Source organism: Lutra lutra, chromosome 1, assembly GCF_902655055.1.
Source record: "Lutra lutra chromosome 1, mLutLut1.2, whole genome shotgun sequence".
Lineage (NCBI taxonomy): Eukaryota > Metazoa > Chordata > Mammalia > Carnivora > Mustelidae > Lutra > Lutra lutra.
In genome coordinates this window covers 133,960,589-134,236,511 of record NC_062278.1, presented here as the reverse complement: position 1 = coordinate 134,236,511, position 275,923 = coordinate 133,960,589, and the positions used below count along the sequence as shown (strand labels likewise).

General features: G+C 38.6%; 2 protein-coding genes across 3 annotated transcripts; one reads left to right on the top strand and one right to left on the bottom strand.

Annotated features, from left to right (window-relative positions):
• The first annotated feature begins 34,013 nt into the window (after window positions 1-34,013).
• LOC125104609 (collagen alpha-6(VI) chain) lies at window positions 34,014-185,610 on the top strand. Its single transcript, XM_047737212.1, has 37 exons — window positions 34,014-34,204; window positions 66,896-66,994; window positions 69,222-69,818; window positions 70,911-71,531; window positions 72,626-73,186; window positions 74,034-74,591; window positions 76,924-77,499; window positions 79,820-80,389; window positions 87,354-87,697; window positions 87,784-87,862; window positions 91,598-91,752; window positions 101,113-101,205; window positions 102,436-102,489; window positions 104,219-104,290; window positions 104,377-104,403; window positions 104,734-104,778; window positions 104,868-104,921; window positions 106,299-106,361; window positions 110,844-110,909; window positions 112,136-112,189; window positions 120,229-120,264; window positions 121,738-121,800; window positions 123,447-123,509; window positions 131,212-131,274; window positions 135,642-135,704; window positions 136,518-136,568; window positions 138,488-138,523; window positions 139,386-139,448; window positions 148,226-148,288; window positions 149,375-149,410; window positions 149,526-149,562; window positions 151,407-151,418; window positions 155,952-156,445; window positions 167,004-167,100; window positions 169,914-170,585; window positions 174,383-174,476; window positions 183,803-185,610. Exons 1-37 carry the CDS (start codon window positions 34,057-34,059, stop codon window positions 184,011-184,013), a joined length of 6,990 nt encoding a protein of 2,329 aa, XP_047593168.1. The 5' UTR covers window positions 34,014-34,056; the 3' UTR covers window positions 184,014-185,610.
• A 2,006-nt stretch (window positions 185,611-187,616) lies between these two features.
• On the bottom strand, window positions 187,617-270,858 carry PIK3R4 (phosphoinositide-3-kinase regulatory subunit 4). Of its 2 annotated transcripts, none has more exons than XM_047737225.1 (20): window positions 270,344-270,858; window positions 268,802-269,578; window positions 261,359-261,492; window positions 258,960-259,542; window positions 255,227-255,361; window positions 253,426-253,647; window positions 236,744-236,917; window positions 231,473-231,618; window positions 228,651-228,854; window positions 219,211-219,412; window positions 217,060-217,247; window positions 215,836-216,046; window positions 213,266-213,431; window positions 199,830-199,994; window positions 195,204-195,415; window positions 193,277-193,408; window positions 189,983-190,083; window positions 189,352-189,440; window positions 188,954-189,062; window positions 187,617-188,183 (listed from the first exon to the last, which is right to left on the bottom strand). In XM_047737225.1, exons 2-20 carry the CDS (start codon window positions 269,532-269,534, stop codon window positions 188,013-188,015), a joined length of 4,077 nt encoding a protein of 1,358 aa, XP_047593181.1. In that variant the 5' UTR covers window positions 269,535-269,578; window positions 270,344-270,858; the 3' UTR covers window positions 187,617-188,012. The 2 variants fall into 2 exon arrangements, with proteins under 2 accessions (XP_047593181.1, XP_047593189.1); XM_047737233.1 differs by having other exon boundaries at window positions 270,386-270,858.
• Window positions 270,859-275,923: the final 5,065 nt, after the last annotated feature.

Genomic DNA, 275,923 nt, shown 5'->3' with positions numbered 1-275,923 from the left:
GATCTATTCTGGAGAATGTTCCATGTGCACTAGAGAAGAATGTGTATTCTGTTGCTTTGGGATGAAATGTTCTGAATATATCTGTGATGTCCATCTGGTCCAGTGTGTCATTTAAGGCCTTGATTTCCTTGTTGATCTTTTGCTTGGATGATCTGTCCATTTCAGTGAGGGGAGTGTTAAAGTCCCCTACTATTATTGTATTATTGTTGATGTGCTTCTTTGATTTTGTTATTAATTGGTTTATATAGTTGGCTGCTCCCACGTTAGGGGCATAGGTATTTAAAATTGTTAGATCTTCTTGTTGGACAGTTCCTTTGAGTATGATATAGTGTCCTTCCTCATCTCTTACTATAGTCTTTGGCTTAAAATCTAATTGATCTGATATAAGGATTGCCACTCCTGCTTTCTTCTGATGTCCATTAGCATGGAAAATTCTTTTCCACCCCCTCACTTTAAATCTGGAGGTGTCTTTGGGTTTAAAATGAGTTTCTTGTAGGCAACATATAGAGGGGTTTTGTTTTTTTATCCATTCTGATACCCTGTGTCTTTTGATTGGGGCATTTAGCCCATTAACATTCAGGGTAACTAGTGAGAGATATGAATTTAGTGCCATTGTATTGCCTGTAAGGTGACTGTTACTGTATATTGTCTCTGTTCCTTTCTGATCTACTACTTTTAGGGTCTCTCTTTGCTTAGAGGACCCCTTTCAATATTTCCTGTAGAGCTGGTTTGGTGTTTGCAAATTCTTTCAGTTTTTATTTGTCCTGGAAGCTTTTAATCTCTCCTTCTATTTTCAATGATAGCCTAGCTGGATATAGTATTCTTGGCTGTATGTTTTTCTCGTTTAGTGCTCTGAATATATCATGCCAGCTCTTTCTGGCCTGCCAGGTCTCTGTGGATAAGTCTGCTGCCAATCTAATATTTTTACCATTGTATGTTCCAGACTTCTTTCCCCAGGCTGCTTTCAGGATTTTCTCTTTGTCACTAAGACTTGTAAATTTTACTATCAGGTGACGGGGTGTGGACCTATTCTTATTGATTTTGAGGGGGGTTCTCTGAACCTCCTGGATTTTGATGCTTGTTCCCTTTGCCATATTGGGGAAATTCTCTCCAATAATTCTCTCCAATATACCTTCTGCTCCCCTCTCTTTCTTCTTCTTCTGGAATCCCAATTATTCTAATGTTGTTTCGTCTTATGGTGTCACTTATCTCTCGAATTCTCCCCTCGTGGTCCAGTAGCTGTTTGTCCCTCTTTTGCTCAGCTTCTTTATTCTCTGTCATTTGGTCTTCTATATCGCTAATTCTTTCTTCTGCCTCATTTATCCTAGCAGTGAGAGCCTCCATTTTTGATTGCACCTCATTAATAGCTTTTTTGATTTCAACTTGGTTAGATTTTAGTTCTTTTATTTCTCCAGAAAGGGCTTTTATATCTCCCAAGAGGGTTTCTCTAAATCTCCCATGCCTTTCTCGAGCCCGGCTAGAACCTTGAGAATTGTCATTCTGAACTCTAGATCTGACATATTACCAATATCTGTATCGATTAGGTCCCTAGACTTTGGTACTGCCTCTTGTTCTTTTTTTTTTTGTGGTGAATTTTTCTGCCTTGTCATTTTGTCCAGATAAGAGTATATGAAGGAGCAAGTAAAATACTAAAAGTGTGGCAAAGACCCCAGGAAAATATGCTTTAACCAAATCAGAAGAGATCCCAAATCATTGGGGGGAGAAAGGGGATAAAAAGAGGTTAAAAAAAAAAAGAAACAATTAAAAAAAGAAAACGAATAAAGAAAAAATATAAAAAAGAAAATATATATATATATATTAGATAAACTAGTTAAAAAATGTTAAAAAGAAAAGGGTAAAAGTTAAAAAAAATTTAGCAGAAGAAAAAAAATTGAAAAAGAAAAAAAATTAACTGCAAGACTAAAAAATCATAGGGAGAAAGCCATGAGTTCTGTGCTTTGCTTTCTCCTCCTCTGGAATTCCACTGCTCTCCTTGGTATTGAAACTGCACTCCTTGGTAGGTGAGCTTGGTCCTGGCTGGATTTCTTGTTGCTCTTCTGGGGGAGGGGCCTGTTGTAGTGATTCTCAAGTGTCTTTGCCCCAGGAGGAATTGCACCGCCCTTACCAGGGGCCGGGCTGAGTACTCAGCTCGGGTTTGCTTTCAGGAGCTTTTGTTCTTTGAATGCTTTCCATAGAGTTCTGGAGGATGGGAATGAAGATGGCGGCCTCCCAGGCTCCGGCCTGGAGGAGCCGAGAGCTCAGGGCCCCAATCCTCAGTGCGCCCTCAGAGAATAATGCCCAATTACTCCCATGTCCCTGGCCTCTGGCCATGCTCCGAGCTCACCGAGCCTGCAACCAGCTCAAGGTAACCCCGAGCTGAGAGCTCACTCCTTGGCTCTGTCTCTGTAGCCAGCTTCCCTGTTCTAATACCTGCAAGCTCTGCAACACTCAGACAACCCTGATCCTTCTGTGACCCTGAGGGACCTGAGGCCACACTGACCCCGCGTGGGCTTCACCCAGTTAAGCCTCTGGAGCGATGTCCCTCAGCGGAACAAACTTTTAAAAGTCCTGATTTTTTTCTCTGTTGCTCCACCTCTTGCCGGGAGCCGGCCCCTCCCCACCGTGGTCTATCTTCCCGTTGCTTTGGATTCACTTCTCCACCTGTCCTACCTTTCAGAAAGTGGTTGATTTTCTGTTTCTAGAATTGCTGTTCTTCTTCTCTTCGATTTCCTCTTGGATTTGTAGGTGTTTGCAATCTTTAGATAAGCTATCTAGCTGATCTCCGCTACCTGAAGTAGTCTCAGCCTGCTACTTCTCCGACATCTTGCGGTATATCCAGAATCTGCAGTTCTAACAAGTTTTCAGCTGGTGTCGACACTGCTCGTCCTGGGGCCACATTTCGAGAACGACTGTTCTAGTGTAACTCAATGATTCTCACTTTTTTTTCCTTCTAAATTTTTATTTAAGTTCTATTTAGTTAACTAACATAGAGTATGAAATTGATTTCAGGAGTATTTCAGGAACTTAGTGATTCATCACTTACCTGTAACACCCAGTGTTCATCACAATAAGAAGAGTTTTTTTTTTTTTTTAATTAACACATAATGTACTATTTGCCCCAGAGGTACAGGTCTGTGAATCATCAGGCTTACGCATTTCACAGCACTCACCATAGCACATACCCTCCCCAATGTCCATCACCCAGCCACCCTATCCTTCCCCCACACCCCTCCACTCCAGCAACCTTCATTTTGTTTCATGAGATAGTCTTTCACGGCTTGTCTCTCTCCTGATCCTATCTTGTTTCATTTTTTCTCTCCCTAGCCCCCACGACCCCCCGACCCTGCCTCTCTGATATGAGGAATTTAACAAGCGCCTTTCTTAATGCCCATCACCCATGTAGCCCATTCCCCCATCCACCTTCCTTCCAGCAACTCTCAGTTTGTTCTCTAACCCTAAGGGTCTCTTTTGGTTTGTCTCCTTCCTCTCCTCTCCCCCCACCCAACACATTCATCTGTTTTGTTTCCTAAATTCCATGTATGAGTGAAATCATACTGTATTTATCCTTTTCTGACTCACGTCACCTAGCACAGTACTCTCTAGCTCTAGCACGTTGTTGCAAATAGCAAGATTTCATTCCTTTTGATGTCTGAGTAATATTCCATTATTTATATATATATATGCCACAATATTTTTATCCATTCATCCGCTGATGGACATTTGGGCTCCTTCTTTAAAATTTGGTTATTTTTGATAATGCTACTATAAACATCAGGGTGCATGTTCCCCTTTGAATCTGTATTTTTGTATCCTTTGAATAAATACCTAGTGGTGCAATCCTGAGTCATAGGGTATGACTATGACATAAGATTTAACTTTTTGAGGAACCTCTACTGTTTTCCAGAGTGACTGCACCAGTTTGCATTCCCACTGACTGTATAGGAGGGTTCCCCTTTCTCCACATCCTTGCCAACACCTATTGTTTCTTGTGTTATTTTTAGCCATTCTAACTGGTGTGAGGTGGTGGTATCTCATTGTGGTTTTGATTTGTATTTTCCTAATGCCAAGTGAGGTGGAGCATCTTTTCATATGTCTGTAAGCCATCTGGATGTCTTCTTTGGAAAAATGTCTATTCATGTCTTCTGCCCATTTCTTAACTGGATTATCTGGTTTTTTGAGGGGTGTTGAGTTTGGTAAGTTCTTTATAGATTTTTGGATACTAACCTTTTATCAGATCTGTCATTTGAAAATATCTTCCCTCATTCCACAGACTGCTTTTAGGTTTGTTTTTTTTTAAGATTTTATTTATTTATTTGACAGAGAGAGAGATCACAAGTAGGCAGAGAGGCAGGCAGAGAGAGGGAAACAGGCTCCCCACTGAGCAGAGAGCCCGATGCGGGACTCGATCCCAGGACCCTGAGATCATGACCTGAGCCGAAGGCAGCGGCTTAACCCACTGAGCCACCCAGGCACCCTGCTTTTAGTTTTGTTGATTGTTTCCTTCACTATGCAAAAGATGTTATCTTGATGAAATCCCAATAGTTCACTTTTACTTTTGTTTCCCTTGCTTCCAGAGGCATGTCTAGTAAGAAGTTGCAATGGCTGAGGTCAGAGAGGTTTCTGCCTGTGTTCTTCTCTAGGATTTTGATAGTTTCCTGTCTCATGTCTTTCATCCACTTTGAATTTATTTTTGTGTATGGTATAAGAAAGTGGCCCAGTTTCATTCTGCATGTTGCTGTCCAGTTTTCCCAACACTATTTGTGGAAGAGACAGTTTTCCATTGGATGTTCTTTCCCACTTTGTTGAAGATTAGTTCAACATACGGCTGTGGGTCCATTTCTGGGTTTTCTATTGTTCCATTGATCTATGTATCTTTCTGCCAATAATATGGTGTCTTGATGACTGAAGCTTTGTAATAGAGCTTAAAGTCCAGAATCATGATGCCTCTAGCTTTGCTTTTCTTTTTCAGGATTGCTTTGTCTATTTGGAATTTTTTGTAGTCCTAAACAAATTTTAGGATTGTTTGTTCTAGCTCTGTGAAAAATGCTGGGAATATTTTGATAGGGATTGCATTAAATGTGTAGATTGCTTTGGGAGCATAGACATTTTAACAATGTTTTTTCTTCCAGTCCATGAGCATGGAATTTTTTTTCTTCATTATTTGTGTCCTCTTCAATTTCTTTCATAAGTGTTCTATAGTTTTCAGAGTACACATCTTTTATCTCTTTGGTTAGGTTTATTCCTAGGTATCTTATTGTTTCTAGTGCAATTGTAAATGGGATTAATTCGTTTATTTCTTTTTCTGCTGTTTCATTATTAGTATATAGTAATGCAATAGATTTTTGTACATTGATTTTATATCCTGCAACTTTGCTGAATTCATGTATTAGTTCTAGCAATTTTTTGGTGGAGTGTTTTAGGTTTTTTACATAGAGTATCATGTCATCTGAGAAGCCTGACAATTTGACTTCTTCCTTGCCAGTTTGGAGGTCTTTTATTTCTTTTTTTTTTTTTTTGTCTGATTTCTGAGGCTAAGACTTCTAGTATTATGTTGAATAATACTGGTGAGAGTGGACATTCCTGTCTTGTTCCTGACTGTAGAGGAAAAGTGTTCAGTTATTCCCCCACTGAGAGGGATATTAGCTGTGGGTCTTTCGTATATGACTTTTATGAGGTTGAGGTATGTTCCATCTATGCATGCTTTGTTGTGGGTTTTTATCAAGAATGGATGCTGTGCTTTGTCAAATGCTTTTTCTGCATATATTGAGAGGATCATATGGTTCTTATCCTTTCTTTTGTTAATGTATATATCACATTGATTGATTTGGAAATATTGAGCCACTCCTGGACCCCAGGAATAAATCCCACTTGATCATGGTGAGTAATTCTTTTAATGTATTGTTGGAGTCAATTTGCTAGTATTTTGTTGAGGATTTTTATATCCATGTCTGTCAGGGATATTGGCCTGTAATTCTTGTTTTTAGTGAGGTCTTTGTCTGGTTTTGGAATGAAGGTAATGCTAGACTCAGAGAATGAGTATAGAAGTTTTCTTTCAATTTCTATTTTTTTTTTTTTGAAGAGTTTGAGAATAGTTAAAAATTCTTTTTTATATGTCTGGTAGAATTCCCCTGGGAAGCCATCTGGCCCTGGACTTTGGTTTATTGAAGATTTTTGATTGCTGATTCAACTTCTTTGTTGGCTAAGGATCAGCTCAAATTTTCTTTTTCTTCCTATTTCAGTTTTGGTACTTTAGATGTTTCTAGGATTTTGACCATTTCTTCTAGATTGTCCAGTTTTTTGGCATATAATTTTTCATGATATTCTCTTATAACTGTATTTCTGTGATGTTGGTTGTGATCTCTTCTCTTTCATTCATGATTTTATTTATTTAGGTCCTGTCTCTTTTGTTTTTGATAAAGCTGGTTAGGGATTATCAGTTCTATTAATTCTTTCAAATAACTAGCTCTTCTTTTCATTGATCTGTTCTACTGGGTTTTGTTTTGTTTTTTTGTTTTTTTTTATTTTTATATGGTTTATTTCTTCTCTAATCTTATTATTTCCCTTCTTCTGCTGGCTTTAGTCTTTATTTGCTGTTTCTTTTCTAGCTCCTTTAGATGCAAGGTTAGTTGTATATTTAAGACTTTTCTTACTTTGTCAGGTAGGCCTGTGTTGCAATATACTTCCCTTTTTGGACCACCTTTGCTCTATCCCAAAGGTTTTGGACTGTCATGTTTCATTTTCATTTGTTTCCATGTATTTTTTTTTTATTTCTTCTTTAATATTCTGGATAACCCATTCAGTTTTTAGTAGGATGTCCTTTAACCTCCATATATTTGTGGTCTTTCCAAATTTTTTCTTATGGTTGAATTCACATTTCACAGCACTGTGGTCAGAAAATATGCATAATCTGATCTCATCCTTTTGTCCTTGTTGAGGGCTGATTTGTCACCCAGTGTGTGATCTGTTCTGAAGAATGTTCCATGTGCACTCAAAAAGAATGTTTAATTCAGTATTTTAGGATGGAATGCTCTGAATATATCTGTTAAGTCCATCTGGTCCAGCATGTAACTCAAAGCCATTGTTTCCTTGTTGATTTTCTGCTTAGATGATCTGCCTATTGCCATAAGTGGGACATGTAAGTTCCGTACTATTATTGTATTATTATCAATGAGTTTCTTTATGTTTGTTATTAATTGATTTATATATTTAGGTGCTTCCACATTGGGGACTTAAATATTTACAACTGTTATATCTTGAAGGATAGACCCCTAACTATGCTATAATGCCCTTCTTCATCTCTTGTTACACTCTTATTTTTAAAATCTAGTTTGTTTGAGATAAGTATGGCTACTCTGGCTTTCTTTTGATGTCCATTTGTATGATAGATGGTTCTCCGTCCCCTGACCTTCAATCTGCACACATCTTTTGGTCTAAAATGAATCTCTTGTAGGCAGCATATAAATGGGTCTTATTTTTTAATCCATTGCTTATACCCTATGTCTGTTGATTAGAGCATTTACTCCATTTACATTCAGAGTGAATACTGAAAGGTATGAATTTAGTTTCATTGTGTTACCTGTAAAGTTGGTATTTCTGGTGATGTTCTCTATTCCTTTCTAGTCTTTGTTACTTTTGGTCTTCTTTGTCCCCCCTTAAAGAGTCCCCTTTAATATTTCTTGCAGGGTTGATTTAACGGTTATGAACTCCTTTAGTTTTTGTTTTTCTGGGAAACTCTATTTCTTCTTCTATTCTGAATGACAGTCTTGCTGGATAAAGTGTTCTTGGCTGCATATTTTTCCTATTCACCATGTTGAATATATTCTGCCACTCTCTTTTGGGCTGCCAAGTTTCTGTAGACAGATCTGCTGCAAACCTGATCTGTCTTCCCGTGTTGATTAAGGACTTTTCCCCTTGCTGCTTTCAGGGTTCTTTCCTTGTCTGCATATGTTGTGAATTTGATGATGTTATGTCCTGGTGATGGCTGGCTTTTGTTGAATTTCATGGAAGTTCTCTGTCCTTTTTAGATTTTGATGTCTGTTTCCATGCCCAGATTAGGGAAGTTTTCAGCTATAATTTGCTCAATTAAACCTTCTCCTTTTTCTTTTCTTCTTCTGGGACTGCTATAATATGAATGTTATTATGCTTTAAGGAGTCACTTAGTTCTCTAGGTCTACATTCATGATCCAATACCTTTCTTTCCTCTTTTTTTTTTAGCTTTTTCATTTTCCATAATTTTATCTTCTATATTACTGATTCATTTCTCTGGTTTGTCTATCCTCATTGCCATTACATCCATTCAGGTTTGCATCTTGGTTATAGGATTTTGTATTTCAGTCTGACTTGTTCTTAGTTCTTTTATCTCTGCAGTAAGGAATTTTCTAGTGTCTTCAATGCTTTTGTCAAGCCCAGCTAATTTTAAATTCTGTTCAGACATTTAAATTCTGTTCTGTTTTAAATTCTGGTTCAGACATCTTGTTTGTATCTATATTGATTAAATCCCTGGCTGTGAACTCTTCCTGTTCTTTCCTTTGGGGGAAATTCCTCCATCTTGTCATTATGTCTGGGTCATGTGTATATGTGTGTGTGTGTGTGTGTGTGTGTGTGTGTCTGATTTTTAGGAAAGGCTGTTGCATTCCTGCTCCTGAGAGTAATTGCTATACTAAGAAGAGGTTTAAAAAAAAAAAAAAAAGAGGAAGAAGGAAAAAAGGAAGCTAGAGCCTAGGTATCCTAGGTGTGTTTGGTCTGCTGGTTTGCTTGTTAAAAGAAGCTAGTTTTTTTAAAAAAATATCACAAAACAAAAACAAAAACAAAACAAAAGGAAGCTAGATCCTAGGTATGTTTTGGTCTGCTCATTAAAAGAAGCTAGACCCAAATCAATTAATTAGTTAATTAATTAATTTGAGTAAAATAAAAGGAACCTAGATCCTATTTCCCTTAGAGCTAAAGCTTTGCAGTGCTCCATGATCAGGAGACTTGGTATGTGTGAAGGGTTTGTGCTGGTCTTCTGGTGGAGGAGCCTGCTGCTCTAGGTCTCAGACTTTTCAGAAGTGGAGATCACCTACAGGGTCCAAGGGAGTAGGGCTTCATGTAAACATCTCCAGCCTCCACTGGGTGGTGCTGTTTTGCTCCCTGAAGTTTGTCAGCCCTAATAGGCAGGGTGAAATGGCAACTCCCTGCTCTCTAGTCCCTGGAGTGGGGAGCTTGTACCTGACACTCTTCAGAAAACCCTCACAGAAGAGCAAACAATCACCTCCACCAGATCCCTGCCTTTACCTACCTGAATCTGAGTTGTCTGCCTGTTAGGTGGCTCAGCACTCCTTTTAATCTCAGGGGTATGGCTGGGTTTCAAACTCCAGGTTTTAGAGATCTCTGCTATCCTCTGAGGGAGGGTCTCACTGCACTGTGGCCCTTGGCAGCTTGTCCCAGAAATCTCTTGTGTGACCACACAGAGGTTCAGAGTTTACAGTAAAGAGCAGCTAAAAGCTAGCACTAAGGTTTGTTGTCCTCAGCCAGTGTCTGTTTTCCTGTGCTAGGGAATGGGACAGCTCAATGTCACCTGCAGGTTCTGTCCCTGTGCCCCCACTCCCAAATGTACTCCAAGCAGGGGAACTGCTTCTCTCCTGTGACCCAGGGGATCCTCAGATGATGCTGTCCACTCCCAGGTCTCTGCCCTTCCTACCAGAGTTCTGCTAAGACTGCCAGGTGTGATCCTGGCAATAGCACAGACCTCCAAACTTCAGACTCTGTGCTCCACTGTTTACAAAAACTTGCGATAGTCAACCCCTCTCCCCTTCCCAGACAATGGTTTTGGGGAAAGTTTTTCTTGTGCAATTCTCTACATGTGCTTTTACTTTCTATCTCTCTCTTTTCCTTTCTCTCTTGCTCCTCTCTCAGTGATCAGGGCTTCCTCCCCTCTGCAGGACCCGAAGCTTTTCTCTCCCCAAATCAACTCCCCACAGCTCCTATAGTCCATGATGTGGTGTTTTTTTAAATTTCTAATTGTGCAGTTTTGCTAATCAGTCCTCAAATCAATATTTCTTGGGTGTTCAAAATAATTTGATATTTATCTAGCTGGTTTTGAGTGACGAGGCAAGCCTAGGGTCCCTTATTCTTCTGCCATCTTAATTTGTCTCCAATAGTTGTCACTTTTGACTGCTCACTGAGAGCATCTGAGGAGTTTTTTAAAACTATTGATGTCTGACCCTCACCATATGAATTCTGATTAAATTAGTATGAGGTATAGCCTAAACACTTGGCATTTTTAAAGCTCCAGGTTATTCTGTTGCACAGCTGAACACCAGCTAAATACTACTTAACTATATTAGCAACACAAAGGAGCCATTTTAATGTTTCTTAAATTCAATAAAATTGTTTCTTAGTATTCTTTTCTTGTTCCCTCCAAATGCTTCATTCTGTGTGTCTTTGTATGTATATGAATATACAGTTTGCCCATTTGGAAGGTCAATATGCTATATGGTGACTACTCCTAAGAGGGCAGATAACTGAAAAGACCAAACCAAATAGACATTATTTTCACACCCAAGGCAAGAGGAAGAGAGAAAAGAAAAGAAGGGAAGGGAAGAGAATGGAAGGAAAGGAAAGGAAAGCAAAGCAAAGCCACTCCACACATGCTGAGTTCTTACTTTCTTACTGTGCACCAGATGCTATAACATGCACTTTATTATTTCACTTAATGCTAACAACAAAAGGAAGAATGAGAGTATCTCTACTTTATAAATGAGGGATCTGGATCTCAGAGAGGGGAATATAGTCTGAGGAAAAGCAGAATTTATATCTGGGTCTGCTTGGTTCTTCCAAAGACTGTACTCTTTTCACACATTCTCATGGGAAGAGAAATTTGTTATAAGATACAGAGGAAAAAAAAAATAGCCCAAGTTAGTCTTCACATGATGGAATTCTAGTCCTAACTCTGTCCCTAACTGGTCATGCCACTGTGAGTGAATCCCCACATCTCTGGGCTTTGATTTTTTCATCAATAAATGGGGATACAAACTGTAATTCATTGGATTAAATGAGATAATACTCAGCACAATGCATATGGAAAGTACTCAAGTAATGTTAGCTGTTACTATCTACCCCTCTTCATCACCATCAATACAATCTTTCTTCAAATTCCTTCAGTTTATAAATTGAGATTAAGAAGTTGTTAATATATATCTTATTTATTTATTTGACAGAGAGAGAGCACAAGCAGGGAGAGTGGCAGGCAGAGGGAGAGGGAGAAGCACACTCTCCCCTGAGCAGGGAGCCCAATGCGGGGCTCAATCTGAGGACCCTGGGATCATGACCTGAGCCGAAGGTAGATGCTTAACTGACTGAGCCACCCAGGCGCCCTGTAGAATTTGTTACTTTCTTTGCTGTGAGCAGCAATTTTCTGAAACTCTTCAATCAGTGACCTCATCTTGAAAATTGGTCTTTGCTTATAGTCAGCCACTCCCTTCCTGTAACCCTCCCACTTTTCATCACCCCCAGGGTGTCCAGCCAGCTATAGATGTTTGCTGGTCCCCCACAGCTGTGACAGCAAGTTGTAGTGGTGTTTTGGTGACCCTTGCATGAGCTCCATTGGGTCTCACATGCTGTGCTGCTCTGTTTGACCTCTCTAAGGCATTTGTATGAGAGTCTCATGCCAGACCAGCAGGATTTCTATCCAGTGAGTACATTAATAAATGGATCATACTCCACAGCTTGGAAATGAATGATGTAGTTCTGTTATTTGATATCCTCTAGGCTTAAAGATAGTCTAGGATGCAATTTGGAATTACAGAAAAAGTAAGATTTTTTTCTTTTACATTCTGGTTATGTAACGCCCCTGGGCTTGTGTCTTAACTTCTTGGAATCTGCATTTTTCTCACCTGTGAAATTGGTTTTGTAAGATTTGGCAGGTGTAAAGTGCATCAAAGAGTGCATGAATCATAGCAGCTCCTCAACAGAAGTTAGGAACCATCCCTCATGATTTTATTTGGGAGGCTAGTGATAACTTTCAAGTGAGACCAAGGAGCAGGGTTGTGTCAAACTTTAGAGATGGCCGATCATGGTTTTATAAAAATTTTACAATACATTTGCTGTCCCGGTGACCTTCTGTCACTGTTTTAAGTAGCAGATTTCTGCAACAGCTTTCACTTCAGCATTCCTACTGGGTACATGTCTAAGATTCTCCTGAACACAGACTGGGATGTGACCTCAGGCATCTTCAGACTCACAGCCATTCCATAGCAATGGTGGGACATAATCGATGGCATTTCATTTTGTATATGCCTTCTAGCACCTAGAAGACTGACTCAGACTCCTGCAAACACAGGAGTGACTGACCTCAGAGCTTCTGCCAATGTCTGCAACCTGACTGGTTGGAAGACTTTTCAACTGCCTGAACATATTGCCTGACCTCAGCATCTAGGTCTCTCACTTCAGCATTTATCAATAAGGGGGTGGACATGAACACATAGGACAAGCTCACTTGGTCTCTCCCAGAAACCAGCTAGAGCTGATGTCCCAGAAATGTGTGGATATTTCCAGACAAGTATTTCTCAAAGCAGTGTCCAGAAACCACTTTATCAGAATTTCTTAGGCCTTGTTAAAATGTAATTCCAGACTCCTCTTCCTAGTAAATTAGAGTCCCTGAATATTAACACAGAATTTGTATTTTAACACACTGTTCAGGTAATTATTAAGTGTATTGTATTATGCTTTTTGCTTTTAAATTGAGTTGCTATAAAAGTATTACTTACTCAAATTTAAAAAAAAAAAAAAAAACACTAAAAGGCATACTAAAAGACAACAGTTACCTCCTATTCCCTGCCCAGATCCATTTCCTAGAGGTTACCATGTAAACTTTTATTACTTTCTTCCTCTAATTTTTATTGCTTTGTTTCTAAATAACATGCTAATATTGTAATTTTATGTCCTATTAATTTTACACATCATCTGCTGACTTCCTGTTATGAATAATGAATATTTAGCAATTTACTTGACATAATTATTCACCTTTTTGATATAGTTCCTTAAGTTTTTTATTAAATCAAGGATTAGCATTACTATTTATGACTATATAAAGATTGCCTAGTACTGAGCCAACAGAGAGATTATGCATATGTTCTCTTTCTTATTCAACTTCTGTTTTATCTTGGAATTTCAGCTTTATCAAGTAATGGGAAGTTTTATTTTCCAAATATTCAAATATATCAGATATTTGGCATTTTCTTTCCCTTGCCCTAGGAGACTTCATTCCCAGATTACCCCATTCTTCTGCTCTGTGGGGCTCTTAATTTTGCTTTCCTTGTTTGATTTCCTGTTACCTAGTTCCATGTCTTCCTCTTTTCTTAGACTTAAAGAGACTTACTTATTTGGGTAAAATATATCCCCCAGTAACTTCCCTAAGAAACAGTACGTGGAGAAGTGCCCTTCCCAGGTGGTGCCCCAGCTGGCTGGTGCTGGCGAACAGGCTGACAGCCCCTCCTGGCTTAGCGTGGACTGTGAACTCCTTAGGTCACCAGCAGAAACAAGCTTCAGACCACTCTGTGCCCCGCTAATCTCTGCAGAAGGAATGGCGGGAGGAGTGGAATGCTCCAGGCCCTGGGCCAGGGCAGCCTTGACCAAGGAGGGGACGGTTTCAGTGATTGGAGCATTCAGGAAGAGCCATCATCGCAGGCAACATTGGCAGTTATCTTGCTTGGTGACCCTTTCTCCCCCCTTTCCTTCTTTTTCCCCCCTCCCTCTTTTAACTATTCTGAAGGTCTTTGAGACAATAGTTGATCACCATTCCATCATCTTTGAGGTGGCTGCATTAGCTGTTGATAAGAATGCAAGGGAGGTTGGCTCTGGGGTTGCAAAATGAAAGGCAGAATATTCTTAAAACATGAAGGGTTTCAGAAAATATATCAGGTCACATGGTTAGGGAACACAGACTAGAAAAAGCTGTGAATGTGATTTTCTGGATTAAACAAAGCCAAGCTTTTGGATATTTCTTTATTCCTGATGTCTTAAAATTCATAAATATCAATCTGAGTGTATTTCTTTTTTATTAATTGAGATGGACACATGGAGAGCCTTTCCCATCTGGAAAGTCACATTCTCAGTTCTGGAGAACTAACTTTCTTTCTTTTTTTTTTTTCTTTCTTTCTTTCTTTCTTTCTTTCTTTCTTTCTTTCTTTCTTTCTTTCTTTTTCTTTGAAAATTCTCTCTCTTCTATTTGTTTTAAGTTAAAACCTCCCAGATTGACTTTCCCAAATTTCTTATCCTGTTTTCCATTTTCTACTTCTCTTTTGTTTTATTTTCCTAGCAATTTCCTTGGCTCTAGGTGCTCTCTTTTCTCCATGTTACTTTTTCTCTTTGTTTGAGTCTTCCTCATATTAGAAACTTTCCTCAACTGCCCAGTGATCTTTGACTATCTGTTTCTATTTAAGGGTCAGCAGCAAATAGCTGATTTGAAACTCTCTGTGAAGGAGGAGCTTGTCAACCACCTCTGGTTAGAGGAACAGAGCAAAGGCCCAGCCACCTTGCATGGAAGATTTCAGTCACTCCCATGGTGGCTTTGTGATTCTCCACATCTTTTATTGTACCTGCTGCTTTAAATTTTAAGCTTTTCCAAGGTTCTGAGAGAAGATTCAGATTGTGTCTTATATGTCTCTCTTGGACACCCAGAGTTTGTAGCTTTCTCCACTCTGCTAAGGAAGTCACCACTCTCTTTGAGAGATTTCTCTCTTCCAAGAAAGTGTGTTAATTCTCATTTGTGGCTGAATGTCCTCTAATTCTCTTTGTCCTTGTGCATTAATATTTTTACTGTTGTTGACATTTAAAGGGTTTCCAAGAAGAGAAAGGTATGTGTAGTCATCCACCATGTTGAACCAGAAGTTTCCTTTATTTTCTAATGCAGAGCAAACAGCAAATATTTCTATTACAACCCTCTGTCTAGTGAGAAACCTCCAGTGAAACAAGAACACTGGCTCTGGAATTCAGAAGATAGGAGTAGAAGCCAGTTCTAACATTTACCACACACTTAATGTTTCTGATACCCAGGTTCCTTGTCTTTAAAGAGAGCTAGAAATACCCACCAATGAATAATCAATGCTAGGGCACAGTGTTCATGATTTCTACTTTAGGGATTATTTAGAGTTGATTTTTTTTCCCTCAGATTAGTCTATTTATTTACTTTTTTTCTAATGGAACCATTTTTTTTCTTCACAATAAGGTATACTTTTATGTCTTATTATAACAGCTTAACAGTGTGAGGTTTTGTTTTGTTTGCTGTGCTGGCCAGAGGTTTTATTTTTTTTTTAATTTTTTTAATTTCTTTTCAGTGTAACAGTATTCATTGTTTTTGCACCACACTCAGTGCTCCATGCAATCCGTGCCCTCTCCAATACCCACCACCTGGTTCCCCCAACCTCCCACCCCCCGCCCCTTCAAAACCCTCAGATTGTTTTTCAGAGTCCATAGTCTCTCATGGTTCACCTCCCCTTCTAATTTCCCTCAACTCCCTTCTCCTCTCCATCTCCCCTTGTCCTCCATGCTATTTGTTATGCTCCACAAATAAGTGAAACCAAATGAATTTGCTCTCTCTGCTTGACTTATTTCACTCAGCATAATGACTTGATCACAAGTAGGAAGAAAGTCACAAATAGTTTAGGCTAATCCCTGTAATCTCATAGGCTCTCAGAATTTTGCCCTATGATGTGGCATGAGTGATGATGGGGAGTGATCATTTCACTAACTTAACAGAATCATCCCATTTCAGAAAGTTTCTGATGAAAAAGCCTTCCTCAAAGATAACTCAGAAACTGTTATATTGCAGAAGAAAGGGGGAAAAATGTCAGTGAAAATTGCAAGCTCTCTCTTCCTTTGGTCAAAGTGTGACTTTTCTGCAAGAATAGAGCTGTTCAGAAATTAGTCTTTTACATAGTTTCCAGAGACAGTTTATCTTTTTCAAAATCTAATTATAAAATCCCTCAGGAAATAGAAAGCATTAACTGAAAGCCAGAGTTCAGGAAGATAATAACAAATTATTCATGGCTCAAGAAAAGAGTTTTCATAAAATGTGTTGAACAACTGTATTTGAAGTATTAACAAATGTTCTCAAATTCCCACATGTAGATCCAGACTGACTGATTTTCTCAAATTTTAGGTACTGCTTGAAATATTATTTCTCCAATAGCCTAGAAACTCTTGTTCCCGAAAAGTAGGATACTTATACTATGAATGTCATGAAAGGCACATTTGGAAATATTTTCATTATTTCTTGCTGCTAAAAATATCCTTATATATATATATTTTTTTAATTTTTTTATTTTTTCAGCATAACAGTATTCATTATTTTTGCACCACACCCAGTGCTCCATGCAATCCGTGCCCTCTACAATACCCACCACCTGGTGCCCCCAACCTCCCACCCCCCACCCCTTCAAAATTCTCAGATCGTTTTTCAGAGTCCATAGTCTCTCATGGTTCACCTCCCCTTCTAATTTCCCTCAACTCCCTTCTCCTCTCCATCTCCCCTGTCCTCCATGCTATTTGTTATGCTCCACAAATAAGTGAAACCATATGATAATTGACTCTCTCTGCTTGACTTATTTCACTCAGCATAATCTCTTCCAGTCCCGTCCATGTTGCTACAAAACTTGGGCTGTGAAGTGTGTAAACCTGGTGATTCTTATATATATATTTTTGAACTAACAGTTTTCTGATTATAAAAATAATATGATGATTATAGAAAACTTCAAAAATACAATTTGCAGTATAATCTGGCATTATAGTTAAAACTTATTTCAATTTTCATCAAAAGTATTAAGTCTGTATATAGACTTTATAAAATTAAAGTTTAAAAAATGGGGAAAAGTGTATTAAGTGGGAAGGGATGAATAGATAGAGCACAGCAAATTGTTAGGGCAATGAAAATAATCTGTAGGATACCATAATGATGGATCCATAATATACATTTATCCAAAGCTCTAGAATATACAATACCAAGAATGAACCATAATGTAAACTGTGGACTTTAGGTGATCATAATATGTGAATGTAGGTTCGTCAATTGTAACAAATATGCCACTCTTTTAGGGGATGTGTATAACAGGGGAGGCTATCCATCTGTGGGGGCAGGAGGTATATGAGAAGTCTCTGTACCTTCTTCTTAATTTTGGTGTGAACCTAAAGCAACATCAAAAAAATGAAGTCTTAATTAAAAAAAAAGAGCAGATCAAAATATCTAAGTTGTTCCATACTTGACAGTTCTCTAATACCTCAATTAAGCATAAGTTCTTTTCAATTTAAAGCAATCAAAATTAAGTTAAAAATTATTTTCTCATTCTAACTAGCTGTATTTCAAGTGCTTGATGGCCACATGTGGCTACTGGCTAGCTACCATATTGGACCGATCTAGATGGATAGGCACATAGATACATAGATATAGGGATAGGGTGTGAATACACCACAAATAACATTTTTCCATATCAATAAATATTATTCCAGTACATGACTTTCAGTGACTACAGACTGTATCTTTCCTTCTATGGGTGCATATGGCATGATATACCTACTTAATTATAAGATTTTGGATATTTTTTACTATTTTTCTATTATTGCTATATAAATTTGTACTATCTTCATGATTATTTTCTTGTGATAGATTCCTAGAAATGGTATTATTAAGTTCAAGCTGATTATTACTAAATGTATTAGGCAGAATTCTCCAGAGAAATATAACTAATAGGATATATACATATAGATAGAAAGAGATTTGTTTAAGGAACTGGCTCATGCAAGTGTGGAGGCTGGCAAAGCAAAATCTGCAGAGTTGGCCAGTAGACTGGAGACTTAAGGAAATGCTACAGGATGAGTCTGATGGTGGTTTTCAGGTAGAAATCTCTTTTCTTCAAGAGAGGTCTATTTTTTTTTTAAGATTATTTATTTATTTATTTATTTGACAGAGAGAGATCACAAGCAGGCAGAGAGGCAGGCAGAGAGACAGGAGGAAGCAGGCTCCCTGCTGAGCAGAGAGCCCGATGAGGGACTCGATCCCAGGACTCCGAGATCATGACCTGAGCCGAAGGCAGCGGCTTAACCCACTGAGCCACCCAGGCGCCCGTGTTTTGTTTTTATTTAAATTCCAGTTAGTTAACATACAGTGTAATATTAGTTTCGGGTGTACAATTTAGTGATTCAGTACTTACAATCAACACCCAGTGCTCATCACAGCAAGTGCCCTCCTTAATCCCCATCACCTATTTAACCCATCCCCCACCCACCTCCCCTCTGGTAACCATTAGTTGTTTGCAATATTCTTTTTGATGCAATGCACACATTGTCCCAGATTTGGCCAGAGGTAACCCCTTCAGGATAGTTCCTGAGCCCTTTCATACATGACCCCCTTAGTCTTTGAGTATTTCCTTATTTTTTGATACAAAATAACCCAGCTTTACTTTCTACCTTTCCTGCTCAGACCTGGAATTGGTCATTTGTTCAAAGAATCCAAAGTTTCCCCCTTCCCAAGGGGAAGGATAGGATGAATAATGGCCATGGAAATGCACCACTCTGATCTCCTGCTGTGGGAAATGTAACTGGCTGACAGCACCAGTTCTCCTCACAAGAGAGGTCTTCTTATTTTTATTTTTGTATTTTTGGGTGAGGGGAAAGTGCAGAGGGAGAGAGAGACAGAATCTTAAGCAGGCTTCATGACCGGCATAAAGCCCAATGAGGAGGTCCATCTAACAACCCTCAGATCATGACCTAAGCTGAAATCAGAGTAGAATGCTTAACAAACTGACCTACCCAGGTGCCTCAAGAGAGGTCTTTTTAATTGAGGACTTGGACTGCTTGGATATCTACTTCACTCAGAGTCTAAGTTAAATGTTAATCTCACCTAACATCTATCTTCAAAAACATAGAATAATGTTTGAACAAATACCTTGGTACTGTGGCCAAGATGACACATAAAATTAGCCATCACACTAAATTCAGGTTCTTGATACATACTGTCAAATCATTTTTAATAGTTTTATTTCTCATCTGTACTATATAAGGTCATATTACATCTAAACAATTAAAATTGTATTTTTCCTATTTTTGCTTATTCTATATGCAAAAAATCCCATGATTTTAATTTATATACTTTTGATTATAGTGAAACTAAATATTCTGTCATATATATCGACCATTTATGCTTCTGTCTGTTGCCTATTAATTTTTTTCCATATTTTCTATGCAAAAAGCAACAAAAAAAATCACAAAGGAAAAAAGTTTATTATATTCAAGGCTACAAAATTTATGAAAATCTGCGTAGTGCTGAAAGAAATTATAGATTGGAGATATTATTTGAACAAATAGGACGTACTTATAATGTTAAATCTCTACTGTCCAATAGGTTTTGACTGGTCCTGAGCTTCCTCAGAGAAGGCATGTAAGCCAAGATGACTAATGTCAGAGACACTCCCAAATCGATTCCTAAACTAAGAATCCTGTAAAATATACCAAAATGTGAGACTATTCTTATAAGGCTCCCTTCTCCATCACTTGCTTTCCGTGCAGAAATTCATTTGTATGACTGTGCTCATTTCCTGAAATATCCATTTCATTCTTGAGCACAAGTTCTTTCCAATGATAATAGCCAGGCACTCTTCTAAGCTCTTTACTCAATCCTCGCAACAGCCTTATTAAGGAGGCATGATTATAATCTCCATTTCAGAGATGAGAAAACTAAAACTGAGCAAGTCTAAATGATTTACTAGTCAGTTACAGAAGCAACACATTACTGTTGTTCACTCACGTATTGTTTCTAACCAGTGGGCTAGTTATGTGTTTGTTTATTCTCAAATTCTTAGGAGGCTTTGGGATGACTTTCACAAACATCCAAGAAAGATGCTTAAGAGCAAAACTGAACATCATTTCAAAGCATTGAGATGAACACAAAAAAGGAAAAGGGATTCTTGGCAAGAGCTCAAATTAGAGAGTGGTGCCAACTGAGAACGTGAACTTCAATGACTTTTTTCAGATCCTGAGAAAAACCAACACTGAATTTCCTTTCTCAAGGAAATCACACAGAAACAAGAGGAAATTCTGGCAAAAACAATCTCAGAAGGACAGAGTGGGACAAAGAGGGAGGTGAAGGAGAGATGAAACCTTCAAACATGAGCAATTTCTACTCCACAGTTCAGTGTATGCAAAGTTGTCCTAGATGACAGATCTCGAAAGGAAAGCTTCCAAGCCTCGAGTATGACTTTTGAATGCAGCTCTGACTTGCTGTTGTATGAGCATTGGAAGGAATCACTCCCAATTCTAGACAGCTAGTAAATGAAAAACACAAAAACTTTAAAATTCAATGATAAAACATCAAAAGAAAATAGACAAAATACAAGGAATATGCAATAGAATAATGAGCAGTATCACACTTATGACAAGATTCTTGAATGAATTAATTCAACAAGTATTTGTCAAGCTATCAACCTGGTCAGCCCTTTGATAAGTGCTGGATATACCATTGTGAGCAAAATCAGACAAGTTCTTGGATTTCATGAAATTTACAGGTAAGTGAGGGATACAGTCATTTGTCTCATAACCACATGACTCAATCTGAAATTACAACTGAGGTGAGTGCAATGAAGTAAAGGGACATGATACAGTGAGAGAAAGTAATAGGGAGACTGGTCTAGTCAGAACCTACAGGACATCCTGGCAGAAGTGAAGAATTGAGATCTGAGACATAAGTAGGTAAGTTGGTAAAAGAACAATGTGTAGAAGACAGGAAATAGGGTACTTTCCCATTAAGGTCAGAAATGAACAGTAATGCCCGTTAACACTATTATTAACTCCATTCAGGAAATACAACGGGACAATAAAACAAAATGGGACAGGAAGAGGCAAAATTGTTATTTTCAGATCACATGGCTATCTATCTAGAAAATCCCTTCCCACAATGTAATTAAATGTTATTATATTGGAAAGAATTTTCAGGGGCGCTTGGGTGGCTCAGTGGGTTAAAGCCTCTGCCTTCGGCTCTGGTCATGATCCCAGGGTTCTGGGTTCGAGCCCCATCTTGGGCTCTCTGCTCAGCAGGGAGCCTGCTTTCCCCCACCCCCACCTGCCTCTCTGCCTACTCGTGATCTCTGTCTGTCAAATAAATAAATAAAATCTTTAAAAAAAAAGGATTTTCGGTAAGATAATTGGTTATACATATATACAAAAATCAATATTCTTTAATATATCAAAAATGAGGGGATATTATTTGCAACAATAACAATGGAAAATACCTAGGCATAAACATAACAAGAAATGTAGAAAAACTATTAATTCCACTGAACAATATCAAAGAAAGCAAAAGTAGATACATGCCATATTCTTAAAAGAAAATATTTTAAAGTGTCCTGTCTCTCCAAAGTATTATATAGTTAACATTTTGGGGAGGGTGGGCACAGAACTTGAGAAAATAGTTGTAAATTTAATTTGGAAGAATTAAAAAAAAACTGGGTGATTAGCGTTACTGTATATTGAAACATACCATGAAACCATAATATTTTTTAAGTGGGTGCAAAAAGACATAAGTAAAACAATGGAGCGAAACAAAGTTCCAGAAACAGACTTAAATAAATATAGAATTTTAATTTACTACCATTTTTAATAGGTTGACTGAATTCTGTTGTTTGGATGCACAGTACAATCAGGGTGTGCCATAAGGACGGTACTGCCTCTTGATCATTGTCCCTGTATAAGGTGACTAGGATCATCTGGTTTTGCCTGATGCAGGTTTATGCCTCTTATCTTGGCATAATTATCAATAGTTTCTTCTTTCAATATCAAAACTGTCCCCTCATAGATTGCATGGACACCCAAGTTATAGATATTATTTCTGATTTTGCCTAATTATAAAAAATACCTCAATAAATATCCTAGCAGATATTTATTTATATTATTTATTATTTATTTATATTATATATTCTCTTTATACAGAATTTTTATATGTCTCAATCAAAACATGTGCATACTTTAAGCTTTCTCATACATACTGCCCTGCCTTCCAGAAGGACTGTACCAATGAACACTCCCACGAGCAATTATGACCAGAGTCCTTTTTTTCCCGCAAACTTTAACAAAACTGGTAGTACCATTTATTTTTTTAGGATTTTTGCCAGTCTGATAAGTAAAATAGTATCACATTGCTTTAACATAGACTTATTTCATTATTGTTGTGAGTGAACATTTGTATAGTATTCTTTCATCAAGAGCAACAGAAAGGACCTCTCAAATGAGAGGCATGCAGAGGAGGGGTAGCAGAGGCCCACAGGATTCATGGAAGCCTGGAAGACCAGGCTGAGGAATGGGTGGGACACAGGTGTCTCAGGAGGTAAGGAGACAGTCACTCCAGCCAGCAGTGGACTCAGTAGGAAGGGCATCCCTGAGTCAGGGCTGCTCAGGGCACCAATGCAAGAACAAAATGGAACTCCAACAGCTTTGGTCTCTTTATTTCTCTCTTAACTTTCAAGTTGCATTTGACCCTGGACCACAGGCCTGCCCTCAGCCTGGGAATGGGCAGTGCTCTCATTACAACCCCACTGAATCATAGCTAGAGGGAAAGTGAAAAACTTCTTAAGGGAAATCCAAGGGCTGTTAGGATGGGGAAGTGGGCCTTGGGCAGAGAACCCAATAAATGACCATGAGAGCTTTCTTCTATATCATTGGCTGTTTATTTCCCCTTCTGTGAACCATCTATTCATGTCCTTTGCCATTTTTCTCCTAGTGTTTTTGTTGTTATTGAGTAGGTTTTGCTGACATACAGGAGATCTGCAAGTACATTGTAAAGCTGAACACTTTAGGACTTTGCAGAAGCCCCCTAAAGATCTCTTCATTCTGTAATTCACAAGTTAACGGCCCTCCTCTGCAAGTTTTGTTGTTGGTTGGTTGATGACCTATAATTAAAATATGTAAGACTGTTAAGGAGCTGGTACTTTCCTCCTCTCTCACTTGTAGTGGTTCTAACTGTAACATTAGCTGCCTTAATATATAAACCTCAAAGTCACAGTGGCTTAAGTGATGATTTTAAGACATGGCCCCCAAATTCTTTGACATTCTTCCCATTAGAAATTGGGATCTATGTCTCATGAGCTTGACTCTAGTTTGTATGACTCTTTGATCAATAAATTATGGCATAAGGGATATTGTGTCAGTTTCTGGGCCCAAACTTCAAAAAACTCAGTTTCTGCTATCTGTCTCTTGAGACATTTGCTCTTAGGATCTAGACACTATATCACGAGGATGGCGAACAGCCAGTGGAAAGGCCAGAATGAAGAGGAACTGGGGCCACCAGCCCTCAGCCTCAGCTGAACTTCAGCCCACGTCCAGTACTTACAAGTCATGTGAGTAATGCACCTTGAAAGTCAGTCCTCCAGCCCCCCAGGGCCCTGCCCTAGCTGATACCATGTTCAGCAGGAGATTACCCTCCTCAGAGCCCCAACCGATTTTGTGAACAAAATAAATGATTGTTGTCATTTTAAGCCTCTAAGTTCTGGAGTGGCTTGTTGCACAACAAAAGATAACTTGGTAGAGCATAATACTTCAGACATTTATTTCTGGTTAATGATCTAGTACCGCTGTTACGGTTAGCAAGGAGGTTTCCGCATGGGAATTTTGAGATTTCAAGGATATTTACTTCTTCCCTCTTCTGACTCCCCCCTCCTCTTATGGATTCAGTTGTTTTATGAGGAAAGAGTAAGTGAAAAAGTAAGTGAAGGAAAATTTGCTTGTTACTCTCTTTGGGGGGAAAAACATTGTTTTCACTTGCATTTCTATTGGCCAAAATAGCCATATGCCCACGTACAGATGCAAAGGAGCCTGCAAATTGTGGTTCTCAGCTTCCCAGTAAGAACTTCACACTGTGGGAGGTGGAACATAGATCTCTGAGGGAAAAATCAGCTGTCTGACACACTCACCTAGCAAAAACATCAAACCATATTCTTCTTTGGACAGCCACAAAATAAGAGAACTGGTTATTTCTGTTAGAAGAATGTCATTGTTCTCTTTGGGTAGCATATTTCTGGACAAAATATGTGAAAAGCAAGTCTAGTATGACATATTATTTTTAAATGAAATAGTAAAATCTCTACTTTTCTGGACTCTAAATTGACTTATGGAAAATTAAGTGATGTCCCAATAAGGAATCAAGTGAGTGTAGAGGGAAATAAGCCAGGAAAGGAAAACTGGTTTGGGTTGTATATTTTGAAGCATAGCAGGTCATGAATTATAAGAACCAGCAGGTCACAGAGAAGAGAGGAGGGGAACAATAGTTTGAGGCTTGGCTCTGCCACCAACTGCTGTACCCCCGGACTTGCCCTCCCTGTGCCTCCATTAGTTCATGTGAGAAAGGAAGAGCTTGGACTACAGCATCTTGAAATTGGTTTTGTTGTTGTTTTTGTTTGTTTCTTGGGGATGGTTTTTTGTTTGTTTGTTTGTTTGTTTTTTAATTCATCACCTATGAGGCCAAGCACAAATACAGAAAAAGCTGCTCTCCCGGAAAGATGGGAATAATGCCATGACATATACTTCTGATTGCTAATGACTATTCTGCCACATTAAACGACCCACTCCTCAAAAAAGCTAGAATGGAAACCGTGGGTTTTTCCACTCTTGCATAGTGTTCCCTTAGCAACAACAGCAACAGAAAATGCTCTGAATCTTAGTATGGATAAATAAAAAGACATGTCTTAGAATTCTTTCCCAGGAATAGAAAATTAGTCCCAGCTTAGAATCCATGTGAGCCCACAGTGTCATCAGGAAAATGTACCTGTATCATTTCTTCCTCATCTCCCGAATTGTAACTGGAAGGGATGAGCTACAGAGGTGAGAGGCGTAAAGCATATGTCCAGGAGGGGTTCGCAAGCAAGTTCTGGAAGTTCTAATAAAGAAGAGAGAGTGCTCTGAGGCCCTGCTCTCAGCAAAATGCTGACCAGATAAGCCCCAAGCTTATGTCATAGGAAATAAATCTTTGCCCCTTGGATGCATTTACAGTGCTCCATTTCTTCAGGCAAATTTTTATTACATACATGGCCATAATTATTTTTCCCACCACTCCTGCAATGACTGTACAGAGGAATTTGGAGTGTGTTCCCAGAAACCACAGCCTCTGCAAATGGGAGGAGTGCATGGATAAATTTCTACAGGGAGTGTGTGTATACATGTGCATGCGTGTGTGTGAAGATGTATAACTCGGCACCAGGGTCCCAGAGGATGGGTGACTAAGCACAATAAATCCGAACTTCTTCAGAACTTTTGGGGAAAAGGGTGGAAGAAGAATATCATATCCAATGTTTTATAACAACAAACTCCAACATGCGTAACCTTGGAATGGAAAGAATATACAAGAAGGGGTTGGTTTTGTGAGACTTCAGAAGAAAATGTAAATTATTTCTTATAAGGGCTTCCCTGAAATAAATACAGAAAACTGAGATGTTTATATGTATTTATTCAACAATCTTCCTTACAGAAAAATTACCAGTCGCAGTAAATGTCAGTTGTTCTTGCTCCAAAACAAAGTTCATGGAAGTTTTTAATTATTTATATTTCTTGGTCGTATTCTAGCCTATTATTAGACTAGTAAAAGCTACTAGAAACATAGTTGAGATATATATAGACACACACATATATATATGTGTGTGTATATACACTTTATGCTAAAAATGTACACCAAAATGCTATAGTTCATTGTTCCTAAGTGGAGAAGTGATGTTCTGCTGAAAATCTGACTGACTGACTTATTTTTTACAACAGTGATTGGCTGCTTCTCCAGATGCCTAACATGGAGCCTTAGTTCAGGCAGTTTGAATAAGGCCATCTCTTCTGACTGGGCCGAGGGTCAGAGGAGGGCTTCTCCAGAGTAGGGTATCCACCCCTACCTCCATGAGGAATCAAAGATTAAAATTTTAGTAAAACGTATCTGAACTCTTTTTACTATACGCCTACTATGTGCTTCCCTCAAGATTCAACAGGCCCCTTTACGTGTCTCTGAAATAACCATAACTTCCGTGTGAATGGAGAGCAGGGGAACAAAGCTTTCCTGTAGAGTCAGCTATTCTGCCTACATGACATATTGCAACAGCTGTCCTCGGTGTCCTTAAATAACGGTTAAAAGACATGCTGGCAGGTGGAGAGATTACACTTGCTAGCTATTCAATATTTGTCTGAAAAGATCTCATTATGAATAATCCAGAGCTGTAGCCTTGGAAAATTCTGTATTTGTGGTCCGTGTATAAGACACAGTATGCCTTAGCTTAAATTCCTAAGTAATTAGAAAGTAATAAGGAACCTCAAATAAGCAAACTTGCCTCAAGGGGTATCATGTATCCCACTAAGGGATTTCCTCACACACTCTGAGGACCTCAGAGTCCTGTCATAAAATTTAAATAGAAGAAAATGTTTGGCATTTTTATTTCAAAATTGAAAAACTTTGGAAAATTCACTGTGATAGATAAATGTACTTCTTTGTAAAAAGGGAATACATATATATATATATATATATACACACACACACACTATGTATATGTTATGTATACATATATATGTATACTTAAGTGTGTGTGTGTGTGTGTGTGTGTGTATATATATATACATATATGTGTGTGTGTGTGTGTATACATATATATATATTAAGGCACTCAGATTTTGAGTTCAAACCTTTCTCAAAGTTTTTATGTGATTTCCAATTTGGAAAGATTTGGTCATCAGGGTTAGGAACTCCATCAACATTGAATTATTTTATATATAACCAAGATGAACAATTCTTGTTAAAGGCAAATCACATATGTAACTAGCTTTTAATGTGTGCTTTTTCAATAATTTTCAATTAAACTTAGCTAGAGTTAATAACTCCAACAAGCCCCACATGGCACAAAGCACATGGCATGGTCCCCTTGACGAGTACACGGCACTTCTTCCACATTGATGTTCCAGATGTCAGTGCTTCTCCAGTAACATTCCTGTGGGCAGATAGGTGTTCACCCTCCTCCATCATGAGTACCAAGGACTGGCAGGGGCAGATGGGAACCAAGTGGGGAGAAAGACTCAGAAAGAAAGACTATTTCAGAAAGACTCAGAGAGAAAAGTGACAGGGGCCAGGGTGGGAGCACGCTGCAAGATGATTTTTTATTCTATTTGAGTTAAGTAACGTAAGCCTTGATCATGTTTTCTTTTTCTTGCTGTTGCTGGGAGCTTACACAGGGACCCAGGCACACAGACTCAAAAGGTCTCTCCAGCAGATGTCATCTCCTGTCCCACCCCTCCACACTCAATTCTATATGCTAATGGCTGCTTTCCCTGTGCCAGAGAGCTAAGCTTTCTGCGGAGCATCTCTTAGCCAATAACACATAGAAATTTGGGGGATTAAAGACTGAGGCATATTCTGTACTGTTCCCCAACATTCCCCAGGAGGACTGAACCGAAGTTGTCCGCAGTGGTCACTTGCTTAGTTGCTTCATTGGCAGTCTTCTCTTTCCTGTCTCACTCCCTTAGCACTGTTTTCTAGAATCACCTCCAAAATAAACTACTTGTACATGAATCCTTGTTTCAGAGGTAGTCTTTTGAGTGGGACTGAGAGGGAAAACTAAGACAATCTCCACACCTAACGTAGAAAAGACAGTGAAATGGTGTTTACTCAAATTGCAGAGACAAAAACATGAGAGAGATTGATTGCTGTAACCATTTTTGGAAAGACAAGCTACCACCCATACCTTGTAGAGCAGGTTACTTGTTTGTTTGTCTGCTACCCCTGTATTCACTTCCTAGTTCATTTCCTAGGTTTCAGTCTTGGCTTCAACAGTTGGTAGTTGAGCAAGTAAGTTTGGATGGCCTCCTTGACTTTCTGTGCTCACCTCCTCTTCTGTAAGACAACTACCCACCTCATGGGATTGGCTAGTTGTTGGTATCATTGTTATTATTTCTCTGCTATTCTCCTGAGTCTTTAGAGAGTCCTATATAGGGTTGTTTTAGGCTTTCCTGATTGTGATCCAGAAATTAAGGGAAAGTTTGTGAACCTCCTGCTGGGCCAGATGGTTAAGGTGAGGTACTTCACAATGGTAGCAACATCCATGAGGGAAAGCTTCCATAAACAAGATAAATCTCGGGGTCATGACCAGATTCACAAAGACTAGCGGTCCCTCCCTTGCCATCATTGGAGGATTATGGTTTAGTTTGATTCTAGGACCTAGCAGATATTCTTACAGAAGGTAAGAGAAATTTCATTCCATTTTGATTTTAACTTTTTTTTTTTTTGGCCCTTTAAAAATGGAGTACGTACCATTTAGTCTTAAGAAGAAGATTTAGAAAATGTCTACTGAATCCTAATTATACCCTAATGGGCTATAAAAGTGAATTGACCTCTCATAGAATTGTACCAGAGAAGTAAATCAAACAATGAGAGAATCTGGCTCGATGCCTTCAGCTTCTTATTATTTATTGGACTGAATGGGGGAGGAGGCACTCTTGTTCTGCTCTGACTTCACAACTGATTCAAAATCTCAAAGCTTAAAAAAAAATATCTTTCTGACTAGTTCAACACACTCATTAAGTAAGTAATTATACCATTAAACACCTCCTACAATATGGTAAGTGACATCTGAAAATCAATTGCATAACATTTAAGGTTGCTCTAGTACCAGCTTAATGATAACCGATGTTTCTGGACATTCTATATGGCCTCAGAGGGCAAAAAGCAAAGATAATAAAGTTTATACTGTTTGTGACTTACTATGTACCTGGTAATATTCCAGTGACCATAAGATGGTCATTTCCTAACTAATATCTCTCTACCAATGAAGAACTTCGAGGCCACTTAAGTCTGAGGAGGATAGAGTGGGAATTAGGACCCAATAGGCAGTGGTGATGCACCCAAATTCACCTACCCTACCTGTGGCTTTACTGTACTACGTTAAAATCCCCAGGATACAATTAGAGATTGTCCTAGAGTTCTTCTTATTTCCTGTCTGTTGACTAAGCCTATTAAATGTATTCTTATTCTTAGGTCATCTTTTGAAAGATAAAAAAGATGGCAAACCTTGTAAAGTGCAGCCTCTGAAATCCTATAATGTGGACATCTTCTGCATACTCCTCTTCCTATTCCTGGCCCACTGATGAGCACAGATGTTCTCCGCTTTTCTACAAAAAAGAAAAACTATGCTATCATCAATAAGATGAACATCCCCTCAGTACCAGTCCTTAGGGCTGTCTGTGTGGCTCAATCAGTTATGCATCTGTCCTTGGCTCAGGTTATGATCCCAGAGTCCTGGGATTGAACCCCACATCCAGGCCTCTGCTCAGCCGGGAGTCTCCTTCTCCCTCTGGCCCTCACCCCAGCTCGTTCTCTCTCCTTCTCTAACAAATAAATAAATAAATCTTTAAAAAATAAAAAATAAATTAAAAATACCAGTCCTTGGTGAAGTCACAATCCTAAATCTTCTTTCTCTGTCATATTTCTTGGAAGAGTCAACTCTCCTTCAACACATTCATCTCCCATTCACTCTATGGGCTCCAAGTTCTGACTACCATCCCTCCTCTCCCTCACATTGCTACAGCAACAGCCACTAGGACTCTCTGCAGTGCCAAATCCAAAAGATGCACTCCAAGCCTTCTCTTTCCTGACCTCTCTGTAACCCTTGGCACCATGCATGAATTGCTTCCTACATAGCTACCCTCCCCTGGCTTTGAAAGAAGGTTCCTCTCTAGTCCCCCTCTTGCCTCACTGGCCATTTTTGCACAGCCTGTCATCCTGTCCTGGAGTCTTAAGTTCTTAACATCCTTAAGATCACCTGGATCTGACCCTTTAGCAACACTCCCACTGCCCTGAACTATCTTTTTTCCTGCCCATCCCTTCAAAGTCAGCTGTTTCCCAGGACTCTGCTTTAATCCCTTATAGTCTCTTACCTTTTTAAACAGGAATCATATCATATCATTCTTCTGCTCAAAACTCTCCACTGATCCCCACAAATCGAACCCTTCCCGTTACCTCTCTCATTTGGCGTCATTTTACTTCTCCCTTTACTCACCCTGTTTCAGCAACACCGGCCTCTTCCTTTTGCTCAAATGCACCAGCCATGTCCCTGCCTCAGGGTCTTTGCATTGACTGTCCCTTCTGCTGTCTCTACGGACTTACTTCTCATCTTCATTCAGGACTTTGCTCAAAGCTGCCTTCTCACTGCATGAAAACTGTAATCCTCTCCTGCCATCCAGCAAGATGTTCCCAGTCTTCTTTCCTCAAGCACCAGAAGAGAAGGAATCTTGCTTGTTTTTTTTGTTTGTTTTTTTTGTTTTTGTTTTTGTTTTTTCCTGATGTATCTCCAAGGTCTAGCACAGTGCCTCCCAAGTGGCAGGTGCTCAGTGAATATTTCCTCAGTGAATGATGAATAAATGAACTCTCCTTATACCATCTCACACCTGTCTATGGCTTCAGCTATCAGTTTTATGCTGAACCCAAATCCACATCTCCAGCTGAGGCCTCAGTCCCAGGCCCCAGACCTATGTGTACTCAATCTGGCCAGTAAGCATCACTACTTGAACAGCTCCCAGGCATCTCCAACTCAAAATAGTCAAAATAGAACTCTTTTCTTTAACCTTCCTCCTCAAACCTCCTCCTCCTCCTCTGTTCAATATCTCAGTACATGGTGTTACCCCTGCAGAGTGGCAAGCCAGAAGCCTGGAAGGTTTTCTGGACTCCTCCTACTCACCTACTCGCTCATTCACATCAAATGCACCACCTGTCCCCACCTACTTCTCTAACCTCATTTCACAGTGCGTCCCCTCATTGTCCAGCCACCACTGACTTCCATGCTTTCATATATGCTGCTCCCTCTGCCTTGCTATCCACAGCACCCCCAACCTTCCTCACTCAACCCAAGTCTGATGCTTATCACAAGTATCACCTTCTTTCCAGGGTTTCTTCCATAGTGCCCAATGGGTACAGACCACTATCACATTAATAATCAGATGATTTTTCCAACTCCAATGCTAGGCTCTGAAGTCCTAAGAGGAGATACTGTGGCTGATCACATTCTGATGTCTAATATAGTATCTATCACAAAACAGGTACTTAAAACATATTTTATAAACAGATCCTAGTAAACCAAGTAGGATCCCTGGATTAAGTATATTATTCTAACTTCTGACCAAAAAAATACAGGGTATCATCATAAAAACAATTCCAATCCTTCACAGTGCCTGGTTGATAATAAGTATTCAATATATATTTTGCTGAATAAGTGAATACATATATACAAAAGAAACAGTCTTGACAATGGCAAGAGGAAGGAAAGCAGCAAGAGATCAATCAATGTGAGTCATTACTAGGACAGTGGAGCTCACAATGAGTGGTGGAAGTGTGGCTGGATGACAGGACAAGAGGCAAGAAGGAAGAATGGGGAGAGAGATAAAGTGCCTTGAGTTTGTACTCTGCTCTAGAACAGTGGAGAGCCATTAATAGCATTAGGTCAGTGGAGTGATTGATGAGATTTGTGGTTTAGAAAGATCCTCCTATCAAAAGAATGAAGCATAAATTGGCAGGAGTAGAGTTAGGTGAAAGAGAAGATTGGACTTTGGAAGATCAAATAGAAGGCAACTTCAGTAGCTTGAGGGTCTGAACGTTGAAGATCTAGCCAAGCTGGGCTCTGGAGACATTTCAAAAGTCAACATGGATCTTCCCAAGCTGACTTCCTCCCAAAAGTTGAACTATGAATGGACAAGGTTTCCGAAGTCCCAACACTATCATGGCTAACCAGTTCATATGTATGGCTTTAGTTAATGGCTGCTGTTATCTTCTGATATAATTAATGTCTGGTTTTGATGAAGTTGTCATGGGCTCCAAAAACCCATTTAATTGCATACTGCACCCACACTTCTACTTAACTTACAGATGTCCCTAAACAAGCTCCAGAAATACAGCAAAGAGCACTGGCTACTTATCATTTCTCTGGAAATCAAGGATTGCCTAATCAAAAAAAAAAAAAACTAGGGTCACTCTAGGCAAACACATGCATTTATAAGATCCAAGAACCTTTCTTCTTTCTCTGCCTTTTTGCTGAGGTCTAGTTGAAAGGAAGCCTAATTCTTTGAGTGCTGGTCAAAGTTTGATCCAGTCATGAAAGTTAGTTTGGACATCAAAAGAGCCATAACACAAGATAGAATGATTTGAGAGGGCCCAAAACAAGATGTCAGAGGTATTTAGCTTGTTCTTAAGGCAGTGCTAGCAAGCCTTCCCATCGAACTGACATGATCATTGGTCCTGGCTGAGCCATGGGTCACAGGCATGTGACTCCCAGAAGCCCTTCTATCAGACTATTGTTCACTATCGGGCTAAGAGAATCGGCATTTTGGGTGGGGGGTGGGGTGGTGGTGGTACACTTTTGAAAGGAGTTTTGGGTGGGCTAGCAGTTGGCTAAAAAACCTCCCATCAGGTATCACATCTGTCTCTTTCAACAATGACCTGGGATAAGAAACGTATACTTGTGTTTTAAAGTGCATTATTAAAAATAATAACACTATATGAGGATATGAAAACTTGAATTACTTCTAATCATTTTAGGTAAAAGCAATAATAATCTGAGATGTTCCAACATTTACTTTGTGGTTTCTGTTGTTGTTCCAGTGTTCTCGCAGCTTCCTTTGCACCAAAGCCAAAGGACCCATGGAGGAGTCACCATTTCAAAGTCACCTGTCCTGGCACTGCTTTGAACTGGAACATGAAGTCTCATGATCCAGGGCACTGAATGAGGCACATGAGAAAGTCTTATTGTTCACATTCCACTTGCAAAGAAATTGAGGTTCATGACCTGGCCAAAGTTGCACTTGGTGAAGGTCTCACTGAGACTTGAGTTATGCCTCAGATTCCAGAGAATCCCCATTCCTTGGGAACAAACTCTGTTTTGAACTTGTCATTTGCCAAGTTGGCAATCCATGCGGTAAAAGCATACTCCAGAGCTAGTCTGCCCGTATTCAAGGTACAGTTTCTACCACTTACAAGATCGCCTTTCTTTAAATTTTAAAATTTTCTTACTGAGGGTGACAGTAAACCGCAAATTTAAAGACAACAACAACAACAACAACAAAAACACCCTTGGTTCCACTGAAGAGGGGCAGTGCTCTCTCTCTCTTCCCAGCCATTGTAGCCGCTGATCCACGTCTTTGACCCTCTTTCCCTGCTTTTATACCTCGCTCACTCTTCTCATATCAGTCTGGACTTAATTTCCTCAGAGAAGCTTCTTTTGGCCTTGGTTGCGTTAGGATCCCTGCTTCTATGTTCCCTGAGCAGCGTCGACCCCAACCCCATTCCCGGTTGCCGCGCCTGGCCCCCACTGAGACGGGCAGCTAAAAACCAGAGTTGGTTTTGAATCCCAAATACCTGACAGCAGCACAAACTAAGTGCTCAAATACTTGAGAAATGAATGCGTGGATAGATAAATGAATGGGCAGCTAAGCGATTAGACCAGTAGACAAAAAGAATCAAGGATATTCTCGAAACCCTAAATTCTGATTGGGACCTCCGACGGGCGTGGGGCGCACAGTCTCTGGTCTCCATTCCCAGGCAAGAGGAAATTCCCACCACCCAAAGACTCTAGGGCTCCCTTGCTAGCCTCTGCTATCTTCACGAAGACCCCAGGACAGAGACAAAGTCTCCCAGCGACAGTTCCAACAGTAGGAACAGAGCTGTCATCTTTCGTGCCCCTTGGATCCCCCGCCCTGCGGGTCCTCTGGGTGCTTAGAAGGCATGCACGGTGAACGCCCCAGTCTCCCCGCCTTCAGTATCCTTCCAGGGTTTAGAGCTGAGAGGGTCGAGGTTCCCTGCCCGGGAGACGTGTGAGGGGCAGTTACAGCCCCCTTAATCCCCAACTCCCGCTTCTGTCACCCGCCCCCCTCCCTAGGGACGTGCGCTGGGCCCGGGGCCGCCGGGGCGGGGAAGGGTCGGGCGGGGGCGGGGAGAGGCGTTTATATAGCGGCAAGGAGGGGTGTGGGAGCTGCCGCCCGCCTGCGGGATACCGGGAGGCGAGACGCAGCTTGTGCCGCCTCCGGCTCCTTCCCCGGTTCCCGATGTCCCCACCGGAGGTCCCCACCGCGCCCTCGCGGTCGGCGGCACTCGGCGCTGTGCTCCGGGCGGTGCGCTCAGGGCGCGCTGGGAGGAAACCCACGCAGGGCTTGGCAAGCGCAGGGCTGAGAGCCGCGTGGAAGTTTCCCCGAGGTAAGTCCTGAAGCCGTTTGCAAGTGGTGGGTAATTGCATGGGAGGTATGGGCCAGATGGAGGCGGGGGTGGGGAGCCCTTCAAGAAGGCTGCAGTAAGGGAAAGAAGGTGAATTTCAGAAACTCAAAATCGCCTCCTTCCGTTTTTCACCACCTCTGGGCTGTTAGCCCATCTCACCCCGTCTTTTAGTCTTTTGCATGCTTCTCTTGTCAACATACAGCACACTCTACTGTCCCTCTCTGCTCCGGGCTCCCTGTTCCCCACTGCACACTCATGTACCTCGAAGGCTGAAAGTTGCCTCACCCAGCACTGTCCCCAAACCAAGGGCAGGGCCTGGCCTGTGGCAGGCACCTAGGACTATGGAAAGGATGAATGAGGGTAACCAGCCCAGGTCAGGAGAAGTCACTCGCATGTCTGTACAGACCCAGTCTGCACAGACCCAGTCTGTACCTTTGCTTCTTGACCTCACCCAAATTTATTCAAGGTAAATGAATTTGGTTGGGGTTTTATTATCCTCTGAGGAGAGGGGGGAAAGCAGGAAAAAAAAAAATGCACCCATTTATGAATACCCAGTAACATCTTGGAATGAGTGGAACCCCAGCTACCAGGATCAGTATCAAAAGTGCAAATAGTTTTGATGAGGGGAGGCGGGAGGAGGGGAAAACAATGGAACAAGAAAGTGATTTCTCCCGTTTCCTTCCTTCCTTTCTTCCTTCCTTCCTTCTTTCTTTCTTTCTCTCTTTCTCTTTTTAATATTTTATTTATTTATTTGACAGAGAGAGACATAGCAAAAGAGGGAACACAAGCAGGGAGAGTGGGAGAGAGAGAAGCAGGCTTCCTGCTGAGCAGGGAGCCCGATCTGGGACTCCATCTGGGACTCAGACCCTGGGATCATGATCTGAGCTAAAGGCAGACACTTAACAACTGAGTCACCCAGGCGCGCCCCCCCCCCATTTTCTTTCTTGATAGAAGACTTCTCAATTCTATTTTTAGATGTCTACTCTATGGAGATTTTTTTTATTTTTTTTTTTAAGATTTTATTTATTTGACAGAGAGAGAAAGAGCACAAGCAGGGGGAGAGGCAGAGGGAGAGGGAGAAGCAGGCTCCCCACAGAACAAGGAGCCCGATGCAGGACTCAATTCCAGGACCCTAGGATCATGACCAGTGGCCCAACCAACTGAGCCACCCAGGTGCCCCTCTATGGAGATTTTTAAAGGTGATCTTTGCCTGTGGGAGGAAAAGTTTTGATAGGAGTGAGGGGTGGTGATGCTGTTTAGGGATATCTGAGATGTTGGTGGAAGTCATGAAGACTCAAGATATGAGAATATTAGAAGTCTTATGTCAAGAATACCTATAGTTACAGAATCAGCAGTCACATTTCTTTTTAAAGAAAGCACCTATTTTTAATAGGAGGTGTTCAAGCATGCCATTTTGAAATTACAATGTAAACTTACTGTTTAGTGTCCCCATTGATGAGATGACCTACATAAAAATCCTGAAGAGTCTAAATGAAGCATTTTAAAACACTTGGCCTTAAAGGTTGTTTTTCCAATAAAAGTTGTCAATTTCCTTCCTCCTCCCTCATTTTTTTCCAAAATATTAGGAGTGCCCAGGAAAACCTGAAAAGAAAGCTTTTCTGCTCCTCAGGAGTCCGTGTGTTTTTAGACCCTGTGCCCTGTGAAATCAAACTTTGTAATTTACATAAGAGACTTTATGTGAAACACCCATTGAAGAACCATTCAGCTTTCTTTAAAAAAAAAAAAGCTTTCTTATTTTACTAAATCTTCTTATGAAACAATTCTTTGAAAAGACCATTGTTAAATATTATATACTTACAATTTTCCATTTTCCTATTCCCTCCGTATAGTTTGAATTGCAGAAAAGTTTGAGTCGTTGGAATGTTTATAAAGAAAAGGTTTATTTATTTGCATAGACAGTGTTAAGAGCCGCTAATTAAGTCACCAAATGAAGGTCCCATTACAAGAATCATGAAGAAAAGTTGGTGTTATTTACTTATCTATATGTACACAGAACACTGCATCATCTTGCTCATATAACAGTCTTAAACATGACTTGAAAAAAATCTTCCCTGTCAGTAAATATCCCCATCGCTGGAATTTCTAAAAAACTATGTGATTGCTACCTAAACCATCCATAAATAAATAAAAGTAGTCCAGACTAATGAGGATGTTTTTATGACCAAAGAATTGTCACTTCCACCGTCCCAAGAAATAAGTATGAAGATTTGATTTTCTGTACTTCCCCTTTAATGAGCTTCATGAATATAGAACTTTTCCAGAGTGATCAAATGTTGGCCAGTATCTTTTTTTTTTTCTCTCTTCCTTGCTGACTTTTTTTGTTGTTGTCCCTTTTTTTTTTTTTTGGAAAGTAGGATGTGCTTTAGCTTTGCTCTGAAACAGGTCTAGGTTCGAGTTACGGACTAGCTGGGACAATCATTTCACCTCCCTGAGGTTTCTTGCACCTGTCATGCAGAGCGGTGATCCTTACTTACCTCACAGGAGAAAAGGAGATCTGCAGAAAATGCCAGATGTGAGTCCTCCCTAAATGAAGGTGGCAGTGATGGTGATGGTTAACACTTATGGGTCAGGGCAAATAGAAGTGTTCCCGATAATTCAGTTAATGTTGAACCCAATTTTATACCATGTTTTGAACTCCCTGAAATAACTTGTTTCCATGGAGTATAACACATGATTAACAGAAATGGCTAATTCGCCAAACATTGTAATCTCCCTTTTCCCCTGGAAGCCTTCCAGTTTGCAGAGATCACTTAAGGAAAGACCTAGCACTTGGGCATACCACTGTCCTAGAGGAGGTGTTTGTGAGGTATGCCTGTTCTGACTTCACTATGTATCTCTTCATATCTTATGCTTTACAACTTTGGGAAACTTTTTCTAGAGCAGTCAAATTGTTCCTGCAGGTAGAAGGCTGGGAGAAGCACACTTGGTGTTTTCGTTTCTTTGGATAATGATTCTGGGATAACAAAACCATTTTGCTGCTTTCAGCAGAAGCTCTGACATTTTCAGAATTTTAAAATAAAGACCCCAAGTCAACCTGAAGGTCTTCAAGTGAGCTGAGAGTTACAAAGTCATAGAGGATCATTTACAAAACAGCAAGGAGTTGAAGGCCAGTATTTTTAAGGGAGAAAGAATAGTTAGAGACTTGGTCTCACTCCCTGCCTTGATTCCTCACCCTCCTTCTAAAATTGTTTTTTCTTGGGGTGACCCCAAGGCCCTGGCAGGGGAATCTGGAAGGGATTACATCAATAAAAATGGATACTGTTTGGCTAACATAAACCATGTGCAGAAGAAAAGAGCTCTTGTGTCTCTCATATCCCTAATGCTTCCACAGTGCCTGGCACTAGTCATGCACTCACTAACTATGCGATAAATGAATGGCCTACAATTTCAAAAGTCTGGCTGAAGGATGCTTCTCATGTAAATCTGGAGCAGTTGCACTCAGAAAATTCACTAACATGCGAAACCTCAGGCAAGATAAAGGAGGGAGTATGACCTCTTCTTGTGTCTCAGCTTCTGACCTTCGTTTTTGCTAAAGCAAAAAACAGCAGACTATAAATTTACCTTTTATGAGTTGTCTTCATGGACTGAGATAAACCTAAAAAATAATACTTTTTTATGTTTCCAAATAGCAAGTCCAAGGAGATTTACTGGTTTAATTTTGCTATGAATAGAAAGTTTCCCCCCAAGTGCTCAAGCCCGAGAGTGGAGAGAAGAAAGATGCGGCTTACAAACTAACTTGGTATTATGAATGGAAACCTCAACATTCCCCTCGCGTCACAAAGGCCTAATAACTATATGTTTAACCATTCTTTAACCATTTACAATTAAGGATTGAGTATCAATTTGACTCTAAATTGCTCTTGTAATGCTCTAAGTACTGTATCCTAGATGTTGGAGGGGAAAGATTTTGCCAGACTTAGTTGGCAAAGGCTTTTGTGTTGGCTTAAAAAACTGTAAGCTAATCACTTATTGAGTTCTTTAAAAACAAGTTGATTAATGTTTGGCAAGAAATTCTGACTAAAAGTCTCCACTACATGAGTCCAAATACAATAGAACTTTGAAGATCATGAGCAAGTCATAGTCACATTTGGCTATTACTGTTGGGTGGAAAATAATCCCACAGTGTGTCAAATGGTCCACATGCCATCTTTTGGTACCCTACCTCACCACAGCCAGCATGTATGGTTAATTCTACACTCATTTCACTTCTACAATTGTCTGGGATGGTTAGACTATCTCTAACACTAAGAAGATGATGTTATACATTGTAGCAGATCTCCCTCACTTCCAGACTTTTCTCTGCTGGCTAGCAGATGACATCAGAGCCCTCCCCACATTGCCTCTGCTCCCACTGTTTTGGTGCACACTGCAGACATTTTACTTTAAGCACCTGTAAAGGCCTGAGGGCTTTCTCCGGCCTTGGGAGCATGACTGGTTCATGTAGAGTAGGTCAAAAGGGTCTGGGCATTAACACCCTCTAGAGCAACCCCTCACCCAGTAGTACATGAAAGTTGGTGAATATCCCAGCTTCCTCACACCTTGGAAGAGGAAACTTTTGAGGTATGACCTATACGTTCTTCCGGAGGTGCCCCCAAGGGAATGAGCTCCAGCTCCCCAGAATGGCAACGTGTCTGTCCACTAACAGTTCTACATTGGCTTCCTTCCTTCTTCTGTCTCACTCCCCAGCTTCTCTACCAGTGCTTCCATAGATCACTCCCTAAATAAAGTAATTGCACAAATTCTAGTCCAGAATCTGCTTTTGGGGAAACCCAATCTAGCATAAGTTTGTTAGCTATTTCAGTAAATGCAGTGTTTTAGATAAAAGTATACTGTAGATTCTACTCTAGCCAAAAATTGAATTAAGAATGGAATTCTTGCTTTCCACACTAAAGAACAGAATTTTGTCCCTAGACAGTGCTGTTTGACTTGTGTCTGGAGATGTTAGTTTGTTGGCCATGACCCACTCCTGAATTCCCATCATCCCTTTGAGGACTATGTTGTCGGGACATGGAGGGAGATATTAGCAAAGACTCAGATGACCCCATCATTAGAGAAAGAGCATATACTTCTGGTTATGAGAAGCAGCTCAAACACATGCTCTGTAAAGATGGAATTGGCTTCTCTATATTTCTGTGGGTGTTTCAATCTCTCCCTCAGGTTTGGTCACCATTTGCTTGATATGTTAGTCAGAGTTCTTCAGAGGAACAGGACCAATAGTTAGATATACATAAATATATAAGAGGAGATTTATTATAAGAATTTTCACACATGATTATGGAAGCTGAGAAGTCCTGTGATCTACCATTTGCAAACCAGGGAACCAGGAATGCCCAAGGTGTAATTTGGTCCAAGTCTGAGGGCCCGAGAGCCAGGAGTGCCAATGTCTGAGGGCGATAGTAAATGGATGTTCCAACTCAAGTAAAAAGAGCAAATTTGCCCTTCCTCTGTCTTTTTGTTCTGTTCAGATTATCAGTGGATTGGGTGATGCTCACTTGCTTTGGTGAAGGTGATCTTTACTCATTCTTTTAATTCAAATACTAATCTCTTCTGGAAATACCTCACAAGCACACCCAAAAATAATGTCTTACCATCCCTTACTTCAGTCAAGTTGACACATATATGTACCCATCAAATTTACCAGAGACTTCCTAACACATCCCCCAAAGCCAGACCTCTCTTCAGAACTCCAGACCCAGATATCTCACTGCCCACAAGACCCCTGAACATCTTCCACTACAAACCCAACAAGTGCCAAATGGCACTTACTATCTCACCTACACACCTTCCCTACTTCCTACATATGGCATGACCCAATGGCCCCACCAGAAGACTCTGGAGTGGTCTTGAAGTCCTGTCCTTCTGTCAGCCCTCATCAACAATCCCATCTCATCAGTCTCCAAGTCTTAACAGTTTCATTTCCTAATAATCTCCAGGTCATTTCTGTACCTAGGTCCCAAGCACCATCCTTTCTTTCACCCAGAAAACAACTGGCTTCTAGTCCACCTCCCTGCCTCTAGTTTTGTTCCCCTTCTAACATTCTCCGTATTTCAGCCTTGGTGAGCTTCCAAAAACCTGTACTTTGCTTATTTCAGTGACTTTGATATGATCGAAACTCCTTACCATGGTTGAGAATCCTCTCACCATCCAACTTTATCTATCTCTCCTTCCTCATGTCTTTCTATTTCTTTGCCACCACTCCCAATCCTCCAGTTTTTTAACCAAAACAAAAATAAAAACAAACTCTTGCTCTCTCCTACCTCCCACTATTTGCATTTGGAATTCCCTCTAGAATTCCTAGAACAGAGTTCTCTAGACTCTGAAGCTGGCTAACTCCTTTTTTCCCCTTAAGGCTCAGCTAGCATGCCCATTCCTTGAGAAAGCATTACTGGACCTTCTGTTCTAGGTAAGGTACCCTACCCTGGGTCCCCACAGTACCCTACACTTCCAGTCATATTTCTCTTCCATTAAACTGTGATTATTTCGTCTTTTGTATTGACTAGGATATCTTCAGGGCTAGCCACCTAGTAGCTATATCTGCTATATGAATAAATGAGCCAAGATTAGGTTTCTTACTAGCTGATGACCATGGGAAAGTCACATAATCTCTCTGAACTTTATCTTGCTCACCTAAAGTAAATACCATGTGCAAGCAGAGGATGACAGCAGAGACTTGATGAGATTATGGATTTTTAGTTCTTGGTGCATAGTTGGCACTCAGTCAATAATAATTCCTTCGGATTCAGCAAGATAGGAACTATCCTAAACTTGACCCTGTGATGTTTTGAGACAGTACAGTTCACACTCCAGGAGTGTGGACTGTACTGTCTAATGCTAAATGCGAAAAAGGCATTTTGCTATAAGGGCTTTGGTGGAACCTGGAAGAAAGAAATGTCATTTAGATAAAAGCATCCTGCTTGTCAGATGCCCTTTCAAACCATGCATGGAGTGTGTTTTTGGAAATGAAATTGATATAATAACATATAATGGCATCTAATTGCCTCACCTAGTGTCTTCCAAACAATCCTCTTTGAGCTCCCAACATCTGCATTTCATGGATTAATGCCATGAATCCAGTTTCCAAATGGAGGAGTTTTTCCAAGAATTTTGCCTTAAAAAACTATTCCCAACTGCAATTCTTTCTTAATTTTCCCCCTTTTCTATGACTCTTGTCATCATTCTAAAACAACCACAGTAAGCACCTAATCTTGGACCCCCAGGGACTTGTCATGAAAATGTTCACAAACCCTGATGCACATTTATAAGCGATTTAACTGGGTAGAGGCAAGTACTAAATAAATTAATGGATTTGCACTGCTCAATGAAGGCAAATAACTTTTTAGATTTTATGAGTGGGGAGTGAGTCAAATACACAATTGGGTTGGAAAATAGAGTAATAGCACCTCAGGGAACTAATACTACCATTTAAAGACTTTGGGTATTATTTGGTAAAATACTGCTTTGGCACACTTGCTTCAATCTATGGCAGATCCACTTTTAAAGCTTACCAGCCAAGGGTGCCCAGTCCCCCTTGGACACACACAATTTATAAACCCCCTTTGTTTCTAGATATCCCAACAATTTGGGCACATGTAGTCTTTTGTAATTAACAGTCACTATGCTAAGAATAAGAGGTAAATTGATGATTGATGGTGTTGTCTGTTAGAGACCCACCTCATAAATCCATATATATGTATCTTTACATGCAAAATATTTTAGGTAAGTGTCTATTTTCTCCCCAAAGCTTGAAGGTTTCTATTTATTTGTTCATTTGTTTTATTTCTCAATGCCCCATCTGTTCTTTCAATTTCTTCATGGAGAAAGTTGTAATTAGGCATCAATGTTTCATTGTCATCTCAGTCAGCAGCTAGAAAAGTTACTGAGTTGGGATGCCTGGGTGGCTCAGTTGGTTAGGCCACTGCCTTCAGCTCAGCTCATGATCCTGGAGTCTTGGGATCGAGTCCCACATCAGGCTCCCTGCTCAGGGGGAGTCTGCTTCTCCTTCTGACCCTCTTGAATGCTCTCTCTCATTCTCTCTCAAATAAATAAATAAATAAAATCTTAAAAAAAAAAGGTTATTGAGTCAGGTAGTGTATTGGATACTGAAAGAGAGGTTGTGATTCCATACATTGCGTATCTGCTTAACTCTCCACTGAGAAAGGAGACTTGTGCCCTGCATTTGGACCTGTAGCTATGTCACTGGCTTCAGCCAGTAAGCAGGAAGTGGCTGGGCTAGAACCAGCCGAGGTAGATGGAGATGGTTGACTCCAGGTTTATTCACCCACTGGATCTTTGAATACCCCTGTCAAGGGGGTTACATCAACTCCCTCAGCACTTATTAAACACTTTATCTACATCATCACATTTGATTCTTATGACAATTCAGTGAGGAAAATGCCATCATCATCCCTCTTCCGCAGATGAGGGTCTAAGGTTTCAAGGTGCATCAGTTGCGGACCAGTGGAGGATCTGAATTCAGGATGTGGTATCCCAGGCCTTGACATTCCTACCTGTCTATTTGGTGGGGTAAGCTAAAAAATGTATGCTTCGAAAGCCTAGAAGCTTCCAATGTTAATGGTCAACTTAGATCCTTGCATATTTAGAATATTTCAAAAGTCATATTTTCATTCAAAAGTAATATTTTCACCTGTAAGTGGAAATTTTGACTCTATTTTTTTTTTTTAGGGGAGCGAAGAAAGGTAGAGTGCTAAAGTTATCATGAGCATAAAATCCCAAAGAGATGATATTTGAGTAACTACAAAATTCGGTTGCTCAAATCTGTGTCACTGAAATTGACTTTGGTTAATATTTTCAAAATTCCATTCTCATTTTGCTGATTGACTTTTCATAGAATCTTAGAATTTCAGGGCAAAAATGGGCCTTTAAATCACTTTGACTATTTCTTTTTGTTAGGTTCCTCCCCTCCCCTTTCCCCCAGTTAAGAGCCTTTAATGATTTCTCACTGATCTTGAGATAAAGATAGAAATCATTGAGAGACCCTCCAAAGCCATACATTGGTCACTTCTTTTCCAGCCTCATTAAGTGTCGTGCTTTGCTCTGTGCTCTATTCATACTGGACTTCCTTTGGTTCCTTGACCACTCTGTTTTCCTTCCTACCACGGGACCTTCACACAAGGTTTCCTCCCTTCTGGAACACCATAGCCCTCTTAGGCAGTTTAATTCTCACCATTCCTCTAGATACTAGCTTAAACAGCAGTCCCTTAAGGAAGCCTTTCCTGAGTTATCAATTCTCCTTATTATATGTAATCACAGTACATAATTCAAGAAACACATTAAGTACCTTTTCATGTATAAGTCTTATTTTAGGTATTGGAAAACAAAATGGACAACTTCCTCCTCCAGGGAGGATATAAACAACAAAGATATCCACAAATAACTTCCAGGTAGTATTAAAGGCCAGGGAAAAAAGTTATTTAAGTGATCAGTGACTGACTCTAAGGAAGTTGAGGGTTGTTTTTGATGGGGTGGTTGGGAGGTATCTCTAAGGGGTGACATTTGGGCAGAGACCTGAGAGAACACAGGAATAAAATGAGGCTGCCCAGGGGGCAAGGAAAGGATATTTCCTAGCAGAGACAACTTTGGTATATTCAAGAAAAGCAAGGAGACTGATGTGGCTGGAGTGGAGGAAGCACAGTGAAGAGGATAAGATTGGAAATCATGGGCTATGGCCCATATCATGGAGAGCCCATGAGCCACACACGTATGGTATTGGAGTTTAAGCCAGATGGAAACTCACTGGAAATTTTGAACAGGGAGATAACTGGACTCATGTATGGTCTTCAAAGATCGCTCTCACTGCTGTGTGAGAAAGATAAGAATCAAAGCATGGAAGTGTGTAAGAATAGGAATCTGGGCAAGAAGCAAAGGTAGCATGGCTATGAGGGGAGGTGATGAGAAGTGGGTTGATCTGGAATGTATTTCAAAGGTACTGTTGACCAGACTTACTGATGGTTTGGCTATAGAGTCTTTTAGAGAAATCTCTGCTTTATAGCATGTAATGTAGTTGTAATTTTACACTTGATATAATTCCTTCAAAAATAACTCGGTCCTTCAACGGACTATAAGATCTATGATGACAAAGACCATGCCTGGTTTTACTTTCCATTGCCACCTGCTGCCTAACACAATGCCTATAAATAAATTAATGGATAGGTAAATATACTACAACCACCTTATTTTACAGATGAGAAAAATGAGTCTCAAAATGAGGTTAAGTTAAAGGAATGGCCTAAGGTTTCTCAGCTTGGACCAGAAACCACGTCTCCAGACTCCTCGTTCAGGCTGTTTTCCCTCTTGCGGTGGACCCCTTCCAAACACCATGCCCTTTTATTTGGGGAGGGAGGGATTACCAAAATGTACTTCAAATATTAGGCATACACCCACCAGTTGCAGCCAGCAATGTTCTAATCACCTTTGAGGCTCTTTGGGGGCAAAATGAGTTTATGATATTTCTTCTTTCCTCTTTGAGCTCGTCTACTTCTCCAGGAAAACCACTGATCTTATCCCACTATTAGTGAATGATCAACTAGCGCCTGAAGTTGATCATCTTAAGCCATCTGGCTTGTGTTCAGTTTTGAAAGACGCTATAGCTTTAGACAAGGGCAGCTGGTGTACATAATCTCCATCTAAAAAGTTAGCCATTCAAAAATGTTCACTCCCCAAGGGCATTTTGGAAAAAAAAAAAAAAAACCGGTTGAGGCAAGCTGTGATTAATAGGGAAAAAAAGAATAGAAGGCAATTAAGAGTTTCCTTGGTCCTCTTGGAAGAGAAAAGCTGCCTGAAATGTAACTTTCTCAAGCAATGATCACATCCTTGGACTGCTGCCTTTCTAATTAAATTCCCGATACATATATATGGATATTTCATTTAATGAACAGCTGGTAAAATTGGATCCTTGGTCTGCAGAGGTTTACCGAAGTACTTGAGTGTTTCTGTGTGATTGAATACTAATATTTAGCCCCGGAATACAAAAAGAGGAAATTAAATCTGCTAGTTGCTCATCCGGCAGGACCTTCTAGGTTGTGCCCTCCCTGGTCTGCATAGTAATTGGTTCTGGTTTTTCCCATCAAGCTACTTCCAAGTTACCTTTCCCCTTTTCATTATTCCTTCTTGAAAGCAGCACTCACTGTGCTTTGTACCTTCCAGAGCTCTCTCTCCTGTCCTGGAGGCAGGCTTCACCCCCCTGAGGCTTCTAGTCTAGTGAGGGGGCCAGACATTAATGAGATAAACACACAAATGAATATTTAGTCACAGATTTGGGGTGACATGCAAGGAAGAAAAATAAAAAAGATGCCATGAGAGAAAAATCACAAAGAATATCTAATTTATGAGGACAGGAGAGGACCTCTCTAAGCAGGTAGTGCAGTGAAGTCTTGGAGGATAAGGACTGAGTGGGAGCCAAGGGTACAGGGCAAAAAGCAGCTGGAGAGAGTGGCAGCAGTCAGACGGGCAGGGACAGGACTTCTCAAACTTTGCTGTGCACACAGACTGCCTGAGAACCTTCTTCCACTGCAGACTAATTCACTACACCTGGGATTCAAGACTAATTCACTAAAGCTGGGATTCAGTGTTTCCAACCAGCTCCCAGCCATGCTGAAGATGCTCGGCCCGGAACCACACCTTGCGTAGCAACAGTGCAGGACCAGGGTTGGCAAAGTTTTTCTGTAGAGAGAGAGAGAGAGAAGACACAGTTTAGACTTTGTGGGTCACACTGTCTCTGCTGTGCCTATTCCACTGTGTCATTGTGATGTAAAAGCAGCCGAAGAAAACAGGTAAATGTATGGTATGGGTGTGACTATTCCAGTAAAACTGGGTTTAGCAAAACAGAGTCAGATTTGGCTTGACAGGGGTAGTTCGCTGGCCCCTGCCATAGGAGAAGGTGGGATCAGTTCTCAACCCTGACTGTACCTTCGAATTACCTGGGTTTCAGAAAATATCCATGAGGCCCCTATTCTGGATCAATAAAATTAGGATGCCTGGGGATGGAGCCAAGGCATGGGAAGAGTTGAAAAGCCGCCTAGGTGATCCTAAGGTGCAGCCTGGGCTGAGAGCCACTGGGAGGCCTGATTCTTATTTGAGAGTCTGTATTCTCTCAGCCCGAGGAGGTAGGGAAGGTAAAAATAATTCACCTTTCCTTAATTCTGAGACACCCTCAGTTGCCCCAAAGCTTTCAAGGAAGGGGAGATGTAGCGGGGAACATACAAATCTATAGTAACAGATGCTGATTTCACAAACGTTAAAATGGGGGGGGGGGGGTGTCAGTGTGCAGTTTGAATCCAAAAAATACGGTATTTTCATTGCTATTATTCCAATGAGGAAAATGAAACATAGAAGATGACATGCCAAGGAGATGTAGGCAAAATTTTGTGGCTTAATTCACTGAATTGCTTTTGGTTCCGCCAACACGTGAGCCCTTCCTTCCCTTCTGGGCCTCCGCAGGCGCATATTAGTCCCACCACCGCTTTGGATACACTTCATTTCCCCCTTAGAATCTCCTAATTCCTGCTCCAACGTCGGGTCTCAGTTTAGCCATCTGCTCCTTCTGGGGTCTCCTCCCTGACCCCACAGCCAGGGGAGGAGTTCCCGCTGGGAGCGCCTCCTGCCTCCGGTAGGGTGATCCGTCAAAGCCTGGGCTCTTTCTGTCTGCACAGTCATCCTCCAGGCCAGGGAGAAGTCATGGCTGCAGGAACCATGATTGCTCGCCACTGTTTTATCTCTGTTACCTGGTGTGATATTGTGATTCAGAATAAATACGTATTTTGGTCTTCATTTATAGTTCCTGGCTCACAGTTCCCCCAGATCCTTGGATTTTCTTGAGCAATAGCAGCAATGGGAGCATCTTGTGTTATAATATTTGGTCTCTTGTCCTCAGTTCCTGAGCTGTAAAGGTGAAATGGTGTCTCTTGTTACTCGTAATGAGTCCCTTCCCACCAGAACTGGGTTTATGTTAATGAGCTGACTTACTGAAAACACCTAAGGATGGGGGCTATTTGCCAGGAAACCGGTAAGGAAGGGGGGTTGGAACTTTTAGTTCCACCCCCTAATTTCTGGAAGGGAGGAGGATGGGAGGTTGAACCAATCGGCAATGGCCAATGGCCTAACCAACCACCCCTATGTAGTGAAGCGTCTATGGAAACCCGAAAGGAAGGGGGTTGGAGAACTTCCAGGTTGCTAAATATGTGGGGACACCAGGGGGGAATGGAAAACTCACAGAGGGCAGTGGGAGTTTCCCTTTCCTCCGTGCTTTGCCCTCTGTTTGTCTTCCATCCAGCTTTCCTGAGCTCTGTCCTTCTCAACAAGCTGAAAAGCAGGTAAAGTAAAATGTTTCTCTAAGGTCTGTGAACCACCTAGCAAATTAATTGATCCCGAGGAGAGGGTCATTGGAACCTCTGATTTATAGCCAGCTGGTCAGAAGCAGAGGTAACAACTTGGACTTGCCATTGGCATCTGAAGTGGGGGTGGAAGAGGAGGAGTTTTGTGGGACTGAGCCCTTAACCTGTAGGTCCTGGCAGGATCTCCAAGTGGATAGTAATAGAACTGAGTTGGATTGTAGGATACCCAGCTGGTATTAGAGAATTCCTGGAGGTGTGGAACTCACCCCCACATCAGAATTGGTGATGAGAACTGCCATGCTTGTCTATAATGGGGCCTCAGGATATTTGTGGAATGCATGCCCTTTGGCCCAATACTGCTGTCCTTATCTAAAGCCGAGTGTAGCACAGTACTTGCAAGTGATTGTTCCCAAAGCAGGTCTCCAGGCAGGTCACATTAACATCACCTGGGAGATTGTTAGAAATGCACATCTTTGCGTCTATCCCAGATTTACTGATTCAGTCCCAGGGCCCCACAGTTTGTTTCAATTAGTCCTCTGGGCAATTCCGGGTGAGGGCCACAGGTTAGGCAGGCTTCCTGGCTTCAAATCCTGCCTCTGTTGCTTAAAAATTGTTTGGTCCAGGAAATGTACCTTGCCTTTCTGTGCCTCTCTGTTCTCCTCTATAAAATGGAGGCAATAAAAATAGTATCGCCTTCCCTGGATTAACAACAGCTGTTAGCACAACACCTGCTCACCGGGAGTGCTCTGAGTATGTTAACTGTTGGTAGCATTAGCCATGCAAATATAGGAACATTCCTTAACTTCTCTGAATTTACTTCCTTCATCTTTATTTTTTTTCTTTACATATATATGTATTTTTTATGGAAGTTCAGTAGACACACAATGTTACATTAATTTCAGGGGTACAATATAGTAATCTAATGACTCTATATGTTATGGTCCCCACAACTGTACCACTATGTGTCACCATACAACACTGTTACAGTATCCGTGACAATATTCCCTATGCTGTGCCTTTTATTCCAGCGACTCATTAATTTTGTAACTGAATGCCTGTGTCACCCTCTTCTGCCCCTCTGGTTGCTATTGGTTTGTTCTCTGTATTCATGGATCTGTTTCTAATCTTTGTTTTTGCTTTTATAGATTCCACATAGAAGGGAAATCCTGTGATATTTGACTTATTTCACTTAGCATAATGCCCTCTAAGTCCATCCATGTTGTCCCAAATGGCAAGATGTTATTCTTTTTTATGGCTGAGTAGTATTCCATCATATGTATATACCACATCTTCTTTATTCATTTATCTGTGAATGGACACTCGGGCTGCTTCCATATCTTGGCTATTGTAAATAATGTTCTAATAAACATAGAGGTACATGTATCTTTTCAAATTTTTATTCTTTGGATCAATACCCAGTAGTGAAATGACTGAATCATATGGCACTTCTATTTTTAATTATTTGCAGAATCTCCACACTGCCTTCCATAGTGGCTGCTCCAGTTTGCTTTCCCACCAGTAGTGCATGAGAGTTCCTTTTCCTCTGCATCCTCACCAACACTTGTTTCTTGTCTTTTTGAGTCTAGCCATTTCGGCAGGTGTGAGGTGATATCTCATTCTGGTTTTGATTTGAATTTTTCTGATGAGTCATGTTGAACATCTTTCAGCAAGAGACATGGCCATCTGTAGCTCTTTTTTGTACTTCTTTATCTTTTAAAACAAGGATAAAATCTTTGCCGCATAGGATTTCTAAAGTTAAATGTGTGTGATGATTAATTATATGTGTCAACCTGGCAAGGCTCTGGTGCCCAGCTTTTTGGCTAAACACCAATCAAGATGTTACTGTAAAGAGATTGTAAAGAAGTGACTAACATCTAAATCAATGGACTTTGGATAAAGTATCTTATCCTCCATAATTTGAGTAGCCTCATCCAAATCAGTTGAAGACTTTGCAAAGCAATACCGAGGCTCCCAAGTCTCTAGGGAAGATTGTCCTCCCACTCAAAACTGTGACATCCACTTCTGCTAGAATTTTCAGCCCGCCCTCAAGACTTCACTTGCCAGTCCCCACTTCACATGAGCCAAGTCTTTCTCTCTCCATTGAAAGACACACATCTATGCTCTTTATGTATCACACACACGCTATTGGCCTTATTTCTCTTGAAAGCCCTATTACAATGTGGTAAAGATGTATAGGTCAGAATTTCTCAACCTATATAGTTTTCCAGCTATTGGCATTTTGGTTAAGATAATTCTTTGTTGTGGAGGACTGTCCTGTGTGTTGAAGGATGTTTAACACCATCCCACTAGATGGCCATAGCACTGCCCCCATCTCCCAGAAGGAAAAACAAAAAGTCTTTTCAGACATTACCAAATGTCCTCTGAGAACAAAATCTCTAGTTGAGAACCATGGGTATAAATATCTGTGAAAATGCAGGAGCCATTTCCCTTTAGTTCACTGCCATTAAATCAGCACGGCACTGTTACCTGTATGGCCCACACATTTTCCCCTTCCTTAGCAAAAGCAGTTTATCAGTTGACACAAAATCTAGCTCAAAACACACTGCCACCAAAGGTGGCCTCCTATTTCTCCATCCTTCAGCCCCACTTCGAGATGTGTTTTTCCCTTGCACACTTTTCACTTGATCACAGTTTTCCAGTGGTCTTTTCACATCTCTAGTATGTGTACCTTGTTTTGCCCACTTACACTGAACCTCCTCAAAGCAAGGGGCAGCCCTCATAAGAGGAGTAGATAATTTTTAGTCCAAATCCTGCTGTTTGCCAGTTAGTGACCTTGGGGTAATTACTCAATCTTACTGCATTTCAGTATTAATAGCTATAAAAATGGAAATAGTTGTGTCTCTTCAGAGAGTGGTTCAAGCACTTTTTAAACTGTAAAAATAAAGGCTTTCCCCCGCCCCCAGAAAAAGCAAAACCATGGCTTTTATATCTTTTTTTTGTAAGAGAATAACCAATACAGGGGGTTTAGTATGAAATATGACCTTGGAAAATGTTAAATGAACAAACAAGTACATGAATTTGCATACTGCATTTGCATTTTGTTTTAATTTATTTTCTTTTTCTGATAGCTTTTAAAGTAATGTAGGCAGGGTCCTTTCTGTGTCCTTCGGAGATTAATATAGAAATTACCTAATGGGGCAGTTGCCAAGGCAATGCAATTTGCCTAGTTATTGGTCTCAAGTTCCTGGAAATGATGGCATTCTTCAATAACTCTACTACCCTTATTGTCAACATCTTTAGTTCCTTAGGGAGCACTCATGCTTAAGAGCAAGATCCTGTCCTTCAGAACTGGTTGAAGCAGTCCTTTTCCAGAAAAATCCTTTCTGTACCCTTATGCCCCCTTCCCTCCCAAGGCATTGAGAGGCTTCTTTTCTGATTCCCTGTAGTCCTCTGGACTTGCTCATCATAGCACAGATCTGCATCCCTTCCCCCCCATCAGACTGAATTCATGAGGTCCAGATCTGTTTTTAGTGGATTTGTATGCCTAAGGGCCAATGCACTGTTGGACCAAAGCATGTGACTGTACTCATGAGTATGAAGATGATCACTAAGGCCACAATACTATGTGTCCATCTGTCTGCAGAATGTCTCCACCTCCATGCCATGTGGACATCTCAAACTCAGCATTTCAAAAAAACTAAGACTGGACCTTCTTCTCTGTACTGATTATCTAATTTTGCAAAACAAACCATTCCGAAACAATAGTGGTGTAAGGATAATTTACATCTCAATGGTTATGTGTGGGTTGACTGGTCTATACTGGGCAGTTCTTGCTCAAGGTCTCAGTCAGGTGGTGGCTGGGGCTGGAGTTATCAGAAAGCTTTTTCAATCCCATATCTGGTACTTGGACTGGATGGCTGGATCATATAAGGTCTGGTGAAGCATCTCTCTCTCTCTTCTCCCCACATAGCCCCTTCATGGGACTAGCTGGGCTTCATAATATGGCGGTCCCAGAATAGTGGAAGTTCTTTCCTGATGATTGGTTGCTGCTTCTCATGCTCCAAGAGTTTCATGAGCCTGGGTATCACAAGTCTTCTTATGACATAATGTTAAAAGTTTCAAGACATTGCTTATACCACATTCTATTGATCAAGTCAGTCATAAGACAACCCAGCTCCAAAGTGAGGGAAGTTAGATTCCCTTTTCAGTGGAAGCAGTAGCAAAGAATTCATGGCCATATTTAATCTACCACATTTTCTAACGAGTACAGTTTCTTAACTCTGTCAATGATCCTTTTGTGTCCTTAACATCTTAGGAGGTTTTTTTGTTTTTGTTTTTGTTTTTGTTTTAAGGACATATATTGGAATGAAAATAGAAATTCTTTTGTTCATTATTTTGGGATACTTAATTTCCTTACCAGGTTCGTTTTCAAAGACATGGAAACTCCCTTTTCAAGATCCTGGGTTGGTTTCTTCTTACTTCCTGCATTATATTGTTTAGCATTCTTTTTTCCTTCCTTATTCATGAAATATACAACTAGAAAAAATAATAAATAATAAATCTACCCAGATTTAAAACTTACCATCACCCAAGGTTTGTTTCAGAATTTGTTCAATAAAATATAATACATAGGGTTGAAGCCCCCTTGATCCCTCTCCCAGATCCTATTTTCCATTTTGTCTTCCTCTTTCCATTTTGTCTTAAGAACCGCAGTTCTTAAGTAGTTTTGTGTTATCCCTAGCTTTGCTTTAATATACACAGGCTTTTTTAAAAAAAAATTGTATTTTGGTGTGCTTTAATCATTTCACATGGATGGCATCATACTACTTCCAGGACTTCCTACATGATCCTTTCATCCTGGAATAGGAGTTCTGTGAATAAGTCACACCAACCTACAACTAGTGCTCTCCCTCTGTTTTGAGATTTATTCCTATTAAGGCCTATCTAGAACTAAGTTATTTAACACCCAAAAACTATTTTCATGTGTGAGTATGCCCCAGCTTAATTACTCCCTTTTCCTCCTCACAAACATTTGAATGATTTGCAGTTTTTACAAACATTCATAGAAATCTTCTTGTGTACATGTACCAGAGTTTCTCTAGGGCATTCACTTTATTTTTTTAAGATTTTATTTATTTATTTGACAGCATACTCATGAGCACAAGCAGGGGGAGGGGGAGGGAAAGGGAGAAGCAGGAGCAGGTTCTCCACTGAATGGGGAGCCAGATGCTGGCTCAGTCCCATTCCCTGGGATCATGACCTGAGCGGAAGGCAGATACTTAACCCATGAGGCCCACAGATTCCCTAGGGCATTCGCTTTAAATGAAATTTCTATGTTATGTTTAATTTTACTAGATGATTGCTAAATTGCTCTCCAAAGTGAGCATATTAAATTATATTCCCACCAGCCATGTACATGAGCTCTAATTTTCCTATAACCTGTCAACACTTAATATTGTCGGTCTCTTTAATTTTTTTCTAGTTTCCTAGGGAAATGACATTTTATTGTTTTAATATGCATTTCCCTGTCTTGGGTAAGGTTAAGGATCTTTTCATTTGTTTGTGTACCATTCAGATTACCTCTGCTGTGAACTGCCTGCTCATAGCCCTTGTCCATTTTTCTGTTGGGTTTAGTGGTCTAGTTGTTTATTATCATAGTTTAACCTTAGTAAATATCTATGCTTTTCTTGAATAATAGCCTCCTTCTCCCTTCCATATTGTGGTCAAATATTTTAGTTACATTTTATTTTAAAAACACCCCAAATTTATTTTTTCCACAGTCAATATTATAATGGGGATGGGGGAAGGTATATAAGGGGAAATTATTTTTGAAGAGGATGCTAGCCAAAAGTCTAAGGAGTATCTGATGTTTAAGCAAACATCTAAGCAAAGCACAGAAGCAGAAAATGTGAATGTTCTACTTTGAGGTAGGGCAAGCTTGTCCTGTTCAAGGAATAGCCAGATGAGTAAAGGTGGAGTGGGGTTGAGGAGGGGAAGATGAGGCGGTGAGGTCAGTGGATTTGTAGAACCAGAGCATGTAGGGCCCGGATGGACAAGGTAAGGAATGTTGAGTAGATATGTGATAATACCTCCTTTTTTGACTTAGAGCACTCTGGAAGGATTGGTAGTTGGGAGAGAGTAGAAGCAGGAAGTCCAATTAGGAAGATTTTGCTAAAATCCAGGTGAGACGATGCTGTCTTAGTTTAGGGTGGAAGTCAAAGTGCTGAGTCATGGCAGGATCTGAGATCTAGGTCTTAAAATAGATATATTTATTTGCTTAGGGGTATGAAACTGAGGAACTCATGATAACTCCTACATTTCTAGTCTGGGCAGCTTTTTTACTGAGATGGCAGAGTCAACAATTAACTGTTAAATCATGCATGTTACTTATTTAGTGTGTTTGTTACAGCTCAACACTTAGATTGAGGTCTGCGTCCCTCAGTGTAGGCAAACAGTTGGGGACACTATATTCACATTTGGTTGTATTCCACTTCTATTAATTAAGTTCTATTACACTTCTATTAATTAAGAGCTGTGTGACTTTTGGCCAGCTACTTAGTCCTCTGACTCAATCTCCTCTATAAAATGTATTTATTGATACTCCCTGGGTTGTCCGGAGGAATCAGTGTAGCCCTTAGAACAGTGCGTGGAGCATAGTAAGTACTCCGTAGGTATTTGCTTTTCTTATCTTTCTGGGTGTCCTTCCCCCATTACAGTCCATCAGACCAGGGATGTTATGAGTTACTCTTTACTTTGTTTGCTTAATGCAAGTCAGAATATTTTCCAAAGGTATCTACTGTTTTTCAAAGCTGATAGAGAAAATCCATGCCAAGTTTAGAATGCTACTCTGTCTGAATCTCTTCAGTTGCTTTGGGCTTTTTTAAGCCTGAAACTTAAAGAGGTCAACAATTAGTAGATACTTGTCAAATATCTGCATTGGGCTTAACAGCCAGGATATTGAAGGGGATCATTTAGACCTAATTTCTACTTCCGGCCATCCTAAGCTGTGTACGCTTTTAATTTGGCTGCAGTGAAGAAATATTTTATCAATGACCCAACATATCTCATTACCTCCCTCGTCCTTCTGGGTATTGCTGGACATATCTCAGACTAGCTGATGTCATTGCTGGCTTTTGTGAATTGTGTCAGTATGGCTGCCCTTTTGTAGCTTCAGCCAGACAGGGAAAAACAGCAATTTGGAGGTGCAAAACCTCTATTCAGACTTAACAGGATCTGTTGTAAAGAGCAGTTCACAGCAATGAATATTCAACTCGAAGAAACAATTTCCAGTTTAAAAAAAAAAAAAACTTATAAACATAGATTATCTGATGCATTCTAACACATAAGATAAAATTCCTTCATTCTCAGAGAACTGGATAGCGTTCAGGGCTTTGCGTCAAGAAAAGCAATATAATGTAGTGGGAAAAGTCCCGGCCTAAGAACCTCAAGACTGGTGTGGCTTGGAGAGAGGCTCAACCCTGCTAAGCTTCAGATGTTTCTGTTGTGAAATAGGAATAATGATAATAATAATAATAATAATTCCTACCTACCTCACAGGATTTGGGGAGACTGTGGTCATGGAGAGACACAGACACCTGTACATTGTTGTACCTATACCTGGACTTGAGGACAGGGAGTGAATAGAGTTCCTTTCCAGGTGTTTTCTAGATTGCTCTCCTCACAAGCCGTCCCATTATAAAGATGGCAATAACAAGAATAAAAATGACTGCTATTATTAGTTTAATATCTACAGCAAGGCAAGAGCTCCGCCAACCCCTGTAGGCATATCATCAGTCCGTATAACCCCCACAGCAGTACCTTGAAGTGGATGTGGGCGCTAACACTTTTTATAGATGAGAGTTAGACATAAAGGGATTACATTACTTGCATGGTCTCTCATTTGGTGAGCCCCACAAGCAGGATTTTAATTAGGTAGTCTAATGCCAGACCCTGTGAGTTTGACTACGAGACAACACAGCCTACAAATGGATCATCATTTAAGTCCGGTGTGACCTCACAGTCATTATTGGTGGAGTGATTCCCCTTGTGCCTCACGAATTTCCTATGCCCTGATCACAAATGCTTTCCTGCCCCTATTTTGTGCTATCCTACCATTGCAAGTGTTGGAAGCTTTCTTAGTTTGAGTGACTTTAAATTCTATAGCAAATAAACCCAATGATCCATACTGGAAAACACCATAGTAATTTACATTTTCTGTGATTTAACGGAAGTTGGCATATCAACACATTCATGGGGCAGCCCTTTTCTACACAGTCATGGGGTCCTCAGGTTGAGAGCAGCTCTGCCATTGTCAACATTTGTTCTTTGAGGCTGTCTCCATTCCAGCCAACTGGAAGGGAGAGAGAGAGAGGAGAGCACCCTGAGGGAGGTATAAGGCCTGGCTGGGAACTGGGTGACGTCATTTCCTCTTGTGTTCTCCTGGCCTGAATGCCATCATTTAGCCCTTGCAAGTGGTCTGGGACAGGTCATCCCCAGTTTTCAGACATGGCAAAGTACAACTCTGCAATGCAGAAGGGGCAGCACAAATTTTGCTGAACAGCTAGAGATGTCACTATTAGAATCATGATTATGTTAGGTGACTTATCACGGGTGAAATTTTATTTGAGTTCCTTTAATTGGGTCCTACAGGATGCTGGGAGAGTTCTGAACTCGTGAAAAGTCTTTTGGTCAAAATATTTTTTGCTTCACTGTTCCCCATTCCAGTAATACAGAACTTGCCACAGAAGACAATCACAGGGGGATGGATTTCTCCCTGTTACTGTTCCAAATCTGCTCTCAATGTGTCATTAGGTTCTTGGCTTAATTACCTGATCTTTTTTTCTTCCCTTTAACTGTATTTAATTAATTTTTAATTTTTCTATACATCTACTGGATCTCAGGTACGCAAAATTGGATTAATCCTAACCCTTAGTTCATTGGACACCATCATCCATAGGTCCTTGTAAGACTTTCTATTTATTTGTTTATTTACTAATAATAAGCCTGTGAAACTCAGCCCATATGAAAACTGGAATATTAACAATAACCTATCTATAATGTTTCCTCCCAGTCCCATCCCCCTGCCTCCTGTATCTATGCGACCTCTATCCTGCATCTCATGTTTATTATTCCTTTGCTTTTTTTTTTTTTATCAACTTTTTTTTTTTTTAGAGCAGTTTTAGGTTCACAGCAAAATTGCACAGAAGGTACAAAGATTTCCCATATACCCCCAGGCCCCACATATGCATCTCCTCTACCATTATCAACATCCCCCATGTGACTGGTACATTTGTTACAATTGATGAATCTACACTGATAAATCATCACTAACCAAAGTCTACATTATGGTTCATTCTTGGTGTTATACATTCTATGGGGTTCTGACAAGTTTATAATGACATGTGTCCACCATTATAGTATCATACAGAATAGAAATCTTCTGTGCCATGTCTATTCACTTCTCCTTCTCCCCTAACTCCTGGAAATCAATCATCTTTTTCTGTCTCCATAGCTTGGCCTTTTCCAGGATATTATATAGTTGGAATCATACCGTATTTAACCTTTAAGAGATTGGCTTCTTTTACTCAGTAAGGTGTATCTAACCTTCATCTATGTATTTCATGACTTAACAGCACATTTCTTTTTAGCTCTGAATAATTCCATTGTCTGGCTGTCCCAGTTTACTTATCTGTCCACCTGCTAAAGGACATCTTGGCTGCTTCCAGGTTTTGGGAATTTGGAATAAAGCCTACATTAATATCCATGTGTACCTTTTTGTGTGGACAGAAGTCTTTAACTCCTTTGGGTAAATACCCTAGAGCACAAGCGGTAGGTCTTTAGGTAAGTGTATGTTTAGTTTTGTCAGAAGCCACCGAACTGTCTTCTAAAGTAGCTATGCCATTTTGCGTTCCCACGAGCAGTTTGTGAGAGTTCCGGCTGTTCTTCGTCTTGCCAGCATTTGGTAGTGTCAGTGTTTTGGATATTGGCCATTCTCATAGGTGTGCAGTGGTATCTAGTTGTTTTCATTTCCAATTCCTTGATGACATGTGATGTGGGCAGTTTTTCATATTCTTATTTATTACCTATGAATGTTCTTTGAGGTGTCTGTTAAGGCTCTTTGGTCCATTTTTTTTTCTTAAGATTTTATTTATTTATTTGACAGACAGAGATCACAAGTAGGCAGAGAGGCAGGCAGAGAGAGAGAGGAGGAAGCAGGTTCCCTGCTGAGCAGAGAACCCGATGTGGGGCTCTATCCCAGGACACTGGGACCATGACCTGAGCCGAAGGCAGAGGCTTTAACCCACTGAGCCACCCAGGCGCCCCTGGTCCATTTTTAATTGGGTTGTTTGTTTTATTATTTTAAGAGTCCTTTGTATATTTTGGGCCACAGTCATCTATCAGATGTGTCTTTTGCAAATATTTTCTACTAGTCTGTGTGACCTGTCTTCTCATTCTCTTGCCGTTGTCTTAGTTACATTTTGTGAAGGATGTAAGGTCTGTGTCCAGGGTTGGGGTGTGTGTGTGTGTGTGTCTGTCTGTCTAGGGGTGTGTGTGTGTGTGGGTGTGTGTGTGAATATCCAGTTGTTCCAATGCGATTTGTTAAAGAGCTTATCTTGTCTCCATTGTATTGCTTTTGTGCCATTGTTAAAAATCAATTGACTATATTATATGGATCTATTTCTGGGCTCCCTCTCCTGTTTCAATGATCTATTTGTCTATTCTTTTGTTAATGCCACGTTATTCAGTTAGATGGAGTCCCACTTGTTTTTGCTTTTTGTTGCTTTGCTTTTGGTGTCAAGTCTTTAATCCATCTGTAGTTAATCTTTGTGTATGGTGTGAGGTATGTCGCTGTACAATTTTTCCAACCCCGTTCATTGAAGAGACTGTCCTTTCTTCATTGTATGTTCTTGACTCTGTTGTAAGTTAATTGACTGTATATGCATCCTCCCCCCAACCCCGCACTGGGCTGTCTATTCCATTGATCTGTGTCTTTTTTTTTTTTAAGATTTTATTTATTTATTTGACAGAGAGAGAGATCACAAGTAGGCAGAGAGGCAGGCAGAGAGAGAGGGAGAGGAGGAAGCAGGCTCCCTGCAGAGCAGAGAGCCCGACACGGGGCTCGATCCCAGGACCCTGAGATCATGACCTGAGCCGAAGGCAGAGGCTTTAACCCACTGAACCACCCAGGCACCCCAATCTGTGTCTTTTTTTTAATGCCAATACCAGACTGTTTTAATTACTATAGCTTTGTAATAGAGTTTGAAATCAGAAAGTGTGAGGTCTCCAGCTTGGTTCTTCTTAATATTGCTTTGCCTACTTGGGGCCTTTTGTGGTTCTATGCAAATTTTAAAATTGTTCTATTTCTGTGAAAATGCCATTGAAATTTTGATAGGGATTGCATCAACCTCACATACTTTCTTTGTCTTATTATATTAGATAGGACTTCCCAGTGTGATGTTGAAAGACAGTGGTAAAAGGAGACAACCTTGCCTTGTTCCTGAACTTATTGGAAAAGCTTTGAGTCTCTCACCATTAAGTATGATGTTAGCTATATGTTTTTTGTAGTATTATTTATCAAGTTGAGGAAATTTCCCTCTATTCCTAATATACTAAGTGTTTTTAACATGAATGGGTGTTAAATTTTATTAAATGATTTCTCTGTATCTGTTGACATGATCATGTCATTTTTCTTCTTTAAACTGTTGATGTGACGGATTACATTCATTGATTTTCACATGTTGAGCCAGACTTGCAAACTGTAATGAAAGACATTTGGCCATGGTGTATATAATTCTTTTCATACATTGTTGGATTGGATTTGCTAATATTTTGTTACAGATTTTCACATCTGTGTTCATGAGAGATATTGGTCTGTTGTTTTCTTATAATGTGTTTATTAGGTTTTGGTATTAGGGCAATGCTAGCTTCATAAAACAGGTTAGGAATTACTCTCCTTCTATCTTCTTGAAGAGATTATAGAGAGTTGACCTCATTACTATCTTGTTATTTTGGTCACATCATCCTTCAGTAAAGTTTTATAAATTTTGCTATCAATCTTTTATGTGTTTTAATGTTTTTCTTGATATTTGATATGTTGATGCAATTTTTAAAAATATTTATCATTTGAGAAAGAAAGAGTGGGAGGGGCAGAGGGGAGAATCTTCAAGTAGATTCCCTCCTGAGTGGGAAGCCCAATGCAGAGCTCAGTCCCACAACCCAGGAGATCATGACCTGAGCTGAAACCAAGAATTGGTTGCTTAACTGACTCCTCCACCCAAGCGCCCCTTTGTTGATGCTATTTTAACTTGACTCTTATGAAAAGACTTAAATTTTCTAGTTATTGTGAATATATAGAAATGCAATTGATTTTTATATCTTGATGTTATATGAAGAGACCTAAAATATTTGTTATTTTTAATAATTTAGCTATGGATTTAAACAGTCACGTCACTTGTAAACAATGACAATTTTATGTGTCCTTGTTCTTTTTTTTTTTTTTTCAATTCTTGTGTATTTAATTTTGCTAGAACTTAGAAGTAAAAGAGGACCACCTTTCCTGGTTCCTCATTTAAAGAGGGTACTTTTCACCAACAGTCATGAGGGTTCCTTTTTCTCCACATCACCACCAACACTTACTATTTGTCTTTTTTATTTTAGCCATTCTGACTAGTGTGAGGTGATAGCTCATTTTGGTTTTGATTTGTGTTTTCCTGATGTTAAGTGACGAGCATCTTTTCCTGTGTCTGTTGGCCATCTGTATGAAAGTGCCTATTTGGGTCCTCTGCCTATTTTTTAATCTGATCATTTGGAGTCTTTTAGTGTTGAGTTGTATAAGTTCTTTTTATACTTGAGTATTAACCTCTTATGAGATACATCATTTGCAAATATCTTCTCCCACTCAGTAGGCGGTCTTGTCATTTTGTTGGTTTCCTGTTCTGTGCAAAATCTTTTTATTTTGGTGTGGCTCCAATAGTTTAATTTTGCCTTTGTTTCTCTTGCCTGAGGAGCTCTATCTACAAAAATGTTTCTGCAGCTACCTCAAAAATTTACTGCCTATGTTTTCTTCTAGGAGTTTTATGGTGCACTTTTGGTGGGAATGCAAATTGGGGCAACCGCAGTGGAAGACAGTATGGAGATTCCCCCAAAAATTAAAAATAGAATTACCATAGGATCCAGCAATTCCACTGCTGGGTATTTACCCAAATTAAAATGAAAACACTGTGGGGTGCTTGGGTGGCTCAGTGGTTAAGCGTCTGACTCTTGATTTCAGCTCAGGTCCTAATCTCACGGGTTATGAGACCGAGCTTCACATCAGGCTCTGTGTTCAGCAGGAGTCTGCTTGGATATTATCTCCCTCTGCCCTTTCCATGTGCTCTTTCTCTCTTTCTCTTTCTCTCTCAAATAAATAAATCTTTTTAAAAAATGAGAACACTAATTTGAAAAAACATATGCCCCCCTGTGTTTATTGCAGCATTATTTATAGTAGCCAAGATATGGGGGCACCACAAATCTCCATCCATAGATAGATAAAGAAGATGTGGTATGTATATTTACAATGGAATATTAAGCATAAAAAATATGAGATCTTGCCATTTGCAACAACATGGATGGACTTAGAGGGTATTCATGCTAAATGAAGTAAGTCAGAAAAACAACATGTTCCATATGATTTCACTCATGTGTGGAATTTAACAAACCAACCAAATAAAAGATAAAAAACAGACTCTTAAAAACAGAGGAAAAGCTGGTGACTGCCAGAGGGGAGATGGGAGAAGAATGGGTGAAATAGAGAAAGGGGATTAAGAGTATAGGTACTGATAAGCACTGAGTAATGTATAGAATTGTAGAATCATTATATCGTAAACCTGAACCTAAAATAACACTGTAAATTATACTTCAATTTTACTTTAAACAAAGAATACTTCTATAATTTCTCTGTTAAGATAATAAATACTGTAGATTTTTAAAATGCATCCTTTGTCAAATTGTTTGCTTCTATTCCTGGTTCGTTAGAGAGGTTTTTCTTAAAATCATGAATTGGAGTAGTTTTTCTTTTGTATTTACTTTTTATTTCTATTAGTCTATCAATATAAGCTGTAGTCTTGTGTTTTTAAATACGTATTTAGATTTACATAGTTAGATTGTATCTTTTAAATGCAATCCTTGTATTCCTGAGCTAAATCCAACTTGGTAATGGCATATTCTCTTTTTTTTTTTTATACTGAGGGGTGGATTTGCTAATGTTTCATTTAAGATTTTTATATTTATTTACTTTTTCAAGTTTTTATTTAAATTCCAGTAGTTAATGCACAGTGTAACATTAGTTTCAGGTGTAGAATCTAGTGGTTGATCACTTCCATACAACAACCAGTGCTCATCACAAGTGCCCTCCTTAATCCCCATCATCCATTTAGGCCATCCCCCCAGCCCCTCACCGCCAGTAACCCTCAGTTTGTTCTCTCTATTTAAGAGTCTGTTTTCTGCAGCGTGGAGGTTCCTCAGAAAGTTGAAAATAGAGCTACCCTACAACCCAGCAATCACACTACTGGGTATTTACCCTAAAGATACAAATGTAGTGATCCGAAGAGGCACGTGCATCCGAATGTTTATAGCAGCAATGTCCACAATAGCCAAACTATGGAAAGAACCTAGATGTCCATCAACAGATGAATGGATAAAGAAGATGTGGTGTGTATACACACACACACACACACACACATACACACACACACAATGGAATACTATGCAGCCATCAAAAGAGAGGAAATCTTGCCTTTGCGATGACGTGGATGGAACTAGAGGGTATTATGCTTAGCGAAATAAGTCAATCAGAGAAAGACAATTATATGATTTTCCTGATATGAGGAAGTTGAGAGGCAACATGGGGGGTTTGGCGGGTAGGAAAGGAGTAAATGAAAAAAGATGAGATCGGGAGGAAGACAAACCATAAAAGACTCTTAATCTCACAAAACAAACTGAGGGTTGCTGGGGGGAGATGGGGAGGGAGAGGGTGGTTGGGTTATGGACATTGGGGAAGGTATGTGCTATGGTGAGTGTTGTGACGTGTGTAAACCTGGCAATTCACAGACCTGTACCCCTGGGGCTAATAATACATTATATGTTAATAAAAAATAAAATTTAAAAAAAAAGTCTATTTTCTGGTTTGCCTCTTTTTCTCCCTGTATGTTCATCTATTTGTTTCTTAAATCCCATATATGAGTGAAATCATATGGTATATGCATTCCTCTGACTGATTATTTCACTTAGCATAATACTCTCTAGCTCTCTCCATGTCAGTACAAATGGCAAGATTTCATTCTTTTTGATGGCTGAGTAATATTCCATTGTGTATATATACCACATCTTCTTTATCCACTTATCCATTGATGGACATCTGGGCTCTTTCCATAATTTGACTATTGTTGATATTTATATTCATTAGTAAAATGGGTGTTTAATATGCTTTTCTCATACTGTCCTTGGCTAGTTTATATATCAAGATTTTGTAGGTCCCCCAAAAGGGAAACAGGAAATGGCTAATATTTCTTGTTTTTTTGGTCTCTGAAAGAATTTGTAGAAGATTCAAATGGTGTGTTTCTTGAAAGTTTGGAACTTGCCAATAAAATCATGTAGGCTTCGAGTTTTCTGTGAATATTTTTAACTACTGCTTCAACTTTTTAAGTCTCTGCCTTATCTATAGTTATGTCTCCTTTTTTATTCATGCAATTATCTGTGTCTCTTCTCTCTTTTTTTATTAGTCTGTTGTGAGGTGGGTGTTTCAATCTTGATTTTCTTTTACCTTTGTCTTTTAGTTTGCTGATTTCTGCTCAAATTTTTAGTATTTTAGTATTCTAGGTTTATTTTGGATTTATTCTGTATTTTCCTAATTTTTAAGCAGAGCATATAGTTCCCAGACAAATAAAATAAGGTTTGCCTTATTGAAATTTTCATCCCCTTAAGTGGATGTCCTTGGGTCTGGAAGGATTCCAGCAGATTTTCTGACCCAGAAGGGGTCAGTAACTGAGACCGGCTCCTTCTCTTGCTGTTGTAGTCCCTGTAACACAAGACCTGTTATTGTCTGAGGGGCACTTTCCTCCCTAAGACTGTTTCAGAACATGTGCTTGATATTTCACTGTGCCCTTGGCTTAACTGGTCACTTTTTTTTCTTCTAGTACTATTTATTAGATCAAAGAACTGTCAGTGTGTGACAGTTGGAATTTAGAGGATGTAATCTCTTGTGCTTCAGATTAGGAATCCACAGAAGTGAGGGGGGTGGGGGTGTCCAGTGACACCATCGCTGAGGAACAGAGTGAAACCCAGGTCATGAGACTTTCTAGCCTGTGCTCTTTCCACTGAACCAAGCATTCCTCCACACACGAGTGTTCATTTTACAAAATGGCAGAGCCTAATGACCTTGTTCAATATGATCAGTCTACGCATCTTCTCTTTGTGATTCTAGAAACTGCAGTTGGGAAAAACAAGACGTCAGTAAAACCATGCAGCTTGCTTGCCCCAAGACAGCTTGTGTGTTTTGTAGTGCTTACCATCATCGATTCACTGTTTATTTGTTCCTGTATGTCCCAAGGATTTGTGCTGTAACATTTCAGCATGGACATTGTCTCTCTTTGGATAGTTTTCTTTCTACCTTTTGACTTCTGAGAATGAGTACAGCTCAAGAATGGGAAATAGTGAAAGAGATGGGGGCATGGGGATAAATAAGCAAATGACAACTTATCCTCAACTTTGCAGCATAGACCCAGTATTTTTTTTTACGTGCAACAGTTGACAATATTCTTGTTTCTGAAGAAAAATAAAATCCATATGCTTGGAAATGATGTATCTTTCATGCTCATTTTAAAGGAAAACTTGGCATTTATCTTAATTTTGCTGAAGTCTTTTTAGTATCCCTTCTGAGCTGTTAATATATTTTTTTGAAGACATGTCCTAGATTATGAATTGGCTTGCATGGGGCAGAGGTCTCCCTGAAACCCCTTGTTCTTCATAGCCTCAAGAGAGGTGTTGCACAAGTTCTAAACATTCTGGGTTTGAAGCCAAGGGTTTGGTGGCTATGTTGCTTTTGCAGCTGTGGTTTAAATTAGAAACATTCTACCTTCTCAACAGAAAGTTTACAGTGATCCAGATTTTTTTAAAGCTTTTTATAGCATGTAATTTCCAGAAGAAGTAGATTGGCTTCAGCTTATTTGATTCAGAATAAATGAATTACAACAAAATTTAGATTAAAGAGAACTGTACCTTTGAGAGTATTTCTATAACAATCAATCTCATCATTAAGATGGAGTGTACAATGAATTTAAATTTATGTTGTTACTTTAAGTAAATATCTCCTTTATTCTCCCCTCATGTCTTCGGGTATTTTTTAAATTGTTTTAAAATATATAGATATTTTAAGATGTATGTAAATCCTGGCCATGATTGGGAGCAGAACAGCAAAGAGATTATAGGCAGTTCATCCATGTTTTGGTGTGGTCAAAATGATCCCAAGCCTACTAAGCATGAGCTTGGAGGCTTAGCCCACTACTAATCTTACTGTATACACAAAACATGGCACATATGCATTTTAAGAGAACTTTTTTCATGTGGGATTCTACACTGTATAGCCTTATACCACACCAGATGTGGGATTCCATTTAAAGGGTGCAAGAAAATTATTTCACAAGATGCCATTCCAAAGAACTCAAATTTTATTGTATCACTGGTATTGATCATCTGCATGGGGAAATTTCCAGATGCTTCATGCTGCATTGGGATTATTGTGGCCTTTCCTAATCCTCACTTTTCTATCCAGGTTTTAGCTTTTGGAAAGAAAGCTGGAGACACTTTTTGTGTTCACAATGTTGAGATTGGGATGCAGGGTAACAGAGTTTGCAAGGACAGATCTTATGTGGGCTGTACACCCAACTGTGGCCCATTTTATCAATGTGATTGAGTTGGTCACTTACTTCTCCCTTATAAATCTATTTCCTTATCTGTAAAATAAGAATAATATCACCTGGTACTAGGTTTGTTATCAATATCGAACAAGAGAACAAATGTAAAGCAGTTAACGCAGGGCATGACACAGAGTAAAGGCTCAACAAATGTTGGAATTTGTTGTTATACACATTGGTAGAAAATGTGTAGATATTACAACTTGGTTTTCATTTTGGGCAATCCATGTTAGGACTAACATTCCTCTAAAATAAAAGGGTTGAACTAAAAACAACCTCTTATGAGCCCCTTCCAGTTCACTGATTACCTCGGAATAGGATTGATAAATTGACTTACAGCCTGAAAAGTTTATATCATCTAGGCTTATGAAGGAATACATCAGAGTTCCAAATTCCAGAATGTCAGAGGGATGATGGAGTAGGTGAAGCAATGGGGATGGAATTTTGAATGGCACAGGTCCCTTTTCTGAAGGGATGAAGTACTAAGCCCTAGAAGTCTGCCTGACTAGCCTCACTGCTAGTCCTAAGCACTAGGAGTGAGACAGCCCTATATAACTTTGCAAATTCATGTTTGGGTAAGAATTCAGCAAGAAACAGATACTAGTTCATTAATATGGATAAACTGATTTTTCACTAAGTGGATGAGTGAATGAATGAACCCATCCTGCTTCATGAAAATATTTATTTTCAGTATCTTTAATATTTTATTTAATTCTATGAAATGAATAATTCTAGGGGGCCAAAAATGCTTTAGGTCAAAGTGGAATTGGAAAACCCTTGCCTCACACAGTTCTAGGTACTTGGAAGCAAGATGGCGCAAAATGAGTCATTTGGGAGGATCAAGATATTGAGATGGAAAATGGAGGGCACTACTTTTATGTCTTCCCTCAAATTTAGGGATAAAGAGAAATGGTTAGCTTTTTAATTGTTTAGGAAAAGGAGAAAAACAAGGAGTTTTGACCACATCTAAAAATACGTACTGCTCAAATATGAAACACACTTACATGTTCATTACAAGTCAAGTCTTAGACTGTGTCCCAGCCATGAACTCTGAATTGTCTTGGCAGTAAGTGGACCCAGGGTAACACTAGGGTACAAGGAAAATGACTAATAGAGACACGAAATGTTGTTGGAACTAGAATGTATTTGGCTATTGCCATTGACAATCCAAAATTTCATGTTTCTACAGTATCTTAGACCGGGAAAAACTTATATGATTGTGTAAATGTTTGTGGATCTTTTTCCCCAAGGTACTTCATGAATCAGAAACTCAGAGATTCTATGCCTTCTATTGCATCCAGTTTGCTATAAAATTTTGTGTGCTCTTAAGTGTGGGACTTTATTCCAAAATAATATCCACAACAATTTTAGGTGTTTATGTTTTTGCCTTTCAGATTTCAAGCTGGAGATTTTTTTAGGTCATAATATGAAAATGCTGCTGATTTTGTTCCTTATAATAACTTGTTCCCATGTCTCTATGAGCAAAGACCCTGGTAAGTTTAAAAAAAAAAAAAGAGAGAAGAATTATTTTCCTCAAGTTTTGTAAAGATGTGGATGGTAGCTCAATTTCTTTTTGATGTCAACCTCTTTTTCTTTATAGATCATTTGTTTCTGGACCTTATTCCAGATATGATATGAGAGCTGTTATTTGTCCTTAATTTCAACCCTTTTAGGTCTGTTGGGAGTTTGCATCTCTTAATATTAGATTCAGGCCTAGGAAATTTGGCATGTCTCTTCCTAGTTCATTTGTGCCAAAACATTGTCTTAGTTAAGTATCCAGATTCTGCTTCAGTTTAAACTGTTTGCTTATTGTAAAGAAAGAGCTCTTGCTCTTTAGAGAAAGCTCCATTGCTGTCTACTATCTGTCAGTAATCTTTGCCTGGTGGACAAGAAGTCAAAATACTGGTGTACCCTTTGCTGCCCCTCCCACCTCTATGTGGTGAGTTCTCATACTGGCCACTTCATGTCCAAGGCCAGCTATATTGGCTTTCATGGCTTTCTCAAGGACTCTGACCTTGGAAGGAGGTCAAGACCTTCTGAAGAGAGAAACTAGACATTGTTCTGTAAACCTCTTCCTTTGCTATCTCACTATGCTTGATATTAAGCTTTTTAAAGAGAAGCAGTGCTTTTTGCTCACTGTCCAATGGTTCAGACATGATGTCGGCCCGTATCAGAACCTGAATCTATCTCATGTGCTAGTTGTCCACATTTCTTTTCTCCACGTGAGGTGTGGGGTTTATTCATGAATAGAAAGGTCACTTTTGGTCACAAGTCAAGCCATCCTGGACAGGGCTCCCCTGACAATCCTCATAGGGGTTCCAGCCTTCTCTTGGAAGACAATGTTAATTCACCCTCACTTATTTCTTCCCCTCAAGTCACTGCTGGCTATATGGTCATCCAAGGAGTCTCAAACTAGTTGAAATTAGATTCTTCAGAAGCTAGGAAAGAATATTATCCTCTGTGCTTTGGTCAGACTGCTGTCAAGGGAACAAAATCACACGTGGGGTTCGGGTGGGGGGTTGCTGATGCTGGTTTCCTAGCAATTGTAGACAGGAAGAGGATGAAGTTATTTTAATTTGATTAGAATTTATCTGGTAACCACTTGAGCTCACCAGAATCTGAGTGAGGAAGGACTGTAGATATTTCCTAGTTGAATCCACTCATCTTAAAGGTGAGGAACCAGAGGCCCAAGTATGTTGAATAGTTTGACAGAGCAGGCGGAGTTAGCTGATAACAAAGTCAGGACTCCTGTTCTTTGTTCCATTTCACCATATTTTCTTAAATCCGCACCATCAAATAGACCTTTCCTTCCCTTCCCCAGACAGGAAATGGATCTTCTACCAAAGTGGTGAGAACTCTGAATTCAAACCAGCAGATCAGTAGTAAACAACATTTTGTGCTTAAAGCCAGTGATTCCCTATCGCATAAAAATCTAATTCTATATAGCTAACATTGAACCTGACATTGAATGAAGCCTTAAAATTTCAATGAAGTATTATATCCCTATATAAAAATTATGTTTTTAATAGGAACTAAAACCATAATCCCTTTCCTAGCTTAAGGCCTTCTAGTTTCTATCAAGTTTTACTTACATAAGAAGAAATCCACCAACAATAATGCCCATTCCTATGGTTCATCCAAAAGATATTATAAAGAACTTTAAATTTGCCACATTTTTGTAATTGTTAGGTATTTTTTAAACTTCATCAATTTAACGCTTGGGAATACAAAACTACTATGTGTATAAGTTAATCAGATCACTGTTGCCTTGCTAAAAGAGGAATTACAATGAAAGAGTATCATTCAGATTTCTCCATTCTAACAAATTCAAAGCAATGCAATTCTCATTTAAAATTTTTATTCTCTTGATATAAATGGAGATCAAATTCTGAAAGCAAAAAAGGTGGAGGACTGAATCAGTCACTAAATGTATAAAAACCCAGGATTTTTTACTTCTCTAAATTTATCTAATTAATTCCGTACAAAATTGATGCTTAATTTGTGATGAGTTTAAATAAAAGGGTCTATGGAAGGAATCAGTCCAAGAAATAGATTTCTTTTCTTGGGAAAATGTGTAATTTCCGGTTATTATTTCCAGTTTATTGGAAAAATATTAAAAATACAAATAAAGGAAAGTAGGTTTTTCTACAAATGGTTGACATTAAACAGGGTGGTAATTTCTAAAATTTTTGCTTTGTTTCTATGTTTCTGGGTTCGTAGGCCCTGAGTATGCAGACGTGGTGTTTCTGGTGGACAGCTCGGATCACCTGGGAACTAAATCCTTCCCCTTCGTGAAAGCGTTCATCAACAAGATGATCAGCAGTCTGCCCATAGAGGCCCACAAGTACCACGTGGCCCTGGCCCAGTACAGTGACCAGTTCCACAACGAGTTCCAGCTGAGCACCTTCAGGAGCAGGAACCCCATGCTGAACCATCTCAAGAAGAACTTCGGCTTCATGGGCGGCTCCCTGCGCATCGGCCACGCGCTCCGGGAGGCGCGCAGGACCTACTTCTCTGCGCAGGCTGGCGGGAGGGACAAGAAGCAGTTTCCCCCGATTCTGGTGGTGCTGGCTTCCGCGGAGTCCGAGGATGACGTGGAAGAGGCCTCCAAAGCCCTGCGGGAAGACGGGGTGAGAATCGTGTCCGTGGGGCTACAGGGTGCTTCCGCGGAGCAGCTGAAGGCCATGGCCACGGCTCAGTTTCATTTCAACCTCCGGTCGGTCAGGGACCTTGGCGCATTTTCCCAAAACATGACGCAGATCATCAAGGAAGCCACCCAGTACAGGGATGGAGCAGCGGATGACATTCTTGTGGAAGGTGGGTTTAGGTCACATGTATAGGAATGATTAAATGCTTTTGAAAAATCAATATGGAGAGAGGATTGTAAGGATGAACACCCCTTTCCTCCAAAGCCTGGGCTTCTGTTGCTATGTAGTCTTATACTGGTTCATTTGAAAGGTAAATGTGTTCTTAAATCCTTGCCTGCTGAAACCACATAATGCAATCTCAGAATGCTAGGGCTAGAAACAACTTCCGGTAAGCCAAACTCCTGCTTCTGCTGAGAGAAGCTTGCAGGGATCATTTGAGATGACATGGCCGGGCCCCACACCGGGGTGCAGTTGGAAATCGGGTAGATCAGGCCCCTGGATTCCCCAGGCCCTCGGTCCTACAACCACATACTGCCTCCCTTCTGCAGCTCTTCTCTGGCCGAGCTTCCCTGTGTTCTGTTCAACTCCAACCTGCTGTCCAGGTCTGTCCTCTTGTATTAACAAGGATGACGGGGTGTTTATGAACCTCATTCAAGTGAGGGGCAGGAGAGAGCCAGTAAAAAACAATTTGCTCAAACTATACAAGTATCAGTAAGTAACATAGGAAACTCATATTATTGCCAGGTAGATCTGTTTGAACGAGACAGTAGAATTGTCTATTGATAATGGAGAATGCTTTTCTTACTTATTCTAGGAAAACATGAATCCTCTTATTAAACTCTTCCCCAAATAAAATAATGCAAAGTGCAATTTCTAGTCCATTACAATACCTTAGGAATATCTGGACTCTACCTATTGATTTTAGTGATATTTTAATTATGATCACAGTAGCAGCTGTTCACTGAGCGAATTTTATGTATGGGGCCGCATGCTAAGCATGTTATCACATGTGCTCTCCATCACAATTTCCTGAGATAAATGCTGTTTTCACAGATAAGGAAATTAAAGCTGGGAGTTGAGCTTTGATCTAGGATTTGAATCTAGGACCTTGTGATCTCAGCTTCATGATCCTTTTGTGCACAGCATTCTTTCTTTAACTGTGTAACCAGGTTCTGGTAGATGTTCTCCGTGCCTTATAATGCTGAGCAGGGATGCCAGACCTCCAGCTAAATTTGTGCCTGTTCTTTCTTTGTCCATACAGTTTGCCAAGGCCTGTCTGTGGCTGACGTGGTGTTCCTGTTAGATGTGTCTGTCAATGGCAGCCAGGAGAACTTTGACTACCTCAAGGAATTCCTGGAAGAGAGTGTATCTGCTCTTGACATAAAGGATAACTGCATGAGGGTTGGCCTGGTGACCTACAGCAATGAGACGAAGGTGATAAATTCACTCAGCAGGGGCGTAAATAAGTCAGAGGTTCTCCAGAATATACAGAACCTCTCTCCCCAGGCTGGGAAGGCTCACACAGGAGCTGCCATCAGAAAGATCAGGAAGGAAGTGTTCAGCGCACGCAACGGCAGTCGGAAGAATCAGGGGGTGCCCCAGATCGCCGTGCTGGTGACCCACAGACCCTCAGAGGATAACGTGACTAAGGCGGCCGTTAATCTCCGGCGCGAGGGCGTGACCATCTTCACCATGGGCATCGAGGGGGCCAGCGACAGCCAGCTGGAAAAGATCGCCTCTCACCCTGCCGAGCAGCATGTGTCCAAACTGAAAACCTTCTCTGACCTGGCTGCTCACAACCAGACGTTTCTGAAGAAGCTGCGGAACCAGATCACGCACACCGTCTCTGTTTTCTCTGAACGCACGGAAACTCTCAAATCCGGTAAAGTCCTTAGCTGAGAGAAGGGTGATTCAGAGCCTTTCTTTTTTCTCCTGTCACTCAGGTATCCTAAATAGAGGAAGAGTTGGCAGGGGGTGCTGTGGATAGGGAGAATAAGTTCCCAACTCCTTACCTTCGCTTACTCATACAAAGTGTAACCTGGGGGAGAAGGGAAGCCGTTGAGGTCCTGGGATGGGGAGGAGGGATTTCCTTTTTTATGTGGTCTCGTGGGCAGCTTTACCAGGATTCTCTATGACTTCTAAACATCCCAGAATGCCATCCTTTTTTATTTGATTGCCTTTTACTTTTTACTTTTTCTCCTTTGCCTCTCATGATCCCCTGCTCTTTCCTATACTGTTTTCTTTTTGAACTTTTCTCTCCTTTTCTCCCACCATCCTCGAATTCCAACTTGGAAAAGAAACCGGAAGCATGATTTGGTTTGAGGACAGAGTGGTTTGCTGTGAGGGGCTATTCTGCAATCTGTAAGTTTGGAGAGACGGAGAGTGATGCATTTTAAATATTTCATATATACACGTGTGTACTATGTAATTGATGTGTGCCTTTATATGTAGACATCAACAAATGGTTCTAGCATGTTTACTATCAAAGTGTCCTTGTTGTATGCAAATAAGGCCACTGACAATACCTCTAGGTTTGTGAATTGGCTAGGAGTAGATGGGGGGTCTATAGTGTGTTCAAGTTTTCAAAAAAGAAAACTCGTTGGTCCACAATATCCCATTAAATACCTTCTGTTTCCCAGCATACCACTTGCCTGCTTGCTAAGCTGTTATTCGCTAATGGGGAAAGTGATTTGTAAAAATCATCTTGAAGTTTTCTTTCTGATCTTTTATTGTATCCAGATTTGCTCTAATTCATGGCAGAGAACTATTCAAATAGTCTTAAACTGTCAGAAGCAATTCATTTGGCCCCCGTAATGCTATGATTTCCCTACATTAGGCTAGCAGTATCTTTTATGCCTAGAAGCTGTTTTCCATTTTTCTGTCTGAAGACGCTTCCATTGTTCTGCTTCCCATCTATCCCCAGTCCCTCTTCACACTTGCCTCTGGGCCACAGCCAACTGTATGGTTCCATTTTAGGTTGTGTGGATACCGAAGAAGCAGACATTTACCTTCTCATCGATGGCTCTGGAAACACCCAGGCCACAGACTTCCACGAAATGAAGACCTTCCTGTCTGAGGTGGTAGGGATGTTCAACATCGCTCCCCAAAAGGTGCGGGTTGGGGCTGTCCAGTACGCTGACAGCTGGGACTTGGAATTTGAGATCAATAAATACACTAACAAGCATGACTTGGGAAAGGCCATCGAGAATATCCGGCAGATGGGTGGGAACACAAACACGGGTGCAGCCCTGAATTTCACACTAGGGCTCTTGCAAAAAGCGAAGAAGCAGCGAGGAAACCGAGTGCCCTGTCATCTTGTTGTCCTGACCAATGGCATGTCCAAGGATAGCATCTTGGAGCCTGCGAACAGACTGAGAGAAGAGCTCATTCGTGTTTATGCCATTGGGGTCAAGGAGGCCAACCAAACACAGCTGCGAGAAATTGCAGGCGAGGAAAAGAGGGTATACTATGTGCATGACTTCGATGCTTTGAAAGACATAAGAAACCAAGTTGTTCAAGAAATCTGTGCTGAAGAAGGTAGGGGACATGGTGGCTTTGCCTTTTGATTTCAGCTCCTAAATTACCTTCCTGCAGTATGACATCCCACGCTTAGAGAAACAGCATGAATTTCTAAGTCAAGGTTTATTGACTTGTGTAGCTACATTTGTTATCCAGAGAAAAACTAGGAGCCCATTATAGTGTTGTTCTAATTAATATCAGAAGCATACGAAAGATGTTTGGAGGTGTTCTCCCTAGTAAATATCAGTTAGCCTCTTCCCACAAATCCCTGCTGGGATAGACCTATAATTAGACACCACAAATGATTTCTGATTTTGAAGGAGTAGCTCAGGTTATTTAAATTGCTTTTTAATAAAACTTTTATGAAACCTTTTACAGCTGTATCAGTAGTCTTCAGCTGGGGGTGATTTTTTGCCCCTTGGGGGATACTTGCAATATCTAGAGAAATTTTTGGTTGTCATAACTGAATGACAGACATAGTTTGAATGTTATGATGATGACATAGTTATGAATGACTATGAATGACAATAGATGCTCCTGGCATTTAATAGGTAGAGGTTGGGATACTGCTAAGTGTGCATGTATTATAGGATACTGTAGGAATGCTCTCCACAATAAAAATGATCCAGCTCAAATTGTCAATAGTGCTCAAGTTAAGATATCCTGAATCATATATTAATAACAAATAACAAATAGAGTAGTCTCACTTTTATTGCCTTCAGTGCTTTATTTACTTGCTAGCAATCCTTTCCAAGCTCACACTTAACTTCAATATAGAATTATTTGTCTTTTGGATTTTCTTGTTTACCCTTAACCTTTTTACCTGAAGCTACCTTGAATAAGTGTCTTGCCTTCTCCCCTACAGCCTGCAAAGAGATGAAAGCAGACATCATGTTTCTGGTGGACAGTTCTGGCAGTATAGGACTTGAAAACTTCATCAAAATGAAAACATTTATGAAAAACCTGGTGAGCAAATCTCAGATTGGGGCAGATCGGGTACAAATCGGCGTAGTCCAGTTCAGCGACGTCAATAAGGAGGAATTTCAGCTCAACAGATATATGTCCCAAAATGAAATTTCAGATGCAATAGACCGGATGACTCACATTGGAGAAACGACCTTGACCGGTAGTGCCCTGACCTTTGTGTCTCAGTACTTCAGCCCTGCTAAGGGGGCCCGGCCCAATGTCAGGAGGTTTCTCATCCTCATCACTGATGGTGAAGCTCAGGACATAGTCAAGGACCCAGCAGTAGCACTTCGACAAGAAGGCATAATTATCTACTCAGTGGGGGTATTTGGTTCCAATGTCACCCAGCTCGAGGAAATCAGCGGGAGGCCCGAGATGGTATTTTATGTTGAGAACTTTGATATTCTGCAGCACATTGAAGATGACCTTGTTTTTGGAATATGCAGCCCCCGGGAAGGTAGGTGTGGGCATATGCACTGGCAGGATTATCCAAACATATGTCTGCATTAGCCATTCTGTCTGGAATTAAGTAAACTATTTGAACATTGCAAACTTTGTGTTTAGTTGAAATGTTCATCCTAGTTGGTTTTGACCTACATGTAAAAAATGCACCTTTCCTCAACAGAACTGTCGGATTTATACAGAATAATTTTGGTCCGCCTAGATCGTTTCTCGTTTGTAGACAGAGAGCACTAAGGCGATATCTTAGGTCTGGTTCCCTGGAAGCAGGAGCTGCGTCAGGGGTTCTTATGGAAGTGACTTGTTGAAGAGGCATTTTCAGAAGAGGTGTAAGGGATGCAGGATAGGGCACATGTTAAGCACTAAGCAAAGAAGTGGTCTCAGCTAGAGTATAGCTTCAGCCCGATCCCCTGGGGAACCCTAAGCATGAATTATACCACAGAGTCTGCCCACCTGGAGGCAAGGGGCCAGCCTCCTATAACCTGTGTCCTTGGGCTCCGTGTGAGGCAAGTCGTACAAAAGCATAACCTGGGCAAGGTGGCTCCCCTTTGACCTGACGTCCAATGTAGACATTTGTTTTACAATGTTTGAAAATGAATACTTCCATAAACTGAGATGATGTTGGTATAAACACTGTGATATTAAATCCTATAAAAGAGGAGTATAGTATGGGAACTTGAACCATGGATGCCTCAAAGGAAGTAAATAGCTTGAAAATGTAAATGTCCTTCTTCCATGAAACCGCAGAGTCATGCAAGTGATGAAACAAGTTCAGCAAAGGGAAGGGACGGATTTGCACTGTGATCCATGGGGCCTGATGACAGAGGCATTCCGAAAAATCTCTACGAAGGATGTGGATCTTAATGGAGTTTTGAGGAAAGAGAGGAACCATGATTTTCAAGGAACAGTTCTGTTCATTTTCCACTGGAAGTTTTAGTGATTGTAGTCTGTGCGCTGTAGAAAATACATCTGGATTGTGTTTCCTGATAATTCTACCCAGAACAAATCTGAACTCTTCCAAGTGTGCCAACACTGAGAATCCACCCCCACACTCGCCAACCCCCCCTCCGCAGCACCAGCTCAGTCCCTTGGGTAATCCAGGCAGGCTTCTGAGGGCAGCAAAAAACCCAGAGAGAAGTAGTGTCTTCTTTTGTGGAACCAGCCTTTCTTTTCTTATTTTTTTTTTATTATGTTCAGTTAGCTCCTGTATAGCACAGAATTAGTCCTTGATGCAGCGATCAGTGATTCGTTAGATAAGTATAACACCCAGGGTTCAGCACAGCACATGCCTTCCTCAATGTCCATCACTGGCTTTTCTTGAGAATTCACTTTATGGCTATGTACAACGTGGCCTCTAGTCAGTGGGGTAAGTATATTGGTTCTAGAGTTTTTAACAGCCCTGCCATATAGCAAGCAGGTGGCTGGCAGAGGAAGGAAATAGGGTGAGCCTCTAGGAGGGTGGCTACTCTGTTATCATTCCTTTTCTCCAGAACCAATGAGTTAACTTTCGGAACATAACTTTCCAAGCCCCTAGAGGGATTGTGCTACATATGGACTAAATCATTAACCAACTGACATTCCACTTCTCCAGAATGAATGAGTTGGAATTTGGAACTCTGTACCTTTAGATAGAATATGTTATCCACATTGAATTAAGTATTAATGGGGTCTTCCCTGCTTTACTTTTTCATGCCATTGACCCAAAGTTTGAAAAGTGAACAGGCATGTCATGCCAGGACCACTGTGTTAGGCCAAGTATGAATTGGGCTTGTTTCTAGGATAAGACCCAACAATGAAAGGAGATAATGTTCAGGAAAGTTAAAAAGGGAGAGCTTGAAACCTTGAAGAATGAGCTGTAAGAATGAAAAAATATACAGTGTTGCCAAATTCATTTTCATGTGGTCATTTCCCAAAGGTTTATCTTAAGAATAAAATCTTGATGCTGGGCTTAAAAAAAAAGAAAAAAAAAATACATGAATCTGTGTAAATGAAAGCACATGTTGAAGAAACTATTTATACAGGAGAATTTCTGCAGAATGCTATTTTTTCCTTTTTAGTCCAAAGCATTTGAAGTGTTTATTCCTATGATCCTGTGACTACTTCCCCCTACAGTATGCTTCATGTCTGCCTTGTCCTAAGTCTTACCTGACTATTTCTGCATACTGGCAGCATGAACATATGTGTATTGTCCTGTTACCCAGGACATTCTCATGTACAGCTTGATCCCATGCAGAGTACACCTTGGCAATGGGAAAAAACAGATGTGGGCAGAAGGGTCTCCCATGATCTCCAAAGCTAATCTTGTGTGGTTTTCCTTTTTCCTCTTTTAGAATGCAAGCGGATTGAAGTTTTGGATGTTGTGTTTGTAATTGACAGCTCTGGAAGCATTGACCATGATGAATATAATATCATGAAAGACTTTATGGTTGACTTGGTGAAAAAAGCTGATGTTGGCCAGAATCAGGTCCGGTTTGGGGCACTGAAGTATGCTGATGACCCAGAGGTGCTGTTTTATCTGGGTGACCTTGGCACAAAATGGGAGGTGATTTCGGTGCTTCAGAAGGACCAGCCCATGGGGGGCAACACTTATACCGCTGAGGCCTTGGGCTTTTCAGACCACATGTTCACTGAAGCCAGGGGCAGCCGTCTGCAGAAAGGGGTCCCCCAAGTCCTCATTGTGATAACTGATGGGGAATCCCATGATGCAGATAAGCTCAATGCCACAGCCAAGGCCTTGAGGGACAAAGGCATTCTTGTCCTGGCCGTGGGGATTGCTGGTGCCAATCCTGTGGAGCTGCTAGTCATGGCAGGATCGAGTGACAAGTACTTTTTTGTGGAGACGTTTGGAGGCCTGAAGGGAATATTTTCAGATGTGTCAGCCAGTGTATGTAACTCTTCGAAAGTAGGTAAGTTTTATCCATTAAACTTGTCTTAATTATCAGCAGAGGTCTAAGTGAGGGAGAAACCAAAACAATAGCCAGTCAGAGCAGGTTCTCCAGAGAGGAAATGGAGAAGCGCCCATGGTCCTAGAACTTCCCATTGTTAGAGAATCTCAGGGTGGGGAGGATCTCAAGGACATTTCATTTGGCCTCCTCCCCAAAGAGGAATACCTCCTACAGCTTTGCTGCTCATTGACTAAACTTTTATAATCATGGGGGATTCACCATTTTTGAGCAGGCTTTGTTTCTCAGAACACAAAGTTGTTTACCCACTCTTTCCACTCACTAGTTCTTCCTCCCGCTTTTCACACAAGAAATCCAATTCCACTTCTTCCTAAGAACCAGCAGTCATTGCCTGAAACCTTCTCTCCTGCCGGCTGGAAGATCCCAGTCCCTTTGCTTATTATCAACAGAAGCTTGTTTAAAACATGGAGCCCAATACAAAACACACTTTGAGACTGATGTTTTTAGAGCAGAGCACAGTGGACTTCCTTTGCCTCATGTTTCTGGTTCAGTGGCTAGAGATTACATTGCCACATTTATGTGTGTATGTGATCATTCATTCACTTATTCAGCTGCCACTTTACACCTTTGTTTTTAAAGGAACACTATGGTCTATTTAAAAAAAAAAATTCCTGGGGCATCTGGGTGGCTCAGTAAGTATCTGCGTTTGGCTCAGGTCTTGATCCCATGGTCCTGGGATCAAACCCCACATCCGGCTCTCTGCTCAGCAGGGAGCCTGTTTCTCCCTCTCCCTCTGCCTGCTGTTCTGCCTGCTTGTGCTTTTTCTCTGTCAAATAAATAAAATCTTTTTTTTAATTCCTTAGTATTTTTTATTTAGGGTGTTTTATTAAAAATACTAAGTATTATTAGATGAATTGGTATTAATCCAGGTTTCCAACATCTTGGGTATAGTTCCTTTTAAAAATTATTTGACTCTTCTGGATTTCCTATGCCTTGCCTCCTTAGAAGACCCTAATCTAACCCTATCTATTTCTTTCATAAAACTAATGAAATCTGCCTGGGTCTTACTGAAAACTGGGAGAACTCTTAGCTTCTGTTGGCCAGTGCCTAAAATTTGATTTGTCCTTTTAAGCCTACTGCAGAAGTTGACCTTGAATTTTTGTATTAAAAGGTCTCCCTTGGTGAACCATGAGAGACTGTGGACTCTGAGAAACACACTGAGGGTTTTGGAGGGGAGGGGGATGAGGGGTTGGGTGAGCCTGGTGGTAAGTATTAAGGAGGGCTCCTATTGCATGGAGTAGTGGTTGTGGTGCATAAACAATGAATCTTGGAACACTGAAAAAATAAAGTTAAAAAAAAAATAAAGGTATCCTTGGGTGTGCTTTAAAAAAAAAAAAACTGCTTTATCTCTCTTATTTGAAACAGGAATTTAATGAGTTAACTGGTTCCTAAGGGATCTATTTATCATAATTCTCTTTATCTCTTCCCTGCTTATCTTGACTGCAGGAATCTCAGATACCTTTAATCTTAGGCTAACTAGAATTAACTAAGTTAAGTCAATGGTGAAATCTCTGGGGGAATTCAAGGAAATGATAATGTTTACCAGAAGGCTAAGGGAACACACATTAGCATGTTCCAAGCATAACTCATTCATTGGCAGTGGTCTTTTCATATTCTTTTTGTTTTGTATTTGTTGTATTAATAAAAAGGAAGCCTCTCTAAACTATACTGCATTGCCAAAAAATATTTTTATTAAGTACATATTTCTGCCTATATGCACCAGAAAGGGAGCTGGAAAAGAGGAAAACAGACAAGATACAGGCTGGAAGGCATGATTTGAAAACCTCAGTTTGCCCTAATAATAATCAGGAAAGTATTGATTGGCTCACCTAGCGAGGGAGGCCAAGTGAATCATACAGACCATCTGTCTTTTTGAGTCCCTAAGTGGATGTGTGCTATTTTGTTTTCCCTTGCTGTGCTACTACTAGCACTGGGCTTTCTGAAAGGGTTAAGGCTACATGACAGGTAAGAACGAGTTTACCATGGTGCCACTCGCATTTCTCTAGCCTCTTGGAAAAGAAAATGGTGTAAGACCAAATGGAAATCCCAAGAAAGTCAGAAAGGGATACATGAGTTGTTTGTGCCTTTATGAACTGACTGTTTTTATTTCCTCTCCATTAATGTGACCACTGGATGGCATAGGATAAGAAGCCATCTTCACAAATCTCATTTCTATATAGCTACAAACACATAATCAGCACTTGCCTGGTTTCAGAAAAAATAATCAGATTGTTGTTGTTGCTTCCTTTCCTCCTCTTTGTAGATTGTGAAATTGAAAAAGTAGATCTTGTGTTTCTCATGGATGGTTCAAATAGCATTCATCCAGATGACTTCAAGAAGATGAAGGAATTCTTGGCATCTGTTGTTCAAGACTTTGATGTCAGTGTCAACAGAGTACGTATAGGTGCTGCCCAGTTCAGCCATACCTATCGGGCAGAATTTCCACTGGGAAATTTCATAGGCAAGAAGGAGATCTCATTTCAGATCGAAAACATCCAGCAGATCTTTGGATACACGCACATCGGTGCTGCACTCCGGCAGGTGGGGCATTACTTCCGGCCAGACATGGGCAGCCGGATAAATGCAGGTACCCCGCAGGTGTTGCTGGTCCTCACAGATGGCCAGTCCCAAGATGAGGTGGCCCAGGCCGCTGAAGACCTGAGACACAGAGGTATTGATATTTACTCTGTGGGCATTGGAGATGTGGATGATCAACAGCTCATTCAGATCACCGGGACTGCAGATAAAAAACTGACGGTCCATAACTTTGATGAACTGACAAAGGTCAAGAAAAGGATAGTTCGCAACATCTGTACCTCAGGGGGTGAGAGCAGTAAGTATTTAATGTGTCGTTCATATTTTTTCCTTCCCTGTCTTTGCTGACATTTTCCTCCAGCTCTGTTTACATCCCCAGGGTCTGGTAGGAGAATTTAGATTTGCGCCTCTGGATTTCAGATTGAACTTTTCACAGTCATTAAGCACTTTTTTGTGACTTGTGGACTGAAAAAAACAGGACATCTGAGAACCTTTCGTCTCACACACCACCCCCCTACCCCCTAGAGTACATGGCCCTTTGCAAATGGGAATGCTGTTGCACAAAGAAGAGGCCATTGTTTACAATTTCATTGGTTTCATAAGTTGGAGACTATGTCTCAAAGAAGTAAACTATTTGGCAGGTTTCGGTTGCCTGGCAAAAGGACCTTCAACCGCCAAGGGCTGTGGTACAGGTGTATAGAAAACGAACAGCCTTGAGAATTTAGATTTTTATTATGAAACTTTTTGCTGCAAAAGTTAGTAAATACCTTCTTAGAAGTTAGTCTATTTTGACATTTTCCAACAGATGGAAGAAAAGATCTTGAAAGAAGGATTTTTTTTTCTATTTTTGTATATGCGCCCAATGGGTTGACTGTGGTTCTGTGTAACTATCTATGGTAAATAGAAACTCTAGATTTTTACCAGGAAAAGGAAAGCTATCTAGTTGCTAGGAGGCAGCTCTGGAGATAGATAGCCTAGCTACGCATCCTTATTTGATGGCCATTTTTTTCTTGGACAAGTTGCTTAACTTCTCTAAGTTTAATTTTCTCATCTATAAAATGTGAGCAGTAGCATCACCTAGTTCAAAAGATCATTGTCAAGATTAAATGAGAAAATGCGTATTTAATCTTATAATGACATCCCAGATGTCATGCTTACTCAACATAAAGTTATTCATTTTTGTCTACCACTGATCCATTAAATTTATTCATGGGGGCCAGCTCTTCCTTTGCCCCTAGTCACTTTCAGGAAATAAGTGAACCTTTTCTTGGTGATTAGTATATCCATCGAAGGGTAACCGTTAAAACAAAAAACTTCATTCAAGGTTATTTCACTTTCCCAGCTTCCCACAGTCTGCTCACCAGCCATGACAAAGGAGCCGCCACATGGTTTGCATTTTACCCATTGTTGCCCACCTATCACTTCTACCCCCTTCTCCCATGCCCTACTCTCTTGTTGTTAGCCATGTTTTCTGGCTTCTCCAAAGTAGGCCGGGGAAGAGAGAAGAGCTAAAGAAGCACACCAAAGTTCTTACTTGATGATTCTTGTCAAGAATTGGTTTTCTGTGACAATAGCCTATATCTAAATCTGGGTCCATTCATGGGTCTTCCAAAGACTTTCCCTCCTGCCCTCCACCACCTCTACCTCCATTCAAAGCACATTTGTCATGGGATCTCTCAACCATAGTTCCTCTGAGAGAGGTAAACATGTCTCAATTCCAGATGTTCCCTTATGCCTTCCTCAGCCTCTGGGCATTTGGTGATGTCTGCAGCTTTATTCTGCTGCCATCTCTTTGGCCCTCCAGTTAGCCTTTTTGGACAGGAGATCAAAGGAGTGCACAATGGCTCCTTCTTTCATGGGCATATCAGCTCCAGGGGAAACAATTACATATCAGTTGCCCCAGTAAATACTAGAAGTTACAGCCTCTTGGTGTGGTCACCTCTCTTTTGCAGATAGAGCAGTGTGCCATCCTGTGACACATTCTGTAGAATTTCTAGGCTTGCCTCATCTCTGAGTACTCTCTTAAAGCTTCTCTTACCTGACTTAAAGAGGAAATTACCTCCTTTCCTTCTACGTATGTGTATGTGTGCAGGTGAGACACCTCCCAACACATCAACAGTTCTCTCCCCCAAAACACTCTTCTAAACTCTAGGTTCAAACCCTTTATAAGACCTGATGTACAAGCTAAGGGTTAAGAGTCCTGTCATTGATTAGGGACTATTGTCTTCATGAACTCTGCTTCATGAAATCCCCATACTTTGGAATGTCTGGTAACTTCAGCCAAACCTTCCACATTAAATTCCTATTTCACATGAAATACCCATTTCCAATTATTAGGCAGAAAATGATCTTGGAACCATCTAGTCTCTTCTCGAGAGACTGAAAGAAAACCATGTAGAAAGTGAAAACCAGGAGTATGCACTCCCATGTAGTAAGTTATCTTTAAAGGAAATAGTCATGAATGTAAAATAAATAAACAGAAGTACTCTATATTAAGATAAACTTGAAGTTATTACTGCAGTAAACAAGAATGTGAGGACTTTGTAGCTGAGCTGCGGGCCGAGGTCTAAAGAGACTGGAATGAACACTGAGAAAGCTCCAAAGGCATGTGCAGATGTACCAGAGAATACCAGTTCTTCTTAAACTACCACCGCCCCTGCACACCCCAGTCCAGGAAATCCAGTAGTTGGGTATGACTTAAAGCAAATCAGACTTAGAACCTAAATGTCTAGCTTTGCTTCTTATTAAAATAGGCATAACTTTGGAGAAGTCACTATCCTTTCTTCTCCATTTATGAAGCTAATTCATCTGTTTTTCTGATTGTATACTATGATTCAATGTTTTGAAAGGACAGTCAGCTGCATTGAGATATGAGGGAAATGACTAAGAATCAGTATTTCCTGAGCATCTACAAAGAGGGCCTAGCATGGTGCTCTAAGCATTTTAAATGCATCATCTGGTTAAATTTTCTCAAAACCCCATGTGGTTTGTATTTCTATTCCCAGTTATAATGAAGAAACTAGGGTTCAAAGGCATATTGGCAACCTGGCCCAGATCCTACAGGAAGTACCAGATAACAAATTTTGAAACCTAGGTCTGTCTGACACCAACCCATTTTTTGGTTGTTTAGTTAAGCTGCCTATTTTCTTTTTTTTTTTTTTTAAGATTTTATTTATTTGAGAGAGAGACAGTGAGAGAGAGCATGAGTGAGGAGAAGGTCAGAGGGAGAAGCAGACTCCCCATGGAGCTGGGAGCCCGATGCGGGACTCGATCCCAGGACTCCGGGATCATGACCTGAGCCGAAGGCAGTCGTCCAACCAACTGAGCCACCCAGGCATCCCCCTATTTTCTTGATACAGTTGTTGTCTGGGTTATCTTATGCTGTTGTTATAAAGGACTAGTGTCTAAGTGTTGTGCTTCATTAATTAATAGCTGAACTTAAGACCTCATAAGTTTGCATCTTGAAATCGTTCCCATAAGCTGCTCTCTACTAAGGAAACCACTTGCTGCTGAGCTATGACTTCTAACCTGCATGACCTATCAACACTAGCCACCCAGGAATTGGTAAAATAAGGTTAAGGTAGTTGAGAATATGAACTCCAGAGAAGCCTGGATCTGATATCCCAAGTGTGGGATCCACAATAATAATTGAGACCTTCGGCAAGCTGTTCCAAGTCATAACTTCCTCACCTGAAAAATGAATATTAGAAGAGCTTCTACTTATGCTGTTTTGTAAGGACAAATGAGATAATGAATGGGAAGTGCATGGTAGGTATACGGACACTATTAGTAACTACTATAGAGTGTTGCAGAGGATATCTTATAGTGATCATATAAATATACAAATACGTGGAGTCATGGGGTTAGTTCACAGAAGGACAATTTACCAAGAGTTCCCTGGTTTAGGAATGTTAATATTTTTGCAACAGTTCAGAGCTATATTCAAATTTAATGTCTTAGCATATAGCAAATTCTCTTAAGCAACTAAGCTCCAAAGTCTGTTTTCTTACCTTCATGTTTGTTATTTTCTTACATTCATGTTTATTTTCCTAACTTTTCTCTGAGCCTGGGTATTCTGACCACCTAGAGGAGATTATCACGGAGTGTTTGGGATACAGAAATGCTGCCTTTTTCATTGAGCCATGATTAGGTAGCAAAAGAATCAGTAGTCCCTCTTAACATTTGCATCATCATGGATAGATGTATCAAAAAGGAGAGTTAAGTGAAAGGCAGCCTGGGGAAGGATTTTATTCAAGGAATGTGAAAAATACAATGACAAAAATAGATGGTCATTCCCAAATTTCCTTGATGAGGATCTCAAAGGTTTCTGTCTTAATTGGGTTCTCTAGAAAATGGAGCTCAAAACAAAGCTTATATGCTAATACTTTAGGTGCTAATACTTTGAAAGTGCAATCCCAGGGATGCAAGAGTGAGTCTAAGAGAAGTCTTACAGGAAAGGAGAAAAAATACATACAAGATGGTATATTACTAAGCTTGCTATAGCTTCTTGAGAAAGCAAAATTGGTGCATCAGTCATGTAGAATATCACTAAGGAAGTGTGTGGCACCACCCCATAGATGGGTCCATCAGGGGAAATAAAGAAGAGGACCTATCTGCTAGTTTCCTCCAAGCTACTGACTCTCACTGATCAGTGTTTACCCTCATAGAGAGTTAATTCTCCTACCCTACTGGGTTGTGTTATCAGCCCTTTGGGGAAACCAGACATGGGATCCACAGTGAATATCTGTGACTGGAAGTCATGGAAGGAGCTGGATTTCCCATGAGTTCAGTTGGGTTAGATATGGGAACCAGAGTCATCATGGCCCTCTTGCCCTGAGGAGATGAGGCCATGACAAAGCCTGGTCACCCCCAACCACCCTGCACACTTTTAGGAGACCAGATGATGGTGGCAGCTGAGTCTATCCAATGGATAAATGTCCAGGTCTGGATTGGGTGGGGAGGAAGTAGCAAATCTGGGAAATACATAAACCAGGTATCTTACCCTACCTATTTTCTAGATCATTCTTTTTTCATCTGAGAAACCCCTTCTTTCAAAGGTCCCAAACAAATTTCTCTCTTATCCCAACCAATAACTGCCAGTAGCCCCACTTTCCCCTTTAAAGTATTTAAGAATTGTTTTCTAATCTTACTGATATATCCTACCTTCTTGACAGTATTTCTTAATACTAGGAATCTGCCATCATCAACTCTAATTATGGACTTTATAAGTCAGATAATTAAAATCCACTTTTAGGTCTGGCAGGGAAATGTCAAACTACCTGTTTAGTCCAATCCACTCTTTTCTGTTTTTATTTTGGAATATATAATCTTAATTTTATAAACAGGAAAATCAATGCCCAGAAAGGTTAAGAGACTTGTGAAAAGTTATCCAGCAGTAGCAGTGTCTTGACCCGTCCATGACTTATATGTAACGTGGGGCCTTTCCCCTTAAAGACCTCCCCCCAACCAGACAACCAGACATCCACACTATGGTTTGTAAGGACAAGTCCAATGCTCAAAACACTAGTTTTGCTTCTCCTTGTTATCACCCTTTACAGCAGGGCTGTGAGCTCCCTTCTCAATTTGCTCCGCGCTTATCACCACTTTTCGATTTCCCTGTCCTGCTATCGTAGGTTCATCCTTCATTATTTCTCCTTGGACATCCAGTGTTCACCTTCTCCCTCACTCGCTTCAAAACGATCCCTGCCTCTTGTTAGCTCTGAAGGCTCTGAATTGGTAAGACCCTTCCTTCCATGAAAGCCCCCTTGATTAATACGGCCTAGTCTAATTGCATTTAGACATGTGACTGCCAACTCTGGATTTGTTCCTCAAATTCATTCCTTTGATCACATTATTATGGAATCATTTGTCAATTTGAATTAGTTAAATAAACACAAGGAACTTATTTACTAATCTAGACAAAAAGTTAAAACAATAATTTTTAGCAGGGACAGTTGCCCGGATCACTCAATGATATTTTGGCATTTCTGCCGATGTTCTTTTTTCGAAAGAGACAATTTTCCTTGAAGGCCGTGACCTAGTTCGGTTACTGGTTTTCTGTTCGGGGGCTAAAACCATGTGTATCCCAGAGTGAAACTTTCAATCTCAAGATTGAAATGATAGGATATTGATTCAAGAGGAATTTTGGAAAGGACTTATTCTGATGCTTCTTTCTGACTAGTTTCTTTTTCCTCATCTCCCTTTCCAAATATCAGAGGAGAGATTTGTCTAAGAAAGTACCTATGGCAAAATAAGAAATAAAAACTAAAGAAAACCCACCTTTCAGATGTTTTGATAACATTGATTTACCTTAAACGTCATGGTGAAAATTGATTATCAGATAAGGATTTACTTTCCCTCACCCAAATCTTTTCTCTTTCAACATGAATCAGCGTACAAAGGAGTGGGGAAAAAAATGAATCAAATTACTGGCCCTTATTTTAAAATCTGAAAGTGACATTTTGATTTCAAAGACTTGCAAATGTACATCTGACCAGTGTCTGGAGGTAGCGTAGGTGGGCATTTTTCTACACAATAGCTATCTTGAAAAACTGCTTATCTGAACAAAGCAAATTAAAAATAGTCTTCTCCCCCTCTGCATTTCTTTTTTTTTTTTTTAAACCAAGCAAGCTGGTTACATTTGCTGGATTTGTTGAGTCTGTATCCAGCCGAATAGAAAAATTTAAAGTTTTTAGCCAACCTTAGAAGTTCTGGAAAGAAGAATGCATGTGAGCTATCATTTTATCCTTCCCTGATTTTCTCCCCTTTAGGAGGCTCAGCTTAAATTATCAAGTCCCTTCTAGTTTCTCCAGCGCTTAACATGTCCCTGGCTTTAATAAGGATAAAAGCAAAGCACTCTAAATGCAAAAATTCTCTAGGTATTTCTCGAATCTCCAAATGGCAATGGCCTCAGCTTCCTGAGTGCCTGAGCTCTGAAGGCAATGCCATCTCTGGCATATAACTTTAGATACTTAAATGATTTTGCATGGCTTTTTCAGTGACCACAATGATGTCTTTCAGGACTTTGTTACAAAATCGTCTAGATTTTATAGAAGCTTTAAAAAAATTCTATACTTATACCTTTATAGGTTATAAAAGAGTGATTCTAATCCTCTTCCTTTATTCAGTCATGTTCTTCCTTGTTTTCCAACTTTATAATTGGAATCAAAATAAGAACTTCAAATACCTTGATTCAGATATGGCAAACAAACAGGATAAAGTTATTTGTTGATCTAATAAGATACTTTTCCTTTGAACCCTAGATTGTTTTGTGGATGTTGTGGTGGGATTTGACATCTCAACTCATGAGAATGGGCAGACTTTGATTGAAGGTCAGCCTTGGATAGAAACCTACCTTCAAGACCTCTTACGTGCCATCAGCTCCCTCAATGGGGTAAGCTGTGAGGTGGGCACAGAGACTCAAGTTAGTGTGGCTTTTCAAGTGACCAATGCCATGGAAAAATATTCACCCAAGTTTGAGATCTATAGTGAAAACATACTGAACAGCTTGAAGGATGTAACGGTAAAAGGACCATCTCTTCTTAACACAAACCTCTTGAGTTCTCTGTGGGATGCATTTCAGAATAAATCAGCTGCTCGAGGAAAGGTAAGCTGGTTTTACTTTATCTGCTGCTGGTCTATGGTTGTGATGACCTCCTTTTTACTTAATTTTCTTTTTGAATACTTTCCTAGGTGGTTCTCTTATTTTCAGACGGATTGGATGATGACATTGAAAAGCTTGAACAAAAATCTGATGAACTTAGAAAAGAAGGTATTGAGCATGGGGAAGAGTGGGAAAGGATTGTTTACTGAATTAATAACCTCAGAGCCTAATTCTGGCTCTTAAGTTTTCAAGCACTCAAATAACCCTGAATTTGTCAACCAATATGCACTTGGGAGAGCAAATGAATTCTCAACATTCTGGCACATACTTTTTTCTTCATACACTATTGATGTGAAACAGCATGGAATAGAAGGTCCTACCCTTTCTTTCATATCACTGTGTGTCTTCTTCCTAAGCTTTCCAGGAGAATGGTCCTGTCTCCCTTGACCCACATTATCTAATACTGCTGCTTCTTTAGTGTCTGCAGAAGTGAACAGTGTATTTCTCCTTGACCAAGGAATAGAAGAAGTAGATTATTTTCTTTTGACACTGTTAAAGTTTCCAGAATCTTAGACATTGTTGGACAAATCTCATGTTTTGGAGTGTTCTAATTAGTTCCTTCCTTCCAACTACAGATGGACCATCCATGGTGCTTAGGAATTTTTCAAGTATTGGCACTAGTCTTTTTGCTTTAGGAACCAGTGCCCAGTCTGACTTATTGTTGGTTCTTACAAAATATGGATCAGTGGAAGAAAAATTAATCCACATGTTCTAGTTTGACTAAGAATAGAAATACTTTCTTGTGGGAGGATGCTATTGGTGCTCCCACCCAGACCCCTTTTCCAAGCAGGTTCCCCCCATCCTCCGCCACTGTGACTTTTGGCTGCTAGAAACTCACAGGTTCTCCTTTCTCTGAAGAATTGCTGTCGGCCAGTGGAACCCATGTCACCTAGAAGATTACCCTCTACCCCAACCCTAGGCAGCAGGTAGACTACAAGAAATTGGACATTTGCCTCTAAATGACACCAGTTAAGTGGTATAATTTATGTTCCAGAGTTCCCCATGATATCAGGCTGAAGCTAGTCTTCAGTTGAAATACTATCTTGCTCAGCTCCTTCCCCTGCCCTATCTTGCTTTCTTTACTCCTTCTAAGAGTGCTTTCTCAATAAATTGTAAGCATCTAAATCCCCTTCTCAGGCTCTGCTTCTAGAGAACCTGCCTAAGACACCTGGTTGAGTTGCTCCCAGGTTAGCTACTAGAACCTGGGGAGATCTCTCTTTCTCTTTGGTTCTCTCTCCTCAATCTTAAACAAATTGCAAAGTTAGCTGTATTTACAGCTGAAAAGTAAGACTTTTTATTTTGATCTTTATTTTCTAACACTTTTTTTAAAATTCTTTCAAGTCTTGGACTTTTTTTTAAATGATCTACAGTTGGAGATATTAATGAAGACTGAGAACAAGACACTAGAGTCTTTAATTTGGGTGGGTAGGGTTTTGTTTGTTTGTTTGTTTGTTTGTTTCTATTTTCAGCTTTTCTTTTGTGGTGAAAAAGATGTATCTTTTGCAGACAACATGAGAGTTTTCTCCAGGAAGTTTCCCCCAGAACACACAGATTTCTAAGACCAGCCTTTTTTTCCCAGCTCCCAAAGAAAAACCATTAAATGAGTTTCAACTTCAGAAGCTAGATTTTTAATATCCTCAAAAATTCAGAATCTTAATGGGAGAGATAAAGGGATGATAGCCATAATATTTTTTGAAGATTGTTGAATGGCTCTCAGTATGGAAAAGGAGTACCTCTAGCTCTTTTCGCATGTTTACACATATATAATTCCAATTGATGTGTGGCCCTATGATCCATTAACCTAGGAGAGCCTCCCTAATTTGGGGCCGGGTATTTGTCGTACAAACTGTGCACTCATAATGACATAAAGACAAAAGGAGGCCCAGAGAAAAGGATACTCAGTGGTGAATGTAGCTTTATAAATAATCCACATGGATTAGGGTTTGAATTGGTTTAGTTTTTCTTAATATAGTGCTCTAGATTCTCCTCAATGATCCTTACATTCTTTCATTTTCGAAATCTTTTCTTCCTTATTTTTGCGAACTGTATTTTAGATCTTTTGACTTTTTATTGGATGAGTCTGAAAGGAGCAGGGTCAGAGTCCCTCATCCTGAGGAAAGCATTTACAAATAAAAGTTATATGCATGATTTGCTACAAATCAACAATCCCATGGTTCTCATAACTCTTAAATTTTTACATTTCTTGGAACTTACAAGAAAAGTCAGATATAAGATTTCCCCCCTTATAAATAGATCCACTAGCATGCCTTCTCTTGGTCAGTAAACTCCTTTGATGAGCTCAGCATTCTTTATTGTCTATTCCAGCCCACTCCACCATCCCTTTTCTTCTTGTCATCCTCATTCCTGGAACAGTGACTAACGCCTTGTTTATTTGAGACAAGCTAGAGATATCAACACTAAAATGAGGGAAGTCCTGGTAAATCAGGACAAGTTGGACAGCCTATTCTTTAGTGTTTCTTCTCTTATTCTACTTCAGCCAACCTCTGTTTCCTCTCCTAGAACTCAAGCCTTAAGTATGCGCTTGAAACTTTATTCTCCCCATTTTCTTCCACTCACCCAAAATCATTCATTCAGAATCATACATAAACTGAGACGACATTCTTAACTCTCGGGTCTGTGAACATTTCTTTATTCTAGTCCATTGGCTTCTAAGTCCCATCTAAAGATTTCTTCACTCTTCCATAATGAAATGAGAAAACTTATTGCCAATGGAGTCGTTTTCATAAAGCTAAGTTAATTCAATTTTAGGACTGCTCTTTACTCTGATTATGTCCTTAGTATATTTTTGTTATTATGTCTTTGGACTGTAGACTTTGGAATCAGGCTGTCTGGGTGAAAACCTAAAAATACCCCTCAAGCCAGTCATTTAAACTCTCCAAGCCTCCGTTCTTTTATCTGTAAAATACAGCTATAATTCTACGTACCCATACAGTTGGATTTGTAGCTTACAAGTAAGCTAATGCATGGAAAGCACTTAACTGACTTCCAGGCACATAGTAACTATTAACGAATGAGAGCACATTATTACTATGGCTACCTCCACCATAAGGATTGCCAAGGTTATTACTGGTATCATTTCATATTTATATCAATCGGCATGTTTATATCAATCAATACTTTGCTAAATAGGTCAAAACCCTCTGTTAGTCCCTTCTAGTTTTCTTTGAAATGTTCTGATCTATAAAATTCCAGAATTTATGAGCTACAGCTATGGATGATTATATGTCATTTGTTTCTAACTGCCTGACAAGAGGTCTCTTACAGTCTTACAGTCTCTCACTATAATTCCAACTGGATTCTTGAATCCTTAAGAGGTCTTTATAGCTGTGCTTCTCAAACTTTAATGTGCATAAAAGTCATGTGGTGATTTTATTAAAATACAGATTCTGATTCTGTAGGTAATTCTGTATTTCTGAGAAGTTCCCAGGTGATGTAAGTGCTGCTGTCCAAGGATCCCCCTTTGAATAGCAAAAATTTAAAACATTTCCTTTCTTGATATATCAGTTTCTCTGCATCTTAGTATACTCTATGGACCCTTTTTAAATCATTATATCTCACTTCAAATCATCCAGGAGCTGTAATTTCTGTTGTAATATCCCCCTGCTTCCAATCTAATTAACTTTGAAAAATGGAATTCCATTTGTTTTCTGAAGATAGTCTTGTCACTCATCAGTTTTACATTGCATGGTTGGGGGAAGTAGACAATGAAATGAGTGTTCATCTTGCAACTGGTTTCCCAGAATAACAATGTAGATATATAGGCAAAAAGATTAAAATAGCCAAACCCACCTCACCTGGAGAACTGTAAACTGTGTTGGATAGGCCTGAATGCCCTCGTAACCGTTGCTCTGGATGGAGCCACCGATTCCAGTGACCTGGCTGATCTTCTCTACATTGAATTCGGGAAAGGGTTTGAGTACAGAACCCAGCTCACTATTGGAATGAGGGACCTTGGGAGCCGACTGTCAAAGCAACTGGTAAGTGACTTAGAAAAGTCTTGTGATTTTCAATTTTCTGATTGTTTTGTATATAGATTTAATATTTATGCTGACAAATCTGAACTAATTTTTGTTCACTTGAGTGTGAAAAAAGGCTTCTGAATTAGTGAACAGCCTAAAGAAGAGGGTGTTTTGAAAAAAATAAGGTAATACAGTAGAGATACATCGAAGCATGTTTAGTTACTCTACTTGGCAAAAAAGGAAAGAAATTAATAGCACCTACAATCGTGCCCAAATTACCGTCACGGAATGTAATGACAGGGTGAATCCACTGTTCCCTCAGCCTGCTGGCTTTCACATCCCTCGTGGGTCCTAAGTGTCACACCTCACCGCAGTGAGTATAATTTTCGCGTTTAAGACATGTATTTTCCGGGGACGCCTGGGTGGCTCAGTTGGTTAGGCGGCTGCCTTCGGCTCCGGTCATGGTCCCGGCGTCCTGGGATCGAGTCCCATCTCAGGTTCCTTGCTCAGCAGGGAACCTGCTTCTCCCTCTGTCTCTGCCTACCTCTCTGCCTACTTGTGATCTCTCTCTCTCTGACAAATAAATAAATAAACTCTTTAAAAAAAAAAAAAAGACATGTATTTTCCGGGCAACACGGCTGGTATGTGAGAGCTTACTGCACTTGGAGTTCAACCAAAGGAAGAGACCCCTGCCCCGATGTTGGAGGAAGAACAGAGCAGCATGATGATTGACCCCTGTGCCGTACTGTGTGCGCGATCCAAAGCTTTGTAAAAGTCTTGACTGAAATGTTTGCCTTGTGAACTCTCTTCAGAACCAGATGTCTACATGGATGCATCCAGTCCCATTTCTTTCAGAAGCATACAAGGATTCAAACTAGAGGGGTGAAGGGTTAGCAGGTTATGTGGCACCAATTTCACCTTCATAACTGGCTAATAATCTCCCATTTGCTTATGATTTATAACTTCTATAATCAGCACATCAAGACACTTTCCAATAACATGCTAGCTCCTATTTTTCACCTGTAGAATTTGTATGTAAAGAGATGTTTAAACACCATTGTTCAGTGTGGTAATTATGTAAAAATAATTATTTCAAGAATATGGAAGTTCTGATGGAATTGCTTTCTACATGGGAAGATGGTGTCTTTTTTACAAAAGATCTTTTTTTCCTACTATTTTTTTTATACACATTCAACTTTCTTTATTCCAATTATCTACATCCTGGTTTTGGGAGTATTTTACAATGAAAATACTAAGGAGGTAAGAGTCATTTTCTTTTTAACTAATGTTATCTTTTTTATCTCATTATAAACTCCAAATTAAATAAATCCTATCACTTATCATGCCAGAATATTCTAGCATGTATATAGAAGACAAAGGGATAATGTAGTTGTAGTTTGCCTGGTGGACTCTTAACAGTTGCATTTTTTTTAAAATCTTTTAAATTTTATTTTTTATAAACATATATTTTTATCCCCAGGGGTAAGGTCTGCGAATTGCCAGGTTTACACACTTCACAGCACTCACCATAGCACATACCCTCCCCAATATCCATAACCCCACCCCCCGTCTCCCAACCTCCCTCCCCCCATTAACCCTCAGTTTGTTTTGTGAGATTAAGAGTCACTTATGGTTTGTCTCCCTCCCAATCCCATCTTGTTACATTTATTCTTCTCCTTCTCCTACCCCCTTAACCCCCCATGTTGCATCTCCTCTCCCTCATATCAGGGAGATCATATGATAGTTGTCTTTCTCCGATTGACTTATTTTGCTAAGCATGATACCCTCTAGTTCCATCCACGTCGTCGCAAATGGCAAGATTTCATTTCTTTTGATGGCTGCATAGTATTCCATTGAGTATATATACCACATCTTCTTTATCCATTCGTCTGTTGATGGACATCTAGGTTCTTTCCATAGTTTGGCTTTTGTAGACATTGCTGCTATAAACATTCGGGTGCACGTGCCCCTTCAGATCACTACGTTTGTATCTTTAGGGTAAATACCCAGCAGTGCAATTGCTGGGTCATAGGGTAGTTCTATTTTCAACATTTTGAGGAACCTCCATGCTGTTTTCCAGAGTGGTTGCACCAGCTTGCATTCCCACCAACAGTGTAGGAGGGTTCCCCTTTCTCTACATCCTCGCCAGCATCTGTCATTTCCTGACTTGTTGATTTTAGCCATTCTGACTGGTGTGAGGTGATATCTCATTGTGGTTTTGATTTGTATTTCCCTGATGCCGAGTGATATGGAGCACTTTTTCATGTGTCTGTTGGCCATCTGGATGTCTTCTTTGCAGAAATGTCTGTTCATGTCCTCTGCCCATTTCTTGATTGGATTCTTTGTTCTTTGGGTGTGAGTTTGCTAAATTCTTTATAGATTTTGGACACTAGCCCTTTATCTGATATGTCGTTTGCAAATATCTTCTCCCATTCTGTCAGTTGTCTTTTGGTTTTGTTAACTGTTTCCTTTGCTGTGCAAAAGCTTTTGATCTTGATAAAATCCCAATAGTTCATTTTTGCCCTTGCTTCCCTTGCTTTTGGCGATGTTCCTAGGAAGATGTTGCTGCGGCTGAGGTCGAAGAGGTTGCTGCCTGTGTTCTCCTCAAGGATTTTGATGGAATCCTTTCTCACATTGAGGTCCTTCATCCACTTTGAGTCTCTTTTCGTGTGTGGTGTAAGGAAATGATCCAATTTCATTTTTCTGCATGTGGCTGTCCAATTTTCCCAACACCATTTATTGAAGAGGCTGTCTTTGTTCCATTGGACATTCTTTCCTGCTTTGTCAAAGATTAGTTGACCATAGAGTTGAGGGTCTATTTCTGGGCTCTCTATTCTGTTCCATTGATTGATGTGTCTGTTTTTGTGCCAGTACCATGCTGTCTTGATGATGACAGCTTTGTAATAGAGCTTGAAGTCCGGAATTGTGATGCCACCAACTTTGGCTTTCTTTTTCAATATTCCTTTGGCTATTCGAGGTGTTTTCTGGTTCCATATAAATTTTAGGATTATTTGTTCCATTTCTTTGAAAAAAATGGATGGTACTTTGATAGGAATTGCATTAAATGTGTAGATTGCTTTAGGTAGCATAGACATTTTCACAATATTTATTCTTCCAATCCAGGAGCATGGAACATTTTTCCATTTCTTTGTGTCTTCCTCAATTTCTTTCATGAGTACTTTATAGTTTTCTGAGTATAGATTCTTAGTCTTTTTGGTTAGGTTTATTCCTAGGTATCTTATGGTTTTGGGTGCAATTGTAAATGGGATTGACTCCTTAATTTCTCTTTCTTCTGTCTTGTTGTTGGTGTAGAGAAATGCAACTGATTTCTGTGCATTGATTTTATATCCTGACACTTTACTGAATTCCTGGACAAGTTCTAGCAGTTTTGGAGTGGGGTCTTTTGGGTTTTCCACATATAGTATCATATCATCTGCAAAGAGTGATAGTTTGACTTCTTCTTTGCCGATTTGGATGCCTTTAATTTCCTTTTGTTGTCTGATTGCTGAGGCTAGGACTTCTAGTACTATGTTGAATAGCAGTGGTGATAACGGACATCCCTGCCGTGTTCCTGACCTGAGCGGAAAAGCTTTCAGTTTTTCTCCATTGAGAATGATATTTGCGGTGGGTTTTTCATAGATGGCTTTGATAATATTGAGGTATGTGCCATCTATCCCTACACTTTGAAGAGTTTTGATCAGGAAGGGATGCTGTACTTTGTCAAATGCTTTTTCAGCATCTATGAAGAGTATCATATGATTCTTGTTCTTTCTTTTATTACTGTGTTGTATCACATTGATTGATTTGCGGATGTTGAACCAACCTTGCAGCCCTGGAATAAATCCCACTTGGTCGTGGTGAATAATCCTTTTAATGTACTGTTGAATCCTATTGGCTAGTATTTTGGCAAGAATTTTTGCATCTGTGTTCATCAAGGATATTGGTCTGTAGTTCTCTTTTTTGATGGGATCCTTGTCTGGTTTTGGGATCAAGGTGATGCTGGCCTCATAAAATGAGTTTGGAAGTTTTCCTTCTATTTCTATTTTTTGGAACAGTTTCAGGAGAATAGGAATTAGTTCTTCTTTAAATGTTTGGTAGAATTCCCCCGGGAAGCCATCTGGCCCTGGGCTTTTGTTTGTTTGGAGATTTTTGATGACTGTTTCAATCTCCTTACTGGTTATGGGTCTGTTCAGGCTTTCCATTTCTTCCTGGTTCAGTTGTGGTAGTTTATATGTCTCTAGGAATGCATCCATTTCTTCCAGATTGTCCAATTTGTTGGCGTAGAGTTGCTCATAGTATGTTCTTATAATTGTCTGTATTTCTTTGGTGTTCGTTGTGATCTCTCCTCTTTCATTCATGATTTTATTTATTTGGGTCCTTTCTCTCTTCTTTTTGATAAGTCTGGCCAGGGGTTTATCAATCTTATTAATTCTTTCAAAGAACCAGCTCCTAGTTTCATTGATTTGTTCTACTGTGTTTTTTTTTTTTTTTGTTTCTATTTCATTGATTTCTGCTCTGATCTTTATGATTTCTCTTCTCCTGCTGGGTTTAGGGTTTCTTTCTTGTTCTTTCTCCAGCTCCTTTAGGTGTAGGGTTAGGTTGTGTACCTGAGACCTTTCTTGTTTCTTGAGAAAGGCTTGTACCGCTATATATTTTCCTCTCAGGACTGCCTTTGTTGTATCCCACAGATTCTGAACCGTTGTGTTTTCATTATCATTTGTTTCCATGAATGTTTTCAATTCTTCTTTAATTTCCTGGTTGACCCATTCATTCTTTAGAAGGATGCTGTTTAGTCTCCATGTATTTGGGTTCTTTCCAAATTTCCTCTTGTGATTGAGGTCTAGCTCAGAGCATTGTGGTCTGAAAATATGCAGGGAATGATTCCAATCTTTTGATAACGGTTGAGACCTGATTTAGGACCGAGGATGTGATCTATTCTGGAGAATGTTCCATGTGCATTAGAGAAGAATGTGTATTCTGTTGCTTTGGGATGAAATGTTCTGAATATATCTGTGATGTCCATCTGGTCCAGTGTGTCATTTAAGGCCTTGATTTCCTTGTTGATCTTTTGCTTGGATGATCTGTCCATTTCAGTGAGGGGAGTGTTAAAATCCCCTACTATTATTGTATTATTGTTGATGTGTTTCTTTGATTTTGTTATTAATTGGTTTATATAGTTGGCTGATCCCACGTTAGGGGCATAGATATTTAAAATTGTTAGATCTTCTTGTTGGACAGATCCTTTGAGTATGATATAGTGTCCTTCCTCATCTCTTATTATAGTCTTTGGCTTAAAATCTAATTGATTTGATATAAGGATTGCCACTCCTGCTTTCTTTGATGTCCATTTGCATGGTAAATTCTTTTCCACCCCCTCACTTTAAATCCGGAGGTGTCTTCGGGTCTAAAATGCGTTTCTTGTAGGCAACATATAGATGGGTTTTGTTTTTTTATCCATTCTGATACCCTGTGTCTTTTGATTCGGGCATTTAGCCCATTAACATTCAGGGTAACTATTGAGAGATATGAATTTAGTGCCATTGTATTGACTGTAAGGTGACTGTTATTGTATATTGTCTCTGTTCCTTTCTGATCTACTACTTTTAGGGTCTCTCTTTGCTTAGAGGACCCCTTTCAGTATTTCCTGTAGAGCTGGTTTGGTGTTTGCAAATTCAGTTTTTGTTTGTCCTGGAAGCTTTTAATCTCTCCTTCTATTTTCAATGATAGCCTAGCTGGATATAGTATTCTTGGCTGCATGTTTTTCTCGTTAATGCTCTGAATATATCATGCCAGCTCTTTCTGGCCTGCCAGGTCTCTGTGGATAAGTCTGCTGCCAATCTAATATTATTACCATTGTATGTTACAGACTTCTTTTCCCGGGCTGCTTTCAGGATTTTCTCTTTGTCACTAAGACTTGTAAATTTTACTATTAGGTGATGGGGTGTGGACCTATTCTTATTGATTTTGAGGGGGGTTCTCTGAACCTCCTGGTTTTTGATGCTTGTTCCCTTTACCATATTGGGGAAATTCTCTCCAATAATTCTCTCCAATATACCTTCTGCTCCCCTCTCTCTTTCTTCTTCTTCTGGAATCCCAATTATTCTAATGTTGTTTCGTCTTGTGGTGTCACTTATCTCTCGAATTCTCCCCTCGTGGTCCAGTAACTGTTTGTCCCTCTTTTGCTCAGCTTCTTTATTCTCTGTCATTTGGTCTTCTATATCACTAATTCTTTCTTCTGCCTCATTTATCCTAGCAGTGAGAGCCTCCATTTTTGATTGCGCCTCATTAATAGCTTTTTTGATTTCAACTTGGTTAGATTTTAGTTCTTTTATTTCTCCAGAAAGGGCTTTTATATCTCCCGAGAGGGTTGCTTTAATATCTTCCATGCCTATTTCAAGCCCGGCTAGAACCTTGAGAATCATCATTCTTAACCTATATCTAACATATTACCAATGTCTGTATTGATTAGGTCCCTAGCCTTTGGTACTGCTTCTTGTTCTTTTTTTTGTTGTGAATTTTTCCATCTTGTTCTTTTTGTCCAGATAAGAGTATATGAAGGAGCAATTAAAATAGTAAAAGTGTGGCAACAACCCCAGGAAAATATGCTTTAGCCAAATCAGAAGAGATCCCAAATCGTGAGGGGAGAGAAAGGGGATAAAAAGGGGTTCAGAAAGAAAAAAAAAAAAGAAACTATTAAAAAAAGAAAGCCGATAAAAAATATAAAAAGGAAAAAATATATATATACATATTAGATAAACTGTTTAAAAAACGTTAAAAAAGAAAACGGTAAAAGTTAAAAAAAATTAGCAGAAGAAGAGAAAAAAAATTGAAAAAGAAAAAAAATTAAATTAACTGCAAGGCTAAAGAATCATGGGGAGAAAGCCATGAGTTCCATGCTTTGCTTTCTTCTCCTCTGGAATTCCGCCGCTCTCCTTGGTATTGAAACTGCACTCCTTGGTAGGTGAACTTGGTCCTGGCTGGGTTTCTCGTTGATCTTCTGGGGGAGGGACCTGTTGTAGTGATTCTCAAGCGTCTTTGTCCCAGGCAGAGTTGCACCACCTTTACCTGGGGCCGGGCTGAGTAATCCCGCTCGGGTTTGCTGGGTTTGCTTTCTGGAGCTTTTGTTCCCTGAGCGCTTTCCGTAGAGTTCTGGAAGACGGGAATGAAGATGGCGGCCTCCCGGTCTCCGGCCCGGAGGAGCCGAGAGCCCGGGGCCCCACTCCTCAGTGCGCCCTCAGAGAACAGCGCCCAATTACTACCGTCACCCTGGTCTCCAGCCACGCTCCGAGCTGACCGAGCCTGCGACCGGTTCAAGGTAACCCCAAGCTGAGAGCTCACTCCTTGGCTCTGTCTCTGTAGCCCGCTTCCCCGTTCTAATACCGGTAAGCTCTGCGACACTCAGACACCCCTGATCCTTCTGTGACCCTGTGGGACCTGAGGCCGTGCTGACCCCGCCTGGGCTTCACCCCAGTTAAGCCTCTGGAGCCATGTCCCTCAGCGGAACAGACTTTTAAAAGTCTTGATTTTGTGCTCCGTTGCTCTGCCGCTCGCCGGGAGCCGGCCCCTCCCCCCGCGGTCTATCTTCCAGTCGCTTTGGATTCACTTCTCCACCAGTCCTACCTTTCAGATAGTGGTTGATTTTCTGTTTCTAGAGTTGCTATTCTTCTTCTCTTCAATCTCCCGTGGATTTGTAGGTGTTTGCAATCTTTAGATAAGCTATTTAGCTGATCTCCCGCTACCTGAAGTAGTCTCAGCCTGCTACTTCTCCGCCATCTTCTTTTCCTACTATTTTTGTTTTCCTGTCTTTGAAATCTGTCTTGGTAATTCATAGAAGGAGGAAGTTAATTCTTCAAAACAAGCCTGTCAGTGTTTCAATATCACATCAGTGCAATATGGTGTAAAAAAAGTAATAAAAATAAAAAACCTTAATTTTAGAAATAGATCAATTTTAACATTAATAGTAAAAGACCTAATGCTGTAGGGTGTTATTGATCCAAAGAAAATTGGTATTATCTAATAGAAAATCACAGAATCCAGTTTGTTATTTGATTTCACACATTTCAAGTTTTATTGGTTTTCCTGACATTTTCAGGGGAAAATTTTTTTCTAATGGCTGAAAAGTAACATTATATAATAAACACAAGTACAATTGCTAAGTGATTATTATAACAAAAGATTTCTACTTTTCATCACACTAGAATATTTTTTAAAAGATTTTATTTATTTATTTGACAGAGAGAAAGAGATCACAAGTAGGCAGAGAGGCAGGCACAGAGAGAGTTGAGCAGAGAACCTGATGCAGGGCTCAATCCCAGGACCCTGAGATCATGACTTGAGCCAAAGGCAGAGGCTTAACCCACTGGGCTACCCAGGTGCCCCATCATACCAGAATTTTGATGGGAAACTTTTCAACACAAAAATTGATTCTACCCCACCAAGGGCAAGCATGGTGTTTAATGCAAACTGGATTTTCCTAAAAATAAAACTTGTGGGTTAATTATAGAAATGTAGTGGAATATGTCAATTTTTTCAGAAGATGACTAGGTTCTGGATAAAATTCACTGATATTTTTCAATATATAATATGGTTTTTCGGCCAGGGTATAAAGGGGAATCTTTTCCCCATTCCCCATCCTCTATAGCAAGGGTGTGGAAATGTTGAGTGTGTAATTGGTGTTTTTAAAATCCTGTCACACAAACTTTTCTGGAAGTGTTTACCATTGGACTCCATTCCAAGCACTATGACATCAGGCACTGTTTAAATTCTCTAGCATACAAAGATTTCATGAAACAGGGAAGGGAGAAAACAGCATTCATTTTATTGAACAAAATATTGGGGGCAGAATTATATATATAAGGTGAGCAGCAACACCATGGTCAATGCTGGGATGGGGTGGGAACAAGAGACCACAGTAGTAGATTAGTAGATTAGATTAGCATTTTGAGAATACAAAAACCTTTGAGGAAACAATCCATAAGAGACTCAACAATAGAAAACAAACTGAGGGTTGAGGGAGGGAGGTAGAGAATAAGTTCGATGGTGATGGGATTAAGAAGGGAACTTGTTAGGATGAGAGCTGGGTGTTGTGAGAACCACTGAATTCTACTCCAGAAACCAATATTGTACTGCATGTTAACTGCATAAAATTTAAATTGGAAAAGTCAGCTTCTTTTAGTTGACTCTGAAGTCCTCATAGGGTAGAGAATGCAGACCATAGAAGGAAGGATAGCAGCTGAAGAATGTCTCATGCACTGTATCTGGAGCACAGTTACTTTAATGGGGAACAGGTTTCTGAAACTGTGGAAGAAGCCTGAATGACACTGTGGGATTTGGGAAGCAGTGCCACCCAATGTCATGAATTTCTTACTCTTCCCCAAGGTTAATGTTGCTGAAAGGACATGCTGCTGTTTATTCTGCAAGTGCATTGGAGGGGATGGCATAATGGGGGATCCTGGACCACCGGGGAAAAAGGTGATTTTAGTTAAGATTTACAGTTCACTTTATTTGAATGTTGTATGTCTTTCAGACATGGGTTTAGGTAGAAACAAAGGATGATTTTCACTTCTAGATAGAGCCTCTGAGGTAACTACTTATTCTCCATGACAATTAGATAGTCCTGGCTTTCCCTTGGCATTCTAAATGGGAGTCTTCTCAAAAGCTTTCAGTTCAAGTGTCCCGAGGAACAACTGCCAAGATTCTTGATTATCTAGTGTTTCAGCAGTGATGACAACAACCCAAGAAATCAACTGTGATCTCGGTGTTGAATAATGAAAACCTCCTGAATACCAATGTCATTTCAATTTCTACTTTTAATGACTGCAGAGTCATTTAAATGAAGTAGGGAATGTTTTGGGTAGTCTGCTGATAAGCAAATTAGAGCAGCTCATCCTATCCTCACAAAAGATGTGGCAATGTTTCAGTCAGCTTTAGCCAGACCGAAAATGTTACAGATAATATGCTCAAAATTGCCAGTCATAAAACAGTAGCCAACAATAGATTTATATATCTCCTAAACAAAAAAAGTATATATACTCTTATAAAAAATATGATTTGGGGCTTTAGGAAATGCTAAAATATGTGAAGACATACTATGGGTGTGTTTAATAATTTCAATACTGCTTGTTTACATGTGTGTTTGATTTGTGAATAATTTGTAGATAGCACCATAACTCCCAAATCAACATGCTCATGTCTCTGAAGAAAATTTTCAGACTATTTCCTGAATCCTTCCACTTGATGTAAGGAGAATGGTAGATTTTTTTATATTTAAAGCTGGGCTCAGAAAGAATGAAAAGAAATGTGTGTGGTCTGTTTTTCTATGTGTAGCATAAATCCTAAAAAAGATTTTTTTTTTAATAAAGAGAGGATAATTCTAGTCTGTCAAGGGCAAATATAGCTGTGTTCACTGGAAGGTTTGTCTGAGAAAAAAAATATTCTAGCTCTATATATAACCCCAGAGAGAGTTATGGACGGCATTATGACCCACACATTGCACACACCCTTGAGTTATCTGGATACTTGTTTCAAAACTACATTTATTTTTATGTGTATAAATGCAGCCTAGGTTGTGGAGATAGGATTTTTTTTTCAAACTCCTGTAATCCTACATAAAGTAAAACTATAATGAAAGATTTTTTGCTTGATTACCTTTGGTTTTTGGTCTGTGGAGTGCTAATGCAGTCTTCGTTTTCTTATTTCCAGGGATCCCCAGGTTTTAAAGGCAGTGAGGGTTATCTGGGAGAGGAAGGCATTGCTGTAAGTCAAGGTTTTTTTAAGCCTCTATTTATTCTTGAGAACATATCTACAATAGGAAATCATTTATGTCAACTCAGAAGGAAACAAAAAAGAATTCATGTGCAAAATCTGAGGTCTTTTCTAATTCTCATTGGGCTTTGCTTCTGGTGGTCAATAATGGTTTATTAACCTACTGTCTCCTCTTTGGCTGTTCACCAACACTGCTCAATGAACTTAATGTGGAAGTTATTTTCTTCACCAGGGGACTCAAATCACTGCCATTTCCCCCTTCCTGATCCATTTTACACAGGTAAACCAACCCCCACATTACTTATCAAGGACCTCTACTCTTTTTCACATCCATCCATCCATCCGTCCACCCATTCATCCTTCTTCCTTTCTTCCTTCCATCTGTGTATTCATTTAACAATTATATATTGAGCATCTTACCATTTACCATAATAAATGAACTTCTCCATTCATGTATTCATCTAACAAATATATATTAAAGCATTCTACCATGTTTCAGGCACAGTGCTAGACTCTAGAAATTAAAAAAAATAAAAGAAAAAATATGATTCCTATCTCAGGTAACTTCAGACTAGTGGAGAGGCAAATGAGACAACCTTGTTTCTAGTTGCTATACATAAGGATTGTTCCAATGGTACAATCAGGTGAATCATGGCAAAGCACAGCAGAACAAATACTTAAGAGCCTTGGTAGCAGTTGAGGCTTGGGAAAGGAAGGCTGCGAACAAGGGGTAATGTTTGGGCAGACATATGAAGGACAAATAGATATTTCTTCAGGCAAAGTTTGTGGGAGAGAACATGTTATTAGAGAGAGAACAATGTGTTCAAGGATATGACTGAGTCAGAATTTGTGTGTATATGTGTAGAATGGCACCTAGCCAACCTGATTGGAACCCAGGACACAGGAAGTTATGTGGCAAGCAAGACCCAGATTATAGGGAATCTTGACTATCCTACAGAAGATTTGGTGTCTTCCAGTTGATGGGCAGTCATTGAATGATATTAAGCACAGGAGTAAAAAATGATGGGGGCATGGATTTAGAGCATACTCAGGCAATGTATTGATGCTAATAAGGCAGGGGTTATAGGTAGAAGTCTTGCAGTAGTTGACGTAACACAAGGCACAACACAAAGCAGTCCTAATTTTAGTTGGGGGCCGTATGAGTGGTTAAGGAGGATGAATGTATGTAATTGTGACCTGGGGAGAGAGAAGCAGAAGATGACCTCTTTGTTTCCAGAGGTCTGGAACCCCACAGACTAGTGGGGTTACCAAGACAAGGATTGTAGGAATGACATTTGGTTAAAGACAGAAAAAGAAGGAAAATGGTTTATTGGATTAGAAATCATGCTTAGATCTTTATTAGATCTAAGAACGTCCTTCATTAGATCTAGAACGTCCTTCTTTGGGACCTCACCAATTCTTCATTATCTGTTCCTGGGATATCGCCTGAAATTTTGACAATACGTTTCAGCTGCCACTTGTTTGTATGTCTGCTTTATTTAGGTAGCACCCTTCCTAGGGCAGTATCCAGGTGGGATCCAAAGCAAAGGTCTGTCATCAGAGTAGTTCTAATTTACTTCCATTCTCAGGTTTAATAAGCATGAATTCTGGATTGTAAACCACGAGCAGTTATGCATTTTTTCCAACACAAAACTTGTAAAATTTCTAAGAATCCAGAGTACAATGGAAAAAGCTCATCCAGGTATGTTCCCTTTCTCAGGGAGACCGAGGAGCCAGTGGCCCAGTGGGAGAGCAAGGCACTAAGGGATGCTATGGTGCCAAAGGTCCTAAGGTAAGAGCTGCATAAGGCATTGTGAAGTCCTCCCAACACCACTTCCGCTTTCTTATACTAACCACTACTGTCCTTTCTATTTTCAGGGAAACAGGGGACTAAATGGACAGGAGGTATGGTACCAATCATATCCATTTATCTGCCCATCTGTTACCTAGAAATATTTTTATTTTTTGAAACTACTGACCAACTACTGACCAACAGATCATGCAAATGAAATTTCTCTTGATCTTCCTTTATTGCCAGCCATTAGATTTTGCTTATTCTTGTCTTTTATTGCAGGCAGGGTGTATTATTTGTTCACAATTTCTATTATTCGGCCATCTTTGTTATTACTCAGGACTAGGCTGTATATGGAAGACAAAACTAGACTTGTCAGGTGTCTGACTTCTTTCCACATAAATGTGTAATACACTCTATTCTGCTCACATCTGTCTTTTCAGGGAGAAGTTGGAGAAAGCGGAATTGGTGGATTAAATGGAGAACAGGTAGAGCCTTTTCTTTGTCCCAGAAAGGCCCTTCTGAGCTATTTCTCATCAAGGAGATGGAAATTTGAGTTTATGTTTCTGTTTTTTAGGGTGAGAGTGGTCTTCCTGGAGAAAAAGGAGAAAAGGGTGATGAAGGATCCCAGGTAGGGATTCAATAAAGAGACAGCAAGAAAAATGTCCTGGCAGTTAGAGGTGTGACCAACAGAGTAGAACAGCTCCCCTAAGCATATCAGTCAGCGAGTGCCACAAAACTGCTTTGTGACAATCAATCACAAAACCTCAACTGCCTACAGAAATAAACATTTCTTTCCTGTGTATCTAAGGTTTGCAGCCCAGATCCCTGCTCTAGGCTGAGCGTGGCTGACCTTGGCTCATCTATCTGTAGGTTGGCTGGTGGCTTTATTCCACATGTCTCTTATCTTCCTCCTAGGACCAGGAAGCCCTGTCTAGCTATGTTGGCCTTCACCTTTTCATGGCCATGGCAGATGCACAAGGGAACAAGTAGAAACACACAGGTTCTCTCAAAGTCTCTTAAGGCTTAGACTTGAAACTCTCACAGCAACACTTCCATCTGTTGGTCAAATTAAGTCATGGCCAAACTCGGGGTTTAGGGATTCATGTCCCACCACAGCTGGAAAGCATTACAGAGTCACATGACAAAGGGAATAGATATAGAAGTAAAGAATTAGGGCCATTAATGAAAAGCAGCTACCAAACTAAGAATGGTAGCAGGGTGTTAATAAGAGTCTGTAGTGTGGGGCGGCACATTGAAAGTGTATGCCACTCATTCCCATCTAGAATAGACACTGACGGCAGCCATACTGTCATCATCCACTTTGTCTGCCTTTGGAGAATGAACACCTGAGTCAGAAACCCAATTTCTAGCGGATACAACCACCTTGAAGAAAATGGATAACGTCTCTGAATCACAGCTGCTTCATTAAAGATACAATTATCATATGGTTTCACTTATTTGTGGAGCATAAGAGATAACACAGAAGACATGGGGAGATGGAAAGGAAAAGGGAGTTGAGGGAAGTTGGAGGGTGAGATGAACCATGAGAGACTATGGACTCTGAAAAACAATCTGAGGGTTTTGAAGGGGCGGGGGGTGGGAAGTTGGGTGAACTTGGTGGTGGGTATTATGGAGGGCACAATATTGCATGGAACACTGGGTGTGGTGCATAAACAATAAATTCTGGTACACTGAATAGAAATTTTTTAAAATTTTTTTTTAATTTTAAAAAAGATACAAATAATACCTGGTTTATAAAGTATCTGTAAAAACTAAGACAACAAATATGTCTGGAACAGAGATTTCATCACTGTGGTAAATAATTGAGATCACTCTTAGATTCTTTATATGATGCCTGAAACCATCTTTTTGGTTGTCCAGCTTAAAAAATAACTCTACTAGAAAAAATTTATTCAAATCAGGGAGAAGATAATTTTGCTTTTGCTTTTACTAATGTTATTAAAAATTCTTGTCTTGTCCTTCTTCTGATCTGTATTATCTTTAGGGCAGCCCAGGAAAGCGAGGGGTTCCTGGTGACCCAGGTGCAAAGGGCCTGCGAGGAGACCCTGTAAGTGTTGGGGCTGTGTGGGCTGTGAGCTAAACAGGGCTTGGTTCCCATTAGCTTCTTATAAGGAGAGAACCCCACTTTATGATAATACAGTAGCAATCCTGAGTTCAGATCATCCATCACAGGGACAACTCTTGTCAAATTTTAAAAGCAGTTCCCTTGTGCTGGGTCCTCTTCATCTATGGAATGAGCAGGGACAGTGAGAAGATCTTGTCCATCGCTGGAGCATTTGTTTGAGAATACATATTCAGAATCATTATCATGCTTTGGAGCCGTGAAGGAATTACAGTCTCCTTCATTCTCTTCCTCTGAGTACCTCAAAATATGGATAGGGTGGAAGAAACAAAGTCATCTCTTTTCTTCCATTCTCTAAGAGTCTTTTTCAATTAAGAATATGAGCTTAATTTTCTTGAATCCAAGCCCAGCTAGGATTATATCAGGCAACACCTGATATGACACAGAGGTGCCTGCTCTCTGAGATACAACCTAGCTGAATAGGCATGACCCACACCAATGTACGGGACATGCCAGGTCCAGTGAAACATCAGTGCCATAGGACTTCTGTCACCCCACCCACACAAAAGTAAGTCTCCCAAATCTTAATGAATTAAGATTTAGGTTTGTTTATTAAACTTTTCTGCTGAGATATAATTGACATAGAACATTGCATAAACTTAAGGTGTTATAAGGTATTGATTAGGTAACATTTATATATTTCAATATGATTACCACCGTAGAGTTAGCTAACTCTTGTATCATGTCACAGAATTATCATTTTTTGTGTGTGTGATGAGAACATTTAAGAGCTAGTCTCTTAGCAGCTGTGAAGTATATACTATTGTTGTCTATAATCACCATGCTGGGCCTCTAGAACTTAGTTTTGAACTATAACATCAGAAAAGTACACATTACAAATGCACAGCTTGATGAATGTAAATGTACCTGTGTACTCAGCACCCAGGTGAAGAAATAGGACATCCCAGAAATCACCCCCCCATGTCTACATCAATCATTACCAGCCCCACCCATAGGTAATCACTGTCCTAAAACCATAAATTAGTTCTACCCATGTACCTGAACTTTAAGTAAGTAGAATCGTATGGGACACACTCTTCTGTTTCTGGCTTCTTTGGCTCAAGTTTATGCTTGTGAAATTCATCCATGTTTTTCGGTAACAATAGTTCATTCAGTCTCATTAAACTTAAGCCTTTTTAGCCAGTTTTCCAAAAACTTTGTACTAATTCACACTTCCACCAGCAACGCACCATAGCAGTGTACTACACACACACATCGGAATGGCTAAATTTTTAAAAAGCTGACAATAATAATGGCTGAATTATGGATGTGGGGCAACTGGGACACTCACAGGACTTTGTATACTGGAAGAGGAGTTACTAAAGACAATGGATTGATCAGAGAAAGAATTTAGGGCAACAGATTGAGAAATATAAATGTTAGGTACACATCGAAGATAACTGTTTTAAAAGCAGAGGAATTTGCACTTGAAGACTACATTGTTTAAGAAGTGATTTTTTTAAAAAAAGATTTTATTTATTTGACAGAGATCACAAGTAGGCAGAGAGGCAGGCAGACAGAGAGGAGGAAGCAGGCTCCCTGTTGAGCAGAGAGCCCGATACGGGGCTCGATCCCAGGACCCTGGAATCATGACCTGAGCCAAAGGCAGGGGCTTTAACCCACTGAGCCACCCAGGCACCCCAAGTGATATTTTTTTGATAATAGTCTGACGACCTGAGAATTTTGAAACAACTTCAAAGTACGTAATGAGAAATCAAAAACTATTGGGGCGCCTGGGTGGCTCAGTGGGTTAAAGCCCCTGCCTTCAGCTCAGGTCATGATCCTAGGGTCCTGGGATCGAGTCCCACATCGGGTTCTCTACTTGGCGGAGAACCTTCTCCACCGCCCCACCGCCCGCCTACTTGTGATCTCTGTCAAATAAATAAATAAAATCTTTAAAAAAAATCCAAAACCAAAAACTATCCATAATAAAATAATAAATAGTAGTTCAAAAGACCTTTCAGTCATCTATATATGAAGGCTAAAATTTCCTTGGGATATTGCTATAAAATTGCCATGCACTTTGGTCAGAACCCCCCCCCCCGCAATTGTCTGCTAAGTTGTCTGTGCAATTTCTTTTTTTTTTTTTAAAGATTTTATTTATCTGACAGAAATAGAAAGTGCACAAGTAGGCAGAGCGGCAGGCAGAGCGGAGAGGGAGAAGCAGACTCCCTGCTGAACAGAGAGCCCGATGTGGGGCTTGATCCCAGGTCCCTGAGACCGTGACCTGAGCTGAAGGCAGAGGCTTAACAACTGAGCCACCCAGGTGCCCCTCTGTGCAATTTCTTAACACTTTCAAAAGAATCTGAATAATGTAAGATGGTTTTATTCTTTTTAATGTTCTATGACTTTGAGACGGCTGAAAATTCAACCTGCTAGAACTTTGTGATGTGCTGTTTGTCACGATACTAATTTTAGATAGTTTTTTTAATGCATGATAATTCTTTCCACCCACTTGGGAGTATACATCTCAAATTGAAGACAATTCTCTGAGCCTTTTTATATGTGGTTTTTATGGGTTACTATTTCAGGAAAAATTTGGGAGAGCAAGATTGATTGAATAACTGGAACCCACACATGATCAGATTATTCATAGGAATGCATACGAATGGCACAAATTCCTAAAAGTCTGCTTATTCAGACAGAACTTCCGATCACGTGAAAGCTAGTTTGGGTGTTTGGAATTTCCCATTTTTTTTTAAAGATTTTATTTATTTATTTGACAGAGAGAGAGAGATCACAAGTAGGCAGAGAGGCAGGCAGAGAGAGAGAGAGAGGAGGAAGCAGGCTCCCCACTGAGCAGAGAGCCCGATGCGGGGCTCGATCCCAGGACCCTGAGATCATGACCTGAGCCGAAGGCAGAGGCTTTAACCCACTGAGCCACCCAGGCGCCCCTCCCATTTTTAAAAATCTCATATAATCTCTGTGATACAGTGGAAAAACCTGAACCAGATCATTTGAGCTACAGAATTTAGTAAGGTTCATCATTCTAAACCATATCATTATTAGAAGCCCATGTTGAATCATAAATTTGCTCTTTGGTCCTGTTGCATAGAAAGAACTTGAAAGACTGGACAGATCATATTCAGACTGACTGAACAACCAGAATGTTCTATTCTGTAACATGTAACTTTTTAAATGCCATCTCTTCAATTAAATAGTTTGGAGTTGGACCTCAATAAGTTATTTATACATCCAGCGGAATAAAATTTTGCACTTTACATGATCTTTTCCTTTTTTGGCCAAGATACAATTCTCTAATATTGTAATTTAGGTATACCCTGCTTAGAGAACTTAACAAATATTTAAACTTAAACCAGAAATTGTAGAAAATAATCTTTGGCTTTGGTATATGGGGGAAAGAATGAATTTCTCACATAAATTCTGGTAATCTCAGCTATAAAGTAAATTCTAAGTTCATCTTTTTCTCTCTGATAGCCTACAAACTCTGTAAGCATAGAAACTATTTATTTAAAAATCTTTCTAAGTATTTGTAACAATGACATGTCCCTGTTGGTGATCTCAAATTACTTATTGATTGATGAAGTTAATCTGGGCTGCTATCAGCTAAACAGCCCAGCAGCTGGCACTCAGCAGGACTGGATAATTCTTGTCCCCTCTCAATTTATTGGATCATTGACTGAACTGACTGGCTCAAATGATTGTCCCAGCATCATGGTGATACTGCCCTATTGGTGGTCCTAACTATCCAAGATAGAAAGCTTTCAGTTTGGCCTGCGAAGGTTAATATCCCACAATGAGTTCCTGCTAGAATGTTTGTAGGAGTACTGGAGGAAACTCAAGACTCCAGAATTTTCTGAAAACTGGAAAAGTAGCAGTGAACATATGGGGCTAGAAGACTACCAGGTGTCCAAGAGAAGAAAGAGATTGGATGGCAGATACAGTCCTCAGTGCTTCTCAGTGTACTTATGTTCTTGTGGTAGAACCCATTACAAATGTCTCCCTTCTCCCAAAGGTAGGGGAGAGTAAAATTCTAACAACCTCAAGTATAAACTTGTGTAGACCCCAAGAAAGAAGAGCAAACATTAAGAGAAGGGGTGGCAGTAGTGAGAAGGGGTACCTCCAGACCCAGGATGAGAATTGTCATAAACACAAACCATGTCACCCTTGCTTCTCTTGGTGATGCCTTCTATGGTGAGCTCTTGCTCCCCCACGCCACCCACATACACAGACAAACTCACCTTATGTCTCCACTCTCTTCTGATAATGCAGAACACAGGACAAAAAGAAATCATGTGTAAGCCATTTGTAATTTTTACCTATCTATGCTTTTAAATGGATTGGACTTACTTTGTCAATTTTTTTTCAAGGGGAGTGAGTAAATGTATTATATGCAGTTACATTTTTAAGGAGAGATGTTCAAGGTTTTTGTTTTCTGTTTTTTAGGGAGTTCCTGGATTTGACAATACCACAGAAGGACCTAAGGGCTTGAAAGGACAACGTGGAAGACAAGTAATTATGTGCACATTTGAAAGTAAACTTGCAATGATGTACATACTTGATACAGAAAAAAACATTTTTAGGAGCAGATATATTTTTTCCTCCTCCTTATCTGCTACTCTAGGATTCAAAAAACATTCCTTTGTTCTTCTGAATTTGGGGTGACTTGCTTCACCAAGCATTTATGAATGCAAACATCTAAGCCCCAACTTAAAATGTAGGGCTAGCTGATGGAAAGAACAAGCCAGTAAATTGTTGTCCTTTCCAGGATACAGAAGTCACGTACCCTAAGAAGACTTCATATTATTTGTAGTACATGATTAAAAAAAAAAGATCTGGTAGATCTATACAGCTTATAAACTAAGGTAAATCTCTTGGGATTAATCTCATGAAATCTCACAAACCACAATGTGATCATCTAACCTTATTATTCAGAATTTTTAAAATGTGTAATTATCTGGAAAATGAGTTTCTCTCAATCTTCTTGATGAGGAAGTTCCCTTGGTGACTTCACCTCGGGGAGAGGTCTGATGCAGTGGAAAGAACTTTACTTTGGGGACAGGCCCTCATGCTCTGTGCCTTACCGGCTCTGTGGCCTTGGGTCATTTTCTGTAAAGCTCAATTTTCTCATCTACAAAATAAGATAAATAGCCTACTTTTGAAGGTTATGATGGGAATTCAGTGACTGACCTCGTCACATCATAACCCTTAGGTAAAAGCTACCTGCCATTTTTACTAAGTGGTAATTGTAAGTCTCACGTGTTTCAGTATAGACTCACAATTTTTCCTTCATTTTCTGTTTTGGGAAGACGTATGAGTATTGTGAGATTTTATTCACATGCAGCTGTTAATCTACACAGGTTAGCCAAACAGAACAAGAAGTCTAAAGGTAGAAATCCAAACTAGTCATAGCCATACCAGACGCATGCGTCATTATCCACTGTGGCAACACAGTGAGGATAGATTGATTCAGATACTCTATAACTTACACCCAAAGACAAGTTAGACAGTGGTGATGAACAGATAAAGTCATGTCATTAGCATTTTGTCCTGTAGTTCCTCATTTCCTGCATAGACATATGGTTTATAACTGGTGGAAGCAATCCATATCCAGAGGGAGGATAACTCCCTAGTTAGTGTGTATGCATCCACTCTCCCTGCAGCACAAGCAGATGTTGAAGATGAAATGTGTCAATGCTGCCTAATTACTGTCGCCCATCTGTCTGTTCGTTTGACAGGGTAGAAGAGGCTGGCCAGGCCCTCCTGGAACACCAGGCTCCAGAAGAAAGACAGTAAGAGCCCTTCTAGACAAGGAGACCCACTGCTCTGGTAGCCTATATTGTGATAAAAATGGCTGATTGTGGGGAGGGGTTGGGATGGTTCTCCTGGGGCTTGCTACCTTGGGGACACTTGGGAAAGCTCTGAGAACATAGCTGATGGACCACATGTGGAAAGCCCTGGAAAAGCTGAGACAGGAAGGTGCTGGTTGCAAGGAAAATTACTGATCAGGAGAAAAGCCTAGGCAAAGAGAACAAAAAGCAGCCAACTAGGGGAAGAGTGGTGAAAGTTTGGCCTTCTCACTACACTAATTGCCATTGCCAGTATGTCATTTTGAGTCCCAGACTCCGTTCTTCTGCTGAATTTTATGACTGCTTAGGAAAGTCAGTCCTAGTGTAAGTCCTCTGTTCTTCTATATTCACTGCCTTGCGAAGGTGTTTGTTCCAGGACACAAAAACATGTTCTTGGTGGAGTATAATAGCTGATCCTATGAATTTCTCAAAACAATACAATGCATAATAAATACAGTGTACTAAACTAGTTTTTATTTGTGCTCAGTCCTAAAGCATATATGTAGAGTACTAATTGAGATTTAGTTGATATATAACATATTAGTTTCAGGTGTATAACATGATTTGATATGTATCTGTGGCTGTGAAATAATCGCCACAATAAATCTAGTTAACACCACCATGTGTAGTTACAAATTTTTCCTTATACTGAAACTTTTAAGATCTACTCTCCTAGCAACTTTCAAATATATAATATGGCATTATTAGCTATAGTCTCCATGCTGTACATTACATTCCTATAATTTATTTTATGACTGGAAGTTTGTACCTTCTGACCCATTTTACCCATTTCATCCACCCACCACTCCTTACTTCTGGCAACTACTGAAAGTTCTCTGTGTCTAGAAGTCAAGTTTTTGGAGTTATTTGGGGTTTTAAAAAATATTTTTAAGATTCTACATATTACTGAGACCATACAGCGTTTGTCTTTCTCTGACTTATTTCACTTAGTATAATGCCTTCAGGGTCCATCCATGTTGTTGCAAATGACAGGATCTCCTTTTTTATTGGCTGAATAATATTCTGATATCTATATATCTATATCTATCTATATATCTCTACCTCTATCTATATCTCACACATCCCTTATCCATTCATTCATCAGTGGATGCTTAGGTTGCTTCCATGTTTGGGCTCTTGTGTAAGTAATACTGCAGTGAACACAGGGGTGCAAATACCTCTTCTATTAGTGTTCTCATTTCCTTTGGATATATAAACCCAGAAGTGGAATTGGTGGATCATAAGGTAGCTCTATGTTTAATTTTTTGAGGAACCCCATACTGTGGAAAAATTAGAATGAAATTGGATCATTTGTTTATGCAACCTTTTGGGGTCTAATTTATTTGTTTTGTCATATTTTTTCAATAAGTACTTTTTTTTTAATTTGAGAGAGATCACAAGTAGGCAGAGAGGCAGGCAGAGAGAGAGGGGGAAGCAGGCTCCCCGCTGAGCAGAGAACCCGATGCAGGGCTCGATCCCAGGACCCTGGGATCATGACCGGAGCTGAAGGCAGAGGCTTTAACCCACTGAGCCACCCAGGTGCCCCTCAATAAGTACTTTTTTAAAAAGTTTCTGTGCCCGACCACTTGGTAGAGCACAGAAACTATAAAACAAAATTTTTATCTAATAAGAGATAACTAATTAAATCACTTAAATACTTGCATTACGTTCTATGTTAGACCTGTCTTTTTTTCATCTTGCAGCATTTCCTTTCCATTCTTCGTTATCTAGCTTTCTTCAACTTCCTCCACCTCCCTCCTCAATTCTTTATGTTATTTATTGAGCACAGATAAGAACTAGTTTGATATATTGCATTTTTTATGCATTGTATTTTCTGAGCAGAAGTTCATAGAACCACCTATTACACTTCATCAAGAAAATATTTTTGTCCTGGATATCAACCTTTTGTCTGTACTGTCATTTGCAAATATCTTCTCCCATTCCGTGGGTTGCCTCTTTGTTTTTTTGACTGTTTCCTTTGCTGTGCAGAAGCTTTTGATCTTGATGAAGTCCCAAAAGTTCATCTTCACTTTTGTTTCCTTTGCCTTTGGAGACATATCTTGAAAGAAATTGCTGTGGCTGATATCGAAGAGGTTACTGCCTATGTTCTCCTCTAGGATTCTGATGGATTCCTGTCTCACATTGAGATCTTTTATCCATTTTGAGTTTATCTTTGTGTACGGTGTAAGAGAATGGTCGAATTTCATTCTTCTGCATATAGCTGTCCAGTTTTCCCAGCACCATTTATTGAAGAGACTGTCTTTTTTCTACTGTATATTTTTTCCTGTTTTGTCGAAGATTAATTGACCATACAGTTGAGGGTCCATATCTGGGCTCTCTACTCTGTTCCACTGGTCTATGTGTCTGTTTTTATGCCAGTACCATGCTGTCTTGGTGATCACGGCTTTGTAGTAAAGCTTGAAATCAGGTAACGTGATGCCCCCAGTTTTATTTTTGTTTTTCAACATTTCCTTAGCAATTTGGGGTCTCTTCTGATTCCATACAAATTTTAGGATTATTTGCTCCAGCTCTTTGAAAAATACCGGTGGAATTTTGATCAGAATGGCATTAAAAGTATAGATTGCTCTAGGCAGTATAGACATTTTAACAATGTTTATTCTTCCGATCCAAGAGCATGGAATGGTCTTCCATCTTTTTCTGTCTCCTTCAATTTCTTTCATGAGTGTTCTGTAGTTCTTCGAGTACAGTTCCTTTACCTCTTTGATTAGGTTTATTCCCAGGTATCTTATGGTTCTTGGTGCTATAGTAAATGGAATCGATTCTCTAATTTCCCTTTCTGTATTTTCATTGTTAGTATATAAGAAAGCCACTGATTTCTGTACATTGACTTTGTATCCTGCCACGTTACTGAATTGCTATATGAGTTCTAGTAGTTTGGGGGTGGAGTCTTTTGGGTTTTCCATATAAAGAATCATGTCATCTGTGAAGAGAGAGAGTTTGACTTCTTCATCGCCAATTTGGATACCTTTTATTTCTCTTTGTTGTCTGATTGCTGTTGCTAGGACTTCTAATACTATGTTGAACAAGAGTGGTGAGAGTGGGCATCCTTGTCGTGTTCCTGATAAAGAACTCCTGAAACTCAATACACACAAAACAGACAATCATATCAAAAAATGGGCAGAAGATATGAACAGACACTTCTCCAATGAAGACATACAAATGGCTATCAGACACATGAAAAAATGTTCATCATCACTAGCCATCAGGGAGATTCAAATAAAACCACATTGAGATACCACCTTACACCAGTTAGAATGGCCAAAATTAGCAAGACAGGAAACAACATGTGTTGGAGAGGATGTGGAGAAAGGGGAACCCTCTTCCACTGTTGGTGGGAATGCAAGTTGGTGCAGCCACTTTGGAGAACAGTGTGGAGATTCCTCAAGAAATTAAAAATAGAGCTTCCCTATGACCCTGCCATTGCACTACTGGGTATTTACCCAAAGATACAGACGTAGTGAAAAGAAGGGCCATCTGTACCCCAATGTTTATAGCAGCAATGGCCACGGTCGCCAAACTGTGGAAAGAACCAAGATGCCCTTCAATGGATGGATGGATAAGGAAGATGTGGTCCATATACACTATGGAGTATTATGCCTCCATCAGAAAGGATGAATACCCAACTTTTGTAGCAACATGGACAGGACTGGAAGAGATTATGCTGAGTGAAATAAGTCAAGCAGAGAAAGTCAATTATCATATAGTTTCACTTATTTGTGGAGCATAACAAGTAGCATGGAGGACAAGGGGAAATGAAGAGGAGAAGGGAGTTGAGGGAAATTGGAAGGGGAGGTGAACCATGAGAGACTATGGACTCTGAAAAACAATCTGAGGGTTTTGAAGAGGCAGGGGGTGGGAGGTTGGGGGAACCAGGTGGTGGGTAATGTAGAGGGCACGGATTGCATGGAGCACTGGGTGTGGTGCAAAAATAATGAATACTGTTATGCTGAAAAAATTAAAAATAAATAAAAAATAAATTTTTGTAACTCGGAACACCTCTTCTTTGCTAGGCAGAGAAAATGGAAATGGAAACAGAAGTTACATTTAAAACATGCAGAATTTAGTTGTCGGGAAAACACTTTATTACTGCTGCTGTGTTAATGCACCTAAAGATAAAGCAATACATTTGCTATTCATTTCACTTTCTAAAAGGGTGTAGCCAGCTTACATACCCTGGGAAAATATTTTGAACTTAAAGAATATCATCCAAGATTTCCTGGCATGGAATGTGTGCTTTTATTGTTTTATAGAAGCTATAGTCTCTCTAGAGGCTAACACAGCATCACCATGTATTATTTAAACTGCACAACTCCCAAGAAATATGTCCCCATTTGTGTTATAGATTCAGCAGTGTCATTCAGGAGTAAAATTGGGACTTCCAGCTAAAGATGGCAAAGTCCATGTGTTTTTCTTTTCCTATTCCTTTTTGTGCAATTTACCAAAAACAACACAAGAAATTAGAGATTAACAGAGTGACCACATGTGATAACAAATATCGGCCAGTTCTTTTTAAATCTAGAGCCTAATGAAGGGAGGCTTTGGAAAGCTTATACCTATACTTCAGACCTCATCAGGGATCAGATTTCTCTAAAAGGAGTTTTCGGGTTTTGAGAAGATCAGAGAATATACCCATAGAAAGTGTAACAGAAGAGACAGAAATCATGGGAAACTAAAGAATATTTCATTTTTAATATCTACAACCAGCAGTCTGGTACATGGAGGCAGCAAAGATTGAAGAAACAGTGACTGTTGTTAAGCTATGATTTAAAGGGCTTTATGTGAGTTCCATGAATCTCTTAAATGACCAGATTTGAAGGGAGAGGTAGCATGAGTAAGAAATACTTCATGGTGAGAAAGGTTTGAGACAACATATCTATATCAAAGCCACTGACCTAGGACCTGCTATGCCACATACAGTTACTCAGTAAGTAGGTGGCCCTCTTCAAAAGTGACTAATAATCAGAAATATTATTAATCGTCATTATTAAATAGTTATTAAGACTTATGCATAGGAAGAAGAGGAAAACGACATGAGCAAAGGGCAAATAAACCCTCACTGGGAGGGGAATTATTCAAGGAAAAGACAGAACGACTCTGGCAAATAGTTCTCTAAAGTCTCAAAAAAATTAGGGCTTTGCAATTGTTCTAAAAAGAGTCTAAGGAATTGACAAGATGATAGAAAGTGAAGAAAGCAAGCTGGTAGTGTTTGGGGGTGATCAGTGTGCAATATAGGTTATGAGCAACAAAAAAATAAGAATAAATAAGACTGAAAATGTAGTTGGACATATAGTAATCAAGAAACTACAAAAGCAATGATAGAGATAGACAATGGAGAGTCAACAACTGTACAATTTGCATTTCTGGATATTGTAAAAAATATCCAGAAATATAATAAAGAGAATTCCTTATAAAATTCTCAAATGTGCAGTATAAAAGGCATCTTCTGACTCAGAAAAAAACTGATACAAAAACATTAACACTGAGGTACATCCTAGTGAAATTACCAAACTTGTTATGTAAAGGAAGAAGCTCCAAGAATTTCCAAAAGAAAGAAAACCCAGTCTGTCTTCAGCCTTCTTCACAATGATCAGGGCCAAAAGGGAGAGCAGTAGAATAGGTAGAGTTCTGAGGGAAATTCCGGGGTCCAAGATTTTCATACCCACCTGGGTAGTCCTTTGTACATATGAGTAATTAATATGATACAGCCTTAGAAAATTCAGGCAATACAGCCCCCATTTATTTTGTTCTTCTATTAAATTCAAGTAAAATTCAATACATTTTAATTTTATAATAGCATAAGTACCATGATCCTTTCTTAATTAAATATTTAGAACTCTGTAAATATGCATAAAAAGATGGCGGGAATCATGATTTCCAAATGTTAACAATAGATTTATCTACATAGGATTTGGGATGACTTAAATGGTTTTTTTTCCTGCTTTTGAATAATTAAAGATCAGCCTGTATCATATTTATAATAATGGTAAAGTAATTATCCTTTCAGAAAGAAGAAAAATTTATACCACTAATTGAAAAACTCTGAAATTAAGGAGGGCACAGATTGTATGAAGCACTGGTGGTTATATGCAAACAATGAGTCCTGGAACACTACATCAAAAACTAATTATATACTGTATAGTGCCTAACATAATAAGAAGGCAGAGGCTTTAACCCACTGAGCCACCCAGGTGCCCCCCCCCCCCAGTGGTTTTGATAAAGGGAGTATGAACCCTTCAGTTTAGTAATCCTACTACTCCCCTCTTTCCTCACACCTTTGACCCAGAAATAGTCAAATATACACTATCAAATGCACTTCCTGTTTTCCTGCCTCTACTTCATTACTTAGGCTATACCCTTTAGTAGAAAGACTTCTTTCATTTTCATCTACCCATCAAACCCCTAATATTCTGTGAAACCCATATCAAAAGTATCTTCCAGGGTGTCTGGCTTGGTTTAGTCAGTAGAGCATGAGACTTTTGGTCTCGGGATTGTGAATTTGAGCCTCACCTTGGGTGTAGCGATTCCTTAAAAAAAACTTTTAAAAACAGTCTCCCTCTAGGAATATTTTCCTAATTTGACAAACTGGATATAATTGCTTTCTTTGAAACCGATATTCCATCTTCCCCTTTTTTTTTTTTTTTTTTTTTTTTAGTTTTTCCACCTTTTTTTTTTAAATTTTATTTTTTATAAACATATATTTTTATCCCCAGGGGCATCTTCCCCTTTCTTATGGCATTTGCCATACTATGCCTTGTAAATATTGTAATATTTATCTCTAGACCCCCAAACCCAAAATATGAGGATCTCCTGAGGTGAAGAACTGTGTGTGTGTGTGTGTGTGTGTGTGTGTGTGTGTGTGTGTGAAATCTTTATGCTCCCATGGTTCTCATACAATATGCTTTGTAGGTAACAGATTATTGGCAGATATTTTTCTGAATGTGTCTGAAGAATTGAACCAGAACAGATAAACCCTTGGAGAGAGCTTCTCTTCCTCCCTCTGACAGAGAGGATTTAAACTCATCTCAAAATGTTAAAGAGATAGGTCTCCATTTCTCCAGATATACACAGTCTGTTTCCTAAGTAACAATCGATTTTAACTGAAATATGATTAGAAGAAATTAGAGTCTGGAGTACTGGCCTCATGTAGAATTTTGATCTAACAATCTCAAATTTCCATCAAGAAAATGTCATCTGATATATACTGAGTTTTGCAAATCCTGGTGTCAGTCTTGCTATGACTTTACTGAGACATCCTAAGTTAGACAATAAAACATCTTTGTGTGATTTCAGATTGTTGATCTGAAATATACCCAGGCCCTGACCTTACATATGAGAGAGTATTAGGGAAATTCCACTTGATTATGTAGTGCTATTATTTTGATTGACTATTTCATTAACCTACTGAATTGAGAACTTATGAATATTTGGGCTGATTCTCTGATTTTTGACAGATCAGCTTATTTTTTTACTTTTTAGGGGGGAGAGGGTTAAATTAGTCTGGTTATCTTTAGATTCTGAAATTAATCTATAATAAAGTTCAAATGAGTCAATTCTCCTAGTTTTTCCTCTGGCTTCTTGCCTTGTGGCCACTCCACTCCTGATTTTTGGATTATTTGATAGTACTTTGGAAAAATGCAAAGAAATTAAATTCAAATCAGCCAGTTGTGGAGCTTGTGATCAGTACTAGTAATAGTTTAGGGGAGGACAAATTATTGACCACAAACTCTCTTTTAAGTATGTACAGGTTTCAGTTGTCTCTGTGATTTTAATAACCTATTGCCCTAGGATAATAAATTCAGAATTGGCAACATTTTACTGTCCTGGTGCAGTGGATAATTAAATGTTTTAAGCAATATGTGGGTACTTAAAAAAAATAATGAGTACCTTAAGGTGTTCATTACTAATTTAAATATAAATAGCATTTTTTTCAGAGTTAATGGTACCTACCTTTCCTATTTTAGGCAGCTCATGGCCGAAGGGGACATACAGGCCCACAGGTATAATGATTTTTTTTCTTAACTCCAAATGATAAGTATCCTGTGTCCAATCAAGGAATAAGAATAAAGGCTCTGAGAAACCTCTTTCAAGACTAAATATTTTAGGCTACAATTTCAAGAACTCAAATTGTAATGTGAAGACTTGGGCAATCCAACCAAAGACTATAAAAAAAATTAATGACAAGAAACACTAGTTGGCCCAATAACTATTAAATTTAACTTTGGATTTCACATGATTTCACATGCAAACTAGTAACTCAGTTGAGTGATCTTTTAGATTTTTGTTCAATTAACTCTGAAATCTTATAATTTACATAAACCCTTAATAAACTGGGAGTACGTACAGCAAAACCCTGATACATATTGGACATTCTGAGTGTTTTATTCAAAAGTTTACTGTACCAAATATTGTATCTTATCTTCTTTGTACATGTTGGTGATATACATGACTCATGTATCTGTAATATTTATGAAAAAGATATTGTGACTGAGAATTTATGCAATTGAGGAAACACAGACCCTCAGGTTGAAAATACAATGAGAATAAACAATAAATCCGCTCTCAATCACATCATGGTGAAACTCTGGAATGCTAAAGATAAAACATCTTAAACATGACCAGAGAAAAAAAGCATTTTTACCCTTGAAAGGAATAACAGATTAGATTGCAGCAGACTTATATTTGGCAATAAAACATGGCAGAAAACAAAATGATATATGCAAGTACAGAAGAAAAATAGCTGTTAATTTTGAATTTTATACCTAGCTGAACTGTGAATGAACATGTAGACATTTTCAGACCAACACCAAGAGAGTTAACCATCTACAGACATTACTCAAACACACTTCAAGGTTAAACCTCAACAAAAAGGAAAAAAAAATCCAGAATAACAGCATGAAATAAGATTGGGGAGAGAAAGTGTTGAGAAATTCCTCTGAGAGCTAGGAAAAGGCAATTAGCAAGGGACATTCAATCACATCTGTATAATAAATGGGGCATAAACTTAGGCTATCCCAATAGTTGACTAAATTATGCTTTTTAATCCTTCCTCTTCTTTGGAATTCTTATCTCTGTAAGAGTTCAAGGGCAATGTGAAGATACTGCTCAAATTTTGACCCATAGATATTTAATCTATTTGAATATAGTGTTGTAAGATGTCTGGATATTTGTGAAGAAAATGTAAACTGAGTTTCTTCAGGCCAAATGCCCAAGTGAAATACATTACAAACATTACAGAAAAAAAGGAATGTGTGAGTGTGCATATGTATAAAAACTTGAAAGAAAATATACCAACATAGTAACTGTGGCTGTCTCTGCTTGAAGAGATTATAGAAAATTTTTATTTCTTTATCTTTCATTTTTTTGCCAAAAATCCTGCACTGACATCGTGGTTAACAGTATATAATCTTGTACATAAAGGAAACAAAATTCTCAGGAAACGGTGTTAACAGGTTGATTCTTTCTCACCACAGGGGAAAACAGGCATCCCAGGCCCAGATGGACTTGAAGGCTCATGGGGACTTAAAGGCCCTCAGGTACATATCAGAACCAATCAGGGTTTGAGAACATAAAGAAGAATCTGGAGTCTTGAATCCTCGGAATCCTTCAAACCTCTTTGCAGAAATATAGATGTTTAAAGTGTTTTCAGGGAAATAAAGTAAGGAAGCAACAAGACCAGAATTTGGTCTCCTTTAAGTTTTGTCCTGTCAAGAGATGAAAAAAGAATGAACATGCTGGGTAGGGCCCTTGTGCAATGAGTTCAAGCTAGCTAGAATATCTAGGGGAGACCTTGAACCAAAGAAAATGTTGAGCCCCCAATCTGGGAATTTTGGTCAATGTAGCACAGTAAGAACCCAGAACACACATATCTGGATGACTGTGTGGTAGAAAAAACTGGCTCTACTCTAGGAAAGAATTGTTCCAAATACAGCTGAAGTCTTCAGTGGAGTGATCTATAGTGTGGCACTCAGCCTGCCTTCTTGCTCACTTCCCCAGAGAGCTGCCTCCAGCACTTTTTCCTTCGCAAGGAATAAACTATGGTTGGCTCTTACAAGCAATCACATGAGGGGAAAGAAGCATGTGCCAGAAAGAGCAAAATGTAGCCTGGAATAATACTGAGAAGGGAAAGGAAGTCCTAGAAAATGCCGAGGTGAAGCAAAGGAGGTCAGACTATAGAAAATTAGAACCTATTTTTTTCTCTCCAAACTTTGTTATGAAATCTTGAGAAAAAATTTTGCTGTTTGGTAACTGCAGGACAAGCAAAGTTTCTATAATTTTTCAAAGTTTTAATCCACATAGTAAAAAAATAACTATTTTGTGTTGGCAGCTTGGTACGTGGAAGTTGGGTGAAATATCCTTAGCCATCAGATGAGAAACTGTGTTCACATTTTTACCAAGATTTCAGAGCAGTAAACAGTCTGCCCCCCTTGGACCTCTGTCTCTTTTGAACTTGATTGGGGTTTTTTTTTGTTTTACTTGCCAGCTGAGGAAAGTTCACGTTTCTTATCTTCAAGTGAGACATTTGCCACTGGGGTTGTGGGGAAACATTTCAATAGATTGGCTGGCTTTATTTTGTGCTAAACAAATAATACAACAACATCCCTTCTTCCACTTTACAGACTCTTCTTTCATGACATAATTTAAAAGGAAATGGAGAAACCAAACACAGCATGAAGGTTTCTCTGCCTAATGTACAGAGGCCACAATTAATAGGCAATATAATATTCTAGAAGTAGAAATATCCAGATTTCAACTTACCACATGCTATATCTTATGACCAGTGTTCAGTGTGATTATTGAACAGAAAATTCTTTTTAATATTTTGGTTTCAGATTATGTAATTAGGGATTATTTTCTTTATCACATAAGAAATATATGCACTTGGAGTCTAAAGATGCTTAGGATGATTAGAAAGCAATCCTGAAAAATTCAATTGTGCACTATTTGTTCAGTTGACTATAAATGGCCCCCAATGGCCTAAATTACAAATTGGACCTTTGTATACACACAAGGAGATCTCACAGGTCAAGACAGAGCCAAGGGCATGAACAGAGTTCTCTTTTCAGTTTCTGTCCGTGTGACTGATATCATGTCCATCTTTAATATTCAAGTTAACATTCAAGTGTTCTCTTCTAGAAAGAAAATAATGCTTTAATTCTCTGTATGCTCTGTATGTATGTAGGGTCCCAGAGGAGAGACTGGTGTGAAAGGCGAGAAAGGAGGTCTGGGAAGTAAAGGTCCTCAGGTAGGTAATGAGAGAAAATGACTGCATCTGGCTTTGATCCTGGCTTTCATACAGATGTCCTTGCAGTTTCTTTTCTGCAGAAAGAGTTATTTACTGCCTGTGAACCAGCAAAATTTTGAGTTCAGTGTTCAATGTGGTTGAAGGCCACATCATATTGTGGTCTATACCTTGCAGGGTGGGCTATCTTTCTGTCAGACACAGAGGTGGAAGATGGCTTATAACCCTCTTTGCCTCAACATCTCAGCCATTACTGTGGGTTAAAAATTCCTCCTCTGTAGAAATCAGGTCATGCCACTCCCCTGATCTCCTCAAGGGCTTCCCATTGCACCAAGAATACAACCCTCTTCAGCGCTCCTCAACCTAGCTACGCATGATAATCTCCTGGGAAGATTATAAAACACTCCACCACCTGGAACCCTCACCAGACCATTTAAATCAGAATCTCTGAAGGTAAGGTCAGGGTATCAGTAATTTTAAATTCTCCCCAGGTGATTCTAGTAGACAGACCCAGTGCTGGGACTGACTTTCCCACATCATTTCACCAAATTTAAAGTGTCTGAGAATCACCTGAACAACTTGCTGAAGTGTGGATTCTGATCAGTAGGTCTGGGGTGGGTCCTGAGGTTCTACACTTCCAGTGAGATGTTGTTGGTTCAGACCACACATTGAGTAGCAGATCCCTACATGATCTGGCCTTTGCCTAACTGTTATTATATTTGTTTAGCTTTTTGTCTCCCCTTCTACACTTTAAACTCCCCGAAGGCCAGAACTTTGTCTTACTTGTACTATATCCCAGAGCCTAGAACGACAAGGCTGCCACACAGTAGAGCTCAACATGTATTTATATAATAAATATAATAATAATTATTACTATATCATAATATTTACTTATTATATAATAAGTAAATGAATGAATGAGACACAATTGGGGCGTGTTCTTGCCTAATGGGATAAAGGGAATATATTCCTTTGTGTCCATCAGGCAGTGGTCCAACACATAAGTGTCCGTGTTCATCATCAAAATATTTAAGAAACTATTTTGCATAAACCTATATCTCTTGACGCAGTATTTTAATCCCTATTAATTACTGTTCATCAGGATATTTGTTCCCAGTTTGATGAACGTACTCCTTCAAACAGCATGAAAACTTTAAAAATTTCATTGTAGAACTACATTGAAAAGTAACAGTTTTGTATTCACATCCTGAATCACTAAAAACTTGCTGGCACCATGAGTTAGGATTTAAAAAAAAAAAAACAACCAACAAATGCCAAGGGAAACATATATCAGGTGATTATCTCATCTGTTTATATAAAATACTAAGATGTAGATGGGTTGAAATCCAAAGAATTTGGTAATTCTCTTCTTCTAGAAACCAAAATTGTATCCAAGTGACTGTTGCTCAAATAAGTTATTCCATTTGCCCTGTAGTGTACTTGTCTGAGTGAGACCCCTTTAATCTTGCTCTGGCAAGATTGGTTATAGTTATAAATCATTCAAACTCTTGGCATTGCCAACTATAGTCAAAAGGTACCACTTCTCTCTACCTCTTCCATTTATCTGGCTAGAAACCATGGTTTTCTTTCTTTGCTTGCTTTTCTTGAAATACCCTTGTCAGCACAGTGAAAGTGCTATTTCAAAGATGTGTAGAATTTTCTATATTCAGGACATGATGAATGGGATCTCAAAATTGTTGTTTCCAAAGGAAAACCACAGGAGACAAACACAACCAGGTATACAAGAGAGTGTTATTCTCTATTGGCTCTATAAATCCACTGACATAGGCTTAAGAACTAGCCTCTTAAGTGGAATAACAAGAGTGTTTTTTGTTTTGTTTTTTAAGTAAGCTCATGCCCAACATGGAGCCCCACAGTGGGTCTTGAATTCACAACCCTGAGATGAAGACCTGAGCTGGTATCAAGAGTCAGATGCTTAACCAACTGAGCCACCCAGACATCCCTCACAGGAGTGTTTTTTAACTGAAGACTTTAAATTTTTCTTAGTATATACATTTAGAAAAAAGCATGTGATTTCTGTTGACAGTGTTCTGAAGGCTTATTAATTTATGCAGTGTTGGGGCATTCTGAATAAATCAAAATGTGTTAATTCAACCAAGTATATGGCTATGACATGAAAGAAATATAGTCCATGGCACAATGAAAAAGAAGGTATAACTTTGAAAAGAACAGCGTATTCTTTTATACCTTCCTTTGTTCCCCTGTTTGGTTTACCTTAGGGTACTACACTAATGTAATCAATGTCTAGAAAAGGAATGGAAAATCAGACATACTTAGTAATTCTAGTTAGTACTGGACTTAGTTGTTTTAGTGAAATAATCACTAATGTCACATGCAATATCAAGAAATGTTGGAATTATTCCATGCAAACTTGGAACACAAAGTAGAATTTCTGTTGTCATCTTTATAAAGCATGGCATAGTGCCTGAAACCAAGCTGCCTGGGTTTGCCAGTTTTGTACCTTCTCAGGTGTGTGGCCTTGGGTAATTTATTTAACCTCTCTGTGCCTCAATTTTCTCTGCTATAAAATAAGGATGGTGGTAATAGGAGCTACCTCATCAGGTGAAAATTAAATGGTTTAATATAGGTTGGTTCTTAGAACAGTGCCTGCAATATAGTAAGCACTGTGTTAAGTGTTTATTACTACTATATTGCATCAGTATTACCTAATTTATCAGGGACATTTTATGCCCAAAGCATGAGAGTCTCCAATCCAAGGAAGGCCATGATAATAATAACAATATAACAATGTGTAATCTGAACTGCAATGGTTGGATTTCATCATTCTGTGTAATCTAGGATGGATGATCCATCAACCATTCCTTTTACTCAAATATTTACTGAGTGCGTCCTGTATGTAAGCCCTATATTGTATAATATATAGTAGGATCCTACAGTAGGATAAAAGCACATGCTCCCAAGGCACCTCGGTGGCTCAGTGGGTTAAGCGTCTGCCTTCAACTCAGGTCATGATCCGAGCATCCTGGGATTGGGCTCACTGCTCCATGGGGAGTCTGCTTCACCGTTCCCCTGATTTTGCATTCTCACCCGCTCACTCTCCCTCCAAATAAATAAATAAAAGATTTTAAAGATAGACTGAAAAGAAATAAAAAATTAAAAAATAATAATAATAAAGTAAAAAAAAAAAGATTTTAAAGAAAGAAAATAAAGGACATGCTCCCAATCTCATAAAGGTCACCAACACAAACAAATAGTTGAGACGTGACGTACTAAATGCTAAAACAGAATTACACCCAGGGTAGAGTAGTGGGAGCAAGAACTTTTTGGAGCAGGAGAAGAGTGATTTAGCTTTTGCAGGATAGGGAAGTGTTTTCCAGGTGACCAAAGGAGAGGCAGGCATCTGGGAAAAGGAGCCGGCTAATCTAAAAAGAGATATCAAAGTGAGTTGGGGAACTGTAAATGGTTCAACATGGATGGAGTATAGGATGCATGAAAGATTAGAAGTTGAGATTAGAGTCTGTGTCTTAAGATTAGCACTGTCAAGATCAACATCTCAGATATCTTGGGGTTTGTTCTTGGATTAGCCCACCTCTTGCTGGCTCTTGTCTTTTATTTTCTAAGAATTAGCTCATATCGGACTCTTAAAGACACTGAGCATTTAATCTCCTTGGGTAGCTCCAGCCCAGCCTCACAACTTACTGATTGTCAGTGTAGGCAGTTTTACCCCATGAAAATAAGTGACAGGTTTCCTTTTGAACATAAGATCCTAAATCTCTTCTGCCTGTGCAGCCATATTCCATCCAAAGTCAGGGTGTCCTTGGCACTGCCCCAGTCATTAATCCCAAACTCCTACTTCAATCCTTTCTGATAAGATGCTATCTAAGGACAGGTTTTAAAAACATTTACACTCTAAACATATCCTATCATCACTTAACACTTGTATTAACCAGTTGTGATTGCAGAAGGCTCTGTGGCAGAGTCAAAACATGAGCAAAGGACCACCAGCCCAAGTCCTGAGAGTGGAGAGTAGATCTGGCCCCAGCCTCCTGCATCAAGCTTGGAGATTCATATTTTTAAAACTCCAGTCTCAGGTGGTGCATGATTAGTAGAGTTTAGGAATCCTGTCCCAGATACAGGTCTCAAAACAGCAGAAAGAGTGGCCAAGAGGTAAGTGTAGAGTCAGAATCAGGTTTAGCTCCCTTCTTAGCCTTCTATTTGGTGATTTGGAGTTAAATGCTTTGACAATCTGATTTTTATTTGTAAACAATAGTGTCAATCATATGTATCTCATTGTGATTGAGAAAGCATGTATAATGTCAATATATACTTCGGAGCATAGTGCTTTTCACAAAATAAATGCTCAATAAAAGGCTGCCATTACAACAAAGCCAATAAAGATTTCACCTCTAGCTGGTGTCCTTTTCCTTTGAATGCCCTAATCTTCTTTTTATATTCCATAGATGCTCTTGCCCTCAAATCAAAGCAACTTTTTTGACTCCTTGATATCTTGGGGTGGCAGGGAGTTTTTTATCTTTCCTTTAAAAACATGGTCCCTATACAGTCAGCAGTATTTGAGTAGTTAATACATCCGGGTAACCATTCATGGAGCTTGAGACCCATTCAAGGAGTCACAAACCCCAGTCTGGTACTTGGTGTGGTCCTGCGCAGGAAATAGAATCATGTTTTCTGATGTTCAGATGACCATGCTCTGTCTGCATGTATGCATCCATCCATCTAAGAACTCTTCCATTTTGGAGGGCTTTCAAACAGGATAATCTCTCATTGTTCTTGTGTGTACTTAAAGTGACTACACATGAGGGAATCTCCCTGAAATTTCCTTCATCTCATAGAGCTGGTTATGTTGGAAGGAAGCCCAGAAGGTGATCCCCTAGGCAAGACTTCCAGTTTGCCCCTTATTGTCAAGGACAGTTGAAATCTACTTTATCCTTCTGTGAAGTACATAAAAAATGTCATATGGAAAATCAAACTAACATATCATTTCATCCCTCTTGGGGGCTATTCCTGGATAGGTGCATGGGTTGCTAGATAAATGGATGGGTGCATTGATGGGTTCTAGGTATTGTACTAAGTTCCAGAGATAGGAAGCCAATTGTGTATACCCCTTCCTTCAAGAACATACAGGGTAATATCTAGTAGATGAGAGAGAGAGAAATAAATGAACAATTATATACAAAGTGGAGAGTCAGTTTTTCAGGACCAAACAGAGTCAGGGGGTTCAGGTATTCTTGAAACAGTGATGCTAATGGTAAGATTTTCACAAGAGGGAGATTGTGTCTGGACAGAAAAATGAACCAGCTAAGGAAAGAATTTGCACAAGTGTGAAAACCTAAGACAACAAGAAGTATTTGGTGACTGCAGATGGTTCGTGCATAAACATATAGTGATTGAAGTAGTCTCAGATGACTATGGAGATCTGCAATACCAACATTTTAAGGGATTTTATATATTAATAAATACCATCAACTTTATTCTGAAGGCTACTCGGAATTCAGAATTTCAGAAAAAGTGGTAGCATCATCCTGACATTCTAAAGCAAAAGGGAAAAGGAGAAAAGAATGGATTAGAGAGAGGCCAGGCTACAGTCCTAGAATCCAGGAATTTAGACAGAAAGAAGAAAGCCCTGAAGGTAGGTGATAGCAATAGGAATGGAAGAGAGAAGGTAGGTGATAGCGGAAGGGAGATGGGTATAGGAAGGCAATAGAATCTGTAGGACTTGTAACTGATAGGTTTTGAGAGATAAGCTAAGGAAGGGCCCTAGGATGATTCCTAAGTTTCCAGCTTGGGATTCAGGGAAGAGAAGGGTAGCACCATTCCTTAAAAAGAGAATATGAAACCAAGCATGACTTAGAGTAAGTATAATTATCTTTGGCAACCAATTCCTACGAGATATCCAAGAGACATTTTAATATACAAGTCTGGCTTTTAGTTGAGTGGTTTGAGCAGGAGATCCAGGTATTTAGGAGTTATTTTGTAAAGTAGTGGTTATGTGACTCTATGGGGGTGTCACTCAGGAGGAGGGGATTAAGTGAGAAAAAATAAGGTCCAAGGATGGAGCCTCAGGGTACATGGAGATTTAAGAGACAAATGGAGAAGAGACCAGAGAGGCACCAGGAAGTCCCTGGTGTTACAGAAATTAAGGGAAAAGTTTCAAAGAATACATGATCAAATTCAAATAAGGTAAGAACAGAAAACAGTCTAATTAGATCGAATATGAAGGTCATGGGAGCTAGCCCCAGGCACTGGTGGAAGTGAGATTTCCAAGGGAAAGAGTTGAGAGCTATGGAAGCTGAAGAAATCAAGATCTTTTGAGATAAAGAAAGGAGAGAAAATTGTGGAAAGATCATTATTATCTTCCCTACGTGACCAATATATTATTCAACAGTCTTTCCTATTAGGAAATTTTTTGTTCAATTTACTACATTTTTAATTTTTTAAAGACAAAAAGGTTAATATCATAATTTTTTTCTGAATAAGATTTGCTAAGTATCATGCTTGTTACACAGATTTGGTTTATTTATTTTTAAATTCAGCAATTGTGGCCAAATAAGGGAGGGGGGATTTTTTTAAAGATTTTATTTATTTGACAGAGAGGGAACACAAGCAGGGGGAGTGGGAGAGGGAGAAACAGGTTTCTTGAGGAGCAGAGAGACCGATGTGGGGCTGATCCCACACCCTGGCATAATTAAATGAGCCAAAGGCAGGCGCTTAACGACTAAGCCACCCAGGCACCCCCTCAAAAAAAATTTTTTTTGAAAATGATTTCAATTCACTGGTGTTGAGATTATTTACAAGTACCTATGTAAACATTTTAACCTCAAGATTTCTGTTGCCATATGTTTGGATATTCCAAAGGAAAAATCTGATCCCAAGTGTTAATAACACAAGAAGGCAGTTGGGCTGTCTCTGAATTGGGATTTTTAAGTGTTCAGCTCTAAAGCTATCCCAATAAATATGCTTTCTAGAACATTAAAGAGACTTCTATTTGATCAAATAGATTTCCATATGTGTGTGTGGTATATTTATCCCTCTGTTTAACTTTTGTTATGCTTTTCAATAAGATCTTAAAGCTTTCTTTATATAGGTCTTTTATCTTTCTTGTAAAATTCTACATATTTTATAGTTTTTATTCTTTCTAATGGTAAATGGGAATTTATGTACATTTACTTTTCTAACTTAGCAGTAGGAAAGAGAAAACTATGTAAGAATATTTATCTGGTATGCCTGAACATATCTTGTTATTAATGCTAATTATTTTGGTGAAGTTTCTTGAGCTTTCTATTGGACAAATTATATTGTTTGCAAATAAATAAAAGTTTACCTTAAAAAAATGCTTTCTACCAAAACAAGGAACCAGACAGAATACAGTTAAAGGCAAATGTCACTTGGAATGCCTTCTTTAAACGTTAGACATTTTAGCAACATCTGCTCTAAAAGCAAAAGAGTGAGAATGTAGAATCTCTTTGGAAAAGAAGACTCACAAGAAAGCATGATCATTTAAGCCACATCTGTCATGAATTACTTTATTTTCTTTTATTTACTAGTTTTTATTTGACAGCTGTGATACTTTTTTCCAGAGCAGAAATCAATAAAGCCATAACTCTTTCCCCATCTGTGGTTCATTTTCCTCTTAAAAGAGACACAAAGGATTTAGGGGAAATTTGCTTTATGTTCTGCTATATTTGCAATCCTTGTTTTGTTTCAGGGACCTCCAGGACCAGGAGGAGAAGCAGGGAATCCAGGCCATTTGGGAAGTCAAGGAAATAAAGTAGGTCACATTCTTCAAGCCCACCAAAGTTAAGGTTTTCTCCTCAAAGTAAGTGTGTCTGGTTGTATTAGCTAGAGCACTTTAAACACAAAGGAGAACCTCTTAGGCTGCAACACCCTGGGTTGATTCTTAGAGAGCCAGCAACATCTAAGGACGTGGGTGTGGACCACAGTGAGATCAAGGATTCCACCTCAGCATAATTTCATGAGGGGCTACACCCAGTCGTAGCTGGGGAGACCTCAGGGAAGAAAGACTGTTCTAGGGGCAGGCCTTCCTTTGCCCCTCTCTTCTTCCCTCCCCTCCTGTCTTCTTTTCTTCTTTGTTTCCTCCATGCATGCAAACATTTGTGCATACCTTTTAAGACAAAGTCACTCTACTGGTATTCTGTTGGATAACTCAGCTTCAGGAGAGTAGATATCTTTGACTGTTTGCTCACTGATGAATACTTTGAACAGTTCCTGGCATGCAACTGCTTAGTAAATATTTGCTTAATGAAAGAATTTCTGGGTTGTATAATAGATATGACATGGAATCAATCCCCATGGAATTTAGAATATTTTCAAGACAATAATCTATGACATGAAGTAGACCAGAATATGGGTCTGAGAATGGAAATTTGAATATAGTATTAGTGAAGTATTTGGGGGCTGGGGAAAGAAACATCATAGAGGATACAGACTTGGAGCAGACCCTAGAAGATAAGAAAGACTTTGACAAGCAGAGAGGAGAAGAAACTGTGTGAAGGAAAGCACAGGGTTGGAAAATCCTGAGTGTGGGTATTTTGGGGGGAAAATGATCCTGTCTTATAGGCATATTAAAAAAAATTCTGTGGTCACTTACTTTATTAGGTAGCCAGTACAGTGTTGTTTACAATTTTTTTAATGGAGTATTTGAACACAGCCAGACTTGGGAGGATTTTGAATAGGCTACTCAGTGTAGAAATATTTTGAAGGCTGAGGGATTGGCAGCTAGGAGACTAGTGGGTGTGTTCTAACAGTCTCCAAGACAAGCAGCGATTGGATGACTCAAGAGAGTGAGGATAGGAGGGGCTCATGATGATTCTGGAGGATTCTGCCTTTAGGGAACTAAGGTAGAGAGAAGAGGACTGGATGACTTGTGGACTTCCGGCATGAGAGTAGTAGCCTCCCAGAAGTAGGAAAATCATGAGAAAGAGTGGTGTCAGAATGAAGGGAACCATTTGTTTTGGGGAATAAAGGAAAGAGTTTAGGGCTGGTCGGAGATGCAGTTTCAGAGGCATTTGGAGTTTTAAGAAGACTCTTTGTGGTGTCCGTTTGTAAGAAGGGGAAGAGGAGATAGTGCATCATTTGAAAAGAGGGGAAAGAAATGCATACTGGATGCTGAGAAGAAGAGTTGAGGAAGGAGAGGTCAAATTATCAGCTGGTGCAGAATAGATAAGGAAGGGGGAATGAAGTAACCATTGCCTCTGGTGGCTAAGATGCTCTAAAGAATATTTTAAAAAATGTAGCATTTGAGAGGAGGAGAAAGAAAGGGAAAGAGCCTACAAAAGGACTAAATAATGAGTTGGTGAGGAAGAAATGGATTCAGGGCTATAAACCACTTTTTGAAGAAGCTAGGCGTGGGGGCAAGGGGGGTACATTAATTACCAGTCTAGCACAAACTGAAGCTTGGTATTTGTTTTCTTTTTTTTTTTTTTAAGATTTTTATTTATTTATTTGAGAGAAATAATAAGAGAGAGCATGAGAGGGGAGAAGGTCAGAGGAAGAAGCAGACTCCCTGTGGAACTGGGAGCCCGATGCGGGACTCAATCCCAGGACTCCAGGATCATGACCTGAGCTGAAGGCAGTTGCATAAACAACTGAGCCACCCAGGCACCCTGGGAATTTGTTTTCAATGATCGGAGAAACTGTATAGTATGTGTCTGAGCAAAAAAGATGGAAACAGAAAGAAGGTTGAAGATGTCAGAATAGATAATGGAGAAATTCCTTGACCCAGAGGATGAGAATGAGGGCATGAGAAGAGGGGCTAGCTTTGTAATGAAGATCTGCTAAGAAGGACTGAAATGTTGGATGCCAGCTGTTGAGTTGCAACGACCATTGACTGGAGGGTGAAATGAGACAGATGGAAAACAGGGATAATCAACTCCAACAGGGAAGGATTCCAAGAGCATGCACTGTAGCAATAGTAGTCTGAAAAGGAAAGTTTGGGACAGAGACAACTGCTGCCTTCTCACCCTCAAGAAGGCTGCAGGAGAAGTGGTGTCACTGATGAGAATCAAATTTATCTTACAGTGAGGAAAGATGTAGGTCTGTGTGCAGATGTCATGAATGCATACAGAAGGTTTGCTTATGAAATGAAAGCGCTCCAAAGGGTATGGCAGAAGGAACCAGGAGAGAGGTAGGCAGGAATGGAGGGTTATAGGTGTGGGTCAGTTATAGGTGCGAGTGTAGAAGGAAATAAATAGGAGCAGGGTAGTTGTGCCAAAAAGATTGTTATTAATAAGAGGGACTTTTAAAGGGGGGGGGCAAGAATTTAGAAACAAATGCCCTCAAATCAAAGCAAGCCCAAATCCTTTGGGAAGTCCCAAGATAAATTGAGTCCTCTAGATTCATTGTTAACTGAGATGAGACCCAAACACTTAATCCTACCTTGTTCCAATAAGCTCAAGTCCCCAGGGAGGCAAGCAACTTAGTAATTAATCCTGGGTTCAGTGCCTAGCTGTACCAATAACAAAGTGACCCGGATCAAGTCATATGGCTTCCCTTGTTTCCCTACCTTAAAGCAAATGTTCTCAAAGTTCACTGTGTATAAGAATCAGATGAGAAGCTTATTTAAAAAGGCATATTCTTGGGCTCCATTACCAGAGACTATACCGGGGGGGGGGAGGGGGCAGGAATTTCCTTTGCATGTGGACCTGAGGGAATCGTGAGGTAGGTAGCCTCCAAAGAATACTTTGAGAGTCACTACCCTGAAAGAAAGATATCAGGGAAGGTGATCTTCTGTTTCCCATCCATGGAACCCAATTCTATTTTAGTCTCAGAGTTCAGTACTGGTGGACATTTCTCCATTTGTACACTTTTCACACTTAACTGGGTTGCCTTTCTATCCTTAAAAATGAGTTAACCACTCCCACTCCTTAAGTGTGGGCTGCACACACTTCTGCACTCCTTCTTCCAAAGAGTACATTATGGGAAGGGCAGGGAGGAATAACTTGACCAACACTACCTCAGCCAAGTGGTCAAGATTAACATCAATAATTATCCTGTGTTGACAGTATGTTCTCTTGATAATGTTGTGCTGAGAATGGCACTTAACCTCTGTGGTCTTTACCCCTAAAGCCCCTAAAACCCAATTTAATCATGAGAAAAACCCCAGTTGAGGGATATCTTATAGACTATCTGAGTGTACTCTTCATAACTGTCAAGGTCATCAAAAACAAGGAAAATCTGATAAACTGTGTTACAGTCTATGTGAGCTTAAGGAGACGTGATATGGTATACTGGGTAAGATCCAGGAACAGAAAAAAGATATCAGGTAAAAACTTAAAAAAAAATCTAAACAAAGTATGGACTTTAGTTAATAATAATGAATCAATATTCCTTTATGCATTGTAATAAACACGTCCTACTAATGTAACTAATACAATGTTAACAATAAGGGAAGCTAGATGTTGAGTATCTAGGAACTCTCTGTGCTACTTAAACATTTCTATAAATCTAAAATCTAAAATTTTAAGGGTTTTTTTTTTTTTAAAGGCGTTAACCTTCTTTTGTAAAGCTGTGTTAACTTTAACTTTCTCAAGTAGCTGGACTTGACTCAACATAATACTGAGATTGATTTATAACCCACAGTAGATGTTCTACTAGTCAGAAGTCAGGAACTGTTGCCATGGATGTCGTGCTACCCTGGTTACCTTGATCAGCCCTTCAAGCTAGATTAGTAAGCCTGTTGTCTTTGCAGCAGCCAGATGATTTGATGGATCGTCTTGGAAACAATTTTGTTAATTTTTTTAAACAGTACAGAGCTTCCTCTTTGACTCATAGTAAGACAGTTCCAAGGGTGTAGTCCATGACACTGGGCTGCCAAGATGGCAGATTGCACTAAACAATGCATCAGACTTGCTGGGACTTCATTCATCAATGGAGGAGACCTCACTGGCCAGCAACAGCAATTCTTTGCGTTACTTACACAACTCGCAGTCCTCACCACAAATCTGTTGTCACTGTGTGTGATGCACATGGATGCAATTGTATAACTGTTGTCTTAGTACCATCACTTCCAATTTCCTTTATAAAACACACACACACACACACACACACACACACACACACACACATATGCACAAACAGCAGCAAACTAATAAGGACATGTTTCATTCTATTTGACAGGGAGAACCTGGAGATTTGGGAGAAAAAGGAGCTGTTGGCCTCCCGGGTCCTCGAGGCTTGCCGGTTTGTGTTGGATCGCTACTTTTGACCTGGCACTTGGAATCTTCTAGTTCAGTAGATATCCCATGTGGTTCTCTGAAGAGTGCATTAAAGATACCACCCCAGTCTAGCCTGATAGCCTTCTGGAAACTGAGATATTATCCTCAACTTGGAATAGTTCCTTAGCCAGCTCTCCTAAGGTGGCAGCTTCCCTGGTACCAAACATCCTGGCTGGGATGCTTTGAAGCTAAATGATAAACTGGACAAAACTTACGTTTAGCATCCCTATAACCCTTCTCCCATTCTTTCCTCCCATCAGAACCTGCTCATCAGAAACCCAGCCCACACTCTCCTAGTGCTCAGGACTTCTTACAAAGACCTTCTGCAAGGGTCTGACAGTAGCCTCTGGCCAGGCATTTAGGAGGTCTTATTCTCATCTAGCAAACTGAAAGGTATTTAAAGTACAGGTGTTAAATAGAAGAGCTAACAACACTAACTCCTTCTATTGAGATGACTGTATGCCTGAAATTTTCCCATTCAGTCTTCATAATTACACCATGGGTAGTTATAATTTTTAGTCCCATTTTACAGATGATACAAATGAGCCTCAGAGACAATGCACCGTCTCTGTCTGTCATTGAGAGTTGCCTTTAGTGCCATTATGTTAGTGGCATTATGTTAGTTAATACCAAATGTTAGTGGCCAGCCCCAGAGAGAGAATCCACTTCTTACTTTCTCCTAATCAAACCAAAAAAACTGGGTGTCTTATTCTCATGTGAGGAAGCCTGCCTCCAGTTTATAGTCTGGGATATTTGTAAATAATGCCTTTGTTTACAGGGTGATGATGGCAACCCAGGTTATGGTAGCATTGGAAGTAAAGGAGCAAAGGTAAGACACATTGACTGGAATCTGGACATTTCCATTTGTTTTCTGTTGCTTGTTTTGGTTTTGTGGTCTTTATTTTTGACACATTCAAGAGAAAAAAAAAAGCACTGAATAGGGCAGTCTTGGACATTTGGAGATAGATTTTGATAATTTATTTGTTGATATCCCTTGGAGACTGTGGTAAAAGAAAAAAAAATTTGATGGCTTAAGGTGCAGGCAACAACTGAAACTTGAAAATTAATTTTCTGTTCCTTTGCAAAGATGTGCGGCCAGTGCCTGACTTGTTCTAACCCGAACAGTGCATCTAATCTTAGCAGTTCTGTGCTAGGCTTTACTTAGGGAGGCATTCCAAAGTTCTCTTCTTAATATGTTTAACCATTGGTAAGAGGTTTTTACAGCGTCTTTCTAAATGCATTGGGCCAAGCAATAACTCAAAAATAAAAACTTTTAACTTTGTGGTACATAAACAATGAATCTTGGAACATGAAAAAAAAATTAAGATGTTAAATTACAAGTTTGTATTTTGAACATTTGAGGGTCTGGAAGTAAGATAGATAAATTTACAAAACCAGTGATTCCTATACACTAACAATTACCACTTAGAAACCATAATAACAATACCCACAAAAACACAGTAAAGATTATCCTTTCTGCAAAATGTTTGAGACTTACAACAAAAAAAATTACTGAAATTAAAAACTTCACTAAATGAAGACGTCCAAATTCTTGTTGGAAGGTTTAAAACATTTTAAAGGATCAATTTAATTCCAAGTGAAATCCCACTAGGAATGATGCAAGAGGCTGTCTGGAAGGATAAACAAACCCCCAGAAGCTAAAATTTCTTTGAAAAAAGAAATCACTAATGAATGAGACATTTCCACAGAAATTTTTTTTTTTTAGAATAGGGAATTAATTGAAAACAAGTTCAGTATCTGATGAGGAAAATATTGAGTAGTTTATAGCACTGGAATATTAGCCACTCTTTAAAATGAATGTATATGAAGTTTACAATCACGTAAAGAAATTATGTGACAGGGTGCCTGGGTGGCTCAGTGGTTTAGGCCTCTGCCTTCGGCTCAGGTCATGATCCCGGGGTCCTGGGATCGAGTCCCGCATCGGGCTCTCTGCTCGGTGGAGAGCCTGCTTCTCCCCCTCTCTCTCTGTCTGTCTCTCTGCCTATTTGTGATCTCTCTCTGTCAAATAAATAAATAAAATCTTTAAAAAAAAAAAAGAAATTATGTGACAATATCAAGTAAAAATCCAGGATATAAAAAAATCAAAAAGAATACTTAACCCAATTGTGCTAAAAATGCATTTTGAAGAGCTTAAAGAAAATATGGCATTTATAATGGTTCTGGGTAGTGAGATTTTAGATGATTTTTCTCCTTTCTATTCTTTTGTATTTTATATATGTTTGAGAAGACTCTACTTATAATAATCAGAAACTAAACTTTAAATAAATTATTTTCATCAAATGGGGATTGTCAGACATCTTCAATTATAGTCCATGGACTAAGTAAGGTAAACAGAAGCCTAGAAAACCAATGATCAGGTTTAGGCTCTAGGCTTCTCAAATTTCTCCATTGAAATATATGTTAGGAAGACTGTTTCAGAAACACTTGACCATCTGGCCAGCTGTCCTATTAAATGCCTTCAGTAGAAGGAAAGCTGATTTGTAATTCCTCAGATGTGCACATTTATCCAGTTATCTAGGTTGTCATGATATTTTGGTATAAATAGCTTAATTTAGAAATTGGAGCTAGTTTCTCAAATAGTGCTGTACAGTTTAATTTTTAGTTGTTTTGGCCCTCTCTTGATTCAGAGATGCTAAAACCAAGTAAGGCAGCAGGTAAAATTAAAGTCAGCATAAATCTACCTTGGTGAGGTGTGCAAATATTAATTTTCTATACTGTCAATTATAGGGGCAAGAAGGATTTCCTGGAGAAAGTGGACCTAAGGTACCGTGTACTTCATATTAAGTAGAGATCAATTAGAAATTAGTCCTGAGGCTATAAAATCTATCACAGGACAATAGAAGGATAATTATAAAATGAATGGAGAGAACATTTAGGGGCACATGGGTGGCTCAATCACTTAGGCGTCCAACTTTTGATTTCGGCTCAGGTCATGATCTTGGAGTTGTGAGATTCAGCCCCTCGTCAGGCTCCATGCTCAGTGTGGGATTCTCTCTAAAGAAAGAAAGGGAGAAATCTTTATGAGGAAAATGGGGAAGACAGAAGCAGACTTTTTTTAAAATTTAACTTCTAGTTTTTAAATTCGTAAGTAAAGGAAGAAATAATCCTTATTTCTTCTCACATGGACTCCTCCTCTATCATATGTATTTTCTTCTTTGCTCAAAGGAAAGTAAAATGTAAGGAAAACCAAAACCTGAATTCTTCACCTTGCTCAATTTTTCCAATGTGATTATAAGTCACCTTCCAATAATATGTTAGCAATGATGCCTTTTACCTTAAGGCTATCACTTTTACTAGAAACATTTACTGAGTTCAGTAAATGCCAGGTCCTGTGATAGGATCGGAGGACAAAATAAAGGGCAGCGCTCATGACTCAGAGGAGGCTGTGTTGTGGCTGGACAGACAGAGACTCAAGTCAAACAATGAGGCTGTAGCATGCTGTGTAGAGAGCTATAAAAATGGGGGGCGGGCGGAGAGAAGCAGGGAGATGGCAGACACTTGAAAGAAGACTGTTGAAGATTAAAATGTATATGAAAAACATCTTAATGTTGGAATAAGTTTAAAAACATATTAAGATATCGCTCTTTGATTTTAATAACCATTGTGTTTTTCTGAACTTATCTAGGGTGAGATTGGGGACCCTGGTGGTCCAGGAGAAACTGGACCCAAGGGAGCTAGAGGCAAGACGGTAAGCTTCTTAGATTCTAATGCCTTTCCACCTTAGCTACTTTGGGAAGTCCTTTTCATGCTTTTACAGTCATTTGAGTTGTCACTTGTTCCCCAAGAATTGCAAAGTGTGTGTGTGTGTGTGTGTGTGTGTGTGTGTGTGTGTGTGTGTGTGTTTTGAAGGCAAACCTGGGAAAGGGAGATGGGTGTATGACTCATCCTCCAACACCAGCAAGAAGGCAAAGAAGTGTTTGCTTTTAATGAACAAGTTCACCTGTCCTGGCTGCCAAGGTACCATTCTCAACTCTGGAAATAATGTTCGTTTTAGGAATCCTTGTGGTCAAAAAACAGTTTCACCCTGGCAAAATATGGTTAGTTTAATCCCATTTCCCTGGCAGATTTAGTGCAGCCTAATGTCCACTGGCATCTTGTTCTTCACTCTTAAGTTTTGTTAAACTGCTTTTAATGACGTATACCCTGAAAGATCCTCTGCCCTTTTAGCCTAAGAGACTGTTATTAATTTTTATGAGAGAGTTTCCATTTATGGCTGAATCTGTCCTTGTTATTCCATAGAAGGACTGGGAAATATCCGAAAGCTTTGGCTCACTCATAATGAAGACGAGTGTACAATATAGTCTCACAGACATCAGCATATTCGGGTTCCAGGGGGTTAGGAATGGATTTTTGTATTTGTTGACTCTTTATATTTATACTATGTATAAAGGACATGGCTGCTTTGTGAAAGACATTGTTCTGATAATTGCCTCTCAGTAAATTTGTTTCTTTTCTTCACTGATTGGGTAAACCGATCTTAACACCATGTTAATTAGCAGGAAAAGAAAAAGTGCTATAACCTTGATACTTGAGGTGGTTTTCCAATTTTGTCATCATAGTGAATTTTATTCTGATCCCATTTTTTATTAAGTATGACAAGAGCTTTATGTACAGAGATGAGTTTTTTTCCTAGCTCATTGTGGCTCTTCTAAGGGATCCTGTAGAAGCTTCTTTGCTCTCCTATGTGTTCATTTTCTTTTGCATTACACTTGATCATTTCTACCTCTTTGACTCTTTCCAGGGTTTTTAAAATTTTATTGAAATATAGTTGATATACAATGTTAGTTTCAGGTGTACAACATAATGATTCAACAGTTACATAGATTACAAAATGCTCACCACAATGTGTAGTCACCGTCTGTCGCCATATAATGTTATTAAAATAATATTGGCTATATTCCCTACGCTGTACTTTTCATCTCTGTGACTTACTTATTTTATGACTGGAAGTTTGTACTTCTTAATCCCCTTCACCCATTTCACCCATTCCTCCACCCACCATCCCTCTGGCAACAACCAGTTTATCCTCTGTATTTATGAGTCTATTTCTATTTTTGTTGTTTTTCTGTTTTTTTTTCTGGTTTTCTCTTTGCTTATTCTTTTGTGGATTTTTTTTTTTTTAGATTCCATATATAAATGAAATCGTATGGTATTTGTCTTTCTCTGACATATTTCACATAGCATAATACCTTCTGGGTCCATCCATGTTGTCACAAATGTCAAAGTTTTATTCTTTCTTATGGTTGAGTGATATTCCATTGTGTGTATATGTACATACATTATATATATATATATATATATATATATATATATATATATATCCTATTGTTTGTATGTATATCCATTCTTTATGCATTCATCTATTGCTTCCATATCTTAGATATTGTAAATTATACTGTAATAAACATAGAGGTGCAGATCTCTTTACAAATTACTGTTTTTGTTTTCTTTGGGTGAACACCCAGAAGCGGAATTACTGGGTCATATTGTGTTTCTATTTTTAATTTTTTGAGGAACCTCCACACTATTTTCCATACTGGCCACAACAATATGCATTTCTACCAGCAGTGCACCAGGGTTTCCTTTTCTCCATATCCTTGACAACACTTGTTATTTCTTTTTGATAGCAGTCCTTCTGACTGGTGAGGTGGTATCTCACTGTGGTTTTGATTTGCGTCTCCCTGATGATTAGTGAAGTTAAGCATCTTTTCATGTGTCTGTTGGCCATCTGTACATCTTTGGAGAAATGTTTCTTCAAGTCCTCTGCCTATTTTTTGATCAGATTTTGTATGTGTATGTGTGTGTGTGTTGAGTTGTATGAGTTCTTTATATATTTTGGATATTAACGCCTCATTGGATATACCATTTGCAAATATCTTCTTTCATTTAGTAGGTTGCCTTTTCATTTTGTTGCTTGTTTCCTTCATTGCACCAAAGATTTTTAGTATGATAATAATCCCAATTATTTATTTTTGCTTTTGTTTCCCTTACAGACAGATCCAGAGATTAGTGCCTATGTTTTCTTTAAGGAGTTTTATGATTTCAAGTCTTACATTTAGGTCCTTAATCCATTTTGAGTTTGTGTATATATAAGATATTGATCAGTTTCATTCTTTGCATGTATCTGTCCAGTTTTCCCAGCACCATTTATTGAAGAGACTGTCTTTTCCCTGTTGTATATACCTGCCACTTTGGTCATAGATTAATTGGCCATATAAGCAAGCATAGGTTTATTTCTCCGTTTTCCATTCTCTTCTTTTGGGCTTTGTGTCTGTTTTTGTGCCAATACCATATTCTTTTGATTACTACAGGTTTCTAGTCTATCTTGAAATCTTACATTGTGATACCTCCAATTTTGTTTTTCTTCCTCAAAATTGCTTTGGCTACTCAAGGTCTTTTATGGTTCCATACAAATTTAGGATTACTTGTTCTAGTTCTGTGAAAAATGCCTCTGGTATTTTGATAGGGATTGAACTGAAATCTGTAGACTGTTTCGTAGTATGGACATATGAACATTCTAATTCTTCCAACCCATGAGCATAAGATATCTTGCTACTTGGTTGTGTCATCTTCAGTTTCATTCATCAGTGTCATACAATTTTCACAGGTTAGATCTTTCACCTCCTTGGTTAAATGTCTTCCTGGGCATTTTATTCTTTTTGATGCAATTGTGAATGGGATTGTTTTCTTAATTTCTCTTTCTGCTACCTTATTATTAATGTATAGAAAAGCAAGAAATTTCTTATATTAATTTTGTATCCTGTGACTTTACTGAATTCCCTTATTCTAATAGTTTTCTGGTGGAGTTATTAGGGCTTTCTATATATAAAATCATGTCGTCTGCAAATAGTGACAGTTTTACTTCTTCCCTACCAATTTGGATGTCTTTTATTTCTTGTCTGATTGCTTCAGCTCAGATTTCCAGGACTCTGTTGAATATAAGTGGTGAGAGTGGACATCCTTGTATTGCTCCTGATATTAGAGGAAATGCTTTTGGTTTTTTACCACTGAGTATGATGTTAACTGTGAATTTGTTTGTATATGGCTTTTATTAGGTTGAGGTGTATTTCCTCTAAATTCATTTTGTTGAGAGTTTTTATCATGAATAGATGCTAAATTTTGTCATAAGATTTTATTCATTTGTTAATGTGTTGATATCATGTTTTATTTGTGAGTATGAATTAGTCTTGTTCCCTGGAATAAATTACACTTGGTTGTGGTGGATGAGTATTGTTGAATTAGGTTTGCTAATATTTTATTGAGAATTTTTGCATCTATATTCATCAGGGATATTGACCTGTAATTTTTCTTTGCTTGCAGTGGGCTTTTTCTCCCCGTTTTTAAAATTAAGGTAATGCTGCCTTCATAGAATGAATTGGGAAGTTTTCCTTCCTTTTCTGTTTTTTGGAATAGTTTGAGAAGAATAAATATTAACTTTTCTTTAAACATTTAGTAGAATTCATCTGTGAAGCCATCTGGTCCTGTATATTTGTTTTATAAGTTTTTCAATTTCGTTACTGGTCATTGGTCTGTTCAGATTTTCTTTTTTGATTCGGTCTTGGAAATGGTGTTTCTGGGAATTTATCCATTTCTTCTAGTTTGTCCAATTTGTTGGTATATAGTTTTTCAGAGTAGTCTCTTCTGATCCTTTGTTCCTCTGTCGTGTCGATTGTACCTTCTCTCATATTTCTAATTTGAGTCTTTTTTTTTCTTGATGAGTCTGGTTAATGTTTATCATTTAGCTTTTCAAAGAACCAGCTCCTAGTTTCATTAATGTTTCCTATAGTTTTTTTTTAGCTTCTATTTATTTCTGCTCTGCTCTTTATGATTTCCTTCCTTCTAACTTTGGACTTGCTTTGTTCTCTTTTTTTTTTTTCTTATTCCTTTAAGTATAAGTTAGATTATTTGAGATTTTTTTTTATTGAGGTAGGCCTGTATTGGTATAAACTTCCCCTTAGAAGGGCTTTTACTGCATTCCCCAAGATTTTGAACCATTGTGTTTCCATTTTCATTTATCTCCAGGTATTTTTTTATTTCCTCTTTGATTTCTTTATTGACCCATTAGTTGTTTAATAGCATATTGTTTAGTTCCATGTATTTGTGTTTTTTTTCCAGTTTTCTTGTGATTGATTTCTAGTTTCATCCCATTGTGGTTAGGAAAGATGCTTGCTATAATTTCAGTCTTCTTAAATTTATTGATACTTGTTTTGTAGCCTAATGAGATCTATCCTGGAGAATTTCATAGTACTGCAGTTCATAGCATCAAGGGTGGGGTTTCCATGGTTACTGTGTCTCCATCCCTCCTGCCATTCTCTTTGTGGTCCCTTTACCCTTTGTTGTGTGGAAGCTGTTCAGTTAGCCCTCAGTTCTTTTTCAGGAGGAATTGCTCTCTAGGTAGGAATAGATTTGGTATGTCCTTGGGAGGAGGTGAGTTCAGGGTCTATGACACCATCTTGGACACCTCTTGCCTGTGTAGTCATTATTTATTGGGTTTTAGGGATACAAAATAAAGAATCTGCTCTTTGCTTCCATCCTGCTTCTCCTAGGAGGACTGCATCTCAGCTATAATTCTTTTCTTCATGCATGTTTTTGGATGACTGTCCTTTAACACTATGATTTTTTTTTAAATGACTGAAATAATTAGAAAGATAATTGGAAAACACTTTGAAATTAATCCACATGTCATCTGCATTGAAATACCTCTGGATCCTTTCCCTTGACTTGTTAATGAAGTACTTTACTCTTGAACATTGGAAGCATGCTAACACGTTCAGCTGTTTTTGGGTTCTTGTCCCCCAGTGCCAGATTAATCATTTTTATAAAACAATGAACCAATGGGAAGCATGTGAACTTTTTCTTTTGGCCTTTGATTACTTGAATTTCTTTTTTTCCCACAATTTATCACTGTTTATAACTTATTATTTCACTTGCCAAGCTGCTTTTCCCCTATCTTTGTAAATATTTCCAAATTTGAAGTTTAGACACTGAAAACTTCCAGGTTTTCCTTCTGAAAAAGTTGAAGTTTCCATTGGTAGAAGTTTCTGTTGTTAAAGTTTTGCCTTCAATTTTGAGCGCCTCTTCAGTTTTCTTGGAATGATTATGTTTTTAGTTTTTCTAAATTTTCACATTGTTTTTTTCCTCCCAACCGAAGGATTTTTTTTTTGTCATGGTTTTTAACCTTATTATGTATGTATATGTGTGTGTGTGTGTGTGTGTGTGTGTGGTGTGTATGTGTGTATATACATATATTTTTTTTACACATGCACATACTTTAAAGCAGGATGTGTTCATCTCTGCACTATGAACATTTGGGGCTAGATAAAATTTTTTTTAGATTTTATATGTTTAACTGACAGAGAGAGGGGGAGTACAAGTAAGCAGAGCAGCAGGCAAACAGGGAGAAGCAGAATCCCTGCTGAGCAGGGAGCCTGATGCAGGGCTCCATCCCAGGATGCTGGAATCATGACCTGAGCAGAAGGCAGCCACTTAACCGACAGCCACCCAGGTGCCCCAGGGCTGGATAATTCTTAGTTGTGGGGGCTCTCCTGTGCATTGTAGGATGTTTAGTAGCTCCCTTGGCCTCTACCCACTAGATGTCAGTGGCACTGCCCTTCTCCACCCTTCCCCATTATAAGAGACAAAAATGTCTCCAGACATTGTCAAATTTCCCCTTAGAGGTGGGGGGAGAGGCACAAAGTTCTCCCTAGTTGAGAACCACTAATTTAAAGAGTCAAATAATTTTACTAAGTTTCATATGAAGTGGGGGAAAAAGGCCATCTATCTGCCCCTTATCTCTTTCTTCTCTCCTGTTTCTCAGGTTGTCTTTTTTGCTCTACTTTTCTGGGAGATTTTTTTTTTTTAAGATTTTATTTATTTATTTGACAGAGAGAGAGATCACAAGTAGGCAGAGAGGCAGGCAGAGAGAGAGGAGGAAGCAGGCTCCCCACTGAGTAGAAAGCCCCATGTGGAGCTCAATCTCAGGACGTTGAGATCATGACCTGAGCCAAAGGCAGAGGCTCAACCCACTGAGCCACCCAGGCACCCCCTTCTCTGGGAGATTTCTTTGACTATTTAACAATGCTCCTCTCATGATTTAATTTTAAAGAGCTTATTTTGTTCTCCAAATGTTTTTTACACTATCTTGTCTCATTTCATGGTTGAAACAACTTCTCTTAATTTTCTGAGGATATAAATTAGTATTTTTATGGCTTCTTTGTCCAACACAATCTTTTTCCTATAGTTTTGTTTTTTCTGTATTGATGTCTATACCCAGCGTGTCTGGAGAATGGGCTATTTCTTCCTATTTAAGAATTAAAGACAAAAAGGCTAGTTGGAAGCCCCAGAGACATTGATAGAGCTGATCAGCTACAGGTTTTACTGAAGAGTGGTCTGGCTGAGTTTTTTTCTTAGCAGACGTCTGATATCTGTATCTTTAGGTCTTCTTTCTTTGGTCAGATTTCCCTGAGAAGACTGTTTCAGTTTCCTGCCTGAGGATGAAGTTCTGGCTGTAGTTTTCACAAAACCACATGGAAAAGGAAACCTGAGGGGTCTCATGTCTATTTCACATATCTTCATCGGATCATCCTGTTTTCAGGAGGGTACCATGGACACTCAACTCCGCCTGGAGTTCCCTGGTGCAGATCCCTCAACTTTACCTCTGTGGAGTGGAAAAAGGGACATTCACCCAATTGCAGAGAATGGAGAGGATATCAGAGGATTCCTAAAATGATTTTCAACCTGTCCTCCTTATTTAGCCCTTCCCCTTCACCTCCACTTTTGGAGGTACCTGCTGCCAATACGTGAGCCTTTTGGGAATGGATTCTTGGCTTTCCCTGCTACTGGCTTAGGATCCAGCTTTTTCATATCTGTTAAGTCATTTAACACCTGTACATCTGCTTTCTAGCCTCTGGAGGTTTGTGGCTATTGTCTTCTTTCTCAGTCTTCCTCCGCCCCGCTTTTTTTTTTTTTTTTTTTTTTTTTTTTTTTTTGGCCTTTTAAAAAAATCTACTTAGGGATGCTGTGATGGCTCAGATGGTTAAGGGTCTGTCTTTGGCTCAGCTGATGATCCTGGGGTCCTGCCTGGGATCCGTCCTGCATCAGGCTCTCTGCTCAGCGGGAAGCCTGCTTCTCCCCCTGCCTGCTCTCCCTATTCGTACCAAATAAATAAAACCCTTAAATTTTTTTTTTAAATAAAAACATCTACTTACACCATTTTGATGAAACACTGAGAGGGAGCAGAAGTCATGTATATATGTTCAGTCTACCATTCCCTCCCCTCCCCCGGGAGGTTAATCTATATCTCCTAAAGAAAATATAATCAGTGAGGTTTTTTTCACTCAGCCTAGCACACTGTAGAATACTCAAAGAACATCAACAGTTATTCCCTGTCTCATTGGTAATGCTTGTACAAATTAAGCTGATTTCAGACGACTTCATTTTTTCATTCCTGTAAATGTTATAAGTCCCATGGCATTTTGAATGAACTTAGGAATACTGCCCCGATTTTTTAATTCTAGCCTTCTTTATAATAAATCATACTGCTAAATGCACATGGAAGAATTCTTGTCATATAGCAAGTAGTCAGCAATTGTTTTTATTACTCCTGTTATTCATTTCACTACAAATATCTCCAGCCAGCTTCTAAGTGTATTCTTCTTGTTGTTTCAGGGGTCTTATATTTAAATTTTTGTTCTTCTGGGTTTTTTGTTCACTTATTTGTTGTCATTTGTTGTCTCATTCAGATAAAAATTTCTCCTTTGATCCAGCAATTCCAGTTCTAGCAATCTTCCCTAAGGAAATAATAAGAATCACAACATATAATTTTTCTTGGTATTGCTTTACAACAGCAGCAAACCTAAATGCCAATAATAAGGAACTGATGAAAGAAATCATGGTACATCTGTGCAATGGAATATTATGCAGCCATTAAAAATGATCCCCTCCCAAATTTAATAACATGAAAACTTCAAGAGATATATTTAATTCAAAAAATAACAGGAAAAGTATAAAATTATATTTTAAAAGAATATATATACACATATAAACATATAAAAATACCAAAAGACACCAAATGTTAACAAGGATTATTTGGAAGTGAAAGAATTACTGACGATTTTTTTCCTTTTGTGTGCTTTTCGGAAATCTCTCAATGTTCTATAAGTGTATTCCCTTTGACATTTAAAACACATCCACTAATATGAGGGATGTCTGGGTGGTTCAGTTGATTAAGTGTGTGCCTTCAGCTCAGATCATAATCCCAGGGTCCTGGGATCAAATCCACATCAAGCTCAGCACAAGTCGGCTTCTCCCTCTTCTGCTCCCCCTGCTTGTGCGCATACTCACATGCTTTCTCTCTCTGTCAAACAAATAAATAAACAAATATATCTTTTAAAAAGTAAAATAAAACACAAACACCATATGTATATGTATAAATATAATTTTAAAATAAATAAATTCTGCTTTGAGATATCCACTGGGCCTCCAGGAAAGATGGGATCCCCTGGGGAGCCAGGACCTCCTGGACGCAAGGTAAGTTGAAAAGTCATAAATCACACCAGATCCTCTTCTCAATAAAATGCATGGAGTCTTCATTGCCCAAATGTGCATGTTTTCTATCTTTGCACCTGGTAACTATTTTCACTATTTTTCTGCATTTATGTGCAGAAAAATATCCTAGAGATAGGAGGGGGGGATACTGATTAAATATTAGTCACCATTTCTCATGAGGTAAGGGGAATTTGAGGGAGGAAATGGAAAGTATTGGACTAAAATGTGATCTCTCAATTATGGGTGAATTTTATTTGCCTGGTCCTTGTCCTCCTCCTATATTCAGTAAGTGGTTAGTGAATGAAGGGAAGGGAGAGGAAATTAATAAACAGGGAATAAATGATCCAAGTTGTATTCACATGGAACTTTTCTCCAGGAGTCTGGGTGGGGCTTCACGGCATTTTTCCTCGGTTGTCTTTCTTTGAGAATAGCCAGACTCTTCCCATTCCAAAGATGGAATTGAACATGTGAAATTAAAACCAATTCCACTTTGTGCTTTCTATTCCCAATCCAGACAGATCTCTATATATGTATATTCATTTATTTTGGGAAGACTGTTGGGATTACCTTTCCAGATGTACAGTCTGAGTCTGATTCCTTTATCATCCAACCAATGATGGAAACAGGAAGGTTCAGTTCAGCTGCTGTTCAGTGGCCAAGGCAAAGTATGGGGCTGAGGAACTCTGAATGTCCCTTAAGGTTGGGCAGTTATAAGAGATGGATCAGCCTCATCTGTATCCAAGCCATAAGCCTGCTCCAAAGCTCTTCATGCCAGTGTTAAGTATTCACCTCCATCCTTAGATTCTGACAACCCTTATTGTCCACAGATGGGGCTGGAGGAAGGTGGCCTTCGGAGGTTTGTGTTCCTCAGGCTTGCTGCCCTCACTTGATTTCCCCTGGAATGTTACTCTTAACTCAGTGATGAGGATCCTCCTACATGTATTCTTTTCTTCCTCTAACTTAATTAGAATAAAAACTTTAGAAATCTTCACTTTCTGAGGTTAGTGCACATTCTGCCTACTGATGAGTGGACAGAGCAATGAGACCACATTTCTTTTTTTTTCCTAGGGTATGAAAGGGGCCAGAGGACTGGCTTCGTTTTCTGTATGTATCTCCTGACTCCAACAGAATGCTCTGTACTCCATTAAATTTATTTATTTTTAGACGTGAAGACCTGGCAGTCAGTCGGTTAATTCTTTGTTTTATTTTTGAACTACAGATGTGTGAGCTCATTCAGTATGTACGGGACCACAGCCGTAAGTATCCTACTTAAATTGATCACCCAAGTTGTCAGAGCATTCACAGAAGAGCAGTGAATTCTGCCCTCAAAATTGAGACAATTTACCAACCAATCTCTTAACATTAGAAATGTCACTGCATATATTTTGAGTCAACATAGATCGGTGACTAGTAATGCCTTCTCTGACTGCCCTCCTCATGTCTATTGGAACCTGTTCCAAACACTAATTAATGATATGTCTAGGGCTTTTAACCTAGGGGAAATTGAGGCATGAGGTCAGAACTCTTCTGATGGTGAAATCAATCAATGGAGAGTCACCTGAACTTCTAAAAATGATTAACACCAGACAATAACACAGGATTGAATTCACCTGGTGTGAAAGCTAGCTGTGATAACAAGGTGTCCTGATGGGTGGGAGCACTTACTTCGGTTTATTGTTTATTACTTCTTTTCTAGAAAGGTATGCTTGGTTACTTTTCATTGAATGATTGATTTGCTTGTAATATTATTGATTTCTGCCTTCATATTTTTTCTCTCTCCCAATTTTTAAAGCAAAAAGGCATTTATTTTGGCAAATGCTCTTTTGAATTTGCTTTAAGACTCCTATAGCAGCATCTTCTATCAAAATATATGTTAGCATCATTAAAGGAATTCCACATACAAGATGAGCAAAGAATTGACTATTTAGTGTTTATTTACAAACGTAAATAAACACTATGACTTCCCAAATAAACACCATGAATGATTTTGGAGCCCATTTCTGTAGAGAGCTTTGGTCTCAAAGCCACAGACTTTTTAAAGCTTTGGATGCAGTGTTGATCTCAGCTCTATTTGTACCATAATGGAACCACCCATGATAAAAATCAAAATATATGTGATAAGTCATGAAGATCTGTTGCTTTGGGCTGACTTAACACAGTTCACTTTTTGACATTAGAGCCATGGGAACTATAATGAGTCAAAGGTAGACCAAGTGTAATGAGACCCAATCTTTTATAATTTGAGAGGCTCAGTACAAAATCACAAATCCAAAAATAGGTACAAAATTATTTCAAAAGAAAGGGTTGTTTAGAACAAGAAAAGAAATCACAACCAACGACTTTTGCTTATTGTAAAAGCACATGATCTTGTGAACACAAAACTAGGTCCCTTCTCAGGGTCTTGCACTGGGCAAGTGAGAAGTCGAAAGCAGAACTTTCTGTGGTGATGGAGGTGTTCTACCACACTGTTCAGTATAGTAGCCACTAGCTACCTGTGACTTTGAGTACCTGAAAGGTGATCATTGCTACTGAGAAGCTGAAATTAATACATTTAATTTTAATTAAAATTTAAATAGTCACATGTGGCTAGTGACTTCCATATTGGATAATGCAGGCCTAAGGCTTATTTATGCTTTATCTGCTTCAGGGTAAATCCACCTCTCATGTTTACACACACACACACACAAATATGTATCAGTACAGACTATATATGTGCATGTATATAAAATCAATATCTACAGATCTCTACATAGAGAAAAATGAGAATAAAGAGACGTTAGGTCCTTTTAACCTTTCCAAATTCAGTGCACCTCTCTGCAGTGTAACGTTCCTTCCCAGGCAAAAGTTCTTTCCCTCTGACAGTTGGAGGCAGGCTGCTGATTTATGGCTATATATTATCCCATTTCTCCCACCCTGTCTTGTTTTTGCCAAGATGCTGGGATCCACCTGCATTTTCTCCAGACCCTTCCTGTTGCCTCAGTGTTTGAGTCAATTCCAAAAAGCACACAGGGCAGAGCTTCTCCTGCCATGATTTCCCTACACAGTACTAAACTCTCTTCTACGAAATAATAACCCAATCTCCTTTGTTCTTCTCCCCCAGCTGGCGGACATGGTAAGTAATCTTTATTTACATCAAGTCATAATCAAGCTCCAAAAAGTCATACATCTGGAAAGACAAGTTAAAACAATGTGTTGCCTGCCAAATGATATAAATTTCATCTGAGATGTCTTTGCTGCCTCATTCTGGTAGCACAGATCTGCCTCCAGTCAATTACACAGCTTTAGCTGAGTCTCACAGCTGTTTCTCAACCAAGTAGTTTGATTTTTTTATTAATATTTTAATGACTAACATTACCATTGATGTTACTGTTGGTTTTTTTTGTAATAATTGTCTCCTTCCCTTCATTTTCTCTATTGTCTTTGTAGCCTAATGGTTATGAATTTAGATGTGACAACAGCTACCCTCTTAAACCTTTACACTCTATCCCTTCTGTCTAAACCCATCAATCCACACCCTCTGGTTGCATCTTCACTCACTCAACAAATATTTATTGAAAGTGTATTATGGGTGGAGCCTGGTTGGCTCAGTAGGTTAAGCCTCTGCCTTGGGCTCTGCTCAGGCCCTGACCTCAGGGTCCTGGGATCAAGCATCAGGCTCTCTGCTCAGCAGGGAGCCTGCTTCCCCCTCTCTCTGCCTGCCTCTCTGCCTACTTGTGATCTCTCTCTCCCTCTGTCAAATAAATAAATAAAATTTTTAGGGCACCTGGGTGGCTCAGTTGGTTAAGTGACTGCCTTCAGCTCAGGTCATGATCCTGGAGTCCCGGGATCGAGTCCCGCATCGGGCTCCCAGCTTCACTGGGAGTCTGCTTCTCTCTCTGACCTTCTCTCGCTCATACTCTCTCTCACTTCTCTCTCTCAAATCAATAAATAAAATATTTTTTTTTAAAATCTTTAACAAAAAAAGCATATTATGTGCTAGGCACTGGGGACACAGGGCTGAATAAGATGGACACAATTCTTGTCCTCAGAAGCTCCCATTCTAGCAGAGGATCCAGATGATAAACACGTCAAAGGAATATGGAATCCTATCCTTGCTGTGAAGGAGATAAAAAAACAGGAGACTTTGTCACAGAATAATGTTAGGGGAGGAAAGAGCTGCTTTAGGATGGAGGGCTCCTCTTTGAGACAGTGACATTGGCGTTTGGACTGAAGAATAAAAAGGAGCCAGCTTTACAAGAGCCAGGAGAAAGAACAGCAAGTGCAAGGCCATGCTGCAGGACAGATCTAGGCATAGGAACTGATGGAAGTCCAGTGGGGGAGGGGAAGATTGGGGGGTGAAAAAATTAAGCAAGCCAAAGCCAGGTCAAGTTGAACGTGATTCAATATAGGTTCACATAGGAAGGGTGGATTGTATTCAAGCTGGAATGAGAGGGTATTAAAGTGTATTCAAAGTATGGAAGGAAGAACATGAGCTGATGAACAATTTTTGAGCACTTATTTGGGCCATTGTGGAAAAGTAGATTGTAGGAGAGCATAAGTTTAAAGGCCAGAGGAGGGAGTTGTGTTTCAGACAAATGTGGTGGTGCCAGGAGAGGGCTGCCAGTGCTGTGCTTTAAGTACATGTCAGCGGTCTCTCTTTCTCTATCCTTGTTGTCACCTGTCTGTGCCAAGCAGCAGCCATCAGTGTACAGTGTATGGCCACAGAGCCAGATCAGGCCTCTGTGTGGTCATCTGTGCCTTGAGGAAGAACTGCTAGGTACCACCGCAAGCCAGCCCAGTGTTCTTCAGAATCTTCTGGTTCCTGGCAGGTTGCTAGATTTCAGAACATGAGTTTTTCAAGTTGAATTACTCTTTTAGGTACTTTCTCCTGAAAACTTGTGTTTTTTCATATTTCAGCCAGTGCTGTGAATCTTTTTCTTCCCTTTATCTCCAAATTGCACCTGAAGCTGCCTTATTGTGGTGGTGTTCCCATATGCAAATCACAGCCCAAACAAAAGCTGGCAGAAACACTTTCATGTTTAGTCATACTTCCATTTTTTATTGTAAAGTTGACATGACCTCAATTTTTTTTAACATCTGCTCAGCCTTCTGAGTTAGATTCAGAGGCTAATAAAATATGTCCTGTCTCCACTGAGATGCACAGTTTGGTTTAGGGTTAAATATTTATCCTTACTGGTCCTTTAGCCTGTTAGGTCACGGAGTCCAGGACCAGAAGGAGATAATCATCTAGCACCAAGACGGGGACGAAGCTCAGCTGGTCACAGCAGAGGACTCGCTCCTTGACCAGCCCAGGCCAGCCTCAAAAAACCTGAGTTTCTGAGTTCTCATCAAGAGCTGGTAGGCCTCATTTTGCTTTTATTATCTCTGAATCGGACTTGCTGGCATCTGAATGAGAGGAGGTACCCCTCCAAGAGAAGTTCATCATTGAGATTTATTTCCTTTTACCAACCTATATCTCCATACCAGGCCTCTCCCCCATTAATAAAAGTTTTATTCTCCCTGTATCTGCTGCAAAAGAACTGTCCTTTGTTTGCTGCTGCTTCATTCAGTCAGCATTTATTAGAACCCTGATAAATGGCAGGAACTAATAATCTGGCAGATCCAGAGAGACACAGTCCCTGTCTTCACACTTCCTGGAGAGGAAAACATTAATCAGATAATCAGACAAATATGAAGTGTCAACTGTGATAAATGCAGGGTACTGTGATTAGAATGAATGAATTGGAATCAATCAATAAGTCTGAAATTTACATTTAACGCTCAAGTTTACCAATTCAGTTTTTCTATGTAGTAGGTATATTTATTGATTAAACTTATCTTTTCAACTACTAAATAAAAATATATCCCTGAAAGCTTTCCTCATTCTTTTAAGTGGCATAGTCATCACAATGAAAAAGTCTGTAATAATAATGGCTAACGTTAACCGAGGACCTGTTGTGCGCCAGGCACTGTTGTCCTAAGTGCTTTGCCTGTGTTGGTTCACTGAATCCTCAATACAGGGCTTAGCAGTGGCTAATCTTAGGACCAGCACTTTACAAATGAGCAAAGTGAGGCCCAGAGAAGATAAGTTGCCAGGACAAGGTAACAGGGCTAGTGCATAGTCAGGGCAGGTCTCTAACACATCTCTGTAGCACCTACTTTCTACATCTGATGGGCTATTCTTTTTTTTTTTTTAAGATTTTATTTATTTGTTATGCTCCACAAATAAGTGAAAACATATGATAATTGACTCTCTCTGCTTGACTTATTTCACTCAACATAATCTCTTCCAGTCCTGTCCATGTTGCTACAAAAGTTGGGTATTCATCCTCTCTGATGGAGGCATAATACTCCATAGTGTATATGGACCACATCTTCCTTATCCATTCATCTATTGAAGGGCATCTTGGTTCTTTCCACAGTTTGGCAACCGTGGCCATTGCTGCTATAAACATTGGGGTACAGATGGCCCTTCTTTTCACTACATCTGTATCTTTGGGGTAAATACCCAGTAGTGTAATGGCAGGGTCATAAGGAAGCTCTATTTTTAATTTCTTGAGGAATCTCCCACTGTTCTCCAAAGTGGCTGCACCAACTTACATTCCCACCAACAGTGTAAGAGTGTTCCCCTTTCTCCACATCATCTCCAACACACATTGTTTCCTGTCTTGCTAATAGGGAGATGGAGAGGAGAAGGGAGTTGAGGGAAATTGGAAGGGGAGGTGAACCATGAGAGACTAAGGACTCTGAAAAACAACCTGAGAGTTTTGAAGGGGTGGGGGGTTGGGAGATTGGGGGAGCCAGGTGGTGGGTATTAAGGACGGCACGTATTGCATGGAGCACTGGGTGTGGTGCAAAAACAATACTATTATGCTGTAAAGAAATTTTAAAAAAAGATATTGGAAAAACAAAAATGAAAAAATTTAAAAAAGATTTTATTTATTTATGTATTTATTTTATTTATTTTTTAAAGGTTTTATTTCTTTATTTTATTTTATTTGACAAGTAGGCAGAAAGGCAGGCAGAGAGAGAGTGGGGGGAAGCCCGATCCCTGCTGAGCAGAGAGCCCAATGCAGGGCTCAATCCCAGGACTCTGAGACTATGATTGAGCAGAAAGCAGAGGCTTAACCCACTGAGCCACCCAGGTGCCCCCTGATGGGCTCTTCTATGTATGGAACATCCATTCTCTTCTCATCTCTCTGAAATCATTAACAGAGCTTTTGGACCCATTCCTTTCTCAATTCCTGTTACATTTCCTTATTAAGTAAAAACATGTATGTTTTAGTTTAGCTCACTGTATAAAGTTCCAGCAATGAACATAATACCAGTGATCCAATTTCTGTAAGTAAAAGGGCCTATCCATGAGCTTTTGATTATTTCAAAGGAATTTGGCCATTAACTTCCAAATTACATAAAAACTCAAATTGAATGATACTTTCTCTTGGGCTTTATTTAAAAGAGCAAATTCAATCTTTAAAATAGCATTTTCCTTCAAGATTTAAACATTGACTATTTTAACTGCTCATTTTTAGTATTTAATGCTTATTTAATGTTTAAATATTTGCATATTTAACATTAAAAATTACCTTGCTCTCCATGTATCTTTAATTTTTTTTTTTTTTTTTAAATAAGCATGTTATATAAGGAACATGTTCTTGCCTTTCAGGAAAACCAGAATGCCCCGTACATCCCACCGAACTGGTGTTTGCCTTGGACCAGTCTCGAGATGTCACCAAGCAGGAATTTGAGCGCATGAAGGAGCTGATGACTTCCCTGGTGAGGGGCGTCAGGATCCGGGAGAACAGCTGCCCGGTGGGCGCACGCATCGCCGTCCTCACCTACACCTCTCACGCCCGACACCTCATCCGCTTCTCAGACGCCTACAAGAAGAACAAGCTCCTCAGGGAGATTGAAGCTATTCCTTACGAGAGGTCCTCAGACAGCAGGGAGATCGGCAAAGTGATGAGGTTTATCTCCAGGAATGTCTTCAAGCGAACACTTCCAGGGGCTCACACAAGAAGAATCGCCACCTTCTTCAGCAGCGGCCAGTCTTCCGATGCCCAGACCATTGCCACAGCAGCTATGGAATTCAGTGCCCTTGACATCATTCCGGTTGTGATCGCGTTCAGCAACGTGCCTTCCATCAAGCGTGCGTTTGCGGTAAGATGGTTAAGCTTTCCATGTAACTTTTTTTGGGAGGTGGGGGTGGGGAAAGGCTATACTCAGAAGCCTTTTTAAGAAAGGATTGAACTAGGCTATTTATTTCTGTGTACCAGGAAGATGCTAAGCCCTTTGTATGCATTATCCTGTTTAATTCTCACAAGTGGTATGTAAGGGATGGGTATAAATTACTATTCCCATTTTATCAGTGAGAAAACAGCCTGGAGTGGTTAAACCTGTATGCCCGGGTTCACATGGCTAAGAAGTGGCAATGTCAGGACTTGAACTCTTCTCCAGTCCTTTACTATTTACTATTCCAGTCTACTGGATTTACTATTCCAGTCCTTCTCCAAGGAACTCTTGAGTTGCCTCTGGGTATAGAGCTACTAAATCAGGAAGGCCAGTAAACATTCATTGATGTCATTTATGTGGCCAGTAGCAATAGTTGCTGTGCAATGAAAGCCAATTGACTTGATTTTATAATTTCAACAATCATATAATTATCCAAATTTTAAAAAGGAAAGCCATCCTAGTTATTATAGCTTCTTTGGTTGGGAAGCTATATAAATAGACCACTTGGGATCAAGGGGACCTTTTATGAAGTAAACAGACATATAACATTGCTTCAGGTGTGCAACGTGATTCAATATTTGTAAATAATGTGAAAAGATCACCACCGTAAGCCTAGTTAACATTATCACCATAAATAATTATTAAAAAATTTTATCATAATGGGAACTTCCTTTTTGACTAAGATTTTTATTTTAATTCCGATATAGTTAATATACAGTTATAGTAGTTTCAGGTGTACAAGACAGTGATTCAACAATTCTGTATATTACTCAGTGCTCATCATGATAGGTTTATTCTTTTTTTTTTTTAATTATTTATCTTGAGAGAGAGAGCTTGAGTGCAGGGAGGGACGGAGGGGAAGAGAAAGAATCTGGATCAGACTCCATGCTGAGCATGGAGCCTGAAGTGGAGCTTGATCTCTGAACTCTGAGATCATGACCTGAGCAGAAATCCAGAGCTGGATGCCGACTGAGTCACGTAGGCACCCTGTGATAGGTGTATTCTTAATTCCCCTTATTTCCCCTATCCCTCCCACCCACCTTCCCTCTGTTCTCTATGGTTAGGAGTCTATTTTTTGGCTGATTTGTTTCTTAAATTACAAATACAAGTGAAATTATAATGTTATGTCTTTCTCTGATTGACTTATTTCACTTAGCATTATACTCTCTAGTGCTATCCATGTTGTTGCAAATGGCACGATTTCATTCTTCTTATGGCTGAATAATATTCTGTTGTATATAATACCATGCCTTCTTTATCCATTCATCTGTCAATGGATACTTGGCCTCCTTCCATAATGTGGCTATTATAATAGTGCTGCAATAAACATGGGGATACATATATCCCTTTGAATTGGTGTTTTCATATTCTTTGGGTAAATACCCAAGAGTGTGATTACTTGTTTGCAGGGTAGTTCCTTTTTTTTTTTTTTCCCCCAGTAGGATCCATGTGACAGGCTTGAACTCACAACCTTGAGATCAAGACCTTAGCTGAGACCAAGAGTCAGGTATTTAACTGATTGAACCATCAAGAAGCTCCAGGGTAGTTCTATTTTGACTTTTTGAGGAACATCCATGTTGTTTTCCACAGCAGCTGCACCAGTTCCCATTCCCACCAACAGAGCATGAGAGTTCCTTTTTCTACATATCCTTGCCAACACTTGTTATTTCTTCATGTTTTGGTTTTAGCAATTCTGACAAGTATGAGGTGATATCTCATTGTAGTTTTGATTTACATTTCCCTAATGATGAGTGATGTTGAGCATCTTTTCATGTGTCTGTTGGCTATCTGGATGTCTTCTTTGGAGAGATGTCTGTTCATCTCTTCTCTCCATTTTTATTTGGATTATTTGGGTTTGGGGGATGTTGAGTGATATCAGTTTTTTATATATTTTTAATACTAACCCTTTATTGGATATGTGATTTGCAAGTCTCCCATTCAGTAGGCTGCCTTTTGGTTTTGTTGATTGCTTCCTTCTCTATGCAGAAATTTTATATATATATTTTTTATATTTTATTTTTTATAAACATATATTTTTATCCCCAGGGGTACAGGTCTGTGAATCACCAGGTTTACACACTTCACAGCACTCACCTTAGCACATACCCTCCCCAATGTCCATAACCCCACCCTCCCAACCCTCCTCCCCCCATCAACCCTCAGTTTGTTTTGTGAGATTAAGAGTCACTTATGGTTTGTCTCCCTCCCAATCCCATCTTGTTTCATTTACTCTTCAAAACCACAATGAGATATCACCTCACACCAGTCAGAATGGCTAAAATTAACAAGTCAGGAAATGACAGATGCTGGCGAGGATGTGGAGAAAGGGGAACCCTCCTACACTGTTGGTGGGAATGCAAGCTGGTGCAACCACTCTGGAAAACAGCATGGAGGTTCCTCAAAATGTTGAAAATAGAACTACCCTATGATCCAGCAATTGCACTGCTGGATATTTACCCTAAAGATACAAATGTAGTGATCCGAAGGGGCACGTGCACCCGAATGTTTATAGCAGCAATGTCTACAATAGCCAAACTATGGAAAGAACCTAGATGTCCATCAACAGACGAATGGATAAAGAAGATGTGGTATATATACACAATGGAATACTATGCAGCCATCAAAAGAAATGAAATCTTGCCATTTGCGACGACGTGGATGGAACTAGAGGGTATCATGCTTAGCGAAATAAGTCAATCGGAGAAAGACAACTATCATATGATCTCCCTGATATGAGGGAGAGGAGATGCAACATGGGGGTTAAGGGGGTAGGAGAAATTTTATATTTTGATGTAATCCCAGTAGTTTGTTTTTGCTTTTGTTCCCCTTGCATCAGGAGATGTATCTAGAAAAAAAGTTGTAACACTGATGTCAGAGAACTTATTTCCTGTGCTTCTAGGATTTTTATGGTTTCAGGGCTCATATTTAGGTCCTTGATCCGTTTTGAGTTCATTTTTGTGTATGGTGTAAGAAAGTGGTCCATTTTCATTCTTTCTCCTGTCATTGTCTAGTTGTCCCAACACCATTTGTTGAAGAGAATGTCTTTTTCCCAAAGATTAGTTGGCCATATAATTATGGGTTTCTTTGGGGGCCTTTCAATCCTATTCCATTCATCAATGTGTCCATTTTTGTGCCACTACCGTACTGTTTTCATTATCATAGCTTTTCAGGGTAACTTGAAATCTGGAATTGTGATACCTCCAGCTTTGTTTTTCTTTTTCAAGAGTGTTTTGGCTATTTGGGGTCTTTTGTGGTTCCATGCAAATTTTAAGATTATTTATTCTGGTTCTGTGAAAAATGTTGTTGATGTTTTGATGGGGATTGCATTGAATCTGTAGATTGCTTTGGGTGGTATGGACATTTTAACAATATTTGTTCTTCCGATCCATGAGTATAGAATATCTTTCCATTTGTGTCATTTTCAGTTTCTTTCACTAATGTCTTAGTAGTTTTCAGAGTACAGGTCTTTCATCTCTTAGGCTAAGTTTATTCCTAGGTATTTTTACTCTTTCCCATTATAAATGGGATTATTTTCTTAATTTCTCTCTTTGTTGCTTCATTATTAGTATATATAAATACAATATATTTGTGTACATTGATTTTTGTATTTATGACCTTACTGAATTCATTTATCAGTTCTAGTAGTTTTCTGGTGGAGTCTTTAGGGTTTTCAATATGTAGTATCATGTCTTCTGCAAATAGTGATAGTTTTACTTCTTCCTTACCAATTTGCATGCACTTTATAACTTTTTCTCATCTGATTGCTGTGGCTAGGACTTGTAGTACTATATTGAATAAAAGTGATTAGAATGGACATCCTTGCCTTGTTCCTGACCTTAGGGGGGACGCTCTCAATTTTTCAGCATTATGATATTAGCTATGGGTTTTTCATATATGACCTTTATTCAACCTACTTCATTGAGGGTTTTTTTAAATCATGAATGGATGTTGTACTTTGTCAAATACTTTTTCCACATCTATCAAAATTATCACATGCTTATCCTTTTTCTTACTGATGTCATGTATCACATTGATTGATTTGTCGATATTGAACCACCCTTGCATTCCACGAATAAATCCCACTTGGTCATGGTGAATTATTTTTTTCATGTATTTTATTCAGTTTGCTAATATTTTATTAAAGATTTTTGTATCTATGTCCACTAGAGATATTGGCTTGTACTTCTCTTTTTTTGAGATGTCTTTATGTGGTTTTGGTATCAGGGTAATGCTGGCCTCAGAATGAATTTGGAAGTTTTCCTTCCTCTATTTTTTGAAATAGTTTGTGAAGGATGGGTATCAACTCTTTAAATGTTTGGTGGAATTCACCTGTGAAGTCGTCTGTCCTGGAGTGTTGTTTGTTGAGAGTTTTTTTTTTTTTTTTTTTTTTTATGGATTCAATTTCATTACTGGTAATGGGTCTGTTCAAATTTTCTATTTCTCCCTGCTTCAGTTTTGGCAGGTTATATGTTCCTAGGAATTTATCCATTTCTTCTAGGCTGTCCAATTTGTTGGCATATAGTTTTTCCTAATACTCTTCTATAGTCCTTGGTATTTCTGTGGTGTCAGTTGTTATTTCTCCTTTCTCATTTCTGATTTTGTTTATTTGAGTCTTCTGTTTTGATGAATCTGGCTTATCAGGTTTTTTTGTCTTTTCAAAGAACCAGTTCTTGGTGTTATTGATCTGTTCTGTTGTGTTTTTTAGTTTCTATTTCATCTATTTCTGCTCTAATCTTTATTTCCTTCCCACTACTGGTTGTTTTTTTTTTTCATTCTCCCTTTTCTAGCTCTTTTCAGTGTAATGTTAGGTTATTTGAAAATTTTCTTGCTTCTTGAGGTAGGCCTGCATTGCTATAAACTTCCTTCTTAGAATTGCCTTTGCTGCATCCCAAAGATTTGGATTATGTGTTTTCATTTTCATTTGTCTCCATGTATTTTTCCATTTCCTCTTTGATTTCTTGGTTGACCCATTTGTTGTTTAGTAGTTTGTCGTTTAACCTCTATGTAGTTGTGCTCTTTCTAGATTTTTTTTTGTGATTGATTTCTAGTGTCATAGCATTGTGATCAGAAAAAAAATGCATTGTTTGGCTTTGATCCTTTTTAATTTCTTGAGACTTGTTTTGTGGCCTAATATGTTATCTGTTCTGAATCTGTTCAGAAAAATCTGTATTCTGTTATTTTAGGATGGAATGTTCTTTATATATCTGTTAAATCCATCTAGTCCAATGTGTCATTCAAAGCCACCATTTCCTTGTTGATTTTTCTGTTTGGATGATCTGTTCATTGATGTAATGGGGTGTTAAAGTCTCTTACTATTATTGCATTATTATTGATTACTTCCTTTGTGTTTGTTATTAACTGCTTTAAGTATTTAGGTGCTCCCATGTTGGATGCATAAGTATTTATAATTGTCATATCTGCTTGTTGGGTTGTCTTATTATTATATAAAGTCCTTTGCCTTTTGTTACCATTTTTGTTTTAAAGTCTATTTTGTCTTATACAAGTATTATTACCTCAGCTTTCTTTTCACATCTATTTGCATGATAAACATTTCTTCATCCTTTCACTTTTAAACTGCAGGGGCCTTTCGAGGCCTTTTACACCACCATAATTTTCAAAGAAGGTGTCAAATAAGCACAACAGAATTGAAATGGAGTATTAATCTATAAAGTATGGAAAACAGTGCCTGCTTCTTGGAGCTATTGTGTAGGTGAAATGATAGGACACCATGCCTCAGTGCCTAGCACATAGTAAATATTCAAGAATGATAGCTTTTGCTCTAATTGCTATTGTTATTATTTATCTGCTTGATGATGAACTAAAATCTATTTAACAAAATTGATATCTAGGTTGTAAAGGAGCTGACGCTGCTATTAGTGTCATTGAACATGCTAATGGACAGACTGATAGACCAGGCTCAGAAAGGAAAATGCACATCAGTTAGAAAAGGCTGGGCCATGCCATGCAAGTGAAGCTGCTATAAAGCACAGCAGCTCAGAAACTCAGTGAGTAGATATGGTTACAGACAGGCTCATAATTCCTTCTGTTTATTGAGAGCCCCATTGTCGCTTGGCTTTATTTATTCACAAAACAAGAGACAACATCCTAATGCAAATAATTGATAGTACTTGTAATATATATTTAAATAAACACTATTTCACCACCCACTCAAAGGTGTGTGCATAGCCTATAACTTGAGAAAACATACTTTGTTGGATTGTTTTAAAATCTTTTGATTGTTAACAGTCTCACTCAGAGTTCCTAGCCAAATCAGCTGGAGGCTCTTTGCTCCTTTCTTGAAGGACTTTATCTCAAAAGAGCACCACTGAAGATTCAAATTCTTGACAAGGACCCTCCAAAATCTGAGCAGCATTGGCTCCAAACACATCTTGAGTAGAATTAGAGGTGCAGACAGAAGTCAGAATTGGTGCTAAGTTCATCTGGTTCATCCAGCAAATGCTTAGTGAGCACCTCATGTATACTGGGTGCTATCCTAGGCTGTGGAGACACAGAAGTGGAAAACCAAAAACCCACACTCATGGAGTTGCCATTAGAGGATGGAACTAAGCAGGGTTATCTAAAAAGGTTCAAAATAGAGGCATGTTATACAAGTTGGTAAGAACCCACTACTGATACCTGGCATTACAGAAGGGAAATTATGTTACTACTTCTCCTTTGCCCTCTTTTTCTTTCTTCTATCCATTCTGTTCAGTTGTGCTTCCCTATACTTGAACTGTTGTTTATTATTTCAAGAACAGAACTCAAAAATTTAGTGACAATGAATTTTTATTTGGGGGCCATATTTTAAAGCCCTAACTTGTTTCATAATTATCATGACTTTTCTAAATCTTGATTCGTCTGAGAGTTGAGCAGTCCAGTGTAAAAATTGGGCCCATGCAGGCGCATGCTACAGGACTCAGAAGCAGATGTTCTGACAACAGGCCGTGATTTCCCTTAACACATGGACTGTGACCCTCTCACCCCTTTTAGAAGTTTCTCGTGATGGTATCAAGCTGAGTGATGAGCTATTCATCCCTTCTGAAACAGAAGGTCATTTTTGACTGGAAAAACCCCAGTCTCGGCTTTGTTTTGCCACCAGCTTTTCCCCTCTAAGTGTGTTTGGCAACGACCTCTTACCTCTGGTGAAATTTTACTTGCCGCCCATAAAGAATTCTAACCTAGAGTGGGTCTCCCTTTCTAATAGACTTATAAAAGAGATTTTTTTTTTTAGCTAGGCTTTTTTTTTTCTTTTACTCTGCTTTTTAGCATCACAGATGAGAGAAACATTAAGTATAATATTGACATTACAGTTTATTCTTGTGATTGGAGACAGAACTGAAATGGGTGGGGTAGGGGGTTTAATGGGAAACTATGGCACTTTGACCACCGAACCTTTTTATTTTTAAAAAGAATTCCTTAATGAATATGAACTTAATGATAATAAATTTCCTTAATGCATATGAACCATCAAAGAAAGATGGTTACACATAGCATTAATTGTATCATTTCTTGAACACACAAATTTATAAAGCCCCATGAGGGAACAGGGTGTCTTCCCAAACCATTTGCTAAAGGCCTCCTCTAGCCCATTTGTGCACTTAATATCAATAAAAAGTGAGAGCTAAGAAAAGTGAACCATAGAACCCTTTTATTTTAAATCCCCGATCCTCGTTTAGCTTAAGGAATTTTCTGTAACATGCTAACTATAATTGCTCTAGTGATGTGTGTTGGTGATTACTAAAACCACATCTGCCAAACTTCATTGACTAGGAGATTACTTTGGTGGGAAGAGGGGGTGGGAGGACAGGGAGAGCACAGACCCCCTGTGAACCCTCCTAGTAAAGCAATACACTAAATTCCATAAGAGAAGGATGATGTTTTAAGTTGACACCAACATGTTGATACACGATTAAATGCGAAGCCTAAGTTATCAACCAGCTCCACTGCCAGAAATGTGGAAGTTGTCACAACACAGACATGCAGAACACAAACTAGTTAACAAATGGCAGCAATCCCTGGATGACATCTTCAGAACACTGCTCTAAACTAAGTTAGGACTCCCTGACACAGAACTGTGATCATAAAAGCAGCTAATGCAGAAGATGGGAAGTAGGTCTTATTTGGAGAAAGCAAAATTTAAACTGGAGCCTCCCATATTCCACCTCCCTCGGGGCTCACTTTCCTTATCTGTAAATGCTAGGCTTGGACTACATAGTTGCTGAGATTTCTCCTAGCTTAAACATTTTGTGATTTTTCCCCCCTTGGATCCTGATAGTTGGCAATAAGAAAGCACTGTGCTCTTACCAGATGGTCTGATCCGTGCTCTCTGGATTTGGTTTCCTGGTCACTCATCACAATCCAGATGAAGTGAAGGCATGGTTCCCTGGGAACATTGCTCAGATACCTATTAAAAGCCATTAACAATACAGACTAATGGTGCTGTTGTATTATTCAAGAGTCAAGACTGTTTTTTACACGTTGCCAAGACCAATTTAAGCTAGCTTAAGTACACACATGCACATACCCCTGGTAAATTTATTATAAAGATGTAACTATAACCCAGGTGTCCTCTGCTTTGAGTCTAGGCAAGCAGTTTCTGTTTTCACTCTGTGCTTACCTGGACACACGATTCAGCCTTTGTTCCAAGAATCCATGTGCACAAAGAATCAATGGGCAATACAGATTTCACTGAGGTAGTCAGAAGAAGGGGCACCATAATGCAGGGTGCTGTATTCCTCTACAGAATGTCCCCATTTGTCTCCACCACCCCTGTCCCAGCTCCACTGCCCTGTCACAGCATCTTTTTTGTCCTCTTCAATCATACCACAACAATGCTCACCTTCCCGCCTTCCAGTTTATTTCTTTTCAGCCTTTCCCAGGCAGTAACCATTCTTTTTTCTATATATTTTGCCTAGAAATCATGCCAAATGCTTCAGTTACCACATGTTTCCTCTGAGTCTCCCCTTCTAACCCATCCAGCTCATGAAGGCAAACACAGTGGTCTTCTAGGGAGGAATTCCAGTGAGCACAGATTTCTCCATCTCTTCTACACAGAAGAAAAGATGGGATGAAACAAAGATAAGCCTTAGCAAAAGCCCTCACCACCTTCCTTCCTTCCCATTTCCCTCATTTCCTTCCCATTGCTCCTCAATTAGAGCATGGCCAGCCTACAGCTCTATTAGTGCTTACCCCTAATAGAGAGGGACTCACTGCCCTCAGGACCCCAATTCCAAATTCCTGAGAGAATGATTCCAGTTGGCTCAGATGTCCATCCCTGGCACCATCTGCTCTGCAGAGAGATGGCATCCCCCCCCAATACACACACACACTTAGACATGGCTCCCCAAGTCCTACTTTTATGGATAAAGTGTTCAAAGGACATTTTCCTGAGAAAGAGTAGGGAAATGTTGTCTGTCCCATCTCTTAGGCATTAGATAAGACCATACCTATAATTTTCCCTCAGTTATCAATGGATCTGTGAATCTGTTAACTGACAAGCTAATTATTCTTCATTATTTGAAGCCTATTTTATCTCTGCTGTCCAGCCTCAAACTCCCCAGAGAGGTTACTAACAATGGGACTGAATTGGAAGGGGTTGGGAATTGTTCAGAGGAGAGCCCCTGGATGTGGATCTGGGTCTGCAAAGCCAGCTTCCATGCCTGGCTCATAATGGGAACGCAGAGACAGTTGGAAAGTACATTCTGTGGGGGCGCCTGGGTGGCTCAGTGGGTTAAAGCCTCTGCCTTCAGCTCGGGTCATGATCCCAGGACCTTGGGATCGCGCCCCACATTGGGCTCTCTGCTCAGCAGGGAGCCTGCTCCCCCCCCCCCCGCCTGCCTCTCTGCCTACTTGTGATCTCTCTCTGTCAAAGAAAGAAAGAAAGAAAGAAAGAAAGAAAGAAAGAAAGAAAGAAAGAAAGAAAGAACATTCTGTGATTTCACTTGATTCTCTGGGACTTGGCGCGTGTGTGGGGGGGTGGGTGGGGGAGTTGTCCTCTGACCCTCTTCCTTAAACGATGTCCATGTGCATTGTCTTTTGATCGGTCCTCTCACCTTCCTTTGAGCAGCAGCTTCCTCATCTGTAAAATAGGCATGATGCACATAAGAACAAACTCACTGGGTTGTTGAGATAATGAATAGGAAAGTGCTTTGTGGTCTCTACTGACCCACACAGCACCCACCCTGTACAACTAAATGCATTTCAGTTATGCACCCATTTAATGCCCAGTGTATCCCTGTTAGGTAGTAGTGTGATTATTTTGTAGATGAGGAGACAGAGACAAAAGAACCTGACCTACAGCTAAAGGCAACACCAAGGCTTAAACCCAAGCAGGGCTCCTAGCCACCCTAACATGCGCTAGGCTTCCCTATGACCTTCAGAAGGAGCAGTGTTGCATTCAAAAGATCTCAGTGCTGTGAACAATCCTGGGGGATTCCTGCAGCTCCACCCACTAAGCTGCTCTTTTTCTTGCTTCTGCTTCTTGCAGATTGATGACACTGGCACATTCCAAGTCATAATGGTTCCATCTGGGACTGACTACGCACCAGCATTAGAGAGACTCCAGCGGTGCACTTTCTGCTATGGTAAGACCCACGAGAGAATATAATTTGATCAGGCCTGTTAAGCACACTGAGTCACTGTTGGCACGAATAACTGGACCTTGGAAGCAGGGGTACAAGAGGCCTTGGGAAGATTTCCATGGGGCATTGGGCTCACTTCCTCATACTGCATGGTCCGCAGATGGAGCCGCAGCCAGCAGGGCTCCTAGCAGGAGGACTGCATTCCAGGCCCTCCACACTTCTGCAGCTTCCAGGAAACGGTAACGATTATTAGGAAAACTCAGCCTATCTCATTGCCAAGGTTTTCATGCTGTAAAGTATATTTATGTGTCTTCTAAATCTCAGATGTTCACAACCCCTCAAGAAATGCTTTATAGTACAAGTGGAAATTAGTAGAAATCCATACATTTTTCATTGCAAAGAAGAATCAGAAAGATTTTCCATGCTGGTTTGTCTGTCGCTGTATTTTATACACAATCTATAGGCCTAGCTAGAGAGGCAGCTCTGGGTGAGTATATGCTAGTAAGTTGAGTGATCCAATAATTATGAAGACGGTGGAAGCCACTGCAGTCATCAGTGCATGTGATTTCTAGCAGTTGCCAGATGTTTCTTAGGAGCCATGCCCTGTTCTAATGGCTTTCTATAACATTGGTGGTGGTGCTGGTGATAGTTAATGTTGAAACAGTTGAGCTTATTCTGTTCCAAGCACTCTTCTCATTGTCGTATCCCATCCTTCAATCACCCTGAGACATCTGAACTATTACTAGCTCCACTCGACAGATGACAAAAATGGGGCTTGGAGAGGTGAGATAATTTGCCTACGGCACAGCCAGAGGAGACCCAGAAAGGCCACCCTCACAACACTGCCATTTATTAGTAACAGAGACCTGTTATTCTCCCTGGCACTTGGTATTTGGTCTTGAAGAAAATGGTTGATTCCTCTCCCTCTCCATGTGTGTCAATGAGATGCTAGTGCTTCCCATGTAAGTGACCTCACAGGGAGTCAGTAACTCTTAGAAGTGGAATTGCTTCAGACACCCCTCTATTCTGTCTCTTCCTCTGTTGCCCAGTACTCACTAGTCTCTCTCCTCCCTTCCCCTCCCCCTTCTCCCTTCTCCCTCGCACCTTCCTCTCTCCCTCCCTCTGTCCCTGTCTGTGGCACAGGGCTGGGTAGGCATTGGTCCTCTTACTCAACGCAGTGGCTGGCTGTGCTGTGAGGGAGGCTTCCCACCCCAGCCTCAGCACAGCTTTCAGACACATCAGTTACACTTCTGTGCTGGTATGTTACAGTCAGAAGTTGTACATGTGTGACTGGGGATAGATTTTGGCCCCATTTCTTGGCTTAAATCCTTGTTTTGTCTCTGAGGCATATAAGGGAAGATATTTTGGCTATCGTTTCTTGCAATTAAAAAATCCCACAAAATTGAGCAAATGGGAAGCCTGCTGTCTCTGATTTTAGAAACTGCCTAGCACATAGGTGACTGTTCTGTCATTCGACCATTAAACATGGTCGTAAAATTGTACCAAATTTCAGTAAGGGAAACATAATTTGTGCAAAGCCACATCTTTATGGAGACCATGAGCAAGACTTAAGTTAGAAAGTTTGCTACATCCCCAGGGATCTGCATTCTGGTTTTTAACCTTTCATCTGACTGCTTTTATTCCTGCCCCAGGCACATATCTAAGTGCCAGCTGTCCACATGCTTGTCATTCCATTTCACTTTTCTTTAGTTCTTAAAGAGGCATTCTCAGCCTTAACCATTAACTATTACTACAAACCTCAAGATTGCAGAGGTTGGCCTTGGAAGGGTTCTCTGGGTGAATCTGACCCCCCTACCTAACTCTGCAGAATTGAGGCCTACTGGTGACTTGGCTAAGACCAGAGCCCAGGTATCCTGGCTCTTAGGCCAAGGGGCCTCCCACTGCCATACCACCACATAGCCCTGTCTCTCACAATAAACCCTGACCTCACACCATATAGAAACTTCTAGAAACACTTGCATATTGTTTGACAGAATGATTTTACCTCTTACCATTAGTCTCTTCTGTAAAATTAGATTAGGTGACCTCTAAGATCCTTCCATTTCCAAATTTTTTTATTCCTCTGAATATTCATTGTGGTCAGATTCAGTGGAATTCACTTTTTGTTTTATTACGACACATTCTTTTGCTAAATGAGACATGCATATTTATTTAAATGACCCTATTTTAATGAAAGGCTATTAATATGCAATATTTATATTCATGTATTTAACAAACACGTATTAAGCTTTCAACTAATAAACACACTGGAGATACAAACATGAGCTATAGCTTTGTCCTTAGTGTCCATACCCAGGTGGACATTGAGTTACAAACCTTTATTTAAATGGAAGTATAAGAATTCATTGCTTTTTTCCCACTTTTTAAAAGCATACTACATTTCATAGTAGAAGATTCTGAGCATAATGATAAGGACCATTGCTTTACCTGTCTTGTCTATCTAGAAAGATCATCAGTTTCTATGTCATGAAAAGGTATACTCTTAAATGAGATAAACTGTCCACTTCAATCTTTATAAACTTAAAATACAGCCAAGATTAAACATCTGTGGAAAGCAGCCTAATTTTTAAAAGTCAGATGCCTTAGTGAATGGAATTCAAGATGCCAGCTGGGTGTAAAATCTGTACATTTTAAATACAGATGCAAATTATGAATCTTTCATTGTTAATATCAAAGTCATTTAATAATTCTTTTAATATCAAAAACTATGCAGTTTCCAAATGTTAAAATATTTGAGATGCTATCTTTTCTCCAGTCTGTTTTACTAATAACCCTATGCGACTTTTGGTCTGCAGATGTATGCAAGCCGGACCCTTTTTGCGATCAAGCCAAACCACCCCCTGCAGAGTCTTACATGGATGCTGCTTTTCTTCTGGACAGCTCCCGGCATGTGGGAAGTGCTGAATTTGAAGACATAAGACACTTTTTGGGAGCACTCTTAGATCACTTTGAGATCACCCCAGAGCCTGAGACCTCTGTCACTGGAGACCGGGTAGCCCTCTTAAGCCATGCTCCCCCCAGCTTCCTACCCAACACTCAGAAGAGTCCTGTTAGAACTGAGTTCAACCTTACCACCTACAATAGCAAACGCCTCATGAAGAGACACCTGGAAGAATCAGTTCAACAACTAAATGGAGATGCTTTCATCGGTCATGCCTTACAGTGGACCCTGGACAATATTTTTTTAAATACACCCAATATGAGAAGAAACAAAGTCATATTTGTGATATCTGCGGGGGAAACCAGTCACTTGGACAGGGAAACTTTAAAGAAAGAATCCTTGAGAGCCAAATGTCAAGGTTATGCCCTATTTGTGTTTTCCCTTGGCCTGGCTTGGAATGACAAGGAACTGGAAGATCTAGCCAGCTACCCTTTGGATCACCACTTGGTCCAGCTTGGCCGAATTCATAAACCTGACCACAGATACAGTGTGAAGTTTGTGAAATCTTTCATAAACTCAATCAGGCGTAAGTCATAAAATCTGTTCTTTCTTACACATTAGAAGTATATTTGGTATTTCCAAGAGAAGGGTTGATGAACTGACAATGGATTCTTGGAAATCTCTGTCTTCAAGGGCACTGCAGGGTCATAAAAGAAAATGTGTAATGATGGATGGTGGAGGGAGGAAACCTCTAGTTTCTAGCATTTAATTTTCTGGCTCATCTTTTTTATGCCTCTGGTTCCTATGGAGAAGCAATCATAACAAGCAGCTGCTCACACATCTGTCTGCATAGAGCAATATAGGCGGGGGTGGGGGGGAGTCACAGCCTGGACCTTAGCTATAAAGTAGAAATCCTTGCCATGTAACATTAACACACTACCCTTCGAAGGTAAGCTTCATCAGTTAACACACCAAAAGAGAAAGCCAAAGAAAAATTCAACAGTTCTCGCTTTGGTTTTTTACAAGTTCCAAAGGCAGAGTTTCAGGTATAGGAGATACAATTTTATCTGTCAGAATGAAAGATACATCCTTGCAAAACTTTCTCAGCCTTGTTAATGACTTTTTATGATACCAGCAATTAGTGTAACGTGCTCATAAAAAAGAAACATGGGCTGTATTTCTTGAAATAATTTTGCCTTGAAAGTATGCAATTCACTTTGTATGCAGTGGAATGGGTAAAAAAAAAAATGTCCTACTATGACTCTGGAGGTTCTAAAGTTGTCAGATTTCTAAACATTTTCATGGTCAATGAGCCCTTAGTATCCAGATAAAAGTGAATACACAGGCTAAAGAACACCCCATGTACCTTGCAGGAGATTCTGATCATGTCTCAAACTGGTCACTGACATTACAAAGTGAGACCAGCTAAGTTTGCAAAGACGGACAAGTCACTATAGGTGAGGTGGGAAATTGCTGATGGTACTAATGTCATGTCCCCTAGTCCTGTGCTTCTCCAAATATGAGTCTAGGACCTACATCATCAGCATTATCTGGGAGCTCATGGAAAATGCAGAATTTCAGGCCCTACTCCAGACATTCTGAATTAGAATCTGCTTTTTATCAAATTGCCAGATGACTCATATGCACATTATAGTTTGAGAAACACTGGAGCCACAAGCTCCTAGAATGAAATTTATGTGAACGTGTTTTTGAATAGATATCAGAAAGAGGAGTTAGAAAAAAGGAAAAAATGGGGGGGCCAGGAATCATTCTGAAAAAAGTAATTACAAGGCATTTGTAAGGGTAAAACAAAAGAACACACTGAAAGACTGAGAAACTTGTAAAGAAACACTCTTTATGAGGCAAAAAAAAAAAAATTGAAAAAACATTTAAGATGGAATTTCTTTCCTCAGTCCCCGGAAATTCTTCATGGTGTTTCATGGTAATTAGTCAAACTGTATGGTTAGATAAAAATGACACTCCACTACTACCCAGGGAAGGGAAGAGATGCCTTAAGAATTACTTGGGCTAGGTGAGAGATATATACAGTGCTTTCAGAAAACCGTAACTGTGACACAATTATACACTACTTTTCTAGAACTTAAGTATCTAGAAATCTCCCGTCTTTGAAATATAGCTGTAAAAGTAGAAGTTGAAAAAGGCTTTAACATAATCATATAGCAAACCACAGTCTCATGCTCATTCAACAGCAACACATATGTATCAGGTACCTACACCGACCACTCACAGTTTGGGTGTGGAGCTATCTTAAAAAAAAAATATATATATATATATTCATTTTAGAGAACATGAGCTGTGGGGGAGGAGCAAAGGGGGGAGGAAGGAGGGGAAAGAATCTCAAGCAAATCTGTGCTGAGCACAGGGTCCAACACAGGGCACATTCTCAAGACCCTGAGATCATGACCTGAGCCAAATTAAGTCAGATGCTTAACCAACGGAGCTACCCAGGTGCCCCAAGGAGTGGCGGTATCAAGGAGTGACCAAACAGACACCGTCACTGCCCTCTTGGGGATTCTAGTGCAGTTCCCTCTCTCTTATTTAACACCACGCTATGATCAAGGCGGCCATCAAGCACAGTCCACATCAGAAATAACACATTTTCTGAGAGAAACAAAACTGACAGACAACCTGATGCTTAGAACTAGGACAGATAAAAAGTAAAATGCACAACATCACAGTCTTGGGCCATTCAGTCTAGAATCACACAGTCCAGTCTGCAACAGCAGCTTTAGAGACAATGCTATATCACAGCCCAGGATGAACTTGCTACTTAATGACCCTTGAGCACCAAGGATGAGATTTAATTGCGTTTACCAAGTCTATTCAGTTTAATGCTTCAAGGAAATAAATATTTTTAAAAGTTTCCCATCAAAAATGGCTTTTACACACTTCACAGCACTCACCATAGCACATACCCTCCCCAGTATCCATAACCCCACCCCCCCTCTCCCAACCCCCCTCCCCCCATCAACCCTCAGTTTGTTTTGTGAGATTAAGAGTCACTTATGGTTTGTCTCCCTCCCAATCCCATCTTGTTACATTTATTCTTCTCCTACCCCCTCAACCCCCCATGTTGCATCTCCTCTCCCTCATATCAGGGAGATCATATGATAGTTGTCTTTCTCCGATTGACTTATTTCGCTAAGCATGATACCTTCTGGTTCCATCCACGTCGTCGCAAATGGCAAGATTTCATTTCTTTTGATGGCTGCATAGTATTCCATTGTGTATATATACCACATCTTCTTTATCCATTCGTCTGTTGATGGACATCTAGGTTCTTTCCATAGTTTGGCTATTGTAGACATTGCTGCTATAAACATTCGGGTGCACGTGCCCCTTCGGATCACTACGTTTGTATCTTTAGGGTAAATACCCAGCAGTGCAATTGCTGGGTCATAGGGTAGTTCTATTTTCAACATTTTGAGGAACCTCCATGCTGTTTTCCAGAGTGGTTGCACCAGCTTGCATTCCCACCAACAGTGTAGGAGGGTTCCCCTTTCTCCGCATCCTTGCCAGCATCTGTCATTTCCTGACTTGTTAATTTTAGCCATTCTGACTGGTGTGAGGTGATATCTCATTGTGGTTTTGAAGAGTAAATGAAACAAGATGGGATTGGGAGGGAGACAAACCATAAGTGACTCTTAATCTCACAAAACAAACTGAGGGTTGATGGGGGGAGGGGGGTTGGGAGGGGGGGTGGGGTTATGGATATTGGGGAGGGTATGTGCTATGGTGAGTACTGTGAAGTGTGTAAACCTGGCGATTCGCAGACCTGTACCCCTGGGGATAAAAATATATGTTTATAAAAAATAAAATTTAAAAAAATGGCTTTTAAGTGTTTAAATTGTGTGGGAAGAGGCATGCTTTATTATTATAAAAAATTAATATACTTCCAAATGAAGTGAGCCACTAATGAATTAAACCCAAGATGGCACTATTGTTACTGCAGTTAACGATACAGAAACCATAAAGGGAATATCCCTTTCCCTTTGCATTTTGATATTGCAAAAGAGCAAATTAAAAAATAGCTATTCTGAATAGTTCATGTCAATTAGAGACCAGACTTTTAGGACTAGCTCATAATATCTCCTCTAATGTTGACCAACTTTAGCAGCTAAAGGCATCTTATTGAAAAGTAAGTTGAATGCATTGCCTATAAATTCAGCAGAGATGTATTTTCTAAACCCCTTTTTAGAGACTCCCCTGAGAAACTTGCTTTCATCTCTTATATGGCCACCTTAGTTGCTACCTTCCTTTGATGAATATTGAAAACAGTGAAGTGATACTTGGCACACAGAGCAGATTGCTGTAATGTTAATAGCCATGAATAAGATACTCATCACAGACTTCTCTTCTTAGGTGCAATCAACAAATATCCACCCTTAAACTTCAAAATGAAGTGCAGCAGACTCAGCTCTACAGACCTGAAGCCGCCCCCGCAGCAGTGGCGAAGGTATTTTCAGCTTGAAAGAACTTGAATCTTTTTTCTCCTCATTCTCTGCAATTTCTTCCTCCTCCTCTTCTCTATCTCCTTCCTCTTCCATCCTATTTGGACAAAATCTATTGCTACATAATATTAAAATATAATTTGAGGGTATAAGAGATAATAAAAAATGACCAGGTTGATCTGAAAAATAACCAGAGATTTTTAAAAGTAGAAAATCTAAATGTGGAAGTTAAACAACCAATGGGACACTTCAGTGACAACAGGGATAATGACCAGATAGTGGTTTCTAAATATCATTCCCCGCTCAAAGGAACCAGGGGTTCTTGGAGAGGAAAAAGCTAAATTCTAGACTATAGCTGGGAAGTACAATATGACTCTCAAATATTTATTATGCCAGAAAGCAAGGAAGTAGCCAAAAACTAGCAGTGTCTTGTCAAATCGACAAAGGGGCTATCTTGAAAAGATTCTCACTGGTCTGATTTTGGACAGTTTCATATCAGAAAGAATAATGTTAATGGATTACAACAGAATGAATTTTTAAAATCCATATGTCTATATAGAGATCCAAAAAGGGAGGAGGGTAGTAAAAGCTCTTTTTTTATAGAAGTATGCTACCTAATAAATATAGAAAAAAACAGTAGAATTTTAAAAATCACCAATTTGTGGGGCACCTGGGTGATGCAGTTGGTTAAGTGTCCAGCTTTTAGTTTTGGCTCAGGTCATGATCTCCAAGTCATGAGATCGCACTCTGCCTCGGGTTCTGTGCTCAGCAGAGTCTGCTTGGGAATCTCTCTCCCTCTCCCTCTGCCCCTCCTGCTCATGTGCGCTCTCTGAGAGCACATGATTTATGTATGAATAAATCTTTTTTAAAAATTAAATATGTATATGTATTAGATATGTATAAATATTTATTAATGTATTAATAAATATGCATTAAATATGTATAAATAAGTCTTTTTTTAAAAATCACCAATTTGTAATCTCCGCTGTAATAATGGAGTTAGGCAAGAATGAAGGAATGCTAAAACCACTGGGTGACAGGTTGTTTGGGAACAGGCTATTTCACAGTCTCCCAGATCATTCACATAGTGCTAACTTATTAATTACAAAGAAAGGAAATGTGCATGTACATGGTAAGATCTGGCAGTTCCCACTGTGACCAAGATTCGACATTATGTGCTTCCTGCAGTGGTGCAGGGGGAGATACATCAGCTATGTGAGATTCTTGCAGGCAATGTCTGACCCACATCTCATAATGAGGAAACCATTAGCCAATTCCAGAATGTGGAGTTTTCTTCAGAATAGCTGACTAGTCCGAGGTTTCAATGCCATGAGCAGCAAGAGGTTGGTGGGTACTATTCTAAAGTGGGAGAGACTAAGGAGACATAACCATCAAATGTAATAGAGTGAACTTTGACTGGATCCTAGGTCAGAAAGAAAGCTTATGATAAATGACATCTAGTGGACAACTGAGGAAATCTGAGTGTGAATAATATGTCAAATGCTATTATTGCTTCCTATGTGGCTGTCCTTATGTGTAGTAATAATATACTCATATGAGAGAATGTTTTTGTTCTTAAGATAGGTTAGGTATATTGAAGTATTTAAAAGTAACATGTATAATGTCTGCAGCCTATTTTCAGATGGTTTTCCTAAAAGAAAATAGGATGGGGTTTTGTGTGTGTGTGTACATGCATATATGAGTATATATGCTTATATGGATGTGTGTATGCATATATGTGTATATTCACACACAGAGGAACAAGATGGTAACATTTGGAGAACCAGATAGGTGAAAAGTATACAGGTATTTATTTATTCATAGTTTTGTTCTTAAAGTATTCTGTGAATTAAAAAATAAAACTCAGTGGATGAATTAAACAGAATAATAGACACATCTAAAGAGAAACATAATGAACTGGAAAATAAAGCTGAAAAAATCACTCAGAATGCAGAGAAGATACATGTAAGAAGTTTAGAGACAGAACAGAATGGAAAGATCTATATCAAATTGGAATTCTTGAAATCAGACAAAACAGAAATAATAAATGAGATAATATTCAAATACATGAAGAGATGAACATTTTCAAGAGTTTATGAAAGATATAAATTAAGAGATGAAGAAAAGACAAGGTACAAGAGGCAGGATAAATAAAAAGAAAAGTTGGACATGGCATAGGAGAATGCAGAAACCAAGCCAAAGGAAAAAGCAGCCTGAAAGAGAGTTATCTACAAAGAAACTACAATTAGGCTGGCAGCTGGATTATCAGTAGCAATAGTGGAAGCCACAAAACTGTTAAGAACTTTTAAAGTAATGGAAGAATATTTTTATCAACTTAAACCGACTTTAAAAAATAATGGTATAACAAAGATAATTAGGATAAACAAAAAATAACCGTACACCACAAAGATCTTTACTAAAGGAACTTCTGAAGTACATAGTTCAAGAAAAATAAAAATGACTATGGAAGGAAAAGCTGAGATGGAACATTAATAAATCATCAAAATTTGACAATATTTAGGAAAATCTAAATGCTAGATTTTTAAGTAATAATAATATCTAATTTGTAGGGTTACAAAAAAGCCATTTTTTTGGTTAACAAAGGTACGAAAAAAAAATAAACCACCTAGTGGTTTAACAGAAAAAAACAGTTGTACTAAAACAATACATATTAACAAATATTATTTAAACTTGAGAAAATATATTGGACAATAAAATAATCTTTTATTTAAAAAAATGAAGTTGAGCCTGTAAGGTAAAAAAGGTGGTACTGAAAAATGGAACAATAATAAGACATGTCATGTAGAGGTAAATGGAGTTAAGGGTTCTAGGAACTTGAAATATTTGGGCTGGCAGGCTACTGAAAAATTTAGACTCTCTTAAAAATCCATTAGAAATTATGACGGCGCCTGTGAAAAAGAAATATGGAAAGTAGCTAACTACCAAAAAAGTAGGCAGGAAAACGGAATAAAAACAACATAAATATATTTTTTTTAAGGGTGAGAAAGTGGCACCCAGGTGGCTCAGAGGTTTAAGCCTCTGCCTTCGGCTCAGGTCATGATCTCAGGGTCCTGGGATGGAGCCCCGAATCAGGCTCTCTGCTCAGCGGGAAGCCTGCTTCCCCCTCTCTCTCTGCCTACTTGTGATCTCTCTCTCTCTCTCTCTCTCTGTCAAATAAATAAGTAAAATCTAAAAAAAAATAAAAAATAAAAAAAATAAAAGGGTGAGAAAAGGTGGGGGAGGACAAATAGAAAGCATGAAATTAAAACAGCAGAATCAAATCCACTGAAATATATTAGGGGTTGTCATAAACACAAACTAAACATGTCAGTTACAGAGATGGATGGACTTAAGAAACAAAATAAAATCCAGCTATAACTTGCTTTCAATTATAGAGACACGGCCACAAAATAAGGACAAGGAAAAGTTGGAAGAAAAATTGTAAGGAAAATATCAGGTAAATTTTTTAAAAATCTGGAAACTACTGTAACCAGAAAAACAAAACTAGAATATAACATATTAGTATCAAATAAAATATTCTCTTTAACGAAACCGTATTACAAGGATAAAAAGCCACTGCATGGTGACAAAGTGTTCAATTCATGAAGAAGATTTAACAATTCCAGATTTCTAAGAGGGTAACAAAATCTAAAAGACACAAAGTGGAGATTAAAAAACAAGGAGAAATTGCCACTGAACTATCATTAGAGTAGGAGATTTCAGTACACCAGTTTTTTTTTTTTAAGATTTTGTTTATTTATTCGACAGAGATCACAAGTAGGCAGAGAGGCAGTCAGTGAGAGAGGAAGGGAAGCAGGCTCCCTGCTGAGCAGAGAGCCCTATGCGGGGTTCGATCCCAGGACCCTGAGATCATGATCTGAGCCAAAGGCAGCAGCTTAACCCACTGAGCCACCCAGCAGCTTAACCCACTGAGTACACCAGTTTGAACACTGAATGGTCAAGCAAACAAAAATGAGTAAAGACATTAAAGATTTCATCATAAGTAACAAACTTGATTTAATAGGTTCATTTAGAACCATGCAACAAGACATTTTTCCGAAGAACACAGGTAACATTAACAGGTAACATTAACAGCTAGTTGAATCAAGGTGGAGAGTTTACCAGGTGTTCATGGTGCGGTTTTTAACTTATCAAGTAGGTGTCAACACAGCTCTAAGAACTAGTGTCATACAATCCAAACTGATTGGAATTCGATTAAGTTAGAAATTAAATAAAAAGGTTTCTAAAGTCCATACATTTTTTAATTAAAATCACATTTCTAAATAAGGTAAAGAAATATAATGAAAACTTTAAAACACTTAGAACTGTATAATAATCAAGATGTTATGTCAATTTGTGGGACATGTCAGAAGTCATAACTTAGGAAAGTTTATAGTCTTAAGTCTTATGTTAGGGAAAATTTAAAACTCTAAAAGTTAATAAGATAAACATTGCTCTTGAGATGTTATAGAAGAAAAAATATATATACCCAAAGAAAGGAATCAGAGTAGAACTTAATATTTTTTAATTAAGATATTTTAAGAGTATCAATAAAGGCAAAAGTTCTCTTAAAACTTAATAATATACATATATTTTTTTGTATGAACATTACTTTTTTTTTTTAATTAGAAATGATTGTAGTTAGGCGAGGGTCTCAGTGGAAAAATCATACTGTACTGCCACACACACGTGGGCCCCACATCTGAGTGAAATCAAATGTGTACTAGCCCCTGGGAATCACACTTAGGCAAATGCCTTGAATAGTGTGTGCCTACTTTTAGTGTGCAGTGTCTGAATTTCTGTGTGGGGATCGGGGCCAGAGAGGCACTCTCAATCCAGATGCCCCAGCTCCAGAAGCTCTGAGAAGCCTCTGCTTCAAATGTGCTTACCTTGCTGGGAAGCAGGGAACTGTCCAGCAGCAAATGCTTCCTGAATTCAGGCCTAAAGCAGGCCTGTGCGGTCGGTCCACAAAGAGCAGGGCTCCCCCTGCTGCAGGTGTCTGGCAGCATGGAAAGGTGCTTCCCATCTGCATTTGCACTAGGCTCCACATAATATGTAGCTGGCCATAATCGCCAAAGGCAGACACTGAAGCCAGCCTATAAAAATTAAAACCCATTTTTGGAAACTATTCCTACCATGCATTTTGTTCAAAGATCAACATGAACAGAGGGGATTCATGGTACTATTCGACAGGATGTTTCCTCCCTTCTTCACATTGCCCAGCTATCCTTGAGGCTCAGCTTCTCCTATGAATCTGAAACAGAGAAATGACAGGAAATGGCTGGGACATCAGGAATTGAGACATGAAATCCATACCGCTGTGGCTGAACTTCTTGATGGAGACAGCCTAGGACACCGCAGGCCTTCTCTAAGTGACCAAAGACTGTAATAAAAAGTAACAAGCCACACAGATGCTTCTCAAACTCCCTGCCTGAGCCTTTCAAGAGAAGTGAGGCAGAATTGAGCACATAATTGAGGGAGCTGAGAATGCCTGTTAGGCAAGATGCCTGGCCATAAAGATGACTTGCCAAGTCTCAGAATGACTTGCATAAGAATTAGATGATTCCATCGTGAGATTTTGAGAAATACAGGTAGAAGCTGGTTCTTACCAGATGGAAAAGAAAGGAACTGAACACAAGCAATCAAGGAGACAGATGGCCAGTAAGGGTGAGACTGTAAGGCAGCCTCTTCGTAAGTGCTTAGATCCGCTCAGAGACAATAAAAGACGGAAAGCCCCTGCTTATAGCTTCATCCAGTGAGGGAAGCTGTTGTGCCAGACTTGAAAGCGCTGACAGATCAGAGCCAGAGCAATCAAATTGTAAAAAATGGACAGAGTCACCAATGTCATATGAATAATACATCTGTTGTAATTCTACCTCCCAAAGTATGTTTTCTAGACACACAAGATGCATATTAAAAAGGATTCCCGAAATAGAGGCACTCTTGTCTGCATTTTTGACTCCAGTGCATCCAGTCAACTAGTAAATGCAGCAGAGTTGACTCCTGATTATCTGCATAGATGGAGGGATCTGTCATCACAGAGAACTGAAATCTACAGAGTCCTATCCACCTCATTTTGTCTAGCCGCCAGACTTTACACAAGCTTTACTAGAGTTGGGTACAGGATGCAAAATGATTGGCTGTATTTCATTCCTGTTTCTTTATCTTGACTGCCTGTTATTGGAGTTACCAATCAGTAAAGAAGTATTTCAACAATATGGGATAAAAGGAAAAACAGGAATTCTATATGGTTCTCAAACAGGGTAATCAAATGATTCTTACCTGATGCTAATCAAATACAAGCTCCTGTGTATACTAGTGAAAAAAGTCCAGAGACATTATATTTGTCATGTTCAAACCTTTTGAGAATCAAATTATCTGGGGGGAAAAGATAGCAATGTCATATTTACCAGTTTAACAGCTTTTTCTTAACAAAGAGAGGGAGGAATATAACAAAGATAACAACTTATCATAAAAAGGATCCAATAGAAAGAGGGAGGTTGGGGGAGGGGAACCCAAGACATGAAAATGGTGTGATCGAGATTCAAAAGCATACATTCTCCATGATTGGTGAAGCCATGGTTCTGCACATATAAACAATTACGGCTCTGGAGAATTTGAGGTCCTAATATTTAGTTCTGGAAATAAGAAAATAGAAGAGCAAAAATGGGAGAAGGTGTGAGAAATTCTATTTGCACTGAAATTAGCTTTCTTGGTAACTGGGAGAAGTCTGTTGATCAACTTGGTATATTCCAGATAGCACTGATGGAAGTGAATGGAGATATACTTTAGGATTAGAATTTCAGAAGCCCAGACATGTAGTATATAATGGCATGGTTCTTTGTTGATTTGATGTCTCCTTTGCTTCTAGCTCTCAATATAGAGGCAAGAGAACTATGTGGAGTGTGCGTGTGTGCACATATGCATGCATGTATGTCATGTGTACGTGAGAGAAAGACGTGAACTAATTTTAAATTCTTTATCTTTCACATACTTGTTTTCTAAATATCTTTGTTTTCATAAGAGATCAGGTTTAAAGCTCATGAAAGCAGAAAAATTCAAATATGAAGGAATGGATCGTAGTGAATACTGGCTCTGCTTTTCTGATGTCAATGTTTTGGAGTTCTCTCCACTCTTCCCTTGACCAGGATTCAGCAAATATTTGAGGTTTATCAGTATTGGTAAACCTCTTCTTATGTAACCAGGCTCTCACACATTCATTCTAAAAATATTTACGAAGAGCTTATATGCCAAGGTCCTCATACCTTCTTAACTATCCAGCCTGCCCCAGGGCATCTCCTTTCCTATGGTTCTGTACCGATACCCAGGTGTTCCTAACAGCATGACTTTTTTTTCATTTCACTTTTTTTTTAATATTTTATTTATTTATTTGACAGAGATAGATCACAAGTAGGCAGAGAGGCAGGCAGACAGAGAGAGGGAGAAGCAGGCTCCCTGCTGAGCAGAGAGCCTGATGCGGGGCTCAATCCCAGGACCCTGAGATCATGACCTGAGCCGAAGGCAGAGGCTTAACCCTCTGAGCCACCCAGGTGCCCCATCATTTCACTTTCTTATTCTAAATATCTTGATAGTTGGGGCAGCTGGGTGGCTCAGTCAGTTAAGTGGCTGCCTTGGGCCTGCTCAGCAGGAAGTCTGCTTCTCCCTCTGCCTTCCCCCCACCATGCTTTCTCACGTGCTCTCTCTCAATTAAATAAACTTTTTTTTAAGATTTTAATTTTTTATTTGAGAGAGACAGAACACAAGTGGGGGGAAAGGGGCAGAAGGAGAAGCAGACTCCCCACCAAGTGGGGAACTTGATATGGGGCTTGATCCCAGGACCCTGGGATCATGACCTGAGCCAAAGGCATATGCTTAATTGACCGAGCCACCCAGGTGCCACAATAAATAAAATATTTTAATAAATAAATATCTTGATAGTTTTTCATAGTGTCCCAGATAAAAATCAAGTTCAATGTAAGTAACACCAAGCTCTTAGTATCAGAATGTTGGGTTATAGTCTCAGTTCTGTCCCTGATATTCACCTCTATGTGCAGTCAGTTTCCTCATCTGTAACCAACAGAGCACCGTGGTAATCAGCCTAGGGGATTTCGAATGTTGTTCACAACATAGGTTGTCTTTATTACCGTTTTACACCTGAAGACACAAGAATCACTCTAGTTAAGTGGTTTGCTCAGAGCTGCTCTCAGCCAGTAAGTAGTGCAGCTGGAATAGAAGAACGTTTATGGACCTAAAGGTCTTTCTACCACCTCCCTGTAAAATAAGGTTGTCTGAAATGGCTCCCTTCCTGCGCTAATATGGTAACCACTAGCTTTCAATTAAATGAAATTATAAATTCAGTTCCTCAGTCACACTAACCATATTTCAAGTGCTCAATAGGTATATGTGGCTAGTGACTGCCATGCTGGCCAGTGAATTAGAGGACATTTCCAACAGCACAGTTTTATTGGATAAGGTTAGGACTTCCCGTCAGTACTTGACTTCTATGATTCCTTGACCTGTCAATCTGGCATTCTGGCCTTCCAGAGTCTGACCCCAGCTGTCCTTTACAGTTGACAGACTCTTTATGTGCCTACCAGACTGAGTGTTATCTCTATGTCCCCCACTATACATAACCTAGTGCTTTCCACAGAGTCAACATATGGATAGATGGACAGACGGAAGGAAGGAAGAATGGATGGGTGGGAGGGAGAAAGGAAAGAAGGGAGTTTCATGTTTTCATTAGATAATTGTGGTTTTTCTCTTTTTTTATTATGTTCAGTTAGCCAACATATAGTACATCATTACTTTTTGATGTAGTGTTCAACAATTTATAAATGTTTATTGAGTATCTACTATATGCTCTTCTAAGATTCCTGGGATTACTATGATTACCAGGTATCGTCTTGTGAAAATTTCTGTCTCGGAGGGTAGAATAGAGAACAGATCACAAAGAGGTTTATAAGTAAATAAAAGTTCAGACAGTGATATGTTGTGAGATAAACATATCGTGCTGAGAAAACTATAGCTGTAGCAGTCTCTAATGAGGTGTACTATTTGACCTCTGACCTGAATAATCAGAGGAAGCCAGCCATATGAAGTTCTGGGTAGAACATGTTCCATGAAGAGGAAACTTTGCTGTTGAAATGATTTTGCATATTTTGACAAGATGTCTTATGTCACAGTCTCAGCTTCCGGTATTTCTGCACAGTGTACATCTAGGAAGGATGCAACAAGGAATGGGGACAACATTTAGGAGGACAGAATTAATATAGTCTATTAAAGTTGAAATGGCATTTATCTTCTGTGATGTTTCTCTTCTTTTGTTGCACAGCTTTGTTCCTGGACCACATAAAACTGCCCTCAAAGAAGATGTATTACAGAAGGCAAAGTTCTTTCAAGATAAAAAATATCTTCCAAGAGTAGCAAGAGGCAGCAGTGATGATATTATTCGAAATCTTACCAGAAACACATTCCATACCTTTAAAAATGGAAAAAAGGTGATAAAAACTGCTCCAAAACAATATGATAAAGGAAGTGCTTGAAGAATTTAGCCTTAGGAAGCATGGTAAGACTGTGGATTTAACTAACTAAATTCATTCATCGGAAACTTTTATTTGGATATCCACCCATATCCACAAGTCCAGTCTGGAGGGCTGGACAAAACACAGGTTGTAGATTATTAGGCAATTTAACCCTTTGCACTCATCAGTATTAAGGTCGATCTTGTCTATTTCTTGGAGGACATCTCATAATTCCAGCACTCTGATATATTCAAGAACTCTTACCATTAAAAGATGGAAGAATCAAAGAAGTGTTCTTCAAAGTTCAATGGAGATATAATCTGAAGGTAAATTTTACATAGTATATACATGAGCCAGTGCTAATTCTTTTAATTGCAGGTCTCTGTCCAGTCCACTTTCTGCAAACCAAGCTTCCATTCTCTACTTAATACAGTTTAATGCTCACGTTTAACCAAAGGTTAATGTTTTAAAGACCTCAACATTTCCATTTACAAACTGATGCTTATATGTCATAATTTTGATAATCTGGCTTTCCATGATACTATTTAAACACATCACTGACTCTGTGGAGTGGCCAGCTTTCTGATAGGCTTGTGTTGGAAGGTTTCCTCCCACTTTCTGCAGTTGCTTGCTAGGACAGGTAAAAAGCAGAGAATAATGTTCTCTGCTCCAACTACTCCTTAACTCACTGAGAAACTTGTTAATTCCCCCCAAACATAAATAATTGCTTTTGAGATAGAAGTTCCTTCACTATATAGGGCCTCCTGCCTGGCCATTTTGATGGACTTTTATTATTTACCATTGTTAAATATATTATTTTTCACTAATCCATACATTCTTTAGACAAGGAGAGTAAAGACAACTGGTCATAGGTGAAGCTGAGTTACTTTCACCCGTAAGATAGCTATTTAGTCAGTAGTAAGCAGTACCAAATAGGACTGACTGAGATCTAAGTAGTTTTAAAGGCATATTGAGTATGGAAAAGATTAAGTTGTTAATGTTTTAATCCACAAATCCATTTGGAATTGCAGAGATGTAAAGAGATGCACAGAGATCAAAGTAAGTTGAAGAAAGGTCTTCCGAATGCCTAGCCTCCAATAGCATTCTGACAGCTTGCTCCCTCAACCCCTCCATCCAGATCACGAATTCTTAATCTTATGATGGGCTAGTATTTTCAACAACTAAAGACCAAATTAATTAATTTAGACACAATGTTTGGACCTTACCTCAAATTCTCAGAGCTGGCTCGAGTTGGTAGCAATGGCCCTGCTTGATAGAACGTCACTCTCTTCAAGGAGGGAGACCCTGCCTGAATGCGTGGAGCAGATGGCTACTGACTCCTAAGACGAGTAGGTGATTTTCTTTTCTAGATCTCTCCTCATAAAAGCTAGGAAAGAAAGACCATCTCCACTGTGTTTTAAAACCACTTCTGCCATCCTTACTCAGGCAACTCCATAGTTAGCCCCCAATGTCATATTCATACTCAGGAAACAGATGAATAGACCACATCAATTTTCTTCATATCCTAAGCGGTGCTTAGGGGTTCAGGAAAACTTCATGTTTTACATAGAGGAAAGTGATGAGCAATATTTAAGAAGTATTTTAATAAAAGGGATTTTTCTGGGGCGCCTGGGTGGCTCAGTGGGTTAAAGCCTCTGCCTTCGGCTCAGGTCATGATCCCAGGGTGCTGGGATCGGGCCCCGCATCGGGCTCTCTGCTCAGCGGGGAGCCTGCTTCCCCCTCTCTCTCTCTCTGCCTGCCTCTCTGCCTACTTGTGATCTCTGTCAAATAAATAAATAAAATATGAAAAAAAAAAGAAAGGGATTTTTCTGATTAACTTTGGATTAAGCAAAAACTCCTCCTGTTTACTGCCAGCAATACTTTAAAAATGTATTTGTCTACTTTCTCTGCATTGATAAAGTACACCAAAAATTTTTGCCCTTGGTAATTGATATTATTTAGCATTTTGGGTCTTTTTTTTTTTTAAGATTTTATTTATTTACTTGACAGAGATCACAAGTAGGCAGAGAATCAGGCAGAGAGAGAGAGAGAGGAGGAAGCAGGCTCCCCGCGGAGCAGAGAGCCCGATATGGGGCCCGATCCCAGGACCCTGGGATCATGACCTGAGCCAAAGGCAGAGGCTTTAACCCACTGAGTCACTCAGGCGCCCCTGGTCATCTTTTTAATCCTTAATAGATGAAGGGTCTGAAACATACTGTAAATTTACTAAGTTCCTTTTTTGAAATCTCTAATATTAGCATTTCCCATGATTTACCTCTTTCTCTAAAGGAAAAAAAAAACAGCAAAAATGTGAATATAAATTAACTAAACGCCTATTTAAACCAAGAATCACATAAATAGGCAGAAACCAAGAATCACATAAATAGGCAGTGGTGCTTCCTGGTTTAAACATGTAAATTAATTGACTATAAGGGACATGCCTATTATCTCGGCGGTAAGCTATGAGTCAAGCATGTTTTAAAAAAAGGTTAAAAAAGATGCAAGTCAACAGAGCCTTAGATTGCAATACTCAGTAACAATTCAACCAAGTGCCCCCCTTTCCTAAAGGGGAGTTTAAGTGGGAAGAGGAATAAGTGGGAAGAGGAATGGATGGCAGGAAGATAAGGGGAAAAAAGGATCACATCTCCACTGGCCCACTCCATTTTTTTCCTCTCTGCATGCTTGTCAGTCATGTGGCTTCGCTAATGGCTCCAGGCTTAATGCCTTTCTAAGGCCAAAGGTTTGTCACAAACAGGTGACCTCCAACCTCTGCAGACATGAAATCTGACTTAATAGCTAGAAACTCTGGATATATGGTCTTAACAGACACGAAGGAAAGCAGAAGCATTGTAACAGGACAATGTCAAATTTGCAAATCCTTCAGTTCCACTAGCTATCTAGCCTTGTCAGGGTCCAGACTCCTAACTCAGGCCTTTGTGAATGACAGGGTTTTCTGATGAGCTTAGACAGCTAAACAAAAACTAAGTGCACTGAATTGTTAAGACAGACCTATGCACTGCAAACTGTCATGTACCATAATGGAATCCTATAATTACAGAAAATTAAATTTGAGTATTTAAGTACTGTTTTCCCCAGAGTCAGATTATCTACTTTATAACTCTTTGGTTTACAGACTCATGTAACTAATTTAAAAATGAAGTATTTTAAACACCATAAACCCTTCAGCAAATGGATGACAATTAAATGTGAAGAGACAATTAGGTTCATGTACAAATAATAATTGATAAGCCTGAAGGGTTTTATTTTTGTGGGGAAGGCCAATTTGTCTTAATTTAAAAGTATAGAGGTTTGGCATGTTTTTAACAGCTTAGTTAACTGACACTGGATAAAAGCAAGCGGAATGGCCAAGGAGAGACATTTTTCAAGGGTCGCTACACAGATCAGTTCCAATGTTAATCAGGCAGACTGTAAATCAGGAAGAAAGATATAAAGCAGAAAGAACAATACTGCAAGTCCAGAAATGTGGGCATAAGACTTACTTCTGACACAGATTCTTTGTGACACTGAGTCCCATTTCTTCAGAACAAATATTGCTGAAGAGTTTACTATTCTGCTCAGGTTTACTGTTTAAAACACCAAGAAAAAAAAAATACAAAAAAAAACTTAAGATGCTTGAATACAGTTTATTAGCTGGTTTGAATAGCACTTTTAATAGCAAAAATGTGTTTACATTGTTAATAGCTTACAACCACTTTTTTCAATACAAAGTAAACTTAGGTCATGTAAGTCTTAGCATTTTAAATTCCTCACCTCTGTGACCTATACAATAAAAAGTCCCAGATACTGTTGTCTGGCTGATTCCTGCAGAGATATGCATGAGCTTATTAGTCGAGTGCAACTTCCTTAACCACTTTGGATGGGATCTGTTCAATAATGAAATAGTAAATATACAGACACGATTTTGAAAAGGCATCTCACTTCTGTCCTCTAAAAATACCTTTCCTCTCAAGTTACAGTATACATATAACTTTATTACAAATTTTACAAACCACTAGTTTTTCATTTCCACACCTTAACAATCCCATCTCTAGATGCAGTAACAATGAAGCCCTGCGTTGTCTGGAAGGTGGCCACATCTGTGATGATGTCGTGGTGTCCCACAGGCAGAGATTCTGGGCCCCTCCGAGGGGTGTCATCACTTGGTCCCACCTTCTGCTTATTCTGGATCTCCTGTTTAATGGTTAGAAGTCAGGGAGAATGCCAGAAGTTAAAAGCCTGTACTACATTGTACCTCTTATCAATATTGTTGCTTCTGGGACAGGTTGTTGTCATTAAAGCTAAAACTTTCTGTGAGGTAGTCATCCTTTCACAAATACACTGAGTAAAAGAGTCCAAAATGATACTGTTTTCCACAAGTAGGCCACTTACAAATATGTACAAATTATTGGCCTGTTTATAAATTTTCTGTATTACCTTCTGCCACCATCAGAAGAAAAAAGAGAAAGCCTATAATAAAGGGGTATAAATGACCAGGATATGGACACAAATACTTATCTGTCATAAAGGAAGCTTTCATTCATTTACTGAGCACCTTCTAGGACCCAGGCACTTGCAGATTCATTATCTCGCATGAAGTTTTTGCCCAACTCAAGAACATAAGCTTTGGAGTTCCAATAGCCAGGTCTGAACCCCAACTTTTCTGCCTAATACCTAGATAATCTTAGACAAGTTACTTCATGGTGCTTAACTTTATTTGTAGAATGAAAGTAAGAAAGGTACTTTCTTGTAAAGACTGAGCAAGTGTATAAAGTGCTTACTTCGAACTGTGTACTTATGTGTGTGCCTTTAATATGTTTATTATACCTTAATAAAAGTGAATTTCAAAAAGAAAAAACACAGAAAAGCCAATAGAAAATAAACCCCTCTCTTAAATACTGCCACTCTTGGCCGAAGTCATTTTTGTGCCTACAGAAGCTGAAAGAAAACAAGACTGCTTGTACCTGGACAACTTCAGTGCCTTCAATTATTTTCCTATAGTAGGACACAGACGAAGAACTAGTACTTCCTGCAACAACATAGGACCTCTCTGGGTAAGCCAGGTCCCAAAACCTAGAGAGACAAAACGAATGTTGATCATATCTAGAGATGGGGAGGAATTAATGATCATTAACTTATATTCATCAATACATAACTTTTTTCATTAGGAAAAGAGATTTTTCCTGGAATAGCATAAAATTAGGGATAAATGAAGTATTAATAGCTATTCCTGCAAGATGTGGAGGATAAACATTACCAACATTGATATCACCCTAACATTAACCAGAGCATCCATCCACATATTATCCTTATTATCTCTCTCAAGTGTTACATAGTAGGTATCCTTTATCAGATATTGTACCTTATTTTCATGTCGGAGCCAGCTGTTAGAAGGATGGGATTTCCATCTGCAGGACTACAGTAGATACCGTGGACACTGTGAGGAGAGGGCTTTAAAAAGAAAGAAATAGGAAGCAAATTAAAGACACCAGTGTTGGCATTTCTAGAAACAAGTCAACTGACAGTAGCTTTCCAGGCTTCTGATTAACTGAAGAAATCAGAGACCATTTATGTGTATCTTCTATAGGTCTTTCTTTGGGACCTTAAAATGCATTTGCTTTGTATCATTCTGAATAAAAAGGCAAAATCTCTTCAGCCTCTTAACATTTTCTATTTGGGAGGACTCCAACTAAAGGAGAACAAAACCTCTTTCTTACATTTTGTCCCAGTGAAGTACCTGGGGCGGCAACCTGAAAAAAGTGTAGGTAAGAGGGTCACATTCTAATTACCCCAAATTTTTACTGGGGCTCCACAGAGACCTCACAAGCCTTATGGAGCTAGCAACCAAACCTTCCAGACGTTAGTAAGCCTGAGGAATGGGAAAGCCACCTAAGACTAATTTAAAACAACCCAAAAGCCCAACAGATACCAGGTTTGAGTGCTTGGGGTATGGGAAACTTGACTAGTCTTTAGAATAAAAACTGGAGGCAAACCTGTAACTCAGAGAGTGGTGGTGCACTGCTAGCCCAGAGTGTGAATCTTCTGTCGCCAGTCTCCATGTCCCACATGGATACTTCATTGTTGCCCTGCACAGCTAAGGGAAACAAAGGCCAGAACCATTACTCAGCTCTGAGAATAGTGCTATTCTCAGAGCTTCTATTCTCAGAGCACTATTCTCAGAGCTTCCACATCTTGGTAGATAATCCAAGTCAGCCTGTACCTCTTTCTATTTTTCTGATCCTGCAAAAAATCCTCACTCTACTTTTAAAGAATACTGTGACTCTGTCACCAGACTGTTTTAATAAACTGCCAGTAAATATTTAGTGGTGTACAACACATTGAAGAGAACTGTGGAGTAGAAAGGTAAAGCCTAAACAGATTCTGCCCTCCAGAAACCTAAAGTCTAGAAGTAGAGAAAAAAATATTTAAAGGATTAAGACAATGAGAGCAAAAGAACTGAAGAATTCCACCTGAAATCCAATCCGTTGGCAAGAACTGAGGTCCCCTCATAGAGACATTTTCATTGGGACTAAAAGAACAAGTAGAGCTGGGCAGATAGAGGTGACATACAGGCAAGTCATTTCAGGCAGAAACAATGCTTTGTGTTCTTTGGGAAAATGAGTAATTGGTGTGACTGAAGCACATCTGTGATAGGGAGGGATGGGAGATGAAGGCAGGATCGAAAAAGGGAAGTGTAGACCTGAGAAAGACATTATCCCTTAGTCGTTTTTTGAGTTTCGGGGGGTGGTGGTGGTGACAATACTACATTCCTTCATTGATATCTACTGAACCAACAATGTGTACTATGAACTTATCCCGTCCTAGATGCTGAGGAAGAGGAGGCAAAAAATGCAACGACAAAAAAAAAAATTCCCTATTTTATGGAACTTACATTCTAATGGGGACAATAAACCAAAAAAATTCAAAGGCCCTGAATCAGGAGTGTGCTTAATTCCAGGAGAAAGCCAGAAAGCCCCTGTGGCTATGGTGACCTGAGCATGGGGGAGAGGCAGGAAAAGGCATAGGAGGCCTAGCCACGTTCCATTCGCCACTCTAAGGCTAATCCATAGAGGCCACATCAACAGGCCGTGTGTGTGCCCTCTGGCTTCTACATGGGTTTGGCCGGTGGTAAACAACTAAAAGCCCCCTGAATATGTAGGTCCTAATCTCCAGAGACTATACATGTTAACTTATGTTGTACAGTGACTTTGTAGATATGATTAAATTAAGGGCCTCAAGATGGGATTCTCCTGGGTTGTCTAAGTGAGCCCTAAATGCAATCACAGTGTCCTTAGAAGAGGGAGGCTGACTTGACAGCAGAAAACAAAAGGACAATGGAGCAAGATGCTACGGTGGTGGCTCTGAAGATGGAAGAAGGGGCCCATGAGCCAAGGCATACAGCTGCAGAAGCATGAAAAGGCAAGGGAATGGATTCTCCCCTAACCCCACAGGGGTAATGTGGCCCTGCTGCCACCTTGAACTTGGCTCAGCAAAACTCATTTCAAATTTCTGGCCTCCAGAACTGTTAATGAATAAATGTGTGTTGTTTTAAGCTACCAACTTTGTGGTAATTTATTATACCTAAGAGTAAATGGTCATAGGGAACTAATATAGGCCTGTGGAAGCCATGGTAGGAGACCAAAGGGATAGACGAATGTCTCATCTCAGGGGGACTGTGTCCCTCATGTCAAACTCACTGCTCCTCTCAAGGTGGCCCTCTCTACTCAGCTTCTCTGCAAACTCCAGTAACCATCCCGTCCCCGCCGTCTTCTGATACCAGCCCCGTTTCATTGTGCTTTTATGATACCTCTACATCATACTTCCATCAACAGTTCCTTTGAAAATAAATCCTCAAATTACCCTACTTTGGGTATGCCATCCGTTTCCTATTGGAACCCTGATAAAAAAAAGGTCAGAGAGGTAGCAGGGGCATACCCCCAATAGGCATCTGGGCCATAGTAAGGAGTCTGGCTGTAACTTGGAATGGGAAGGTACCGAACAGCAGAAAGAACAGTCTTAAGAAGTAAGGATTAAAGCAGGGAGTTACTAGCATATTGTATTAATAGGGACAAAAGATTATGGTGGTTTGGATAAGGGAGACAGTGATGGAAATAGTAAAAATTGGTCAGATTCTGAATGTATTTTAGGACCATACAAGATTGGCTAAAGGACTAGAAGGAAGATGAGAGAGAAGAATCAAGGACAATACCAGGCTTCCTGAGCACCTCGAGTAAAAGAGCTATCATTTACTTGGGCAATATGGTGGGAAGAACAGTTTTGTCTCAGGGTAAGGAAACCAGGTATTCGATTTAGACATGTCAAATTTAAGGTGTCTATTAGATATCTTAGTGGGGATTTTAAGTAGCTATAAAACTGTGAATAAATGTGGTATTTAAAGCATGGAACTGCACAATGTCATACAGCAAAGCCAGTGTAGGAGGAGGAGGAGTTAGGACCAAAGATTGAGCCCTGAGGCAGTGGAGCAGGCCAATTTTAAAAGAAGATGGGGAATCAGCTGCAAATCAATGAACACGAGAACCAAGAAAGTGATGTCCTTGAAGTCATGTAAGGAAAGTAGTTCAGAAAGAGGATACTGTAACTGACCAAAGGATGAGTCAAGTAAGAGGTGAGCAGATCAATGGCCATCAAATTTGGCAACACAGTCTTTGACAGCAGCAGCATATGAGAAGGGACCAAAGAGGCTAGATGCAAGACAACCAATGAGAAGACATAAGAACAGCAAGAGCTACTATTTACCAAGCACTGCACGTATGCCAGGCTGTGTGCTCTACACAGTGTTTTATCTCAAATTTTTACAACTCTGCTAAGAAAGTATTTTTAACCACATTTTACAGATAAGGAAAGTAAGTTTCAAAGACCTGCCAAGAATCCATACAAGAAAATCCAAATGCCCAATGAGGGGAAGGATGGGAAGCGAAGCTTGCAAAAAACACAACAGAAACACATCAATAAGAAATGGCATCTGACAAGGATGAGTCAAGGTTTCTAACTCAGATTTCTAAGATGGTGGTGGCAGCTTCAACAAAAATATGGGAGAAAGGAAACAAATGGAAGGTAATGGTACAATTAATGAGATCATTTTTAAGGATAATAGATATGAAATGACAGCAAGATAGCAGTGGTAGGAACTTCCATCATCAGAAACAAAACAAAATCAAGATTTGGTTCACACGTGAAATAACTCTAAGAATTTGAGTCTTGGCAGCAGCATATTATGCACTTTCAAAAACATCCCCCAACAGCTGAAAGCCAGCCCTCCATTTTACCTGCAATCACCCAGGACTGGTACAGAGGGTGCATGGAGAGGCGTCTGATTCGAGCCCTGGAAGGATGACAGTGACTGGAAATTGGCAACTGGAACCTCATGTCCCAACAAGCCATAGTACCACTGCTTGTACCTTAAAGGAGAAAAAGGTCGAAGGGTTACCATATAATGATTAAAGTACACCAAGCTGCATTTATACAAATAATAAACACCACTAGCTTTGTGTGAATATGTTTTATTTATCCTTTGTTCTCATGAAGCTATCTCCCTGGGGTCACAAAGCACTTCTAGTTGTTAAATAAAGATATAAAATGAACATCAAAATGCTACTACATAATTGTCAAATAAATGTAAGTTGAAAATGAATAATTCATTAACTACACTGGTATTAATTGCCAAAGGCACTAGAGAAGAAATGGTCTAGAGAAGAAATAAACTGCATTTGAGAATGCATTCAGAATGCCTTAAATCACCAAAACCCATGTTTTAGTGGCATTCAGTGATCACTTAACCAACCCACAGTGGCAGCAGCTTTATAGCTATAGACTTCAATCATTTCCATGTGCCCTTTTCTCCAAAACATTCTGGAAACCGGTATCGATATCCAATCACAGCGGAAACTGGAGTGAGTACCCGTACATCTGCCCACAACAAACTCCACAGAGAAGCTCCCCATCTCCCCATCTGCCAACCCCAACACTGAATAGCTGGTCCTGACAGAGGCACAGAGCATATTCTTGGACTGGTCTCCAATTCCAATGGAGATACTGGGAGTGTGAAAAGGCAAAAGGGCAGCAGGGTCCCTCTGCAACTTTGCCCCACTGCAGGACAATGGCTCAAACAGCCGAGGTAGTCTGGCTGCCCTCAAAGTTGATGAGAGCCATCTGAGAGCCATCACTGCCATTTACTAAGCTACTCACAGAGTTTCATATCTACACATAGGCCTGGCATCACATCTTCCTGAACCTGTACAGTTTATTCCCACAAAAGGCAAACACAATGTATTCCATATAAACTATATAAAAAGACATAAAGGAAAGGGCAGATACTTAACAATGTCATAAATATAAGTTAGGGAATCTGGAAACCAAAATTTAAGCACAACAGATTATAATTCTTCAGAAAGTATGGCAAATGGGAAAAAGTGAGATGTGATACATTCTCAAGGGGCAGGTTCAAAGCCTTATGGAGGCAAAATGTGAAACTAAAATAGGAAAGCAGCCAACAAGATAACATTGTACACCTTCAGCCTTTGAGAAAGGGAGGTAAGGAGGAATAATGGGGCAAGAAACCGCCGTTTAGCTCTTCTCCAGTACGAGGCCCTGTGATAGATGCTTTTAATTTATTAAATCCTCAAAGCAGCCCCTGAAAGGATTAGCCCCATTTGAAGATGAGGGTCCTAAGACTCAGAGAAGCTATGCAGCTTGCCTGGGGTTATTGGAATTTGAAACCCAAGTCTGCACAAATTCAAATGCTCTCATCAAAAAAGCCTGCTGCTTCCCTGGCAGGATAACAGAATGCCACAAAATCTGATCACTATAATGATTACAAAGAGGCTCATTTAAGAACAAAGAGAAAAAGGAAACTTTTAGGCATTGGGATACTGAAATCTTTCAAATTTTTTAATAAAAAAATTAAATTGCAAGTGATTATAATGTAATAATCAAAAAAAAGGAGAAGAGGAGGTGCCTTGGTTTTGGCTCAGGTCATGATCTCAGGGTTGTGAGACTGAGCCGGTGTCAGGCTCTGAGCTGAGTTTGGAACCTGCTTGGGATTTCTCTCTCTTTCCCTTCGCTTCCACCCCCCCCACCCCGCCGAAAAGGGGCGGGGGATTACCAATGATGAAAAAGGAAAAAACTTTCACAAGAAGGCAATTCCAGATATTAGTGGCATTCACAACCTAGTCAATGACTTTCAAATCAGCTCACCAATGCAAAGCCAGCACTGGTGGATGTCCACAGCAAAGGAAGTGATGAGGCCTGACTTCAGATCATGCTTTAGTGTCCATGCATTGCTTGAAGACCTGAGGTCCCAACCAACTAGAGAGCCATTCACAGTGGCATAGGCGAGAACAGACTGTGCCCCAGAGTTGAAGTGATGCATATCCACGACACAGCCATCATCCTTCTGGTCTAGAATTCTAAAGAAATACACAAAGCAAAAGGTAAAGATTTTTCTCGTCACTGAAAACATAGACCAGCTTCTATTTAAGATAAATTTATATTCTAACCATAGTCAAGAAATAACAACTGTGACCCATCAAGCCAATGATACCTGAGGCATTTTTTAAAATAACTTCAGACTTACAGAAGAGTTGCACAAATAGTACACAGAATTCTTATATATCCTTCACCCAGCTTCCCCTCATGTTAATAACCTACATAATCATAGAAAATTTATCAAAACTAAGAAATTAATCTTAGTACAATGTTTATAAAATACAGAACATAATCAGATTTTTATTAGCTTTCCACTCATGTCCTTTCACTGTTCCAGGATCCAAAACAAGATACCACATGGCATTCAGTTGTCATGTATTTATCTGACCCTAGTCTTTGATTGCCTTTCATGATTGTGACATTTTTCAAGATTACTGGTTATTTTATAGAATACCCCTCCATTTGGGTTTGCCTCATGTGTTCTCACCCAGTATATGCCTTATTGGAAGACCACAAAATAATTTCTCAGGGCATTTATGAGGAAGTACCTGATGCTAATTCGAACATATTAGTGGTGATATTAACCTTAATCATTTGGCTAAGGTGGCATCTACCAAGATTCTCCACTGTAAAATTATTTTTTCCTTTATAACTACTCAATCTTTAGGGCAAATACTTTTGAGACCACGTAAAAATCCTGTTTCTGCTTGAAGTTTTGTCTACAAATTTTAGAATCCTTTGATAGATCATACCAGTGGTGTTCTAATGGTGACTATTTCCCTCATTCCTTCTATACTTACTGATTAGAATTCTTCTGTAAAGAAGATTGGTCACTTCTTCCCCCATTAATTTATTTATTCATTTACTTATTTATATCAGTATGGACTTGTGGATATTTATTTTATTCTCTGAGTTGTAACCAATACTAGTATTATTGTTTTGTTGCTCAAGTTGTTCCAATTTTGGCCACAGGAAGCTCCCTCAGGTTGGCTCCAATGCCCTTTCAATGTTCTTTTTTGAACCACTTCCTAACTTTCTGGCATCACAAGATACTCAAGACTCATCTTGTATTTTCACTGCTCAGACCTGGAATCAACCAGTTCTCCAAGGAGCCCTGGTTCCTTTTATGGGAGAATGGTACTTAGAGATTTATTTATTAGAGAGAGAGAGAGGGAGAGAAAGAGAATATTGAGCAGACTGCTGAGCATAGAGCCTGACATAGGGCTCAATCCCATGACCCTGAGGATTATGACCTGAGCCAAAATCAAGAGTCAGATGCCCAACTGACTGAGCCACCCAGATGCCCAGGAGAATGGTGTTTAAAAGCCAAGGTCTATGTGCTAAGTGTTCACTGCTATGGGGGTATCCCTGCTCTAGTCCCTCTCAATGGCCAGAGCTAGAAAATATGTATATGACACCTCATAGCTACATACCTTATCTGTACTTCTCTATCCTTTTATGTGTATGTGTGCATATGTATGCAAACACACACACACACACATATATATACACACATATGCATATACATATATCATGAGTCCCTATTAATACTGAGTCCATATTCATATCTATCTAGCATGAGGGTTCATTTCAGCAATCCCCTTTTCATATTTGTAACTTCTTTCCTCAGCAGTGAGAAACCTGGCTCTCATTACCTACATACTTACCTATTGCTCAACCTTAGCATACAATTAAAGTAGTTTTGGAATTGATAAAACATATTCCTCTGACAAATAACCAACTAGAACAGTGACTTCAGTTCCTTCTGTCATTCACCTTGCAGTGTCCAGTTAAACCACTGTTTTCCACAGGTATTAGGATGGCTCCTTTATTGCCCACACTCTTCAATGTGCCTATATGCTTCATCTGTAGAGTAAGTAGACTGATTTGTCATAGACTGAATTCTACCTTTCATCCTATATCTGAGTTAATTTTTTTTTTTAGAGTAAAATTTACTCTTTGTGGTATAGAGTCCTGTGCATTATGACAGAAACACAGCCATGGATCTTCTACCACAGAACCACACAGAACAAGTGCACACCCCAAAATTATCTTGTGCAGCCCCTTTGTTGTCAACCTGTGACTACCACTGATCTCAATTCCTCCCTATAATTTTATGCTTTCCAGAATGTCACACAGTTGGAAATATACAATAAGTAGCCTTTTGGGTCTAACTTCTTTCGTTAGCAAAAAGAATGTAGGATTCATTGCTTGTTGCATTAATCAACTGTTTATTCCTTTCATAACTGATAATAAAAATAATAAAATAACACTGGTTCCTTTTGTTTCTTTTTATGTACTATTCCACTATATGGATATGCCTATTTTTTTCAAGCTGAGGCATTCTTAAACCCAAAAGAATTCATAAACATATTGGCCAGCCTCCCTGATCAGTACATATCATGCTTTTGCAGCATACACTATTTTAGTTTTATCTCTTAGATCAAGAGTCAGCAAATAACAGCCAGGCAGTAAATATTTTAGGCTTTGCAAGTCATATATCTCTATTGCATATTCATTTTTTTACAATCTTTTAAAAATCCAAAAATCATTCTTAGCTTATGGGTCATACTGTAGGCTATAGTTTGCTGACCTCTACATCTTAGATAAACAACTATATTTAAAAAAAAAAAAAAGATTTTATTTATATATTTGACAGAGAGAGAGCAGGACAGCACAGGCAGGGGGAGCAGCAGACGAAGAGGGAGAAGCAGGCCCTTCGCTGAGCAGGGAGCCTGATGTGGGGCTCAATCCCAGGACCCTGACCTGGGATCATGACTTGCGCTGAAGGCAGTCATTTAACTGACTAAGCCACCCAGGTAGCTTATAAATATAAGCAACTATATTTACAAACATCCTAATACTGACTGTATTTCCCCCAGAGGGATGATGAAAAGTCCAAATGCCATAAATTCTAATAGTTAAGAGGCATGACAACAGCTGATATGACTGAATGAAGCAAACTTTAAAAAAAAAAAAGACTCATGGCAAGGTTTCTTTGGAGCAACCACTATCAGGTAGAGTGAAATCTACTAAACATTCTGGTACAATCTCCCCATCTGTGTAGTCAATGTTTGCTTAGGGTGAAGACCGTAACATTCATAATGGAAAGTGCCATCAGCTGCAAGGTACCTATGGGAGGAATGTGCATGTCTGTTTGTGTGTCCGGCCAGCACAGCTGTCACACAACACAATCTGCCATCAGCTGTTGGTTAAGTTCCATGGAACTCAATAGTTATACTATGATACAGTCCTCCTCTGCTGAAACAATTTAAAAAAAAAAAAAAAGGTATTTTTTTAGTTAAAAACAATATATAATATGTCCTAGACAAAAGCTACCCAAATCTGTTCAGTGAATGTCTTAAACATAATGCATATTTTTAATTGTAAAGGCAAAACAAAGTTATAAACAAATAAAATAATATAAACATTAAAACCCTAGATGATCCAACATACATCCTTTCCTTCCTTAGCTACCCCAACCACCATGTCTTAGAACCCACTTAACTATAAAAATTTGCTCCTTCTGTTTTATTTCTATGGGATCCCCTCTGCCTGCATGCCCTTCTCGACCACCCTGCTTTGGCTGACCTACATCTAGTCTCCCCTCCTCCAGGCCTTCTTCCCTATGCCCTGCAAGCTGGCTCCCCATCCCTGTAACATGGGCACATTATCACATTGCAACTGAAATCATCTGTTAACTGGTCTGTTTCTCCCACTAGACTGTAGTGTCTTAGAGAGCCTAACATATCTTGGAATTTGGATAACATATCTTCGTATTTGGAATCCTAGGTGTGTAGCACATACTGGTCAGTTGAAAACTTGTTCTGCTTTATCTTTAAATGTCTTACCCTGTGTTAATCCGGAGGCAACCACAATTTGTAAGAAGTGAAGGAAATTCTTATATAAAACCAGCCAATATTTTGTTTTACAATGATAAGCAAATCATTTGACTAAAAGCAGCACTCCATGTTCCCATCAACTTCAGATATTTTAATGCCAAGTGACAAAATGCTGAGTTTTGAGTTTTGTTTTTGTTTTTTTTCTAATGAACATTCACATTCTAAAAATCAGCCAGCCAGAGTTGTGCTTTTAGTAGTTGAGAAAAAAGATGCATCTGATAATCAGGTTATTCAAACAGATTCCAGACTGGGATGAGCCGCAAGTTCAAAGCGGCCCTTCTGACCTTACGGCAGAAAGAAGATATACAGAGCTTTCTGAAAATAACTGCATGTGACAGATTTCAGCTGAAAACACAGTTTTATTTATTCCATGTGCTAAAAAAAAGAATACAATCTAATAGGCCCTTAGTGGATCCAAACTACACTGGCAAGATAGGATTAAATTATCTAGTGCACTAAATGCCGTTTTAAAAACACAAAAGATAGAAGATACCTGCTTTGCAGAGGCTGAATCTTAGGAGACTTGGGCAGCTTAGACGCTTCAATCGCAAGAAGCTGGACGGCACCGTTGTCAGATGCAATGGCTAAGTAATGGGAGCCCTGGCAGAATGTAAGTGTCTTGACACGTCCTCCAATTCGGCTGTATGTAAGAGTAGATCTGCACAAAAGAAAACAATGCATTTCTGCAAAGGCCACAGAGCATTATTATTGCTATTACTAAGTAAATATCCACATAGCTATTAACCAACAAAATTAGTGCTTTGAGGTCTATTTCACCTCCTCGCTCTCCTAATAAAGCTTAGAATCCTGACCAAAAGCACTGGCACAAAATCAACTTTTCTTCTCCTATTTTCAAGTGGCCATCCCCATACACTTCTCTCCTATCACAGAAAAGCTGTCATCCTCCTTTCCAACTGAAGCTCCCATTCATGTTGCCCTCATCCAGCTCTCCTTCCACTCTTACAATACCATAAGCCCTATTCTTGCAGCATTCAGTAATTCTGTAATTCCTAAGATGCAGCCTGACACAGCAGGAAAAACACTGCCTTTGGAATAAAAGACCTGAGTTCCAGTACTGACCACTCATATGACCTTGGTCAAGCCACTTACCTTGCTATGTATCAGTTTACTCATCTGCAAAACAGGGCTGCCCTAACTTCTCTACTTGGAACACAGTGAAGCTCAAATAATATGTAAATAATAAAGCACTCATAAATGCACAATATTATAATATTCAGTCTCTCCCACACACATGCTGACCTCTTCAGTTATCTACTGCCCTTTCTCAAATTCAATGCCAAACTGCTTGAATATATGAACTACACAGGGTGCCTCCCATGATTACCAATTCCCTCTTTCAGTACCTTCAGTACCTCCTTCATAAGGTGCATACTCATCCTTCTCTGGGGCCATACTTCTGAAAGATCACAAGTCCCTAATCACCAAATTTATTCATCTCCATCTTTTCTACTTTTTTCATTTTATTATGCAAGCTAATACATACTACAAAGAATTATTAAAACTATAGAAAAGAATATGGAAAAGTAAAAACATTTATAATTCTATCCCCAGAAACACCATTAACATTTTGTTATATAACCTTCCAAAGGGTTTTCTATGCATATTATATTCATATCTGTTTCTTAAATAAATATGGAATGATATGTTGTATTTTTTATTAATCTTTACTCTCTAGTTCACTTTTTCTTAATCACAGATTTGTTGAAACACAATACCAATAAGGGACCAGTATGGTAGATGAGTAGAGATCCAGGGACAAGGCACTGGGAGACACAGGAGTGCCATTATTGTTCAGTCTCTTGCATTTGTTTGCTCTCTCTCCCTCTCTTTTAATATTGAGGTATAATTTACCTATCATGAAATTCACTCTCTTAAAGAGATTGATAGTAAGGTCACTAAGTTTTTTTTTTTTTTTAAAGATTTTATTTATTTATTTGACAGACAGAGATCACAAGTAGGCAGAGAGGCAGGCGGAGAGAGAGGAAGGGAAGCAGGCTCCCTGCTGAGCAGAGAGCCCGATGCGGGACTCGATCCCAGGACCCTGAGATCATGACCTGAGCCGAAGGCAGCAGCTTAACCCACTGAGCCACCCAGGCGCCCCCAGTCACTAAGTTTTATAACCATTACCATTATGTAATTCGAGAACCTTTACATCACCCTGAATAGAAACCCTGTACCCATCTGCAGTCATTCCCCAATCCTCCATTACCCCAGTTCCTGGCAACTACAACTTTTCAACTTTATGATGGTATGAAAGCAACAGGCATTCAGTTGAAACCATACTTTAAACTTTAAATTTGATCTTTTCCTTGCTAATGACATGCCATACGATCTACTCACAATGCTGACCAGTGGCAGTAAGCCACAACTCACAGGCAGCCACGTGATCACAAGAGTAAAAAACTAACACACTTAAAACCATTATGATAATCTACAATGATTCAGTTTTTCTTTTGGTAGTCAACAAATTACATGAGCTATTCAATGCTTTATTATAAAATAGGCTTTTTTTTTTTTTTTGAAAATCTTATTTATTTGACAGAGAGAGAGGGGGGGGGGGAATACAAGCACAGGAGTGGGAGAGGGAGAAGCAGCCTTCCTGCTGAGCAGGGAGCCCAATATGGGGCTCGGTCCCATGACCCAAGCCAAAGGCAGATGCTTAACAACTGAGCCACCCAGGCACTCCTAAAATAGGCTTTGTGTTAAATGATTCTACCCAACTGTAGGCTAAGCATTTGAAGGTATGCTAAGCTAAGCTATGATGTTAGGTAGGTTAGGTAAATTGAATGCATTTTTGACTTAAGAGTATTTTTTTTTTCAAAGATTTTATTTATTTATTTGACAGACAGAGATCACAAGTAGGCAGAGAGGCAGACAGATAGAGAGAGAGGGGAAAGCAGGCTCCCTGCAGAGCACAGAGCCCGATGTGGGGCTCGATCCCAGGACACTGGGACCATGACCTGAGCCGAAGGCAGAGGCTTTAACCCACTGAGCCACCCAGGCACCCCTAAAATAGGCTTTGTGTTAAATGATTCTACCCAACTGTAGGCTAATGTAGGCTAAGCATTTGAAGGTATGCTAAGCTAAGCTATGATGTTAAGTAGGTTAGGTAAATTGAATGCATTTTTGACTTAACAGTATTCTTTTTTAAAGATTTTTATCTATTTGACAGAGGGAGAGATCACAAGTAAGCAGAGAGGCAGGCAGAGAGAGAGAGGGGGAAGCAGGCTCCCTCTTGAGCAGAAAGCCCAATGCAGGGCTCGATCCCAGGACCCCCGGACCACAACCCGAGCCGAAGGCAGAGGCCTCAACCCACTGAGCCACCCAGGTGCTCCTGAATTAACAGTATTTTTAACTTATGATGGTTTTATCATGATATATAACCCTATCATAAACCAAGGAAGATCTGTACTAATCTACTTTCTCTCTGTGGATCTGCCTATTCCAGACATTTCATATAAATGGAATCATACAATATGCTAGCTGACCTTTGAATTGGGTTTCTTTCACATAGCATGTTTTCAAGGTTTATCCATGCTGTAGCATGTGTATTTCAAATTTTTTTGTGGCTTAATACTCCACTCTATAGAGGATACACCACATTTTGTTTGTCCATTCATAGCTTATAGACATTGTGGTTTCCACTTTTGGGCTATTATGAATGCTGCTGCTATGAACACGTGTGTATAGCTTTTCATGTGAATAAATGTTTTCAACTGCCTTGGGTTTATACCTACAAATAGAATTGAGCGGTCATTATTAGGTAACTCTGTATTTAGCATTTGAGAAACAGCCAACTATTTTCCATTGTTACTGCACCATTTTACATTCCAACCAGCAACATATAAAGTTACCAGTTTCTCTACATCCTTTCCAGCACTTGTAACTGTCTTTTTAACTACAGCCATTCTAGTGAGTGTGAAGTGGTATCTCACTATGGTTTTGATTTGCATTTCCCTAGTGACTAATCATGTGGAAAAGCTTTCGGTATATTTATTGGTCCTATTTGGAGAAACATCTATTTGAATCCATCATCCATATTTTAATCGTCCTTTTATTGTTGAGTTGAAAAAGTGTGTGTGTGTGTGTGTGTGTGTATGTATGTGTATGTGTATGTATATATATATATATATATATATATATATATATATATATATATATATGGTGTATATTTATATTTACAAGTATTTCTCTCTTTCTGGGGGTTGTCCTTGCACTTTCTTGACCTACTCACAATGCTGACCAGTGGCAGTAAGCAGTGTCCTCTGAAGCACAAATGTTTGTAACTTTGGTGAAATCTCACTTGTCTCTAAACACTCCTTTAAGCTACAGTCCGTAAGTTTTGGCATATTGTGTTTTCATTTTCATTCATCTCAAAGTATTTTCTAACTTCCCTTTGAACCATTGGTTATTTAGCCATGTGCTGTTTCATTTCCATATATTTGTCAATTTCTCAGACCTTTCTGTTATTGATATCTAGTTTCATTCTACTGTGGTTAGAGAACATATAGGTTAATATGTTTCAATGCTTTTGAATTTCCTGAGGCTTGTTTTATGGCCTCATATATGGTTTAATCTGGAAAGCGTTCCATGTGCACTCGAAAAGAATTTATATTCTGCTACTGTTGGGTAGAGTGTTCTATTAAAATCTCTAGATCTGGTTAGTCTGTGGTGTTGGTCAAATCTATTTCTTTGTTGATCTTATACCTACTTGAACTATCCAATTTTGTTAGTTTTTGCTTCATTTGGGGGATGTGTTATCTGGTGCATGTGTTTGCAACTGTTATGTTTTCCTGATACACTGACTCTTCTATCATTATAAAACGTCCTTATTTATAATAGCAACTTTTGTCTTAAAGTTAATGTTGTCCAATGTTAATATAGCTGCTCCAGTTCTCTTCTAGGTACTGTTTACATAGTGTATCCTTTTACTTTTAACTTGTGTCTTTGAATCTAAAGTGTATCCCTTGTACATGGGCCATAGCAATATTTTTCTAAGCTATGTCTCCTGAGGCAAGGGAAACAACAGCAAAAATAAACTGTGGGGAGGGATTACATCAAAATAAAATCATCTGCAAAGCAAAGGAAACAATCAACAAAACTAAAAGACAATCTACTGAATGGGAGAAGATATTTGCAAAGGACATATCTGATAAAGGGTTAGTATCCAAAACATATAAAGAACTTATACAACTCAACACCAAAAACACAAATTATCCAATGAAAAAATGGGTAGAAGACATGAATAAACATTTTACCAAAGAAGAAATACAGATGGCCAATAGACACATGAAAGGTTAACATAAGGGGAGCCTGGGTGGCTCAGTGGGTTAAAGCCTCTGCCTCCAGCTCAGGTCATGAGCCCAGGGTCCTGGGATAGAGCCCCGCATCAGGCTCTCTGCTCAGCGGGGAACCTGCATCCCTTTCTCTCTCTCTGCCTGCCTCTCTGCCTGCTTGTGATCTCTGTCTGTCAAATAAATAAATAAAATCTTTAAAAAAAAAAAAAAAGATCAACATAACTCATCATCAGGGAAATGCAAATCAAAACCACTATGAGATATCTCCTCATACCTGTCAGAATGCCTAAAATTAAAAACACAAGAAACAAGTGTTGGTGAAGATGTGGAGAAAAAGGAACCCTCATACACTATCAGTGGGAATACCAACTAGTATAGCCACTGTGAAAAACAGTATGGAGGGTCTTCAAAAATTAAAAATTGGATTACTGTACCCTATGATTCAGAATTGCACTACTGGGCATTTACCCAAAGAATATGAAAACACTAATTCAAAAAGATATATACACCCCTATGTTTATTGCAGCATTATTTACAACAGTCAAAATGTAGAAGTAGCCCAAGGTCCACTGATCAATGAATGGATAAAAGATGTGGTATATATACACAATGGAATACTACTCATTTCAAAGAATGAAATCTTGCCATTTGCAACAATATAGATGGATCTAAAGAGTACAATGCTAAGTGAAAAAAAACCACTCAAAGAAAGACAAATACCTTATGATATCGTTCATATGTACAGTTTGTTTCCAAAGAAAAAAGGGGGACAAACCAAAAAACAGACTCTTAACTATAGAGAACTGATGATTACCAGGGGAAGGTGGGTTGGGGGGATGGGTTAAATAGGTGAAGGGGATTAAAAGTACACTTATCATGGTGAGCACTGAGTAATGTACAGAATTATTGAATCACTGTATTGTGCACCTGAAACTGAGATAACACCGTATATTAACTATACTGCAATTAAAATTTTTAAAACTGAATAAAGTGTCTCTTGTAGACAGCACATAGTCATATGTTTTTTTCATACTTTCTGCCAACTCTGTCTTTTGATTACATTTATATGATTATCAAAAAGGTAGGATTTATGTTTGACATTTTGCTATTTGTTTTCTCTGTCTTACACAGGTTTTGTTGTTATTGTTGTTGTATTCCTCCATTACTGCCTTCTTTTATGTTAAAATGTATTTTTTAGTATACCATTTTAATTCCTTTGTTGTTTCTTATACTTCATGTTTTTGAAAGATTTATTCCAGTGGTTTCCCTGGGAAATACATTTGATATCTAAAGATGATCAGATTAATACCAATTTCATTAATACACAAAAACTTTGCTCCAAATTCTCTGTTCCTTCCTCCTTTTTCTGTACTATTATTGTCACACAAATTCTAGATTTATGTACTACGAGCCCATAAACACGGTTTTATAATTATTTATGTGGTTATCTTTTATTTTTTATTTTTTTTTTTAAGGGGAGCTATTTTTTTTTTAATTTTATTTTTTATAAACATATATTTTTATCCCCAGGGGTACAGGTCTGCGAATCGCCAGGTTTACACACTTCACAGCACTCACCATAGCACATACCCTCCCCAATATCCATAACCCCACCCCCCCTCTCCCAACCCCCTCCCCCCATCAACCCTCAGTTTGTTTTGTGAGATTAAGAGTCACTTATGGTTTGTCTCCCTCCCAATCCCATCTTGTTTCATTTACTCTTCAAAACCACAATGAGATATCACCTCACACCAGTCAGAATGACTAAAATTAACAAGGCAGGAAATGACAGATGCTGGCAAGGATGCGGAGAAAGGGGAACCCTCCTACACTGTTGGTGGGAATGCAAGCTGGTGGGAATGCAAGCTGGTGCAACCACTCTGGAAAACAGCATGGAGGTTCCTCAAAATGTTGAAAATAAAACTACCCTATGACCCAGCAATTGCACTGCTGGGTATTTACCCTAAAGATACAAACGTAGTGATCCGAAGGGGCACGTGCACCCGAATGTTTATAGCAGCAATGTCTACAATAGCCAAACTATGGAAAGAACCTAGATGTCCATCTACAGACGAATGGATAAAGAAGATGTGGTATATATACACAATGGAATACTATGCAGCCATCAAAAGAAATGAAATCTTGCCATTTGCGACGACGTGGATGGAACTAGAGGGTATCATGCTTAGCGAAATAAGTCAATCGGAGAAAGACAACTATCATATGATCTCCCTGATATGAGGGAGAGGAGATGCATCATGGGGGGTTAAGGGGGTAGGAGAAGAATAAATGAAACAAGATGGGATTGGGAGGGAGACAAACCATATGCGGTTATCTTTTAAATAAGACAATAGGTAAAAAGTTCTAAAAATGATTTGTACTTTTATATTTACTTATATATTTACCTTTATCAATGTTTTTTATTTCTTCATGTGAATTCAAGTTACTGTCTTGTGTCCTTTTCTTTCAACACAAAAGATACCTTTAAGTATTTCATTTAGGGAAAATCTCCTAGCAATAAGTACTGTTTGTTTGTTTTTTTAAGATTTTATTTATTTGACAGAGAGAGATCACAAGTAGGCAGAGAGGCAGGCAGAGAGAGAGAGAGGAGGAAGCAGGCTCCCTGCTGAGCAGAGAGCCCAACGCAGGACTCAATCCCAGGACCCTGAGATCATGACCTAAGCCAAAGGCAGAGGCTTAACCCACTGAGCCACCCAGGCACCAAATTCTCTGTTTTTAATGACTTTGGAATGTCTTAATTTCTTCTTTGTTTTTGAAGGACATTCTGGATATAGCATTATCAGTTGACAGTCTTTTTCTTTCAACACTTTGAATATGTCCTCCCACTGACTTCCCAGTCTACACCATTTCTGATGAAAGGCCAGCTGTTAATCTTATTGAGGATCCCTTGTCCGCAGTAAGTCCCTTTTTTCTCACTGCTTTCAAGATTCTTTCAAAGGTTTGCTTATCTTGTGTCTAGTATGGCCACGCCTACTTGGAGTGCACTGAGCTGCTTAAATGTGCAGATTAAGGTTTTCCAAATCTGGGGAGTTCTTAGCCACTGTTTCTTCACATATTCTTTCTCCTCCTTTTTCTCTTTCTTGCCTTCTGGGACTTCTACTATGTGTATTTTGTGATAGTGTTCTGCATGCCTATGAAGCTCTGTTCTTTTTTCTTTATTGTTTTTTAGTTTTTTCACCTTTGCTTGGATAATGTCAACTGATCTACCCTCAGCTGATTTTGTCTCTTGCCAGGTGAAATCTGTACGGCCTCTCTTGTGAATTTTTCATTTAGTTCACTTATTTCATTTTTTCAGTTATTTCAACTTCAGAATCTCTACTGATCATTTCTATAACCTTATTGATATGTATATTTGGTGAGACATTTTCTTCACTCACTTTTAATTCTTTAGACCTGGTTTAATTCTTTGATAATATTTTTAATACCTAACTTAAAGTCTTTGTCTAGTAAGTCTAATAACTGAGATTACTGAGGAATAGTTTCCACTGACTGTTTTTTTTCCTGTGTGTAGACCATAGTTTCCTGTTTCTTTTCCTGACCTGCAATTTTTTGTTCAAAACTAGATATTCTAATTCATATGTCAATTTTGGAAATAATATCCCAAGGTTTTTGCTGTTTATTTAGTGACTCTTCCAGGATTAATTATCTAAAGTCCATAATCTTTCTCATGCATAGCCACTAAAGTTTTTGTTCAGTTAACTTAGTGGTTGGCTAATGACTAGACAGACATTTCCTTTCCTTACCTGCCTTGAAATGATAAGTGTTCTAGCCTTTGTTGAGGTTCACTGTGTTTGTGGCACACCTTCAACAAAACAGTTTACAACTCTGCCTTATCCTTCATTTCCTCTTTGCACAGTCTCAAGGTCAGCCAGAGGCAAAAACTCGGGGTCTTCTCAGTTCTTTCTTGAGCATGCACATAACCCTATACATGCATGTGGCCTTAAAGATACCCATAAATATGTCTGAACTTTTCAAAGGCCCCTAAAGACATATCATTCCCTAGTTCTTCCTCGTAAGTTTTTTTGTTAGCCTCTTGTTAGCTACAACCAGTAATGCTGCTACATTGTTAAATAAACAGCAAACAAGCTGCTGCAAAAGCTGCTGCAATGTTAAACAAACGGCATTAATAATTTCAACAAATGCCCTGTGGGCAGTTTTTTCTCAAAGAATAGGTTGAGTCAGATCAAATAAAGATAGACACAGAGAACGGAGCTTTCAGCAAACTGGCAAAAAGGTTAAATAGTGACAATTCTCTAGAAATGGGACTTTTTAGCATGTATGACCCCTCTAGTCACTACTAAGCTGCTGGTTTTCAGGGCTACCACAGTTGTGGGACTGTGAGTTTCAAAGTTATGGCACAGCATGATAAAAGGTTGGGGGACTATTAGTTTTCAAAGCTACCACACTGTTAGCTAAAAGGGGATAAAATTAGAGAACACATGGCTCACTGTTCTAAGTCAGCTAATTTTCTTGAATAACACTATTCAGACTAATGCAGGACTTAGTTAATTTCTAGAGTTCTGAAAAAGTTGATTTTGACAGTATCTACTAGTGTTCTATCATTACTTTGTCATTCCAAAAATAGAAACCCTATGTGAGTTCTTAAACCTACTTCTCAAACCTACTTTCTCACACAATGTATCAATATATTTTATATCAAAAAAACTTATTCCCACAACATTAGTTTTATATTTGCACCAGCACTTACTTATCCAATTTTACCTCTACTACCGAACCTCTAATTTTTTTACTATTATAAAGGAAGCCAATCTGAACATCCCTTAAAACTAAATCTTTGAGTTCATTCATAGTCATTTCCTTAGGATATGGACATCATAAGTGCTTATAATATATATTATCAAAAAGCCCTCCAAGGATGATAGCTGTATCGATTGCATTCCACCAAAGGACACTGTATGAGAATGCCCAATGACCTTATTAGGTTTTCATGCTAGTTGGCTTTTTCATTGCATTTGAGAGCTGCCTCTAAATTCCTTTCTTAAAACTCTTTCTTCCATTGCAGATGTAACTTAAATTGCTTCTTCATTCTCCTTTCCTGACCACCACTCTTCCTATCCCCAAAATTCAACTGGCAAAGATCAAGTCCTCAGGCATCCTCAGGACTTTTACAGGCTCTTACACTCCCTTTTCTTCAGAGTAGCCACTCCACTCAAAAACTTCAACCTCCAACACCACCAGCAATTCTAAAATATGCAACACTGTAACTTTCTTGCACACCTCTCCTAGTGTGTCAACTCTTCATCAAGATAAAACTCCACTGAGATGTTCTATCATCAAATAAAAGTACCAAATTCATCAACCTCTCCTAAAATTGAGAAGCTAAATGAGCCAAAAATAGGGTAACACAAGAAACACATAAAGAAAATATGATTTAGAATTAGAATTAAGTTTTTAAAAAAATTTATGTAAGAGATTAGAAAAATAGCAATTTTTCACAAACTAGTCCCCAAGGGACAAATCAACAGTTTAACTCAAGAAAGAAGTAACTGGCAGGGCCAAGAGCTGGGTGACCTAAATCACCATCATACTCCATGAAAAAGACAAGACCGGGAACTGGGTGGTCAGCCAGCATAACACATAGGGGAAAAACCTCAATAGTCAGAATGTACCTAGCAATATTTCCTAAGAAAATACTTTTTCCTAAGAAAAAGGAGTTTTGTTGCTCTTTCCCAGCCACCAGCTGTTCCCCATTTGGATCTGGCAATAATAATGTCGTGCTTCTCCCCTAATCCAGTTCATGAAGGCATATGATGAAGGAAACACATTCAGTCCCCTTCCTCTCTTCCCCACTGTGGAATGAAGCACCTCTGAGCCAAGGCCTACTGCACTCCACAAACAAGAAAGCAGGTGTTACAGAAAAGCAAGAGAACAGCTGCATCCAGGGGAAATCCAATCTCCTAATTATCATACAAACTTCCCAAAGACTATACAGTCAGCTAAATTGCCACATTTTCTGGGATACCACTGTCTGAAATGTGACCCTGGGATACCACTCCCTAAAATATGACACTGGAATACAGAAGGCATGGCTCAGTAATAAAAATCATTTGGGAATTAACAAATGAGGCTTTTGTAAAGTTAAACAATGATTCCAAGTTTGTTTGTTTTTTTTAAAGATTTTATTTATTTATTTGACAGAGAGAGAGATCACAAGCAAGCAGAGAGATAGGCAGAGAGAGAGGGGGAAGCAGGCTCCCCGCTGAGCAGAGATTCCCGATACGGAGCTCAATCCCAGGACCCTGAGATCATAACCTGAGCCAAAGGCAGAGGCTTAACCCACTGAGCCACCCAGGTAGCCCCAAGTTGTTTCTTAAGAGGTTTACACATGTCAACTGAACTTCCCCTCCTAATAAAGGGACAATGAATTCAATTTATAATGATAGTAACAAAGAGCCATTTGAAAAAAAAATTATCAGAAGAGTATTAGTATTTTAAACAAAGTACAAAATAGTAAAAAGTAAATAAAATAAAGTAAAGAAAATACTCTTTTAAGCAAAGAGTATGAGTATTTTAGACAAAATACTAATGAAAATGCTAACGATGGTGGGGAAAAAAATCAAAAGAATGGTTGTAGGCAGGGAGAAGGCAGGAGTTTTCTGTGAAGGGACACTAGGGGACATTCTTCTGGTGTGATGGCTACATTCTATATCTTGAGAGTGGTGTAAGTTGCCAAGTGTATGTTATTTGTTGGGGCTCACAGAATGATTCACTTAAGATCTGTGCATTTCATAGAATATGAATTTCATGTCAAACAAAAAAAACTTATAAACACGTACTGATCTCTAGCTAATGATAAATAAGCTGAAGTGTTTAGGGGACATGTACTAATGTCTGCAACTTATTTTGAAATACATTTTAAAAAGATAAACTGATAGGAGGATGGATAATATCATGACATGGCAAATAGAGTAAAATTATAGAATCCATGTGGCAAGTATATGAATGTTCGCTGTGAAACTCTTTCAACTTTACTTACATGTTTGAAATTTCATAATAAAGTGTTGACAAAAAAATTACTAAATGGAGCCAGGATTCTGTTACTGGTTTTGATTTATGTTCTGACCAATGTAATACACCAAAAAGGAATGAAAATGAAAATAATCAAGCAAAAGCATAGAGCTCTTTTAAAAAATAAACAGCACAAAACTGTATTACACGGTTAAGAGTACACTTCTTATTTATCAAAGATATTTTGTTTGATGATTTTGTGATTAACTGTAGTTACTGAACTGATAATGAGAAAAGCATCAGAGATTATCCACATTTTTTTTACACATGAAATTCAATTTTGATTTCTAGTAGCTTTTCAGATCCAGACCAAATTTAAGCACAGAACAAATATTAATATGGTAGGACTGATGGGAATGGGGAAATGGGGAACTGGCAGACAAACAGACCATATATCAAGAAGGGACATAACTATAAACATACAAATCTAAATCACACTTAACCAAAATCACATCATGCGTAAAGAGTCTTAGAGATTTCAAGTCATAACCAGCCTCCATCTTGACCATAACAGTGGGGCAATGGCATAGTAAGTGCTTTCCTTATACAGCTAGCTATTCCATCATTACTTTTCTCTTGCTCATGCTCCATTAACCCATTTAGTAAATCTTACTGGTTCTACCATCAAAATATATCCAGAATCTGATCATTTCCCACTACCTCCACCTCTGCTTGAATTACTGCAATAGCCTCTAACTGCTCAGTATCCTCAATACAAGAGCCATAGTAATTCTACTAAAATTTAACTTAGATCATGTGTCTCCGCTGCCTGAAATCCTCCAAAGGCTCCCATCTCACTCAGAGTAAAAGTCAAAGTCCTTTACAATAGCCTACAAGGCCCTATGTAATCTGGTTCCTCTTACTCCTCCCTCTTGCTCACTCTGCTCCAGCCACACAGACTTTTCTGCTATTCCTCAAAACATGCCAAACATCTTTCTACCTCAGAGCCTTTGATATCCCTCCTTTCCTGTGCCTGGAATCCTCTTCCCCAAGATATCTACATGACTTTCTCCTTCACTTGTTTCAGGTGATACCTTTTTTATGAGGCAGTCTCTAGTCAATTCATTTAACATTCTACCTACCCCTCCCCCCACACTCTATTCCCTATCCCTCTTTCCTGCTTTATTTTTCTCCAAAATTTTTTACCATTTAATATACTATATGTTTTATTTATTTATGCTGCTTATTGTTTGTCACCTCTCATAAGAAGGAAAGCTCCAAGGGGTGCCTGGGTGGCTCAGTAGGTTAAACCTCTGCCTCCGGCTTGGGTCATGATCTCAGGGTCCTGGGATCAAGCCCCACACTGGGCTCTCTGCTCAGCATAGAGCCTGCTTCCCCCTTTCTCTCTGCATGCTGCTCTGCCTACTTGTGATCTCTGTCTGTCAAATAAATAAACAAAATCTTAAAAAAAAAAAAAAAAAAAAGAAGGAAAGCTCCACAGAACAGGTATTTTTGTCCATGTATTACTGCTATATCCCTGGTTCCTAAAATGGCACCTGTCAGAGTGAGCACTCAATAAACATTTGTTGACTGAATGGATTCTTCTCCCAAGCATTATTACCTGGTAGTGGTGGTCTTCCCTTCCATCTTTTGACTATTCCAGATTTTCACTGTGCCATCATTTGAACATGTTGCAAAAAGTGAATGTTCATCAGAGACTCTAATTCGATTCACAGCAGATTTGTGTTCATGAAGATGTGCAACTAGTAGCCCTTTAGGACGCCACCCTAAGGAAAAGCAAAGGAGTCGGGTCTTAAACTACAGTTTACAAATACAATATTCCTCTCACCTCCAGCTACAGTCACAATGACCAGCATGAGAACAATCATAAGAACTAAACAAAGGGTACCACTAGCTAAACAATACAGAGTGGTCTACTAGACCGTGACAGTTGCTGTTATTTAGTAAGACATCCGAGACAGCAATTAAGTGCTGACCAAGGAGCCTTTAGAAAGACTGCACTTGGGGGGGCCCTCCTTTAGGGTCTAGTGCACAATAGTCACTTACCACCTGGAAAAACCCTGACTACTTGTCCAACAGCCAGAGATAATGGCTATCCTATACCTAGAGACACTGAGTGCTAGGGAGGCAAGCTTGTTCTCAAAGTCTCAAAGACCCAGATCCACCATAATACAATGTATGACCTTAGGGTACTTATTTAAACTGAGCTTCAATTTCCTCAAATGTAAAATGAGGGAAATATTACTTAGCCCAAAGGGTGGATATGGATAAGCAAGATAGATAAAGTGTCTAACATCATCTGAGGTCCATAGTAAACAACCAAATATTGATTTCCTCTCTACCTGCAATCATTTATTGTATGGCATCAACATTTTAATTAAATAGTATTATGAATTATAGGCTCAGAGTGCCCATGGATTTTCTAGTACTTTCTTTATGACATCTATACACTTGTCTTATTATGCATATTCTTTTGTGTATGATTAATTTCCTTTAATAAATTATAGATTTGCTAAAGCCAGAGACCATGTCTTATCCATTCTGAATCATTCACAGTACCTAGCACAGGTCCTTGCACATAACTATCCTCAATCCTTGATGAGTCAACTTTTATATTAAGTGAAACATTTAATATTTAATATTAAATCAATTTTAACATAAAACAAAACAGAAAGCTATGCTAAAGATGGTCCTATATTAGGATTCAGCAGAGTGTCTAATTAAGTGATAACAATGTCATTTTAGGATAAAATTATTTCTTTTTATCAGAAAACAAAAATGAAACTAAGACTATTGCCAAACCTGGTAAACTCTAAAATAAAAAAAAGTTTCCCCTTGGATCTCTAGTTCACATGTGTGGGAAGAAAAGCTGAATGTGATTTTTAAGGAGGATATGCTAGATTTGAAGGTGATCAAAAACACTTTGCCGTGAAGTCTAGATAATCCATCAGGCTAGATTGAACATTTCCCTCTAGAGAAAATCAATTTCACACAATCATTCAAGTGTGGAAAGGAAAAAAATCAAATGTTCAACAGTCATTGCACATTTCTTGAACCTGAAAACTTGATACCTTTTTTATGATTACTGAATAAAAAGTACAGCTGCACTCAAATATAAAATGCTTTTTATAAAGACAGATTCTATTCTAGGATATTATTTGACCTGAGATGCCACTTACCACTTAATAATACTTTTTAAATCTTTAAATCATTTACCTTCACCAGCTTTTTCCCCTGGAGCACACAATGGAAGCACATAGGAATTCATGGGATTTTAAATCTCTATACATAAGCACACTATGCATTGCTTCTCTGAGTTTTCAAGTTAAATTTTTATTATTACAATCTATATACAGAAACTCATTAAAAATTTTTTTAAAATCTGCATATCTAATATCAAAAACTAACTCCACCACATTTACACTGGGCAAGTCTGTTAACATAGCTGAGCCACATTTTCATCTGAAATAGCTCTAGGTTTCTTTTAAATCTTCTCAAAATACAGCAATCTTTCCACAAAATGTTAATGCTGTTCATCACTGAGTAGTGGAATTACAGATGATGATTTTTTTCTTTTTAAGAAGTACCCATTACTGGGGTGCTTGGGTGGCTCAGTTGGTTAAATGTCTGCCTTCAGCTCAGGTCATGAGGCTAGGGTCCTGAGATCAAGTCCTGCTTGATCTCTCTCCCTCTCCCTCTGTCCTTCTCCCTGCTCATTCTCTCTCTCAAATAAAGAAATAAAATCTTTAAAACATAAATAAATAAATAAATAAATGTACCCACTGCTTTACAAATGCTTTACCTTTTTTTAAAGAAAATAAATAGATGTTCAACCCTTCTAATTAAAAGCTGAAGCTTACTCCAAGAACACTGACATTTTATGAAAAAGTGGCATGATATAAGCAGGCAGGTAAAACGTAGCACTATAAATGGAGAAAATGAACCACAGACAGACTGAAACACTAAGTAGCCTAAACAAGACACTGCAAGTTGCCCGCACAGCCAAGATGATCCAAACTCCACAAATAATGACTTAAAATTTCTCACTGAATGCTTCTCCTCTGGGCTTCCAAGTGACAGTTTTGTTCTTACTTCTTTAATTAACCTGCATTAGATGGTAGGCTTTGGCACCCACACTAGAATACAACTACCTAGCAGTAGCACTTTTACCAGGTGGTGGTGGTTTACACTCCCATTCGGCATTTTCCATCATCTGCTTAGCTATCCTCTCAGCATTACACTGCTCCCGCTTCTGCTGGATGAGCTGCTGAAGTTCCGTTTTACAAGTTGTGATCCGAATCTGGTAGGTAGATGGTAAAATTGTACTACTTAAAACCTGTATTGTTGGTTTTCTATTTTGGACATTTGTCACTTCTGGAAGCTGCAAAACAGAATTATAACTATTTATGTCATAAGCAAAGTATACTAGATGATAAAACTGTACCAATATTCTTTCTCTCTATTCATTATATCTGCTTTTTTCCTTATTAATGTACCAAGTTTTAAATCCACTTATTTTTTCAGTGAAAATCTAACTAAAAATTAACTATAAATATTACATTTCCAAACCTCTACATTACTAAGAAAAACAAAACAACAACCAAAAAAACCTATCATTACAGCAATAACATTAAACAAAAATCCTCATTAATTTAAGTGAAAAGAAATAGAATTTTATGAGTTGGTTCAGTTAATATTTTCATTTAAACTATGATTGGCTTAGGGAAGAGTCACCTTAAATTGCAAATTTATTTCAGATATATAAAATCATCATAACATTTCTCACACATGGCAAACTAGGGACTTCCAGGAGTATTTTTGCTATTTTACAGGTATGTTATATTAGAGGAAGAATAAAAACAGATTTTAAAAGGTTCACTGCAAGTTAATAATTATAATCACATTTGATAATGATGTCTTCAACCCACAATTTTAGATCACTTTATTGGTGAGTACTCTAACACAAGATCTTTTTAGATACGTTCAATAATTAAAGACTTCCCCTTGGCTATAAAATTAAAGATAAACCTGTTTTTAGAAAGAAGCATGTCCTTAACTATAAAGAACAAACTGAGGGTTGCTGGAAGGGAGATGGACAGGGGATAGGCTAAATGGGTAATAGGCATTAAGAAGGATACTTGTTTTGAGCACTAGGTGTTACATATCCAAGTGATCAATCACTAAATTCTAGTCCTGAAACCAATATTACACTATATGTTAACTAAGGAGAATTTTAAATAAAAATTTGAAGAAGAAAAAATAATGAAACATATCCTCCCTAAAGGACAACTCACCATGTTGATTTTTCCAATATAGTACACAGCCTTTAAACAACCAAAACAGTTAGAATGGGATTGAAAAACAAAAGGAGGATTATTGCCTAGCTGGTAGTACCTGTGGAGAAGTTGACAAAGGGACACAAATGCCAGCAGAAGACTCAGAACGAGGTGGTTTCCCAGTCTGAATCACCTCCTGGTCAGTCCCTTTAGGTAGAGCCTGTGGGATGTTTGGTGGTTCCAGTGACCCAAACATGCTTTTCCATTCTTCATTTACATTTGAGTCTTGTTTTACATGTTTTCTAGCTACAAAAACAGATTCAGAACAGTCAATCTAAAGGAAACTCCTGAAATCAATATGTGCTTTTATTTATTTTTTTGGTGGGGAGGGACTTCACATGCTATCTGTTCTTTCTGATCTCTGATTTATTTATATTTACACATCAACTCATTAACTCTCACTTTATCTCTGGGATAAATGGAACAGATGCACTTTCAATGGCATTAATAAGTAGACCTAATTGCTTCCTAGTTTCGCAAGGCTAGCTCAATTTCAAATAACCACTTTATCGCTAGAACCAACAATAAAAGCAACTTTTTCAAATGTCACTGACTACACTGCTAAATATGACCTATTTCTAGTATTACTTAGGATACAAACAAACCAAATATAAAAATCAATTGTTATACACTTACCTCCTGAGTATAAAAAGAAACTTTTAAAAAATCTTTCTCCAGTTACAAAAAGTACATCAAATAACACAAAGTTCTTGCATTACGAAAATATAACATGAATTTCCCCCATAACTTTGTAAACCTCACAGACTATATAGTTTAATGATATACCATATCATTTTGCAAAAATTAAATAGTACAAATATAAAGTGTTTCACAACCTGTTTTTCTCTTAACTAAATACACTAATTGTTTATTTAACTATCCCCCTACTAATGGATACTTCAATTATTCCTTTTTTTTAAACTAAGAACATTCTTATACATATTTCTTACATGCTTATCGGTATTTCCTGGAAGAAATTTCCAGAATTGAAAATGGTGACTCAAAGAGTAACGACACTGCTTTCTAAAAAGAGTATGTTCAATTTATAATCTATCAACAGTGTATGACAATGCCTATTCCCTATCCCCTTACTAACAATAGGTATCATTCAGTCTTTGCTGATCACATGGCAGAAAATGGCATCTCATTGTTTTGCATTTATTTATTTTTTCAAACATGCATTTCTATTCTTCTATCAGTTTTAAGTTCAAATCCTTCAATATTTTTCTGTTGGGGTGCTTGTGTTTTTCTTATAATCTGTATCAGTGTTTTAATTATTATCAATGTAAACCACAGGTAATTAAGTTCCAAATAATTTTACCCCAAGTGTGGCAGTTAGAGGTTTATTTAAAATATAATTCAGCTGTCCTTAAACTCTGATACTATTTTTAAAGGCATATACCTGGAAGTAATTACATCTCAGAAAGGGTTAAAGGAAGAACACAAAAGATCTTAAAAACCTCATACAGTCAATGTCTATTAACATTCTTGTCACAATAGCTGATAGTTCTAAATCTTGAAACTTCAAACAATTAAGTCTTCTCTCACATCTACTCTTTTATATTTCATTGTTAATAACAAGATTGTTCTTTTCAATTCACTGGGCATTACCTACTAAAACAAACTAGATAACTATTTCATTTTAACACAGACTATTGACCTTGGCTTGGTGTTTAAAGGATTAAGAAATAGGAATTCATCGTCAATATACATCTCCATAAAGGCAACATGATCTCATTATAAGAGCAGAGCTCTGGAGTCAAGCTTTGGTTTGAATCCTGATCTGACACAGAGAGCCATGACTTTGACAGGTTATATAACTTTTTTTTTTTCTTGTAATTTGATTTATTTGTCAGAGAGAGAGCACAAGCAGGGGAAGCAGCAGGCAGAGCAGGAAGAGGGAGAAGCAGGCTCCCCACTGAACAGGGAGCCTGATGTGGAACTCGATCCTAGGACTCTGGGATCATGACCCAAGCCAAAGGCAGACACTTAACCGACGTCCCTATATAAATTTTTAGCTGTCAATTCAGTTCTCTACTTTTCCTCCCTGCCAATTTTCCTGCTACATAATAGAGTCACCCACAGTACTTTGACGTATTACATTTGAAAAATATGATTTTTCATTTTACTACTAATTAGCTATAGCTAACTTTATGAAGTAAATAATAATAAGCTAAACACACACAAACACACACAAAAATATACTAACCTCGCTTATCATCGGGTTCCTGTTTGGTTTTAACAAGATCAACTTGTCTCCCAGTTATGCCTAATGCTGCTAAGTCAATGATACCTTTCTGACTACTATCGTGGAGATGGCTCTGGTCTACTATATTGGCCTTTGCTTTGTTAGATTTCATCATGAAGTCTTTCAGTGCCAAGAGTTTGTCTTCCTCTTCCTCTGTCATTCCCTAAAACCAAAAAAAAACATATGTTCTAGGTTATTTTCAAAAGCAGTAACAGGCATTATTTTTCATTATTATTTTCAAAAGCAGTAACAACTGAATGTCAAATTTTAAATTCTACTGTAAAATTTTAAGAATTAGAATGCTAAAATAAAGCAAACAAAAAGGCAAGAGAAAAGAAAGTACCAATACTGAACATCTCACTATTCTGATCTCCCAGAACACCCTGTATTGTGGCATTTTCTGTTTGTTTGTTTTTTAAGATTTTATTTATTTATTTGTCAGAGAGAGAGCGCGCACACAAACAAGCAGGGTGGCAGGCAGAGGCAGAGAGAGAAGCAGGCTCCCTGCTGAGCAAGGAGCCCCATGCGGGACTTGATCCCAGGACGCTAGAATCATGACCTGAGCCGAAGGCAGCAGCTTAACCCACTGAGCCACTCAGGCGTCCCGCATTTTCTATTTTGTATCACAATTTGTACCTTAACTTTCTTTCTAAATGGAAGCATTCAGTATAATTCATCTTTGAAATCTCCAAAGAAATTAATACAGTGCCTGCTACTTTATCTTTAATATGTAACTCTGAATAAGCATTTACTATCTAAACAAAAATTCTGGAAATACAATATTAAGTAAAAGAGAGCATACCTATTTCAACCTTGCTCTTAGATGTGTTGAGAATATTAAATGAGACACTGTTTGTGAAGGGACTCTATGATACATAAAACATGCTACACACTTCAGAAATTGATATATGCAGACTAAGCAGCAAATGCAAGCAATACACCCTAGGATAACAGTATAATTAAAGTTAGACTGCCAAAGTACAATGAAATTCTATTACTTACTATACATGTAAACTTGGGCAAATTACCCAATTTCCCTAAACCTCTACTGATTTATCTAGAAAATAAGGATAATTATTAGCATCCATCTTATAAGGCTATTTTGAAATTTTTTTTTGTCTATTTTGAAATTTCAGTAAGTTAATCTACCAAAGACACTTAAGAATACTTGAAACTGACAGCCAAAAAATACTAAATAATTAATTTAAATAATTCAATGTGAAACAAATATTCTGGTAAATGGAACAGTTCTGCAATTTTTTCTTAATTTTCAAACCATCCACAGAATCCTCTAGAATGATTTTATTATGCCAACGAAAAAAAATTAATAAAATACAATTCCCAAGGCCTTAATCCAGATCCTATTGGAGTTTAAAATAATATTCACAACCCACAGTCAAAACAGGACACAAACTCTAGAAAGTTAGAAAGCTAAGAAACAATAAAATAAAATTGTACTAAAGTACAATAATCATAGAAAGATCCTTGACTGAATTTTTTCCAATACTGGCCTGAAATTCTTCATTTATTTTTACTTTTCCTCCTAAAATTTGCCTAATGTAGACAATTTTACAGCTGTAGCAAGAGTTCTATTCTTTCTGTTAGACAAGATTTTAGTTCATAAAAGGGAGGTCTCCATTTTAGTCCACATACGGGGTCACCATAAGAACCATAAAAAGGACTGAAGTATTAATATATGCCATAACATGGAGCAACCTTGAAAATATTTTGCTAAGTGAAAGAAACCAGACACAAAAATGCCACATATTGTACAGTTCCATTTATAGGAAAGATCCAAAATAGGCAAATTCCTAGAAACAGAAAGTAGATTTAGTGGTTTCCAGGGGCTAGAGGAAGAAGTAAATGGGGAATAACTGCTAATGGATATGGGGTTTCTTTCCAAGATGATGAAAATGTGCATTATTCTGTATGTGCATTATCTCAACAAAAAACATCAGAAGTGCACCATGGAGGAAAAAGCTTCTTTTTAACAATAATACAATCATATTAGAGTTTCCAGACTCCCATAAGACACACACCTAAATCAGAAATTGCAAACTGACATTACTAGGAGCAATCATCCTTAAACAGGAAGCATTCAGGTGAACTGTTAAGAATTAGGAGTAATTTCAAGACAAGATTATAAGTCAGGATTTCTTTCTTTAGTATTTGGTATATATACCTAAAGGACATTACAAGAAAGGAAAACTGAAGAACAAATCATTTATGAACCTAAATGCAAAAATACAGTAAGAGCAAAAAAAAATTCAGACTACAGAAAAATTTCATAAAATATTTACATTACTTATATGTTTAAAGTATTTTTATAAGAAGTCTATTTAATACATTAAAAATAGAAAACTGGAAGAGACCAACTACCAGAAATAAAATTGAATCAGTAAGCAAAACACTCACAACAAACAAAAATCTAGGACCAGATGGCTTTACAGGTGAATTCTACCAAAAATTTAAAGAACAGTTAATACCTATTCTTCTCAAACTAGTCCAAAAAAATAGAAGAGAAAGGAAAACTTCCAAATTCATTCTATGGGGATGATATAAAACCAGACAAAGACACCACAAAAAGAGAGCTAAAGACCAAAATTTCTGATCAACATATATAAAAATCCTCAACAAAATATTAGCAAACTGAATTCAACATTTTAAAAAAATTATTCACCATGATCAAGTGAGATTTATTCAGAGTATGCAAGGATGGTTCAATATTTGCAAATCAATGTAATACATTAAATGATCATCTCAATAGATATAGAAAAAGCACTTGATAAAATACAACATCCATTCATGATAAAAACTATCAACAAAATGTTTTAGCAGGAACATTACCTCAACATAATAAAGGCCTTATATGAAAAAACCCATAGCTAACATCACACTCAATAGTGAAAAACTGAGAGCTTTTCTGCTAACATCAGGTACAAGATAAGGATGTCTACTTACACGACTTTTTAGTCAACATAGTAATGGATGTCTGAGCTACAGCAATTGGACATGAAAAAGAAATAAGAGGCATCCGAATTGGTAAGGAACAAGGAAAAATGTCACAATTTGTAGATAACATGATACTACACAGAGAAAGCCCTAAAGACTCCACCAAAACATTATCAGCACTGATAAATGAGCTAGGTAAGTTGCAGGATATAAAATTAATACACAGAAATCTGTTGCATTTCTATACACTAATAATAGAGCAGCAGAAAAAGAAATTAAGAAAGTAAGTCCATTTAAAATTGGACCAAAAGGAACAAAATGCGTAGGTATAAATTTAACCAAGGAGGTGAATAACCTATACTCTTGAAAACTACACAACACTGATGAAAGAAATTGAAGACAACACAAATGGGAAGATATTCTATGCTCATGAATTGGAAAACTTAATATTGTTAAAATGTCCATACTACTAAAAGCAATCTACAGCAATCTGTATTCAATGCAATCTTTATCACAAAACCAACATTTTTCACATAACTAGAACAAATAATATTAAAATTTGTATAGAATCATAAAAAACCTCAAACAGCCAAAGCAATCTTGAGAGAGAAGAACAAAGCTGCAAGTAACACAATCCCAGAATTTAAGATATACTACAAAGCTGCAGTAATCAAAACAGTAGGATACTGCCACAAAAACACACACATAGATCAATGAAACAAAATACAGAACCCAGAAATAAACTCATACTCATATGGTCAATTAATCTATGACAAAGAGGCAAGAATATACAATGGGAAAAGATAGTCTCTTCAATAAATGGCGCTGGGAAAACTGGACAACTAAGTGCACAACAATAAACCAGACCACTTCCCTACATCATACACAAAAATAAACTCAAAATAAATTAAAGATCTAATTGTGAGACCTGGAAAAATAAACCTCTTAGAAAACATAGGCAATAATTTCTTCGACATGGACAACAGAAAACATTTTCCCAGAAATGTCTTCTCAAGAAAGGGAAACAAAAGCAAATATAAACTACTGGGACTACACCAAAATAAAAAAGCTTTTGCACAGCAAAGGAAACATCAACAAAACCATCAACAAAACAAAAAGACAATCTAATGAATAGGAGAAAATATTTTCAAATGTTATATCCAATAAGGAGTCAGTATCTAAAATATATAAAGAACTTGTACAACTCAAAACAAAGAAATAATCCGATTAAAAAATAGAGTACATGAACAAACATTTTTCTAAAGAAGACATACACATGGCCAACAAACACAAGAAAAGATCTTTCGTCATCAGGGAAATGCAAATCAAAACCACTGAGATATCATCTCACACCAGATGGAATGGCTAAAATTAAAAAGACAAGAAATAACAAGTACTGACAAGGATGTGGAAAAAAGGGAACCCTCATGCACTGTTGATAGGAATGCAAACTGGCACTTTCCCTGTGGCAAACAGTATGGAGGTTCCTCAAAAAATTAAAACTAGAACTACCCATATGATCAGTAATTCCACTACTGTGTATTAACCCAAAGAATATAAAAACATGAATTCTAAAAGATATATGCACCCCTATGTTTACTGTAGTGTTATTTACAATAGCCAAAATTTAGAAGCAGTGCAAGTGTCCAATGACAGATGAATGGATAAAGAAGATGTGATATACATCTACAATGGACTATTACTCAGCCATTAAAAAGAATAAAATCTTGTCATTTGCAACAACATGGAGATACATAAAGAATGTAATCCTAAGCAAAAGAGGAGAAGTGAGTTGGGGGAAGTCAGAGTGGGAGACAAACCACGAGAGACTGTGGACTCTGAGAAACAAACTGAGGGTTTTGGGGGGTGGGGGGGGCGGTTGGATGAGCCTGGTGGTAGGTACTATAGAGGGCAGGTATTACATGGAGCACTGGGTGTGGTGCATAAACAATGAATTTTGGAATATTGAAAATAAATAAATAAAAAAAAGCTAGTCAAAGAAAGACAAGTCCCTATGATTTCCCTCGTATAGAATTTAAGAAACAAAAAAAAAAAACAGAGAGACAAATAAAAAACCAGACTCTTAACTACAGAGAACTGATGGAAAGGTGGGGGGTGGGGGGAATTGGTGAAATAGGTGAAGGAAATTAAGAGCACACTTATCTTGATGAGCAATGGATAATGTACAGAATTGATGAATCACTACATTGCACACCTGAAACTAAGATAACACTGTTATGTTAACTGTTAACAGTTAACTGTTAACTGTATGGATTAAATGTATGTTTAACTGTACTGGATTTAAAATTAAAAAAAAAAAAAAAAAAAAGCAAGGCTTAAAAGGATCAAACTGATTCCAAGTAAGTAACTGTACAACACAACAATCTGACACTATGTAAAGGAATTCAGCACTCTAAAAACATAAAATTCATTATCAACAGAGAAAGAAACTGGGTGGCTGGGGATCAGGGATTATAGGAAAACCTGTATTTTATTATAGAGCTTCCAATATTTTTTCAATTTTACACCTTGTGTCTACACTACCAATCCAGAAATAGTAAAATAAAAAATCATTAAAAAATGATTTTTATTTTAAATTTATGGAGTGCCTGGGTGGCTCAGTTGGTTAAGCAGCTGCCTTCAGCTCAGGTCATGATCCTGGTGTCCTGTAATCAAGCCCCGTGTCAGGCTCCCTGCTCAGTGGGGAGCCTGCTTCTCCCTCTCCCTTTGCCTGCTGCTCCCCCTGTTTGTGCTCTGTGTCAAATAATTTTTTTAAAAAAATTAAAAAATAAAAATAAAAATTTAAAGTATGTCATTTTTTAAAAGGAGTGAAATCAGAATATTCTTATCCTCCACAAATAAGTGAAACCATATGATAATTGACTTTCTCTGCTTGACTTATTTCACTCCGCATAATCTCTTCCAGTCCCGTCCATGTTGATACAAAAGTTGAGTATTCATCCTTTCTGATGGAGGCATAATACTCCATAGTGTATATGGACCACATCTTCCTTATCCATTTGTCCGTTGAAGGGCATCTTGGTTCTTTCCACAGTTTGGAGACCGTGGCCATTGCTGCTATAAACATTGGGGTACAGATGGCCCTTCTTTTCACTACATCTGTATCCTTGGGGTAAATACCCAGTAGTGCAATTGCAGGGTCATAGGGAAGCTCTACTTTTAATTTCTTGAGGAATCTCCACACTGTTCTCCAAAGTGGCTGCACCAACTTGCGTTCCCACCAACAGTGTAAGAGGGTTCCCCTTTTTCCACATCCCCTCCAACACAGTTGTTTCCTGTCTTGCTAATGGGGAGATGGAGAGGAGAAGGGAGTTGAGGGAAATTGGAAGGGGAGGTGAACCATGAGAGACTATGGACTCTGAAAAACAATCTGAGGGTTTGAAGGGGCAGGGGGGTGGGAGGTTGGGGGAACCAGGTGGTGGGTATTAAGAAGGGCACAGATTGCATGGAGCACTGGGTGTGGTGCAAAAACAATGAATACTGTTACACTGAAAAGAAATACAAAATTTTAAAAAATTAAAAATAAAATGTAAAAATATATATATATTCTTATCCTGTATTAGTACTTGATCAAATGGATACAAATAAAACAGCTCTTGTAGATGCAATTCTAAAATAGCCCCACCATGTACCACCTCCAGATGGTAAGTTCTGCTGAAAATCTGGAGTTCAGGCAGATTCTAACTTCCATATGTTCCAAAAGTGTACTTTAAAAGTCTGTTACCCAGAACCCTGAGCATATTTTCCCACAGAAACAATACTAGGATGGTCTAGAAAAGCCTATTTCACCCATTATGTATCTGAAGTGCAGTCCTATACAAAAAAGCACTGTAAAACCCCAATTAAGAAATATTTTGTAGGAGTATTCAGAATTCCCACTTGCAGAGGCTAAAAGCATCCTTCCCTCTGTATCCCTGTATTAGGAACAGGGACTCAATTCCTACCTCCAAAGTCTCCCCTGACTCCAAGCCTCTGTGAGTAATCCCAAGAAACTCAGGTAGTGCAGGGATCAAAATGAAGTGAAGGCAGATAAAAGGCATGCAAGGAGCTGAAGAGATGAACTGCACATGGACCCTTCCTATATCCATAAAAAAACTTAAGCAAGCCTTTCAGCCTTAGCTCCCAGTCCCTTATTTTGAGGCAAGATGGCATGGTGATTGGGATACCTGGGTGGCTCAGTTAAGCATCTGCCTTTGGCTCAGGTCATGATCCCAGGGTCCTGGGATGGAGTCCCATATCAGGCTCCCTGCTCAACAGGGAGTCTGTTTCTCCCTCTGCCTGCCACCCCCCCCCCCCCCGGTGGTGCTCTTGCTCTCTCTAACAAATAAATAAATCTTAAAAAAAAAAAAAAAAAAAAAAAAAGAGATGGCATGGTAAAGGAGTTAGATGGGTTTAGTTCCAATGTCAGCTTTGAAGCTTACTAAACTGTGTGAGCATAGATAACTTAACTATCCTCACTGAGTCAGTCTCCTTAACTATAAAATGGGGATAACACCTGTTGTTCAAGCTTGTTATGTAAGGACAGTGACAAAATATGGACAGCACCACCTGCAGTGGTAGTCTCGTTGTAGGTCCTCAAAAAATGGAAGCCAGTAATAATCTGCTGTTACTTCTGAGGACCTCAAAGATTCTAGCCTGCTCTCCCATCTACTTGTAGCGCTTGTCCCTTGAAACAGAGTACTACTAACCCTTAGGAGTCTCCTAAAACTGTTGTTCACAGAAACAACATAAAACCAGGGAAAACATGGTCCTCCTTCCCCAGTCATACAAATGAGGGTGCACATGACAGACAAATGAATACATCAAGCACTAACATTTCAGAGGAATACAAGTCAGTGTGTTTTATTGATTTCATCATGGTACCCAATAATGAGGGCTGGCTGTGGAAGCAGTGATGGTGTAGAAGGGTTTAGGAGGACAGCAGGAAGCAGAAAATAAAAAAGCTATGAAAACTGCTTCCTTCCCCTCCCTCCTTTTACCCATGGCATTGGCAAAACCTATACACACAGCAAGGTGAAAAGTAAGAACTGATGGCTAGAGTGGCCCTAAGTAACTAATGACTTACGAAGAAATTTTAGTATAGAAGCTTTTAATTTAATACACAGGATTTGTAGAAGAGAGAAATACAAAGAATCACACCATCTAAGCCCAAAGAAACAGCTAAATTGGGGTGGTTTTTATTGCATGCTAAAATCTTTTTGATAAGGATTACTTACTCAAGAGAAACAACAAGGAAATGTGATTCAATATTTAATTTTCCATAAATTGCTTTCTAAAATATAAAATACATCTAATGTACAAGCCAAGGTTAAAAGAAAACCCAAAGAAAAAGCTCTTTGGTAATTCAAGTCATACAAATTAAGTCTTCTAAAATACAGGAAACAGAACCACTGGCCTGGAAGGGACACTGAGAAGCAGTTCCAACCTCCAGGCAAACTGAGACCCAGAAGAACCAAAATGGTTATTGACCAGGCTCCTATGGGATATTCAATCACCCAAACCAACACAGAAGCATGAAACAGCACTGGATATTTAGTGACTAATACAAGAAAGGATTTATATCTTCAAATTTATCAAATTCTCTCAGGCAACTGAAACATTTTCTCATCTTCTTGTTAGGTAAGACATGACTGACAAGTATTCTCTTAACCAAAATGTCCTACAGACTTAAATATAGTCATTGAAGTTATTTTTTAATAACTTTACTCATTTACTTTCTAGCTCATGGGGCATTTATTCAGAAACTGTAGTCTTTATTTCTACCATTTTCATTTCTATCTTGACTTCTTTAAGTTCCATATAACCCTTTTAAAACAGGACACGGAATCTAGACTATTTCTAAAGAGGACTTACTAATTCCAAGTATAATAAATAGATTACTTCCCAGTTCTAACAAGATTTGGTAATTGATCCAAATCATAGGCTTTCAATATACAGGAGTAACTGGTTTATTTAATCTAAGATGTATTATAAATCCCAGTTATTTCAGCTGTTTGCATGTAGTGAGAAAACTCTAAATTTGGACTGAAATAAATTAGGATCTCTCTGTCCTATATCTGTGCTTTGCAATGTTTCTTCTAATTGAATTTTTTTCCTTTTTTTTTTTTTTTTGGTGAAATATGGAACTGAACCAAGAATATTAATCAAATTTAAGGTTGTATGTACTCTCTCCCTTATTTGTACATGCAATAATCACAAAAGAAACTTAATAGGTCTACCATGATTCCTTATAGAGCTCAAAGCAATGCTTTATCATCATCCTAGTATCTCCTAGATGCCAAGGCAAATGTATATATTTGCCAGGTTTATTTACTCATTTGTTATGATGCAACCTAAATAACCAAAAGTATTTTTAATAACTAAATGGATGCTTGAATGTTTTTATGAAATTTGTGTTTAAATGTAAGATTTCAGAAAGGTAATACAACCTGTGAGAGCAATTTCTTCAGAAGCTGTGCTATGACAGGATCCTCCGGTGGAGGGCAGTCAGGAAGAGACCCATTTCGTTTCTTCTGGCGCATGTGAAGATGTCTGAACAAGCTAGTAATATCTTTAGACCTCAAAGCATAATCAAATATAGAACGACTTACTGGCTCTTTTAAAACACTGAGCAGAACAAGTTTCCTTTCAATCTATATTAGGAAAATAAAAAGAATCAGCCAAAGATACAACATATAGTACAGTTATTTTCATATTCAGTAAATACAACTTGTGCAAAGTTAATATCCATATTTCCTCAGAAAATGGGAGATATCAACATCTGCAATTTTTTCTTCAAAGAAAAAAGATTACTACTGACCTATAAGAGCTAAGGTTTTTCTTTACATTTTTAGCATGTGAGTACACATCTGTGTCTTCCATACTGAAAGAATAATAGTATACACCCAGGACAGAAAAACTTAGAAAATGACAGAGACTTCTTCTGGATGCCAAAATGTCAGATGACCTCCTAGATCAAAAAAGTACCTGTGGCTTACGGGTCTAAGAGCCAGCGGGTACTGACTGAGAAAAGATACTCAACAGTCACAGGGCTGACCAGCAGTCATCATGTTTCCCAGTAGTTTCAACTCCCTCTAAAAAAACATTACTCTCCCACAGAGTTCATAAAATCTTTCCTTTAATTATTCCCAAGAACACCCTCCTTGTCAATGGGTATATAATAAAAAGGATAAGCATACTAACCAAAACCAAGAGCATCTTCTTTTAGACATATTTAACTATCTGATAATCTGGCCAGTGGAAACCAGCATAAAAGGGTATCTTTTGTCTAATTCAAACTGTAGAAAAGCAAGATTTATGATAGATAATTAGCCTTTCAACTCCCAATCCTGGCCTTTCAAAAAATAAAGCAATGAAAAAAAGCTCCCCCCAAAATATTTATACTTATATTTATATTTATATCTCTGAGAAATACATGTATATGTATATATATATATATATCCTTAAGAAGAGTGGATATAGATTTCTAAAAAAAAATACCTAATGTCAGATTTTTTTAATGTTAGATTTATTACAGTAAACCACCACTAAGTTATTACAAATGCATGCAATTTTTAATTCCCAGGAATACTTTCTCCACATTATGTTATAAAAGAGTTTAATAAACAAACTTCTAAATGGAATAAGTAGCCAAAAGTAGTAAGAATCACTAGACCGGATTTCCAAGAAAACTTACTGAACTTTAAAAGAAATTGAGGTGGCTCAGTTGGTTAAGCATCTGCCTTTAGCTCAGGTCATGATCCCAGAGTCCTAGGATTGAGCCCCACATCAGGCTGCCTGATCAGCAAGGAGCCTGCTTCCCTCTCTCCCTCTGCCTATTGCTCCCCCTGCTTGTGCACTCTCTCTCCCTCTCTCTGTCAAATGAATAAATAAAATCTTTAAAAAAATAATAAAAGTATAAAAATTTTTTTTTAAATAAAATAAATAAAAAAGGCTGGATGCCCAGCTGGCTCAGGTGGAAGAGCATGTGACTCTTGATCTCAGGTTTGTGAGTTTGAACCTCATGCTGGGTGGTGAGATACTACTAAAATAAATAAGCTTTCAAAAAAAATTAATTAAAAAGGTGTATTTTCTAGTAATATTATCCATCTCTCATACATATATGAAATATAGAATGATGATCCCAAAGAAAAGGATAAATCTATGGGGAAAAGGATGGAAGGCACAGCCAAAGCCTCATTTCCTGAATATATCCAAGGTCACTTTCCCCAACAAAGGGAAGGTACATTGGAAATATAAAAGTAGCAGAAGCTAGAAGCATGTGAATTTGCAAAAAGGAAATAGAGTTTAAGGTTAAAAAAAAAAAAAAGATATTTCAGAATATTTTAACAGCCAGAATCATTTCTCGACAGTTCACTCAATTTAGATATTTTTTGATAGTCAGCTTTCTAGGAAGATAAAGGATGTAAGCACTGACAAGTTGGGTAAATAACTGCTTTATACAAACCAAAAACCTGAAGTTCATGCTATACTGGGAAGAGAGGAGGGGGGCACAAGTCATTAGATTTAAAAAAAAAAAAAAAAAAGATTAAATCAGATTTTGAAAGATTAGATTAAAAAAGAGAACAGAAAAAAAAAAAAAAAAAAAAAAAAAAAAACAGAACCAGTTAGTGGTCCAAAAAAACGAACATCTGTAAAAGGTTTTTTCCGATTTATTATAAATGCTGACTTGGGCTAAAATCAGTTAGAGTTTTTGCAATAAAAGTAGAGGCCCGTCAGTATACATTTCTACTATATTTCACTTTACTAGCACATGTTTTACAGCACTGCACCTAAGAAAATAAAGCATGCACTACTGAGTGGTATATTACGCATAACATGATGTATGACACAACAGTCTCTTGAACTTTTCTCAGGTTCAATACTGTTTGTTCCATTAACATTAACTAGCTTAAAGGAATGTGAAAATGCTGTAACCCAATTCAAATCTTTAAATTTTTAAATAAAAATAAGACTTTCTAAACCTTTTTCTTTTTTATTCTTTTTTAATGAAGATTTTATTTATTTATTTATTTGACAGAGAGAGAGAGAGACAGCTAGAGAAGGAACACAAGCAGGGGGAGCGGGAGAGGGAGAAGCAGGCCTCCTGCAGACGGAGAACCTGATGCAGGGCTCAATGCTAGGACCCTGGGATCATGACCTGAGCCGAAGGCAGACGCCTAATGACTGAGCCACCCTGCCGCGCCTCTAAACCTTTTTCTTTAAGGAGTACAATTTGTAGAGGACTGACTCCAAGTAGGAACAAGCATACCTGTATTATTGGTTGAGTAATATATGGGTCAAGGTAAGGCATCAGTTTGCAGTATACATCAGCTGTACTTATTTGATGAGCTACCACTGTGATGAATCCTACGGCGCCATAGCGTATCCATAGATTGGGATGACACAGAAATGGGGCTAAACAGGAAAAGAAAAGGTATGGATTTAAACTATGTTCATAAATAGTTTCAAAGTATTGGGGTAAACAAAATTTCACTTTATAACACAATAAAGGGATTATACCACAAGATTACTATCAGCTGTCCTCACATACTCAATTCTCCTATGTCATAAACTCAACTCAACATACTAACATTATAATATCCTCTATCATAAAACATCAGCAATAATACCATAAAAGAATAAAAAGAGCTGTTTATCTGACATTCTTTTTAATGAAAAGGTTTGATCAAATCTAATACATCATTCATAAATTCATTCACAAGGCATCATGAATAGAACCTAAAGGCAGAAAATATGATGCCCATTCTTAAGGACTTTAAAATATAAGATTAGGGAAGACTGGGTGGCTCAGTCGGTTAAGCATCTGTCTTCAGCTCAGGTCATGATCTCAGGGTTCTGAGATCAAGCCTGGCATCAGGCTTCCTGCTCAACAGGGAGTCTGCTTGTCCCTCTGCCCCTGATCCCAGCTTATGCTCTCTCTCTGCCTCACTCTGCTCTCTAATAAATAAAATCTTTAAAAAATAATAAAAATTTAAAAAGATATATATTAAAACAGAAAAGTAAATGAATGTGTTTTCACACCTTTTAACTATCTTGTTTATTACCTAAAAATCAATGACTTCAACTAATCAACGTAAGATTTAGAATAAAATTCAAACTTTTAAACACTAATTTACAATAAAACTTCTAAAAGAAATATATATATATATATATATAATTTGTTCTGAGTATGCTAAAACATCAGCATTTACAGGATATTAATTTTCTAAGAAATTCAGGGTAATAGAGAAATAAGAACACTGTCATATGCTAAAATTACTTATATAAAAAGGAGAAGGAGATAAAATTTCTTCAAAGTATGTGTCCAAAGTTCTCCCATTTCCTATTCTTTTAATTACACATAAAGGAGGTTTTGATTACTTCATAAGCATCATGCAGCCTCTGACACAATAACAAAGGAGGGTTTGTAGTTTCCCTTTGACAATAGGCAAAATGAGGACTGGAAAAATACTGAAAAACCTCCAGAAAGTAGCTGAACCCAAAATGACTTGGCAGGAATTAGGCACTGTATGAGCCTGAATTATTGGTCCCAATTCTTTACATTATCGCTATTACACAATCACACTCTTTGCCTTGCACTCATGGTATACAAAGGGTACTTCTCTGCCTCTTGCTTTTCACTCAGTCGTATTAACCTGCTCTGGTCAATGGGAAATTAGCAGATATAACACTAACAGAAGCCTCAAATGTGCTACATAGCGAGGCTTGCTGTCTCATGCTTCTGCCATCACCTACAACATAACCCAAGAAACTGCAGCCCATCTAACATGGGCACCAGAATGAGACGGATGGATCACTGTCACCACAGACAATCTGGAGATACAAAGCCTACAGCAGAGCCAACCATACAGCCCACACATTCATGATGAGGACTTTACGAAAGCATTCATTGAGATTTTATGGTTGACTATCATACAGCACCATTCTACAGTAAGTAGCAGATACAAAGAACCTCAAACACTCAAGAGGACTTCCTATAAAACACTGTAGTTGATCTTTTCTGTATCCAATACATTCCAATTATTTAGGGACAAGCATGAGGGAAGGGGAGTATGCATAATACTAAGTGGGAAGAGTATAGTTTTGTCAAAACTGTGAAAGAAATCATGATGCCATTATCACCATTACCATTCCCTTTAACAATCACTACAACAGACTACACATAAAAACAGAACAGAGAGATGTACAGGGTTTATCGTGTTTTAAAGGTGTTTCTAAGTTACTAAAAATTGTTTTTTCTTTTAGATGGTTCAAAATGCCAACTATTTCTTTGAAATAGTTCATAATGCCAAAATCAAGTTCACTTGATTTTTTTTAGCAATTGTCCCCACAAAGATAGTACCAAACTCAGTTCCAGTTCTAAGGGAGTCCCCTATCCAAGAAATTGCATATTTATTATATATCTAAATCATTTATTTGATGCTAAAGATACAGAGTATCCCATATACTCGCCCTATGATCAATGATAAGAAACAGAATACAGAAAAATCTGCAAAATTTGAGAAGAGGAATAAAAAACATCTTTATGATGATTTTTGCTTAAAAATTGACAGACATCCATTTTTCAGATAAATAAAATGCTAATTATAGCTACATTAAGTCTCAAAAATAGTTCCCAAGTAATTATGCAACAGAAGAAACATATTATATGAGGGGTGCTTAAGTGGCTCAGTTAAGTGTCTGCCTTCCACTCAGGTCATGATCCCAGGGTCTTGGGATAGAGCCCTACATCGGGCTCTCTGCTCAGCTCCCTGCTCTCCCTCTACCCCTTAAACCCCCAACTCATGCTTGCTCTCTCTCTCAAGTAAATAGTCTTTTTTAAAAAAAAATGTATTGCATGAAATTAGAACATATAAGTACATATTTATATACAGAGAATATTCATTAAAATAAGGAGGATCAAAGGCAAGAAAAACTTGAGCCATAAAGGTAATGTCACTTCCAGAGAAGAAAAAGAAAACGTTGACGACAATACATTTTTTTCTTTAATATTATCATGGAAACACTGCTTTCTATATCTGCCCTTATACTACACGGCACTCATAGCTTATATGAAAACTCAAAACATTTCAATGTAATTGAGATTCTCATCAATGATAGTGTTACCAATACTCAACAATTTCTTAGATTTGTAATTATTTTGAATATAATCATAAAATTCAAACCAAATTAAGGTTATAAACTAAAAGAACAATTACAGATACTAGTGTGTAAAATAGGAAACCTCCATATACTTAAATTTTCCATAAATATTTTTTAAAAAGCTACATTCATGCCTTAAAAATTTGATCACCAAGACAGCATGGTACTGGCATAAAAACAGACACATAGACCAGTGGAACAGAGTAGAGAGCCCAGATATGGACCCTCAACTCTATGGTCAAATAATCTTCGACAAAACAGGAAAAAACATACAGTGGAAAAAAGACAGTCTCTTCAATAAATGGTGCTGGGAAAACTGGACAGCTATATGCAGAAGAATGAAACTCGACCATTCTCTTACACTGTACACAAAGATAAACTCAAAATGGATAAAAGATCTCAACGTGAGACAGGAATCCATCAGAATCCTAGAGGGGAATATAGGCAGTAACCTCTTCGATATCAGCCACAGCAACTTCTTTCAAGATATGTCTCCAAAGGCAAAGGAAACAGTCAAAACAACAAAGAGGCAACCCACGGAATGGGAGAAGATATTTGCAAATGACAGTACAGACAAAAGGTTGATATCCAGGATCTATAAAGAACTCCTCAAACTCAACACACACAAAACAGATAATCATATCAAAAAATGGGCAGAAGATATAAACAGACACTTCTCCAATGAAGACATACAAATGGCTATCAGACACATGAAAAAATGTTCATCATCACTAGCCATCAGGGAGATTCAAATTAAAACCACATTGAGATACCACCTTACACCACTTAGAATGCCCAAAATTAGCAAGACAGGAAACAAGATGTGTTGGAGGGGATGTGGAGAAAGCAGAACCCTCTTACACTGTTGGTGGGAATGCAAGTTGATGCAGCCACTTTGGAGAACAGTATGGAGATTCCTCAAGAAATTAAAAATAGAGCTTCCCTATGACCCCTGCAATTGCACTACTGGGTATTTACCCAAAGATACAGATGTAGTGAAAAGAAGGGCCATCTGTACCCCAATGTTTATAGTAGCAATGGCCACGATCGCCAAACTGTGGAAAGAACCAAGATGCCCTTCAACGGACGAACAGATAAGGAAGATGTGGTCCATATACACTATGGAGTATTATGCCTCCATCAGAAAGGATGAATACCCAACTTTTGTAGCAACATGGACAGGACTGGAGGAGATTATGCTGAGTGAAATAAGTCAAGCAGAGAAAGTCAATTATCATATGGTTTCACTTATTTGTGGGGCATAATAAATAGCATGGAGGACAAGGGGAGATGGAGAGGAGAAGGGAGTTGAGGGAAATTGGAAGGGGAGGTGAACCATGAGAGACTATGGACTCTGAAAAACAATCTGAGGGTTTTGAAGGGGTGGGGGGTGGGAGGTTGGGGGATCCAGGTGGTGGGTATTGGAGAGGGCACGGATTGCATAGAGCACTGGGTGTGGTGCAAAAATAATGAATACTGTTACGCTGAAAAAAAAATTTTTTTTTCAGAAATTTTATATACCTCTACAGCTACTACCTACTTTCTCAACAATCAAAATAAATAACTCCTTTGTGTTTCTTCTCTGAGGACTGCCTCAAGAATAACCTATAACCAAATCTAACCAATTTTGGCTTTCTATTACTTTTCCTTGGCAAAGAATTTAATAGCAATTAAGCATTTTATCAAAAGAGGCAATTTTCTAAGATTTCATGTCCTCTCAGATCAGAGCCAACTTAGTACCTTGCACTGCTTACTTTCTTAAAATGAAGTGATAAGATTAAAAGTTCCACATATTCTTAATATTAGAAGTGTCATATTTATTTGTTTGCCCTTATTCTGAATTTTAAGTTGTGGGTAACAGGTTAAGTGCTATAAAGGTCAAACATTAATTCTTTTCATTGGTTAATAAAACTGTTAACAGTAGTAACTTCAACACTATGAATTTTTCAGTGGCAATCAGTGCAACAACAGACAATCCCGTACGTTCAATTTTAACTTCTTGACTAGTGGTCAAGTGTTCAAAAAAATAAGCTGACTCTTCAGAGCAGTTAAAGACTTTATCTACATCATGTTAAAAACAAAACAAAACAATCTGTTTTTCAAGTTAAAGGCTTAACTACAGATAAAAACAAAGAGATATTTCCCAAGCTGGGCTAGAGGACCAAATGATCCTACTTGTTTGCCTGCCTTTTATTTACATGCAAGCATGCAGGAACATGCACATACATGTGCACACATATAGACACACACACACAAAACAATAAAGTTGAAAATCTGACCCTATATTGCCTAGAACTTTTACAGTGTTCTATCATTTATTATTTCTCTTAAGATACCCTTAATTTTCTCCTTCTAATTTTGAGAAAAAGAAACTTACCAATATCACTGGCAAATTCATAGACATGGGGTTTTTGTAGCAACCCTAACTGGCACATACAAGTAAGGGCATTAAGAGCTTTAACAATAACAAATTCCTCAGCATCACTAAGACCTTGCTGCAGCAGGGGTTTGAGAATTGAGGAGCTTTGCCAACCAACATATGCAGCAACACCTGAAAGAGAAGCAACATCACATGATTATTCTATACCAGAAAGTACAAATGCCATTAAGTTAAACAATAAAATTAATCAAAACCCAAATATATTGAGCAAAAATCCAGGATAGGATATCGTACTTCCTGCGCAGCACAATAATGAAAAAGATCCACACCAAAGCAAATCACCAAGAAATTCTGTAACACCAAGGGGAAAAAAAAGATCTTGGGAACCTAGAGAAAGAAAAATACTCCCCTAAAAAGGAAAGAGGAACAATGAAAACAGTCTTCACAAGATGATCTTTAGCAACAATGGACACTAGAACACAACACAGCAAGACCTCCAAAGTTATTAAATAATTTTTATACTTAAACTGCCAGTAAAATAAGAGAACATAAATAAGTCATTTTGCAACATACAAAGACTACCTGAGTTAACTTCACATGCAACCCTACCTAAGAAAGTTTCTTGAGGATGTTCTTCAGCAAAATAAAGAAAATGCAGAATATACCAAAAAAAAAAAAAAAGTATACACACACACACACGCATTCATATAGTATATATCCATATTCACATACATATACATATATATATATATATATATATATATATATATATATAATCTCCATCCCAAAAATTCAAGGGGATAAACTGATAATAGCTAGCAAAGATTCAGAAATCAATCAGCCAAATTAGAACAAAAGCCAGTAACTTTGAAAAATGTTATCAAAAAGAAAAAATAGAAATGGGGCGCCTGGGTTGCTCAGTGGGTTGGGCCTCTGCCTTTGGCCCAGGTCATGATCTCGGGGTCCTGGGATCGAGCCCCGCATCGGGCTCTCTGCTCAGTGGGGAGCCTGCTTCCCTTCCTCTCTTTCTGCCTGCTTGTGATCTCTGTCAAATAAATAAATAAAATCTTAAAAGAAAAAAAAGCATTATAAAAAAAATACATAGCCAACAGATTATTAACCTAAGTTACTTGATAAAAGTATTTGTCAATGATTAAAAATTAATGTTTTTAATGTACATTTATAAGTTTCAAAAACATCAAGACAAAATAATAAATAAAAAATTCACAGAATAAGAAGTACAAATGAGGGCGCCTGGGTGGCTCAGTTGGTTAAGCGACTGCTTTCAGCTCAGGTCATGATCTGGAGTGCCAAGATCGAGTTCTGCATCGGGCTCCCTGCTCGATGGGAAGTCTGCTTTTCTCCCTCTGACCTTCCCCCTCCAGTGCTCTCTCTCTCTCATTCTCTCTCTCTCAAATAAAAAAAAAAAAAAAAAGTTGGGGCGCCTGGGTGGCTCAGTGGGTTAAAGCCTCTGCCTTCAGCTCGGGTCATGGTCCCGGGGTCCTGGGATCGAGCCCCGCATCGGGCTCTCTGCTCACCAGGGAGCCTGCTTCCCCCTCTCTCTCTTTGCCTGCCTCTCTGTCTACTTGTGATCTCTCTCTGTGTCGAATAAATATATTTTTTTTAAAGTACAAATGAGTTATCAACACGAGAAAAGTTTTTCACCTCCACAAATAAGCTGAGAAATATACATCAAAACAAGTTATCATTCTACGATACAAACAGGTAAAGATTATTTGAAGCCTATTCCATGGTGAAGGGTATGCATTATGGTCAAACAATGCTGATCAGAATGGAAAATGATAGAATATTTTTTGAAAAGCTTCTAAAATGTATCAGGAGTTTTAAGAATACTTTCATATTCTTTGGGGCACCTGGGTAGCTCAGTGGGTTAAGCTGCTGCCTTCGGCTCAGGTCATGATCTCAGGGTCCTGGGATTGAGTCCTGCATCAGGATCTCTGCTCAGCAGGGAGCCTGCTTCCCTCTCTCTCTCTGCCTGCCTCTCTGTCTACTTGTGATCTCTCTCTGTCAAATAAATAAATAAAATCTTAAAAAAAAAATACTTTCATATTCTTTAACCCAATAATTAAAATTTCAGACTTTTATTCCGAGAAAACAATCAGAAGCAAATATTTATGTAAAATATTATCTCTATATGAAAGGGAAAAAATGAAAATAATTTAAATATCCAAAAGTGATAAATTTTGGTAAAACCATATAATGGAATATCTTAACCTATTAAATTATGGTTTTAAAAAAATTTGTTTGAGATTTTATCTGACAGACAGAAAGAGAGCACAAGTAGGGGGAGCAGCAGGCAGAGAGAGAGGGAGAAGCAGGCTCCCTGCTGAGCAAGGACCCTGAGATCATGATCTGAGCCAAAGGGAGACACTTACCCAACTAAGCCACCAGGCGCCCTGGTTTCAAAAAAATTTTAATGACATGAGAAAATGCTTAGGACATATGTTACCAGAAAAAGAATTAAAAAATGAAATAATATTAAAATGTAATACAATACATACATAATACTTATGTGCCCAGCTCTATTACATATGTTAATTCATTTTATCTTCACAACACAACAGATAGGTACTAATATTTTTTTAAAGATTTTATTTATTTGTGAGAGAAAGAGCATACATGCACACATAAATGGGGGAGGGGGAAGCTCCCTGCTGAGCAGGGAGCAAAGCAGGGCTTGATCCCAGGACTGGGGATCATGACCCAAGCCAAAGGCAGACATTTAACTGACTGAACCACCCAGGAGCTCCCAGATGGGTACTAGTATTATTCCTGTTTTACAAATACAGAAACTAAGGAAAAAAGAGATTAAATGATTTCCCCAAGAAATGAACCCAACAGTCTGCCTCCAGAGTGCCTACTCTTACCAGGTACACAAGAGTGCCTCAAAACATATATGACAAGGTGGCAAAAAGGATGGAAGGAGGAGAGAGTGACCTACAGTAATAAAAACACCAAAAGATTAACAGAGGTCATAAAGGGTTATAAGACCTGAGGTGATTTATTTTCTTCTTGGTTCCTTTATTTTCCAATATTTCTGCAGCAAGCAAGCATTACTTTTATAAACAAAATAAAAACAAAATTATCTTAAAATTTAAAAATAACATAAAGACATGATTCAAAATACACATGAATTGATCAATAGATGGTAGAAGTGCTAAGCAGCACCTTTTCCAGACAAAAGAAATAAAAATAAGATTTGAAAGAAGAAAGAAAGAAGAAAGAAGAAAGCAAGAAAGACAAAAAAATGTGAGGAGCAAAGTAAAAGTAAGAATAGAGTTAGAGGAGTCTGAGATGGAAGACTGAGATGAAGCAATAAACTAATACAAACGTGGAAAAAACCATCAACAAAATGAAAAGGCAACCTACTGAATGGGAAAAAAATATTTGCAAGTGATATATACAATAAGGGGTTGATATCAAAAATATAAAGAACTTCTACAACTCAACACCAGAAAGACAAACAATCCAATTACAAAATGGGCAAGAGACCTGAATGTGGAGAAAAGAGAATCCTTGCACACTACTGGTGGGCATGTAAATTGATATAGCCACTATGCAAAACAGCATGGAAATACCTCAAAAATTTAAAAACAGGAATACCATATTACCCAGCAATTCCACTCTTGGGCATATACCCAAATAAATCAATTTAGGCTCTCAAAGAGATATCTGTACTCCCATTTTCATTACAGCATTATTTACATGGCCAAGATATGGAAAGGATCTAAATGTCCATATAGAAGAAAGAATGATGAAGATGTGGTACATATATACAATGGAGTATAGTCATAAAGGAGTGAAATCTCGCCATTTGCAACAAGATGGACGGACCTAGAGGGTATTATGCTAAGTTAAACAAGTCAGACAGAGAAAGACAAATATCATATAATTTCACTTATATACGGAATCTAAAAAAAATGAAAAATCAAAGAAAATAGAAACAGACTCATAAATACAGAGAACAAACTAGTGATTGCCAGAGGGAAAAGGGTAAGGACAGGGGTGAAATAGGTGAAGGGAATTAAGAGATACAAACTTCACAATAAATAAGTCATGGAATGTAAAATACAACATAGAATATAAACAATAATACTGCAGTAATTTTGGTGACACATAGTAAGTACACTCACCTATGGTGAGCATTTCATAATATATATAAATGCTGAATCACTGTTGTACATTCAAAACTTACATCAATTATACATCAAAAATTTTTTAATTTTTTTTAACTATAAAGATGTCTGAGAAGAGAAGATACAATAATCTCCAATAGTAATAAAGCAAGAACACCATACAATTTTAAAACTTTTCAAAAGGAGAAAAGTACCCTCTTCTCCAAAATGTTATATGGCAGAACTTGCAGAAAGATCAATACTGTTGCTATGAGTTTCTTTTCTTTTCTTTTCTTTTCTTTTAATTTTTGGGAAAAAAAAACAAAGGCAAATCTTTTAGCAGTTACTTTTCCTAGACTGGGAACCAAAATCTAAACCCTACAGCTTTCTGCAACTACATGAGAAAATTTGGATACCAGGGAAGCTTTCCGAAGAGCAGAATAGTTTTTCAATCTTTTAAACTAACAGACAAGGGCACCTGGGTGACTCAGCGGGTTAAAGCCTCTGCCTTCGGCTCGGGTCATGATCCCAGGGTCCTGGGATCAAGCCCCACATCAGGCTCTCTGCTCAGCGGGGAGCCTGCTTCCCTTCCTCTCTCTCTCCCTGCCTCTCTGCCTACTTGTGATCTCTGTCAAATAAATAAAATCTTTTTTTTTTAAAGATTTTATTTATTTATTTGACAGAGAGAGATTACAAGTAGGCAGATAGGCACGCAGAGAGAGAGAGAGAGAGGAAAGCAAGCTCCCCGCTGAGCAGAGAGCCCGACGTGGGACTCGATCCCAGGACCCTGAGATCATGACCCGAGCTGAAGGCAGCGGCTTAACCCGCTGAGCCACCCAGGCGTCCCTAAATAAAATCTTTAAAAAAAAAAAAAAAAAAGCAGACGAGTTGTTACAAGTATGTGCAAAATGATATAAAAAAGGGTTAGTTGGTAACCATAACAACATGGGTTTGGCATAAACTATTTCATAACTGAATTAAAAACAAAGGAGAAGTAACAACTGACACCACAGAAATACAAAGGATTATAAGAGAAAACTATAAATAATTATATGCCAACAACTGGACAAACCAGATGAAATGGATAAACATACATTCTTCCAAAAGTAAATCAAAAAGAAATAGAAAATCTAAACAGACCAATTACTAGAATGAAACTGAATCAGTAATTGAAAAATTACGCCAAAGAGGGGTGCCTGGGTGGCTCAGTCTGTTGAATGGCTGGCTCTTGGTTTCAGCTCAGACTGTGTTCTCAGAGTGCCAGGATTAAACCCCGAATTGGGCTCCCTGCTCAGCACAGAGTCTGCTTGTTCCTCTCCCTCTGGCCCTACCCCCACTCATGCTCTTTCTCTTTCTAAAATAAGTAAATCTTTAAAACAAATAAACAAACCAAAAAAAAAACCTCCAAAAGAACAAAAGTCCAGAACTAGATGGATTCACAGGTGAATTTTACCAAACATTCGAAGAATTAATACCTATTCTCCTCAAATTATTCCAAAAAACAGAAGAGGAAGCAAAGCTTCCAAATACATTCTATGAGACTAGCATTACCCTGAGACCAAGACCAGACAAAGGCACCACATGAAGAAAAAAAAGAAAAACTGTAGGCCAATATCTATGATAAATATACATGCAAATATCGTCAACAAAATATGAGCAATCCATTCAATAAGCATTCAACAATACATTAAAAAGCCATTCACCCCACATGATCAAGTGGGATTTATTCTACGGATGCAAGGATAGTTCAGTATTTGCAAATCAATATTATCACATTACTAAACCAAAGGATAAAATTATATGGTCATCTCAACAGATGCAGAAAAAGCATTTGACAAAATTTAACATCTGTTCATGACAAAAACTCAACATAGTGGGTTTAGAGAAAACATACCACAACATAATAGAGGCCATATATAAAAAAACACAGCTAACATCATACACAACAGTGAAAAACTGAGAGCTTTTTCTCTAAGAACAGGAACAAGACAAGGATGTCCACTGTCATCACTTTTATTCAACACAGTAATAAAAGTTTAAGCTGCAGCGATCGAACATGAAAAATAAATAAAAGGCATCCAAATTGGTAAGGAATAAGTAAAACAGTCACTATTTGCAGATAACATGATTCTACAGATAAGCTCTAAAGACTTCACTAAAACATCGGAATGAATAAATTCAGTTAAGTTGCAGGATATAAAATACACAGAAACCCTGCAATTCTACACACCAATAACAGAGCAACAGAAAGAGACATTAAGAAAACAGTTCTACCTGCAATTACATCGAAAAAATAAAATATGTAGGAGCAGTCCAAGATGGCAGAGGACTAGAGACCTAAATATTGTCTGCTCCCAGGATTTCAGCTAGATGGCTATCAAACCATTCTGAATACCTGCACACTCAACTGGAAATCAAAGAAAAGAATAGCTGCAACTCTACAAATAGAAAAGCGAACACTTTTTGCAAGGTAGGAGGTGCAGATCGGTGAATCCAGGTGATATATGGGAAAATAGACCGTGGGGGCCGGGGGGAAAGAAACCTCTGTCAACTGGCTACCAGCAAGTGAAAGAGTAGCAGAACACAAAATCATAACTTTTAGAAGTCAGCTCCACTGAGGGACATCTCAGCTCCAGTGGCTAAGCGGGGAGTGCAACCCTTGCTAGGACAGTGTGGTCTCAGGACCCTCAAGGTCACAGAAAGACCAGGGGTGCCTGAATGTGACAGAGCTCCCAAGCATCAGAGCGGGGAAGCCAGCTGCAAAGAGTGAGCTAAGGGGGACGTCTGGGTGGCTCAGTGGGTTAAGCCTCTGCCTTCGGCTCAGATCATGATCTCAGAGTCCTGGGATCGAGTCCCACACTGGGCTCTCTGCTTGGCGGGGAGCCTGCTTCCCCCCCTCTCTCTGCCCATCTCTCTGTCTACTTGTGATCTCTCTCTCTCTCTCTGTCAAATAAATAAATAAATAATTTGACACCAAAAAAAAAAAAAAAAAAAAAAAAGAGTGAGCTAGGGAATGGGCTCTCAGCTCAGGATCCGAGGCACAGTCAGGCCATTGCCCTTCAAGCAGGGAGCCAAAAAGCAGCAAATCCAGGGAGACTCCCTGTCCTCCCCCAGGAAGAGCGGTGTGGAGCATGCCACTGGAATATGCTGGGTTTGGAGACTCCAAACAGGCCATGTGCCAGAGATAGAAATGCTTGGTCACAGGCCAGGTGAGCACAGACTGCGGATGGAAACCAGGGAGACAGGAGTGATTGACTGCTTTTCTCTGAGAGCTCAATGACAAGTGGGGTCCTGAGCTTTCAGTTCCTCTGGTGCCAGAGATTCGGAGGCCACCATTTTCATTCTCATCCTCTAAAGCTATGCAGAAAGCCTTCAGGGAACAAAAGCTATGGAGGGCAAGCCCAAGCAAATTACTTAGCCTGACCCTATCAAGGGTGGTACAGTTCACCTGGGGCAAAGAGATCTGAGAATTAATGTAACAGGTCCGTCCTCCAAATCAGCAAGAACAATAAGCCAAGATAAGTTCACCCATCAATGAGAACCGCAAAATTCTGAAACTAGGGGAACACAGCATACAAAATGCATGGCTTTTTCCCCCATGATTCTTTAGTCTTTCAACTTCAATTATTTTAATCTTCTTTATTTTTCTTTTTCTTTGTTTTTGAATTATTCTTATTTCTTTTTCAACCAACTTATCCTTTTTTGAAATCTTTTTTAAATTCTCATTTTTAAAGTCATATTCTATCCCTTTGTGATACTTAACCTTATTTTTTGTATATATATTTTTTTCTTTAAAATTTTGGGATACAGTTTCTTCTAAAAGACTAAAATATAGCAAAACTCTAGTATATGTCTCTGTTCTATTCACCTGCCTGATCACATTCTTTTTATTTCAATTTTTAATTCTGTTTCTTTCTTTTTTCAACCAACTTATCAATTCCTTTTTTAAAATCTTTTTTAAATTTTCATTTTTACAGTCATATTCCACCCCTCCATTGTATTTAACTTTATTTTTCGGTATATACAGGTTTTTCTTTTTTAAAAAATTTGGGATGTAGTTTCATCTAACAGACCAAAATACATCCCAACTCTAGTGTATGGCTCTGTTCTATTCACCAGCCTGACCATATTCTTTTTCTTCATTCTTCCTCTTTCTTTTCCCCCTGGTTTCTGGTCTCTTCTAATTTATATAGTGTATATTTCTCTGGGGTTGTTGTTACCCTCTTAGCATCTTGTTCTCTCACTCATCTATTCTTCTCTCAATAAAATGACAAAACGGAAAAACTCACCTCAGAAAAACAGAACAAGACACAGTACCAACTGCCAGAGACCAAATCAACATGGACATTAGTAAGATGTTGGAACTTGAATTCAGAATAACAATTATAAAGATACTAGCTCAGCTTGAAAAAAGCATAGAAGACACTAGAGAATCCCTTTCTGGAGAAATAAAATCTAACCAAGTTGAATTCAAAAAGGCTATTGGGCGCCTGGGTGGCTCAGTGGGTTAAAGCCTCTGCCTTCAGCTCGGGTCATGGTCCCAGGGTCCTGGGATCGAGCCCCACATCAGGCTCTCTGCTTGGCAGGGAGCCTGCTTCCTCCTCTCTCCCTGCCTGCCTGCCTCTCTGCCTACTTGTGATCTTTGCCTGTCAAATAAATAAATAAAATATTTTTTTTTAAAAAAAGGCTATTGAGGTGCAATAATAAAAAAATGGAGGTTCTAACTGCTAGGATAAATGAGGCAGAAAAGAGAATTAGTGACAAAGAAGACCAAATAATGGAGAAAAAAGAAGCTGAGAAAAAAGAGATAAACAACTACTGGGTCACCAGGGGAGAATTCGAGAGATAAGTGAACCATAAAGCGAAACATCATTAGAATAATTGGTCCCACAAGAAGAAAAAGAGGGGAAGGGCAGAAAGTATACTAGAGCAAATTATAGCAGAGAACTTCCCTAATTTGGGGAAGGAAACGGGCAACAAAATCTAGGAGTCTCAGAGAATCCCCCTCAAAATTAATAAATATAGGTCAACACCCCAACATCTAATAGTAAAACTCACAAATCTCAACGACAGAGAAAATCCTGAAAGCGGCTTGGGAAAAGAGGTTGTAACCTACAACAGTAGAAACATTATATTGGCAGCAGATGTATCCACAGAGACCTGGCAGGCCAGAAAGGACTAGCTTGATATATTCAGAGTACTAAATGAGAAAAACATGCAGCCAAGAATACTTTATCCTGCAGGGCTGTCATTGAAAATGGAGAGATAAAAAGCTTCCAGGACAAGCAGAAACTAAAAGAATTTGCAATCACCAAACCAGCCCTATGATAAAGGGGTCCTCTGAGCAAAGAGAGAACCCAAAAGTAACAGCAACAATATACAGTAACAGTTAGTTACCTTACAGGCAATACAATGACACTAAATTCCTATCTTTCAATAGTTACCCTAAAATGTAAATGGGCTAAATGCCCTAATCAAAAGGCACAGGGTATCAGTTTGGATAAAAAAGCAAGACCTATCGATATGCTGTCTGCAAGAGACTCATTTTTAGACCCAAAGACACCTGCAGATTTAAAGTGGTGCAGGGGAGGGGCACCTGGGTGGCTCCAGTGGGTTAAGCCACTGCCTTCGGCTCAGGTCACGATCTCAGGGTCCTGGGATCGAGTCCCGCATCAGGCTCTCTGCTCAGCAGGGAGTCTGCTTCCCTCTCTCTCTCTGCCTGCCTCTCCGTCTACTTGTGATCTCTCTCTGTCAAATAAATAAATAAAATCTTTAAAAAAAATAAAATAAAATAAAGAGTTGTGGGGGAAATCATTTATCATATGAATGGACGTCAAAAGAAAGCTGGGGCAGCAATCCTTAAACAAATTAGATTTTAAACCAAAGACATAATAAGAGTTGAGGAAGGAGACTATATCATACTTAAAGGGTCTGACCAAAAAGAAGATCTAATGATTGTAAATACTTATGCCCCTAATATGGGAGCAGCCAATTATAAAAGCCAACTAATAAACTCAAAGAAACACAACAACAGTAAAATAACAGTAGGGGACTTTAACAACCCTCTCAGTGAAATGGACAGATCATCTAAGCTAAAGATCAACAAAGAAATATGGGCTTAACATGACACACTGGACCAGATGGACTTTACAGATATATGCAGAACATTTCATCCCAAAGCTACAGAATGCACATTCTTCTCTAGTGCACATACAACATTCTCCAACACAGATCACATCCTGGGTCACAAATCAGATCTCAACCAGTACCAAAAAACTGGGATCATTCCCTGCACATTTTCATACCACAATGCTTTCAAACTAGAACTCAACCACAAGAGGAAAGTTGGAAAGAACTCAAATATATTCTAAAGAGCATCCTACCAAAGAATGAATGGGTCAATCAGGAAATTAAAGAAGAATTTAAAAAATTCATGGAAACAAATGAAAATGAAAACACAACTGTTCAAAATCTTTGGGATGCAGCAAAGGCAGTCCTAAAAGGAAAGCATATAGCAATACTAACCTTTCTCAAAAAACAAGAAAGGTCCCAAATACACAAATACACAACCTAACCTTACACCTAAAGGAGCTGGAGAAAGAATAGCAAAAAAAGCCCAGACCTAGCAGGAGAAGAGAAATAATAAAGATCAGAGCAGAAATCAATGAAATAAATGAAACCAAAAGCACAGTAGAACAGAGCAACAAAACTAGGAGCTGGTTCTTTGAAAGAATTAATAAGATTGATAAACCCCTGGCCAGACTTACAAAGAAGAAAAGAGAACGCAAATAAATAAAATCATGAATGAAAGAGGAGAGTTCACAACCAACACTGAAGAAATACAATTATAAGAACTTATTATGAGCAACTATATGACAAATTAGACAATCTCGAAGAAACAGATGCATTTCTAGAGATGTATAAACTACTAAAACTGAACCAGGAAGAAATAGAAAACCTGAACAGACCCATAACCAGTAAGGAAATTGAAGCAGTAATCAAAAATCTCCCAACAAACACAAGCACAGGGCTAGATGGCTTCCCAGGGGAATCCTACCAAACATTTAAAGTAGAATTAATACCTATTTTCCTGAAACTGTTCCAAAAAACAGAAATGGAAGGAAAACTCCCAAGCTCATTTTATGAGGTCAGCATTACCTTGATCCCAAAACCAGACAAAGACCCCATCAAAAAGGACAATTACAGACCAGTATCTCTGATGAACATGGATGCAAAAATTCTCACCAAAATACTAGCCAATAGGATCCAACAGTATATTAAAAGGATTATTCACTATAACCAACTGGGATTTATTCCTGGCCTGCAAGGGTGGTTCAAATTTGCAAATCAACATGATACATCACATTTTTTGAAATTTAAATTCAAGTTAATTAACATTAGTGCATTATTAGTTTCAGGGAAGATGGAAACCTTTTTAAAAGTTAAAACTATCATTGCCCTTGATCCAAAAGGAGAGAAATAAAAATAATGTTTGGAGCTATCACTTGAAAGCTTTACAAGGATTTACATTTCTAGACTATTCAACATAGACCAATTCATGAGACCAAGAGCTCCTGTGTGCCCTTCTCCTTTTAGGTGACCATTCATCTTAAATCTCTTATTCCCTTACTATACCTTTCTCTGATGGAAACCAAGAATGAAAAGTTAATGGGTCATTGATCTAACTGATCTAACAACAGTTCTGAAAGAAGGACACTCAGAGTCCCAGATCCTGCCAGGCTGCCATCTTACTGAGTATCCACAGGCAACACTAATTCCATGTTTCACTTAACTCTTCATTAAATTAAGGTCATAAACTTCTTAGGTCGCTTTGCTGTCTCAGTATATGAAATCACTATTGCAAAGCCAAAAAATAGTAATTTTAATTAAAAATGTCTACTTTTATGGACAGATTTTAACACAGTCATAAGAGTGTTTTATTTTTCAGCTTTCACATTTTTGACATTTTCAAGGATTTTTATTCTAGTATTCATTGTTAAAAACTGCACTGGGAAGATTCAATCAATATATGCTACATTAATAAAAGAAAGGTTACGAATCATATGATACCCTCAAGATATGCAGGAAAAGCATTTGACAAAGTACAGCATACTTTCTTGCTTAAAACTCTTCACAATATAGGGACAGAGAGTACATACCTCAATATCATAAAAGCCATCACAAAAAACAAAACAAAACCCCACAGTGAATATCATTCTCAATGGGGAAAAACAGAGAGCTTTTCCCCTAAGGTCAGGAACATGACAGGGATGTCCACTATCACCACTGCTGTTCAACATAGCACTAGAAGTCCCAGCCTCAGCAACCAGACAACAAAAAGAAATAAAAGGCATCCAAATCAGCAAAGAAGAAGTCAAACTCTCACTCTCTGCAGTTGATATGATACTTTACGCAGAAAATCCAGAAAGACTCCACCCCCAAACTGCTAGAAACTCATACAGGAATTCAGTAAACTGGCAAGATATAAAATCAATGCACAGAAATCAGCTGCATTTCTATATACCAACAAGACAGAAGAAAGAGAAATTAAGGAGTTGCTCCACTTACAATTGTAACCCCAATCATAAGATATAGGAATAAATCAAATCAAAGAGGCGAAGAATCTATACTCGGAAAACTATAGGATACTCATAAAAGAAATTGAGGAAGACAAAAAGAAATGGAAAAACTTTCCATGCTCATGGACTGGAAGAATCAATATTGTGAAAATGTCTATGCTACCTAGAGCAATCTATACATTCAATGCAATCCCTATGAAAATGCCATCAACTTTTTTCCCAGAAATGGAACAAATAATCCTAAAATTTGTATGGAACCAGGAAAGACCCAAAATAGCCAGAGGAATGTTGAAAAAGAAAACCAAAGTTGGTAGCATCACAATGTCAGACTTCAAGCTCTATTACAAAGTTGTAATCATCAAGAGAGTATGGCACTGGCACAAAAACAGGCACACAGATTGAAGGAACACTGTTTCTTTGGAAACTCAGAAATGGGCTCTCAACTCTATGGTCAACTAATATTCAACAAAGCAGGAAAGAATATCCAATGGAAAAAACACAGTCTCTTCAACAAATGGTGTTGGGAAAACTGGACAGTCATATGCAAAAGAATGAAACTGGATCATTTCCTTAAACCACACACAAAAATAAACTCAAAATGGATGGAAGACCTCAATGTGAGATAGGAATCCATCAAAATACTTGAGAACACAGGCAGCAACCTCTTCTGCCTTAGCCACAGCAACTTCTTCCTGGACACATCACCAAAGCCAAGGGAAGCAAGAGCAAAAATAACTATTGGGACTTCATCAAGATTAAAAGCTTTTGCACAGCAAAGGAAAGAGTCAACAAAACCAAAAGACAACAAACAGAATGGGAGAAGATATTTGCAAATGACAGATAAAGGGCTAGTATTCAAAATCTATAAAGAACTTATTAAACTCAACACCCAAGGAACAAATAATCCAATCAAGAAATGGGCAGAAGACACGAACAGACATTTCTGCAAAGAATACATCCAAATGGGCAAGAGACACATGAAAAAGTGTTCAACATCACTTGGCATCAGGGAAATACAAATCAAAACCACGATGAGATACTACCTCAGACCAGTCAGAAAGGCTAAAATTAACAAGTCAGGGAACAACAGGTGTTGGTGAGGCTGCGGAGAAAGGGGAAACCTCCTGCACTCTTGGTGGCAATGCAAGCTGGTGCAGCCACTCTGGAAAATGGTATGGCATTTCCTCAAGAAGTTGAAAATAGAGCCACCCTATGACCCAGCTATTGCACTACTGGCTATTTACCCCAAAGATAAAAATATAGTAATCAAAAGGGGCACTGTTCATAGCAGCAGTGTCCACAATAGCCAAACTATGGAAAGAGCCCAGATGCCCATGGATAGATGAATGGATAAAGAAGATGTATATATATACAATGGAATATTATGCAGCCATCAAAAAAGGAAATCTTACCATCTGGAACAACATGGATGGAACTAGAGGGTATTATGCTAAGGGAAATAAGTCAATCAGAGAAATACAATTATCATATGATCTCACTAATATGTGGAATTTGAGAAACAAGGCAGAGGATCATAACAGAAGAGAGGAAAAAATGAAACAAGAAGAAACCAGAGAGACAAACCATTAAGATTCTCTTAATCTTAGGAACAAACTGAGGGTTGCTGGAGTGGAGGGGGGTGGAAGGGATGAGGTGGCTGGGTGAGGGACTTTGGGGAGGATATGTACTGTCAGTGCTGTGTATTGTGTAAGACTGATGAATCACAGATCTGTAACCTGAAACAAGTAATACATTATATGTAAATAATTTAAAAAAAAAAAATGTTTTAAAGAAAATTTTAAAATTTTCAATTAAAAAAATATGTAGGAACAAATTTAACCATGAAGGTGAAACAATGGATTTTGAAAATGATAAAATATTGATGAAAGAAATTGAAGGTGACACAAACATATGGAAAGATACTGTAAGCTCATGGTTGGAAAAATATTAAGATGTCCATACTACCCAAAACGATCTACAAATTCAATGCAATCCCTATCAAAATCCCAACATTTTACATAGAACCCGAAGAAATAATACTAAAATTTGTATAGATTTACAAAAGACCCCAGATAGCTAAAGCAATCTTGAGAAAGAAGAACAAAGCTGGAGTTACCACAATCCCAGATTTCAAGATATACCGCAAAGTTGTAATAATCAAAATAGTACAGTACAGGCACAAAAACACACAGATCAATAAAACAAGATAAAGGGCCCAGAAATAAATCCACACCCAAATGGTCAATTAATCTATCACAAGGGAGGCAAGAATATACAATGGGAAAAGTCAGTATCTTCAATAAACAGTGCTGGGAAATCTGGACAGCTACATGCAAAAGAATGAAACTGAACCACTTTCTTAAACCATACACCCAAATAAACTCAAAATGGATTAAATACCTAAATGTAAAACATGTAACCATAAAATTTCTAGAAGAAAACAAGGGGAGTAATTTCTTAGACATGGGCCATAAAAACATGTTCTAGATATGTCACCTTAAGCAAAAGAAAGAAAAGCAAAAATAAAAATAAACAACTGGGACTACACCAGAATCAAAAGCTTTTGCACAGTGAAGGAAACCATCAACAAAACTAAGAGGTAACTTACTGAATGGAATAAGGTATTTGCAAATGATGTAGCTTATATTGGAGTTAACATCCACCATGTATAAAGAATTTATACAATCCAACACCCAAATAAATAACCTGATTAAAAACTGAACAGAGGACCTAAATAGACATTTTACCAAAGAAGACATGCAGATGGCCAACAGATACATGAAATGATGTTCAACATCTCTAATCATCAGGGAAATTCAAATCAAAACCACAATGAGATATCTACTTATACATATCAAAATGGCTAGAATCAAAAAGACAAGAAACACCAAGTGTTGGTAAGGATGTGAAGAAAAGAATCCTTAAGCACTGCTGGTGGAAATGTAAATTGGTGCAGCCACCTCAGAGAACGGTATAGAGGTACCTTAAAAAATTAAAAAGAGAAATACTATATGATCCAGTAATTCCACTAGATATTTACCTAAAAGAAATAAAAACTCTAATTTGAAAAAATACATGTACCCCTATGTTTACTGCAGCATTATTTATAATAACCAAGACACGGAAACAACCCAATTATATATCAACAGATAAATGGATAAAGATGTGTAGATCTATACAATGGAATATTACTCAGTCTCAAAAAAGAATGAAGTCTTGCCATTTGCAACAACATGGATGGATCTAGAGGGTATTATGCTAAGTGAAATAAGTCAGAAAAAGACAAATACAATATGATTTCACCTCTATGTGAAATCTGAAAAACCACACAAATGAACAAAATAAAAACTAACATTTTGAAAAAAGTGGAAAAAAAACTACTTAATTTTTCAGTTTACACAAAGCATGGCCTGCAAGCTTTAATTTTCTTCCTAACTAAATTGATTTTCAATCATACTAAGTTTAACTGTTATTTTCTGATTGTAAAAGTTACTTTCTGATGAATGCTTACTATAAAAAATTTGACAAATATAAAAAACATAGAGAAAATAATCACCTAAAATCCCAGCCCCAGAGATAATCACTATACAAATCTTAGAATATTCTAGCTTCTTTATAAATATATGATTTGTTATGTTACCTTATAGAACCAATACTTTGGTCACTTTAATAGAATTTCATAGTACTTTCTCAGGTCATTCAATATTCTTTTAAAACATTGTTTTTAATGACCACATGATTATTTCTTCATATGAATGGGTATCACAATTTAATTAACCAATCCCTTGATAAAAGTTACTTTTATCATCCAAAAGCAGCATAAAAGACAGAAACACTAGGAGCTTATCTCATTATTAATGAAATTGGTGGACTTATCACCCATTTTCAGACCTCATGGAAATACTGTTTGAGAGAATAATTCAATATCTTAAAGATATATTTTAAAACAAATAGAAAAACATACCAACTATACTATCAAAAAAAGCTCCACGCAGATGCCAATCATTTTTATCATTTAGGAAAGTGATCATGTGGGACAATAAAACATCATTGGCTTTCTGACGTCCAAAGAATACACACAGGCGTGTTATTCCATTTTCCATTAAGGTTTGTTTCACAATATTTTCAGGGTCACTTAGCAAAGTGACAACTTTCTGTTGGACCATTTCATGTAAGGCTTGCAGCTCTAAAAAAAAAAGGAAAAAAAAGGTAAAGATAGGATCAGTTTTTTTCCTAAGTTATAGACCTAGTCTTCTTTCTTACTCCTTGCAGAAACAGAACAATAGAGAAGCCACCAAAAAAAAAAAAAAGAAGTCTATAATCACTAAATATTTCCACTGTTCAAGCTCTGAAGGACAGATAAGGAAACCAAAATATAAACTGAAGAACAACATCTGATAAGCAGATGCCACAAGCATGGTTACCATCTGATTAACTAAATAAACAGACCTATTTTTGAAGCTCAAGGAAAAAAACTATGGGAAAGCAACAAAACAATCAATAAAATCACCAATAAATTTTATTTTATTGCCATCAATAAAATCAACTTGATCAAGAACTTCAATATACTAGACTGGTTAAGGATATAAACTGATGGCATAATTTAATACTTTAAGAAAGCATTTCTAAGGTCAGTTTACTAAATTTTTAGAAAGCAGAAACTATACTGCAAATCCTGTCAAGGGTTTACATGATCTGGCCACCCCCTTCTTCTCTGACTTTATCTCCTACCCACCCTCCCTTCTTCCTTTCCCTTCTAAAATGTAAGCTCAACAGAAGGATCTTTTCTGTCTTATTCACCACTATATTTCTAGTGCAGAAATTATGTTTAACAATTATCTGTTGGCTAAATGCATGAGGGCAGAGGTCGCTCCTGGTGCAGCCACTGTCAAGAGAAAAGGTGGTCTGATAAGCAAAATACTATGTTCACATTAAGACAAACTTTAGGTTAACTCCTGAAAAGGTTTAACACCTAACTTCAACTTCATTATCTATAAATGTCCAATTACATGGTTACAGAATGTAGGACAGTATTATCTTCTAAGTAATTCCATGAAAAAAGCGACGATTTCCTTTCTGATACATTTTTCTTTAAGTTCAAAATTATTCTACTGACTTCAACTGCAGAGAATATATGCTGCCTAAAACTGATATCATTCTTACAAGTAATAGAGCCATTACCATTTGTATATAGCATAAAAATCTCGTGCTCAAAGAAATCTAAGCATATTACTTCTAAATCTTTAACTCAATAAACATTAATTAAAAGCCTGCTAAGAGTTGTTTGTATGTAAAGAAACTTAAACAGGAACTTTAACCTCAAAGAGCTTACCATCACATCTATACATTTAAAGCAAAAGATGTTTGTGGGGTTTGATCCATAAATCATAGACAGTATGACATAAACAGTTCATGACTAAGGATACTCAAAGGATATTCACATAAGGAAAAAAGGCTTAGATTCTTTGGCTATGACGTCAACTTTTTTCCTTCCATCTTAGAATTATACAATTCAGCTAGCTTTACTGTTTATACAAATCAGTTGTGGCTGAAAAACAATTGAGCTTAGAATCTGTGACAAGCTGATAATATTCCGGTTAGATAATAGTGTACAGAGCAGAGAGAACAATGAAACATCAGTGACCTTTCCCACCTATATATATGGTATTCTTTCATCTTACACAAAAATTACGATAGTTTCTTTCAAGTCCACATTACTAATTCATTCCAAATAATAAGAAACCTGGAAGAGAAAATCATACTACCTGTGTCGTAATTTCCATTGGGATGCGTAACTTCATCTATTTCTTCACTATTTGGGTCATTTTCCATATTGAGATTTTTTAACTGCACTAATTCCAGGAATCTCAAAGCTGTTTCAGCCAGCAGAGCTATGTTTTCTATAAAAAAGGGAAAATTTATTATAATCTTAAATCCCTATAATAATTTTTCCTTCAGGTCTTTATACATATAAATAAGAATCATAAAACTAAGGAGGAAAAGTAGGACTTTTCAATTTAGCTCTTAACCTAATCAGATTTTTGGTAACTAATCTCATAATCTACAACTAACAGTTTTTTAAAGATTTTATTTATTTGAGAAAAGAGACAGAGCAAGTGAGAGAGAAAGAGCACGAGCAGGTTAATGGGTATAGAGAGAAGCAGACTCCCCACTGGGCACAAAGCCCAACAGGGGGCTTGATCCCAGGACTCCTGGATCATGACCTGAGCCAAAGGCAGACACTTAACGAACTGAGCCTCCCAAGCCACCCCTATAACTAACAGTTTTAATAATAAAACAAACTTCTTTTAAAAATACAAAAATGTACAGCATAAACGCTATAGTTAACTCTGCTATATGATACATATGAAAGTTAAGAGAGCTAATTCTAAGAGTTCTCATCACAAAGAAAAAACTTCTTTTTTTCTGTTTTTGCATCTTTTTATTATACCTATATGAGAGGATGGAAGCCAACCAAACTTGTGGTAATCATTTCAGAATATGCGAAGTCAAACTATTACACTTTATACCTTAAACTTATACAGTGATGTAGGTCAATTATATCTCAATAAAACTATGAAAAAAATACAAAAATAGCATAAAACAAGCATTCAAATCTACTAAGGGCAAAGCTTAACCCTTCGACAGAGACCCAGGAACAGTATCTTAACAGGTGAGATACATACATTAGACTAAAAGAGAAACATTCAGATTAAAATAACGGGCTAAACTGTTATTTTCAGTATCACACAGACTTCAGAATCACACAGACCCCGGCTTAAATCTCAGCTCCAATCTCAGCCTCCAACACTTACTAGCTGGCTGCTTAACACAGGAGTATATTTCACATATACATTAAGTCACATCTACCTCAAAGAGCTGTTACCAAACTGAATCAACCATTATTAGATTGCCTTCCTTGTGATACTCTGAAGTTCTTATGAACCAATATGTGAGATTGCTGCATTTCTACAGTTGCATTCTCTCCTAAGACTGTCTGATATTCCTTAGCACTGTGAAAATATCTACTTCTAATTTGTGCTGTCACATTTGCTATCCGATCTGCTTACACTTTCTTCTCCCTTCCATTTTCTTATTGAGGCCTGTGTCTCTTTCTTTCCCTCCCATTTCTCGCTTCTTAATCCACTGAGCCCCCCAGGCACCCCCATTTCTGTGCTTCTTAACATATGTCCATACCAGCCTAAGACTGCACTCTTTTCCTTAGCAGTAAATAGCACTGAACATAAAGCTTAATTAACTGCCTCATTTTATTAATTCCAAGACTCACTTTTTCCTTAAATTTTTAATACCACTACAATTGAGGTACATATCACAAGAGTTGAGATTGCTCAGTCTATCAAATGCAGTGATTACCTTTGTCTTATACCCCACTATTCCCTGCCCCGACCCTCAATAGGTTCAAAACTGTTCTGAAGAACAAAACTTTACCTCTAAGTACCCAAGACGTGAATACCCTGTAATGCCTGCCATAATGCCTGCCCTAAAGATGGGAGAGTTTGGGCCATCCTCTGATAACAAGTCAAATTCTAGATGAATGCTCCCCACCCCACGTTAATGGATGTATCTTTATGAGGAAAAGTCTCTTACTTTCCGGGGCACTTCTAAAATCTGAGTAGATCTATGCCTATTTCCCCCATTTAAGTTCATAAACCACAATACACTTGAAAGTTTACACAAGATACAAAGCTATACCACCTCTGAGTTTAAAAAGAACACTGTAAAAGACATTTGAAAACTGATTTTAAACTTTTATAGTTACTGACATGTGTGGTTTAATTATACTTAACCATAAAAGTTCAAATAGACTTCTGGCTCAACTGAAAAACAGGCAGGTTTATCCTGCACTAAGCCATAATGAAGGGACACTAGGTACCAGCACAGACCCTGGTTACCACAGACTCTCACCATAAAGACCCAGAAGACCAAAGAAAAGCAGAGTGCTTCAGAGTCAAGGTAAAGACCAGCAGCTCTGAGAATTGAGAAAGAACGAGACCAGATACATTTAGGTCATATTGTCTAGCCTCTCCCATTTCCAATTTCCTCACTTGTAAAATGAAGGTAATATAGCATCTATTGCTCAAAGCTGTTGCAAGGATTAGCTGCAAAAAATATATAGATCTTAGAATCTCAGAATCCATGTATCTTAGAATCTGGAATCTATCTTAAAATTTATATATCTTTTGCAACTAATCCCTGCAATCCTGAGCAGATGCCCTGATGGAGTTTTTTTCCAATAAACAGTAGCTATTTTATTTATGCTATCACTATTAGTAATTGGTTGTCACTCTGTTAACATAGCACCTACACATCAGAACCTTATCCATTTAACACAACTGAGAACAAACTAAGACCAACAGTAGGTCACAAAACTCTAAAGAAAGATACAGTTTGTTTTTAAAACCTATAAACTTTTATTTAAATTTTTCTAGTTTAATATGTTTGCCAAGTGACTTATAAATATACTTTGTTACAAATTGTAAACTCAAATGTACAGGTCTTAAAGAAATCCTCAATTTTCTAGGCCTGACATGTGCACCCATACAGTTATGGAAACCAAGCCATAAATAATAGGCAATGGATAAATACAAATAAAAATATATGTAGAGGGAAGAAAAAAAAAATGCAACAACCACCACTCAGTGAATGTACCTAGAGATAAGGCCAGAGTCCAGCAACCATTTTTTGTATGTTCCATTGAAATAATGATAGACAATTATAAATTTAATAAACCTAGCAAGTACCTTTCATAAAAGTGGCAATATCACCACCACACTTAATGTACTATTTACAGAAACCAAAGCAATCTCTACTTTACATATTATATTAGAAATAAATTATGAATTATGTTAATGCTTCAGTGACATTTTCCATGCAGAAAGAAGTATATAGAATTAATCTGGGGAGCTAAAAAACATGAATCTGTATCACTTAATTTTATGAGTAAGAATTACAAATAAAACAGGTAGATGTGTTATAACCTCAACCCAAAGAAGCCACACACCTTAAGCACTACAGTAACTAAAAGGACCTTAAAATCTGGTAATAGGCTAGGTTCTTTAAAAACCAAATTATCCAGCAAAATTCATTTTTTTGAACAGCAAAAGACTTGTATCCTAAAGCTGATATTCAAATTAGCATATCTGTTCAGAGAAACTTTACAAAGACCTAAATACAATCAGAACATACTTGTAAGCATTAGTCTCACTCCAAATTAAATGTAGTATACTCAGTAAAATCATAGGATTCTATATTACATATTTTTCACTTGATAATTCTGATCACTTCAAAAATGAGTACAACCAAAAGTTGAGTCCCAGGGACAGATAGATCACTTATGAAAATTATCAAAATGTACACAAATAGTTTAAGGACTATAATTCACTCTCAGAATTCCCAGAGAAATCAGAGAAACAAGAGATATTATAGTCACTAACTTCAAAAATATGAGCAGCTATTACTTGGACAATAAGTTCTTACCAGCATAGGCTAGTCTAACAATAGTAGCATCATCTTGGGCTAAGTGGGCTATGCCTGGCAGAATATATTCCGGATAGATATTGACATCATTGCGAGGAACCTCTTTGACAAGAGCAAGAACTTTGGTCAATGTCCTCAAGGCTTCAGCCCTCACTCTAGGAACAGAGTCATTGCTGAAATGCAAAAGATAAGGAGTAATACGATCCAAAAGAATTTCTACACTTAATCTTGGCGCCAAATGGAGAATAAGTTCCAAAGCAGCAAGTTTGGAATCACAGTATTTAAGGGTCTGCAGACAGGACGTTATAACAGACACCAAGATAACCAGCCCATTTTCCTTAGGCTCTCCTTCTGCTTTTTCTGGCAGATCATGTCCACAGAGATTGTGAATAATGTTGCCCAAATCCTTCCGTATAACCAGAATGCGCTCATCTGCAGAAAGAAATGTTTCCTTGGCAAACTGGGCCATGTAGGGCTGAAGGAATGTGTAAAATATTTCAGGAAAGGCATTGCCACGCTGCTGCTTTAGGTAATCTTCTGCCCCTAAACGTTTATCTGGCTCACGGTGAATCATCTGAGTTACCTACACCAAGGGGAGAAAAGGAGTAAAAAATAGATTTGAGAACAGCAGGTTAAATCAGATGAAAGCTACAAGGGCAACTTAAACATGACATAAAGAATTTGTGAGGGAACTCTGACTCTTCTCAATCTTCACCTTTCAAGCTACTTTCAGAACCTGACTACAAACAATATGGGACTTTACTACCATCCTACAAAGCAACAGGAAATTATATAGTAATTACAAATTACTATTGTAATATTATATAGTATTACAAGTGGCCCAGACACATAAAGAGATATACCCTGTTCAGTATTCCCCAATTATTAAGACAGGGGAGTAATACATTACTGCCCACCGCTCAAGGATTCTTAAACAGTTTTGAGTACAGTAATACCATTGAGAATCTAAAGAAAACAATGGGATTTTCTCCAGAAAAAAATTGTATACACAAAATTTTTACATAAAAAATTACACACGGTTCTGAAAAGAATCACAGTACCACTAAAATCTATTTACATATCAGAGTTCTGATTTAGAGTCTTAATACCACAAGTCCAAGGGAATACATGGTTTAAGTGTAGTTCTAGGATCCAGTCAAAAAGGGGATCAGTGGTTTAAACTTCTCAAGTAGTGTAAGAGATGTTAAATCCTACAAACCCTAGAAAGGAAATGTACCTAACTTGAACTTATTATATGTTTTCTGACATCTTAGGGAACTAATTTTCTTTCAATATACAGAGCATAGTTTAATTTTTCCTAGATCTTCAGAGTCAATCAGTCATTATTTAAATACTTAAAATATCATAAAAATATATCTAGTTATTTGAGTTTTCTGTTTATATTTCAAATAGGCACCTAGCATTGAACTTGCAAGGATTCATATGCACTATAAATACCAGAAGTGACTTAAATAGAATTCCTTTTACATTCAGATTAAGCCTTAAAGATTCATCAGATTCACTCCTTCCATAGTTAAGAAAATACAAGTCCAAATTCAAGAAGTCACTTAGCCAATGTAATATGACAAATAAGTGCCATACCCAAAGACAGAACAGCCAGGTACACCAACTAGTGCACAGTTTACCGAACATGAGCTAAACTGGCTTCCTCTAAAACATCTTATTTTTTAATATTTGCCATTTATAAGAGAAATTAAAATGTATTCTATACTTCCCTACTTTATTATAGAATATTTTAATATACTACAACTTCCCATGACTGAGAGTCATCATCTTTAAAGCCATCAGTTACTGTATTGATGGACTTTAAATAAAGATCCCCTCAATCAGTAAGGTGGATTTTTGGCTTATGTGACCTCCCACAAAATTCCTCACTTCTCTTCTGCTATACTAGTGATTCTATAACCTTCCATCCAGAACAGCCTCAAGAGAGACATACCAAACGAGCTGTTTCTATATGAAATGGCCCTATGCTACTGTATTATAGTCAAGTTGATGTTTCCTGTCTCTTTCATTTTAGATAGGTCTTCTTGATTTCTTACTAGCAAGCTCTATTCTAGACAATATCTCTAATCTCCAAGTACCACTTTACTTCCTCCCAAATCTGTCCAAAGCAGAGCTGAAGACGTGTGTGTATGTATAACATTATGCATGTTTTATATACATATAAAATTTAATCAAATGAGCTCTGTGCCTGAAAAGAGGTAAAGTATTATACACTTCTCCCTAACAAAGTAAATTAAAAAAGGCTCTTCATAATTGTCTATGGGGCTTTATTGCTTTGTTCCAAATTCATAAAATTCCAGAGAGCTGTCTAATGCAAAAGTGAAAACACAATTCTATTAAAACCTAATGGAGTATACTTGTAGCATAGTTACCAATTCTCTGATACTGCAATCTTCAATTTTATTTAGCACTTGTTCCGGGAAAAACTGTCCATTTCTATAAGCCAGAAGTTGAGAGAGATCAAACAGTGGTACACCTTCTGTAAAAAGCTCAGCTATAACACAACCTGCAAAATAACAGATATAATTCCATTAAAAACGCAATGCAAGATACCTTTAATACAGATGTAGAATTGAGAGAATTCACAACACTCAAAATGAAAAGCCCAAAGTAAACTGAATTAAAAATTTTAATGCATCATACAACTACAATCACGCAAGACAAGGAAAATGTCTATTGCCTTATCATCAGTTTCTGAAAGTGTAAAGTCAAAAGAATCCCACTATCTCTCCATCTTAAAAAAAACAAATAAAATTACTTCCTAGTTCTCTAATTTAAAATGAATGTTTGCATATAATATATACATACATATATTTAGAGATAGAATACAAGTTACAAGAAAGGTAATTTTTTTTAAGTATGGACTTACTTTAGAAATTAAGTCCATAAGGAACTGAAGTCATTATCTGACAACTCATTTATTCACTATCAAACTAAAAGTTATTAGGTGTCTACTATACACTAGACACTAGCAGTGCATATAATAGATAAAATCCTTGCCCTCATCAAGCTTTCGTTCTAGGAAGACAGACATAAAATAAACCAGTGAACAAATGTGTGAAGAGTGCTACGAAGTATAGGTGTAAGACTAGAAAAAGAAGGAAAGATAACCAAATCATTAGGCACTCACATAATCTTCAAACAGGGAATACAAAAAATCTATCTACACTCCGAAAAGGACAAAACAGTTTCACTGCATCACTGTATGACCCGCATTTCACAAGTATTTTTTCTAAGAGGAAAAGAGAGAGAGTATACGTGCATGTGGGATGTAGGGTGGCAGAAGGAGAGAGAGAATCTTAAGCAGGCTCCAAATTCAATGTAGAGCCCCCTGTGGGGTTTGATATCATGACTCTGAGATCATAACCTGAGCTGAAATCAAGAATCAAACCCTCAACCGTCTAACCCACCCAGGCACCCCTGCGTTTCACAGGTCTTACAGAGATCCTTAAATAACCTTAGCTCATAGCCTCTGCATCTGCTGGTCTCTCTACCTAGAATGCTACTCCCTCAAATGTCCACCTATACCTCCACCTCCTTAAGATCCTTCATCAAATGTAATTTAGGATATTAGCAGTTATGTAAACTATCCAGTTTAAAATTGCAAGCCACACCACCACAACTACCCCATTCTTCTTGCCTATTCTTCTGCATATTCCCTTTTCCCTTTCCCTGCTATTTTTTCCCCACAGCACCAACTGCCAAATTAAATATATCATGTATTTTTTTTCTTTACCATCTAGTATACCTACTAGAATGCAAACTTCATGAGGAAGGGATTTTCACCTAATTTTGCTCACTAAATAATTTCCAAGAACTAAAACAGTTCCTAACACATAATAAAGTTCTTAAATTAATCTCTACCAATCTGTGTCAAGTTTTAGAATAAAAGACTTAAAATAGCTATTAGAAATATCATAAGCAAGAAGAAAATAGAAAACCAGACCAACATTACAAACCAACTGGATCTAACACAGACATCAAAAGAACACTCCACCCAACAACAGCAAAATACAAATTCTTCTCAGGTACATATGGAACAATTCCCAGGTTAGATCACATGCTAAGCCATAGAACAAGCCTCAGTAAGTTTAAAAGGATTGAAACCATACAAATCAAGTCCTTCAAACCACAAGGGAATAAGAAATCAATAACAGGGAAAGCTTGAAAAATTCACATATATGTAGAAATTAAACAACACACTCCTAAATAACCAATGTATCAAACAGAATTACTTTGCGATTAATGAAAATGAAAACACAACATATAAAAGGTATGGGATGCAACTAGGACAGTGTTGAGAGGAAATGTGTAACTATAAACACCTGTATTTTAAAAGAGTGAAGGACAATAACCTAACCTTAACCTTAAGAAACAAAAATAGTAAACTAAAACCAAAGCAAACAGAAGAAAAGGAATAATAAAGACTGGCATGGAAATTTGTGAAACGGAGAATAAAACACAATAGAGAACATCCACAAACTCAAAGGTTGGTGCTTTGAAAAGCTCAACAAAATTGACAGGCTCCTACTAAGAAGACAGATGTCTCAAACTACTAAATTAAGGTATGAAAAAGGAGACACACCACCAACCTTACAAAAATGAAAAAGAACTGTATTTTGAACAACTGTATGAACACAAATTAGATAACCTAAATGAAATGGACAGATTCCTGGAAAGACACAGATTACCAAAGCTGACTTAAAAAGAACAGAAAATCTGAATAGACCTCATAAGTAAAGAAACAGAATAATAAACATTCCACAAAAGAAAAGCCTAACACTTAACAGAGGCTTCAGTCTATCAAATGTTAAAATACTTAATAATCCTTCACAAATTGTCCCAAAAAAATAGAAGAGGGAACACTTCCCAACTCATTCAAAATTACCCTGATACCAAACCAGACAAAGATATCACAAGAAAAGAAAACTACAGACCAATATTCCTGATGAATATAGGCACAAAAATCCTCCAAAAAATACTGACAAACTGGGTGCAAAAATGAATAAGTCCATACCAATAATAAATTAAAAGAAAAAAATGAGGGGAAAGAGAGAACACTTGAGTATGCCAGAATGCTGAGGGCCTACTGGTGAAGGTGGAGGAAATACTAGAGTTGGAAAATCATCATTTGCAACCATCAGGCAAGAATCAGCAACGAATGCCAAATCAGGAAGGAAGTTGTTATGACTGACAGTGTATTTGCATGGTCTTAAAAGTTTCTTCCCACAGGCTCCTTATTAGTTGCAAGAGATTAAAAAAGCAGAAGGTAACTAGAGAGGGGAGAATCAGGCAAGACCTTGACCAGGTGATCAAAATTAACATCACCAACAGACACCGTATGTCTCTAGATGTGATACTGTGAAAATGCATCATCACATATATAGTACACTGAGAATGAATAACCTGAATCTAATCAAAAGGAGAAATCGGACAAACCCTGAATGAGGTACATTCTATGAAAAAACAAAGGGATGGAGTGAGCTGCTTGAGCACATGTGTGTGCTTGCACACACACACACACACACACACAAAATGCAGGTGAAAGCTAGTGAAAACTGAATAAAGTCTGTATCTAGTTAACAATAAGGCTCCACTGTCAATTCCAGATTTTGAGGTCAGACTGGTCATATCAGATATCACTAGCAGGGAAACTGGGAGAAGCATTCTTCACTATTTTTGCAACTTCTATCACTTAAAATAAAAAGTACAAAAATTATTTTTAAAAATTTAAGGAGAGAAGTATTCTTCAAAAAATGTCAATGTCATGATGACAAAAAAAGGCTATGAAGATGTTCCACATCAAAGGAAGCTAAGGGGAGAGGACAACTAAATGCTATAAACCCTAGACTGGGTCCTGACCTGGAGCAGTTAAAATGTTATAAGGGACATTGATGGCTCAAAAACAAAATTAGAACTAAAAGTGTAAATTATTTTATCAATGTTAAATTTGCTGCAGTTGATAACTGCAACATACAATTACGTAAGAGTTATGTAACAGACTAGGATCTTAGGGAATATATACTGAAGTATTCAGAAGCAAAGGGCCACAATATATGTAATTTAGTCATTAAAAAATCATGAGGGTGGACTGGGGTGCAAAAAGAATGTATAGGTGATACAGCAAGTGGAGCAAAATGCCAACCAAGTGAATCTGGGGATTCTCTTCTGCAAGTTTTTAAAATTTTTAAGTATGAAATAATTTCCAAGTAAAAAGTCAGAAAAAAAAAACGTAGCGACATTTAACTATTTACAACTAAATGGGGTTTGTTATGGACTGAAGTATCTCTCCTCTCCCTCAAATTCATATATTTAAGCCCTAACACCCAGTACCTGTAACCTGACTAAATACAGGTGATAGGCCTTTAAAAAGGTAACAAGTTAAATGAGGTCATACGTCCATTATTATATGTGACCTTTTAAGAAGGGGCACCAAGGAAGAGACCATGTGAGGACACAGTGAGAAGGCAGCCATCTGCAACCCAAAAAGAGTGGCTTCAGGAGAAATGACTCCTGCTGGCACCTTGATCCTGGACTTCAGCCTCTAGAATGGAGGGAAAATAAATTTTTCTTTAAGTTACCAAGTCTGGGATATTTTGTCATGGCAGCCCTAGCAAACTAATAGAGGTGAATATAGAACTTTTTTCTTGCAACTTTTAGAATATTGTTCTGGAAAAGGTGTTATTAGGTGGTATTTCCCTATGGAACAGATTGTTCAAAGTGTCTTCATCAACACTAAGTCCTTATAATTCAGGTATCAGCTCAAATATCACCTTCTCATAGAGGTCTTCTCTGACCATTTTATCTAAAGTAGTCTCCTACCAACCTTTGTCATAACACTTAAAAGTCCTAACTCCAGGGGCGCCTGGGTGGCTCAGTGGGTTAAAGCCTCTGTCTTTGGCTCGGGTCATGATCCCAGAGTTCTGGGATCGAGCCCCGCATCGGGCTCTCTGCTCCGTGGAGAGCCTGCTTCCTCCTCTCTCTCTGCCTGCCTCTCTGCTTATTTGTGATCTCTCTCTGTCAAATAAATGAATAAAATGTTTAAAAAAAAAAAAAAAAGTCCTAACTCTATCACAGCACTTATCACTCACAAAAATAAACTTCTTTCCTTGTTTCTCTTTCTACTCCACTAGAACATAAGCTCCTTAAGGGTAAAAACTTCATCAGTCTTTTTCAGAGCTGTACCCCCAACATGTAACAACACAGTGTCTCATACATAACAGATAATTCTCAAATATTTGTCAAGCAAATGAATGAAAGATCTCCAGGAAAAGGGTCCTGCCCACTTATATGACCAGAGACAGAGAATATATACCTTCTCCAAAACTAGCAGCCAGGAACCAAGGATATCCATCAAAACAGAGAAAAGTAACATTCAAAACCCAAAGAGCCTACATCAAATCTTAGGAGAGGTGGACAGATCCCACCCACCTCTTTCAAAAAAAATGAAAGGGCCTCTACGATGTAGACTCTGGTCTGGAAAAAAAAAATGCTGAGTAAGTTTATGAAACTATAATGCACACAGAAAGCATAAATATAAACCTTGCATCGACCCTTGAAATTTTAAAACTCCAACAAACTTCCAGTTATTAAATAAATGAGTCACAAGGATGTAATATGTGCCTTTTATACCTCAGTTTAAAAAAAAAAAGCCTATAAATGATCCCGAGATTAAAAAGTGTTCAAATTTCTAAGCTAAAGGAATCATATTTATAAAATCATAATTTTAAAAATTCAGATAAATTCACTGGTCAAAAAAAGTCAGGACTCTAATGAATTACACTTCTAATCTTATTTACACAGCCTGGAGGATAACCCTAGCTTATCAAAAAATACCCCTCAGTATTATCTTGGGACACATATTAGGGAGCTGGACAGGTTTGTAGTAACAATTCTTGTTCATTACCCTCAATGAAATACATTTCTTCATTAATTATGTTACTTTTCCTAAGTAATCTAAAATACAGCTCAATTTACATTTTCTTTGCAGCACCCAATCTTGGCAAAATTCATGAAAAATGGCATTGATGCAGAGCTCACACGGTTTTTCTTCAGGATACCATTTTCAGCCCATTTTCTTCCCCAAAAGTTCATAGAGAATCTAGAATCTATAGCCTGGCTTGAAGTGGTCTGGGTATGTGAAATAATGTATATTAATGCATGGTATTTTCTTCTAGAGAAGAAGGGCACTGATTGCATCAAAATCTTTAAGGGGATCCCAAAAAAGCTTAGGAATCCCTTTTTTACAAACTCTTCCTAGTTACAAACTCATTCCCTTAGCTACAATTACTATTTCCTGGTAACTACGAAATCTCCACCTCCATCCCAATTCTCTCTGCAACAAACCTTTATAACCAATTGCCTATTGTACATCTTCTCCTGGATATCCCCCAGACACCTTCAACTCAACATACCTAACAGAGACTTCATCATCATCTTCTCACCCCCTTTACCTGTTCTTCCCCCATTTCTTTTATGTCAGTGACCATCATTGCCAATCCACCCAATTTCCCACGCCAGGGTGAAAAGAGTGTTCTTGACTTCACCTACCAATCAATCACCAAGTCCTAACAATTCTACCTATTAATTATCTCTGAAGTATTCCTTTTTCCCCTATTAATTATCTCTGAAGTATTCTTTTTTCCACTCCCTCTCCAATTCTGTCACAACTTTAAGCTTGTCAGAGTCCTATCCTTTCTGGACTACGGCAGTTTACTTCTAGCTGGTTTTCCCATCTATAAGGTAGCTCCCCTGCTATCCACTCTCCATGCTACAGCGTTTATCTAAAATATATATCTGATAATGCCCCTGTACGGTAGCATCGGCATGCCAGACCCTTTCTGATCTAGGGCCTGCTTACCTCACACTCTACACTCTATATAATAAACTACTTAAAATGGCCTCGTGCTCGGATGTTCTTTGTATAAGCAACACTCTGTGCCTGAAACAAGCTATCTTTGCCATAGTTAGCTCCCAATCTTCTTTCAGTTCTCTTAAAATCATCTGGGTGACTAGTTGGCTCAGTCAGTTAAGCATCTGACTCTTGGTTTCAGTTCAAGTCATGATCTATCTCATGGGTCTTGAGATTGAGCCCAATGTCAAGCTCCCTGCCTAGTGGGGAGTCTGCTTGAAGATTTTCTCCCTCTGTCCCTCCCCTAACTCACTCAAGCAAGCACACTCTCTAAAATAAATCTTTAAAAAATGTATACCATCTTCCAATAAAGAGGCCTTTCCTGCTACTGACTCTCTACCCACACCATGGATACTAATATTTTTATGCTCCTATAACAGCACCCTGTGCTTATAACCACCACAGCAAATCACACTGCATTGAAATGTCCTTTTTCAATATCATATCCATCTCCCCATTAAATGTAAACACCTTGAAAAGAGGGACATAATTATCCATCCATCTCTAGCGCTAAAGAAGTGCCTTGGGGTACCTGGCTGGCTCAGTGGGTAGAGCATGCAACTTTTGATTGTGAGTCATGAGTCTGAGCACCACACTGGGTTTACTTAAAAAAAAAAAAAAAAAAAAAAAAAAAAAAGTTTACTTTTTAAAAAAAAAAGTGCCTAGTACATACGGAAGAATTCAAATATTTCTGAAATATTTGAATAAATGAACCACTCTGCATTTCCTAGGCACTTAAACATGTCCAAAGAAAGACTGCTATATCTATCTGAATAATGAACAATGTATGAAATACCAAGAAAATAATTTTTCAACATATGGGATTTTCTAAAAGCTACAGTTCAATGTCTCAAGTTAAAATATATGCACATCCCCCCTTGCCAAATTCGACCAATTCAAATACCTGCTGAAAAGATATCCATTGCCCTCTTCAACTCTCCTCTTGTTCTCTGATTACTATTTAAGTCTACAAGCGGAGTTGAAGGATCCCTCATGTATTCTAACTCAGTGGCAAACAATCCACCATCAACAAAACGTTCAGGAGCAATATAGCAAGTTCTCCTCCGTGAAGTGTCAAAGAAATAGTTGAAATCTGCTGGGTTGTCCTCTGGAAGGTAAGTGGGCTTAAAACTAGCAAAATCAGTTAGAAGGACCCAATTCCAACTGGTGACCATTACATTCTCAGTCTTGATGTCCCCATGACGGACTCCAGATTTGTGTGCTTGGTCCACAGCAGTCAGAATCTGGAAAGCAATCCAACGCTTCTCAATGTTATTTAAGAATGGACGGGTACTGATGCGATCATAAAGGTTGTCTCGCACATATTGCCTAAAGAGCATGGCTGCTTTCTCAGATGCTTTTTCTACTGCTTTCTGAAAAGGTAGACAGTTCTGTGCAGAATGAAGCCTTATTTTCAGTTCCTCCAGCTCTTGTTTATAGCTGGTTAAAGGCAATGTGGGATCCTGAATTGCAAAGACCTTCACAACCACGAGGCCTTCTCGGTGCTTCGCTCGAGCAACTTTAAAAAACCGAGTACTTCCCAGACTCTTATCATATTCAAAGTCATGGATGTCTGAGAAATAACTCTCCACAGAAAGGATCTGGGAAGGAGCAATGCCAGCAAGCTGATTTCCCATAATGTCAGCAAGCTCCTCTGGGTCAGTAAGTCAGAATACTATACCTGTTTAAAAAAAGAGAAAAAAAGAAGAAGAAAAGATACAAGCAATGAAACACCATTATTTATGTATGCACCATATTTCTCTTTCACTGAAAGCACTGTATCTAGTATTCCAGGCAGCCTCTAAGTTTTAAACCCATTTCTCTAAAAAGATCTTGTTATTTTATGTTGTCCTTTCCAGGAGCTGAACTATATTTAAGTAGACCCCTTCAATATTAAGTTGAAAATGTTAGAATGTGTATTTTCTTCCATTTAAATTTAAAAATTAATGAGACTTTACTATGCGTTCAGCATTGTGCTTGGGACTATGAGGGTCACACAGTATTATATGACACAGTCTTTGTCCATGAAGAACCTGTGGTCTTGGATGTAAGACACAAACACATTAAAAACTTAAAAAAAATTTTTTTAAAGTAATAATAATTAAAAATAAAAACTTAAAACGGACTAAAAATCGCCTAAATCAAATAGGTCACTGAACTCCTCAAAGAACAAGCCAAAAAAAAAAAAAAAAAAAAAAAATTTTAAATCAGTAACTCCTGGGTCGTTCCAGCCTAATTCCAGTCTGCTGGTTCCCACCACCTAACAGACGGCATAAAGTTGTTTGACGTGCAAGAACAAGGAAGGAAACCATGGCAGAGACGTTAAAGAAAAGTAAACTAAAATAACACACTTGTTAAACACAGGCCAGGGTTCTCCTAGCTCATAACGTGCAGGATAAAAAAGACACTCATACACACACGACCATGCGCATATATAAACATTTACCCTAGGACTCTGAAAAGTGTCACAATTCGGTCACTAGCTCACACTGAGGTCATGACGGATCACTTCTGGGTCTTCGCGGGATTGGGAGTCAGCAGCCCGGCGAGCCTTGGACGAGCCTTCCGTCTGAGTGGTCTTCCTTCAAAGGCAGCAGGTGGGACGTTGGGGGAGCGAGGCCGAAAAGTGCCAATTTCCAGAAACCAAGCAGGTCCACGGAGAAGTGAAAAACTCCCGGTGCCGCAGTAGATAAACGAAGCTAAGCTGAAGGGATGCCCAGATAACCAGAGAGTTGCCCCCGCCGGTCCTCTACTCTGCTCCGAGAGCCATGCGTTCCCGGGCCTCACCCTCTCTCGCGCGGATCTCTGGAACCTCAAACACCTCTACACTCCTCTAGAGCCTCACCACCAGGCGGGCAGGTGGGACCCGGATACAACGGGAGGCTGCCAGTTCCAGGGAAATACCACTTCTTCGGCTGAGGCTGACACCGTAAACGCCGAACTCCCGGGAAAGCTGCCGGCTCGGACCTCACTTCCTGTTATAGGGCGGAAGTGACGACAGAGAAAGCTTTGAGGAAGAGAGCGAGAGGCACGGGAGTTGGTTGCTAGGAAACGGAGGAAGGGCGTGGCCTCATTCTAAGCACCTGGAGGAATGAAATAAATTGTTCTGTCAATTTATTAACCATCCTGGTCTCCTAACGTTCCCTAAACTTCTATCATTCTGGCATCCCCAGAACGGGGTTCTTTAAGAGAATTCACAGTTTTATTTAGGAAAGTTAATATATCCCAAGGTGAATATTTTCAGAGCTTTATTGAGATATAATTTACATACTATAAAGTACACCTGTTTAAAACATACAAATCAGCGGCTTTTTATATATTTACAGAGTGGTTCAATCATCTCTATAATTTAATTTTGGAACATTTTCATTACCCCCAAAAGAAATTTTGTAATCCTAAGCAGTCACTCCTATTCTCTCCCTTTCTCCTCCTGGTCCCAGTCCTAGGCAATCACTAATCTATATTCTGTTGTTATAGACTTGCCTGTTCTGGATATTTCATTATATAGTAGACAACATGTAGTCTTTATGACTGACTGTTTTCACTTCACATGTTTTTGAGGATTATCTCTGTTGTAACTTGTGTCAGTACTTAACTTTCTTTTAACTGACAAATATTTTATTATATAAAGAGTCCACATTTTCTTTATCCATTCATTAGTTGATGGACATTTGGTGTGTTGTGTCTACTTTTGGTTATTATGACTAATAGTGCTATGAGCATTCCTGTGGAAGGCTTCTTGAGGCCATGTGTTATTTCTCTAGGGTAAGCATATGGGAATGAAATTATGTAATCATAAGGTAAATCTATGTTTAACAGATTGATAAACTACCAAACTGTTTTCCAAAGTTACTGCACCATTTGACATTCCTACCAGAAATATAGGAGAGCTCCATTTTCTTCATATGGTCACTTACTGTTGTTAGTTTCTGTCTTTTTTGATTATAGCCACCCTCACGGGTGTGAAATATCTCATTGTGGTTTTTATCTGCATTTTCTTAATGACTAATGATGTTGTTAATCTTTTTGTGTGCTTATTGGCCATTCATGTATCTTCTTTAAAGAAGTGTCTATCAAATCTTTTGCCCATTTTTTCACTGGGTTATTTGTCCTTTTATTATTAAGTTTTAAGAGTTCTTTATATTTTTTGGATATAAGTACCTTATCAGGTTTGCAAATAGTTTTTCTCTGTGCTGTCTTTTCACTTTCTTGGTGGTGTCCTTTGAAGCACAAAATATTTTAACACAAAGCTGATTTTTTTTTTTATCATCCTTCCAACAATCCCTCCTCCCTTATTTCCCATCTCAGGAAGAAACATTACCACCCACTGGATTCCTCAAACTACAAATTTAGAAGTCATTAAGTCATCCTTGACATCTTTCTACTCTCTCCCTCTTTCAACATCATCATCCTGATGATTCCACATCTAAAATATGCCTTGAAGCCATTGGTTACCATCTCTTCAGGGCCTAGGCCAAGCCATCATTATTGTAATATCTAGATTTTGATACCTACTCCAAAAAGGCATTCCCCACCCACAATATTATTTTTTGCACATTTCCCATGATTTCTTCTGTGTCTTTTATGACTTCATCTTGTGTCCCTGAATTTCTGAAGTACAGGTCCAACTTTATTCTTTCTCAAGAAGGATACTCGGGTATCCCAAAATGTTAGTAAGTAATCCATTTTTCTCCCCACTTATTTTGAAATGTCATATTTACCACACACAAATTTCCTATATATATTTGGGTGGGTCTTCTGCTGAACTTTCTTACCTATACATTGAGTTGCCATTTAATTCACCTGTCAGTACTGTTTTAATCATCGCAAAATGTTTTCATGTCTAACAAAGCTTCTGCTAGAGTAATCTCTTTTAATTACAACTATAATCATAAGGATTGTAATCGTGTAATCATAAGGATGCTTCCATATTTCCAGATTCTCCCCCTTGTTTTAAGGCTAAACTTAAAAATTCTTCGCTTGGCCTACAGAACCTGCATGATCTGACTCCTACCCATACTCCCCATCATAACTGGCATCACTCACTGTCCTTCTCAGTCCCCCACAAGAGCCTCCTTTGCTCCTAACTTGTCAAACTTCTCTCTACCTCTCAGCTTTCACATTTACTCTTTTTTCTACTTAGAACACCCTTTCCCCCACTCTGTGGAACAAAACTGGCTCTTCTTTCAAGTCCCAGATTAAGTGCCAACACTTCTGGAAGGTCTTTCCTGAAGTTCCCCACCATCACCACCACCATTATTATAATCTCATGGACACCAGAACTTTTTCTTCATAGCACTTATTACTGAAATCATTTCATTTGGGGAAGGAGGGTAACTATTTGTTTAAGGTCTGTTTTCACACCTGACCATCAACCCCATAAGGTCAGTGATTGTGTAATTCCTATTCACCAAGGTTATCTTCAACAACTAGAGTAGTATCTGTGTCTACTAGAGTAGACACACAGTAGATGTTCAATAGATATTTGAATCAATAGCTGTGGCCTTATAAGGTCTGTGACCACTAGGGCCAAGATTAGGAGTTCTAGGACTAGGAACGTTTAAAATATATATAATAATTGCTAAACACATGGGGTGCCTGGGTGGCTCAGTCAGTTGAGCATCTGACTCTTGACTTCAGCTCAGGTCATGATCTCAAAGCTGTGAGATCCAGCCCTGCATCATGCTCTGTGCTCAGTGGGGAATCCACTTGAGATTTTCTCTCTCTCTCTCTTTCACTCTTCCTTTACCCCTCCCCCTGCACACCTGTGCTTTCTCTCTTTCTCTCTCTCTCAAATAAATAAAATCTTTTAAAAAGGCATTGCTACACACATAGTTATTTAACAGATAATATTTTAGGATTAGTCCATATCTCAGATACTAAATATCATGTATGTAAGTGCTTTACACATTTCTTCAACAGAGAGCTTATGGTGTAGAAATGGAATAAATCTCTCTCAATTTAGATCACTCTTGCATTTTCTCCATATCTATTTTTTCCCATCAGTACATTTTGTAAAGTAATTCACGAAATATTTTTCAATGCCTTCTATAGTCACTTCTATGCTTTTTCTCTCCTTTTCTTTCTTTCTTTTTTTTTTCTTTTTTTAAAATAGGAATCGTGGCTGCCCAGGAGGCTTTTTTAAAGGAATCTCACCTAGTCCTTTTGAAAGTAAATGAAAAAATAAAATTTGGTTGCCACTGGTGGAGTAAAAAGGAGAAAGAGCCAGCAAACACCCTTCTATCCTCTAGTCAACGGCCTCTCAGCTGCATTGTGGCAATGATGGCTGACCATCCCCTCTACAGAAAATAGATGCTTCAGGAAAGCAGCTGTGCTGGAGGGGTGCCCCATCCCTTGCATATAAGAAGGGCTAATTGACTAGCTCTCACTAGCAAGTAGAAGTGGAAATTATGTATTTCACTTCTAGGTCAAGGCAGTTAAGTTGGTGAATGACCTTCTCTGTCCTCTCTTTTCCTTCAGCCTAGATGCAGGGACGTCAAGGCCTTAGGTAATGCCAGAGCCACCAGATGATAGGAGCCTGTGTCCCCAAATTACAGCCTGGAGAAAGATCACCTGTTAAATAGGAACACTCACATGGGACTTTTACAGAAGCAAAAGTAAACTCCTATGGGTTAAGCCAGTGAAATGTTGATATCTACTTGCCACAGTAGTCTTAGCTTACCCAACCCATTCATCTTCCAGATCTCCAAACTTCCTTACTTCTCCTGGCTATTTGCTTCACCCATGCACTTCCAGTCCTATGAGGTGTCCATGTGGACTCTCTGCAGTCCCTGCATCCTAAGGAAAAGGAGTAAAAGAAAAAGAAAATTCCTAATGTAAACAACACCTTCCAGAGGATAATAAACATTTTCTTTTTTTGTACATTGCCAGCTAACAGATGCAAAGGGAATTATAAGAAATTACCATTTGGGGGTGCCTGGGTGGCTCAGTTGGTTGAGCAACTACCTTCAGCTCAGGTCATAATCCTGGAGTTCCAAGATCGAGTGCCGCATCAGGCTCCGCATTCACCAGGGAGTCTGCTTCTCCCTCTGACCTTCCCCCTCTCATGCTTGCTCTCTCCCATCCTCTCTCTCACATAAATAAATAAAATCTTTAAAAAAAATTACCACTATAATTATAGTATAATAATTGCTTCCCAAAAGGACGGTCAATGGATTCTATAACCATTGGGCAAAAGAGTGGGAGGTAACAAGATAGACTCATTGTGCCCAAGGAATAGCTACAGATTACCTTCTACATTAGGAAGGGAGGAAATGAATATTTTATGATGAAAAATTCTGGCAGCAAACCCTTTACCTAAGTGATCAAACTTAACATCACTAACAGTAGGACAAAGGTACTTTGAGGCTCCTGATAGAATGCAGTACACAGTATCATCCACGAAGCCTTCTTACCGAGGATGTTTAACCTGAATCTAGTCAAGCCTGTAGACCTCACTGTCCAATACGATAGCCACTAGCCATATTTGAATAATGAGCACTTGAAATTCGGCCACTCAAAATTGAGATGTGCTGTGAGTGTGTAAAAAACACAGGATTTAGAGCAACCCTGTCAGAACCCCTCTCACTCTTGAGAACTTTTTCTGTATCTTCACTTAATAAACTTCTATCACTTTCCTCACTCTCCATTGTCCACGGGATTCATTCTTCTACTCCATGAGACAAGAACCTAGTTCTCCCACTTCATTTTGACGCCAAAACCCAGAATCACTTCCACTGAAGGGAGAGTAAAAGCAGACTCTTTTCTTTTCTTTCCTGGGAGAAGTCTCTCCCCTAGGTGACTTCTCACAAATACCAAAACCCAGCACCTGTGGGCCAGTTGAAGGAGAATTGTGCAGCCTCGGGTCTTAAATCTCAGGTGACAGGCTTCCGGACAAAGGTTTGGTCAATCCCCCTTCCTCAAAAGAAGGGTATTTGGCTTAACCCTACCCAGTTCTGCTTTCTGTTCATTGGCTTTTCTTGAATGACTTTCTCCCACCTCAGGGACTTTATCTATAGGAGGGCCC

Coding starts and splice junctions, on each gene's coding strand:
- LOC125104609 (XM_047737212.1), top strand. CDS start 34,057: ATGTCCCCACCGGAGGTCCCCACCGCGCCCTCGCGGTCGGCGGCACTC. Junction 91,753..101,112: donor GCCGACTGTCAAAGCAACTG/GTAAGTGACTTA, acceptor CTCTTCCCCAAG/GTTAATGTTGCTGAAAGGAC. Junction 104,922..106,298: donor AGGGTGATGAAGGATCCCAG/GTAGGGATTCAA, acceptor TATTATCTTTAG/GGCAGCCCAGGAAAGCGAGG.
- PIK3R4 (XM_047737225.1), bottom strand. CDS start 269,534: ATGGGAAATCAGCTTGCTGGCATTGCTCCTTCCCAGATCCTTTCTGTG. Junction 231,619..236,743: donor TGAATTTGCCAGTGATATTG/GTAAGTTTCTTT, acceptor TTTCCTGTTTAG/CCCCATTTCTGTGTCATCCC. Junction 219,413..228,650: donor TGAAGAAATTGCTCTCACAG/GTTGTATTACCT, acceptor TTTTGGTTTTAG/GGAATGACAGAGGAAGAGGA.